Source organism: Miscanthus floridulus, chromosome 1 (genome assembly GCF_019320115.1).
Source record: "Miscanthus floridulus cultivar M001 chromosome 1, ASM1932011v1, whole genome shotgun sequence".
In the NCBI taxonomy this organism is placed as follows: domain Eukaryota; kingdom Viridiplantae; phylum Streptophyta; class Magnoliopsida; order Poales; family Poaceae; genus Miscanthus; species Miscanthus floridulus.
Window position 1 is genome coordinate 44,035,642 of NC_089580.1, and position 281,922 is coordinate 44,317,563.

The 281,922-nt window shown below is 45.6% G+C and overlaps 20 protein-coding genes, 1 non-coding gene and 5 pseudogenes across 32 annotated transcripts; 14 read left to right on the plus strand and 12 right to left on the minus strand.

The window, feature by feature from the left end:
* The first annotated feature begins 36,838 nt into the window (after positions 1-36,838).
* On the plus strand, positions 36,839-38,204 carry LOC136455846 (uncharacterized; annotated as a pseudogene).
* A 1,049-nt stretch (positions 38,205-39,253) lies between these two features.
* On the minus strand, positions 39,254-42,830 carry LOC136481844 (zinc finger transcription factor YY1-like). Its single transcript, XM_066479125.1, has 6 exons — positions 42,516-42,830; positions 42,323-42,381; positions 41,865-42,064; positions 41,288-41,377; positions 40,513-40,653; positions 39,254-40,043 (listed from the first exon to the last, which is right to left on the minus strand). The coding sequence occupies exons 1-6, from the start codon at positions 42,635-42,637 to the stop codon at positions 39,522-39,524; spliced, it is 1,134 nt and encodes a 377-aa protein (XP_066335222.1). The 5' UTR covers positions 42,638-42,830; the 3' UTR covers positions 39,254-39,521.
* Positions 42,831-49,785: 6,955 nt separating this feature from the next.
* LOC136455862 (uncharacterized) lies at positions 49,786-50,920 on the plus strand. The gene is made up of 2 exons (XM_066455576.1): positions 49,786-50,143; positions 50,304-50,920. Exons 1-2 carry the CDS (start codon positions 49,786-49,788, stop codon positions 50,918-50,920), a joined length of 975 nt encoding a protein of 324 aa, XP_066311673.1.
* Positions 50,921-53,926: 3,006 nt separating this feature from the next.
* On the minus strand, positions 53,927-56,793 carry LOC136481853 (V-type proton ATPase 16 kDa proteolipid subunit-like). The gene is made up of 3 exons (XM_066479133.1): positions 56,566-56,793; positions 56,181-56,466; positions 53,927-54,316 (listed from the first exon to the last, which is right to left on the minus strand). Exons 1-3 carry the CDS (start codon positions 56,645-56,647, stop codon positions 54,184-54,186), a joined length of 501 nt encoding a protein of 166 aa, XP_066335230.1. The 5' UTR covers positions 56,648-56,793; the 3' UTR covers positions 53,927-54,183.
* Positions 56,794-85,433: 28,640 nt separating this feature from the next.
* LOC136505074 (WAT1-related protein At5g64700-like) lies at positions 85,434-87,816 on the plus strand. The gene is made up of 5 exons (XM_066500197.1): positions 85,434-85,927; positions 86,078-86,140; positions 86,264-86,380; positions 86,595-87,027; positions 87,134-87,816. The coding sequence occupies exons 1-5, from the start codon at positions 85,749-85,751 to the stop codon at positions 87,536-87,538; spliced, it is 1,197 nt and encodes a 398-aa protein (XP_066356294.1). The 5' UTR covers positions 85,434-85,748; the 3' UTR covers positions 87,539-87,816.
* Positions 87,817-90,676: 2,860 nt separating this feature from the next.
* LOC136505153 (actin-97-like) lies at positions 90,677-93,720 on the plus strand. Its single transcript, XM_066500297.1, has 5 exons — positions 90,677-90,818; positions 91,790-91,862; positions 91,952-92,345; positions 92,674-93,287; positions 93,404-93,720. The coding sequence occupies exons 2-5, from the start codon at positions 91,803-91,805 to the stop codon at positions 93,467-93,469; spliced, it is 1,134 nt and encodes a 377-aa protein (XP_066356394.1). The 5' UTR covers positions 90,677-90,818; positions 91,790-91,802; the 3' UTR covers positions 93,470-93,720.
* A 16,982-nt stretch (positions 93,721-110,702) lies between these two features.
* On the minus strand, positions 110,703-113,996 carry LOC136481861 (uncharacterized). Its single transcript, XM_066479141.1, has 6 exons — positions 113,747-113,996; positions 112,989-113,075; positions 112,517-112,613; positions 111,793-112,099; positions 111,629-111,683; positions 110,703-111,137 (listed from the first exon to the last, which is right to left on the minus strand). The coding sequence occupies exons 1-6, from the start codon at positions 113,837-113,839 to the stop codon at positions 111,060-111,062; spliced, it is 717 nt and encodes a 238-aa protein (XP_066335238.1). The 5' UTR covers positions 113,840-113,996; the 3' UTR covers positions 110,703-111,059.
* Positions 113,997-117,064: 3,068 nt separating this feature from the next.
* LOC136505217 (actin-97-like) lies at positions 117,065-121,821 on the minus strand. 3 transcript variants are annotated; one of them, XM_066500451.1, is made up of 6 exons: positions 120,849-121,821; positions 120,507-120,648; positions 120,202-120,274; positions 119,697-120,090; positions 117,619-118,232; positions 117,065-117,502 (listed from the first exon to the last, which is right to left on the minus strand). In XM_066500451.1, the coding sequence occupies exons 3-6, from the start codon at positions 120,259-120,261 to the stop codon at positions 117,437-117,439; spliced, it is 1,134 nt and encodes a 377-aa protein (XP_066356548.1). In that variant the 5' UTR covers positions 120,262-120,274; positions 120,507-120,648; positions 120,849-121,821; the 3' UTR covers positions 117,065-117,436. The 3 variants fall into 3 exon arrangements, with proteins under 3 accessions (XP_066356548.1, XP_066356607.1, XP_066356492.1); XM_066500510.1 differs by lacking the exon at positions 120,507-120,648 and having other exon boundaries at positions 121,211-121,821; XM_066500395.1 differs by lacking the exon at positions 120,507-120,648.
* A 7,614-nt stretch (positions 121,822-129,435) lies between these two features.
* Positions 129,436-135,432, plus strand: LOC136481870 (PH, RCC1 and FYVE domains-containing protein 1-like). Its single transcript, XM_066479153.1, has 5 exons — positions 129,436-130,003; positions 131,255-133,325; positions 133,410-133,556; positions 133,893-134,437; positions 134,879-135,432. The coding sequence occupies exons 2-5, from the start codon at positions 131,397-131,399 to the stop codon at positions 135,006-135,008; spliced, it is 2,751 nt and encodes a 916-aa protein (XP_066335250.1). The 5' UTR covers positions 129,436-130,003; positions 131,255-131,396; the 3' UTR covers positions 135,009-135,432.
* Positions 135,433-136,959: 1,527 nt separating this feature from the next.
* LOC136455875 (uncharacterized) lies at positions 136,960-138,491 on the plus strand (annotated as a pseudogene).
* Positions 138,492-152,760: 14,269 nt separating this feature from the next.
* Positions 152,761-153,625, plus strand: LOC136455882 (uncharacterized). Its single transcript, XM_066455594.1, has 2 exons — positions 152,761-153,478; positions 153,597-153,625. The coding sequence occupies exons 1-2, from the start codon at positions 152,761-152,763 to the stop codon at positions 153,623-153,625; spliced, it is 747 nt and encodes a 248-aa protein (XP_066311691.1).
* Positions 153,626-153,793: 168 nt separating this feature from the next.
* LOC136505417 (uncharacterized) lies at positions 153,794-161,937 on the plus strand. Its single transcript, XM_066500602.1, has 16 exons — positions 153,794-154,288; positions 154,393-154,612; positions 155,390-155,691; positions 156,182-156,358; positions 156,473-157,219; positions 157,307-157,401; positions 157,487-157,549; positions 157,634-157,722; positions 157,809-157,907; positions 158,021-158,665; positions 159,267-159,341; positions 160,124-160,194; positions 160,283-160,340; positions 160,655-160,859; positions 161,004-161,054; positions 161,152-161,937. Exons 1-16 carry the CDS (start codon positions 154,053-154,055, stop codon positions 161,655-161,657), a joined length of 3,639 nt encoding a protein of 1,212 aa, XP_066356699.1. The 5' UTR covers positions 153,794-154,052; the 3' UTR covers positions 161,658-161,937.
* A 1,683-nt stretch (positions 161,938-163,620) lies between these two features.
* Positions 163,621-163,700, plus strand: TRNAL-UAG (transfer RNA leucine (anticodon UAG)). Its single transcript has one exon. It is a non-coding gene; the product is annotated as a tRNA-Leu (tRNA).
* A 1,372-nt stretch (positions 163,701-165,072) lies between these two features.
* Positions 165,073-186,478, minus strand: LOC136505507 (ABC transporter D family member 1-like). The gene is made up of 25 exons (XM_066500706.1): positions 186,008-186,478; positions 185,626-185,899; positions 184,930-185,154; positions 183,976-184,173; positions 183,349-183,803; positions 177,406-177,541; positions 177,251-177,329; positions 176,421-176,659; positions 176,011-176,315; positions 175,814-175,919; positions 175,562-175,726; positions 175,133-175,232; positions 174,941-175,049; positions 174,092-174,182; positions 171,626-171,750; positions 171,379-171,528; positions 171,218-171,290; positions 170,613-170,793; positions 170,356-170,514; positions 166,630-166,776; positions 166,332-166,538; positions 166,041-166,195; positions 165,896-165,948; positions 165,721-165,799; positions 165,073-165,568 (listed from the first exon to the last, which is right to left on the minus strand). Exons 1-25 carry the CDS (start codon positions 186,067-186,069, stop codon positions 165,482-165,484), a joined length of 3,960 nt encoding a protein of 1,319 aa, XP_066356803.1. The 5' UTR covers positions 186,070-186,478; the 3' UTR covers positions 165,073-165,481.
* Positions 186,479-189,688: 3,210 nt separating this feature from the next.
* Positions 189,689-198,854, minus strand: LOC136505592 (putative disease resistance RPP13-like protein 3). Of its 4 annotated transcripts, none has more exons than XM_066500832.1 (10): positions 198,744-198,854; positions 198,340-198,414; positions 196,945-197,794; positions 192,419-194,207; positions 192,186-192,320; positions 191,359-191,620; positions 191,041-191,269; positions 190,796-190,946; positions 190,417-190,662; positions 189,689-190,128 (listed from the first exon to the last, which is right to left on the minus strand). In XM_066500832.1, exons 3-9 carry the CDS (start codon positions 197,700-197,702, stop codon positions 190,444-190,446), a joined length of 3,543 nt encoding a protein of 1,180 aa, XP_066356929.1. In that variant the 5' UTR covers positions 197,703-197,794; positions 198,340-198,414; positions 198,744-198,854; the 3' UTR covers positions 189,689-190,128; positions 190,417-190,443. The 4 variants fall into 4 exon arrangements, with proteins under 4 accessions (XP_066356929.1, XP_066356881.1, XP_066357041.1 ...); XM_066500784.1 differs by having other exon boundaries at positions 196,945-197,806; XM_066500944.1 differs by lacking the exon at positions 198,340-198,414 and having other exon boundaries at positions 198,744-198,821.
* Positions 198,855-208,997: 10,143 nt separating this feature from the next.
* Positions 208,998-211,382, plus strand: LOC136481888 (uncharacterized). Its single transcript, XM_066479169.1, has 3 exons — positions 208,998-209,788; positions 210,417-210,661; positions 211,019-211,382. Exons 1-3 carry the CDS (start codon positions 209,289-209,291, stop codon positions 211,249-211,251), a joined length of 978 nt encoding a protein of 325 aa, XP_066335266.1. The 5' UTR covers positions 208,998-209,288; the 3' UTR covers positions 211,252-211,382.
* Positions 211,383-211,708: 326 nt separating this feature from the next.
* LOC136455892 (uncharacterized mitochondrial protein AtMg00810-like) lies at positions 211,709-213,094 on the minus strand. Its single transcript, XM_066455605.1, has 2 exons — positions 212,525-213,094; positions 211,709-211,789 (listed from the first exon to the last, which is right to left on the minus strand). Exons 1-2 carry the CDS (start codon positions 213,092-213,094, stop codon positions 211,709-211,711), a joined length of 651 nt encoding a protein of 216 aa, XP_066311702.1.
* Positions 213,095-215,209: 2,115 nt separating this feature from the next.
* On the minus strand, positions 215,210-216,720 carry LOC136481893 (uncharacterized; annotated as a pseudogene).
* A 2,288-nt stretch (positions 216,721-219,008) lies between these two features.
* LOC136481901 (uncharacterized) lies at positions 219,009-220,587 on the minus strand. 2 transcript variants are annotated; one of them, XR_010764906.1, is made up of 4 exons: positions 220,364-220,587; positions 219,909-220,005; positions 219,417-219,507; positions 219,009-219,318 (listed from the first exon to the last, which is right to left on the minus strand). XR_010764906.1 is itself a non-coding variant. In XM_066479183.1 (4 exons), the coding sequence occupies exons 1-4, from the start codon at positions 220,513-220,515 to the stop codon at positions 219,300-219,302; spliced, it is 330 nt and encodes a 109-aa protein (XP_066335280.1). In that variant the 5' UTR covers positions 220,516-220,587; the 3' UTR covers positions 219,009-219,299. The 2 variants fall into 2 exon arrangements, 1 of the variants encoding a protein (XP_066335280.1); XM_066479183.1 differs by having other exon boundaries at positions 219,417-219,478.
* An 8,536-nt stretch (positions 220,588-229,123) lies between these two features.
* Positions 229,124-231,343, plus strand: LOC136505961 (ras-related protein RABD2c-like). 2 transcript variants are annotated; one of them, XM_066501120.1, is made up of 4 exons: positions 229,124-229,287; positions 229,479-229,673; positions 230,076-230,179; positions 230,808-231,343. In XM_066501120.1, the coding sequence occupies exons 1-4, from the start codon at positions 229,192-229,194 to the stop codon at positions 230,902-230,904; spliced, it is 492 nt and encodes a 163-aa protein (XP_066357217.1). In that variant the 5' UTR covers positions 229,124-229,191; the 3' UTR covers positions 230,905-231,343. The 2 variants fall into 2 exon arrangements, with proteins under 2 accessions (XP_066357217.1, XP_066357274.1); XM_066501177.1 differs by having other exon boundaries at positions 229,146-229,287; positions 229,518-229,673; positions 230,808-231,338.
* Positions 231,344-231,468: 125 nt separating this feature from the next.
* Positions 231,469-233,939, minus strand: LOC136505867 (ras-related protein RABA2a-like). Its single transcript, XM_066501030.1, has 2 exons — positions 233,403-233,939; positions 231,469-232,126 (listed from the first exon to the last, which is right to left on the minus strand). The coding sequence occupies exons 1-2, from the start codon at positions 233,568-233,570 to the stop codon at positions 231,632-231,634; spliced, it is 663 nt and encodes a 220-aa protein (XP_066357127.1). The 5' UTR covers positions 233,571-233,939; the 3' UTR covers positions 231,469-231,631.
* Positions 233,940-247,226: 13,287 nt separating this feature from the next.
* LOC136506115 (uncharacterized) lies at positions 247,227-256,552 on the plus strand. 5 transcript variants are annotated; one of them, XM_066501395.1, is made up of 10 exons: positions 247,227-248,148; positions 249,050-249,142; positions 249,213-249,430; positions 251,639-251,753; positions 251,852-251,919; positions 252,453-252,854; positions 252,985-253,845; positions 254,696-254,908; positions 255,371-255,547; positions 256,261-256,552. In XM_066501395.1, the coding sequence occupies exons 4-10, from the start codon at positions 251,639-251,641 to the stop codon at positions 256,312-256,314; spliced, it is 1,890 nt and encodes a 629-aa protein (XP_066357492.1). In that variant the 5' UTR covers positions 247,227-248,148; positions 249,050-249,142; positions 249,213-249,430; the 3' UTR covers positions 256,315-256,552. The 5 variants fall into 5 exon arrangements, with proteins under 5 accessions (XP_066357492.1, XP_066357421.1, XP_066357414.1 ...); XM_066501324.1 differs by having other exon boundaries at positions 249,050-249,137; XM_066501317.1 differs by having other exon boundaries at positions 247,227-249,137.
* Positions 256,553-256,727: 175 nt separating this feature from the next.
* On the minus strand, positions 256,728-261,199 carry LOC136506525 (MACPF domain-containing protein At4g24290-like; annotated as a pseudogene).
* Positions 261,200-261,887: 688 nt separating this feature from the next.
* On the minus strand, positions 261,888-265,427 carry LOC136506716 (D-glycerate 3-kinase, chloroplastic-like). Its single transcript, XM_066501637.1, has 12 exons — positions 265,135-265,427; positions 264,668-265,026; positions 263,843-263,922; positions 263,705-263,756; positions 263,541-263,582; positions 263,365-263,443; positions 263,166-263,197; positions 263,019-263,087; positions 262,862-262,936; positions 262,665-262,781; positions 262,523-262,573; positions 261,888-262,298 (listed from the first exon to the last, which is right to left on the minus strand). Exons 1-12 carry the CDS (start codon positions 265,286-265,288, stop codon positions 262,134-262,136), a joined length of 1,275 nt encoding a protein of 424 aa, XP_066357734.1. The 5' UTR covers positions 265,289-265,427; the 3' UTR covers positions 261,888-262,133.
* Positions 265,428-265,644: 217 nt separating this feature from the next.
* On the plus strand, positions 265,645-268,439 carry LOC136506620 (G-type lectin S-receptor-like serine/threonine-protein kinase At2g19130; annotated as a pseudogene).
* On the plus strand, positions 268,049-275,982 carry LOC136506806 (ras-related protein RABD2c-like). Its single transcript, XM_066501741.1, has 9 exons — positions 268,049-268,309; positions 272,268-272,606; positions 272,695-272,767; positions 272,890-272,937; positions 273,081-273,128; positions 273,964-274,035; positions 274,266-274,421; positions 274,829-274,932; positions 275,560-275,982. The coding sequence occupies exons 2-9, from the start codon at positions 272,587-272,589 to the stop codon at positions 275,654-275,656; spliced, it is 618 nt and encodes a 205-aa protein (XP_066357838.1). The 5' UTR covers positions 268,049-268,309; positions 272,268-272,586; the 3' UTR covers positions 275,657-275,982.
* Positions 275,983-281,922: the final 5,940 nt, after the last annotated feature.

Sequence of the window (281,922 nt, forward strand, 5' to 3'; positions counted from 1 at the left end):
CGATCCCTTAATAAGATTTGTCTTTTTTGCTTTCCAGGTGCAAGCTAAATTTTAAGTTTCTTTTTTCTTTGGAGTGACAACATATACAAGCAAGTTATGTTAAAAAAAAACTGTTCCTTTTTCGTAAATTTTGTATATCTAGCTAGGTCTAGTTTGTTATTATACTCCTATTCCTAAAAAAAAGTGTCGCTTTTTGAGAAGTCAAACAATTTTAAATTTGACCACCTCTATATGAAAGAATACTAACATATTTTTATACCAAACAAATATTATTACATTAATTATGAAATACATTTTCATAGCAAATATATTTGGAGACATAAATGTTGATATTTTTTCTATAATAAAATAGGTCAAAGTTTAGAAACTTTGACTAGCTACTGCTATATCTGCTCCATCGCAAAAGGACTGTACTTCTCATTTTCGAGTCAAATAACTTTAAAGTTTTATTAAATCTATAGAGAAAATTGAATAGGCATCATTAGATATGTATATTTTCTATATTAGATCTAAATTTATAAACTTAGTCAAACTTAAAATAATTCGCTTTCATTTTTTAACTAAAGTCTAGTAGGAGTAGTACAGCAGCAGGCAAAGGTTGGAACAAAATGGCAAGGACCACGTGAGTGAGACAGAAGGGGAAACGGCCGGGAACTATGCTTGCAACAGCAACCCTGTGGCTGTGGCCGTGCGGAAGTAATCCACTTGTCGGTGCATGCATACGTGTTTCTGGTGTGCCCACGAAATACCGCTGCAATACGGCCACTGTCACGTCTCAATGCCGATGGATCGGATCCATATACAGGTGCATGTGCAATTGGGCACACGAGTGAGTAATCGTAGTAGGTGGCATCGCATTCGCATGGCTCGTGCCGTGTCTCCTCAGCGGCCTCGCAACTGATCCTACTCATGTTTATCGTGCTTAAGAGCGGACGGAATAGCCATTTCGGTCCTCAACTATTAGTGGACGCTTAATTTTGACCCCGAGCTTTTAAAACGGCCGTTTTAGTCTTCAAACTCTACTCTTAGGCTCACTTTTACCCTAACTATGAAGACGATCGTTTTAGTCCTCAAGCTTTGCATTTTGGGCTCAATTTTATTTATAAACTATCAAAATGTATTTTGTTCTTTAAACTTTTATTTTCAACTCAACTTTGTCTACGTTGTACGTGGAACACTGCACTATTGCACATGGTTAGCTCCAACACCACCAGCGATTGGAGATGGAAAAATAATATTCATCCAAAGACTCTTTTGTGGCCATTAATATTTCTAAGCCGTTATTTTTAGTGTTACCTTATAATGGTACCATTTATATATATCCGGCTAAATGATATTTGTGGGAGCAATTACAGTTGCATCGAACACTATTTATTCTTTAAGAATACATGGATATATTGAAATAATAGCAGATCTATAATTTTAATAATTTATGGATGAAATTGTGCCTAAAATATAGAGTTTTTTTTAATAGACAAAATTGATTTAAAAATAAAAGTTAAATGCACTTTGATAGTTTATGGATGAAATTGAGCCCAAAATGCAAAATTTAAGGACTGGAACAATCATCTTCGTAGTTATAGGATGAAATTGAGCCTAAAACTAAAGTTTGAAGACCTAAACGGCCGTTTTGAAAGTTTAGGGATAAAATTGAGCCTCGAGTAATAGTTGAGGGACCAAAATAGCTATTCTACCTTAAGAGTACACATGCACAAGCCACAGACACTTATATATTGACTCCTAGTTTGTGGGTTCAGTCTGGCCGACTGGACTATAACTCGGATGACTACCGAACTAACTAAACCTAATAATACGTGACGTATGTTCGCTGACTGCTTAAGAATCTAAAGACTCTAGTGTTGCTCCAGGGACGGCACAAACCCTGGACCTATCTTGCGTCGACACTAACACCGTCTCTAAATAGACCAAAACAAGCTTTCACTTAACCCACGACACCTAGGAGTACCATTGGATGTGTACAAGACGATTTTCGAGCTTATGGTACGCTCAGTGCAAACCATGCACCTATCTTGCGCCAAGATTTACACTGTCTCCAAACAGACTGTCTAGCCCTTGGTCCATACTTCCGAAGCTGGATTAACAGGCTTATGTCTTGTTTGGATGTAGTCGGATTCGCATCAATCCATTCCACTCCAGTCTATCTCAACACATGTGGGTTGAGGTGAATCCGACAACATACAAACAGAGCCTTAGGGTGTTAGGCCAGGTTTGCTTGTGCAGTGTCACAGCAATTGGTCGGGATAAGCCTGTTCGTTTGGCTGTGGCTTGTCGTAAACGATCGTAAATTTCCAGCCGGAACAGTATTTTTCTCTCACACAAACCAGCCAGCAGTACTTCTTCACAAACCAGCAACGATACGAACCAGCCAACCGAACAGGCTGCAGTCAAGGCTATTTCTTTTCTAGACATACAGTGATGCTCTAATTTACGGATTGATATATAGCCACTAAAATGTGTTGGTTTTCTCTCTTTTCTCTGTTGGATGCAATGTGTACTTTTTTAGGCAGAGACCAGAAGTGCTTTGATTTCTAGATTTTTGTATAATCGTAACGTAATGTGTTTGAAATTTTAATAAGATCTTTCTTTATTATCAAGCAAAAATATTGTAGCAGCGCACACTTGTGGGTCCCAATTTGAATTTAATTTGTTGCCAAATAAGTTAGTGATCGTTCACAAAGTGCGTGTAATGAAGGAACTGACAATCTCGAAAGCCCACTAGATGGCAAGCCTTTTCAATTCGTGTGAATTAAGTGGTTAGCTAACCAGCGTGTTGTTCATTCACGTCCTTAGCCAAGATTAGGCAAACGGTGCACGTAATGGCCTAGCTAATGGAGCTTTTTTGCTGTACTTATATTGTTGCAATCAGTTGCACGTTAGGGCTTGGGAAATTGATAAAGGTTGTTCAATTATGGCGTACAAGCTTAGCCCTAATTAGTAATTACGTTATTGCCCACACGCTGACACACACGTAATGACCTCACTAGCACTTGTGTTAGTTCAGTTTAAAATGCACGGTTATAAAAAAAAAGTGCTACCCATTACATTTTTCACCCCTGATGACCACACCGGCCAGCAACGGCTGTATAGTGAGGTCTGAACACGTGTGTACATGTATGCAAAGACCTTCTCTGCTGCCAACTCACCACCAGTGGTTGTGATTTGGATTTGCTACAGCGCCGTGAAACAAAAGACAAGCTTCGCAAAAAGAAAAGGGGGGGAGAAAAATCTGAAACGTGCTGTATGAGTATTTCTTTCTTGTTTTGCCTTTTCTATTTATGGATATGGATAAGGAAAAAAAACAAACTGATTGGTTGCAGGTTGCAGTGCAACCATCCACGTCGTCGACTGTAAAATACTCCTTTTTTTTTGTTTGTTTATTTATTACCTAGCTAATCCAACAGGGGCGCGTTTAGTTCCCTGAAAGTTGGCGCCACCAAAATTCTAAAGAACTGTAGTGCACTGTAGCATTTTGTTTGTATTTGGTAATAATTGTCCAATCGTTGACTAATTAGGCTCAAAATGTTCGTCTCGCAAAGTACAACCAAATTGTGTAATTAGTTTTTAATTTCGTCAACATTTAGTACTCCATGCATATACCGAACGAAAAATCTTCTTTTTGCATAGTGCCAAAATTTAGATTCTAGAGTAAGGCCCAGTTTAGATCGTAAAAAATTTGGCAAAACGGTACTGTAGCGTTTTCGTTGTTATTTGGCAATTAGTGTCCAATCATAGTCTAATTAAGCTTAAAAGATTCGTCTCGTGGATTTCGTCTAAACTATGTAATTAGTTTTATTTTTTATTTATATTTAATACTTCATGCATACGTTTTCGTATTCGATATAACGAAGAATCTTAAAAAATTTGACGTTTTGGGAGGTAACTAAACAGGGCCTAACTAAACAAGGGCCTGATTTTACGAGGCTGGCGTACGGCGGCGGCTAGCAAAGGCAAAACGCAATGCGAATGGGAATGGATGGCGATGGCGATAGCGATGGCCGACGGCGACTGCACGGTGGGGTCATGCCATCCAGCAGCAGAAGCTCATGAGGTCAGACAAACGGGAAACAACACATGCAAGCAACACCACACCAGCCCTGTGCTGTTCGTAGGAGTACCACCGGTTTGTCGTTGCATATGCGTTTGTGTGTGCGCGCCCACAAGGTACTGAGCCTACTCTAAGTGCCACTGGTCCATCCAATTTATTTTCTATATTTATTTTCTAAGTGTCCGGTCCCCATTTCTTTTCACCATGTTATCATGAAAGTGATAATAATAATCACCTATTATGACACGCTATCGATAGCCTAAGCATAGCAGCTACTCGACCTATGCGAGTAGGACTCATAGGTAGGTTATCTCTACATGTAGTTTCAATATAAATCCTGTAACATAAATGCACATCACATATATATATCCAGTGATCATTCAAAATAAGAGTTATGCACCGGGGCTTGCCTTGGACAGGCGGGGTGTCAGCTCAGTTAGTCAGTGGCGGCTCCAGGATCTCCTCCTATACGAAAACCTCCTCGTACTCCTTGATCACTTCCTCGAACTCATGATCTCCGATTGGTCACAATCTCCGCCAACTCGTTCTCTACATGTATGCGATGATGATACGACACTTAGTATTACGGCAACAACAACTCTTAAAATAACAATACATCTACCAAGCTACTAAGCTAACTCTAATGACTAAGATGCTAAGCAACCCATCCTTTCCACTAAACAGGTATGAAACATTCAAGTATTATCTTAGCAACTAAAATGCATTTCTTCTTTTATTAACGATTTAATGTATATTAAAACAAGGAGCACCTAACTACCTTATTTCTCGGTCTATTCTAGGGCCTCAAAAATTACAGTGAGCACATAATAATACAATGAACCTACTGTAAAAATTTTATGGTCAAAGCTATTACAAATTTACCATAAAAATTCCTACAAATACTAATCTAAATAATATTAAACACTCGCAATTGATTTAATAGGCCTCAGTATCAACTCAGTCATGCATAAGCTAACTATGTCATCAGATAGACAACATTTTTTGGAACTCAACAAAAAAATTTCACAAATTTTGGACACCTATGCGAATTGATATTAATTTTTGAAATTCAGTTCAGAAATTAAAATATAAAGCTATTTCTAATTCCTTAAGAAAAGGAAAAACGAATTCCACCCGTGTGGCCCACCACCACGTGGAAGTGGCCCACACGCGCGCGTGGCACACGTGCGCATGCGTGGCCCACGCACACAGGCCGGCCCACGGTGGAAGGGAGCCCGCGCGTGTGACACTTTTGCAAAAGCGCCCTTGCTCTTCTTAGTATTAACGTCGCTCTTATACACACTATTCCTATAGTCGGGTCCTTTGCCAAAAGGCCCTCACCTCCAATCATCTTTACATCTGGCCGGTCCCCAACACCCCCACACTCGCTGGCATGGCGCCGGTTGGCACGAGACCGCCATGCCAGGCAACCGGGGGCCCCTCCGACTCATCTAGAAGGCCGACCCCCACCTAAAGGACGACGCGCAACTTCGGCAGCGGTTGGACAAGCCGAGACGCAGTAGAGTGGCCTCTCCATGACGACGAGCACCCTGTGGCAGCGGCAGCCAAGTTCCGATGAGCTACGGCCTTACGGAAATGGTAGAGACAGCGAGTGAGTACTAGTGACTCACCACAAGCCTACCCATGGAGTTGGGTCGGCCGGAGATGCCCCGAGCAGGGCTGGCCACGTGCGACAGTGCCTTCCGATGGCGCTCCGCAGTGGCATGGACACGTTAGTAGCGAAGTAAGGGCGGTAGCAGTTGGACGGAAGCGCGCAGGGCGAGGAGGGAAGCAGTGTGAGTGTAGTGGCGCAAGCAATTGGACGCGGGTGGAGGAATTTAGGCCTGCCCTCGGTCATGGCCAGGATGCGGCCTTAACGGCACACCGAAGGGAAAACGCCAAATTGGTGCTTGGCTGGGCCGCCATTATGGCTGTGCGGGTTCGATTGGCGATAAGACGGGAGGGCAAAAGTGCAGGCGCTAGTAATTGGTGAAAGGTGACCGCCTAATAGCTCACACGTGGGTGTGACGTGACGACAAGAACCGAGGAAGAGGAAGAGAGATGTTGCGGTAGGGCACTGCTCGGCTAGCCTTGGCGGCAAGCGGTCGACCAGACATGTGGCTACGCTTGCGCCCAAGCTACGCGACACACGACCAGACCACGTGCGTGTGTAGGACGGACAGGCATGGCATGGCCTACACGGATGCAACGCCATTAAGGCAAGGCGCGAGCGCGATTGAGGCATCCCACGTGCACGCGAGGGCAAGCGAGCGACCACAATGCAGCGTGGCAGTGAGAAGGCAGTGCAGCAGTGCATGAATCGCGATGTCGAGGTAACGACGCCGGCATGGCTCCATTGTGGCATGGGAGGCCACGCAGCGGGGCAGCACGATAGGGCAGCGCGGCTAGCATGCAGCGCACGCCCGATGTCGCAAGCGACAGCAGCAACAGCCCCACACTACCGAGCTAAGGTGGCTAGGATAGGGCAGCCGAGGCCAGTCAAGCACGGCAGCGCGCGCGCGGCCGAGCTCAGCGATGCCGAGGTTCCGCGTGACGGTGACCACGCCCACACGTCCAGGCAACCGAAACAAGTGTTGTGCATGAATGTTATAGCATTCAACACGACCAATAGGTTGCCCCTAAACCTAAACCGTCTTCACCATGCTCAAGATGGCATATGACACTACCAAATCAAGCTATAATACTATACCACCCTTTAACCCAATCTCTCATAATAAATTGCTAAATATAGCAATGTCTAGCTGTCAGCAGACTTGAAAATTTTGAAGTTTTTGAGCTGGATTTGATTTCCATTTGTGATTTCTAAGCTAGTGGACATATTAGCTAGTAATATTATTTTTCAACCGCAAGTATTTCATTGTCATCTACAAAATTTGTACTTCAAACTTTATTTAAGTATCATATACATGTTCTATAGCATTTTTGCTTAATAAAAATTGGTTTTAAACCCTAAGTGATATAACATGACTATCGAATCAACTTTTGTTTCGTATTTTAGTTGATCGTTTTGAGTTATAGAAATTGATGCACACACTTTATTACATGCAGTAACTTATAAACATAATGCTCATGACATGTTTTAGTAAATAATTTACGGTGTAGCACCGAGGATGTTACAAAGCCTAGCCCTAATTAGTACCTTGCCCACAAGCACACATAGAGCGTTATCAGTTCTGTAGTATACTCCTTCCATTCCAGACCGATTGTATTTGTACATTTAAACCAACTCAAATTTTCATAGTAGCAACATTTATGTGAACAAATATGTTAACTAAAATATATTATGTGATTAATCTAATATGATAATATTTATATTTGGTGCCATAAATTTTAGTCTTTTTGTATGAATTTGCTCGAATTTAAAGTTGTTTGGCATAATATCGAATTAGACCTTTTTTGGACGTTGGTAAGTGCAGTACCCAGCTGCCCACACCGCCACACGCATCTTCCCTGAATTTTTTACAATTTAGCCCTTTTTTGAAAGTTAATCACAAATAGACCCCTGGTGGAAAGAATTCAGAAAATGGACCCTTAGCTCGGCGCCATTGATGCTGGCGCCGAGGTAGGCGCCAGCGTCTCTGGTGCTGAGCTCCTAGGTACGGTTGATGACATGGCAGGGAGCTCGGCGCCATAGTGACTGGCGCCGAGCTCCCTGCATTTAACTCCGACCCAACCTTCTTGCCTGAGCGTTCTTCCTCTTCTTTCTTCTCCCTCTCGGGTTTTTTCTGTCCCTACTTCACCCTACCTCACGAATTGGCATATTGGACCTTGAAAAGCTTGATTTGATTTGTAGATCTTCGAGAGCAAGGTATCCTCGCTCTCCTCCTAGTTTTTTTTGCATCGATTCAGTATATATTAGTCGGATTTTTCAACCTAAGAATCGTCATCACTTAGGGTTTCATTGTATCCCTCAATATATCTATTATACAACCATTGGATGATGCCAAGGCATGGAAAAAGCTAGCAAACCTAGGCGCATATAGTTATGTTATGGGTTCATTATTGTGCATCAAATGGGAAATCCTAGGTTTAGGGTTTAATATTAACTGCTTTTGTTTCTTAGAACAAAATTGGTTGTATTGTAGTTATGGTTCTCATTGATATTTATTTGCAATGTTTTGATTTATGTTTGTTAAATTACATCCGTTTTGTTAGATGCAAGAAATGTTTTGGGAGGAGTTTTGGCAAAAATGGGGTCGTCCTCGAGAATTATACCCCGACGCGTCTAGCAAAGATGCCCCTATCCCTCCTGACCCCCTTGTCCCTAACTGTGACTGTGGTTTCCTGACCCATGTTTTCAATCAAAATATCCGGACACAGCGGCGCGTTGCTTCTACACATGCAGTCGTTTTAATGTAAGAAATTATTTCTACTATATTTTTTCTTTATTTGTGTAAGTATGCTACTAATATTTTGTTGGAATCTCGTTGTGTAGGACCATGAGAGGTGCTTTTTCTTTCAGTGGATCGACAGTGCAGACAAGTTTGATCCTAGGTACCTCCTTTTTGATGATTGGTTTAGAGGGAGACATCCACGTGAGCACTTCAAGCGGTGGGTTGCACCCCCTAACCCTCCACCAATGACAGCTAAGGAGAAGCACCTAGCCATAGTTAGATGACTCAAGGAACCTCCTATGTGCGATTATGGAGATCGAGCTATGATAAACCCTGAGAATACGTTAGAGTTTGTGTGTCCAAATAAGCATGAAGTAAGTGCAAAGTGTATATGTTCAAATCTTGAGCTATATGTGTTCATGTACTAATGTCTCATTATTTAGGTGTTTCCAATGGCGGAGTGTCATTTCAAGAAATGGTTGTATGGTCCTAAGAACCAATGGCTGAAAGAACCACGGAGGGTTAAGGAAAAGAAGAAAGATAGGGTAATCTACAAAGCACCTCCTCTCATGTGCGAATGTGGTGTTAAATCTAACTATGGCCTAGTCCCTTCAGAGCTTGGAATAGGCCATCATTGCGGCCATATGATTGAGTATGATGAGGTTCGTTATTTTTGTGGTAAACATGGAATCATATTTTGTTTCTTTTGCTAAGACATATATGATATAATATTTCTTTTGAACAGAGCACTAAAAATGCAGGTGGGAATGTTATGATGGTCAAGCTAAGTTTTTGGATAAACTAAAGAAGAGGCAACTAATTGCATGAAAGAGGGGATATAGACCTGACTACGTCAACCTATTCGTTAAACATCACAAAGAAAAGATGCGTGAGTTTGCTAGACAGCGCGGTATTTGTAACCCGATCGATGTTGGGCTTAACAAATGGGGATTGGAGAGGCGGATGACGTTAGAGGAGGAGAGGGTAAGGAATGAGGCAATGGAGGAGACAAGAGTACAGATGCAGGTCTTGAATGAGCATGTTGCTACATCATGTGCCAGTGAGTGCTTGAAAGCCTTTTTTCGTTGCCTGATTTTAAATGTAATATAATCGCGTTGCTAACTGATTGCATTTTATACATAAAGGGATTGGTTGTAGTGAAGAACATGCCATAGAGGTGGCTCATGCAAGGTATGAGGAGAAGAAGTTAGATGAGCATAGATTGCGAGCTGGCCGCACCATTCAATCACCGATTATATTGTCTGATGAGGGGTACGAGGATGAGGACGACACTGGCAGACTGAGTGAGCTCATTGCTCTAGTAGAGGCGGGCATGCAGACGTAGGAGGCTAAGGACGACACTAGCAGACTAAGCGAGCTCATCACTGTGGGGGGTACGACCCCGGATACCCACGACAGGACACATGGGCTATGCCTCTAGGGGTGGCCTAGCCCACAAGAAGGAGCCTTGCGGGGCACGGTTCTGCTCGGCGACCCCCACAAGGCACGGAGATGATATCCTGAAGATGTTACGAGATCTGATAGGATACGTACGATCCCATGTTTATTGTAATCTGTTATTAATTTCCGGTTATCTCTCAGATCTAACCGACTTGTAACCTAGCCCCCCAGACTATATAAGGCAGGCAGGGACTCCCTACGAATTCACGACAAATCATACGATAGCTAATACAAACCAACATGTCATAGGAGTAAGGTGTTACATCATACCGATGGCCTAAACCTGTATAACTCGTGTGTCTTTGTTGCCTTCTTGTTCTTGATCACACGCTCCTCTGAAGATCAATCTATCATCGCGGGATACCCCTCGGTGGACTACCGATGATATTCTATTGATAGTTGGCGTACCAGGTAGGGGTGTGCGTGTTGTTTCCTTGTTGAACAAGATGGTTTTTTCCGTAGGCTCTTCGTCCCTCCCATAGCCCAACCAGATCTTCACGGTCGAATCCATCACGTGGGTCATCAACGTCGACGGAGTTGGAGAGCTTCTCGAGCCGGTGCAGATCTGTTCTGCATCGACCACCCTCGCACTAGCAACTGCAGATCCAATCTTGGAACCACTTCCAGGGTCGACTCCATCAGCCACCCGCCGCTCGCTTCCTTGCTACCAGAGGAGGCATGTCAACAATGACGATCTGATCGAATCTATCGATCGGGTCGGCCTGAAACTCACCGATTGCCTCTCCGTTACTGAGTCGGCACTAGACACCCTTGTTTAGCACCGAGCACCCTCCGATCTCGATCTGTCGACGTTCAATGCTCGGTAGACTCCAGGGCTCGCCACCCTGCCCTTCGAGCTCGCCAACACCGCAGCTACATATCAGGACACCCTGAGGGGCAAATTCACCGACCAGCTCACCGACCAGTTTCCACCAACCGTCAACATGCTGCACGCCGGTCGGGGTCTTAGAGCATCTCTCCAAACTATCCTTGAGGAAAATCCAGACTCTGAATCTCAAGGATCCACCGAGCCCCTCGTCGAGACCTTCACCAAACAATCTCCTCTCCTGCCTTTTCGGGGTGGCGCGATCTTCAACGTCAGTATCGACAGCCCCCCTTGGAACGGCGAAACAGATGAGGAACGCGCCGCCCGTGAAAATAGGAACGCCAACCGCGCACAACAACATGATAACGAACATGCCATTGCGATGGCCGAGGCCGGTTGTGATAACCAGTTCGATTCACAAGGAAGGCCCATCCATCGCAACCTCAATGAAGAATTCCTCCACGTTGACGGCCACGATGTTTTCAAGACTCTGAGCGCTAATCTAGCCGTGGCCGCTAACGAACTTGCTCACCTCCCGCAGATGCCTGAGCTCACCAAGGTCGCTGCTTTGCTTAAAGCGGCACACTGTCAAGTTAACGAGATCCAAGAAGTTCAGAGACCTTCATGCTCCACAAGCGTGATCCGCCGATCAGCTGATCCTAGATCTAATCGCTGCCCCAGTCAAAGCCGTTTCGCTGACCAGTCACCACCTCCCTAGGGGGAGTTGGAGGCCACCACGTCGAGCATCATCACCAGCATGACCAAGAGGTCGAATAGGACGCCCGTGTGCACCTCAGCAACCTTCGGGATGCACAACGGCGTATCGATCAACGATGTTTCGGGCGCCATGAAGATGAAGTACGACGTCGCTGGGAGTACGAGCAAGAGTACGGTGACCTGAACTTAGCTCTGGAGCCGATCGTCGCTGGCAATACTACCGATGTCGGCCCCGACAGCCCGGAAGGGCCCCCTGCGTTCACCAGGGCACTCCAAACGCTCTAGTGGCCCTGTGGTTTCAAAATCACCGGAGTCGAGCCCTATAAAGGAAGGATGAACCCAACTCAGTGGCTACAGGCTTACGCCACCGCCGTCCGAGCCACCGGAGGAGACACCAACGTCATGACAAACTATCTCCCTGTCATGCTCACGCCAGCCGCCATGAGCTGCTTCACAAGCCTTGCCCCAGACTCCATCAGCTCTTGGGAAGATCTGAAGAGAGTCTTCACCGACAACTACATGGCCACATGCAGGCGACTGGGCACCAAGCACGATCTCAACCACATCAACCAAAAGCCATCCGAACTACTCCGTAGCTACATCAGACGCTTCTCCAAGATGAGGAATTCTATTCCCAACATCATGGAGGCCGAAGTCATCACCGCCTTCGTCCGTGGACTTCATCACCGAGAACTCTGTTCTAAGTTCAATAGAAAGCCACCTACCGACATCGGCGAGATGATCACAACCGCCAACCAGTACGCCGACGCCGAGGAAGCGAAGGTGCATTTTAATGAAGACACGGGCACTAATCGCCCGTCTCACCGCCACGACGACCGACAGCACAACGTTCACTGCCATGACGATCGCAATGACAACTGATAGTACAACGATCGCCGCTACGACGACCATAGTTTCCACCGGGACAGCGGATGTGATCGACCAGATGGATTCAAACCTGGTCAGAATCGCTGCCGCCGACCAGATCACTTTGTTGCCAACATCAATAAGCCGCGCGCAAAGTGTAACTATGATGAGCAGTACAAGAAGATCCTCGATGGTCCGTGCCCCCTGCACAAGAACGCCAAACACAAGATGAAAGATTGCCTTGGTTTGGCTAAGGAGTTCCAGGAGAAAAAGTACAACGACGACAATGGTGGGAACGGAGGACGCCGACCACCAGGGGATAATAATAATGCCTTCTAGGACCACGACAAGGTGGTCACCACCATCTTTGGGGGTCTTGCCTCCAAGGAAAGCAGAAGGGAACAGAAGCTCACCGTCCAACGAGTGCTCACCGTAGCTTCAGAAGAAACTACCGCCAACCCCAGCTATCGCCCGTGGTCCGAAATCTCCATCACCTTCAGCAGGGCCGACCAGTGGGTAGACATACCCTACACAGGGCATTTTCCACTCATCCTTGATGCGACTGTTCAGAAGGTGCTCTTTAGAAAAGTCCTCGTCGACGGTGGGAGCACTTTGAATCTACTCTTCGCCGGGGCCCTAAGGGAGCTCGGACTCAGGACAACAGACCTCACGCCCTCAGACTCCTCCTTTTGGGGCGTGGTGCCCGGCAGGGTATCTAGACCACTTGGGAAATTACCCTACTAGTATAGTTCGGCACGGCAACCAACTACAGAGTGGAGCATATGAACTTTTATGTCACCGACTTCGACACCGCCTACCACACCATACTAGGGCGTCCGGCTCTGACCAAGTTCATGGCTGTTCTACACTATGCGTATTTGGTGTTGAAGATGCCTTCGCGTATAGGAGTCCTATCTCTGCGGGCAAACCTCTTCGTCGCCTACGCCTACGAGATGGAAAGTCTCGCTCTCGCTGAAGCCACCGACCTCTCCATCCAGATGGCCAGCGTGGTCGCCGAAGCCAAGACCGCATCTGCTGACGACATGGAGATCTCAGAGCCTCCCCGGGCAGAGACGAGCATGCAGACAAAGGAGGCTAAGGATGACACTGGCAGACTGAGCGAGCTCATCGCTCTAGCATAGGTGGGCTTATAGGCGGAGGAGGACAACGACGCGTTCTTCACTCAGGCCGTAGCGGCCGCAGATGAAGCGGAGGCCTCTTACTACAAGTGACAGGCAGGTCAGAGCAACGCAGATAATCCTAGCCATAGCAACAGGGTTGTGGTAAAGGACTGGTACTCAAATGACGAGTTGCTTACTCAGTATATTTCAGACTGAGGATTTGAAAGTGCATTTGCCCCTATGTCTACTATCAGCACGTACTTCTAGTATTAATATGTTGTGTAATGTGGCATAGTATTGAACTTTTCATTATGTGGTTGTTTTCATCATTTATGGTCTTAATATTCCACTTAATGATACGGACGTATTGAAATGTGAACACTTGCTGCAAAAAACCTAACGACGTACGATATTATTTAAATCAACACACGAAACACATGAAATGGCATGTGACTACATGTACTGAACTTAGGTACAGAGTTTTCTTTGACTAAACCTAACATGCCTTAGGTAATTAAACCAAACAACAAACTCGTAGATGTGGTATGTGAAAAAGATAAAGTCATCCTAGTAGTATGGCCACATAGCAAATTGTGTTGCACCTTCTCTATAGTAGCCTCCTGTTGTTGGTGATGGTGGTGGCGGGGGTGATAGGGGAGGCCCCTTGTTGTTGTGGTTAGGGCAGGTGCAATATGGATAATTGCAGAGTGCCTCCTATGAATCGGCACCATTGTTGTTGTCGTCCTGTCCATCATCCTTATAACCGCTGCTAACTTCCCTTTCTAGATCGAAGATATGGTCTTGTAGGTAGTAGATGTACTCCGCATATGGATAAATAGGTCGAGGATCGACCCACCTACTGAACCCACAGTTTTCTTCGGCCAAGGAAGACTACAATAAGTATGTCGTGTAATTTATATACAAGAGAAACGTATTAAAGAAACAAAAAGTAATAGCAATTACCCATGCTCGTGGACATTTGAAGAACCGACGACCTCCATCTATTCCCTCGGTGAACATCTGCACTAGGCAGTCCTCACCATGCATGCATTTTGGCCACTCTTCTTTTCTTTCATCGTATCCTCTTAGTGGTGTCTCTTTGGTGAAATCACTTTTGCTCTCAACTAGAAACCTCTCATAAAGAGCTTCCTCAAAGAAATCGGGACCAAGAGGACCCTCCCACCCCCAGGTAGTTCCTTTCCCCTTTCCTCTCCCTCTAGACGACCCTCCAGACTTTGATACTGCAACAAAAGAAAATGCTGAGGAGTGTTCTTCTTCCTTGTTGTGTGTGTGAATGAGAGGGAGTGAGTGGTTATTTATAGGTTGAGAGAAGGAATAGAGGCCTCTCAGTGTGCCATGTCAGCGATCCATGTGCCTCTTCACCTAAGCCCTTGGGTCAAACAATAATAAGATGGATGGTGGAGATAGAGTGGAGTTGTGCTTCCTTGCATGCCAGTACTATGTCAGTGATGTGATAAATCGCTGATGTCCCTGTATCTAAAAAGTATATTTTTATTATCTGAAAAGCATAGAATCATTCACTGTTCCTTGGTAACCCTAGATTCATCTACAAAGTATATGTATGATACGTTTGGATTATACACTTTCTAATAAATTTATAGTTAATCTGTGTACTATATTTGTGCCTTTTTAGCAGTGTAGTATGATTATTGTTTTATAGAAAAAATTCACAAGAGTTTCCCTTGTTTTAGGAGCATCCACAGTTACAAACAAAGACATTATTATATATTCCAAATATTTAATCATCCAAGGAGCAAAATGCAACCACAACGAACATCATAACCAACATAATATGTCCTACATAGTCTAAATAGTCCATAATGTCCATACAGTCCTAAATAGTTACAGAAAAGTAAATACAAAATCCATAATAGTTCATACTAACAACTACCACATCTCTCACTGCCTCCTACTCTTGCCCTTACCCTTATGACTGAGAGCGCTCGTACCTGGAGTGTAAGGGTCACACAGACGGCGTCGCCTAGTGCCTAGAGGCGGTGTAGGATGAGTCGAGGGAGCATCATGGAGCTGAGAGGGGCCAAGCTCCTCGTGCCTCTTGTCCACGTCGTCATCGTCGTCGTCTTCCTCATCCTCGTCCCTGTCCCCTGTAGCTGCTTGACTAGAGGAACCCAAGCCTCCTCTGCCTGCGGAAGGAACGTACACATCTTGCGTCGTGTCTGTCCTGTAACCACAACGACCAGCCACATGGCGTAGACGACGTGATAGCCTCTATTGTACAAAACTATATTAACTAAAAGAATCTAACATATTAATGATATGTTTGAAAGAATATTTTTAATCTTACATCTAGGAAGCCAAGTATGTAGTCGTCATTGACTCTCGACCGAACGCACTCGATCTCTTCAACTAAGCATTTGAGTGTATTGCCCTGCAACAAAGTTCTCAATAATAATACTTCTGAATATATAGCAATAATAATACTTCTGAACAAAAATAAGGCAATTGGCTTACCACTCTATCCAAGATCGGTCCTACCTCCACCTGCCTTCCTGTATGAGTCGACTGGCCGTACGCCATGTCTTCATCATTGGAGGACTCGATGTTGGCATAGTTAGCTTCGGTCCACTATAGCCTTAGCCTGCAACGTGTCGCACGCTGGTACCAAGATTGGTACCGCCTGAACTCATGGTTCATGTGTGGCTCATTATTGTCGTGCATCTCCTCCCATTCCTCAATGAAGGACTGGTGGCACCTCTCCCAGTCAAAAATCTTCTTATTCCTCTGATGATCCAACCTACACGTATGTCATCATTACTTAAATCCATGTACATGTCACCATATTAATAGAAATGGACCATCATTATGAGACATTTGAAATATCAAAACACTTACTTATGTAAGTCAACCCCAGTCGAGAACAGAGCCGTAGGCCAAAGCTGTCTCACTCCAAATTGGCATGCAACCCTATCTAGCAGATGGTACTCGACAGCATAGAAGCAGATTAGAGGGCACCTCATCATATAGAAGTCATCGTTGGCCCCACAAACATTGCTCAGCTGAAAAGGAAGTGCGTCCTCTCCACCATACGGCTCCCACTCCACCTACAACATGTCCAAACAAGATGTTAGATGGTATACTAATCCTTTTCAAACCAGCATGGGAAATAAAATTTACTTACACTAGACACCGTCAGCGTGTCTAGCTCATTGGTGAACTCAATGTACGCTCGGTCTAACCACACGTATGGAACCCTGGCCTGGTCCTAAAGGTATGCCCACGTCGGCTGTCGTCTTAGAGGCTGACCTCGGAACCACTCACGATGATCTAGAACCTCAGGATGGCCAACTAGAAGACAAGCCCACATCCACAGCTGTAACAGGTACACGCATCCACCAAGTGACGGGTTTGATGAAGATCGACGACAACCCTCGCACAGCTACCGGTATAAAAAACACAAGACTGCATGGCCCTAGCTATAGTGACCCGCCTGGTCCTAGTCAATGAGGCAGTGGATCCACATCCAGGATGCACTATCACCCATGGCGTCAGGGAAGAGAACACATGCAAACAGGTGTAGGATCCACGCCCTGCAGTAGTACCTAATTGTCTCCTCATCTACCTCCTTGGGTGAAAGCTCTAGTTTGGTTTTGGTGAATTGATGAAACCCTAAGTGCTAACCTAGTTCATCAAGTGATCATGAGATAGGTAGCACACTTCAAGTAGAGAAGCAAATGAAGATCATAACATGACAATGGTGATAGCATGGAGATGATCAAAGGATTAAACTTGAAGAGAAGAAAGAGAAAAACAAAAAGCTTAAGGCAAAGGTATAACTTGTAGGAGCTATTTTGTTTTGGTGATCAAGACACTTAGAGAGTGTGATCATATTTAGGTTTGATAGCCGTACTATTAAGAGGGGTGAAACTTGTATCGGAATGTGGTTATCAAAGTGCCACTAGATGCTCTAACTCATTGCATATGCATTTAGGATCTAGTGGAGTGCTAACACCCTTGAAAATACTTGTGAAAATATGCTAACACATGTGTCTGGTCGAGGTTGGTACCTTACTGGAAACGACCGGACGCTGAGGGTTCAGCGTCCGGTCAGTTGAAGCTGCTGTGTCTGGTCAGCGTCATAACCGTTGGGATCTGACGAACAACATTTGAAGGCGATGACACATGGCATCCATTGGGCGACCGGACGCTAAGGGCCAGCGTCTGGTCAGTATGACCGGAGCGTCCGGTCAGAGCGTGTTTTGCCCAGTGAAGGGGTATAACGGCTCTATTTGATTGGGGCTCTATTTATAGCCCCATGGCCGGCTGTGGCTCACATCTTTGGCCATTTTTCATTGACATAGCAACCTTGTGAGCTAAGCCAAAGCCCTCCCACTCATCTACATCATTGATTCATCATCATAGTGAGATTGGGAGTGATCCAAGTGCATTGCTTGATTGATTGCATCTAGAGGCACTTAGTGATCATGTTTCGCTGTGGATTTCGCTTGTTACTCTTGGTGGTTGCCACCACCTAGACGGCTTGGAGCAGCGAGGATCATCGAGCGGAGGTGGTGATTGTCTCTGGCTCCGATCGTGGTGATTGTGAGGGGTTCTTGACCTTTCCCCGGTGGAGCGCCAAAAGGTACTCTAGTGGATTGCTCGTGGCTTGTGTGATCCTCATCTTGTGTTGGTTGTGCGGCACCCTATTGAGGGTTTGGCGTGTGAAGCTAATTAGCACGTGAACCTCCAAGTGAGTAAATCGCCACAACGAGGACTAGCTTGCCGGCAAGCAAGTGAACCTCGGTAAAAAATTATTGTGTTCATCATTGATTCCGAGGTGATTGGTCATCATTGTTATTCATCTTCGTGATTGATTGGTTCATTCATCTACATGGTGGTATAACCCTTTTGATCACTCTCTTTACTTTACCGCAAACTAGTTGACAAGCTCTTTAGTGTAGCTAGTTGTGAGAGCTTGCATGCTTGGTTGGTGTGGCTCTTTAGTTAGCTTTTGAGAGCACACTAACATAGGGTAGTGTCATTGCTCTTGTGTGAATTGACACTATCTAAACTAGAATTGTGGTAGGTGGCTTGCATTTTGAGTAGGCTAGCGCAACACTCGCTTCGCCTCATAATTGTCTAACCATTTGGTTAAGTGTTGTTGTAGAAATTTTTATTAGGCTATTCACCCCCCTCCTCTAGCCATTAGGACCTTTCATCGGGGCACTGTGCGAACTCTTCCCATGCTAGGAGATGGGAACTCCAGAAGTGCGAGCCACTTGCTCGCCAAGCTCACGCCCAAGGAAGGCCTCCACTCATGCTCTCCAGCCCTCTGACCTACACTGTCCGGTGACTGGGTTGCCGTGAATCCTTAGGCCTAGCATCTTCTGACAGTCTTGGAGCATGACTGCCATCTCCCCGAAAGGTAGGTGGAAGCTGTGAGTCTCCAGCCGCCACCTATATTTAAGACAAAGCAATATTAATTGTCAAAAAGTCAATCGTATGAACAAATGGCCATGAATGGAGGCAATGATTCAATTTAATACCTATCAACCAGCGTAGTTATGGCCGCTGAGTTGAACTTGGGCAACCCACGACAAACCTAAAAAGAGATGACATCTAGGCCATCTCTTTGCAGGAAAGGAGTGTACCTATCGTCGTATCGCATGTCCAAGAACCCACTGTGGGTTCTAGGATGAAGGAGCGAAAGGTCCTGCATCGAATAAAACATAGTCTCCTGTTACTTCACGAACACATGTATGTTCACCAAATTTTGAACAAAACTTATAGATTATTACCTGCCCCAGCGCTATGAAACGTCCTCGGTGGGTCGCCTCGTACGTCAGGTCGAGCAGGTGGAATTGCTCCATCCTACAAAAAAAGTGAATGAATTAGAATTTCAATATATAATGAAACATGAACTTACAAATGTACAAGTAATTGACACAAATACAAGCACAAAAAGAGACATGCATAATTAATTAAACGAAGACGACAAATATAAATAATAAAATGAACCAATAGTCACACCTCACTAATCTGCCAATGGCAACTTCGTGAATTGTGGCCAAGTCTACTGCACTTGCCGCACTCGTACTGCTCGGGGTCAGTAACAAATGGAGTTCCTCTCCCATACCTTGTTCTTCTGGGTATCAACCATCCTGTGCCTCGTCCTCTGCCTTGATCCATGCTTGTTCCAATGGTAAGCTGGATCCGCAATGTACTTTGGCCCATCATATGGAGGCCACTCTCCAGGGTCCCAAAAAGGCATGAAGCGGAGGCTCCATGTGTGCACAAGCATATCGACACTAAACTTGTGAGGTATACTCCTCTCGATATTATAGTTGCGATGCCTAGCTGCTACCACCAAATGAGAACATAGAAAGTGGTACTGCCTTGGTTTACCACAAGTGCACTTGAAATCTTGGAGGACAACCACATGTATCCTCGACTCTCGGACCTCGCCGTCAGACGTTGTACTGCCCCTATGCTCGACCTGATAAGTCTCTATGGTGTGGTCAAAGCATGCAACCTCTTGTGTCCCAACCCTTTTTCTTGCCTTCTCTAGGTGTGTCTTTGGTTTTGGAGCCCATATCTCTCCATCACTCTGCATCTACAATGCATGGGCGTGTCTATCATTGAACCAGACAACAAGCTTATAGAAGGTAAATTGAACGATTACATTCATAGGCATACCACGTATCCCCAATAGCAACTTATTGAATGACTCTGCCATGTTGCTGCAATGAAACTCATACCTCCATCCACCGGCGTTGTGAGCTCTCGTCCATTTCTCTAAATCCCTCACCAAACCTGTGAGCCATTGTCTGCCTTCTGTATTTGATGCGGTTCTGACCTGCTCCAACTTTTCCTTAAAGTACTTGTCCTCAAGCTATCGAGCAGCCTCTTGGAACAGATCAAAGTTACCCTTGACACCATCCTTCTGGAGTAGATTCTCGACAAGGTGCCAAGTACACCAACGATGGTGCAAAGGTGCATACCCCTCTATCTGCTCTTGCACAGCATTAAGTATGCCCTGATGCCTATCAGATATGACACCAACCTCCCTGCTAGGACCAACCATGTGTATCTGGACTAGCCTCAAGAACCATCCCCAACTGTCATTGTTCTTCTTCTCAACTAAAGCAAATGCCAAAGGAACCAACTTGTTGTTCGCGTCATAGGATATGGCTATAAAAAGTGTGCCCTGGTATTTGCCAATCAAGAACGTACCATCAATGGAGAAGATGGGACAATAGTGCCTAAAGGCCTCGACACACTGAGGGAAGCACCAGAAGGCACGAAAGAATATCTGCCTCCCATCCTTCCACGCATTAGGTTTTGAGATCTACTCATAATGCATGCCTGAATTCACTGCTTTGATTGCATTAAAAAGAACTGGCAGCTACTCATACCCATCCTCCCAGTTCACATATATCATCTTCCATGCTCACTGCTTAGCCCTCCATGCTTTACCATAAGTTATCACATATCCTACATACAATACCTCAACGGTCCTGATAATTGTCCTCACCTTCATGTTGGGTTCTCCCTGCAAAATTCCCATCAACCGCTTAGCAATGAGGGTAGATGTCAACTGCCGATGCCTCAGTGTCAGCTCATGGTTAGCACAATTGTGTGGCCCGACAACTTTTGTGATCTTCTATTTTCTAGTTACCTGTTGCTTCCTTGCACAAATCCTTCATGGGCAGCATTCCTTGTCACACACAATTGTGTAACGGTGCTCCGCATATGAATGCAATACCCTATAAGGCCTCTTTCGTATCACTGCAAAAGCCTGCAACCACCTCTTCAAAGCAGGGAGGTCATTGAACACCCTTCCATTCTCAATTACCATGTTAGGACCGGCCTCAGGAGCTTCTAGGAGCTCATCATCATGTCCTTCTACAAACGCCTGATCGGAATGAGCAAGATCACTGAACTCGTGAACTTTAGGATCACGGCGGCTGGGAAAGATACGCCTCATCATCTCAACATCACTCTCCGTCAGCTCTCCAACAGGGCGATCATCATTAGAATCAAGAGCCCTAGCCATCTCATATGGTGCCGAATCATGAATAATTTCAACACTATTGGAGCCACAGAATCCATCTCCAAAGTGCACTTGCGCAACAGCAAGGGGCACATCCACATTCTCAGGAATGTCTCCTGCAACATCAGTACAGAAATGAGGAAAGAATGAAAGAAATAGATGTAAGGAACGGGTAAGCTCCCAAAAACCATGCGGTTAAGACACTTACTCGGATGATTCTGTGTCAAAGGAATCTCATAAGGAGGATCTGTCATAGAAACATGAGTCTGACAACCATCTACAAATACCGCATTGGGGGCAGATTGAGCATCGGGAACCGTAGGTGCAATCTGCACATGCAGGTAAGGTTCCGGAATGGGAGGGTCGATGTGTGCCTGATGATCCATTGCTAGGGTAAACCCATGATGGATGGGATCAACTAACACCCGACGCACAACCACGTCCAAACATTACAACTGGCTCTTCATAGCTAATCTCACATAGTTCTTCCACTGATCTGCACAACCAATTGAGATCATTCGCCTGAAGATGTTCAGAGGAGAACCTAGATGCATGTTGACACCGTTTTTTGCACGTGTTAAAATAATCGGAGTGGACTAATCGGCAAGGGAAAAGTTATTGAATACTTTGATAGCCAATGAAAGCCAGTTTGTAAAGATGGTTGCCGATAGCTGGTGATGGTCGATGTAAAGGTTGATTTGGACTCGGGTGTTGCCGATGAGGTTGGAGGTGTTATTGTCGATGCCGATGAAGGGAGGCTTGAAGACTACTGCCGATGAAACAGGGAGTATGCCGATGAAGGAAGACTTGAAGACTACTGCCGATGAAACAGGGAGTATGCCGATGAAGGAAGACTTGAAGACTACTGCCGATGAAATAGGGAGTATGCCGATGGGAAGGAGGACAGTGAGATTTCCATCGTAATTGAGGTGGACAGGGAAATAGATAGGAGTTGATTTCCTTTTCTGTATTTGTTAGGTTATGATTCATGTAAGAGTCGCGTGTTTCCTTAGATATGGGATTGGTGTCCTAGTTGTGTTTGGTTGTGTCTCTTTAGATCAGGGTATAAATATGGAGTAAGGGGCAATGTAATAGAAAAATATATCAATCAATATCAAAACCAACTTTTACTCCTATTTGCATCTACTTACTTTTCGGCGACTTCGTCAATTTGCATATTTTTCCTTTTTACGAGTTCTCATTGATTCGGCGAGCTGCATCGCTTCAGTGCGACCTTCGGCGATTCTCGAGTTCCGCGTGAGCACCTCTTGGCCGTGACTTCCGGGCGTATCGCTGTTGTCAGGACCAAAGTGTTCGTATCTTCATCCTTGTCGATTAGCAGGTCAAATCGACTGGCACGCTTTGGATATCGATTCGGGTATTAGCCCTTTGTGTTTGCAGATCTACTTTTGCATCAACACATCTTTTGGCACGCCCAGTGGGACAGATCAATCAATATGTTCAATTCCGAGATCGATTCAGGGAACATTATCGCAGTATCAGAAGAAGATCTCAAGGAAGAACAGAGGCAGGCTATGGAAAAGGCTGTGGAAGAATACAAGCAGCTTTGTCTGAGATCGTTTAGCTTGAACAAGAGTGGACAAGTCATCCAGAAGCAAGATTTGCCGTTGCCTCGGCAGGTTACCTTTGACTCCAATCCTGGTAAACTTCAAGAGATGGTTAATTCTGCAGTAAATCATGCTTTGATTAATCATTCCAATGTGCTGTCCAATACTGTTCATAATGCTGTGGTTCGAACTCTCAAAGAAGGACAAGCGGCACCACATTATGTTGGGCCTGCCTATCATCAACCAGAGCCGGCATCTGTCAAGACTCCATCGGCTCCTTCGGCCGTTGTGGGTACAGAAGTTACTTCCCCTCCAGTATTGGCAGGTTCACCTAATATTCAATCTACACCGATACAATCAGACCAGGTACTACCAGGAGGGCGAGTTCAGCTTAATACAGATCTATCGGCATCAGCTATGTCAGGTCCTGTGTCTCAGAATAGCCAGATTCCTACTAATTGGTGGGGATATGGCATGCCTCCAGAGTCATCTGCTTTCAATCCTAGATTACCTCCAGTGATTGATGCAGTAGGAAGAGCGCCTATACCATCGGACGTTTCGCCGATGGCTCAAGTGCCTCAATATGCCGCAACTACTTCTGTGCAACCAATTCCAGGAGGTTTCCAGATGCCTATGGTTCAAACATTCAATTCAAGTCCATCGGCGAGCTTACTGCCGATGCAGCAGAAAGCCCCTGCTATGAGTCAAACTGGGGTTCAGTTCATGCCTCAAACCAGTTATAATTATCCAACAATATTAGCACATTACCAGCCATCGGTAAGTTTTGTACCGATGAGTTCTAATAATGATTGGTCAGGACAGTTACCTGTTCAACATACAGTTCAGCGAAATCAGCAGGTTGCAGGGATTCAACAAGGTCATATGCAAGCTGGTTTCCAGAATCAAGCATCGGCAGCCCAGCCGATGAATCCTTTCCAACAGGCTAATGGGCCACAAGTAACGGCAAATATGCCGATTGCTGGAGATCGTGGGCTACAAAGATATGTGGAGGGATGTCAGCAGGCACCTCCTGTAGAAATTCAACCAGTTCGTCAGCAGGAGGCTGATGCTTTTTGGGCCGATAAGATAGCAGAAATTATGAAGGATCAGTTTGGGATAAAGCCCAAGGTCAATACTTATTCTTATCGGACTCCATACCCTCCTGCATACGATTTAATTCCTCTCCCAAATCGGTACAAGGTACCGGATTTCACTAAATTCTCTGGGCAAGATGATACATCAACAATGGAACATATCAACCGCTTCATTATTCAATGTGGAGAGGCAGCTAACAGAGATGAATTAAGAGTTCGATTATTTTCATCATCTTTGTCTGGATCAGCATTTACATGGTTTATTTCATTACCACCAAATTCTATTATTACTTGGGTTGATCTAGAAAAACAGTTCCATAAGTACTTCTTTGCTGGAATCCATGAAAAGAAGCTTACCGATTTAGTAAAATTGAGACAGCGTAATGATGAATCGGTAGAGAACTTTGTACAAAGGCTACGGGATGTAAAAAATAAGTGCTACAGCCTGGTGCTGGATGATCGGCAGCTTGCCGATCTGGCTTTTCAAGGGTTATTGCCACATCTTAAAGACAGATATGCTTCTCAGGAGTTTGAAAGCCTCAGTCATCTTGTGCAAAGGATCTCTGATCAAGATACTAGGGTTTTTGAACCTAAAAAGAACTGGAGTAAAAAGGTATCATTTGTTGAAGAAGTAGGAGATTCTGACTCTGATGAAGAACCAGTTATCGGCTTAGCTGAGTGGGTTAAGAATAAAAAGCCAATATCATGTCCCTTTGGTCAAAAAGAGCCAGAAAAGTTTACCTTTGATATCACCAAGGCCGATAAAATATTTGATCTTCTGCTTCAAGAGGGCCAAATTAAGTTGTCACCTAATCATGTGATCCCATCGGCAGAAGAGTTGAAGAAGATTTTGTACTGCAAATGGCACAATGCAACTTCACACAGTACAAATGAGTGCAAGGTATTCAGGCAACAGTTACAACCGGCTATTGAATCTGGGAGAATTAAGTTTGGTACTTCCAAGGCCCAGAAGCCGATGAAAATTGATCAACACCCTTTTCCAGCAAATATGTTGGATGCCAAAGGAAAGACCAAGGTATTGACGTCAGAAGCTGCTGAGAAAAACGCGTCAGTAGACCCCCAACATCGGATAACTACCGATGATGCAAAGAGTAAGGGTTTGCTAGGAGAAAGCAGTAGTTCCAAAAATCCTCCTCGACCTGGCGTTGTGATTACTCATCGAAGGCAGCAGGAGGGTTGGCGTCAACGTAATGACCGATATCGGTAACAGCAAGAAATGAGACGTCAGGAAGAATGGAATCGACATAAAGATCATTGGAGATGTCCGTTTTTCATCCATTGCTGGGAAGAAGGTATTAAATTGCCAACTGTTGAAAATTGCCCTGAGTGTAATGGTTATTACGGAGTTAATCGTTCAGAAAGGAGGCTTCAACGTGGTAATCAGGGTTTGTCTATCAACGAGCTGATCAGAGGCAGAGCATCAGTGCATGATCGGCTGGGGGGCAGACTTAGTGTACATGAGAGGCTTGGTAAACGCGTTGGATATTTTCCAAGGAATCAAGAGGAGCTTGAGGAGATGGCAAACGCAAGAGTTCCTGATGAGGAAATATTCTACAGGGACCCTAATATACGTCGTGTAGAACCAACTAGGACTTGTTATCAGCCGGTTTGGAAAACCAAGTTTCCTCGATGGTGTCCAGAGGGTCTGACAAAGACGCAGAGAAGGAGGATGCAACGTGAGCGTCAGGAGGATTTATACCAAGAGGAAAATTCCTCCAATGAAAGGCCTGGTCATCAGCAGTGGCAGGTAAAACACAAAAATAAGGGTCCATCGGCAGATGTTAATATGGTATTCATGTTGCCGATGGAGTTTCTGGCACTATCTGATAATGAGGAAGAAGTTGTTCTCTCTGATCAAGTAGCTCAGCTAACACTAGATCCAATGATGGCTGTTTTTGAGAAACCTACCGATGACGAGAGACAGCATCTTAAGGCTTTATTTGTGAAGGGCAGAGTTGATGGGCAGCCTGTGTCTAAGGTACTTATTGATGGAGGGGCTGCGATTAATATTATGCCTTACGTGATGTATCGGAAACTTGGTAAGGGAGATCAAGACTTGACCAAAACCGATATGATGTTGAAAGATTTTGAAGGCAATGTGTCACCGGCTAAAGGGGCAGTGTGCGTTGAATTGACCATCGACAGCAAAACCTTGCCAACGACGTTCTTTGTTATCAACGGCAAGGGTGCATATAATCTGCTTCTAGGGAGGGATTGGATTCATGCTAATTGTTGTGTTCCTTCTACAATGCATCAATGCCTCGTACAGTGGATTGGGGATAAGATTGAGGTCGTCCCTGGTGATTCTTCTTATATCATCGCATCGGCAGAATCAGATACTTATGAGCGAACTAAATGCATATCAGGAGAAGCTTGGGAAAAAGAGTTCCTTAGAGTTGCTGATTATGAAATTCCACCGATCCAAGCAGTCAGTTCTGAAGAGGAGTTTTAATGGATAGGTTTGCCGATGATGGAAAATTAGGTCAAGGGTTCACATCGGCAGATGATTTAGTAGAAGTAGATATCGGTGATGGTGATAGGTCAAGACCTACTTTTATTAGTGCTAAGTTAGATTCCAAGTGTAAGCAGCGAATAACAGATTTGTTAAAAGAATATAAAGATTGTTTTGCTTGGGATTATACTGAGATGCCTGGATTAGACCGATCGATAGTTGAACATCGGTTACCTATCAAATCTGGATTTCGACCACATCAGCAGCCAGCGCGCCGATGCAACCCTAATGTACTTCCTGACATTAAGGCCGAAATAACTAAATTAATTGAAGCAAAGTTTATTCGGCAATGTCGATACGCAGAGTGGATCTCTAATGTGGTTCCTGTTTATAAGAAAAATGGAAAACTTCGTGTTTGTATTGATTTCAGGAATCTCAACAAAGCCACACCGATGGATGGCTATCCAATGCCGATTGCTGATTTGTTGATTGATGCTGCGGCTGGACATCAAGTTATCAGCTTCATGGATGGTAATGCAGGTTACAATCAAATATTCATGGCTGAGGAAGATATTCACAAGACTGCTTTCAGATGTCCAGGACATGTGGGGTTGTTCGAGTGGATAGTCATGACGTTTGGTTTGAAAAATGCCGGTGCTACTTATCAAAGGGCTATGAACTTTATTTTTCATGAGTACATCGGCACATTAGTGGAGATCTACATTGATGATGTAGTGATTAAGTCTGGAGATATCACAGCACATTTAGCCGATCTGCGAAAGATACTGAAGTGCACGAGGAAGCATGGATTGAAGATGAATCCTAATAAATGTGCATTCGGTGTATCGGCAGGACAATTCTTGGGTTTTATGGTGCATCAACGGGGTATCGAAATCAGTAGGAAGTCTATTGATGCAATTAACAAGGTGATTGCTCCTGCCAATAAGACTGAATTGCAATCTTTGATCGGTAAGATTAATTTCATTAGAAGATTCATATCTAATCTGTCGGGTGAGATCAAGGCTTTTAGCCCACTACTTAAATTGAAAGCTGATCAGAAATTTGTATGGGGAGTTGAACAGCAATTAGCCCTTGATGAAATTAAGAAATATTTATCAAATCCTCCAGTGCTAGTTCCACCTCAGCATGGGAAGCCTTTCAGGTTGTATTTGTCAGCTGATGATACAGTTATCGGTTCAACTCTTATTCAAGAATTTGAAGGGAAGGAGCGTGTTATTTATTATTTGAGCAGAAGATTAGTGGATGCTGAGACGAGGTATTCGGCCATCGAAAAATTATGTCTGTGTTTATACTTTTCTTGTGTCAAATTAAGGCATTATTTGTTATCTGCCGAATGTACGGTCATATGCAAAGACGATGTGGTCAAGTATATGCTGTCGATGCCGATATTAAGTGGTAGAATCGGCAAATGGATTTTAGCATTATCAGAATTTGAACTACGCTACAAATCAACTAAGGCAGTTAAAGGGCAAGTGATGGCTGATTTTGTCACTCAGCATTGTAATACGGTGGATTCTCTGGGGATTGCTCCCTGGACACTTTTCTTCGATGGGTCCACGTGTGGTGAAGGGGCAGGTATCGGCATTGTGTTAATTTCACCTTAAGGAAAGAAGTATGAGTTTTCATTGCCGATTGTTGCTACAGCGACAAACAATCAAGCTGAATACCAAGCCTTGATAAAAGGGTTAGAATTGCTAAAGGAGATACATGCCGATGTTGTTGAAATCTTTGGTGATTCTATGCTAGTTATAAATCAATTGGCTGGAATTTATGAATGCCGAAGTGAAGCTTTGATTTCGTATTATGAAAAATGTTTGCAATTGTTGAAAGGATTTAGAGATTTTCGTCTTGAACATATCTCTCGATTGCATAATGAGGAAGCTAATCGACTAGCTCAGCATGCTTCAGGGTATCAGCCTATTCAGGAAGTGCTAACATCGGCAGTTGATACCGATGACTGGAGGAAAGAGATTGTCGATTATTTAAAGGATCCATGTAGAAAGGTTGAGAGACGTATAAGGTTCCAAGCTACCAAATATGTGCTCCTCGATGATGAATTATATTATCGAACTATAGATGGAGTTTTACTCAAATGTGTTAGCAATGATGAATCAAAAAGCTTGATGGGTGAAATTCATGAAGGAGTATGTGGGGCACATCAATCGGCTTTCAAGATGAAATGGATGATCAGAAGGAATGGGTACTATTGGCCGACTATTCTTGAAGATTGTTTTAAATATTTTAAGGGATGCCAGGGGTGTCAAAAGTTTGGTAATATTCAAAGAGCGCCTGCATCGGCTATGAATCCTATAATCAAACCATGGCCGTTCCGGGGATGGGCTATTGATCTCATTGGTCAGATTTATCCGCCATCGAGTAAAGGACATAAATTTATTCTGGTTGCTACCGATTATTTCACAAAGTGGGTTGAGGCAATTCCTTTAAAAAAGGTGACATCGGTCAATATGATTGATTTTGTGAAAGAGCATATTATTTACCGATTTGGTATTCCTCAGACTATCACTACCGATCAGGGCACTATGTTTACATCAGGAGAATTTGATGAGTTTGCTGTAGGTATGGGAATTAAAATTTTAAATTCTTCTCCATATTATGCTCAAGCTAATGGTCAAGCTGAGGCTTCTAACAAAGGGATCATCAAACTCATTAAGCGCAAAATTGAAGAAAATCCTAGGAGGTGGCATACAGTATTAAATGAAGCCTTGTGGTCATATCGGATGTCATATCATGGTGCAACCAAAGTAACGCCTTATCAGTTAGTATATGGACACGATGCAGTATTGCCTTGGGAAATTAAGGTTGGCTCTAGACGAATACATTCTCAAAATCAGCTGACAACCGATGATTATAATACTCTTATGAAGGATGAGTTGGAAGATGTGGCGGGTCATCGGTTAAGGGCTTTAGTTAGTATCGAAGAAAATAAGAAAAGAGTAGCTAGATGGTATGACAAGAAGGTGAAAGTAAAAGAGTTTGCCGATGGAGATCTGGTCTGGAAATTGATTTTACCGATTGGGACTAAAAGTTCAAAGTTTGGAAAGTGGTCTCCCAATTGGGAAGGTCCATATCGGATAAATCAGTCTGTTCCTGGTAATGCATATATTTTAGAAACCCTCGAAGGGGTTGTGTTTCCCAGAGCGTTAAATGGAAAATATTTAAAGAAATATTACCCTAGTATCTGGATAGATGCATAAAAGTACAAGTGCCGGTAATAGTACTATCGGCTAGAATTATGCAAGGATGTCAATGTCTCATAAAGTGCCGATACAATAAATAAGATTACACGTTCAACAAGGATTGGATAGCTAATATCGCACGCAGGCGAATCTGGTTGGCTTCCTCCATTTCTTTGATATCGTCATCGGCAGTACCCTCCACAGGCTTGAGTTTTTTCTTCATGGCTAAAGCCTTGCGAGCTTGGATATCTCTTTCTTGCTGAAGGGCTTTGACGGCATTGGGTAGCTGGCTTTCTTCTTGTTGAGCATGAGTTAAGGCTGCATCGATTTCTTTCAATTCAGCCAATAGAGCTGCCTTCCTTGCCGATAGATCCAAGATTTTCTGCTTAAGTGCAGCATCCGAAGTCTGCAAGTTGACGATGCCCTTGTGCTTCTCATCAGCGATTTGCTTCAGTTGTAGCATCTCTTCTTTAAGTTGAGCTTGAGCTGCTCTATCGGCAATACGCTGAGCAGCCCGTTGATATTGCAGTTGGCGGCTTTCTAAGTGAGCTGCTGGGAAGAGTACTTCTTCAACATCGGCAGGGACCTGGCCACGAATTGTTTTGAAAATTGCCTTTGCGGGGTCCGAGTCATCTACCAGTTGGGCGGTACCTTGCTGTAGCAAGTTCAGGAGGGTTTCCAACTTGGATTTAGTCTCTGCCGATATTGTTCCCAGTGCAAGGGAAGAACTTGTCTCCTCTCCATCGTCGTCAGAAATGTCAATGGCAAAGGAAAATAGGCTGTTCGGGGAATCTTGTTCCTGAGAGAAAGAAAAGGAGATCAGTCAGGGGTAAGTATGAGTATTGTAAAATCAGATAGGTTGATTGGTTTACCTGTTTCAAGGCAATTTCCTGTGCTTGACTGGAGGAAGCAACCTGGAGTATGTCGTGTGGATCGGCTGAGCTTGCCGATGGGATATCCTCTGTGACTTCATCGGTGGTGGGTTCTTGAGGTATGATGACCGATGACATTGGGGCAGATGTAGGGATCGGCATAGACCTTTGTCGTTTTGGCTGTGCTTCAGTATCTGTTGAAGCTTTGCGCTTTGCTTGGGCATCGGCAACGATTGGCTGGGGGGCATCGACACTTGTTGGTTGTGAAGCTTGGGCATCTGGTACGTTTGCCGATGTACCCAATTGTTGCTGCAAAACAAGTGTAAGATATGATATTTAACAGATGAAATGTAAAGTCAAGAAGCTACCTCTGAAGGTTTATCGAAAGAAGTGGTGCTTGATATCGGCGGAATTGCCGATGACGATCCAGTAGCAGCTCTTACCCCCTGATGATTAAAGTTAATATAGTTTGTGATCGGCATAAGTGAAAATAAACAAGGTTGTTACCTTAAAGGCTTTGACCAAGGTTGTAGCAGCGGCCGATGGAGTAGCCCTGGATGTAGCCAATTTGGACTTAGAAGTGATGGTCTTGGTACGAATCTTCTGGTGGGTCAAAGCGGCTAAGGTGGGAGCGTTGTAGCCGATCGGCGATGTTGGGGAAACAGGCCGGAGATTGAAGGGTTTCCCACTTTTGCTCACCGATGGTGCTGGGTTGTTAACCTGTTACAAGAGAATCAGTTACTGATAAATGAAGGGAAAAGCAGAAGGGAGAAGGAAACTTACCGCATCGTCAGGGATGGCATATTCAGGGTCGATCATGTGCCGATATGTGTGAGCAGAAGTTGCGAACAGTTGTTCTTTCCACTCTCGCCACCATTGCTTGTATGACTCGGTGATGAAAGATATTGGTGTCCAGGTAGATATATCAACATCTGTAGTATCGGCATCAGGAGAGAGTTGTACTACCTTGTTCCAATCTGTTCCGCAGGTGATTGTTTCCCTGGGTTTGATCACATCGGCAAAGCAGAGTTTGATTGGCAGTTGCCCAAAAGCCAATTGGCGGGATACTGCCGATGGGTTGTAAAATTCATATGTAATGTTGGTGTTTTTCCCGCTGCCGAATGTGTTTACTGGAATTGCCCTGGGAGTGATGATAGCCATCATGAGCTCATTATCTTGATTCAGAGTGTCATCGGCAAAGTTGAAAAGAAGGGGGAATCTGTTTTCTTCGTCGATATAAGGCACCTAGGCCCTATGATCACGAGAAAGACCATTGTAGAAGCTTTGAAAGAATCTGCCGATTTGGTCTTCGTTGGCTTCTGTTCCAGGAAGGACAATTATGGCTTCCCCAAAATTGAGGGGTGAGCGTGTTGCCGATTCATCATCTCCGAGCACACAATCTTCAGCAATTTCTCGTGGGAATTGTTGAGCAAAAAAGTCCCATTGCAAACGTTTGTGCATATGGGCATTCAGCCACATGTTGATAAACCACCACGGGCCTCCCAGGTTGCCGATGGGTTCGCCGAGCAAAAGTTTCTGAGACACTTGGTGAAGAAGATGATAAGTGGAGCTCAGAAGGTATCGGCCAAGAGGAAACCTTACGCCATTAGCCAAAAGTTCAGCTGCAGGGAGGAAGGCGTTGGTTGGTCCTACTGATCGACCATAGAAGATAAATTTTTCTAACCACATATTCAGGAATGTGGCATGTTCCCTCTGGCTAAGTGTCCCAGTTTTCTGGTATTCTTGAATATATTCTGTCCAACCGCCGATGTTACGGGTATTCACTCTATATTCAGGCTTTCTACCATAGATAGAGCCTTCATCGGCAGTTGAGATGTCCAAGCCAGTAAGCATGTGGACATCGGCAAGGGTAGGAGTAGCTGGGCCATGTCCAAACATAAAAGTATTGGTTGTGTCTGACCAGAAATAAGCAGCTGCAATTATCATTGATTCATTTTTCTGCATATCGGCAATAGAGAGCCTGATACATTGGTCTAACCTTCGTTCTGCCCAGTATACTTGCATCGATCTATTAACCCTCAAATACCAATCTTTCCACCCTTTGGTGGTTTTGGGCCAAGATCGGAATGTGTCTTTCCACAAATTCAGAGAGAAATTTTGGGCTCTAAAGGGGATTCTGTTAACCTCTGCGTTGATCAGATCGGTTGGATCTGGGTTGCCCATTGGTCCAAGGCATTGGACGTGCGGCTGATCGGTTGGGATAATTAATTTGTTGCGCAGTTCCTAAGGTTATGGAATCCAGAGGACAGAAGAAAGGAAAAATCACCAACTAAATGAATTTGCAAAAAGATCAAAGTAAAAGGTAATGGAAGTGGAGCGAACCGCGGGGACGTCGAAATTGATGGCCATTGTCTTGAGGAAGGTGGAGGTACGAGCCGGAAACTTGAAGTTAGCGCCGGAGAAGGGTTCTTGTTGGTTGAGGTCACGCGGTTGTTCGTCGGAGTCGCCGCCGGAGAGAGAGAGTGCCAAGGATTGGAGGCTGAAGATAGAAAATGAGGGTTCCGGAGAAATCTATTTATAAGCCGCCCAGAATAAGGGTATTTTGGACTTATCTCTATGTCGCGCGCATATAGGTCAAGGCGGTTCAGAGGGATATGGTAACTGTTCGCGCGATAATCAGGGGATTGTACAGATGAGTTGATAACAAGTAATCATGACTTGGAAGGGATATCGATACATAATATTTTAATTCTGAAAATGACAGCATTATCATGTTAAGATCTTGCCGATGGGTTATTGTTTTGGTATCTCAACCATAATCAAGGCAAGAGTGGTTGGTGATTGTGCGATATTTACTGAAGTGCGTGAATCAAGATGAGATTTGATTGGATTTGATAGCAAATCAAGTTTTGGCTTGGAGAATGAGTTACGGTGATTGGGCAAAGGGCAAGCGTTATCTGGAGTAAATTTCGGAGCATTAATGGTTTTATACTCCGAAATTGGGGGGCATGTGTTGACACCGTTTTTTGCACGTGTCAAAATAATCGGAGTGGACTAATCGGCAAGGAAAAAGTTATTGAATACTTTGATAGCCAATGAAAGCCAGTTTGTAAAGATGGTTGCCGATAGCTGGTGATGGTCGATGTAAAGGTTGATTTGGACTCGGGCGTTGCCGATGAGGTTGGAGGTGTTATTGTCGATGCCGATGAATGGAGGCTTGAAGACTACTGCCGATGAAACAGGAAGTATGCCGATGAAGGAAGACTTGAAGACTACTGCCGATGAAACAGGGAGTATGCCGATGAAGGAAGACTTGAAGACTACTGCCGATGAAATAGGGAGTATGCCGATGGGAAGGAGGACAGTGAGATTTCCATCGTAATTGAGGTGGACAGGGAAATAGATAGGAGTTGATTTCCTTTTCTGTATTTGTTAGGTTATGATTCATGTAAGAGTCGCGTGTTTCCTTAGATATGGGATTGGTGTCCTAGTTGTGTTTGGTTGTGTCTCTTTAGATCAGGGTATAAATATGGAGTAAGGGGCAATGTAATAGAAAAATATATCAATCAATATCAAAACCAACTTTTACTCCTATTTGCATCTATTTACTTTTCGGCGACTTCGTCAATTTGCATATTTTTCCTTTTTACGAGTTCTCATTGATTCGGCGAGCTGCATCGCTTCAGTGCGACCTTCGGCGATTCTCGAGTTCCGCGTGAGCACCTCTTGGCCGTGACTTCCGGGCGTATCGCTGTTGTCAGGACCAAAGTGTTCGTATCTTCATCCTTATCGATTAGCAGGTCAAATCGACTGGCACGCTTTGGATATCGATTCGGGTATTAGCCCTTTGTGTTTGCAGATCTACTTTTGCATCAACAATGCAGTACACCATCAACTACAATGCCATCATCTCCAAGGCAATGCAGCTCCTCCCAAGCCTTTGCAACCATCTCACTAAATGAAGGCTTATCATTGAATAGCACAGGCACGCTTTGCATATCAAGAAACTCAACATATCCATAGCGATCGCTTTCAACGGTGCCTCCATGATATATGATCACTAGGTTGTCCATCTAGTTCAAACATATAACGAAACACATGTCCTTTAGTTAAAATTAGACGATAGATAGTACCTAACAAGTAATTTCTAGATAATAACTACATATATATATATATATATATATATATATATATATATATATATATATATATATATATATATATATATATATATATATATATAGTGTACTCACTAAATAGCTAGATCATATGTAGTTAACTAAATATGTAACTACATATCTAAGTAGCTATCTAACTATATCTATGAACCTATGTATCTATGTTACTATCTATCTACATATATATCTCACTAGATCACTAACTAAATCAACTACCTGAGTCATCACATTAACTAGTAAATAATAAATGTCAACTAAGTAGGTACATTGCATATTCATAATTTTTACCTTTCCAACGACTGCTCTGCGGACGTCGATGGAGTCGCAGCGGACGATGGGCTTGGGTCAGGCTGACGATCCGGACCGGCGGTGGCACGGCCAGCCGTTGCAGGTGGCGCGACTGACGACAGCGGTGGCGCGCGGCGAGCGCGGGATGCCTGGGGCTCCGTGCGGCGAGTCCGGCTCGACGGGCGCGGGAGGCACGCCGGCGGAGGCGACGCGGCGGTCAGCCGCGGGCAATGGCGCGGCAGGGGGGGGGGGGGCGGCGCAGCCACGGGGTGCGGCGCTCCTGCACGCCGAGGCGCGGGGCGGGGGGCGGCACAGCCAAGGGGCGTGGGCCGTCCGCGGTGGCGTCGTGGCATGGCGCGGCGCGGGCGAGGGCGGCGGCGGCGGAGCTCGGCTATCCTAGGGCGAGAGAGGGAGAAGAACAAAGGAAAGGCGCGGACCCAATAGGTATTAAAGGCTCGGCGCCATTCACCTTTGGCGTCGAGCTCGGCGCCAAGATCTACGACGCCGAGCCCTCTGATAGGTCATTCAGGAGCTCGGCACCAGATACGCTGACGTCTACCTCGGCGTCAGCATCAATGACGCCGAGCTAAGGGTTCATTTTCTAAATTTTTTCCAGCAGGGATCTATTTGTGAGAAACTTAAAAAAAAATAGCTAAATTATAAAAAATTCGGTGCACCTTCCGTTCCTACGCCATGCTATTTGTGTTGGCGAGTTTCAGCCGCCGACCGTCTTCTGTAGTACCAGTACCTATATATATGCTACCACTGGTTGGGACTTCACTGTACATATATACACGGTTCCTTTGTTCAGAAAATTGCACGGAGTACGTACCACGACAATGCATGCATGGAGCTACAGCTACCACTAGCTGGTACTGTGCATGGTTTATTTTGTTTGTCCAGTAAAATTGCACGGTATAAATGGAGGGGATCGAGTACCACAATAGTTTGTATATGGAGCAAATAAAGGAAATCACAGTATGTATAGCTTAGGTGAACTGGTGTACATACATATATGTATTCAGGCCGGTGTGAGCACGTGTGTACAAGGTACAGAGGTCAATCTTTTCTTATCTGCTAGTCGCTATTGCCACAGTAAATTATCCGTACCTTCTGGTCAGATAATAAATAATGAAAGGAGAGTTGAAAAGAAATCCAACGTGTATGAACTCTGAAATAAAAGAAAAAGTCCACTGATCTGTTGCACCCGTCCACGTTATCAACCGTAAACTAAGATAGTGACCAATCAAGCAAAGCCCACGGCTAGCCAAGCAAGCAAAGCCAACGGCACCTCTTTTTAATTTGCTCTAGCTTCGCTACTGTATATAGCCATGAAAATATGTGTAATGTTTCAAATACACTAAAGATGGACGTTTCAATATGACTAATCAACAAAACTAAATATAAAATCGAACATTGGATGAACGCGATCGACCAATTTCTCAATGAGCTCCTTCTCCCCTTTTCTAAAACAATCTCATGCCCGCAGGTGGCCGTCGACGTTACGCATCAGAACATTGTGGTGGGCGGTGGGGGTGACAGGGCCGGTTTGTTGCTAGCGACGTTGGGCATCAAAATGTTGTGCGCTGGCCAATGACACGGAGGATGTGTTTGCTGATTGGCGGTCGGTGGTCGGCACAGTGGAGCTGGGAGACCTAGATTCAGAATGGGCATGCTAATAATAAAAGGCCAGAAAACCATTTGTTTTCCACTTCAACTTGTGCCTCTCTAGTTACTCAACCGTGAACTCGCTGCGCAATGGACCAGAATAACGTTTTGTCACTCATCCCTCGTCAACCGTCGTCTACATCCATAAAAAACTAACCAAGCAGCTTTGTAGAAGGCCCCCGTGAACCCGTCAGGTCCGGGCGCCTTGTCGCTGGGCATTGCCTTGATCGCGTTCCATACCTCCTCGGTGCTGAAAGCAACCTCCTGATCGGAGAGGTCAACTGGGACGATGTCCAGCGCGTCGAAGTTCAGAGATGTGCGGGCAGTAGACGGCGATCCGAAGACACCTGCGAAGTGGTCGTGAAGTGCCTGCTCCACGGCGTCGTGGTCGGCAATGACATGCCCCGCCACTGTTAAGGACGGTATATAGTTTCTTCTCCTTCGTCCTCTGGCAATGAGGTGGAAGTATGCGGTGTTAGCATCACCCTCACTCAGCTGGCGCACCCGCGATCTCTGCCTGGCCATCCTCTTCCTGAGAGCTGCTTCTTCCTCAGACAGCGTCCTGGTCTCTTGAGCTGTGTCGAGGCGTGAGATGAGTTCGCGGGCCATCAACAGCTGCGATTTGATTTCCCCGATTCTTGTGGCTCACCATCGCTGCAGTGCTCTAACCAGCGCCCTAAGCATGCTGTCGAGCCGCTGTAGTGGGTCAGCAGCTGGCGATCGTCTGGACGTTGGCCGCGGAGTTTGGCTTTGCCTGTCCGACCAATTCGTGGTCGTAGACTTGAAGGCAACCTGCTGGAACAGGGACGACAACAAGTATGGAGTCAGCCAAGAGATTATCGAGTTCTCGTCCATCCTCGTCGACGCTGCAACCGGTCACCCCATGTCGTCCACCTTCCACGAGTATGTCATCCCAACAGAACATCATGAGCTGAGCGAGTTCTGCAAGAACTACAACGGCATCAAGCAGGAAGATGTGCAACGCGGTAATGGCGCCGTGACGCTGTCCGAGGCGCTGCAGCCGCACGAAGCCTGGATACAGGAGAACAATAATGGAAGAGGAGGTGGTGGTGGTGGCGGCGGCGGCAGCGGCCTCGACGTCAACAGCAGTGCCGCCGTCGTCGTCGTGACGTGGGGCAACTGGGACTGCCGCATATATGATGCTGAAGCAGGAGTGCCATCGCAAGGACTTGCGCATCCCTGATTACTTCGCCCGGTGGATCAACGTCAAGACACCCTTCGCGGACAAGTACGGCAACGGCTACTGGAACAAATCTGTGAAGGAGGCATTGGAGGCTACGGAGGTGCTGGAATGGGAGGGCGCCATCAAAGGCGGGAGGGAGGAACAAGGCGCGCCTTCTTTCATTGCTCATCCAACAGGGCGCCAACCTCGCCATCACAAGCTGGCTCGACCCAGCTGCTGCTGCTGCTGCACCTAATAATTAAATTAATATAATACCGCTGTGGTAGTTTCTCTTAATAATTCTCAGCTGATATACATTGAGGCTGCGGGTGGGGACTGCTCTGCTGGACGAGACGCTCTTCGTGTTCTGGTTTCCTTTTGAGGTGGTTTGCGTAATAACCTTTTGCTTTGTAATAATGTCGATCGTACCTCTGTTGTTGGCTTGTATCTTTTTTAAAGCAATTGTTGGCTTCTCGGCTAATTTGTTTGCCTTAATTGTTCCAAGTAGCCTCGTGATGATGAGTTGATTGTGTTTCATGACCATTTTTTTGCTGGGCTTAGTTTTCCATTCGATACTACTATGCCAAATTTTATTTTACAAAAATCATCAGCTCGCACCAGCCTGTTTTACGAAGCTGGTGTGGTTATGTACATCTCATCTCAGGGAGTTGAACCTGATGTGGGAATGTAGATCGATTTGCTGGGAAGAACTCTTGTCTTGAGCGATTTGCCGCTCGGCGTCATCGCCAGCGCGTGTGGCACCTCCAATTCTCCATGGAGGAAGCTGCAGAGCTGCTGAACAATATAGAAAGCATGAGCTCGCTGTCTTTACTCCTGGTGACACTGACACCTATTCTCAAGGTCATGTTGGCAGGGACCAAGAGTAGGCAGGCCACCTGAGAGTTATCTGCCTAAATAAGTACTCGCAGACTGTAATAAAACAAAGCCTGTTCATGGTTAAACTGCATGGATGAGTCTTTCATAACTACATAGCTCGTCAAATAAAACAATTGAACTGAAGTAAGCAACGTTTCAAATTACAACTTGTGTCAAGGAAACAGATTCCAACTTATCTCATCACACAGATGTGGCAATTGGTCACTCTGTCGCATGGGAAACCGAATATTCAGGAGCAGAAAACAGAGTACAATATATCGATGCATGTTTAAGGCTAAACTGTTTTGACACTGAGTGATTTGCCAGAAAAATAAGTAGATTGTAGTAAATAAAACATGTTTATGGCTAAACTGCATGTCTGCATGGATGGGTGTTGCAACTACCTAGTTCATCTAATAAAATAATGAAGTGAGTAACATTTCAAATGAAATTTTATTCCAAGGAAAACATATTCAAACTATCTCACATAAATGTGACAATTAGCCACTCTGGAACATAGGGAAGTGAACCTTTAGGAGCAGATAACTGAGTACAATATACCGATGCACCATCTGAACAAACTACTACCTAAGGTTAAAGCTTGAAATTCCCCCGTGACTGCATTGGTTTAGAGTTTGCAGAAACTAAAGGGTAACAGACCACCTCATATATCTAAATGTCCAAACCTATATAAAGGTCAATCTTCATCTGGTGTTTCCTCATCGTCATCATTGTTGCCATATCTCCAGCCATCTTCAATGTTGTTGCCTCCGTCTTCTTCGGTCTCTTCACTATCATCTTGGTACGTAGCTTTACCTGGCCACTGGTTCCTGACACCACCGATGTCAGAAGGCATCGCTCTCGAGGTCTTGGCATTGTAGGATTTGGATGAGTGGACCTTATGCTTGCTCCTTTTGGGGTTTGGTGCAATCTCACCAACCTCAGCATAGTTATACTGGTAGGTCTGTTCATTCGCAGCATGCTGACCAGCAGAAGCACCGACCTTACCATTTTCCTCTTGACCGTGTTCAGGGTGCTGAGTTTTTAGATGAAGGTTCAATTTGTAACCGTGAATGTATGCTTTGTCACAACCTTCATAGGGGCAGACATATGGGCGATCAGCATAGCTTGTGGTTGCTGGAGTCGAAGGCTTCTGGGCGACACGCGGTTTTTCTGCTGCTGGCGCTGGCGCATGTTGCACTGCAATAGGAGTTCCAATCTGCACCATGGTTCAATAGACAGAATAAATTACACAAGGGAAAAGTATAGAGTTTGTATTGACAAGTGTGATATATTTATAATGTAACATTATGGAACTTTCCAATGCAATGATATATCCTTCACCTGATATAAAAACAGATGTATATGAACGAATTGTGTATCAACAAGGAGGCTCAATAGGCTGACAGCAAAGAACTATATGATAAGCACAACATACAATACAAGGGCAAACTGAACAGCTGCACAGAGCCATACTGCAATCTGGCATGCCAGCACTACGGTCTACAAAATATTTAGTTAAGAGAATCTTTTATCATTTTTTTACATATTTCACATGCGGATCTAGGACTCAGGATGTAATTTAGTTATCGTATAAAAGAACAGTAATATTGAAGCGAACAATCAACCACAAGGGTAAATGCATCTTGAATGATGATTACAGAAGTTTAAGCACAATAGCAGCATACCTTTTCATGTGACTTGACATGTGCTGATAGTTTGAAGTCACTTGTAAATCTTTTGCCACATGCAGGGAAAGGGCATATGTGATAATTCTCCAATGCATGTGTTTTCAGGTGTGACCGTAAGTTAAAATCCAATGAGAAGGCCTGAAATTCAAAACATTTGTTTGTTTGAAAATGTAAATGCACTATAGCCAAAGACACATGACTCTAAGAAAAGATATCCATTCACATTAAAAGAAAGGAACTGCCAAGGACCAGTTGGCTAGAATGTTTAGGGTCAGGCCACCATCCTATTGTCCCCCAAATGGCCTCTGAACAAGGCTGGGTTAGGCCTGCTACCGACACCCAGAAAAGAAAAAGGCTGGGCTAAAGGCCCTATTTTTTGAAGGAAAAAAATTACTTCAAACAAGTCATTCATGGAGTCATGGATGTGCACGTTGGAAGTTTTTCATTGTATAAAGCCCAAAATTTAGCCACAAGTTTGGGAACACAGCAACTGAGTACTTGAGTATACAAACATACAATGGGGCTGGATGCATCTACTGAAATCAGATTAGAGATTAGGTTGAACTAAAAACATCAAAGGAACATCTTGAATTACAGAGAATTAAAATACCATATGACAGTTCACCATTCGATACAACATTTGCTATGCATGGATATCTACAACTCCGAAAAGATAAGGGGTGTGGTGATGGTTGAAAGCAAAAGAGCCACAGTGCTCTAGAAATCCATGATACCTTATAAGTGCATTGCTAGAGAGGGATGAGGTGATTACCTTACCACAGCCTGGATGTGGACAGACAAAATCCTTTTGTCCTGTATGGATAAGATAATGTCTCTTCAACTTGGAGCTATCAACAAATTTCTGCCAGATAGAACAACAAAGTAGTTAGGGTCTACAATGACAATTTGAAAGTTCTCGGCATACATAATATCTGACGTGTGGTTTATAAGTAATTAAGACAAGACAGAGCAAAAGGGCTGAAAAGTTGAATGTATAATTTTTGTTTAAGGCTTCGTAGTATGATAGGTACCATCAAATTCAGTTATGATTTACTTTGCCATTAGTTGTAATGCAATTAAGAAGTAAATCTTAGAAAAAACAATACAATTATAAATAACAGGACTGCTCAGGAACTCAGGATAAAGACTGGACAGGTACATCCTGAGTGATAGAAATATTCAGTATAAGGAATAGGGAGTGGTAGACATATTCAGTTAAACAAGAACATCTCGAGATGTTTTGTGTTTGAGAGCAGATAAGTACAGCAAGGCTCAAGTGCATATCACAATAACAAACAATAAGTATGTGGTACTAATGCTCGTTCCAACTGAGATCCAGGCGGAGATACCTTCCCACAGTTGGGCTCGGTGCAGATATACTGCCTCTCGTTGTGCACATGAGCATGCTTGCGGAGCGCGCTGACATCAACAAAGCTCTTGCCGCAGTTGTCGTAGCTGCAGAGGAAGAGGATCTCTGTGGTAGGTTCAGGCTTGGGGGCTTCCACATCTAGCACTCTGGGGTTCTCCTTGGAGTTTCTGTACCCATCCTCTGCACACAGGTAAGGAAAGGGGTTGTAACTGTAATCACCCGCTAGCTAGCTGTGGAGTACCACAAATCTGCACTTAGCTACTGCTCTAGACAAATGAACAATCAGCGTCATCAATGGACATCTAGACCTAGACTCTTGTCACAGATTCAAGAACCCATGTATATCTTAGTATCTTACAATACAACCTCAGTGAAGCGGGAGGAAACCAAGGGAATGAAGAAAAGGGGGGAGATTTAGTAGGAACAAACAGTTAGTACCTCTGACCCACTTGAAGAGCGAGCACTTGCCGCCAGAGCACGCAAGATCCTGCGGGATCCTGCGAAGCCAAGCGCAACCAAGAACAATGCAGCGCGCGCAATTTATTAGCTCAGGTGAATTCCAGTCAGAAGAAGCGGAAATTCTCTCCTTCTCAGGAAGAGAGAGCGAGAGGGAGAGGAGCCAAGAACGCACCATTGCTTGACCCACCGAGCGGCGGGGCGCGGCGGGAGGCGAAGCGCCTGCGGCTGCGAGTGCTGCGGCGGGTAGTAGTACTTGTGGCCCCCCGATCCGGCGGCCGCCGCCGGGTACTCCATCGCCTCCCCCCTCGCTTCTTGCCTGTGGCGTGGAAGGAATCCTCGCTAGGGTTTCGTGTGTGTCTCGCTCTCTCGCCGGCTGCGGCGGCTGGGGCTCTTGGTCGGTTCGGGTTGCTCGGTCGGTCGGTCGGAGCTCACCTTTGCTGGCGTCGCGGGTTTAACGGCGGCCGGAGAATGCCTCACCTTTGCTTTCTTCCCCTCCGTCACGACTCCCCAGTGTTGCTGCGCGAATCTCAAAGCAATTCAACGGCAGGTCTTTAGCCTCCGAATTATATTCCCTCTTTGACATTGACTGGACAAATGCTAAATGGCACTCCTTACATAATACTCCCGGACCATTAATTCCTTCTAGAATACATTGAAATTTGGATACAAATCTACACTCCCTCTTTTTCCAAATTATAAATCGTTTTGTTTTTTTTAAATACATATTTTTTTTTACTATGTACATAGTTATTATTATGTATCTATATATAACATAATTTTTGTTATGTATCTATACATAACATATGTAGGTGCATACAATAACCTATGTATCTAGAAAAGCCAAAATAATTTATATTCGAAACGGAGGGAGCATGTGTCTCCAAAGTAAACGACACAATAGTTATTGATGTTGTATAACTTTTAAGGTTTGGTTAAGTCTTATCTTGAATGTTTTTTTTATATAGATTGGACTATCAATCAATCTATGGAATTTGTGACCCGCTGGTGTCTGTCAACATCCCTTCTTCTTCTTCTTTTGAAACAGCCAACATCTCTTCTAACCAGATAGTATACAGCATGTTCGCTTGCTCGTATACGATCGTGGATTATAAGCTGGAACAGTATTTTTCTCTCGCACCAAACCAGCCAACAGTAGATAATCCACGATCGTTTACGACGAAACGAACAGGCTGATAATGCCCGTCCTAACGCTATGGCATCACATAACCATGCAAATCAAATAACTAAAAAGGCTTATATGTCAAGTTATTAAGCATCATTGAGATATATTATGATTCATGCAAATAAAATGAGACATATTTATGTTTCATATAAAAAAGAAAAACTAAAATGGAGGTCCATCTTAACTGACTAAAAATGTGAACAATAATATTTTTCAACATTAGTGCAAGAGCACACGCCTTGGCAGACGTCTCCAAGCTCCCCTACATTCAGAAGCCGCCATCAAAGCTGCCAACCAACTGGTACATGAATGCATGGTCTTCTGGATGTCCAGTGCACTCATCTGTTTAGCCACAACACATTTTAAGAAGGGGTGGTGAATAGTTTTTTCTTCCCTGCAGCGTTTGAAAAGTCAAGTAATAATCTTTGTGAACATCAACACAGGCTTAAAGAAATATAATATCCCAAGAATTTACCTACTTTCTATCTAACAGAAGTATAGGAGGACTTGAGTTGACCTAAGAGAATACAACATCAACTGCTATTTGGTTCTACAAATTAAATGACAATTGGAGTAGACAGTGCAATATCCAACAAGAATCTTCCAACTATTTTAGAGAGCACCTTGCGAAATTCTTGTATCTTTTCTCTCATAATCAGTAATCCACAAATTGCCTGCATTTTTTTCAAAGAAAAAAAAAGATCACTTTCACGTTGTTCCTGAGAAACCTTGGAAATTCTCAATAGCCAATTAAAAGATCACTAACATTTAATTGGTTAACCAAAAAAATGAGAAAGAGTATATTTCAGATAACCGACTCCAACTTTAACCAAAGGAGAGTCCTTTTCACTTTGTACAAAAGGAGATAGGCAAATTGTTGAATCAACGCTCAAGCAAAGGTTTCTAATCCTTCCTCAACGGGTCAAGCAAAATATATACTTATTAAGACTCTAATTATCCAGAGATTAATATATGCAACCTCACTGAAAACAAAATACAAGTTTTGTCAGCTAATTTCAAAGCTATTAATATGCCCATGCTAACGCTACGGTAAAAGCCAAAAGCCAAAAGACATCATTTTTCTACATATTGAGTGAAAGGGGCTAGAAACAACATATTGAAGAAAATAGAGAGAGCACACATTTTTCATTTTTTGGGCTCTTCACAACACTATTTATGAACCATCACTGTCGGGTTCATAAACCCAGGGTCCCTCGAGGACCGGCTTTCACGCCCGGGCTCGGCCTAGAAAAACAACATATATTTCATGGGTCGGCCCAAAAAACTAAAACACAGTAGGCCGGAAGGGTAGTCCGTTCGTCGACCAGAAGGTCTACCCTTAAGAATAGGCGCCCGCTCGTCAGCTTCTTTGGCCCACCTCTCCGACCGGAGCACTCGCTTCAGGCACTAGCCGTCTCCAAACAGTCTCTCCAATCAGAAGGCTTGGCCCAAAACACTGCTTCCTACTCCGACCCCGCGACTCTGACCCCGCGACCGGGGCTCGTGGGAAGCCTGCTCACCGCTCTTCTCCGATCGGCGCACTGAGGGCCAACTGGAGCCATCCGACCGGGGGCTCCCCGTTCGGAGGGAACCAGAAGACGTGTGGAGAAAGGCAAGGCATGGCTCACAAGTCAAAACCACTGTACTAGGGACCATACCCTACACGAAACAGTGCTCTTCAGCCACCCTGACACAAAGTATTGTAGAGGCCGCTAGAAACTCCCATATGGTAAGCCCCCTCCGCGTGTCTCTGGACATCGATCACGGTATGGGCTCTAGGATTTGCCATACCGGGTGAACATAGCGCGGCTCGTCACATGTCACTAGGCATCCAGAAGTATTTGCAGGTACCGGCGTCCATCCTTCCTGAAGAAGATAGCTCGACCCCCCGTGCACATCTGACATCCTACAGCAACATCGACAGTATTGGGGGGCTTCAACCATTATCCAGTTTTCTTCACCGTAGGCAGCAAGGCTTAGAAATATCTGCACTCTCCCCCTCTCACCTGTAAAAGCCATCCCCTTCATCTATAAAAGGGGATGCGCTCCCTCCAACCAGGGGGGATCGACTTCACAAAGCTCAGACTCACTAGATCGACACCAACCCCTTACAACCGTAGGACCACCAAGTTCCGACCGCAGCCCTTCCGGTCGGAGCCATCCGAACCTCTTGTATACCCCCTCCTTTCTTCTTCTCGTTTGTAACCCCACTACAGACTTCGAGCACTTGGGCTTAGGAATAAAGTCACCGGCCGACCCCGACTGGACGTAGGGCACGTTGCCTGAACCAGTATAAATCATGTGTCATTGAGTGCTAGGCCACCTCCGATCACAACGTACAACAAAACTACAAATATTTACTAGTTGGTCACTTTCTGCACCAACAGTTGGCGCCGTCCGTGGGGAAGATGCTGTACGTTCAACACTTTTTTGGTAATCGGATGGCCCATTTCTCCACCACCCCCACCATGGCGGGCTCGGGCGATACGATTCGCTGCGGCTCGCTAGAGTTCCCCGCACTCGGGAGCCTGGACTTCATCGCCGACCAACTCGACGTACTCCACCTCCACGTGGAAGCTCGCGACCTGGCACCCGTCGGAGGGACGTCCTCCATCGACCCCGGGACACGCGACTTCAACGTCGTGGCATCTGCGCTTCATTCCGAGCAAACTCTCTGCTCAAACCTCGCTGTGAGTAATATACATACTATTATTTACTTGCTACGCTCTATCTTCCGCCAAATATCCGATGGGTTACTGTTGTCCCCATCGCAGCCGCCACACGGCCGGTTCCCCTATGGCCTCGCGTCTTCCGCAGACGCATACGCCCGGGGACTCCAAAAGGTGCTGGCACCGCACCCTCTCGTGTCTGAGTTCGTGGGGATGGCGAGCTATGCTCCCACCTGTTTCCTCGACATCATGGATGACGACATCGGGAGCGATGGCTCCAGCATCGGCGATGTGGCACCTAGCCACCGTCGGTCCTGGGAATACACTACGGTGGACGCCCCAGAACGCCCGCTAGGGGTAACGGAGTCCTTCCGGACCCACGCCCCACCGGGCCCTCATGCGAAGACCCCAGAGCTCACACGTGAGCACAGGGAGGATCTATGACGACAGTGGCCGCATCAGCCACCAACTGCACCAACGCGATTGACGCACCACACTGCGCCCCGTGCGCATAGACCTACGAGCGGTCTCGAGGTCGCGCCCGTTAGCCCTAGCGCAACGCTTCGGTTCGGGGGATCGACCCCCCATAGTTCTCTCGGGCCAGTCAGAATGTTGTCGCCACGTCAATGCTCCTACGTGACTTGCCCGAGCCGAACGACCCTCACGGACAGGCAATCCACTAGAACCTCTAGGCACTGTTGGAGACCGCCGCCGTTCAACAGGCGGAGTACTCCATATCGTGACGCCGACTCGCGACCTCGCTCCCCGTCCGAGGAATAGGGACGTAGCAGATGGAACACTACACCCTGTCATCATCTCAACCACCGATTGCGGCACAAGAAGCCGCAACCGCTCCTCGTCTTGACTTGATGACTTCCCCGTGCTGACCGCCTATCTACGTGCAGCTCGGGCCGAACCAAGACGCACGCAGCATCGACCGGAGTCCCAGCCCTAACAGTCTAGAACCACGAACCTTTGTCCAACACCCCCAGCAAGCGCCTTTTCTACCACGCTTCAACGGGGGCCACGACAAAGGTAAGGCCAGGCGCTAGGATCAAGACGAGGGCCCCTCCACGTAGAGGGGAAAAAAGAACAGAAATGATCACCGCCAACCGGCTAACTTCATGTCGGTCATCGTGGCCGATCACATGGGCACGTAGCCCCAGCAAGACCCTCTGAGCCACTTCCACAATCTCATGGAGAGCCCGTGCACCAACCACAACTATTCCGTCAACCATCTCTACAAGGACTGCCAGCTCCTCAGGCACCTGCTGAGGTACACCGGCATGCCAAGGGAAGAAAAAGGCGAGGAGGCAGCGACCGAAGAAGGGGGCGCAGCGGACAAGGATCCTGACGACTGGAGCATGAAGGGATCCGACCGGAAGCCTACCAACTGAAGGACAACGATGATGACGCTCTCTCCAATGACCTTGGAACAACTATGTCTCTTCTTCTCTTCCTAAGTTTCAGTCTTACCTTTACTTAGCGAATGCTCCTGTAAGAGCACCCCAACCCGAACACTTTTTGGCTCGGGGCGCTCGAGGGCTCCACTAGGGGGCTCTACTACCCCTTTGTTTTTGTTTTTACCTTAAGTACTCTTTTGGTTTTGTATGAAGAAACTCCTTCCTACCTGAACAAAAGGGTAGTTCGTTCCTTTGTTTTACCTTACGTAACTTTGCTTCAGAATATTCTGATTGATCGCACCCTGCCTTTTCCTACAGTTACGACCGGCCGAGCCTCGCAGGCCACGCCTCGAGCTCACAAAGTTGCGACCTACGGAACAAATGGGCAGGTACGAGATAGAAAGAAATTTAAAACAAAATTATGCTAAGAGAGAACTAAGGAACGAAAGGGAACAAGCTTCCCCGAACGGAGCAACTCCATTACAAAAACAAAAAACCGATTTCAGTCATTAAAACACACACAAACGTTTTTACACAGGGGTTCCCCCCCCACGAACTTAAACTTCTTACATTTACTAACTACTTGTATTTAAAAAAGGTATTAAACCGACCTGGCGGCACCTGCTGATGGCGCGACCGACGAAGGCGCAGGCTGCTCGCTCTCCGACAGCACGACATTTGGCTCGATCAAGGCCGAAGTGACGTTACCCCTCGAACTAGGCTCTGTGCTATCTATAGGCTCGGAGGCATCCTCTCCACGCATGCTTCGGGCCATGTCCTAACGGCGAACATCCATCACCCACTCGGTAGAGACCTGCTCTGACACCAACCGCGCGTGCGGCTGCAGGCTCACCCCAATTGACTGGATGTCCTCCATGCTCGTCTAGGTTCGGGTGGTACATCGCCACCGAGGTCAGCACCCCCGATGCTCCATAAAATAGCCCACTCCTGATGAGGTCCTTGACCGCGTCCGGGACCTCCACCAGCTGAACCGCGGGCGCACTGGTACTTGGCGCTGACCCGAAGACTTCCAAGATGACAAGCTGGGCAGCATTGCGAATCTGACCAAGCTCCCCCTCGAGAGCACGTCGCTCTTCACAGGACTTGGATAGCTCCTCGGCATTCCGGCTGAAGTTCACCTTGGTCGTCTCCAGGTCTCGCTCCAGCGCCTTCACCTTTTCTCCCAGCTCTGCGAGAATGGCGACAAGCTCAAAAACAGGCTAGGAGGAAAAGGAATCAACACCATGAGAAAACAAAAAGGTATGCACCGACGCGAGAGGCCTCAAGTGTGGAGAGATCCTCTGCCTGTCGAGCCGCCCGCTCGCACAGCCAGGCACTCGCATCCTCCATCACCATCACCTGGTCCCGGAGCATGAGCACCACCCGATCCGCTCCGACCGGGCCCTCTGCTCTGCCTCCAGGGCCTTCTGTGTCGACTCTAGGGCGGCTTGCTCTAGCTCAAGGGCTACCAAGACCTCTTGGAGCGTCACCTCGGTGCTCGCTAGGGATGTGCGTAGCCTCACCTCAGTCTTCGCCTGGCGGGCCTTTGCCGCCTCGAGCCCTTGCTCAGCAGCAGTCGCCCGCTCTGTCGCACGCTGCTCCTCCGCCCGCGCCGCAGCCGCCTTAGTCGCTCAGACCTAGGACTCGCGGCAAGCGGACTCCACCCGGTGCTCAAGCTCAGCCATCCGAGCGTGTTCCGCCCGGAGGAATTGAGACTTGCGAGACGACACCTTCCTTATTTCTTGTGGAAAACAGGCGTTATAAAAACAACTGATGAAAGATTCAAAGGGCAAGGAGAAGTACTAGAAACTCACCTCCACGGCAAGCTGTAGGTCAACCTCAACCAGCTGCTGGGCAAACTAAGCCTGCTTCTGGGTGCTCTCCAGCTTCGCGGACAGCTCGGTGAGCTCGGACACCACGGCGTGCCCTTGTCCGCCAAAAATTTCCCAGAGCTGGTGCTCCCAAGAATCTCAGAGGACGAACCTCACCTTCGATAGGTCCTCGGGGAAGGGCCACTCTAGGTCACCCTCCGATGAACCACTGGAGGGCCCAGCCTCCAACCGGACCACCGCTAGCTCCCGCGGCGACACCAGCGGATCCGCCACGGTATCCGTCTCGTCGTTAGACGGGATCTCCACCACCACATTCGCATGAGACGCCGCCTGATGCCCCAACTCTGTTTCGGCCATGCTTCCCTACTGTGACCTCAGCTCCAACGGTAGGGATGAGGCATGCAGCCCTCCACCCGGTGTGGTGGGGAGCTCGCCCTCCCTTGTCTCCCCCACCGTGACCGGCGGAGGAGGGGCCACAAGGGTTACCTCCGCCACTGGCATCAGGATCGCCGCCAACAACGTCGCCGCCGCTATCACATTACCAGCAGTCGCCCCGGGGGACACCACCCCCGGAAGGGAAAGGTTCACCGCTGCCACCATGCTGCCCCCCTCGCTCGTCGCAACGCGCTACAGAGTGGGCCTCCAAACCTCCTGCACGGAGGCCGGGGCGATACTCAACCCCGGCGTCCCCCGACCGCTGACAAAAATCATGGGTAAGCCACACTCCAAAAAGACTCGACCACCAAAAGTCGAAGAAGCAACAAAAAGAAACATACCGAGTGGCGAGCGGCACTACTCTGAAGACAGGCTCCGACACCGAACTCATAGGACGAGGATCGCTCTTGGATCGCGACCTACGCCCTCTCACTTTAGACGGGGTCGGAGTCATCCCAACCCGCTCCTGCCTGGCCTACGGGTCGCTACGATCTCCGGCTCGGGGCTCCCCGACCGGAGCAGCAGGCGGGGCGTCCCCCGACCGTGAGTCACGCATCGACCGGGCGCCAGTCCGCCCCTCGGACCGCCCAGACTATTCGGCCGCACCCACGGCAAGCAGGGCCTCCTCCGGCCACAAGCTCAGCGGCGGCACCGGTCCTGTCACCGCACAGTCGCCGGGCCGCCCCTCGGACCGCCCGGCTCGTCCAGCCACGTCCGCCACAGGTAGCGACGGAGCTGGCAACGCCGTCGAGGGGCGCGGTGACCGCGCCCGCTTCACCGCTCGCTCATCGGCGACATCCGCGCTAGCCGCACGCTTCCTCGATACAGGAACCTCCGTGTGCCGCGCGGCCTCCTGCTCCTCGCCAGCAGACGTCGCCGTAGGGTCACGACGCACCGCCGAGGTCCCAACGACCTCTCGACTCTCCTCGTCGGAAAAGGCCATGTCGTCCAGATCCGTAGGATCATCCGACGCGAGTTTTAACTCAACGTCGCTCGCACGTTCCCCGACCCTCACGCGCCGGGCGACCTCCTTCTTCTTCTCTTCCTTCCGCTGAACCTCCTTGGTTTTCTTCTTCTTCCGGGCGTCTACCGCCTCCTTCTGGAGGCCTGCTAGGCCTGGCCCGCCGCCCCCTTAGGAAGGTGCGGTCGGGATTTGTACCTCCCAAGCCCCTACAGAACAAATGAACCAAAATAAAAAAAGAAGAGGGGCAGAGGAAAAGGCACGAGCAAAGTGAGGGAGCATACCAGCGAGGGCACGATCGAGGCATTAAACGGTATGGGTTTTCCCACCACCGTCTCATTAGGCCTCAGCTGCAGCACTCGGCCGACACGACTCCAGATCTCATTGTCCGGCAGCTCCTCCGACGACGCGCGGTCGGGGTCCGACCGGCCGTCATACTTCCACATCGGGTGCATCCTCTCCGCCAATGGCGTGACCCGACGGCGGTAAAGGGTGTGGAACACCCGCACCCTATCAAGGCCGTCCCTTACGAGCTTCCGCAGCTCCTCCTCGATGGCCTCCACCTTGTGCCTCTCCATGTGGGCGCAGCCCCACGACCAACTCTTCTGCTTCACCGGCCTTCCGCCGGTAAACACCAGAAACAGCGCCCTCGCCGGATTCCTAATGTAGAACCATTCCTCATGCCATCCCCGGTTGGAGTCACATGGGGAGTACGTGGGATACGATCCTCCCATGCGCAGCTTCTGCTGCAGGGCGAAGCCTCCGACCGGAGCGATCTTGGCCAAACTCCAGTCCGCCATGGCCCTCCCGGAGAAAAAGAGCCGAAAGAGGTCCACGTGTGGCTCCATCCCGAGGAAGGCCTCGTAGACGGTGACAAAGCCAGCGATGTGCAGCACCCCCATCGGGTTGAGGTGCTACAGTTCTAGACCCCACTCGTTGAGGAGCCCACGCTGGAACCAGTGCGCGGGGTATCCTAATCCACGCTCGTGGAAGGTAAGGAAAGACACCACCTCATTGGGACGAGGTTGCGGGAACTCCTCCTTCCTAGGGACCCTCCAGTGCGCCACCTCCTGCGGCGGCAGGAACCCCTTCGCAACAAACGCCTCCAGCACCAACGCCCTCACGGTGGATGACCTCCAATCTGACATTTTGTGAGTACCTATCTTCCCTCCCTTGCTCTCTCCCCTTCTTTCCTAGAAACCTCCGCAGCTCTCGGGAACGCTCATGACAAAGAGGAGGAGAGAAGGCGGCGGCAGACGAAGAACAGGCAAGAGAGCAGAACGAAAACCCCCTTCCCTCTCCTACTTAAGGAAAAGGGAGCGGTAGTTACGGAGGGACGCACCGATCAGGGAAGCCGGAACGACGGGGCGAGATTTTTCTCTTTCTTTCATTAAATGCAGATAAGACGTGCCCTGCTCGATGGAACGGCTCCTGATCGGACGGGACGTGGCCTGGCCGTGGCCCACCACTACCGCACGATCAACCACTACCACACGATGGGCGCAGGAACCGAAGCGCCACCGCATGCAGGCGGCTCCCCACTTCCCCAGGCCAGACCTAAAGGAACCAGAACGACAGGTAAGGATAGACACCGACTGACAGGTAAGGAAGCGAAGGGGCGCCCCATGTAGGCCACGCCGACTCTGTCACGGACAATGAGCACGGGTCCCGGTCGGACATTTCCGACTGAAGCTCTCCGAATCCCGTCACTCAGGTCGTCAGAGTCCCGGTCAGACGTCTTCGACTGGAGCTCTCTGAACTTTTCATATGCATGTTTCAAATGTTTCAACTGCCTTTCAGACGTATGTTGCAATTGTTGCATCTGGATGTTTTAAAAGTAGATCGGGTGTTGCATCTCCTTCCTTGCTTTCTGCTACCTTGCCTTGGTGTCCTCCTCCTCCCGGCGTCGGCTGGGCATCCGCTGCCCCCTCCCCTCTTTCTCGATGCTGGTGACGTTTAGGGTGGCGCGGGCCCCACGTGGGCGCGCAAAATGGCTGCAGGCGCGGGTGTCCGGACGCCCCATCCGCCCAGACGTCCGGGCGCTAGCAAGCCCGCTCTTGCTTTGCGAGTCACGAGTCACAACACTAGTAGTACTTGCCAACATCCCTTCGAACCTCCCAATGTTTCCTCTAGGGCTACATACAAGAGAGGATCCTTAAAGCATAATCCTAAGCTTAAAATGCTTGCATGTGGTAGTTTTCCAAGATACGGAGGCCATAATTTACGATTTTTCGACACTTATTGTCTTATGGTGGCACCCTTAGATATAAAATATCAAGTGTCAGCTCTTTTACTATTTAGGGTGTCTTTGGTAGGAATACTCCAAATTGTTCCTCTTGGAAAATAAGAGATACCAAATAAAATCTGTTTCTGGAGCCAAACAAGAGAATCCCTAAGTCAGAACTAGAAGCGAAATTGGTTCCTCTCTAAAAATGTTGCTTCAAGAAACCAAATTCCTAACAGGCCTAGAATAACTTTTAGGCCCCCTTTTCGAACAGGAAAGCAAAAAAAAAAAAAAAAAAAAAAAACAGTTCCACATGAATATAGTTGCAAAACAGAGGATTGGAAATACACAAAACACTTTTAGGAATGATCACTTAGATAGGCCATACAAAAAATATAAGATTTTTACCAAGAGGTTTGAGTGGATACTAAATTTCCTCCAAAACAGGAGTGAAAGAAAAATTCCCTAGACTATTTATATACTCTATTCGTGTGAACCAAAGTCAATCAATAGCAATTCCTATAAGATTCCCAATCCTATGCTTTTCCTCCATTTGTCCAATATATATAAACCAAAGGAGGCCTTAATCAATAAAAGACAAACGTTATATAATGATTCGCTCAGTCTCCGACCTTACTTAAATGAGATGTGCACAAATCTACCCTGTCACACAATTATACTTAATCTTGCACTACATTCTTTTTTTGGGAAAAAAATGGATGTAAATAGCCAGTTAGATCAACAGGATTTTATGGAAGTAACAAGAAACTATACTAAAATCAATAGCAATTCTCATCAATGCAATCGTAATCAGCAATGGCAATGTGGCATCGCCAACACCCCGTGAAGGAAAGAAAGAACTGCAAACACTAGACATAAACAAAACCAATCCACATTAGAAGAAAAAAACTAATCCAGCTTGCTTATTATTCATCACATCCGGGGCTTGCTGCCTATTATTTCAAATAAATACAACAGCACAACTACAAGCGCTAGCTAGGTTTGTCTTCGCAGAATAGTAATATAATATTACAAAGGTGGAACAGGCTCAACATGATCCCTCACAATGTTCACCGAGAGAAGAACACTTTGAATACAATGGCAGATGACTCGTGTGCCATATATCAAGCCTTCTAATCGGCGCGAGATTGGCCAGCACGGGATGAGAGGATGATACCGACGATGAGACCATAAAGAGCAAGAGCTTCTGCGAAGATAAGAATCAGAATCATGCCCACAAACAACTTTGGCTGCTGTGCATTCGCCCTGGAGAGAAGATAATAAATCAGAATAAGATAAGAATGACACCTTGCTGGATATAATTATATAAGGTTTAAGCTGTAGAAAATTTGACTGTGTAAGAGAATATATACCCCCTGATAAAGAAAATCTAGTGCATACTAGCAATAAATAAAATAAACTGCTGTCTATAACGGGCATACTATTTATGCTCACTCTGAATAAACTTAGTACAAGAGAGCTCTAGAAGTACCAAAAAGCTAAGGTAACAAAAGAAACCAATTAAATTATTTTCCTGACATTCATTTACAAATATGTTAAAGAAGGTCAACTGGAAATAAGGCAAGGGTGCCAACTTACTGCAAACAAAGGCGAATATGTAGAAAATCTAGAGGCATAACAAAATGTATTCCCTGATAATAAAATATAGTGGATAACTGGATACAAGCAACAAATAACAGAAACTGGTGGGTACAATGGCATATTATTTGTACTCAACCAGAACTAACTTGGTATAACAGAGCTTCATAAGTACAGAAGCATAACATAGGAACAGAAATGAATAGAAGTGTTTGCATGCCCTTCATTGACGGAACTCATTAAAGCAGGTCAGCTGAGAAAAATCAAGGCAAATTGCTAGTGATGGTATTAGCATACGGAACGGAAGTGTTAGGGATTTCACAACAGAATTTCCTAAAACCCCAACAACCAAAATTACAAAAGGGATCCTTAATGCCACAGGTCCACAGGCCACAGCCCTTTAACAATTTCCTCCCTACCCATTCCCCAAGTCCAGGGAACATGCCTAGCTCACATGGAGCAGTGTAACAGATGAGTATCTTAAAAACTCCATTCCTTGGAACAGATCGTGAAATGAGATTCACATAGCTGGACTGAAGGAGTGTAAATTGTGAAATTCAAAATCAGAGCTAAAAACAGGTTTGCGAGGTATCAATGAATCCACTGCTATCTCACAATCTACGTAATTTGCATGTTTGAGAGATGCAAAGGAGCTAAAACTGGTAACCTTGCTATATGCAACTACTGAAGCATGCTCAATTCAGTGGAAGTAGTAACATAGCACAAATATTTGGTTCTTTGAGATTCGGGGGCTGCAGGACAGGGCCATAGATATGCCCTCCAGAAAGGCATAGTATCATGTCACTTGTCACACTCAAAAAATCCTTAAACCGAGAAGCATAGACATAGTTAAATGAAAATAACTCGTCTATAATATATAAGCATCAATCAACCTCATGAAGGTTTGCAAGGTCTCAGTGGATGAGCCACTACCGTACTCTAATTCGCAAGGTAAATGGACACACCAACCTCATGAATGAGCTTTTCTCTTGATTACAATTCCTCTAGGGTCAAAGATGGACAACTTTGATATACATAACTACTGACGTTGAAGTATGCTCAATTCAGAGAAAGTAGCAACACAATGTGAATCTTTGTCTCCTTGACGTTCAGATGCTGTAGAGCCACGGGGACATAGATATTCCAGGCACAAACAACAGCATAGTAACAGGTCAGGTCCTAGAATGACAAGCATAGCATAGCTAAATCAACATATATGACACACCAACTCATCTTGCCTAACACAATACTCATATTAATCAATCAAGCAACACAAGATAGAAAATCTAATCATTTTCATCAGTCGATTGACAAGAGTACAAGACAAAATCTGATCAATTAGCCTTGGAACTATCGTGATAGTTAGGCCAGGATAATCAAATCACCCATCCTACATTGCTAATTGCTTGATCTATCTTGACGGCAGTTTTAATTTTAACTGGGAATCAATTAGCACTATGATGACGATGTCAGTTAAAACGTGTAGGACATGTAGAAAGGATGGCAACTGCAATCAGAGTTAGTACAGTACCGGACTCCGGCGTCACCGACGATACCGATGGCCATGCCGGCGGCGAGCCCCGCGAGGCCGCAGGCGAGTCCGGAGGAGAGGTGCGCGTAGCCGTCGAAGAGGTAGTAGGACTTGGCCTTGGGGTTGATCCCGGTGGAGATGATGACGGCGATGATGAGACCGTAGATGCCGAGGACTCCGGCCATGACGACGGGGACGATGGACTTCATGACGAGCTCGGGGCGCATGACGCCCATGGACGCGACGCCGACGCCGCTCTTGGCCGTCCCGTAGGCGGCGCCCATGCCTAGGCATCATCAGAGAGAGAGGGTGAGGGGAGGGGGAGTAAGGAATGGATGGATCCCCGCGGGAAAGAGGTAGGGACAGAGATCTGATGGGTGCTTACAGGAGAAGACGAGCGCGGCGGCGGCGCCGAGGAAGCCGAAGAAGGGCGCCGTCTCGTCGCCGCTGAAGGTGGAGGTCGCCATGGGTGGAGGTGGAGGAGAGGACGGCGCGGGATCTCTTCTTGCTCTCGCCGGAGGAGAGGAGGGACGGGGTCAGGGTCAGGCCACGACGCAGCTTTTTCGCTTCGCTTGGATCTGCTTGCCTCCCCGTTTCTTCTTCTTCTTTCTTGTTTCTGTGGACTGGAATTGCCATGGCCAAGAACAAAAATACAATACAATAATACATCCGTCATGGGCCGAGATTGAGATCCCTCTTTGGACTAGGCCCAGGGCTACATCCGTCACTAATGATGACCTCCCTCTTTGGGCTAGGCCCATGCTCCATGAATGCAGACCGTGTTGGTAGAGAGATTGAGAATATATAGTCCCAAAGCAATGAGATGGTTTTTATTATACCTGCTGAATCATCTAGACACTCGTTCACAAAAAAAAAGAATCATCTAGACACTATATATAGAAATCATATGTCAAATGGATAATTTAAAAAATGTCTAATTGTGTGTCTTCTCTATCACATCTCTTCACATATTAGTTTCCATGGAGACATAGTTTCTTGTCTATATGAAAACTATTTTCTCATACCTCTTCTTTAATTTTAAAATCACATCATAATTTTGCTCAGTTAGCATCCTAACTAATGAATATAGAAACTATTCTATTTTCTAAGGTTTGGAGTGCCCTGAGGGAGAGGGAGGCGTAGAGTCAAACATGCCATGCACGCATATCAGCACTAAGCTACCTCCATCTCGTGTGGAAGAGACGAAGAGTACGGACTTGTGGTGAACAACCTAATAAAAGTTTTATACATTCTTTTAGGTTAACGGACCAAATGATACTCCTTGGTAAATTTAGGGTTGCTGGTGCGTTTTACTCTTATTTCAATCACATATATGGCCACACCTCACATGTCACTCACTAGCTTGGTGCTCTAAATGAGAAGTGCCTCCCAATGCAAGTGGGTAGCATTGAGCAAAAAAAATCCCATGCAAGTCTCCAATACTAGATAGAAGCTATATGCAATACGTACCGGGGACGGGAGGGCACACGGCAAAGCCACGAATACACTCGGCAAAGGGTTTGCCGTGTGTAACACTCGGTAAAGGGCACTCGGCAAAAATTTCATCGGCAAACTAACTTTGCCGAGTGTTTTTCGTCGGACACTCGGCGAAGACTTTGCCGAGTGCCCCCAAAACACTCGGCAAACATTTTTTTGAAAAAAAAGCATCAGCCGCTCCCGCTCTGGCCCGCCATCGCCGCTCGTTGGATCCACCAGCGCCTTGGATCCGCCACCGGGGGGGGCGTCGGCGCCCTGGATCCACCGCCGACGGGCGCCACCGCCCTGGATCCGTCGCCGGAGGAAGGAGGCACCGCTCTGGATCCGCCACCGGGAGCTCTGGATCCACCGCCGGAGGAAGGAGCCACCGCCCTGGATCTGCCACTGGGAGCTTTGGATCCACCACTGGAGGGCGGCGCTGTGGGGAGGGAGGGGAGGGAGAGAGAGCTGAGGCTGGATCTGGCTCTGGGCCATAGGGGCGCTGCTCCTCTAGGCTGTCGGGGAGGCCACCGAGGATCCTCCTTGCTAGGGCACCCGCCGGGGCTCCTCGTCACAGGGCCGGGGCTTCTCACCAGGGCACTCTCCGCTAGGGCACCTCCTCACCGAGGGCAGGCCTCCTCCTTGCCAGGGTGCCCACCATCGCTGTGGGGACAGAGAGGGCGAGTGTCGCCGCTGTGGAGGGAGAGAAGGCGGCGCCGCCGCTGTGGGGAGGGAGCGGAGGCTGCGCGCCGCTCGGTGTGGGAGAGGAAGTGAGCGCGCTCGATCCAGGCAGGAGAGGGAGGAGGAGGAGGCGACGCCGGATCCGGGCCGAAGAGGGAGTAGGGGAGGGCGCCGGAGGAGGAGGAGGGAGAGGGAGCAGGGGAGGGCGCCGGAGGAGGAGGAGGGAGAGGGGCGTGCGGGGTGACGGAGGGCGCGGTGTGCGGGGTGACCGAGGGGGCGGTGTGCGGCTTTTATTTCCAGGGAAATTTTTTTTTGCCGAGTGTTGTAGATCTAGCACTCGGCAAAGATTTTTTTTTCTTGTCCTTTTTTTATAAAAAAATATTTTATATTTCTTTGCCGAGTGTTGCAGATCTAGCACTCGGCAAAGCTTTTTTTTATTTTTTTTCTTCTCCTTCTTTTCCAGAAAAAATATTTTATATTTCTTTGCCGAGTGTCGTAGATCTAGCACTCGGCAATAATTTTTTTATTTTTTTTCCTCTCCTTCTTTTCCAGAAATAATATTTTATTTCTTTTTCTTTTTTTTTGACACTCGCAAACCTGCTCGTTGCCAAGTGTTTTTTTGTTTACACTCGGCAAACCCCCTATTTTGCTGAGTGTTTTTTTTTGCTGAGTGTTTTTAGCGCAGCACTCGGCAAATCACTTATTCGCCGAGTGCCCGAGGGAATACACTCGGCAAACATAAAAACACTTGGCAAAGAGCAGGATTCCGGATAGTGTGTTTTACTTTATCTTGCACATATGTTAATTTTCTTCTAAAAGTTTGATCAATATTAAGTTTCACACGCTTTGAACCAAAGGCAAAGCAAGTTAGAATTTGGAAATGATGAATGAAGCATATATATCTAGCTAGCTCCACACCTGCAAGTTAAGCTACGTACGTACTATATGTGATGATGAACAATCAATCCTAGCTAGCAGAGGAAGCCCTGAAGACAGTACATTTGAGTTGTCGACACAGTCACTAGTACAGTATTGTGTTTTGCGGTCCCGATGCATGTCGGCTGTTAGTTGGTAGATGTACGTACGGCGGCTGCCATGCATGCGCGCGCGCGCGCGCACACACCCCTTTGCTTTGCTTTGCTTTGTGCTTTTGCCGCCAATACGCATGGATGCATTATTACAACCTTAACCAGTAAGCTATATCTTTCTTTTTTAGAGCAACCGCCAGTACAGTAAGCAATCTCGCTCTTTTGAGAGCAACCACCAGTATATAATAAGCTCCCTATGAGAGGGTGCACTTCTCTTGTAGGTGTGAAAATTCATGGTGAAAATTTGATGATTTTTCAATTTTTTGAGGGTGCATCCGCATCCACAGGCCACTACGTAGCTTGGACACCGCATATGGCTCGCTACATTGTATTTATGACCTATATGACGTGGCAAAATATGACCTAATGTCATCTCATTTCCGGAGAGTTTTTATACGGGTAAAAAAAAAACAATTACATTGCTTCGTAATTTGTTTATTATACCAGGATATTGCTGCATGCAAGTATATTTTGACACGTGTGCCGGCTACAGATAAAAATGTACAGTGTCATTTTTGAGCTCCATCATCAGCTAGTTGAGTTGCTGTGTCATCAAGCATGTTTTTTTGGAAAGGTGTGCTGCGTCTTTTGTACGGCCTCTCCGATGATCCATCATATCATAGTCCAACTGTCCCCTGCGTGCAGCTTGCCACTGTTCTCATGCAGTGTCATGTACTGATGGCGTTCTTCACCGTCATCTATAAATGTCTACGGAATCCGAGACACAACTGCATAGCACGAAGTCCACTTTTTTTTAGCCCAGCACGAGCGCGGCATGGCCCGGTGACGCGCGGGCCCAAGCTGGCCCGGCCCGAGGGAGCAGGTCGTGCCTGGGCCGCTGCTTAGGCCCATGGGCTGGCACGGCACGACCCGGCCTGCGTCGGTCGGCCCGGCAGCGGCCCGGCCTCCCCCCCTCCCCCTCCCCACTCCTCCTCCCCTCCCCGCGGCCCAGCGCGGTCGGCCCACCGTCCCCGGCTCCCCCCTCCTCATATATAAGCGCACGTCGCGGCTGTGGCGGCTCTCACATCCGAACCCTAGCTCATTTCACTCGCCTCGCCTCGCTCTCGGCTCTCGCGGTCTCGCCCTCGCAGTCTCGCTCTCGGCTTCGTCCGCCCCGACTCTGGTGACATGACCTCGACGATCCACTTGCCGCCTGCGAGCAGCTCCCTACTTCTCCTACCTGATCCCCTCCCTGCTCCCTCTCCGCCTCTCCCTTCTCCCTATCCCTATCTTCCCTCTAGATCTCGGTGACCATGTGAGTTCGTGTCCCCGTCTGCTCCTCCTCCGCCGCTTGCCGTCCTTCTAACTGGTGTGTCGTCTTCTCTGGGTGGCCCTCGTCTTCTCCGACATCGGGCTCCGGTTGCGCAGGTACATCCCTAACCCTAACCCTAACCCCGCCTGCCGTCGGCGAGCAGCTCTCTACTACTCCTACCTGATCCCCTCCCTGCTCCCTCTCCGCCTCTCCCTTCTCCCTATCCATATCTCCCCTCTAGACCTGGGTGATTATGTGAGTTCGTATCCCCGTCTGCCCCTCCTCCGCCGCTCACCGTCCTTCTAACCTTACTGTCGTCTTCTCTGGGTGGCCGTCGTCTTCTTCGGCACCGGGCTCCGATTGCGCACGTACATCCCTAACCCTAACCCTAACCCTTCTCTTCTTCCATTGATGAATGGTTTATGATCTATTCTGATATATTGTTTTCCTCCTCCTCCATGTCTTTACGCAGGTCGGTAGCCGATGCGTCGTCCTCTAGCTGTGGCATAGAGCGACCAAGGCGGCCCCACGCACCGTTGAGGAACGATGCTGGAGAGCCCTTCGCGGTCGAGGGCGCCATGGCTAGTGCTGATGACGATATTGTCTGGCCACTCACCGGCAACGACGATCTCATCGCAGCAGGCCTGGCACCTGAGGACGACGACGACACCCAAGAGGACGCTGCTGCCTTGTTCGGTCTGGATGGCGGTGGTGGTGAAGGGGCAACGACGATTGGGCCCCCGGTCTGCTCCAACAGCTCAACTCCATCTGTTGCTGGTACTGGTACCTCTTCTAGAACTGCTGTTGGTAAGCGTAAATATATTGTGTGGGCTGATTTTGATGAGACTATGAATGGTAGAAAAATCTGCACTAAAGCTACCTGCAAAATGTGTAAGCATACTTTGTCTGCTAGATCTAATACTGGCACTGGGCACTAGAAATCTTGTAGGCAGAAAACTGATCAAGCTGCTAGGGTTTAGTCTAGGCTTGCTTATAATGCTGATGGTTGTGTGCATAACTGCGACTATAAACCTGATGTTGCTAGATCAGAATTGTGTCGCTTAATTGCTAGGCTTGATTTGTCGTTAGGTATTGGTGAGACAGAGGCCTAGGAGGATTACATTGTCCGTGCTCATAATCTTAGGTTTGTTAAAGTATCTAGACAAACCACCACTAGAGATTTGAGTAAAATGTTTACTGAACGTCATAATATGCTTAAGAATTTTGTGTTGTCTGTTGCTTTCTCTATTGCTCTGACATCAGACATTTGGTCTGGTAATGCTAAGGAGGATTACATTAGTGTTGTTGCTCATTTTGTTAGTACTGATTGGGAGTTACAGAAAAAGCTTATTGGGCTTAGGTTGATTAAGGTGAAACATACTGGTGAAAATATTGTTGAAAGAATTGCTTGTGTGGTTGAGGAGTTTGGTCTCATTGATAAGATTTTCTCTGTAACTCTAGACAATGCTTCTTCTAATGCTAAGGCTATGGAAACTTTGACACCTATGTTTGTTGGTTATTTGGGTCTTGATTCTACACCTGAGCCTGTTGATCCTTCTAAGCGTAAGTACAGTCTTGTGCATCAATGTTGTGCTTGTCATATCATTAATCTGATTGTAAAATCTGGTTTAAAGAGGTTCAAACCTTACACAGAAGATTTTAGAACTACTATTAACTTCTTAAATTCCTCTAATCAAAGAATTGCTATGTTTAAGAACTATTGTACTGCTCAAGGTATTAGACCTAGAAAGTTTGGCTTAGATATGGATGTTCAACGGAATGCTACATATCTTATGCTTAAACACTTGGTTCCATATAAGCATATTTTTTCTGTATTCATTAATTCCAATTATGGCTCTGAATTATTGTTTGCAAGGCATTGGTATATAGCTGAAAAGATATTAGAGTTTCTAGAACTCTTTTATAACTCCACTGTTGTTCTTTCTGGTGTTTACTATCCAACTAGTCCACTTATCCTGCACCATCTGCTATAAATTGCTTCTCATTTACATGTAAGTGAAAAAGATCAAAATCTAATTGCTGTTGTATATCCTATGAAGATTAAATTCTTTAAATACTGACAGCATATACCTTTGTTATATTCATTTGCATTCATTCTTGATCCTAGAGCTAAGATGAGAGGTTTATTTAGAGTCCTGGAATTACTTAAAGAGAGCACTGGTTATGATTATACTTCATATTATGCTGATGTGAAAACTAAAATTTACAAGTTATTTAACAAATATGAGAGAAAGTTTGGTGCAGCTATGAGTCAAAGGTTACACAGCCTGCAAGCCATACAGGTAAGAGAAAACAGGCATGGGGAAGAATCTTTGGAGGCCCTAGATCTGTTGTTGGTCCTTCCCCTGCTTGTGCCCCCACTTTATCTTTATCTGCTTCTACTACTAATGAGCTCTTAGTTTATCTGGATAGTGACAATGTCACTGCATATGAGGATGATTTTGATTTACTTCTCTGGTGGCGTGACCACAAACTAACCTATCCAATCCTATCTATAATAGCTAGAGATATTATGTCTGTTCCTGTTCTTACTGTCTCTTCGGAATCATGTTTTAGCTTGACAGGAAGGATAATCGAAGAGCGGTGACGCCGCCTATTGCCTGAAACTTTGGAGATGCTGGCCTACATAAAGGATTGGGAGTTGGGAGAGAGCAGATTACAACATACTATTGACAACCAAGAGCTGGAGGACTCCTTCAAGAATCTATACCTCGATGATGATGCAGATGGGGCTGCTGGTACTGCTGGTTCATCAGGGGCTAGGGCTGGTTCATCTGGGGCTAGGGCTAGTTCATCTAGGGCTGGTACATCTAGGACTAGGGCTGCTGGTAGTTAATCTGTTATCTCCATTTTGTATCTGTCATCTGTGACTGATAAGTGTGACTTGGGACCTTTGAACAATGATGGAAGAGTTATTAAGAGCTGTGCTGCACTCTTTTTCTCTTTCTAGGGTTTCTCACAAGGGTGAGTTTTATCTAGAAAGGTTTTTAATGAGGCAGCATTGCACAAACAGCTCATTTATCTTATATCCTTTGGTGCCTTTTGTTTTGTTGGATTTTGTCATTTGGAGTTTGCTAAGTTCTTGACTTAGAAGTTAGAATCTCTGTGTGATCAGTTTGTGGCTGAGTGTTGGTCTGTTGGATGAGAATGAGATAAATTTTGGAGTTTGCTCAGTTCTTGACTTAGAAATTAGAATCTGAGAAGAATTTGGTCATTTAGAGTTTGCTGAGTGTTGAATCTGTGATCAGTTTGTGACTTAGAAGTTCTTAACTTGTGAGTTGAGATTATAAAATTTGAATGAATGAATCTGTGCTAACTGTTGGATGAGAAGAATTTTGAGGCGACTTAAGATCACCGGGCTTTGGGCCAGCCCGACCCACAGTTCTGGCCGTACTTCGTGGGCCAGCACGACACGAATTATGGCTCGTAGGGCCGTGATTGGGCCAAAGGCCAAACACGACGCCTGGAGGGGCATGGCACGGGAGGCACAGCCACCTGCGGGCCGGGCCGGCCCGTTGGCCAACTATACCATCATCACACTATGATGCACTGATGGCCGATCTCATATCGTCCTTGAAGATTTTGTTTTGCTGTTTGGCCGCACTCATCTGGCCCACCTCAATTCAAATGTATTAGGATTGACTAGATGAAAAATTAACTAATTTTTGTCTCAATCTATTATAATCCACGTGGATTGAGGATGACATGAATGTAGCCAAACAAGCTTCAAATCTATTTCAATCCATATGTATTAGCATAGTTTAAAGTGCATCCAAATAAGTCATAAAACAAGTCTCTCTAACATATGACTACTTCCTCGGTGCTTATAATAAATGAATTTGTTGGACGCCGAGGGGTCACTGCTCAACACCTATGCGCTATGAAAGCATCCCTTTGTGGAGAGAGAGAGCACTGCTCCACACACTGCGTGCTGGTAGTGATGCCGATGCCAAAAATATTGGAAGCGACGCAACAACGATGCTTTAGTGCTTGAAGATTAGAAAAACTAACCCGCTTAAAGCTAGGTGACCAAGAAGCGTGAGACATAAACTTGGCTTCGTTTTTTTATTGGTTGATAGTAGTAGCGAACCCTGTGCTCAAATGGAGCCAGGGAAAACTCAAGACACTGATGAGATTGTATGTTTTTAAGCTTGTAGATGAGTGTGATGTGTTGAATATATACCAACAGACTTTCGGTTTTTGACTTTAGTCCCGACCAAAATTTGGTCCGAGAGTAATAGAAGATTTAGTACCAGTTGAAACCACCAACCAGAACTAGAATCCTCTGCTCAACGAATAATGCAGCAGACTTTTGCAGCATGGACATTTAGTCCCGGTTTGTGGTTCAAACTGGAATTAAAGGTTGCCTTTCAATCCCTGTTGAAACCACCAACCGGGACCAAAGGTCCCGCTGACCTTTTATCCCAGGTTTTGGCTTCAACCGAAACTATAGATTGATCATTTAGTCCCGGTAGGCTCCACCAACCAGGACTAAAGGTCCCTATCTATATATACCCGCTTCCACTGTCCTCCCAGTCTGAGACACACCGGTCAAATCTTGGTCTTTGCTTATTGTTCATCTGTGTTCTTGCTTTGGGGAGCAAGTTCTTGCTTTCGGCCGTCGGCTTGATCTTCAATCTTCTAAAGGTTAGCAACTTCATCTTCTAATCTTTTATTGCTAATAATGTAGATCATTTCATGCTTTAGTAATAAGCGTAGAAATATTCAAATATGTGGTTTTTTAGATTAGGAATAATAATGGTGGATTTTATTTTTATTTATACATCATTTTTACATAACCTCAAACATTTATTGTTTTCTAGATCTTTGTTAGCAACATTATTTCTTGATGAGAGTTAATAATCGTTAAAAAAATTATGTGCAAAATGTTTAAGTTACTTGGCATGCATATATGTATGTACATACATACATACATACATACATACATACATACATACATACATACATACATATATATATATATATATATATATATATATATATCTTGATGATTTATTTTTTATATGTTTCTCTAATATATATTGTTGCAGGGTATATTTATATGGGGGTTCTATATTTATTGGGATGTTTTTTTCAGTTTTTTTAGTTACAATGAATGGCGGTGAACTTCCCCAGCCACAGGAACCAGGTTTCCACCCTGGCGATCTTCCATTTGCGCTATCGCCAGATAGGGCCGTTCTGCGTCACCTAGACCCATCAATAGTATGGAATATTTTAAGTTTTGCGTGCTAATATAATTTTTTGCATATATACATTCATTCATAACATGATTGTTGCATATGTCACAGACTATAAAACCGGTCAAGTGGCTAGAAGCAGCACTATGGCTGCTCGGGGTGTGGGACATCTTCGAGACGATGACAAGTGAGGTCATGAATGATGGAGACGAGTTATGGACGTGTAGTCTCGCCTTCTACATCCCCATTAGGTACAATAATGAGGTGTGCCAGGACATCATGCAGACTGGCCGACAGTCGCTGACTAAGATAGGCGCCTAGATTGATGTTGTGCCACTTTCTTTGCACGCAATTGAGCAAATTGGCTACCGTATGCCTAATTTCTAGTCCTTTTAGATGGAAGCTTTACGTGAGCATAGTCTGGACGTGCCGTGACTAAGCGAGAGGCATGCAACATTCAACCATATGGATATGGTATGTCGTGTATGATATGAGAGTAATGTTTATTTATTCTTATTATTATATGAACACTTTCTGATATTTTTTGTTTGTCCGCTTGCAGGTTTTGCTCTATGATTTTACGAATGCTACATGTGGCTTGTAGCCCATTCTCACGCAAGCTCTTAAGCCACTGGGGTATGCCTGGGACTTCGTGGAAGCAATGGGCCAGAGGACGACATCTGGCATCCAGTATTGCATGAGATTTAGGCAGAACCAAGTCATCGATAGTCCATCAGTAGGCTACATCTATGGGATGCCATGTCCTCGGCATTGTGAGGCAATGGAGAGTGTTGTAGTGCGGGCCTTGCATTACATAAATAATGACCATAGTTACATAATCCGAGACATACGCTACTGGCAGTGGAGACAAGCTAGGGTTGTAGGATCCATGTGTTAGTTAGGTTTATTCGTATTGTTATATTTAATTAGGTTTATTCAGATGGTTATGTTTAATTTGGTTTATTTGTATAGATATTTTAATTATGTTTGTATGCAAGTTAATTATATTCATTAGATTTATTTGTATGGATATTATAATTATGCTTGTATGGATTGAAATTTAACTCGTGTAGGATTGAAATGCATATACAAATAAAAAATTAGAGAAACAATCAATACAAAAGTTATAGATCTTGAAAAGTTATATAACTTTGTAGTTGACAACTTTTTCATTTAAAGTCATCTTGTCAAGGAAAGCTATGCTCGAAATTCTGTTTGAAATTAAATTTTTAAAGAAGTTTGATTTTTCTTTTTAATCTCTGGCTAAAACTTGTAACTAGTCTTTTTCCGTGATACTAACTTCAAATTTAATGATTTTTTCCTTAAATTTTTCTAAATTCATGCTCTATTAATTTATTATGTTCTTACAGCTTTAATTTTAGTCATTTTTCATGTAAATTTGTTTTATCAATTCAAAATTTGATTCTTAAAAAATGGCAACTTCAAACAGCATTTTGTAGAAGTAAATGAATTCATCTGGGAAATTCATAAACATAAAAGTTGTAGAACTGATCAAGATCTACAACTTTTATTTTGGTCATTTCTTCGTCCGATAATGTGGTAGTGTACAGTGTTCATAAATTTATTGTATAGTTATAGTAACTATAAGAGGGAGATGTAAATTTATGAACAATATACACTACTACTTTGTCAGATGAAGAAATGACTAAAATAAAAGTTGTAGATCTTGAAAAGTTACACAACTTTATAGTTGAAAACCTTTTGATTTGAAATCATTTTGTCAAGGAAAACTATGTTTGAATTTCTAAAATTTGAAATTCGATTAATGTCCTCAAATGGAGAAATGACCAAAATGAAAGTTGTAGATCTCAAAAGGTTATGCAACTTTGTAGTTAACAACTTTTTTATTTGAAATCATCTTGTTAAGGAAAACTATATTTGAATTTCTTAGATTTGAAATTTGAATTTTTAAAATCTAACTATAATTTATAGCATATGTTATTAAACATTTAAAGGATATGAAAGCAATTTTGTATTGTAATTTTTTGAGCTATATTTTTTACTACGTAATTTCTAATTTTTAGCCTATTTATATTAAAGGATATGTTAAAAACTGTTGTAAGGGCGGGAAATGAAACTGTCGGGTAAACTATAGTTTCGCTACGTGCCAAAATCTGGCTTTAGTCCCGAGTTGGGCCACAAACCAGGACTAAAGAACTTTTAGTCCTGGTTGGTGGCCTAACCCGGGACTATAGGGTTCTACCGTATATATACGGGTGTTCTTTCTTCTTCTTCCCCGAAATTTCACTCACCGTCGCTGCCACGCCGTGCTTGCTCAATCCCCCAGGCCGTCATCTGTGCCCGCGCCCTCGCCGTCGTCCATGCCGTCGACCTCGTCGTCGTTCGTGCCTGTGCCCACGGCCTCACTGTCGTCCGTGCCGTCGCCGTCACCGTTGCGTCGCCCACACAGTCGCCCTCGCCCTCGCCGTCGTCTGCGCCCACTCCTCCGTCCTCATCAGTGCCTCACCGTCATCCTTGCCCTCATCTCTGGCCTCGCCCTTATCTCCAGCGGTGCTTTCGTCTCTAGCCTCGCCTTAATCTTCGGCCTCGCGTGCCCTCGCTGCTGCCACTAGGTGAGCGTGCCAACCTGTAACACCTCGGATGTTATGAGCTTACTTAGTACCTAGGTTAATGCCTAAGGGTAATTAGTAAAACAAGTTTTTCGGTTTAAAAGTTTAAAGGACACATGGAATCATAAACGAATCTTGCGTGACTCGCTTTCGTAAATAAAACGAACAAATAAGTGTTGCTAGTCAACTTGTCTCGGTGCTTAATAACTTTTAAATAATTTTGTGGACAAAAGTTGTTTAGGGCTTGTTTTGAAAAAGTATGAAGAAAGTGCTTAAAAATGCCTGATAGCAAATAAATAGCGAATGACTTGTTTATTTGATTAAGCATTAAAAAAAATTTATAAACAAAAATAAAACATAACTTGTAATTGGTACTTAAATAAAAATTAATGTACATATTGTGTAGAGGAAAATGCAACTGTTGAACTAGTGAATAGATGTTGTTACATAGTATTTTTGATGGCTCAGGAATCAAATTAGAATTTAAATTTTGATTAAAATTCTTAAACGCTAGCGTCATGTTTTGGCACTATTGATTGCACCTTTGCGGATGTCATAGCATGGTATAGTTCGTGTAGTGGTTTGATGTTGCGTTGTTACTCCAAAAATTACCCTAACCTCCTTAGATCACGCTGTGAGCCATGTCGTTGGCACTCTGTTCGTGAATCGGTATGCCTATAGCGAGTGATCTCAGCCGCTCACCTCAACTACCTCGTCTCGCTTGCTCTTGTCCGCACGCTCCACCTACTCGATGTGCTGCTGCCTCTGCATTCCTGCCTCTGCTTGTCTCTGTCTGCCTCTGCTTGCCTGCCTCTGCCGACCATGCTGGGCCCCTACACGTGCCATGCTGCGCTGTGCACTGCCCTCTGCCTTCTAGTGGAGGCCGAGCCCTCGCGCTATTTCTCTCTCTCCCTCTGCTTGCCTCTACCGAGCCACGCGCATGCCATGGCAGAGCTCTAGAACTCACGGCCATGCCGCCAATCTCGCCCCCACGTGCTCTCTCTCTCGTTCGCCTCCAGCTGGTTCGTCACGCCTAGATGGCAACCACCCATGCCTGCACCTTCCCCAGCACGCAACACCCTTGTCGTTGCTCAAGTCGGCTACAAAGCCCACAACCAATGCATGCACGCCATGGACGCCACGACCGCCCTCCCTTCTGGTCCAAAATTCATTGTGCACAAGGTATATCCCCCCAATTCCTTGAATCCCTAGCACCATGAGGAGGTTATATAGAGCCTCGAAGTGGATTGGAAGCCATTAGTTCAACGGTGTGCACATGTGTGCCATTTTCTCCACTGCCGCCCGCCATGACCATCGATTTGAGCTCAGCCAAGAACAACTCCTTCACTCTCGTTTTATCTTCCCTATCTTCAACGTTTTAGCTTCGTATTGATGTCACGGTATCTCCCACTAAGTAGGTTCACAGTGGAGCCCTCATTTGCTGGGAACGATGATGACGCCACCGTTGCAGAGCCTTGGATCCACCATGCACGTGGCCAGCACCTTCCACGCGGTTTTCACCGGAACCAATCCTGACGTGGCGTTTGTGGTGAGCCGCCCTTGATCCTTCCTCGCCTCCCTGTTTTCCCCGTATTGTCATCGCTTCACTAGGTCGGCCTTGTCGCTGGCCACCACGCGTAGTCATCCCATGGACGCTGCCATGAGTGTGTCCATGACCAGCTCGGCTCGGAGCACCCCCCAAGCCAAACACGACTAGTAGCGGAGAAAATGACCTTGACCTCCTATGCCCCGCATGTACGCCGTTGGGGTGGAACCAAGCCCGACGCCCTCTCCGTCGCACGCGTCGTTCGCCATCGCCCCTGCACACCTCTGCCACACATGGTCGAGCCACCACGGGGCTTCTTTGGTGGTGCTGTTTGCGCCCACCGGTGCAGCGTGACCCCACAAAGCCCCTACGCCACCATCTCACCGTAGAGCCTTTCCCGACCGAGCTTGGCCACCGAACAGCCACAGCACGCTAGCGTGCTCTGCTCTAGTGCTCGTGAGGACTGGGGAATGGAGAAGCCAAACATTTCTAGGATGCTTGATACAAATTGGATGACTCATATAAATAGTGCTCTAGATCTCGAGTTGGTTTTCACAATACTATAGGGTCTATTATGCAAAAAGTGTGTCCCCGCCTAGGCTCCGAGCTAGGCCAGCCTTGCGCCGTCCCTGGGCCTGGTGCCGTGCGCCCCGCGTGGGCCGGCCTGCTCTGGCTTGGCCACGCCGGTTGGCCGCATGGGCTGGCCTCCCGTCGGATTGGGCTGACTTGGGCCGTAATGGACGGTGAGCCTTTTCCTTTTTTCACTTTTATTAATCCCTTTTAATCGGTTGTGATTTGTAAAATCCATAATAAATCAAATAAAAATCGTAAAATGACAAATCCAATTTTTGTTTAACTCTACATAGATTATACTACACAGTGAACGCATAAAATCACATGCTTTAGTGCAAAATAATTTGCCTTAAAAATTAATGTATTGTTGTTGTAATTAATTAAATTAGTTTCCTTGCTCCAAATGCTATGAATTTTTTATGGTAGGTTCATCATATGGTTAGGTGCTCACTGTAATTTTTGTAGCCTCGTAGGAATTAGTTTGTTAAGGTAACTAAATGAGCCCTAGTCCAAAAGTATATAGTTAATCAATCAAATGTAAAAAATAATTGAGGGTTAGTAGAACGAAAACATTTTCTAGAACAAGCATTACTTGGCGACGTGATACGTAGATTAGTATATTTGTCATTAAAGCTAGCTTGTTAGTTCGTATTATGTACTCGGTTTTAATAGTTGTTGTTGCCTTGTTAATTATCTTTTGCATCATCTTTGCATCGCATTGCATACCATAATAGGGACGTCGATGGATCGCGGAGTCATCAGGGGTAGCTAGAAAGATGGTGCTTTGGATCATGTCACAAAGATTGAATGCTAACTTTTAGTTATATTTTATCCAGGCAAGCCCCAGCGCATAACCCCTACTTTTCTGCACTTTATATTATATTTGTGCATTAAGTTTCAAGGAGTTGAATGAAATCCACTTGCATATAAATATATTTATCCTATGAGTCTTACTAGTATGACAAGATCGTGTAGATTGCTATGATACAGGACTCTGGTAATTCGAGTGATTGCCTGTCACTCGCGAGAGATAGGAAATATATTATTGTTATTACTATATTATTATCACATGGAATATATATGAATGATAATTGAAGACCGGGTAGAATGGTACTTTGGATCTGGACTTGGTTTGGCATTCGATCCTATTATTGTTCCGCCTGTGTCGGTTAAGGATCGGCCGTTGCATTGGATTCTAGACAGGTCACAGATTTATTATCCTGAACACATACTTGTATATGGACGCGGGAAGGCTCATTGCTCTCTTGTCATAGGTTCTGGCTCTTTCTGGACTGACTGATTGGAGACGGGGATGGTGGAGGTCTAAGCACTGCACTGAGTCCAGAACTCAGGAGCGAGGGCTTAGAGTCCAAGTTTGAACGGGGATCTAGACCCCGTGATAGGAGGGTAGTGGGTTGGTCCTGCTTGTATCTAGGGTATAAGCAGGGTGTGTGTTTTAGGGTATCTAGCTGGGCACATTGATTCACGAATCGCCGGCGATCCGGTATGACTTGTCTATAATCTAGCACTGTAGTAAGAACTAGAAGATGAAAGATGGTAAAATAATTCTGATTGCTTACCATCTATTTGAAAGTAGCACATGTGCTTACATAGAATGGATAGTTAATAAACTATTGCTGACTGCTAATAAAATTGAATATAAGGACGCACGCTTAGTAATGCTTCCTGCAGATGTAATAAACCCACAAGCCAGATAGCCTTGCATACTCTTGAAGTCCTTTTCTTTCCTTCTGTCGAGTAAGTCTTGCTGAGTATAATTTAGTACTCGGGGTTTTATTTTCCCCTGTTGCAGGTGACAAATAGATGCTAGAGCTGACCCTTGTGTGTGGATTCCTCCTAGTGGGCTCAGAGAGGATTCATTTACGCTGCGATCATAGTTTTTATTTATAACTCTCACTAAATATTTTTATAAATAGAAGTTTTATAATCTGTTGTCATAGTTTATATATCAATACTTCATTATGTCGGGAATAGATATTTATTTCTGCTATAACTCTGATCACATGTTTATATTTCGCTATTAAATTAAATTGTTCATAACTCTGATAACATGATTCCATTCCGCTGTTATAACAATAAATATTATACTTGATGTTGCATGAAAAGTGATGTAAGAAATGGCTAAAATGTTGTAAGCTTTATTCTCTTATTTGTGATTCTGATGGAAAAATATAGATTTCCGAGTTCTTCTCAGGGGTGTGCTCGATGGAACTACGTAATTTGGTGTGCTCCCTTGAGTACTTAGTGTCTAATGGAAGACAAGTACTCCTGAAAGGCATTAGATTAGGCGGTTCTGCCACACAACCACATCGATCTCATCCCTTCCTGTTGTGTGAAACCGAGCACTCAACCATGAAAAATATATATTTTTTATATAAATTTGCTTTAGTGATATATATTTTGATATATCAATTTTAATATATATATATATATGGACAGATGCTGAATTTTAATACATAGGGTTTATTGATGTGAATTTTGGTATAAATAGACTTATAAAAAAATTGACTTCAGTGACATACATATATGAATTTTGGTATATAATAAATATTGACTACAGTGATTTGAATTTTGATATATACGGTTTAGTTATGTGAATTTTGATATTTGTAGACTTATGAAAAAATTTAATATTGCCTCTAGTGATATGATTTTTGATATATTGACTTTAGTGAGAAGAGATGGCTGGACGTAATCGTCTCCCTCCGCAGTAAGTCATAGGTTTTAGCGGTTATATAAAGTGGATGAGATTCGATCCAGTGTTGCTGAATTTACCGTTTAATCATCCAAGCATAGTAAGCAACTCTATATGTTTCCAATAAATTAATATGTCAAATACGGTTGTATAAATATATTTTCTAATATGTATATATATGTGATTCTTAAATGTACCGTAGGTAATTGATCCAATCATTTGGCTTAAAGAGACAATCTAAATTTTTGGGGTTCAGAAATTGGTTGTTCAGACCTTTCATGTTGATAATGGCTTTTCCATCGCCGCTAGGATGAGTAGAGGTGTTGTATAAATCTCAGAGATGAGAATAAAGGCACCTCAGCAGACTATTGCATAAAAATATGTTGTCATTGCATGTATAACTAAGCTTGCGAATATTGGGTACACCTTGCCTACACTATCCTCCGTGCTGATACAAGCTATAAATGCGGACATGCATCATGATGTTGAGGGCTTTTGTGCAAGCATTGCTCGAAACAACCGAAATGATGTGGTAAAGTCGAACTCAAACTCATAACTTATATCTGGATTTGTTGTTATATGTTGCAAAGCTTGGTTCTCATAACCTTTTTTCTGCCAACACTTATAGGTTGAGGACTATGACTTAACTTACAAAGGGTGCAGTTTTGAAGCCATTCTAAACCAGATAATGTATCAATTGGGTTATGATTGAAAATATGCTCATGAATGACCAACACTCACTATGGAAGGATTTCAGGCAAAGCTGCTTGCGACTAAGAGGGGAGACCCACCGACTTGTCGAGCACCGTTAAACGTTGTTAGTAGACCCTGTGCTCGTAGTTGTGAAACAAGGGAGAGTACACTAGTTAATGTGTTGGTCTTCATCAATGATGTTTTTGATACCACATCGGTGACCTACACTTCACCGAATTGAAAATACGAGAAAGTCAACTTCATTAGGTAGCGGTGGTGACATACTATGTTTGCATGAACTTTGGGGAGTAATTGGACATGTAGTGTGTAATGACTTGGTTTAAATTTATTATGATTTGTATGAAATTTGATTGTGGGATGGATGATCATTGTAATATATATATATATATATATATATATATATATATATATATATATATATATATATAACATCTTACTTAATTAGTTTCACTCTTAATATGTATGTACAATATTCAATGCAAAGAAACTGTAAAAGAAAAGAAAAGAAAAAAAGAAAAAAAAAGAGACATTCAGTCACCAACCTGGGCTGGAGGTCTAATATGTGGCAGCGCCTGAGGCCCGGGCTGGATTTATTACCTGTTGGTATTACCAACCGGAACTAAAAGTCACAAACCAATCCCGGTTGGAGAGACCGGGACTAAAGGACAGGCCTTTAGCCCTGGATTAGTAGTTCTGGTTGGGGTTTCCCAACCGAGATTGCTCCTGCACTAGTAAATGTACGCCAGCGCGGAGCCCGCGCAAACGCTCTGGGTCGCTGAGCCTTGGGTCTGCCACCTGGTTGATAGGGTCAACAAAATGTAATCAAGTGATGCTTAATTAACGATGTAGTATAGCAAGATCGATGACAACTTCTTTCTAGTAGCTAGGATCTGATATTTTTCTAGCATTATTGTACACTTACACAATGTGGAAGGCCTAGAGGATGACGGTGTGTCAATGGTTAGTTCCTTCTATGTTGCATCATTGCTCTAGCTGCTATACCAATGGGCTTACCCTTCTTAGCTTCCGTGTGGCTAAGGTTCTGTTAGGATCAGGTAAACTTTATATATGTTGCAACAGCCAAGGACGAAAACCAGCTAATAACTTTTCATAATAAGTTAGGTGTGGTTGATGAATAGTTAAAAATGAGCTATAAGCTAGACTATAAGCTAGGTTGTTTGATCAGCTAGAGTTTTTTTTTTCTAGCAACAAATTGGATCTAAGTATAAGTAGTAAAGAGAGATGGGCTAGGAAAACGCCATGGCTATGCTTCACCAATGCATGCAACCTAAATCTAGAGATCTACTATTTACCACTGATGGCAGTACCATCTAATTAATATGTATTTAATTTCTTGGACATATATAACCTCAAGATGTGGACCCCGATCCTACTATAGCTATAGCTATTGCATGCAGTAGTCTTTTGTACAGTGAACCCATGAATATATATGCTACTGAGATACTTATTTGTCAAGTGAAAAATAAAGTGCACTCGATCAATTAATATCATCAAGGCCAATAATAGCCCTTCTTTTATTTTTTTTGACGGGGATAGGGTATTGTACATTCTGGATGCATATATACGTGCATGTACTTAAAACGTGCGGTATATCATCAACAGCCAAAGAACCAAAGTACATACCGCTTTTTTCTCTTTTCGAAACGTACGTGGACCCGCCTGTCTGTATGAATGCATACTTACACACGAGTAGTACTATATATTTTCTGGCGCACATGCGGCATACAATACGTACGATATGATATGATACGTGTGTAGTGTAGGCTTTATATTACTTTACATTGCTTGGTTGGACAACATACAGGTGCAACTGAAAACATCATCCACATCGATCGCGCGCCGGCCACAACAGTATTTGCACGAGCGAGCCATATATCAGTGAGAGATGGTTGCATTGCATTGTGTACGTGTGCACATCTAATCTAACTTTTATATAAAGCGTACGTACATCCAGATAGATCGATGGTGAAATGGGTACACATCATACAACGACACTTTCACTAAAGTTGTGTGACCACACAATAACGGCACAGGGCTACAATAGTATGGGTTCACCGGCCAATTGCTGTACAGTGTACTGCACAAACGTTTTCTTTCTTTCTTTCGAAATCAAAAGGATTAGGCCGTCCGGACGGCTTTAATCTCCGGACACAACTTGGCGGCCTAACAGCTTCACATCCCTCTATTCACGGAAGGTAAAGTACCAACTTCTCTCCTAAATATCCGTATTACTCGTCCGCTTTTCTTTCTTGTTCACCCGGCATCGCTCGCTCCGACTTCCTGCTCGTCGCCCGGTGCCGGCCACCCTCTCCACTGCGCCCTACCGCATGTGTTAGCCTTCCTATGCCTGCGGAGCCCAATATGCCTGCTCCCCCCTCTGTCACACACTCCCTTCTCTCGTCGCGCTGCTCTCTCTCCCTCTCTAGTTGCTGCTCGCACGCGCGGACAAGGCCGATCGAGCCTGAAGCTCCCCAGTCGCTGTTGCTCCCTTTCCTTCTGGACCTCTCGCGCCCCACTCCTAGCTCCACGAACGACGCCTTAGGCTCGTAGTTCCCCCTATGCATGCTCGCCGAGCAAATCCCCCCCCCCTTTCCTGCTCATCGCCGCCATAGGACAATAACCGTGGTGAGCCGTCCCTGGTGGCCCTCCACCTAGCCAACCATGCTACCTCATCATCCACCTCGCCTTCCTCCATCTCCTGCAAGCACTCACCAGGGTGGATATCTGCCAGCACATTGCCGACGCTAGTGCCGCCCTCCGACATGCTACTGGTATGCGCGGCCGGCCCTACACCGAGCCTCCATTCGTCCAAGTATCAAGTATATGTTGTGCTTGAAAGCGAATGTTGCAAGAGTATGTTTCGAGTGTTTCAGATATTTCAGAGGTATGTTGCAAGTGTTTCATATGGATGTTGCAAAAGTAGATCGGGATGTTTCATATGTTGTAATGGTTATACACGTATGTTGCAAGCATCTGTTCCAAATGTTTCATATGTTTTTCAAACGTATGTTATAAGTCCGTTTATCTGGATGTTGCATATGTTTCACACAAACGTTGCAAGTGTTTTATGTGGATGTTGCATATGTTTTTCAATGGCTTTTTAAGTGTTTTCAGTTGTTTTTGCAAGTGTTTCAGTCGCATATTTTAAGTGTTTCAAACGCATATTTCAAGTGTTTCATCTGTCTTCACACGTATATATGTTGCAAATGTTTCCAAAACAGATCGAGTGTTGCTGTTGGGGACCCACCTGCCGCAGCAGCCTCTGAGCGGGGGAAGCAGAGGGGGCGCGAGCGGTCTCCGTGTGGGGTTAGGAGGCGCGTGCGATGTCCGGACGGCGTGGGCCCCCACGTGGGTGCGCGAAACAGAGTGCAAGCGCGGGCGTCCGTACGCTAGCCCTTCCTTTTTTATAACTTGTACAAACGACGTTGATAGATGCATATCACCGGAGCTAGCTTGCCACGTACACACACACATATGCATAGCTTAATGAACTTCCTTTTACTTTGTTTTATTATATATATAAGAAAATATCTTATACTATATATGTACTTTTTCATACTCAGTGTGGGAGTTTTCTTGTCACAAATTAAGCGCCTATATATATATTGTACCGTGCTTTTTTGACATTTATTATTTTCTATATATGTAAGAGCAAGAAGCTTCACATTCATTGCAAAAATAAAATTAAAGAAGCTTCTTTACATATATATAAGCTGCACCTCTTGTTCTCATCACATAAAAGACAGCACAGTCCCTGCATGGTGATACACCGAATTAAAGAGAGCACCAACCCTGTGGCCTTGTAGACGTGTTTAACATGCTTCCATTATTCTACCAGTTCCACTCCTTTATGTTTAGCTAGGCCAAAGATCTAAGATCCATCGTAGATCTAATTGGAGCCCTACCAAATAGGACACCTCCTAGTACATTTTCTTTGAGCTAGGAAAATGTAGCTCCAGCTCTAGATCTGTAGAGCTCCCTTCTCAACCCCGAGCCCCTATCTCCCCAAACATCGCTACCTGAAGCTCAGCCTCCTCGGTCGAATAATCTCCAACACCATGAACTTCACCTCCCATAGCACCACATCTCTAAGCTCTACCATCTGAATCCTCATTCATCACTACCTCATGTGTGAAGGTGCGGTCCTAGAGAAGCACCTCTCTCAGTTCTCCTCCTTGGCAAGTGTGATTGTGGCCACTAGCGAGCTCAAAGAGGAAGAACAACACATGACAAGCCCATGTGGAATGGTGGCTACGCTGGATGAGGCACATACTCTTGCAGAGGCGACGACTTTGGGGTGGGGAGGCAACTAGCAAACTCGTCATCAGGGGATAGGTCTGCTGTTAGTGAGGAGAGCTAGTCCGATTTGGTAGGGCTCCAGATCCATCATAAATGGATCTGATTAACTTTGAGTTTATGGATCCGGAGTGCTGCCAAACAAGTTGCACATCCTCCATATTAGGTTGTTTTTCTGGTCGTCGTGGTTTTTCAAAAGTTTGATCTACGCCCTGTTCGTTTGGGTTTGTTTGGCTGATAAGGCATGGCTGAAAGTAATGTCGGCTGATTTGGTGTGAGAGAAAAATAATGTTTGTTGGCTGAAAAAGTACGGCTTATAAGCCAAACAAGCCCAAACGAACAGGGCGCTAGTTTCAACTAATGTAGGCTATTTATGTCACAAAGTGGGGAACCTTCCCTGCAAAAAGAGTTTGATCTGGTGGGTGACCTCTAGGATTATGAAATTAAACTAATGATTTGTGATCTATGGTAGAAAACTACACCATCTTGTGATCAAGATGGCACAACTTGATAAATTAAAGATTATGATCTATGATAGAAAGGTGCACCATCAGATAAGATCAGTTTTAAAAGGGTCAGGCTTGAATAATAGTCCTGGAAGGAGCTTTAATTAAAGCATTTTAATTGACCAAGTATTGTCCACATGTTTCTTAGTGATTATTACATATTTCTTCTTTATGATGGTAGCTACCTCAAATTTTACATATGCGGTGACAATGTGACATGACTTAAGCAATAAAAGTTCAAAAAACCCGAAAAACTATAGAAGTAGATGCTCATAAATATGCACACACAAAATGCATGTATGTTAACCCACATTACCAAACTATGAGCACTAAAAGCTAAGATGGTAAATCTCAGAATTGACGAGAAACTAGATCGCCGCCTCACTGTTAATAGACATATCACTTCATTGAAAAGATAGCTCAATTTCTCCTTTAAATAAACCTAAAAAATGCGACCATCCATTCAAGTCGAGGAACCTAACCAACAATGCAACACTATTTAAGGGGAAAGTTCAAACCTTAATTACATTTAGTTTTTTAAGACTATATTTAATTTTCTAACAAAAAATAATAAATACAAGAGAGAAAATGCGAGGACCAAGATTTTAGGGTTAGTGAATTAGTTATACAGTAATAGGTGCTCTGAGGACTGTTAGAACAGTCCAAGAAATTTATTGTTCTTGATCCATCAATATCTTTTAGTTATGTTTGATTATAAAAGAAATTCCTGGAATATAAATTGGTTAATACCATCCTGTCAGTTTTATTTAGCAGCAAAAGATAGTCTAGGTCTATGTATGTAAGCTGCCATGAGACGTTGTAAGAAGCTGTTGTCCTATGCGATGAGATGATATATAGTCCTCCTACGTATTTTAGAAAAAAATGGTCGTTTGAAAATTAAATCTAGAGTTGCCACCCAATATAATAATCATGCAAATAATATAAAGCACCTTTTAGCAGGTACAGGCTTTTAATTTTAGGGCCCTCAAAAAGGAGGAGAGAAAAGAAAAGGGATTTGTAAAGAGAAAATGAAAAGGGAAGCTGCTTGCAGCCTTCAAACTCCCCCACATTCCCCTTCGAACAGAAAAAGTGTCATTAATGTCGGATTGAATTGAAAGATGACCAGGATAGCAGATTGGTGTGATAATTAATCAACGACGAACAATTCAAATATAAAGGTTACACCGACATTAAACATTGACCCTGCTAGGCAATGCTCTTGGGTCCCATTCATCAAGCACTTAACATTTTCTCATCCTCTTTTATGGTGGTACTAAAAATTTTAGATTTAGAAAAAGAAAACATCCTCCTTTTGTATAAATCATATTCTTCCTTGTTTATATCAGAGAGAATTTTGGTTGGAGAGCTAGAAACTTATTACATATCCAAGCAGCCTGTTTTCATGCATTATTACTAGCTAGCTGTCAATTAAAACCATCACAACAACAAAAATGAAAAAAGTCAGGGAATCCAATATTGCCATGTCATGTCATTTCTGAAGATATGCATGGACCAAATAAAGATCTCAATGGCCGGAGATGATAGATAAAAGGAAGAACTGAAAGACCGAAACGATGGATCGAATGCGTGGCATAGAATCCAACAGGTGGTGATAGTCTGAATGCGTGCCTAGCAATGAAAAGATAGAATTGCATTAGTTCATGTTGGTGCGCTTTTTCGCCTAGCTCTGCAGTCTATATATATTGTTGTCTCAGATAGATCGTGCTTTTCTCATGGAACAAATTCTCAATCATAATGTACATTTTCAAAAAAGCTCTGGTCATGATTTACAGATATATATTATAAACAATGATCTCCTGTATGGAAATCTTTATTGTCATGATTCAGACAAGCATAATGCCTACAGAAACTGTCTGCCTGCTGGTCATGATTTACATATATATAATATAAGTAAAGTTCTGGATCTCCTGCGTGGCAGAAACAAGATATCATGGATCATCCTCATACACATATAAAAAAAGCTATCATGAATCAGCTAGAGAAAGAATATCTTCTCAGCAAAGGGGCACTTGTAGGATTCGTTTGCTGCTATATTGGCCCCGTTCACATGATCAGTGAGGTACTAATATCGTCACCATTAACATGATTGGTTGTGGTCTATCTTATGCAGATGAGGTACTAATATCGTCACCATTCACATGATCAGTGAGGCCCTAGCTAGCAAATAATATAGAACAGGCCTGGACTTATGCAGGCCCATTGACTTTTGCTGGTTCAAAATTCAAACTCTATATACCAGGAAATATAAAATATGTTATTCATTCAAACATGATCAATGAGCTAATTAGCGAATAGTACTAGCCAATATATATATCTCCAGGTCCCCCCACCGACCAATGTTGAACACGTATTTGATATACTTGGTCAAAGTTGAGAGGACAAAAACAAAACGATAATGATTGGACGCGGGCGTCCGTCCTGTCCGGGCGCAGCGCGCTTGGGCCTACGGGCCCAATAGAGCGACGGTCATGCCGAAGAAAAAGAAGGACCACATCGAGTGACTTCCTCTGACCCTCGCCATTCCCACACCGTACTCCCAGATCTCCTCCTCCTCCTCCACATCCCTCTCACGTCACCGCGATGTCCGACGAGGCCCTAGACCAGCCGTCGGTCCCCGCCACCCCGGCCCTGCGGCGGGAGACGTTCGAGCACGGGCTCCTTCCCATCCCCAAGCCCATCTTCCCGGAGGGCATAGCTCAAGGAGACGCTCGCTGCCTTGGCCCGACGAGGCGCCGCAGATCCCGCATGAGCAGGCACTAGTGCCCGAGCTGAAGCAAGTCGCTGACCCTTCCCTACCCTGGCCGGCAGCGCCACCTATACCCTGGCCGGCAGCGCCCCCTAGATCTGGCAGTGTCTCCTCTCCCTCGGGCGATGGTAGGCATGGCGGGGGCGTGTGGGGCGCGCACCATCCAGCGAGCCCGCGCCACCACAGTTGCCCTCCAGGTATGTCATGGCCGTGCGGTGATGATGTGTTTTCAAGTGTTTCTGGATGTTTTTTTAGACATGCATATTGCAAGCCCATGTTTCAAGTGGTTCAGTTGTTTCAAATGGTTATTTCATGCGGATGTTGCAAAAGTGTAGATCGGAATGCTGCATATGTTGCAAGCGTCTATCACCGATGTTTCATCTATTTTTTTGTACACGTATGTTGCAAGTGTTTCAGATGCATGTCCCAAGTGTTTCATCAGTCTTCTTTTTGTGTGTTGTAGGTGTTGCATTTGTATGTTTGAAAAGGAGATCGGGATGTTGCACATGTTGCAATGGTGTTTCCGTTATATGTTCTAAATGTTTTATCTGTTCTAGATGTATGTTGCAAAAGATTTTTATCTGGATGTTGCAAAGTGGATCGGGATATTACACGGCACGGCTCCCATGCGACGGACGCAGGCGTGGGTGCTGGGGGGCAGGATGTGGACGTGGGAGCAGCACAGGCGTCCGAGCTGCTAGCAAGCGCAGCAGTAGCACTATAGATATCCATCGGGCCGGCCTGGCTCGGGACGGCACGGGCCCGTGCCAGGCACAGCCCGATGGTGGTCGGGCCGGCACGGCACGTCGTGCCTCCCGGGTCGTGCCGAACCGGGCACCGGGCCTGGCCAACGGCCCAGGCACGGCCTGTCGGGCCATTTTTTGGGTCGGGCCGGCCTGAAAAGCCCGAGCATCTTAGCAGGCCGTGCCGGCCCAGCAGCCCGACGAGAGGGGAACGGATGCGTCGCCGTCGCCTCCAGGGCGGGCGTGGGTGGCGAAGGGGCGGCGCTGGCTGAGAGAGGCGGGTGGCGGTGGCGGCGCTCGACGTCGGATCCGGCGAGAAGAGAAGGGGATGGAGAGGAAGTTCTGGTCGGAGTAGCAGATGAGGCAGGAGGAGGAGTCGGCGTCGCCGCGGTAGAGCGCGAGCGCGTACACGGTGTCGGGGACCTCGACGATGGTGGCCATTGCGAAGAGCTTCCCAGACGAGGAGGCGTTCGTGGGGAGCGTGGCGACGAGCCGCTGGATGTTGGCGTGGTAGGCGCTGTTCGTGGTGTAGTGGCTGCTGCTGTTCCCGCAGATCTGCCCCACGGGGTCGCCGGCTTCCAGAGGCGTGGGGGTGAAGACGAGGAAGAGGTCCGTGGCGGATCTGGCCGCACCCGCACCCGACGCCGACGGCCACGCGCGGCAAGAGGAGGTAGGGCTGTAGGGGCACGCCACCGGCGGCGCTTCGAGGGCGCGACCGCGTGGAGGTAAGGAGCCCTTGGCCACGCGGAGGTTGACGCATGACGTCGGATCTGTCGAGGTGAGCGCCTGAGCGGAGGTGAGGATCCTCCTCTGCCCTCTGGTGGGCGTGGCCGCGCGGGGGTGGCAGGAGTGGAGTGACTGCGAGAGTGAGAGAGAGAGGCGCGGTGAGAGACCGAGAGAGGCGTGGCGCGGTGAGAGACTGGGAATGGGGATTAGGGTTTGACAGGGGAAGCGGTGAGAGACTGAGAGTGGCCACGTCGTGCTTCCGGCTAGCGGGCCGGCTCCGTGCCTCCTTTTTTTTGGTCGGGCCGTGCCGTGCCGCCCGCCGGGCTAGGGGAGCAGCCCAAGCACGGCCTGCTACCCCGGGTCGGGCCGGCACGGGCACGAAGAAGGCCGGGCCAGGCCATCGGGCTGCATGTGTGTGCGCGCGCGCGCGTGTGTGTGTGTATATATATATATATATATATATATATATATATATATATATATATATATATATATAGGGAGAGGCTATTGAGTAGCCGGCTACAAAATAAGTTATTCTGTAGCCACCTCCATTTACTATAATTTTATATACTAATTTACCATAATATAAATACATATTTACGATAGTTGGGTTACTATAACACATGGGGATATTTACCATAACGTTATATTAAACCACTTAGTAAGGAGTTACTATAATCTCGTAAAATAACATAGTAATTATCGTAACTCAAAGTGGCTACAGAATAAGTTATTCTGTAGCCAGCTACAGGATAGTAGTTCTATATATATATATATATATATATATATATATATATATATATATAGGGAGAGGCTATTCAGTAGCCGGCTACAAAATAAGTTATTCTGTAGCCACCTCCATTTACTATAATTTTATATACTAATTTACCATAATGTCAATACATATTTATGATAGTTGGGTTACTATAACACTTGAGGATATTTACCATAACGTTATATTAAACCACTTAGTAAGGAGTTACTATAATCTCGTAAATTAACATAGTAATTATCATAACTCAAAGTGGCTACAGAATAAATTATTCTGTAGCCAGCTACAGGATAGTAGTTCTATATATATATATATATATATATATATATATATATATATATATATATATATATATATATATATATATAGTAGCACGCGCGCAGCGGCGTGCGGGCGGCGGCAAGAGCTACATGCAACTGCACTGCGGACATGCAAAATAATACTCCCTCCGTTTCTTAATATAAGCCATATAGTTTTTAGCACCAATATTAACGCACAGCTTGGGGAAGGATGTGAGACCGAGGAAAAAAAGAAAAATCAGACCATCTTCTCTGTCCCAATCAGATTGCTTCTTAAATCTAAAAGATTGGTTGGGGCATGTGCTATGTACGGTGGAAAGGTTTTCAAACTAATCGGTGTGGGAGCTGATATATATCTATATTTTGGAATTTTCTTTAAAAATCTATATGGCTTATATTAAGGAACGGAGGGAGTATAATAACAACGGGGGACCAGCCTTCGGACATGCCGAGCTAATTGATCGGACGGGGGCGGGCATCAGGCGTCCGGTGCTAGGAAAGCCGAAAACAAAATATTCTATTATTGACGTGTGTTGTGGTTGTTTGCTGGGTTATTTGGTTTAAAAAAATGATTTTGTGTTTAACTATTATCAACCTTTTTGTTTTTTTTTTTTGTTTTTTTGCGGATTCTATTCAGGACACACATTAATTGCCTTCGGTTTTAGACTCAGTTAGTTACAGGCTTACAGCGCATTGAGGAACTTAAGGATCACCTAGTTCACTCTTGTCAGCTATTGAGTCAAGGTTGTTATGGTCCATTTGGAGTTCTTTTATTTTTTCCACGTTGGCTATTAATGTTAAACTGAGTGTGTGGAGTTAGTTAAACTTTGTAATAGTTTTGGACCGATGCCTCTTCTGTGAAGTCTGAAGACGGTTTTATCCTCCATTATGTAAAATAAGAAAAGAAAATTCGGTGTCAGATAGTAGATTCGGGAAGAAAGTAAATGGCTTCTCGGAAAAGGTAAAGAAAGTGCAATAATGGGCACGCAAAGCGCATGAATCATCACTCTTTGCACTAACAAATCCACTATAGCTAATAAGCGGTCATGACATGTATGCATATCACTACGTTGGCAGCAGAATGCAGCAAGGAGCTATACAGAAACCATTTCAGCATGCACTTGCTGCTAGTTCCTTTCACCGGGCATTTATTCATTTCTGCAGTGCAGATTGATGATATAACCAAAGGGCTAAGGCAAACGACCACATCACTCTTTCCCAAGACAGGAGGAGAGAGGAAGATGACTCTCGCCCGCCAAACACCTAAAAATTGTGATTCAGAGGAGGCCAGCAGGAAAAAGCTACACACACTACTCTAGCTACTTTGGAACATCCAACCAGAGGAGCAGATCATGCAGCATCTTCATCTTTATATAAGGCTGCCCCCTTCCTCTCCTTTTCTTCTTCATCGCAGCCACTGATGACATAAACCATCTCACTCTAACTGCAGCTAGCTAGCTAGATAGACATAAACACATCTCACTCATTTCTCTGTAGAAGTGTAGCCAGGTAACTGCAGCTAGCTAGCTAGATAGACATAAACGCATCTCACTCATTTCTCTGTAGAAGTGTAGGAGAGGCCATGGATGCCACCAGCAAGAAAGCCTATGGGGTTGCCATCATCATACAGCTCATCTACACCGGCATGTATGTTGTCTCCAAGGCGGCCTTCAACCATGGCATGAGCACCTACGTGTTCATCTTTTACCGCCAGGCGGCGGCCACTGCTCTATTGCTTCCCCTAGCCATTGTTCTTGAAAGGTAACTGAACTTATCTAAGGCTAAGCAGTAGCAGTCTGTATAATTAAAACTGGAAATTGCTTTTTCCTTTCAATTTTTTTTCTTCTAATTAATAATATATATGATCGGTGAAACAATTGATTGATGTATCTGTGATTGATTTGATGGCAGGAAGAACGCACCACCCATGTCGTTCAGGTTGTTTCTGAAGCTGTTCTTCTATGCATTGCTTGGGTATGTAACTAACACTTGATCCATCAGTGGTACTAGCAGCTAAGCTTCCTGTACTGAATAAAACTACTGATGATTAACACCATATATATGACACGTGGTGTCTTTGATGAACTTAATTTGTAGCAACACATTGAGCATGAATCTGTACAACATAAGCCTCAAGTACACCTCTGCAACCGTAGCATCGGCAACGAGCAACTCTGTCCCTGTGGTCACCTTCTTCCTGGCAGTCCTGTTAAGGTAATAAGCCCCTGGCCGGCGTTAATTACCAAATTCAGTTAATTAGTCTCCAATTAAGCGTGCGCCTTCCTTAGATTAATCTATAATTAACTGTACTTATCATTGCTGATTTGACTGGTGGCAATAATATGAAGCAGAAAAGGAAGTCATCATTATATTAGCAAACCTGAACATTATAATAGTTTTATTTATATACACATGTGTGGACATGCAGGCTGGAAGTGGTTCGGCTGAGAAGCCCGTCAGGCATGGCGAAGGCGGCTGGAGTGGCGCTGTGCCTGGCCGGGGTCCTGACCATCGCCCTGTACGCGGGTCCCTCGATGAGCCCAGTGAACCACCACCGCGCCTTCGCCGCGCACCAGCATCCTCATGCTGCTGCTGCTGGCGGCGGCGGCGGCGGCGGCGGCGGCGGCAAGGGGACATGGATCAAGGGCACGTTCTTGATGCTGCTGTCCAACACGACGTGGTCCCTCTGGATCGTCCTGCAGGCGTCGCTGCTCAAGGAGTACCCCAACAAGCTGCTGTCCACGCTGTTGCAGTGCGGCCTCAGCACCGCCCAGTCCTTCCTCCTCGCCGTCGCCGTAGAGCGCGACCCCGCCGCCTGGAAGCTCCAGCTCGACGTCGGCCTCCTCGCCGTCGCCTACTCTGTGAGTAGTAGTAACAATTGACAATTCATCAGATTCTCATCATCAAGCAGATGAACGTCCTGATCATCAAGCATGTGCACGACGAATGAACAATGCGTGCATGCAGGGGCTGGTGGTGACCGGCGTGTCATTCTACCTACAGGCGTGGTGCATCGAGAAGCGTGGGCCCGTGTTCCTGGCCATGTCCAACCCGCTGGGCCTCCTGCTCACCATCTTCTGCTCCTCCTTCTTCCTCGGCGAGATTGTGCGCCTGGGCAGCCTCCTCGGCAGCGGCCTCCTCGTCGGAGGCCTCTACAGCGTCCTCTGGGGCAAGAGCAAGGACCACCTCCACCAGAAGCAGACTCAGGAGGCGCCAAAAACTCTGGCCACCATCAGCAACGACGGCCATGACGACGATGAGGAGAAGCAGCAGCCGGCGGCGGCGGTGCAGAACACGGGCGGCGGCGACGAGAAGCAGCTCAAGGACTTGTTTGCAATGGAGGCATCACCACTGCGCCATCAGTCCGGATGAGCAAATCGTCTAATGAGCTCTATGTATGTACCTATGTACGTGCTACGTGCCTATGTCTACATGGCGGGTGTAGTTGGATTCCGATGCATGCATGGATTCCATTTTGTTCTGATGATCCAGTGATCCTACTCTGGGCTGAAACCGGCAGCAGGTGCGCACGCATGGGCCAAAAATGTAACAGCTACATGTAATACATATTGCTTCCCCTAAAAAAAATGTAACTCTGTTGGGCCAAAATTGTAGCAGCTAGCTAACCCAAGGGCCGAGCACCCAGCCCAGCTGAGAGCCATAGATGCGGCATCCCTTGGCCCATCCTGTTTCCAATCCAGTGAACAAAGACGGGAGAGTGGGTTGTTCTATCTAATTAACCTCCATGATGTTTCACAACAAAAACCAAAGACCCTAACCTCCACCATCTCTTGCAGATGCTCCCAACATCCTTCTTTTTTTTGTTGAAACTTGGCTGATTCATTACTCTTATGACAAATCCTCAGAAACGATTACAAGAACATCATCGGGGATGACGCTAGTGAATAGCGCCTCACCTTCGACACACCCATAACCTAGACTCGCCAATACATGAGCAGCTCTGTTCCCAGCTCTACCCAAGAAATTACAAACCAAATCACTAAAATTTAACCTAGAAAAGGACTTTAGCTCCTCAATCAGGCCCCCTTCAAGTCGAACATCGAAGTTTTGGGACTGCATAGCCTTCTGAAGTCTCAAGGATTAGCTTCCCAATACCCAAACTGCTCGCCACCTGGACGCCTTGCAAACAGGCTATCACCTCAGCATGGAAGGACTCAACACATTATTGATTCTTCCTCGTCCCGACATTTGCACTAGTTGCAAGTGGAACACCTATCTACTTTTAGTTCTAGTTTTTGTTCGACTGATCTGTCATCCATATTTGCATCCACAATCTGATTTGTCACCCCCCACCTTAACTTTTCCCATCGGTTGTTCTTTCCCAATACCCAAACTGCTCGCCAAGCCAACTCGCCATAGCCATCCCTCAATGGAGAAGGAGAAAGCAAGATACAAGATTGGCACAATGGAGAATATGTGGTCACTCGGTGGCGGGGGTAGGGAGAGGCAAGGGGGGACCCCAGCGGCCCTAAGCTGATGTAATTTAATACAGATTCAACCAAATTTTAACAAAATTTGCATTTGCCCCCCTAACAATAGGAAGTCTACTAGAGATAGAGCAAGCAGAGTAAGATGGGAAGATTGAGTATAAGGGTGTGCAAAACTTATGCATAGACAGAAATAAAATTCCTTTCTTAGTAAAAAATGGGTAAGCAACAACTAGGTAGCCTCTCCCTTTATAAGTAAAAACTCGTTACCTATAACAAAGGTTTTACTTCATTTATTTTTGCATCAAACTATGGGATTAAGTGGTACGCTCTAAGTTTCTAAGCCGGCGTTTGCACCTCACTCTTAGTATCAATGAATAGCATTAACATCTTTGGCACCTTGCTAAAGTCCTTGAGCTCCGTGTCAACAATGTCCGTCCACTGTTTTGTTTTTATATGAAATTTCGATGACACAAGGAGGGGCTGCCCCTAGGCCCGTATTTACTATATATTAATTATAAAAAAATTAAGAAAATACAGAGTTGGTGTTATAAAAGGCTTTTGTAGCCGGTGTTTTATCATGAGAGGAGAAATATGATCTTTTTGCTTGATGGATAAACAAAGAAAGTTGATATCAAGTCCTGTTTTAGTGGCCAGAGCTATAGCTAGCACAACATTTATCATGCTCAAGACCTCTCACGGATATCCATAGTGTGAAGGGTCAAAAATGACGACAAAAGGGTGTGAATGGGAGCCGTAAAATTTTTGGCCGCGGTCCCAAAATCACCGCTAAACCCTCAGAGCAACAACCGTGATGCCCACGATCCAAAAGAGTGGGTGGATGTTCCCTACGAAGACAGCGGGACAGCACGAAGCCAACGCAAAAGACAGAACACGAATCGGAGCTTAAACGCACAAACCGCAGATGAAATAGCGAGCTAGGAAAATAGAGACCGGAAATCCAACCACAGCAGAAAACACCAAAAATCACTAAAGAGACCAGCTAAAAGAGCAAGCAACAATTAGGCACTGTAGCTTGAAAGTGACAACTCAAGAATTTGTAAAAACAAATCACGAACAGGCAATGCACTTGCTGCTGCTCATTGGTCAAGATGGAGTTGCCTGACTGCTGTGCGGACCCAAGGGAAGAGGGAGATGCGACGCGGGCAGGGAAGGAAGTCGGACCGAGCCTGGAGCGGCGGACTGCTTCTGTTCCTGGAGCTCTATTCGCGGGTTGGTTTTCAAGCTAGTTTAGGTTGGCTGATGCTGATTTGTTATGAGAGAAAAATATTATTGGCTGGCTGGTTTAGGCTAACTGAAACTAACAAATGAACAAACTGGTAAAAGCCCCGTCAAACACCAAGAACTGAGCGGACGCAGAGAGTTGTAAAAGTCCATTTTTCCTCACAGAGCTCCAAAATCGGATCAAACACCTCCCTTAACTTTTTAAACTCTTCATCTTACCTCCCTGGTCCGGTTATAGGTGGTTTTGAAAGCGGTTTTCTCTTTCTCTTTTTTATTTATTTTGGCTGAATCTTTGAAAAATCATAGTAAATCACAGAAAAATCATAAAATAGAAAATCTAATTTTGTTGAACTCCACGTGAGTAGATCTAAACAGTGAACATATAATATGGTGGCACACTTCTCATGGTGGCACGACACTTAAGAGGTACGGATAGTAGGGGTTGGTGAGAGAGACGAGAAGATGGTGACGATGATGGATGAGTGATTAGGATTGAGAGCAGTGAGCGACACAAAAGTTAGGAAACACATGGGCAGGAAGGAAAAAAAAGGAGATCCGGTGATCCAACGGAAAAAAAACATATGACGTGGCTCAAAACAACCAGTATAAATAAAAAAGATTATATGTGGGACTCGCCTTATAAATTCTGAAAACCACTCTGAACCTCCTTCGGTTCTGAGAGTCAAAATAAAATCACGTGAGGAATTACGGAGTGGCGCAGGACAGTAGCCCAAGCCCATCAGAGCCGAAACAAAATGGGCCGGGCCTTAAAGGGGTGCGGTTTTGAAGTCGCGATTAGTCAAGGAGAGGCTGCGCTTTCTTCTCCCCTTCATCATTCAATTCACACCACACACCCCGAACTCTCTCTCTCGTCGCGACGACTGCTGGAGACCGCCGCCGCCGCCCTTCGCCAGGTGCCCAGGTCTCCACATCCTTCGCCAGCGACGAGAGGTCACCAGGTTCGCCTGCCCCTTCCTCTCCCTCTCCCTACCCGCTGGGCGAAACCGATCTCCCAAACCCTAGCTGAGGCTTCCCATTTGTGTGTGTACTTGCATCCGGATCTGGTCTAGTTACAAGTGTAGCATGCTTGCATCCGGATCTGATCTAGTTACAACCGTAGCGTACTTGCAGCATTCGGATCTGATCTAGTTACGAGCGTAGTACAGTTGCATTCGGATCTGGCGTTAAAAGAGTTTGCTAGTCTTTTACGAAAGCTAACTGGATGCTTGAACTGGGGTGCCAGTTGAAGTTGTTGTTGGTCTGATTCCAGTGAAGAGCAGTTGGTCTTTCGACGGGAAGTAGATCACCACACATGTTGCCTTACTGGAATATCATGTTGCAAATTCCAGACGCTATAAGTCATGAAAAATATCTTTTAATGGAAATGGGGATGGCCTTCGCGTGGAAAAAAAACAAGTCATGAAAAATTGCTGTCTTTGTCTGACCTTTTTTCTGTACAAGAATTGGATTTAGGGGCCGTTTGGATCCTTGGAATTGAATTCATTCTAATAATTACAATTTAGGCATAGATTAATTAAGCTAATATAGTTGTATATGGAATATATTTGTATATTTATTGTTAGGCATTCAAGGGACATACTTATATGTTGCATTTCTATTGTAGGGAAGTGAGTTGAAGAGTGTGCTATAAGTTGGGGAATAGAATTATAGCATAATGATCTATAGAATCCATTTCCATCTCCCACCCTATGAATTTGAGATAGGCTTATTTGTGAGCTTGGGAAAGTTATGGAATGTCAAATTCCAAGCCAAATAGCCTTAATCCATTATGTAGATTTCAATTCCTCCAAAATGAAGGGATCCAAACGGCCCCTTAGTGTTTTCAGTTAGCATGCGTGTTCGAATCCAGTGTTCCATTCAATCAAATATTAAAAAAGATAATCACTGATCTTTGTATGCCATGCTGCAGCAATTCTGTAGAAATGGCTGATGGTGAGGACATCCAGCCTCTTGTCTGCGACAATGGCACGGGAATGGTCAAGGTCAGTCCTTCTCCCCCTTAGCTTGTCCAACCTTTAGCTCCTTTCTTTCCAATTACGCCACTAATTATGTCTGTCTATCTATCTTCCAGGCTGGTTTTGCTGGTGATGATGCACCAAGGGCTGTTTTCCCTAGCATCGTGGGCCGTCCTCGTCACACTGGTGTTATGGTAGGGATGGGACAGAAGGACGCGTACGTTGGTGATGAGGCACAGTCCAAGAGAGGTATTCTCACACTCAAGTACCCGATTGAGCACGGTATTGTCAGCAACTGGGATGACATGGAGAAAATCTGGCATCACACTTTCTACAATGAGCTCCGTGTTGCCCCCGAGGAGCACCCTGTGCTGCTCACTGAAGCTCCTCTGAACCCAAAGGCCAACAGGGAGAAGATGACCCAGATTATGTTCGAGACTTTCAATGTTCCTGCCATGTATGTTGCCATTCAAGCCGTGCTCTCCCTCTATGCTAGTGGGCGTACTACTGGTATGACCTGCTTCTCCCTTTACTTCGGTGTTGATTCAGTTTCCTAGTAATATCTCTCTATGGTTCCATTATGCTGTTATCAAATGTTTATCTGAGGTTACTGTCAAGGTCATATCAAGCCACCGGGTTTCTTTATCTTCTATCTTGCTTATGTGATTTCGACCCAGATATGCCGCATATGTGGTTACCACCTCAGTCTGTACGGTGATATGAATTCCGGGAAAAATAAGTATCTCAACTAATATACCAAGAATAAATAATGGAGGTGAAAATTAATTGTTTACACTCTGGCTGAAGTTTCCTCTCTTTTTTCTGTGTCAATCTACAGGTATTGTTCTTGACTCTGGTGATGGTGTGAGCCACACTGTGCCCATTTACGAAGGATATGCCCTTCCTCATGCCATTCTTCGTTTGGATCTTGCTGGTCGGGACCTCACGGACTCCCTCATGAAAATTCTGACCGAGAGGGGTTACTCCTTCACAACCTCTGCTGAGCGAGAAATTGTAAGGGACATCAAGGAGAAGCTTGCATATATAGCCCTTGACTATGAACAAGAGTTGGAAACTGCCAAGAACAGCTCCTCAGTTGAGAAGAGCTATGAGCTTCCTGATGGTCAAGTAATAACCATCGGTGCAGAGAGATTCAGGTGCCCTGAGGTCCTCTTCCAGCCATCCATGATTGGTATGGAGGCTGCTGGAATCCATGAGACAACATACAATTCAATCATGAAGTGCGATGTGGATATCAGGAAGGACCTCTATGGCAACATTGTGCTCAGTGGAGGTTCAACTATGTTCCCGGGTATCGCTGATCGTATGAGCAAGGAGATCACTTCCCTTGCACCAAGCAGCATGAAGATCAAGGTTGTTGCACCACCTGAGAGGAAGTACAGTGTCTGGATAGGAGGGTCGATCCTAGCCTCGCTAAGCACTTTCCAACAGGTATGTATTGTTTATATTACTTTCAGCTTGTGCACTTTCTTTACTTTAACTCATAATAATATGGCTGAAATGAAAACACTTCTGAATTCTGTTATGATGTGGCATTGATGTACCAGATGTGGATATCGAAGGAGGAGTATGATGAGTCTGGCCCAGCAATTGTTCACCGGAAGTGCTTCTAAGTTTCACCAGTTCCTTGTTACCTAGTCTCAAGTTATGTCCCCTTCATTTCTCGAGATATGTGTGGCAGATTTGCATGCTACGTTTATTTGCATCGGACCTGAGTCTTCTTCTCTGGGATAGACCCTTCTTTGTGTGTTGTGGCTTCATGTGCTGTTTGTGAGATTAGTTGTCAAACGTGCTTGGTTTGATTGGTTGTACCTGTAAGAGCTGATAGTTATATAAATTACTTGGACTGTGCTGGTGCTATCAATAGTCTTGTATGTATCTGAATTCTGAAAGCATTGTTATCTGAGCATCGGTGCAAGTATGAACTTCCAAGTAGCTTTTGTATTGGCGATAATAACTACGAGGATACAATATGCTTTGGTTGTTTGGTTGTAGCCATGTCAACTTGTCAACGATGCAGCGCAGGTATTTGAACAATATACCAACTGGAGATTATACAACCATGTGTTTGTATTCATCTAGTAGCCCCTATTCTATGTCAAACAAAGTAGTATTTGCTGACACTGCAGGAGTTTGAGGTCTTAGTCTCGAGATGTTTTGCACCGTAAAGTGGGGGGGGGGGGGGGGGGGGGGGGGGGGGGGGGGGGCGGGGGAGACTCACCTTGGAACAGTGTTTACTTTTCTCTTAAAGCGATGATATAAACATGAAGCCAAAACTCGAAACACAAGTTTCTTCTAGCTAGTTGTTTCTGTGTTCCCATGTAAATAGTTCTCGTAAGAAAATCATCAAAAATTTCCTTGCATTCTGTCAAGTCCCATTGACAAATGCCGTGTTGGCAAGACTTCAAATATAAAGAAGGATGTACAGCACGGTGCAGATACTGAACAATGAACAAACTGGATGTCCGTGTTTTCGGACCAGCGACGAGTAAATTTGTATTTGCGCGTCTGGTTCGGATGGTGTGCTCAGATGACACAAGGGTTTATACTGGTTCGGGTGGAACGTTCCTATGTTCAGTTTGCTGCTGCTCGTGTTACTGGCACTTGGCTTGCAGTAGAGGTTACAAACAGGCGAGAGAGGGAAATGATCAGTCTCTGGTGGAAGGAGTGAACGGGTGTTGAAAGCTCGATTGCCGCTCAGTCGTGTGCTCGTGTCGTGCTCTTGTATTTTTATCTCGTGGTCTGGCCCCCCTTTCATGGGGCGCCCTGCTTTTCCTTTTAAAGGCGAAGGGAAAGCGCGGGTTACAGCAGAAGAAAAAAAAGAAGAACAAGAGAGAGAAGAAGGCTTCCGTATTATCGGGTCCTTCTTCATGCGGGTCCCGCCGATCCTGTAGATGTCAACAGGGACGGCTCCACGTCACGGCCCTGTTCGTCACTGGCGCCATGTGCAGGCGTCATCTGCTGGCCATGGCATTCCACTCCGTCTTGGCGGATGTCGTGGTGAACTGACGCGTCTGTTAGCGTCCGTACACGGATTAGGCAGAATAGTACCGGCACGCCCGACACTGTTCTTGATGTGAATCGCTAGGTATGGTCCGTCATGGCCACGGGTTACATCGAGGCGTGCCAACCTCTTTCCTGGTGTCAGATTTTTGACCCAGGCCCATACGCTTGGACCTAGAGTAGTTGGCGGCGGTATGGGTCCCCATCGGACGAGACGAAACCCGTGTCCTTGGGGTCGAGCGAGATGGAGCACGAACCCAAGGGGTCGGGCGAGACAGAGCCCACAGCCTGGGGGTCGGACGAGACGGAGCACGCACCCGAGGGGTCGGGCGAGACGGAGCCCGCGTCCTCAGGGTCGGGCGAGATGGAATCCGCACCCGATGGTCGGGCGAGATGGAGCCCGCACCCGAGGGTCGAACGAGACTGAACCCGCGACCTTGGGCGAGACAGAGCCCGCGGCCTTGGGGTCGCTCGAGACCTCTTAATACGTCTTGAGCCATCCGGTGAGTCAATGTGGGCGCTAACCTCCTTTCTTTGGGTGTCCCTAATAACAATACCCAACAGTAGCCCCCAAGCCTACGGAGGAGTAGAATACTCCTTTGGAGGCTTTTCCAGACGGGAGCACTCTTAAGGGCCCTGGCCTTCTTTTTGTAGCCCGCGGCGCGTCCTGGTAGGACGACGATTCACTTTTGTCGCGATCGGTCTTCTTGGGGCATGTAACCATAGTGTTCGGGAGCTCAGAAAGGTTGTTCTTGATTTTGGTCCCCTAGGATCCGATCGGTCTGCCGTCGTACTACGACCGCACGTTCGGTCTCCTTGCGAGTCCAACTTCCCTCGAACTCCCGCGCGTGGCAGGGGTCCAGTCGAGGGTCGGCTCGTCTTTGTGATCGTCATTCCTCAAGCGTTTTTTCGATAAAATGGAGGGGCTGAGCCATGAACTAGGAACCGACCAAGACTCGAACGTGGGTCGGGATGCCCACGGCGCTCGTGTGCTCGGGTACTGACCACTAGTGGGCCCATCCCTTTCCACCCCTCATTCTAAGGGAGCCTCGGAGCGGCTGTGAACCCATCAGAGGGCCAACCTTTGAACTTCTGAGCCTAAATGGGCCGTAGAAACATTTTCAGCTCTGCATCCCTCCTTACCTGCGACGGTTCTTGGCCCATCGATCGGGAAAACCATCATCCGGTGTGTTCTTTGAGGGCGCGACCAGAGATAGCGTGAGCACGATCTTTGGAGGGAGGTGACATGACGCGGCGTAGCGGGCGCATGAATCTAGGCGGACGATTCACCTTCTCGCCCTGCTCCGTCGTATAAATAGCGGCCTCCACCTTTATGTTTCTGCACACCAAAACCACAGCCTTACCTTCTTCGTTTCTCCACCGCCGCCGTTCGGATCTGACGTGCTTGCTAATCCGACGCTGGAGCCCTAGATCTATGGCCTTTGCTTCTTTGCCACCGCCTTTGCTTTTCCACAGCCACCTCCATCCTCCATGGATTCGTGGTACCGCTCTGATGTGTAACACCCCGGGTGTTTAAATATTAAAAACATGACATGTCATCATATGCATTGCAAGGCATCTGGTCAAATTGCAAACTTTGATATGCATTCACTAAAACAAGTTTACATTTGTGTTATGAGTGTTGAATTGAATTGTTTGAATCATGTCAAAATTTAGTTTGGATTTGAATTTTCTAGAAAACCCTAATTTTCATTATTTAAACCCTGCCCTGAAAACTCATTTTAAAATCTAAGCATATTTTGGGGTTGAGCCCAAAAGCAAAAGTGTAGAGCTTGACAAGTTATACAAAGTTTGTTTTTGGAGTTTTTCAAGTTGTTTAGTGAAATTTGGAGTAATTCAAAGAGGCGTAATTCGTTAAATTTCCCCCATTCGAATTCAAAAGTTCATTTCAAAATCTAGACTGAATTAGGGGTTGGTTATAAAAGCAAAGTTGTAGAACTTTTGATTTTGAACAACTTTTATTTTTGAAGATTTTTGAGTTGTTATAAAAATTTGAGAGTAATTTGTGAATTTTGGCGAATGGCAAACTTGTAAATACTGTGAACAGTGTTCACCGCCGTAGCTACACCGCCGACGACCTTCGGTTCGCTTCCAGACACGCGCGTGGACGTCCTTGGCTTCGCGCTGGCATGGGAAAGGCTCCTACATGGCTTCCTTGCGCTTCTGGCCGCTCCTTAAGGCCTAAGCCGTCGCCGTTCTTCGCCGTTTCCCTTCCTCTGTTTTCCCGGCGCCATTACCGCAGCTCCGTTGAGCCCTCGCCGTCGAACCAGCGCCTGTGTCATCATAGCAAAGTGCTCAACAGCTTCGCCCCTTCCTTGCGCACCCATCCAACTGGTCGTAGTCGTCTGACTTCACCAAATTTCGCCGCGCGTCGTCTTTCTTCCCCACGGCCAGCAGCATCTCCGTCGAGCGTGCTTCTCCGTGGCCAGCGTGTTACAGTGATCCTCTGCCCTTGCTGAGTCTTGTTTCAACTTCGCCACGATGCCGTGGTACTCTTTGAACCATTGGTTTCTCATTTGGACCACCACAGCTCCTGGAACATCGCCATCGACGACGATCTGCTCCGCCGTGCCTGCTCGGAACGTCGACCAGCCTCTTCGTTGCTCCTCCGACCCTGCTCGTTGCTTAGTCGTGTTCGGGGTGAGGTGCTGAACCCTTCTATGCTAAGTGTTTAACCTCTACCGTGCTTGCGTTGCCGGCGTTGCTCTGCCGTGCCGTTGTGCCCGCCATGGCCAGCGTAGTGCTCGATCCAGTCCGTAGCTAGTCCACCTTGTGCCCTAGAATGATGCGCCTAGTCGAGGGGAGTGTTTTGGTGCTTTGGCCGTCGCCGTTGGTCTCGCCGTCGTCGAGATATCGCCGATCAGCGCCGTCGTTGCCATGGTCAGCGCGCGAGGTTAGGGATGACAGGTGGGGTCGGGTTGTCAGTGACTCAACGTTCAAATGAAATTTTTCTATTTTCAGATTTGAATGAATAGTGTTTGTTTTTGTTATTTTTGTGTAGATTTATTTAGAGGTCCAAAAATTATGAAAATTTTTGTGTGACTTTCCTATGATGTATTTTATTTAAGAAAAATATGAAATAATATTTTTCAGTACTTTTTGAATGTGATGAAAATTGCTCAATTAATTAATAAATGGATTTCCATGATTTTTCTAGGCTTATTTAATTGTCCAAAAATTATGAAATTTGTTTTGCCACTTACTTATCATGTAATGAACATTTACTAAAATTTTGAGCTCAATCAGAATAAGTTGATTTATTTCATAATTTTGAATTAAATAATTAATTCATAAAAGCAATAGTAACCTTTAATGTTTAGGTTTTGTTTGAAATTTTGGATTGAGTGATGATCTTGGGTCATTTGTTGATAATGATCCTTGGCAATTGATGTATGTGTTACGAAAAAGATTTAGTTTGTTTGACTTATAACTGTACCGCGAAGGAAAGTTGTATTCAAATTGTTAATTTTTGCATCCATCATCGAGCATCACGTTTCGTATTCCGCATCATGTTAAATATGGCATTGTTATTACGTGTAGTGAACGAAGGGGAATACATGGTAATTAATCAAGTTGTTGAGGAGGTTATTCCGTCTATAGAGGTCGAATCGAATACTTGTGAAACGTCGCAGGCACCGGACTTTTCCGTCAATGAAGGCAAGCCCCAGATGCATACAATCCTACCTTGTATTTTACAAATTGATTTCGCTTTTGCTTCTCTTTACTGCATTAAGTGATTAGGAGCCAAGTGAAAAACAAATTGGTGCATTACCAACCTTGTTATTCCATATTTACCATATTACCAGTTTTAAATTCGTATATACCTAGTTTTGCTTAGCTATGCTTAGAACGATGAAAGTCGGGTGATTACCTGTCACCTGTGAACTTTAAATGGAATTTTGGTTAACTTATGCTATCATGTGATATGGGAATGTGGAGTAATAAATCTAGACCGGGCGGACTCGGTGCGTGTGAGCCACAAGACATGGAGGTCTTGTGAGCGGGTTCTTTCCGCCTGTGTTGATTAAGGCACGTCCGTTGTTGAATTACATAAGGTGAGAATTTGTAGTACTAACCACATACTCCGGTAAGCCTTTACTCGGCTATTCTATTATGAGAATGGCTACTCGCGCACTGGGAGTGGAAAGATGGCGAGAATAGCGTGTACCCACGTGGCCATGGGCTGGATTGGTGGAGTACTGTGTTCTCGGGTGGCGCAGACCTGTTCTTGTTTAGAGGATCTGAGGGTAGGTTGGTATATGGAGGTCAGGGACCTGCATATGTTGTGTGGTTTGGAATTCCCAGCTAGGTTTTTAATCGGTTCGAATCATCGTTGCTCCTCGGTTATGGAGACTCAACTCACTGTTCATCATCGTAGTTTAATAACTGGAACTTGAGTAAGGTTTGAGAAAGTGTTGGATATGAAGTTTCATGATCTCATTATGGATCATGTTAGCTTTGTATATGATCTTTTCAAAGATAAAAAAGTTGATATAAAGAATTTTGTTAAAGAGCTTTTACGCAAAAGAACTTTGATTATTGCTAAAGCCCTACCTTGAATCCCTGAGTCTGTATTCTTGAGTCTTATCAGTTTTTATTTCGGTTAAGTCTTGTTGATTACTTTTGTACTCAGGGTTCGTTGACCCTTGTTGCAGGTGAGCCTCATGAGCAGGTCTGTTTTGGACCTTGCTGCATGACTGTTGTTCAGGTCGATGACGATAAGTGAATGTGTGATCCTTGGACAGGATGCTTATTTTGTGTGTTATGTTTATGTTAATTATGCACTCCACTACTACTATGGTTTGTAATAATTATCGAACTTAGTTTGTAAGGTTTGAAACAACTAGTTTGTAAACTATGTTATCGTAAGACTTCCACTATTTTACTTTGGTATTGATATTTGAATAAATGTTGTAATACTGCAATGACTCTGTAATATGATCCTGCTCGGATATCGTGGATGATTCGGGGTTCCCCGAGGACACCCGACAGACTTTTTAAGTTACCAGGAACATATGCCTAGTTGTCAAAGGTCGTTGGACAGTGACAAGTGCATGTGGATCCTATAATTTAGGAGGTTCTGCCACATGATATTACCCATGCACGCATGGAGGGACTCGTCAAGCGTGGTCTTCTCCATAGGAGGACCCATGCGACGGAGTGGCTCGTGCCCGGCCGTGAGGATGCACCGGTGCCACCCGATGGCTATGTCCTCTCCTTCGCGCCCTTCCATGAGCGTGGACTCACGGTTCCTCCCCACCTATTCTTCCAGGGTCTGCTGCACCACTAACAGATCAAGCTACAACACTTGAACCCCAATGGGATCCAGCACATCACGGCCTTCATCATGATGTGCGAGGGGTACCTGGGGATCGAGCCCCACTTCAAGCTGTGGAGGTATTTCTTCTCCATCTCCTTGATCAAGAAGGAGAGAGGGTGGGAGACCCTGGTGCCGATGGGATGAATGGGCATCCACCTCTAGGGGCAGCGGGCGGCTGACTACATGCCCTGCCAACTCTCTAGATCCAATAAGGGGTGGCACTTGCATTGGTTCTACCTGAAGGACGACCCTACCACACCCTTGCATGTCTTCTCCGAGCGTCTGATCGAAGAGGTTCCACCGTCATGGCCATTGGGGCCACCCGTCAAGGAGAAGAAGAGGATGCACGACCTCCTCGAGGCCATCGTGTTCTTGAAGACCCATGGCCTCCGGGGGTCCAGCATCATCGGGGGGTATCACACGAGGATAGTGGCGCCCCTAATGGTGCGCGCCCTCCCACTGTACGGGATGACGCCCGACGCGCAGCTCATCAGGACGACGCTTGCCCTAGGGCTGCTCCGCGATAGTGAGGTCACACAGCGCATCAAGGTGGCCATGGGGGGAGGCTGATGCCATGTTCCTGATCCTAGGGCATCCCATGATACGGCTAGATGCGGGCTTCATCGAGCTACCAACGGGGTTAGTCTTCCAGGACTCTATCTCGTCGCTGCCAAAGCACACAACCGTGAGGGCGAAGAACCATGCCATGGATGAACAAAGGAAGAAGAAGAAGGACAATGAGGAGAAGAAATGTCGATTGAAGCAGTGAGCGAAGCTGCGGCGATAGAAGCGGCGTCAAGGTTCATCGAAAGAAGAGGAGGAAGAAAAAGAGGAGGATGAAGATGATGGCTCCATGTTGCCCATCCCGTGGGATGATCTAGCCACCGGGGACATGGACCACCTTCGTCGTAGGTGAGGCCCTTCCTGTGGCATGCCACGGGGCAGGAGGGGAAGGACACGCCCTCAGAGCTGGCGGAATCAAACTGCCCTGCCCCTTCTGAACCTTCAACGGTGGCCTCAGAGCTTGCGGAATCAGGCTGCCTTGCCTTGTCTAGGCCTTCAATGGTAGCTTAGGAGCCGACAAAAATGGGTCGCTCCGCTCCGTCCGAGCCCTCGGCGATGCCTTTGGAGTCGACGGGAGGCGGCCATTCTAATTTGTCTGAGCCCTCCGAGCCGAGGGAGGGCTCGAAGCAGCAACGTGCTGATGAGGAGCAGCCAGGGTCGGGCAAGCCGATCCCAAAATGTCCTCATATGATGGCATCAGGGTGAGTCAAGAGTTTTTTTGTCCTTTTGTCTTGATAGATTTTTGCTGCAAACTGACAGCCATGTCCCTCGTAGTGTTGAAGGGCGTGGGACTCTCCTGTGGCTCGCTCCAAAAAAGATCCTCCTTCGGCAAACGCGCCAGGAGTCGGCTAGCGCCACGCCGGTGGCGAGTGTGAGTGGCGTTGGGGTGGCCGTGGCATCAATCGGGGAGGCACAGCCGATGGCTGCGTCCATGGGAGAGTAGGCGGGGGAGGGCGCATCTAGGACGCCTGTGGTGGGCGTGGTGCGATCAGTCATGTCCTCGATGTTGTAGGCGGAGGCGGCACGGCCGGAGCCATCGTTCGTGCAGGTGGCCATGTCCGTGGTGGGGCAAACAGAAGGGGGCGCACCTGAGGCATCCTTCGTAGATGTGGCGATAGGGCTGGCCTCTGTGTCCACGTCACCCACTCCCTCTATCGCTAGAGGAGCCGCTCTGGAGGAGTTGTCGATACAAGTGAGGTCGGCGTCGCTTGAGGTCGGTGTGGGGACATCCCGGTCTCTAGTCTGGGTGGTTGCCCTCGATGAAGCAGTAGAGGAGAGGGAATGGGGGAGCATCCACATGGAGGTTGGGGACACGGTTCGTGCCCTGACCACCATGCTGAGCTTGATGCATGACATTGTCGTCCCAGTTGGCCAGGTATGATATGACCATGCTTCCGACCCTCATGTTCTCTTTCCTCGCCTCTAAGTCTTGTCTTCTTTGTAGATCCTTATGGCCCACAGCCGAGAGAAGTCCCAGTTCCTTGCTGAGAAGACATAGCGGAGTAAGGGGCTGGCCGCACAGCTCGTTGCCGCCTGTCAGGAGGTGGCTGAGCTTGCCCCAGCCACTCAGGACATGGCTGAGCTTGCCCTAGCCACTCAGGATGTGGCCAACCTCTGAGTTAGGGAGAAGGACACTTGTGACGATGCCCGTAAGGCCGAGGAGAAGCTCACGGCCCTGATTGAGAGGGCACGCATGGACATCATGGAGACTAAGCAGCTACGAAAGGAGCGGGACAATTTGCTCCGGGCCATAGAGGAGCTCCGCACGGGGATTGACCTAGCTCGCTAGGAGCATGTTGATGCTCAGCAGCAGATCGACCACCTCGAGGATGAGCTTTAGATGGAGAGGGAGCTAAAGGTTATGGCCGAGGGCATGTCCACCAAGCTCGCCGTAGAGGTCGGTCAGTGCCAAGAAGAGGTCTGACACCTGGAGGCTGAGGTGACCCAGCAACGCGATGACGTGCGCAAGCTTTGGGTGGACGTGGACGGTAAGTCTCCAGTTTCCCTTGTTGTCTTTCTCCCTAAAATCCATGGTAAGCCTTTTGACACAGTCGGTACGTGACTTGGGCAGGTCTCGATGATAAGTTTAGGGCGGAGGTGGTGAAGAGCCGTGGCCTAGAGAAGGAGCTCAGCGAGGTGAAAGACACCCTCTAGAAGGAGAGCGATGAACATGACAACCTATGTGTCGCCATCTAGCTGGTCTACGACGAGCTCGAGCTGGCCCCAGAGCAGGAGAGAAGCTCACTCATAGTTCGCGCCACTCGAATCATGGATCGGGCACGTGATATGGCAAGGGGCGCGCTTTGCTTTGGCATTCACCGATCGTTCATGATCGCCCATTCTCATTACGAGAACATCGATCTAGCGATGATGAGCTAAGACTTCATGCCCATCTATACTGATGTCGAGCTGGACGACATCGAGAAGGAGGTGGCCCCCTGGCACATGACCTTTCTGCCAAGATAAAAGATGAAACCACCCCTCACTCTAAGGGTGCCCTGGAGCGGATGTGAACCCATCGAAGGGCTAGCCTTTGAACTCTTGGGCCTGAATGGGCCATAGGAGCGTTTTTAGCTCCGTATCCCACCTTACCTATGGCGGTTCTCGTGCCGAGCTAGACGATGTCTAGAAGGAGGTGGCCCCTCTAGCATAGACTTACCTACGGAGATAAGGATGAGATCACCCCCAAGAAATTAGTTAGGCAGATAAGCCAGGCGGTGAACTCATAATATGTGGACAAGCTTTTAAATTTTGTTATGGCCAAATAGATTTTTAGCCCTTCTCCCCTTTTTGTATAAAAAGGTTAATGCGTTCTGACCCTTTTTGTCATTAAGGCTATAAAGCTCAGGGTGCGGATGAACAAACTCTGATCACGCTGGTGAGCAAAAACACCATAGCCGTTGGGGCATAGGTTTCTTGCACTCTGACCAGTTTTACTCCACGTTCGTTTCTGCAACCCTTGCTTCTAGATCTTAACGTGAAAGAGGGTCGAGCACAAAGAAAGTTTGCTAGGTGGATATACTCTTAAATGCGCTCCAACTCTTTCCGTAGTTAAGGCTAAAAAGCTTGGAGTGTGGGGAAAAAACTCTGATCACGCTGGTGAGCAAAAACGTCGTAGCCACTGGGGGGTAGGTTTCTTACGGTCCGACCAGTTTTACTCAACGTTTGTTTCTACAGCCCTCGCTTCTAGGTCTTAACATGAGAAAGGGTCGAGCATAGAGAATGTCTACAGGATAGATATGCTCTTATCATCCCCCGAGTGAGGCTCGACCCCCTATCGTTGCTGGGGTCGGATGTCACTAAAGATCAAGGAGTTGATAGCAAAACTGATAAGAGAAAGCATGCATAAATTAAGGGTAAAAGTGATGTAGCTGTTTGATGTTCTAGGCATTGATGAAGACTTCGTCATCTATGGTCCTAAGCCCCTTGTCATTGCTGGGGTCGGGTGTCACTAAAAATCGAGGAGTCGATGGCAAAACCGATAAGAGAAAGCATGCGTAGATTTAAGGGTAAAAGCGACGTAGCTGTTTAATATTCCAAGCGTTGTGGAAGACTTTGTCGTCGATGGTCCTGAGCTTATAGGTGCCTGGTCGGAGCACCTCCACGATGACGTACGGTCCCTCCCATGGCAGACAGAGCTTGTGGTGGTTCTTATTGCTCTAGACAAGGCGGAGTACCAGGTCCCCGATGTTGAAGGCCCGACCCTGCACTCGACGGCTGTGGTATCGGCGCAACGCTTGCTGGTACTTGGCCGAGCGAAGGAGGGCAATGTCACGTGCTTCATCTAGCTAGTCCATGGCATCCTCGAGGGACGCCTCGTCTCCCTATTCGTCGTACGCCCTGACTCTCGACACTCCATAATTAAGGTCGGTCGGGAGGATAGCCTCGAAACCGTAGACCATGAAGAATGGCGTGTAGCCGGTGGCTCAGCTAGGGGTCGTCCTTAGGCTCTAGAGCACCACGGGAAGCTCCGTGGCCCATCGTCTATCAAACTTGTTCAATCGGTTGAAGATCCTATGCTTGAGGCCTTGTAGGACTATGCTGTTCGCACGCTCGACCTGCCCGTTCGTGCGGGGGTGCGCCACGGTGGTCCAATCGACGCGGATGTGGTATTCATCGTAGAATCAGAGAAACTTTGTCCCGGTGAACTACGTGTCGTTGTTTGTGATAATGGAGTTTGGGACTCCAAAGCGATGGATGATGTCAAGGAAGAATAGCACGACTTGCTCGGACTTGATCGTAGAGATCGGTCAAGCCTCTATCCACTTTGTAAACTTGTCTACGGCGACAAGCAAGTGCGTGTAGCCCCTGGGCGCCCTCTTGAGATGTCCAACTAGATCAAGCCCCTAGACCATGAACGACCACATGATGGGGATCGTTTGGAGGGCTTAGGCCGGCAGGTGGGTCTACCGAGCGTAGTATTAACACCCTTCATAGGTGCGCATAATATGTTCAGCATCGGCTACTGTGGTCGGCCAGTAGAAGCCTTGTCGAAACGTGTTTTTGACCAGGGTCCTAGGTGCGGCATGGTGCTCATAGACCCCATCATGGATATCACTCAGCAACTGCTTTCCTTATTCAATGGGGATGCAGCGCTATAGGATCCCGGTGTGGATTCGCCTGTAGAGCTCGCCCTCAATAACTACAAAGGACTTGGCATGACGCGCGAGCCGTCGAGCCTCCATTTTGTCCGTCGACAGCGCCTCATGGAGGAGGTAGTCGAGGTAAGGTGTCCTCCAGTCATCCAGAGGGTCAAGCTCTATCGCTGGATCCTCGTCAAGCTCCATGACTTTAGGGTCGGATGGAGCCACCGGCTGGTTAGCCCCCGAGCCCAGGGCAGGTGGCCCATCACCGGTCTATTCTAGATCCTCATAGTGGATTCCTAAAGGTGATGGGAAGATCGATCTACCCAAGTGGCATGGCCTGCTTTCTAGGTACGATGCCATGGAAAGGCACCCCGGTCGACCGAATGCGCGATCGATCGATGCCCATGGCATCGAGCGTTTCAGCGTACATGATGTTGAGGCCGCTGCCTACATCCATCAGCACCTTGGTGAGCCACTTTGTACCGATGATTAGGTCAACCACGAGCGGATATCTTCTCAGCAGCGGGACGCTTTTCGGGTGGTTGGTTCGATCAAAGGTTATGGCGGACTCCGACCATCGGAGGAAGGTAGGCGCGGCCGGCTCGGCCGTATAGACCCCGTGATGCACAAGTTTCTGGCAGCGCTTGGATTCATAGGCCACCGACCCTCCGAAGATCATGAGGCAACCATCCAGCATCAGAAATCCACCATCCTTCCCCTCGACATCGTCTGCGGCCTGCTTGGGCTCCTTCCTATGCTCCCCCTTGTTGGAGCCTTCGGACAAGAACCGCTTCAAGAGGACACAGTCATTGTATAGGTGCTTGATGGGGAAAGCATCATTTGGGCATGGCCCTTCAAGCAACTTCTCAAAGTGGTTCGGGGTACCCCCAGTGGGCTTCCGACCCCTCTTGCGGTCGACGATGGCCATGAGCGAGCCCTTGCGCCGCTGCTTGTTCTTTTTCTTGTTGGGACGGTTGGAGGCACCTTTGCCGTCATCCTCGTCCCGCTTTGCCTTGCCTTTGAGGCGGTCAAAAATCGCCCCGACTGACTCCTCGCCCGAGACGTGGTTGTTGGCGATGTCGAGGAGCTTCTTGGTGGTTCGTGGGCCATTACGTCCTAGCTTGTGAACCCGTGACTCGTAGGTGGTCCCAAATAGGAAAGCTCCTATGACATCGGCGTTGGCGATGTTGGGCAGCTCGTTGCACTGTTGGGAGAAGCGCCGGATGTACCCATGAAGAGTTTCCCCGGACTTCTATCGGTAGTTTTTGAGATCCTATGGGTTCCCAGGACACGCGTATCTACCCTAGAAGTTTCCCACGAAGATCTCTGTTAGGTCTGCCCAACTTTGGATTTGGTTTGGCGGAAGGTGTTCCAACCACGCTCGCACCGAATTAGCCAGGAACAATGGAAGGTTGCGGATAATGAAATTATCACTATCCGCTCCACCGGCTTGGTAAGCAAGACAATAATCCTTGAGCCACAGTCCGGGGTTTATTTCCCTAAAGTATTTTAGGATGTTGGTCGACGGTCGGTACTGCGGTGGGAAGACGATGTTGAGGATGTGTCGGTCAAAGGCCTGAGGCCCCGGCAAGTCGGGGCTCGGGCTTCGGTCCTCGCCACTGTCGTAGCGCCACCACGATGAGGGTCATAGCCATGGTTAGCCTCCTCCCTCTTATCGCTACGGGCACATTGGCAAGCATCTAAGGTGTTGCGCGCGTCATGGTGGAGGCCAAGACGCTCATGCACCAGGACCATGGTGCGTGGCCCGTCGCCTTGCTACGCCTAGTGGATTGATATGTCCCTATCGGGTCACTCTGAGGGCATGCGCTGTCTGGCATCGAGCTCGCATTGTCGATACAACGATCTCTTGGCCTGCTATGCCACCGCACGCTCGAGTAGTGTGCAAATCTCGTGATAGGCCCGACGATCCTCGGGTGTCACGGGCTCCGGAAGCCCCCTGGAGTAAGGCCGCTGCGGTAGCGATGTTCTGGCTTGCCCGGATGAAGTGTGGGGGCGGGCTTTGTCATCCTCGATGATCCTCTGGTTCACGTCGTGGGCCATGGCACGCGCACGCCCACCGTCTCTGTGGTGCTCAATCTCTTGCTCGAGCTTCGTGTGTTCCTGCTCGAGCTGGAGTTGTGCTTCTTCAAGCTCTTGGTGCCGTGCCCTCAGCTGCTCTACCCATAGGCGAGGTGGGGCCTCTACATCCCCCTCGACCTCATCGTCGAGGTCATCTGTTAGGGTAACCCCTCCCTCGTGGATGCTTTCGATGTATCTCTCGAGGGTACCTGCCATGAAACATTCTCACGATGGGTGATGGCTCCCCCTATTGGTATCAGAGTTGGAGGGCGACTCTGATTCTCCTGCGAGGAGGTTGTGGAAAGATTCCACGACGTATTTGGTCATCCCCATGAACTTGTCATTCATAGGGGATGGGGGTGTGTGCTGCGCCACAAGGTGCCTAACAGTCTCTGTGGCGTTGCGCAGACCGAATGGGACTGCTGTCGGGGCGCTCCGGATGAAGCATTCCAGGGAGAGCGGCTCTCCTCCGGCAAGCTGTGTGATGACATTGGCGAATGAAAAGGTGAGGCGGCGTAGGTCCTTTCGGGACGGTCGGGGTCCCAGGAAGGCGTCGAGCTAGTGCTCTAGCCTCCCATAATCGAAGCCGAAGAGCTGGTCGCTCCCGCAGGCACGGGCCTCCGGTGCATGAAGCTGCAGCTCCTCAAGCGCCTCGGTGACCGCATCGAGGCCAGCGGAGTAGAGAGGCTAGACGGCTGTAGGAACCTACACCAACTCTCCATCCATCGTAACGATGAAGTCCAGGTTCTCGAAGCACACGTGCATGCCTGGGACCCAGCTGACGCTGTGACTAGCCATCCGAGGCCTGATATGGACGTTGAGACATGCAAAAAGCCCCTACCTGACGCGCCAACTGTCTTTGTTTTCGGACCACTGATGAGTAAATTTGCATTTGCGCGTCTGGCGCAGATGGTGTGCTCAGAGGACACAAGGGTTTATACTGGTTCGGGCAGAACATCCCTATGTCTAGTTCGCTGTTGTTCGTGTTATCGACACTTGGTTTGCAGTAAGGGTTACAAGCAGGCGAGAGAAGGAAAGGATCCCAAGTCTCTGGTGGAAGGAGTGAACGGGTGCTGAGAGCTCGATTGCCGCTCAGGCGTGTGCTTGTGTCGTGATTTTGTATTTTTATCTCGTGGTCCGACCCCCCCTTTCATGGAGCGCCCTATTTCCCCTTTTATAGGCGAAGGAAAAACATAGGTTACAGTGGAGGAAAAGAAGAAGAATGAGAGAGAGAGAGAGAAGAAGAAGGCTTCCAGGATTGCCGGGTCCTTCTTCTCCTTCATGCAGGTCCCGCTGATCCTGCAGATGTCAATAGGGATAGCTCCACGTCACGGCCCTGTTCGTCACTGGCGCCAAGCGCAGGCGTCATCTACCGGTCATGGCGTTCCACTCTATCCCGACGGACGTCGTGGCGAATTGACGCGCATGTTCTTGATGTGAATCGCTAGGTCATGGCGTTCCACTCCGTACGAGGATTAGGCAGAATAGTACCGGCATGCCCGACACTGTTCTTGATGTGAATCGCTAGGTATGGCCCATCATGGCCACAGGTTACATCGAGGCGTGCTAGCTTCTTTCCTGGTGTTAGAGTTTTGATCCAGGCCCATACGCTTGGACCTAGAGTGGTTGGCGGCGGTGTGGGTCCCCGTCGGACGAGACGAAACCGGCGCCCTTGGGATCGGGCGAGACAAAGCACAAACCCAAGGGATCGGGCGAGACGGAGCCCGTGACCTTGGACGAGATGGAGCCCGCGGCCTTGGGGTCGCTCGAGACCTTTTAATACGTCTCAAGCCATCTAGGGGAGTCAACGTGGGCGTTAACCTCCTTGCTTTGGGTATCCCTAATAACGATACCTGACACTAGAGATTATACAGCAATGGTAGCCTGGTTTGGATCCAACAGTTCTGAAGGTAGACCGTGACACCTAAAAGAGGGGGTGAATTAGACAACTTAAAATTCTAACTCTAAACTATGGCCTTTTTTTCTAATCCTAGCAAAACCTATGTAAAAGATAAACTATCTAAGTATGCAACTACAGTTTTGCTAGTGTGTTGCTATCTCTACCGCAAAAGGAGTAATACAATCAATGTAAATGCGGAAGCTAAAGAGCAAGGTAGAGATATGCAAACTCCCGTCGATGACTCCGGTATTTTTACCGAGGTATCAAGAAGCGCGCAAGCTTCCCTCTAGTCCTCGTTGGAGCCCCTCGCAAGGGCCAAGCTCCTGGTCGGGTAACTCCGTGATAGCCTCGGGCCTTCCCCACGCCCAAGTGGGTGTCCGACGTGCCTTCCGCCAAGCCTCTTCCTGATGCTCCCCGCCGTCTTCACTATCAAGCTTTCGGCCAAAACACCGCGGGCCTTGTTCCCTCCGGTGCACGGTGGCTGCCACACCACAAACGCGATTGGTGTGATCTCGTAAGACTATAAGCCCCTCCAATGTACAACAATGGTGCGCGCAAGCACCGAGTGATAAGAGGTATGCAAACCTCACTAAACACTAAGCCTAAACCTAGAGCAAGCGCATAAGCGGTGGTCTAATCAACCTAAGCACTTCGTAAAGCACCTATGCTAATCACCCAATGAAACACTAAGCACTATGCAAGTGAAGATCACTAAAATGGTGTATCAACACCTTTGGTATGTTTCATCAGCTCCACACCCTCATTTGGCCGGTTGAGGGTTGTATTTATAAGCCTCACTGAGAAAGTAGCCGTTGGGGACGAAATCCCGCTTTTCTGCTACTGACCGAACGCTGATCACGTGTTGGAGACGCGAACTACTGATCGGACGCTACCAGCGTCCGGTCGCATTTTCGCCGCTCTAGAACCTCTCTGTACTCGACCGGACTCTGCTGTCCCGCGTCCGATCGATTTTACCGCCAGCGTCCGGTCGTTGCTGCTGACGCCTGTTTGCCAAGCCTCTTGATCGGAGCGTCAAGTCACTTTCCTCCAGCGTCCGGTCCAGCGTCCGGTCACTTCTATGAGCTCGTTTCTTCGCGATCTTGCGTTTGGCGTGGTTCCTATCTTTATGCTTGAACTTTGCTTGATATCTTGGGTCTTCTCTTGTGCTTCTAAGGTCTTGCTTATGGTGTTGATCATCGGATCATAACGTTGCCTTCGTCCAAGTCACGTCTTGCATTCTATTGAACTACAAAACAATCACTTGTAAATTCATGAGTCCAATTTGGTTGCGTTGATCATCAAACACTAAAATCCAAAATAAATGGACCAATGGTCCATTTTCCTTACAAGTTCATTCATCACAAAACAAATTTTACAGAAGTTGCCTCTACCCCCATTTTATATCAAATGAAGTATTTGCTGACACTGCAAGAGTTGAGATTTTCGCAAGTCTCAAGGATGCATTTTGCAGTGTCAAATTTGACAAAAAAATCATCATACAAATGAGCCTGGAATTTGTTCTCATAAGATTTGGCAGGACTGACCTAAACTATGCTTTTTGGTACAGATTATGCTTTTTATATTTCGTTATTATCAACATGAAGCTAAAACTCTAAAGTTTACTTTCTTCTAGTAGTTTCTGTGTCCTGAAGACCAGCAGCTCCACGCATCATTAGAAGTCATAAGAAAATCATAAAAAATTTCCTTGCATTCACATGTCCCCATGGTAGTTAGCCACTTGACTTGAAGGCACAGGTTAATGCGTTGTACGCTTCCACGCATCGTCTGAATTTTTCTTCTGCTTCAGCCTGGAGAATACAGATGTGTTCAGAATTAACATCTTTGATATGGTTAAATAAATCAACAAAACAGAACCAAGCTATTGATTTTGGCTATTTTTACGTTCAATCCACAGTTTCAACAAATCAATTCAATCTATTTGGTATGTTGTGCATTTTGATTTGGCAATGTTAGAATACGAAGGTGCGGGAGCCTATTTGGACTATCCCGCTAGCGCCCTATTGGGCCTTGCGCCCACATGGCTAGGATTGATATGATTGATCTATTATAGGCAAGGATCACCATTGGTTCTGTTTCTATAAGCCAAACCCTACGTCATCCTTGCCTATATAAGTGTACCTTGACACCCTCCATCAATCAATTATATTAACCCCACTTGTTTACAGGCAATGCATGCAAAACAGCTCCTTGAAGATAGCTATTGAAATAGCCACTAAACTTCAGCACCAATCACCAGAATCACACAATGCAAGGATAACACACATACTATGGCACCAACCTGTGAAGGCCCTTGATGTTTGTCGGGGTGCCACTTGAGAGCAGATGCACGAAAACTGCAGAAACACCATGTTGAGAAAGAACCGATTAGCAACCTTGTGACAATGTCACAATGAAGCCCTGCAAGTGCAATGTGCTGTTGTAGGAAATGTTTAGATGACTCACGCAGCCTTAATATGATCCAGCTTTAAGGGGCCTAAAACTGGCAACCCGAGAGAGATCCTATAGCTTCGCAGATCATCATGGCCCGACTCCTCTTCCTCGTCTACATCACTTTCGTTCCAGAATTTTTCCTTTGATTTGGAAGACTGAGATTCCTCCCTCCATTGAAAACCACTAGGATTACTACCAAGGCCATCATTCTCCCCAGGCCAGTACCATGTAAAAGATTTCTTACCACCATAGGTACCATATGGTGTGTCTGTGCATTCATCATCATCATCATCGTCATAGCTTTTCCAGTTCTGCCCACCTAGGTTAATCATCAATGCGCACTTCTTGTCATCCAAATATACAGAAAATAATTTGGAGGTAACAGCAGATCATGAAATGTAAACTTATCCATAATAATAAAAGGTACACAACAAATATGCTAGGGATGGCCATCCGGATGTATTAATGTCACTATGACATATAGAATCCACATTTTAAGTAAATAGTGGAGAAAAAAAATCATTAGAAGCCAATGTTCACATGGAAATGTTAATGCAGAAAAATGAAACCAGTGCATATGTAAAAGGTTGGCGGAGCACTCATGTTTTTATATTTTAGTATCCAATCGTCAGTCTAGTATTCTAGAGGATTGAAAACATATAATAGTGTTGTACAAAAGAGCACAAGCATTTAAAATTCAAAAATCATTCAAGGTAAACGATTTGAAAGAGCTTACGCTTATTTTTTCCATAGGGATTTTTTCCTGGAGTAGAGCGCTGGACCTTTGATCTGCTACTACCTTTCTGCTTTCTCATTTGTTTGCTACTGCTTTCCTGTAGAGAACATCGATGCGTATTTGATGTCATCCATTTTCACAGGGGAGAATATGTTTCCGAAGAAATAAAAGAGTAAGAAGAATTCACATGTCAACCACATGTATGAGCTGGACTGTGGTACAACTAGAGTCAGAAGAATTCACATGTCCAGGACTGGTACACATAGAGTCAGAAGAATTCACATGTCCAGGACTGGTACACCTAGAGTCAGAAGAATCCACATGTCCAGTTATACCGGGACAAAGCATTGAAACAGGGTGGAGAATACAGGTCCAGAAGCTAAGTCCATTAGTGGAATTGCTTAGAGACAAGCTCACAAGTCTGCAAGTAGAAAGAAATCCACGAGTAGGAAAATGGTCACCAAGACAATACCTGACATGGGCCGCCATTGAGCAGAAGCTTCTTGAGGGCGCTCTTTGCATCCCCACGCTTTTCACGGACAGCGAAACGGATACGAGGCTGCCCAAAATAACCGTTAGGTTCCAAACGATTCAAGAAAAGCTGATGCCACGGTGGATTGCATGTGGTTCAGGAGCAATGATTGTAGCTTTGGGTCGCATTGGGCGGGTCTTGCAAGTCAAAAACTTATAGTTCCATACACAAGACAAGAAACTTATAGTTCCTTTATTCAACTGCTTGTTAAGAATTCCAAATATATGTCAACTAACAGCTCGCGGAGCAGGCATGGAGCCAGCGGTGGGGCTAGGGGGGCTCCAGCCCCCCCTACCGCTCGCGAGCAAGTGAAGCCCCGTAGAGCCGCCGTCTGAAATTTCAGCTGCAGATGTACAGGTAGGAGGGGCTGAGATTTGCTGAATCTCTTTTCTTGCTAATTGCCGTTGTTTAGCCCCTCCTAATTTTTTTCCTAGCTTCGTCCCTGTCGCGGAGTGATAGCGTGCAACATTTACACTTGCACACGCACATCTTGTTTAGAAGGAAATGCAAGTTAAGTTGTTCCCATTGTCTACTGAAACTGAAACCTGAAATTCCAGGGATGGTGTGCTGACACTGAAGGTTTTTGCGTCGCAGCTTCCTAGACTTAAATCCCCCTTGCATCTACTACTATAAGGAGCCAAATCGAGTAAGTAAATATGCATGCATGGTGGGGATGAGGTTACTAGGTAGGGGCTTACCGTGGATTTGGAGAGCGCTGGAGCGGAGGAGTGGAAGGCCGGTGACGCCCACGCCGCCGCCGCGCCCCTCTGTGCGGCCGCTGCTGTCAGCATCCCCTCCAGCCCTCCTCCCTTGCCTACGGCGGCGGCGCACGGCGACAGGGAAGAAAAGAGACCGATCCCCAGGCTGTGTTGCTGGTTCGTACGCTGGTTAGTAAAGAAGGACGGCTGACTTATTTGTGTGACAGTATTCTGATTTACGATCGTTTACGAAAGCCATAGCCAATTGAACAGGCTCCCCTCTCTAACCTTTCTTCTTCTGTAATACAAATCGATCGGGCCGCACACTTTTGATCCAACGGCTGACTGGGGGCAAGTGTTTGCAGAAAGGCCCCTCACGATCAATTATTTTGCGAAGAAGCTCTGAAATGGAGCACGCAGGGCGTTTCTCTTCTCTGGAGGAAAAAAAGAGTTTCCTAGCGTCCGGACGTGCCTACAGCGTGTTTCTTCTATGTCCACATGGGATTTGCGCCGCCCCGAACGTCACGATCATCGAGAAAGACAGGAAAGGGCGGCAGATGCCCAACCAGCGCCAGGAGGAGGAGACGACATCGGGGCGAGGCAACAGAAAGCAAGGAGGGAGATGTAACACCCAATCTACTTTTAAAACATCCAGATGCAACACTTGCAACATACGTCTAAAAGCAAATGAAACACTTGAAAAATGCATCTGAAACACTTGCAAAAACATAAGAAAAACACTTGAAAACAATTGTAAATATACGCAACATCCATATAAACACTTGCAACATATATGTAAAACATATGCAACATCAAAATAAACACACTTGCAATATACGTCTGAAAAAACAGATGAAACATTGGGGATAGAAGCTTGCAACATACGTGTACAACCATTGCAACATGTACAACATCCCGATCAACTTTTGCAACATCCGCATGAAACATTTGAAACATACTTGTAAAACATCTAAAACACTTCAAACATACGCTTGCAACATGTGCTTTCAGCGCAATGTCACCTTGCTGCTTGAACGAATGGAGACTCGTCGTTGCGGAGCTCAACGCCGGCACGGAGGTCGGTGATGGCGCATGGAGCTCGCGGCGGCGCGGCCACTCGCCGGCAGGTGGAGTGCGGTTGTGGCAGGAGGCGCGAGTCCGAGGAGGAGGCGCGCGCAGATCTCACATAGCCCGTCGCGTGGAGCTCTGCCCTATCTAGATCTGACCCCGGTAGCGACCTCTCGGCACTAGCTAGCGGCTCACTTAGGCAGTGGTGGGACAGAAGGGTGGGAAGCGAAGGGGTGCCTGCGTCGCCGGCGGGGGCGCGCGACACGCCACGTGGACTGGGCGGTCCGGTCCGTCTGTCTAGAGTCTAGACGGACGCCCTATAGGAAGCATTATCGAAAAATTATGACAAACTCGAAAGAGTAACAACACGCCAAATGGGTTGTTTGGATCCCATGATGAAAACTAGACTATATTTTATAGAACAAGTTTGAGCCCAACAACCAGCAGCAATACAATGTTTGGATGCCCTAACTAACTTGGGTTTATCTAAAACAAAGTTCTCCACAACCTAGAAAAGTGAGGCTTAACAAAAAAAAAACAAATTATGTTTTTATGATTTCGTAGAGAATTGGCTTACGCAAAATATCTCAATTGCCAACATCCAACAAATCTAGCAATCATTCTACATCTTGGGTACAAAGCCGGCAATGGTGTATATAAATTAACTATTAAATAAATTAAAGATTTAGATCAGAGAAAGTGCTATCCCTGCTCCGGTCACGTGTTGCCTCCTCTATACCCAAACAAAGAAATATTCAAACACGGAGTAACAAACTAGCCAACCACGATTTGTTTTTTTCTCTCCCGAAATTTCAAATAAAGGATTTGCTAAACTTTATGTGCCTAAATTTTAGTTTTCTTTCGGGTGATGGTTATTAAATATATTTTAAACTAAAATTACAGTTTTAGTTCGTTGCAATTTCTGTAGACACAATATGCAATTTTTGGTTTCGAGAATAAAAAACCCTGTTATACAAAACAACCAACATGACAAAATCTGATATGTGTTTGCACAAAGACAATTTAACAATTTACAATTATTTATATAGTCAGGCAAGGACAAAATTTTGATATGTTATGACATAGACAAATAGTAAATCACAGAGTGACAATACTTGTACTAATTAGTAGTACAAGAGTGTTGTCTGAAATCATATTAAAATTCGGGCACCTGAAATATAGGAGAAATGTCCAAATAAACCTCGTTTTACTAAAACTAGCTCCTGATTAGGTCTAAAGAACACGTGCCAAATTTTGGTTGCCAAATTTTGGGCAAGTCAAGCTTTTGACTCCCATTTAACTTGTTACCAAAGCTTGCGTATAACACTTAATGAGACAGCCCCGGTAGAGATCACCTGCGATCCTCCATGATGATATGTGAAAGCTGTGTATTCGTCAGATCTAAACTTTCTAAATAACTCAACATAAACCTAGGTTCTATCATCGTATGCATAATGGCTCAAATAGTCAAAAGAAGCTTAGTGGCTATTTCAATAGCTATCTTCAAGGAACTGTTTTGCATGCTTTGCCAAATCGAAATGAAATTAACAGAATACCATATAGATTGAATTGATTTGTTGAAACTGTGGATTTGAACATAAAAATAGCCCAAAAAATTACTAGCTCGGTTCTTTTTTTATTAATTTGTTTAACTATATGAAAGATGTTAATCCTGAAGGCCTCTGTATTCTGCAGGCTGAAGCAGAGGAGAAATTCAGACGATGCGTGGGGACATACGAATGCGAGGAGTTTTTGACGATTTTGAGATTTTCTTATGGCTTCTAATGATGCGTGGAGCTGCTGGTATTCAGGACACAGAAACTAGTAGAAGTACAGTTTAGAGTTTTGAATTCATGTTGACAACGAAACAGAAAAGCATAATATGTATCTGTACCAAAATCATAGATTAGGTCAGTCCAGCCAAATCAAGCAAATTCAAGGCCACATTTGTATGATGATTTGATTCCACCAACGCTGTAAGTGTAAAGTAAAACACCTGTTCCACTGTGAGGTTTTGTCAAATTTGACGCTGCAAAACGTATCCTCGAGACTCCTGAAAATCTCAAACTCTTGCAGTGTCAGCAAATACTTTATTTGACATAAAATGCAGCAGAGGCTACTGGTGGTAGAAAATCCAAACCAGGCTACCATTGTCGTATAATCTCCACTGCATCCTTGTTTATATGTGAAGTCTTGACAGTTGAAAAAAAAAACCCTCGCAAAATTTTTTTACAGTTGACAAACACCGTATTGTATAGAAACCGGAAAACCCAGCCCATGTACAGGGCCATTCATACGTGCACGGACGCTCAGATTACAACGCTTTTAGAATACATACAAGGCTATAGATAGCAGCAGCACAGTCCAAGCAATTTATAAAACTATCAGCTCTTACAGGTACAACCAATCAAACCAAGCAAGTTTGACAACAACTCATCTCACAAACCAGGTGATAAGACACAGCGTGCTCGCACATGGGGCCACAACATACAAAGGGGGGCCTATCCCCGAGAAGACTCAGGTCCGATGAAAATAAACGTAGCATGCAAATCTGCCACACATATCTCGAGAAATGAAGGGGACATAACTTGAGACTAGGTGACGATGAGGAACTTGCGAAACCTAGAAGCACTTCCTGTGAACAATTGCCGGGCCAGACTCATCATACTCCTCCTTCGATATCCACATCTGGTACATCAACGCCACATCATAACAGAATTCAGAAGTGTTGTCATTTCAGCCATATTATTATGAGTTAAAAGAAATAAAGTGCAGCAGCTGAAAGTAATATAAACAACACACACCTGTTGGAAAGTGCTGAGTGAGGCTAGGATCGACCCTCCTATCCAGACACTGTACTTCCTCTCAGGTGGTGCAACGACCTTGATCTTCATGCTGCTTGGTGCAAGGGAAGTGATCTCCTTGCTCATACGATCAGCGATACCCGGGAACATAGTTGAACCTCCACTGAGCACAATGTTGCCATAGAGGTCCTTCCTGATATCCACATCGCACTTCATGATTGAATTGTATGTTGTCTCATGGATTCCAGCAGCCTCCATACCAATCATGGATGGCTGGAAGAGGACCTCAGGGCACCTGAATCTCTCTGCACCGATGGTTATTACTTGACCATCAGGAAGCTCATAGCTCTTCTCAACTGAGGAGCTGTTCTTGGCAGTTTCCAACTCTTGTTCATAGTCAAGGGCTATATATGCAAGCTTCTCCTTGATGTCCCTTACAATTTCTCGCTCGGCAGAGGTTGTGAAGGAGTAACCCCTCTCGGTCAGAATTTTCATGAGGGAGTCCGTGAGGTCCCGACCAGCAAGATCCAAACGAAGAATGGCATGAGGAAGGGCATATCCTTCGTAAATGGGCACAGTGTGGCTCACACCATCACCAGAGTCAAGAACAATACCTGTAGATCAAGAAAATAAAAAAGGGGGAACTTCAGCCACACCGTGTGTCGGGTATCGTTATTAGGGATACCCAAAGCAAGGAAGTTAGCGCCCACACTGACTCTCCCGACTCCAAGGCCGTGGGCTCCGTCTCGCCCGACCCCTGGGGTGCGGGCTCCGTCTCGCCCAACCCCTCGGGTGCGGGCTCCGTCTCGCCCGACCCCAACGCCGCGGGCTCCGTCTCGCCCGACCCCAAGGCCGCGGGCTCCGTCTCGCCCGAACCCTTGGGTTCGTGCTCCATCTCGCTCGACCTCAAGGACGCGGGTTCCGTCTCGCCCGACCCCAAAGCCACGGGCTCCGTCTTGCCCGACCCCTTGGGTTCGTGCTCCGTCTCGCCCGACCCCTTAGGTTCATGCTTCGTCTCGCCCGACCCCAAGGACGCGGGTTCCGTCTCGTCCGACGGGACCCATACCGCCGCAAACTACTCCAGGTCCAAGCGTATAGGGTCAAGTCAAAACTCTGACACCAGAGAAGAGGCTGGCACGTCTCGATGTAACCCGTGGCCATGAAGGGTCATACCTAGCAATTCACATCAAGAACCGTGCCGAGCGTGCCGGTACTGTTCTGCCTAATCCTCGTACGGACGCTGACAGGCGCGTCAGTTCACCACGACGTCCGCCGGGACGGAGTGGAACGCCATGACCGGCGGATGATGACTGCGCATGGCGCTAGTGACGAACAGGGCCACGACATGGAGCCATCCCTGTTGACATCTACAGGATCGACGGGACCCGCATGAAGGAGAAGGACCCGGCGATCCTGGAAGCCTTCTTCTCTCTCTCGTTCTTCTCCTTTTCCTCGTCTGTAACCCGCGCTTTCCCTTCACCTATAAAAGAGGACGCAGAGCGCCCCTACCAGGGGAGCCGAACACGAGATCGAAACACAACAGGACGACACGAGCACACGGCTGAGCGGCAATCGAGCTCTCAGCACCCGTTCACTCCTTCCACCAGAGACTTAAGATCCTTTCCCTCTCTCGCCTGTTTGTAACCCTTGCTGCAAAGTGCCGGTAACACAAGCAGCAGCAAACTGGACGTAGAGACGTTAGTATAAACCCTTATATCCTCCGAGCACACCATTCGAGCCAGACACGCAAATACAAATTTACTCGTCGGCGGTCCAAAAACACCGACACCGTGTAAGCAATTAAGTTTAACTTCCATTATTTATTCTTGATATATTAGCAGAGATACTATTTTTGCCTGAATTCATATCACCGAACAGACTGAGGTGGTAACCACATATGTAGTGTATCTGAGTTATGCAATCTCATGAGCAAGAATAAAAGATAAGATACATGGCAACTTGATATGACCTTGACAATAACCTCAGATAAACACTTGATAACAGCATAATGGAACCATAGAGATATTATTAGTAGGAAACTGAATCAACACCGAACTAAAGGGAGAAGCAGGTCATACCAGTAGTACGCCCACTAGCATAGAGGGAGAGCACGGCTTGAATCGCAACGTACATGGCAGGAACATTGAAAGTCTCGAACATAATCTGGGTCATCTTCTCCCTGTTGGCCTTTGGGTTCAAAGGAGCTTCAGTGAGCAGCACAGGGTGCTCCTCGGGTGCAACACGAAGCTCATTGTAGAAAGTGTGATGCCAGATTTTCTCCATGTCATCCCAGTTGCTGACAATACCGTGCTCAATCGGGTACTTGAGCGTGAGAATACCTCTCTTGGACTGTGCCTCGTCACCAACATATGCGTCCTTCTGTCCCATCCCTACCATGACACCAGTGTGGCGAGGACGCCCAACAATGCTAGGGAAAACAGCTCTTGGTGCATCATCGCCAGCAAAACCAGCCTGGAAGATAGATAGACAGACATAATTAGTGGCGTATTTGGAAAGAAAGGAGATAAAAGTTGTACAGGTTAGGGGGGGGGGGGGGGGGGGGGGGGGGGGTGAAGCACTGACCTTGACCATTCCGGTGCCATTGTCGCAGACAAGAGGCTGGATGTCCTCACCATCAGCCATTTCTACAGAATTGCTGCAGCTTGGCATAAAAAGAGAAAGAGAATCCATCAGTGATTATTTTTAAATTTTCAATATATGATTGATTGAAAGGAACACTGGATTCGAATACACATGCTAACTGAAAGCGCTAAATCCAATTCTTAGTACAGAAAAAGGTGACACAAAGAAAACAATTTATTCGTGACTTGTAGCATCTGAAATTTGCAACATCATATTCCAGTAAGCTAATAGGCGTGGTGGTATACTTCCGGACGAAAGACCAACGGCTCTTCACTGGAATCACAACACCAACAACTTCAACTGACACCCCAGCAGTTCAAGCATCCAGTTAGCTCAGACCAATTCGTAAAAGACTAGCAAACTCTTTTACGCCAGATCCGAATGCAACTGCACCACACCCGTAACTAGATCAGATCCGAATGCAAGTACAATACACTTGTAACTAGATCAGATCCGGATGCAAGCATGCTATATACTTGTAACTAGATCAGATCCGGATGCAAGTACGCAAATGGGAAGCCTAAGCGAGGGTTTGGGAGATCGATTTCGCCCAGCACGAAGGGAAAGGAAGGGGGCAGGCGGCGAACCTGGTGACCTCCGACGAAGGACGCGGCGGAGACCTGGGCACCTGGCGAAGGGCGGCGGCGGCGGTCTCGCCCAGTCGTCGCGAGGAGAGAGAGACTTGTTAAGAACGCGCAGGCACGGTCCGTCTCCTTGACTCCTCACGACTCACGACTTCAAAATTAAAAAAAAATATATACGGCCGGCGCCACCCTGTTGTGGAGGGTGCAACTATGGTCTGTGGGCGCATTCGACTGGAGTGCATCGACCAGATGCATGCTCCGGTGAGCAGGCCCATGCGGCACGCCTCAGACCGCTGTTGCTGGGCTGAAGCTCCAGCTTATGCACGCACATGCTCAGATCACATGTCGAGGGAGAGGGAACCCACCTCTGACCTGGCCAGGCACTGACGATATGAATGAGGAGGCCCGGCGCTGCTCCCCGGAGAGCTTTGGTTGGAGTCCAATCAGAGAGATGCAGGTGGAGCTGATTGTTAGCGTGGATTGGTGCTACAGATCCTGTTTGTTGATTTGCTAGAAGGAGGTGCCAAGAGAAAAGGAGTTGGCTTGATGCTTCAATTGGACCGAATCAATAGAGAAAGATAAGCTGGATTGTATGGATGTTCTGGTGCTTAGCGTAAGCAAGAGGAAGGATGTTTGTTTGCTTCTGGGGGCGTGAGAGAGGATGGCCAAGACACTGATTGCTCGGTGAATGGAACAGAGAAGGTGACGGAGGAGATCGTAGCTTTGGTTGCTTAGATTGGGATTTTGCGTGTGGGAAAATTGGAGCTGGTACTGCTCAGATTGGGTTCAGACTGAGGCTGGTGTTGGTGTGTGTTGGATTCACTTGAGGAAGGAGGGAGCAGCGAGGACAGTTTGTTGCACCTAGGTTAATTTGTTCCAAGATATCCTCTGTTAACTGCCTTGCTGTTGCCTTAGTTGAAGATGATGCATGGAGCATGAAAGGAGAAAGAAAAGAAAAGAGTGGCGGCGCCTCTTGGGAGACATGTGGACGAGGAATCGTACTTATTGGCCATCCAAAAGTCCGCTTCTTTTTCTTTTTATTAATCATCTCGTCTCGTGTGTGTGTGTGCTAGGCTGCCAGCCTTTCCTTTTCTTGCACTTCATGCCCTTATCTTTACTGGCGTGTAGTTAGTAGTGTAGATTTGAGAGCATGTTTGTTGGTTGTCCATGTGCAGAAGAAAATCATTACCACCCTGTCACCAGGCTTAAATTTTATAAGATGATTCGCTATTTTTTTTAGAACACGACTTCACGTGTATTTCATTAAGAAGAAATAGTACCCAAGAACGGCTTACACAACGTAACTATAGAAAAACCCATAGTGCTGGTTCAAAAACTAGGAAGTAGTTAGGATCCAAAACGACAACAGAACATAAAGAGTGGCGGTAGAGAGAGGCCCTCCACCACTACTAACCTAACTTGTTGAACCTACAGATGAAAAATACATCAACTATTATTGATCTCCATTGCTTAGAAAACTCAATGATGAAACAATTTTGACTCAAACAAGTGTATTAAAATAATAAAAAATGAATTGGTGCATGTTACAATTTTCTCCAAATAATGAAGCCGTCTGTATAAGATAACTGTTCAGCTTTTTCGTTTTGTGGCCGATCGGTTACTGATTGTTGGAAACCGAAGTTTCTAAAAACAAAAAGCCAGACCGAAGTACACCAAATGTCCGGTCATAGAATTAGTCTCAGGCCTTCTTTAGTTGGCGAATTTTTTTGGAAAATAATACTGTAACACTTTTATTGTTATTTGACAATTAGTGTACAATCATAGTCTAATTAGGCTTAAAAGATTCGTCTCGTGAATTTCGTCTAAACTGTGTAATTAGTTTTATTTTTTATTTATATTTAATGCTTCATGCATACGTCCAAAAATTCGATGTGACGGGAAATCTTGAAAAAAAATTGCAAAATTTTGGGAACTAAACAGGCACTAAGCTATGTCCAATTGTTTATTCCTTGCCAAAAATTATTTAATTGTTTGGTGGACTTGGTCGTGTTAGTAGTTTATTTTGTCCCGTTGCAACGCACGAGCATATTTGCTAGTAATAATAAAGAGGCAAAATTTATGCCACAGATTATTTTCGTCCAACTCTGATTTCTATTCGGATTCTGGTTTTTTGTCCGGTAATCCTCTTTTCAAAGTCCTATTCAATTTGCATCCAATCTTTAATAAATTTCCTTTCCTTGGTTTGTGTCCCCACCTCCAACATGATGGACTCTCCATATGAATCCAATAGGAGAAATCGAATACAATTCAATGAATCAATAAATAAATATGAATCCAATAGAAGAAATCGAATAAAATACAAATTAAACCACCATATCAGCTCCGGTGAGGCGGCGCGAAAAGATGTTGAGGCCGGAACGACGATGGTGTGAGGCGCAGAAATGACGGCGAGGTCGGGCAACGAAGGGGCAATCTGAAGAGATGGCGACATGAGCGAGACCGATGCGAGGATGTGCGACGACGACGACGCGGGGCGAGGTCGAGGAGAGAGGAGACGGCGACGCGGGCGAGGCTGCCAAGTCGTTGGGGCGTGCGGCCACCAGGGCTTCGTTGCATGGACCTGCTAGGCTGCTGGGACGCCGTCGCGTAGACCTACCGGGGCGTGGTCGCGTCAGGGCTCCGTGGCCGCCATGGCAAGGCTTCAGGTAGATGAAGTTGAAGGCCTCGGGGTACGAGTGAATGAGGCCACGTGACTCCGAGTCCGAGCTAGCAGATAAGGAAAGAGAAAAATAAAAAAAAGGAAGGGTATTATATTTCCTCGTTGACTAATTGTGTGCTATTGGTCTCGACTTTAACAAAAATTGCACGATGAAGTGTTTAACACTGTGTAAATTCCCTTGTATGCAGTATGCCTGGTTATATTTGTGGATTCTTTAATGCTATAATTGGAAGTGGAAGTAAAAACGTGCGCCCCTAGCCCTTCGTGTTCGCATGCGCTATGGCATAGATGCAATTGATTACTTAGGTAGAAGAAAATATATTGAGTCAAAATTATTTATATATATGTTTTTTAGCATAACGTTGAGTGCAATAAAAACATAATGATGTAAATGAAAAATTATAGCTTTCAAGACAAAACAACACATAAATATCAAAACATTGGATACCGCTATATCTTTCCTCCCGTTGCAACGCACGGGCACTTTTGCTAGTAAAAATAAAACAGCTCTCACCCCTTGAGGCTATAACTGTCAATCGGAAAAATGAAGCGGTTCAAAGTGATTTTTAGGATGATTTTACTCGTTAAATGTTAAAATCAAAGGTGGATCAAAGTGTTTTTAAGATTTTCAAGACGAGTTTCACATGTCAGAGCATCTATACTCTTTTTAATCCTGGTTGTTTTAAACATCATATGGTTTTTTATCGCGTCATCTATATTGGACCCACCCTACGTGTGGCAGAACCGCCTGAAATAACACGTTTTCAGAGGCGCTCGTCTTCCACTAGACACTAAGCACCCCGAAAGTTAGCTACATCGAACAGGTCCGTCGAGCACACCCCAAGAAAGAACTCGAAACAATCCACGTTTTACATCCAGAATCTCATAATGAGTACGAGTTTATAATACTTAGTCAATTTCATACAACCAGAGGTCTTGAAAATTATTTATTACAATACCAGAATTCAGAGTGCGATAATTAAACAGCGAAAAGAAAATAAACATCTAGCGGAAACGATACAAGGATCCGTCTGTGCCCACCAGAAGAATCCTTCACACAAGAGCTACTCCTCAAGCTGTACCTGCAACAGAATAAAATAAACCCTGACTACACAATGTACTCGCAAGACTTACCCGACTAGTGAGAATAGTTCCTGACTCCAAGGGGTATGATAGGCAATATGGGTTTGTTGTTTTCTTTTTGTTTACGAAAAGCATTACTAATAGTTTATCCTTACAGTCAAGTTTTATTAGCAGTCATGATTACTTCGTTAGCTAACCATTCTAGGTAAGCACATGTTCTACTTTCAAGTAAGGGTTGAGCAATCAGAACTATTTTACCATTTTTTATATTCCAATTCTTACTACGGTGCTAGACCATAGCCAAGTTGTACCGTCTCACGAAAATGGCGATTCACGAACCAATGTATCCTAGCTGGGTACCCCGAAGCATATGCTCTGTTTGTACCCCAGGCACAAACAAGACCAACCCATTCCACTCCTGTCACGGGGTCTAGGTCCCCGTCCAAACTTAAACTCCAAGCCCCCACACTTGATACCTGGTCTCAGCATGGTGCTTAGACCTCCACTTTTCCCCGCCTCCAATCAGTCGGTCCGAAAAGAGTCAAAACCCACGACAAGAGCGCAATGAGCCTTTCCGCTCCCATAAGCAAGTATATGCTCAGGATAATAAGTCTGTGACCTGACTACCATCCACAGCAACGGACGGTCCTCAATCGACACGGATAGGAAAAATAGTGTAACCAAGCTAAGCCCCATGACCGCGGGACACAACTTGTTACGCCCACCAATAATCCATGCCATATCCCTACCTGATCTCTATTTAATATGACTTCACCTAAAAGGTTCAAAGGTTAGAGAAGCAAGAGCTAAAACCTCTCAAGAAGCTTTGCCAAATAGTACCTAGTACTAGGTACGATAGAGTTATGAGTGCCAAGCTTAACACACCGGGGTTCATATAAGCCCAGTGCACCATCGTCCTAGTTCAACTGGTTACTAACCCAAGTTCAAGTCCTCGCTCGACTTAATTTATGTATCTATTTTTCTCTATTTAATGATTAATGAAAAACCGCGGAATTCTCCCCTAGGTTGGATCTCTTTTTTAATATATCTGATCGGAGTAGAGGGCATGAGATTAACTTCTATCATTGTAAACGTTTTTTTTTTCGAATCACACTATAGACGCACACGCATACATGCACGCGAAACTCACTTTACCCATATGAGCATCATCTTAAAGGATTTTTTTTGTGTATCATATTACAGACGCAGACAATCATATATGCATGCACACTCACTCAAACCATATGAGCAACAGCAGCAACAACAAAGCCTTTAATCTCAAGCGAGTTGGGATAGGTTAAAGTTGAAACCCAACATGATCTATATGAGCACCTCTAGAAAATTCAGATCAAGTCGACAGATCTTGAGATTGATGAAGTCATTACAAACATCTCGCTATCGGTGGACATGTCCTCGTGCCTACACTGAAAGAACAACTTTGTTAAATCTACTCATATGAACATTTTGAAAGACTGAGACTAAGTCAACAGATCCCGAGATTGACAAAGTCATTGTAGACATCTCACTGCCGACGGACATGTCGCCACGCCTACCACTAAAGGAACAATACCTTTAAGGCTCCGTTCGCTGGTCTGAATCTTGGTTGAAACTGACTGAAAAATTCTGTTCCGGCTGAATTATTGTGAGAGAAAAACACTGTTCCGGCTGAAAAATAAGCTGAACAAGCCAAATATGGGGTAAGCCGAACGAGGCCTAAATCTCAGAATGAATCTAGAAAAATACGAGCACCCGGATCTGGCTCAATGACTTAAACCTAGATGTCCAGGTTCTACGTACGGCAAGAAATAATTGAACTAGCAGCTAAGATACGCCCAGTTCGCTTTCTTAAAGTTGTACATATACATATATCGTCATGTAATGTCCATATACTATATATGGGCATGTACGTTTCTTGCTTGGATGTTTTGACGTTTGTATAGCTACTAGCATGCATATAGCAGATCCCAAGTACACTATACATACGGATGTCGTGTTGCCGTGTTGAGTTCTTGCCGTGGAGGACCATGATACAGCACCAGCATCTTCGCTCTTCTATTGGCATTTTTCTTGGCAAAGGAATCACCAATTTTTCCGGATATATTATATAGATGTGCAGCATGGGCATTATCAAATTGTTGAGTGCCTTCAACTAGCTAGCTACACAGAAGTAAGCGATATATAACCAATCAGCTGGCACTGTACCGTTTAGTTCCACTTCATTTTACAAAAATTTTCAAGATTCTCCGTCACATCGAATCTTTAGACGCATGCATGAAGCATTAAATATAAATAAAAAATAAAACTAATTACACAGTTTAGACGAAATTCACGAGACGAATCTTTTAAGCCTAATTAGACTATGATTGGACACTAATTGTCAAATAACAACAAAAGTGCTACAGTACCATCTCGTCAAAAAAAAATGTAAACTAAACAAGGCCCTAATAAAAATAATCTCTCGTCTATGGTCAGATCATATATCATCTTCAATCGATGTGACCAAGAAAATGACACTTCCTAGAGGCATCATGTGATATGCCCCCCCTAAATGCTGGTATTCGTGCGGGTCAAATTTAGGTTTGAAAAAAAATTAGCAATATTTATATCTCTAAATAAGTTTATTATAAAAATAGATTTAACGATTTATCTAAAGATATTAATTATGTATTATAAATATTAATATTTTCTTGTATATCTGTCTTAAAAAATATTTTCTTGTATATATTTGGTTAAAGTTGAGTATGTTTAACTTCTCGAAAGTGAAAAAGACAATTAAAAAAGGACGGAGAGTATATTGGTTGTCTCAAAGAAACCTGTTCGGCTGGTACACAAAAGCACTATGTATCGGCTAGTTCCGGATGATTCAATAGTGTTCTGTAAGAGAGAATAAGCTAAAACAAGCTGAAACAAGCCAAGACAAGAACAGCCGAACAGGCCTACAAAAGAAGCTTTCGCTCTCTTAACAAATCCCGATGCGTTCAAAAACGAAAATCTCGATCACTCTGAGAGTTCCCATACTCCGTCAACCTCAGTGCACATACACGCCTCCATTGTAGTATATATTTTCTATGTACTACCTCTGTTCTAAATTATAATTTTTCTAATAATACATAACTTTTGTTGTAAGCACATAGATATACATTATGTCCGGATATATAAGTAAAAACTATATATCTAAAATAACTAAAATAACTTATAATTTGAAAGGTGGCCGGGAGTAGTATATATTTTCTCTTTGTTATAGGTGTATCACAATATATTTTATTAAAAAAAATTAGACGACATCACGGAATTGCAAGATTGTATTTAGGACTAAACGTACTAGACTAAAAATGAGATTTCCACCCATACCACGATTTGAAGGGTATTTTTTACCACCGAGCTAGTAAATGGCATGTCGTGGGGGCCTGGCCCCACATGTCATTGGCACGGATTGATTCACCTCGAGAGGTGGTACAAAAGATATCCCATCAAAATGCATCTTACATGGATAATGGACACTGGGACCTGGGAATGTGGCTGTGTGTGGTGTAGTACTACTAAACCTTAATTATTTGATTAGATGGCATATCATTACACTACTTGTGATTGCAATTAGTATAGTACTACCACACTGTCAGTGTCATATCATGCAATTAATTGTATCAATATGCACTCAATGTGTCGGCAGCTTCATCAACTCTAAGTGACCAATTGTGAAAGCATTTTACGGGAGTAACTGTTCAATGGATAGGAGTATTTTGTGCAACGGGCAGCAGAAAACAAATTATGTTCCATTTGTATATTATAGGAAAAAAACTGAAAAGGGCTAAAATAGGAAATATCTCCTTGTTGCCTAGTCTATGCTTGCAAGCATTCACCTTTTATGCAGGGGGGACAAAAATGCAACATGAGTAGGATTTATTGCAGGGTCCAATAAGGAGAAGCTATTTGATACTAGACACTGTTGAGATCACGAGATGATCTGTTGCGGTACACTAGGTAAAATTTGCTTCTATGTCAAGTTTGGCAAGGAGTATTATACACTCAAGTGGGTGAAAGTTTATAGTGGTTTTGCTCTGCATTTCCAACCTAGAATCCAGTAATCTGTGAACCTGTTCCCCAACTTGATCTTCTCAAAAGCAACACCACCTCATTAGATTAGCTAATTAATTACAGCAGCATTTGTTAATCATTCTATGTGTGAACAAAATTATCGAATCACCAACTCGAGCTACTAGCTAGTAGTACATGTCAATACCATTTTTTCCCTTTCTAAATTCTACATACTATGGTCTGATTTAGTTCCTAAAAAATTTCGCCCTAAACTATCGTGTCGAATCTTGCGAGTATTAAATATAGACGAAAAAAACTAATTGCACAGTTTGGTTGAAAATCGCGAGACGAATGTTTTAAGACTAATTAGTCCATGATTAGCCATAAGTGTTACAGTAACTAACATGCGCTAATGATGGATTAATTAGGCTTAATAAATTCGTCTCGTAGTTTCCAGACGAGCTATGTAATTAGTTTTTTTTATTAGTATCCAAAAATCTCTTCCGACATCCCAAAACATCCGATATGACACCTAAAAATTTTCATTTCGCGAACTAAACACAGCCTAAGGTGAGGCTGCTAGATCTTATCATCATCAGACTGGCATCAAGCCAAACAATAATAGTACAAATGTGCAACAGTTTCTTTAGAAGCAAAGAAGCAGATGTGTCTGTCTGTTAGCGAGTGAGCAAGACCATCCATTCAGATCTGAGCAACAGTAATCAAACCCATGGCCTAGCGCCCGTCGCAGGAATAAATTTGCATTTACAGGAGGAGCAACTCGATCATACCAACAGCATAAAAAACGAACTATTCCCTAGACTAACGACCAGCTGGCTACTTGTGAGAAGTCACAAGCCAGGCCAGCAGATACAGTCAAGTGAGCACTTAGAAAACAAGTTAAGCACAGTGCAGAGTCCAAAGCATGAGCACAAACAAGATGGATGGGCGTGGGCGTGGCCATGTGGGGGAGATGAGTACAGACATCACCGCCGGGTGAGCCGGAGTGCCCAAAAAGAGAAAGAAAGCAGCAGGAACGGGGTGAGGCGAGTAATGGGAGAGGAGGCGTAGAGAGAGAAGGAAAGAAAGAACAAACAGGGGGAGCCCATCTCTCGTGATCAACAGCACACAAGGTGAGAAAGCGAGAGAGGGAAGAGGGGGGAGCTGGCAGGCGCATTGATTCCATCCATCCTAGGTGCACGCCAGCCGGCGGCCTCCCGGATTCCGGCGGCGCTCTGGCCTCCGGCCGGGTGAATCCAATCCCATCTTGTAGGGAGTGCGGCAGCCGTCAGGGGCAGGAGAGTTCTTCCCCTCTTGGGCGCGTGGAGACCTGACGCTTCGTCTCCCCCAGGAGCTTGTGGTACGCGAATCTTTCTCGTTCCTGTGCAAAGTTTGGTTCATTTCGCTGTTTCTCTGCGCACCCTAGTCAGTTGGTGCCGGTACGGCCAGAAAGGGGGCTCCTTGCATTTCTGGAAGAATCTAGTGTGTAGATTTTCCGGATTTCTGTCCCCTGCGGTTCTGTTGTTGATGTTTCTTGGCAATTTGAGTAGGTAGTTTACATATTACAGCCACCCCTGATACAGATTTGGTTTGGTAACGTTGGGAGGAAAGTTGCCTGAATGCAGTTCGGGTTTGCATTTCTCGGTCTTCACAACCTGATGATATTAGCTGTGATATGTACTGCTAAGCTACATGGCTGAGGAATGCTTTCTCTGTTTGCATCATCTTGTTTTTTTAGATTGCACCAGGTGGTGTGGATTTACATGTCAATAGACGATGCCATCAGAAGTGCTCACACTGACCAAAAAAAAAAAGTGATGCTGATGGTTGGCATGTTGCCAGTTTGCCACACGCCCACACCTTCATTGATGTTAGGCTTTTGTTCGTGTTCAGATTATGGTTATCTTGGGGGAATAAAAGGATGTAGTGGAGTATTTCAAGTTGCCAGCATTAAATTCTTTGTTGGCATACACTGTGGGTTCACCCAGTTTTTTAATACAACAAAATGTGTAACCTACTTGTCTGATGCTCATCAAGTCTGCTTACAAGGAGTCACTTCATTTAAATATCAGAGGAGCTTTTGTCTCTTTTTGGTAAAACTCTTCTATCATGGTTCTGGAACAGAGTTTCATTCCGCTTTTACAAAAATCTTGGTCCGCTGGCGGTTATGGTTTCTGGCCAGTAACTGTTGGTAATAGTTATACTCATGGTGGTTTTTATTTGGCCAATTTCAATGGAGTCTTTCCTCCGTCAAAAATTTCAATGGAGTCATGGGCACTATCTGATTTATCCAATTTAAATGTAGAATTTGAATGTGGTCTGTTCATGATATGTTCTGGCAGTGAATGTTGTGAGCCTGGTCAACTCCTATCCAGAATAATTGTTAATCAATTCTAAATTGACCTTTCAATTTATATTTAGTTGCTTTGGATTTTTTTTCCTGGATATTGCTGGGGAAACATGTTATTCTTATTTACACCTAGTAGGATGTAGTACCATAATTTTCAATGTGCACATACCTTTATTGCCCTTTTTCTCTTGCATAAAGTTTTACCTGTTCTCCAATTTTCTCTTCAGCATTTTTTTTATGCATTTCTGTTAATATGTGCAGGTATTTGTCATGTCCACTTTATTCTAGCACCTCTGTCATCAACTCAGCATTGTTGCGCTGCATCACTGGCAGTAGTGATTCTGTTTCTACATTGGTACTACTCTCCTAGCTTTATGGTCGCATTGTGAGCAGATGCAACAATATGCTCACAAAGGGGCCATCTTCAGATGTTCTCAGAGCAAGCATTTCTAGTGCCCCAAGTACATCTAGCCATGGTTCTGCACAAGATGAATGTGATTCATTAGGGGATGTGTATGTATGGGGTGAGGTTGTCTGCAATACTTCAGTACGAACTGGTTCTGATACTGTAATTAGTTCAACTGGCAGGACTGACATCCTCCTCCCGAAGCCATTGGAGTCCAATTTAGTTCTTGATGTGTATCATGTAGATTGTGGGGTTAAGCATGCTGCATTGGTCATGAAAAATGGTGAGGTTTTTACATGGGGTGAAGATTCTGGAGGCCGCCTTGGCCATGGAACACGAGAAGATTGTGTTCGCCCTCGTCTGGTTGAGTCTTTGACAGTTTCCAATGTAGATTTTGTTGCCTGTGGGGAATTTCATACTTGTGCTGTTACAACAACGGGTGAGCTTTATACCTGGGGAGATGGAACTCACAATGTTGGGCTTCTCGGGCATGGCAATGATGTAGGACACTGGATACCTAAGAGAGTTTCTGGAGCATTGGAAGGTCTTCAAGTTGCTTATGTTTCATGTGGGACCTGGCATACAGCCTTGATAACATCCATGGGCCAATTGTTTACCTTTGGGGATGGTTCATTTGGTGTATTAGGCCACGGAGATCTGAAAAGTGTTTCTTACCCAAGGGAGGTAGAGTCACTATCAGGATTGAAAACAATTGCTGTGGCATGTGGTGTATGGCACACTGCAGCTATTGTGGAGGTTATTGTCACTCGGTCCAGTTCAAGTGTAAAGCTATCTGCTGGAAAGCTGTTCACATGGGGAGATGGTGACAAGCATCGACTTGGTCATGGTGACAAAGAAACTCGACTTAAGCCGACTTGCGTGGCTACACTTATTGATCATGATTTTTACAGGGTAGCATGTGGTCACAGTCTTACTGTTGCCTTGACAACTTCTGGACAAGTCTTGAGCATGGGTAATGCTGTTTATGGTCAGCTCGGAAATCCTCATTCAGATGGAAGGATACCTTGTTTAGTTGAAGACAAGATTGTGGGTGAACAAGTTATCCAAATTGCTTGTGGCTCCTACCATGTCGCAGTTTTGACAGGTAGGAGTGAAGTTTTTACATGGGGAAAGGGAGCTAATGGAAGATTGGGCCATGGAGACATAGAGGATCGGAAGGTGCCTAAACTGGTTGAAGCCTTGAAAGATAGAGCTGTTAGGTACATATCCTGTGGTGCAAACTTCACTGCTGCTATTTGTCAATATAAATGGGTTTCTGGAGCTGACCAATCACAGTGTTCCTCATGTCGACAGCCATTTGGGTTTACTCGAAAGAGGCGTAACTGCTATAATTGTGGACTTGTCCATTGCAATGCCTGCACCTCGCGGAAGGCTTTGAGAGCAGCACTGGCTCCTAGTCCTGGGAAACCTTACCGTGTTTGTGATTCGTGTTTCTTGAAATTGAATAATGCCTCGGATCCTAATGCAGCTAACCGGAGGAAAGACCCTGTTCCCTACCAACCTGTTGAAAGCAATGGCGATGCTAAAGTAGGAAAGGCTAGTTTGCCCAGTAATATGGATATGATTCGAAATTTGGATATCAAGGCAGCACGGCAAGGGAAGAAAACTGATGGGCTATCATTTCTCTGGAATCCTCAAGTTAGTTCGCTCCTGCAGCTGAGTGATATTGCTTTATCTGGTGGCTTGGGCATGAACAGATCAGCTCCGAGAGCAGTACGCATATCTGCAGCTCGGTCAGTTACTACTTCAAGAGCTGTTTCCCCTTTCTCTCGCAAGCCCAGTCCACCACGTTCTACTACACCAGTTCCAACAGCCCATGGTCTTTCTCTCTCAAAAAGTGCTACTGATAATATTGTTAAAGCAAATGAGCTCTTAAATCAGGAAGTTGAAAGACTGCGTGCACAGGTGTGTATTCCTCATTATTCAGCAGAACCTTTGTTTTTTTATGTTTATCATGTAGCAACAATTAGTACTTTTATCCATTATTAGGTTGATAACCTGAGAAATCGTTGCGAGCTTCAAGAACTTGAGCTTCAAAAATCAGCAAAAAAGGTACAAGAGGCCATGACACTGGTTGCCGAAGAATCTGCAAAATCCAAAGCTGCAAAAGAAGTTATAAAATCTTTAACCGCTCAGGTAAAATCTAATATTTTGCTAGTTTCTCATGGTTTGTGATGTTTTACTGACTCAACTAACAAAATACTCAACTTGTAAAGTTTTTCAATGTTTGAAAATCGCTTTCTAGAACAGTGTCTTGTTGTTAAATTCCTGTTTTCTTTTTCTGGGAAGAACAGTATCGGATCGGATGTGTGTTATTTCTGTATGCTGTCACAATCATCTTTGCTACAAAGAACCTGCTAAATGTTAACTGGAGTCACTTGTATATTTAAGATAACTAAATACATGAGTGGGTATGTTGTTTTAACAAATGTTAAATCCTTATTGTCGTGTGCCTTTTTCTGACTTGTGTAGCTGAAGGATATGGCTGAGAGATTACCACCAGATCACGGGCCCTATAATGTCAATGAGACAAAGCAATCACATATTCCGAATGGCATTGAGTCACATGTTGCTAGCTACTCTAGCATGAATGGAATTCACCAGACACGGAATGAGTTGCTCAATGCTTCAATTGCACATAGTCCAAGCTCTGGACAATCATCGCATTGCAATGGAATCTCAGGCCAACATAAATTACTGGGTAATGTGAGTGAACATAGTGATTGCAGCACTCACAGCCTAAGAATTACCAGTCCTCACGACTCGGAGCTTCCTAATCGAAGAGCATGCAGCAGCAGCGATGAGATGCTGACAGCAGGCAGTAGAGCGGATGATAATGTGAGCATGGATGCTATGTCCCTTCAAAGCGGTGAGGATGGCTACAAGCCTCGAGGCACGATATCATTACCAAGCAACCAAGTTCAGGCTGAATGGATCGAGCAGTATGAACCCGGCGTATACATAACACTCACAACCCTCCGTGATGGGACCCGGGATCTGAAGAGGGTTCGCTTCAGGTGATTTAGCTATAATTTATCTCTGTTTCCTGAACTAATCCCTTTTCCAGTTGCATTTTCCATATACAGATTACAAATCTTGACAATTGCATTATTTTAGTCGCTTTATTATTAATTAGCACTCTTCACATCACTTCACCTTTCCTGACACTATAGAGTATCTGAGCACTTCAAAACATGCAGCCAAACAAGAACTAAAGTGCGTTTGTCTTTAAATTCTTGAACACAAAATGTTCCAAACCACACATTCTTTTTAGAGAAATAAAGGCTGCATTATTATTCTCTGAGCAGGCGGTACGAGCACCTTTTCCATTACTTGTAGCAGCAAGTAATACTGTATAGCTATCCAGGACTGCTGTATTGAACATTGACAAGCCAGTATTTCTTTGCAAAGTCCCACTTATCTGAATTCTTGCCTTTCTTGAAATTTACTTTTCGCAGCCGAAGACGTTTTGGTGAGCATCAGGCGGAAAATTGGTGGAATGAGAACCGGGAAAAAGTGTATGAGCGATACAACGTGAAGAGCTCTGAGCGTGTGTCATCAGCAGCCTCAACCCGGTCTGCATACTGACTTGAGGTTGACCTGTGCCATCATGGAACTTGTAGAAAACTGCAAGACTCCAGCATCACTACTCACCAGAAGCAAATTATCAAACGAAACACATATCCAACAAGATCATATATACTGGGTGATGCAAAAAGGCCAGCAGCCATTATTATTTTCTTGGCACTACAATGCTGGATACAATACAAAGCTATCTATATATGTCATCATCCTGTTTTGGCGTAATGTACATAGACGAAGAAACAAGTAGTACACGAGGAGAAGCGAAACCCTGTTTTAGGTCAGCATTCATCAGTAGGCAAAGTAGTAGGTTAGGTTTTTTGACTGCCTATTTTTCCTGTTTGCTTTTCACGGATATGCTTATGTATGTTCCAGAAATAATTTATATATGGTAAAAGTTATCATGCAGTAATATACTCCTACTTGTTATGCTTTTGTGGGAATAAATAAAATTGCATGACCAAATGAAATATATGGTCAGCTTAAATTTAACCATTACAGTTTACTATAGATAACCATGATTTCTTTCTAGGCAATTACAAAGCACCGAGGCATCTTCCACAAATTAGTCTGAGAAAGTCAGAAGGCAAAGGAAGTGTTACAATTGATGGCAACAAGGACGCTCAGCTTCAAGGACAAACATATATAGCCAGTCCAATTGAGGTCACTCAACGAAAATGTTGTACATATAAACATCTCTGAGGTTACTAGGGGAGAGATGCTGTGTAGGCGGTCATGACCTGAATACCTGATCCACCGTGCAGGTGCACAGGAGATGAGAGAGCGAGCGAGCGAGCGAGGGAGATGAGCCCATCACCAGGACCAGGAGAGTACTGGCCTGGAACACTGTATATGCGCTCCAGGAAGTGGAGCAGGATATCATCACTCATCAAGGAGTGCGCTCATCCTATCTTCTTCTTCGAAAGCTTCGGCTAAACAAGCAAGTGTATATTTGATTCTATGAATGGACTATTTATTCGGTACTCTCCATCCCGTACCACCGTCGCAACCTCATCTCATGGGCGAACTAATTTGTGATCGCGACGTGACTCCCTCGTGGCCAGGGAAATTACCACACCATGACTACTCGCGAATCAGGATATACCTGGTCAGCAATGTTAGGAACTGCAACTCTGGTGTATTCCAACGACTAAAGGGCTAAGACAGAGAGATGTAGAAAGTGTAGTAACACCCTACGGTCCCTACTCTAGTGACTACAATATATACATCTAACATCCTCCTCAAACTCATGGTGAGTCAACAACACTGATCTCATATAGAAAGCATCTGACTCGAATGCGTTTAGTGAGTTCATATGCTTGACTCAGGTCGGTAACACCGGTCTGTGCTGGTTTTAGCAATCTTCAGCCAGGCAGGCCCCAAACCGACCTGGGTTGATTTTTTCTATGTTTTTGCAAACTTGGACAATTCAATCCAAATTAAATCCTTTTTTGTTTGCACGTGATTTTTCATTCCATCTTCAACTCTCTTCTGATCAAATTTTGACTGACAACAATAATTACCAAGCATTATTTGCATGCATAATTTATTGCTTGGCGCATGTGATAATCAAATAGATGGCCAAATGGGCTAGGCTTTATGGGCCGCACAAGGTAGGCTCCATTTTTTTTTTTTTTGATTAGGTACAATTTGGACGTACATAACTCATACACTCCACACTCACACCACACGTACACACATGCGTGTGCGTCCGTACATATGCAAAGAAGAGATTGGGAGGCTTCTCTAGCCTCCAGTGCGTGGAAAACGCGCAGTACCAGGGTCTAAACCCTGGTGGGTAGCGTCCCACTGGACAGTCCTACCACTAGACCACAGGCTATTTGCAAGGCACGCTCCATTTTAACACAACCCCAACACGACATGGCATGAAAGTTAATGGGCCCATGCTGGCCCATCCCGATGCATTGGGCCATGCTTGCTAAACTTTTGTCCCGTAATGCTGGCACAGTTAGTATAGGGCCCGTTAAAGGCCCATCAAATGACAAGCCTAGTATAAAATCAACCTCATCTAACTGCCTCAGTTAGTCAACGGCAGTGCTAGCGCCCGGACGTCCGGACGGACGCCCGTGTTGCACTCTGTTTCTCGTGCTCAGGACAGCACGCCCCCGCCCGAGCAGGAGCAGCGGGGCGGCCGACGGAGCAGGAGGAGGCGGGGGTGACCATCGACACGCTGAGCAGAGCGGTGCAGGTCTCTCGTCTCCTTGTCCTTTCCTTATCCAATCGGCGCAACAAAAGAGATAGACACGGATATACCGTAATAAAAAAATGAGCAAGCGCAAGAGCAGAGGTCTATTGGGCTGGTATTCAGGCCCACGAAGGGGCGCCCGAACGGACCTTGCAAGCCTAGTGCCACGAAGGGGCGCCCACAAGAGTAACAAGCATCAGGCTAGTCTTTTGGGTTGAGTAAGGCCCAAGGCCTTATATGTTGTAGCTCCGGTGGACCTGAGACCTGTGGGAGCGCAGGCTCGTGGTAACGAGCCGGGCCGGCTGCAAGCCAGCTCTAAGATTGTGAACTCGGTGGTCACCACCGGTTCCAACAGCCACAACAAGTGCCTCGTCCTCTGCCCAACCTGCAAGACCTTCTGCCGTAAGTACTACTCATACTGTGCTTCTTCTTCCTTCAGCTTCAGCCATGCATGCAACTCGATCCCTCTCTCTAGCTACACATTTCAACCAGTATAATAACCGATGCACACTACAGTGTGCGACTTCTACCCCGGCGTGTCGTGCGGCGACCCGCGGTTCACGGGCGCCGACGGCAACACCTTCTACTTCCACGGCAAGAAGGACCAGGACTTCTGCATCGTCACCGACGCCGGCCTGCACATCAACGCGCACTTCATCGGCAACCACAACCGGGCCACGAAGCGCGACTTCACGTGGATCCAGGCGCTGGGCATCCGCTTCGCGCACCACAGCCTCTACGTCGGCGCCACCAGGGCCGCCGCCACGTGGGACGCCGCCGCCGACCACCTGGCCCTCGCCTTCGACGAGGAAGCCGTCGCGCTACCCGCCTCCATCGGCGCCCGGTGGTCCCCGCCCGCCGCGCCGGCGCTGTCCGTCACCCGTACCGCACGCGTCAACACCGTCGTCGTCGAGCTGAGGGGCGTCTTCCGTGTCGTGGCCAACGTCGTGCCCATCACCGCCGAGGACTCGCGGGTCCACGGGTACGGCGTCGGGGACGACGACTGCCTCGCGCACGTCGACCTCGGGTTCAAGTTCTACGACCTCACCGACGACGTCCACGGCGTGCTGGGGTAGACCTACCGCACCGACTACGTCAACAGGCTCAACGTCACCGCCAAGATGCCCGTCATGGGAGGCGCCGACACCTTCCGCTCCTCGGGACTCTTCGACGCCGACTGCGCGGTCTCCAGGTTCGGACGCAACACCGCCGCCGCTTCCTCAGCCGCCGGCGCCGGCATCGCCATGGTCACCGACGCCAAGTACCTGTAGACGACACGATGACGCGCGCGCCTACTCATTCAGAGAACGAATTGAACATGCATATATTGCATTGCATGAGACCAAAACTATAATTCGTTGTTGTACGTACGGATGTATTTGTAAGTGTCCCGGCCTAATTGTTGTTGTATCGGTGGTTAACATTAATATTCAAACCAGCTTATATATTTAATAATATGATAACATGAAAAAAGGAGAAATAATTCAGGAGCATATCAAGTAAAGAATGTACGTATTCTCTAAGAATAAGCAGAATCATCGTTGGACCCAAACGTGGTTAATTTTTTTTTTCCCGAGCATACATCTTTTCTTACCATTGTGAATCAGGGCTACTAGAATCTCCATGTTAATTCTTAGAGGACGTGTTATTGATAGAAAAAAGAGGTCATAAACATTCTCATAAAAATTAGAAAGATTTAGCTTATTTGACCATATTTCGTACTTACCACATATCATGTAGGGTTATTCGGATTGGTGCTATTATAATTTTCTCGGATTGAAGAACTGTCGGTACTATTCACCTATCTAGAAGTATGCCATTATAATCTTCTTTGAAATATGCCACGCTATATGCTAGATGAGGCCTTAGGCCTGTTTGTAGGCGTACGTGACATATAGTGAATTCTGTATGGACAGTATTGCCCTCGTCTACAAGGGTCACTGTCATATATCGCCGCTTAGAGTTCGTCGAGGAGTGAGTGGAGGAGAGAGTGAGAGAGGAGGATGAACACTGACGGACTGGGTGCCTTTTCCCCTTTAAGACAAGGGCAATATCATCCATACAGAATTGAACCTATGCCGTGTACGCTTGCAAATAAACAGGCCTAAGGCCTTATCTAGTGTATAGCTTGCCATATTTCAGGAAAGGGGATTATAATGATGTATAATGGCACCAATCCAAATAACCTTGTAATATAACCTACATACCAGGCCAAAATCTAGGTTTCCATAGTGTAACACGTGAACTTAATTTGCTTGAACAACATGTGTTGTAAAGACTTGGTTGTGACTATGTTTGATATTCCGCATGTGTTTTATCTATGCGTAGGGGGGCACATGGGTGGTGTGTGTGGCAGAACCGTCCGAAATAACACGCTTATGGAGGTGCTCGTCTTCCACCAGACACTAAGCACCCCGAAAGCAAGCTACAGCGGGCGGTATCCGTCGGACACACCCCAAGGGAGAACCCGAAAGATCCATATTTTTTTTCCTAAGGATCCAATAATGAGAACGTGTTACAATACTTGTCCATTTCATACATCAGAGTTTTTTAAAAGTATATTATTACAATACCAAATATCAGAGTGCGGAATGATAAACAGCGGAATTTAAAATAAACATATAGCGATAAGAACGAGGATCCGTCTGAGCCCACCAGAAGAATCCTCCACACAAAGGTACTTCTCATGCATCACCTGCAACAGGGGTAAATAAACCCTGAGTACACAATGTACTCGCAAGACTTATCCGACTAGTGGGAATAATTTCCCGACTCCAAGAAATATGATAAGCTTTATGGTTTACTGGTTTCTTTTAGCAGAAAGCAATACTAATAGTGAGTCCTCATTTATGTATTATTATCAGTCGTATTAAGTTATCATCTAGCCGGTCTATATAAGCACATGTTCTACTTTCAAGCAAGAGTTGAGCAATCAGTTCTATTTCTTTTCCTTTTAACATTCAGTTCTTACTACGATGCTAAACCACAGACAAGCCATACTGGATTTCCCAGCGATTCGTGAATCAATGTGCCCAGCTGGATGCCCCAAAGACACACGCCCCGCTTGTACCTCAGGCATAAGCAGGACCAACCCATCACTCTTCTGTCCTGGGTGTCTAGGTCTCCATCCAAACTTAGACTCTAAGCCCCCACTCCTGAGTCCCGGACTTAGTGTGGTGCAAGGACCTCCACCATCTCTGCCTCCAATCAGTCGGTGCGGAAAGAGCCGGATCCACGACAAGAGAGCAACAAGCCTTTCCTGCGCCCATACCTAAGTATGTGCTTGGGACAATAGATCTGTGACTTGCCTAGAGCCATATACAACGACCGGTCCTTAATTGACACAGACAGGGAAAAAGTGTAATCGAGCTATGTCCTGTTGGCCGTAGGACACAACCCTTTACACCCACCAAAACCCAACCATATCCCTACCCGGTCAACATTTTCCTTTTCACCATTTTATCATGAGTGATCATATTTATCACCTATTTATGAGTAACGACAGGTTACTCACGCTACCGATATCCTAAGCATAGCAGCTACTCGACCTGTACCAGTAGGACTTATAGGTAGATATATTTATACATGTAGTTTCCATAAAATACATGTAACATAAATGCACATCATATATATATATTTAGTGACCATTAAAAATAGGGGTTATGCACCGGGGCATGCCTTGGGCAGGCGCGGTGTTAGCAAAGTCAGCAACTGATGGCTTCGGGACGTCCTCCTGCACGAGGATCTCCTCCTTGTACTCTTCGACAACTTCGTCGTACTCCTGCTCGCCCGCAGTCACGTACTCTACCAACTCATTATCTACATGAATGAAATGATGATGCAACGCTTAGTAATACGGCAACAACAACTTCTTAAAATAAGAATACATCAACTAAGCTACTAAGCTAACTCTAATGACTAATACTCAAAGTTACATATTATTCCCACTAAACAGGTATGAAACATTTCATGTATTATCTTAGCAACTAAAGGCATCCTTATTGTTAATATCAATTTACTATATATATGATAAAACAAGGTGCACTAGTTACCATATTTATCAACCTATTCTAAGGCCACAAAAATTACAGTGAGCACATAATAATACAATAAACCTATTGTAAAAGAATTTTCGGGCTAGCACTTCTACCAATGAATCACAAAAATTCATTCTCTAAATAACCGTAATAATAACAAGCAACCTAGAATTAATAAGTAACCCTAAAACATCGCAAAACCATACGAACTAATTACACTAACAGATAGATCATGAATTTAGGAATCTAATAAAATTTATTTCATAATAAATAAATAAATTCAAATGAGCTCTAGAGATGAAGAAAATGATATTATTGGAGGAGGCTAATCATGCTATTGGACTTGTTGACCAGCACGTGACTGTGAGTCTAGAAATAATAGAGAAGGAGAATAAAGGAATCCTTAAGGTTAGCTACCTCGATCGATTGCAGCTCAGAGAGGGAGATCGGCAGAGCGTAGCCTTCTCAGGCAAGAATAGAGGAACTCCATTTAGAGAGTTAGATGGTGAGCGGTGGAGTGGGACGGCTCGGCGGGCTTGGCGTGTCCTTTATAGGCAGGAGACACGAGGCTGGAGGTGGAGCTGGCATTTGGCTAGCTGGTCATGTGAATTGGATTTCACGTGATGGACTTGGAGTGGGTCTTTGGTCTTGAGGGAATTAATTCAATGGACTTTGAGTGGTCTTTGGACTTAACGAGCACATCAGGACTGGAGTGTGCTTTGGGCTAAACGTGCTTGGTGGTGGGGTGCTGGTTTATTCATGCAGGTCAAGGAATTAATGGGGGAGGAGACCACAGGTCAAAGAAATATTAGAGAATGAGAAGATCAATTGCAGACTAGCTACCTCAGCTGATTATTGCAGCTCGAGAGAAATTGATAGACGCAGCTTTCACGGGCAAGAACAGAGAAACTTGATTTGAGAGAAGCAAGTGAGCAGCGGAGCAGAATGGCTTGGCGGCTCGGTGTATCCTTTTAAAGGCAGGAGACGCGAAGGCGCAACAGCGACGAGTCGTAAGGTTAGTGGCTAACTAGCTTGCTTAAAGATAAAAAAAATGCTGCCTGTGCACGACGTGTTGCCGTGAATGAACAATGTTCCATAGTGAACAGTGGTTTCCATGGTGAATAGTATTTTCTACGGTGAACAGTATTTTCTACGTTGCTACAGCGCTGACGTGTGGAAAATGTGTCTGCCCTTCATTTGCAAAGCAACTAAGCAGCGAGCAAACGGAGTGCTCAACGGGCCGAGCTTGTGTGTGAGATTAATGCGTAGCGTGTGCGATGCTACTGACGGTCGGTCAGGTGCTACTAACTTGACTTGCTTGACACGACAAAGTAAAAGCACTGCGTCTTTGCCAAAGAATGTACTGAAGCGTGTTTCGTGGGCTTGCGAGTGCCGAGTGCGTGCATGGAAAATTAAGGATGAATGAAAGTGATTTGAGCTACGGAAGAATACTTGGTCAAGGAATAAATTAGAGCTCAATTTGAGAATTAGTGCAATAAAATTTAATTTCTCATTTACCACATGCAATAATACATAAACATGATGCTCATGATATGGTTTAGTGTTTTGATTAAGGCGTAACACCGAGGGTGTTACAAATCTACCCCCTAAAATAAAATCTCGACCCAAGATTTTATGTGCCTAGTGTGAGAAGAAGGTAGGAAATAGATTTCGACGCATCAACTAACTATTAGAACCAGAGAGGAGGTGGGGGTAATGCTTCAATAAGTAACTCTCTTGTTCCCACGTGGCCTCATCCTCTGAGTGGTTTTGCCATTGCACTTTGTAGAACTTTACCACACGGTTCCTCGTCACTCTTTCTTTCTTGTCCAGGATTTTGACATGATGCTCAACATAAGACAAATCAGGCTGGAGTGGAAGCCCTTCAATTTGTACGGCTTCTTCAGGAACCCGTAGACATTTCTTCAATTGTGAGACGTGAAACACATTATGTACTATAGATAAAATATCAGGCAGCTGGAGACGATAAGCAACTGGACCACACTGCTCTAGAACCTTGTACGGACCCACATACCGAGGGGCTAGCTTGCCATGGACACCAAACCGATGCACCCCTCTCATAGGAGATACTTTAAGATACACATAATCCCCAGCTACAAACTCCAAAGGCCTTCTTCGCTTGTCTGTATAAGCCTTTTGTTGGCTCTGAGCTGCCTTCAAGTGGTTTTGAATAATGCTTACTTTCTCTTGAGCCTCTTTTATGAATTCAGACCCAAAGTACCCATGGTCTCCCACTTCAACCTAGTTCAGTGGCGTTCTACACTTCTGCCCGTATAGAGCTTCAAATGGTGCCATGCGGATGCTCTCTTGGTAGCTGTTATTATATGAAAATTCAGCTAACTTCAAGCACTTATCCCACTTCTTAGGAAAAGAAATGGCACAAGCTTTCAACATATCCTCGAGCACCTGGTTCACCCTTTCAGTTTAACCATCAGTTTGTGGGTGATATGCTGAGCTTCTAAGAAGATGAGTACCCAGACAATGCTGTAGTCGCTCCCAAAAATGAGAGACAAAGATTGACCCTCTATCAGAGATGATAGTAAGGGGAACTCCATGTAGGGTCACAATCCGATTAAAATATATCTCAGCATACTTCTTGGCTGTATATCTAGTGTCCATCGGGATAAAATGAGCAGACTTGATGAGATGGTCCATAATGACCCAAATAGAATCAAAGCTTATGGGTGTGCGGGGTAAGCCCACAATGAAATCCATGAAAATATCCTTCCATTTTCAAACAGGGATAGGCAAGGGCTACAAATATCCCAGAGTACGCTTATGATCTGCCTTAACTCTTCCACAAGTGTCGCACTCCATGACGTGTCGGGTGATGTCCTACTTCATGTTGGACCACCAGTACAAGTGACGTAGATCGTGATACATTTTGTTGCCGCCCGGATGGATAGACAGCTTTGAATGATGGGCTTCATTCAAAATCTTCCTTTTAGCTCCTCATTGGATGGAACCACCAGTCTATCCTTGTATCTCACTACTCCATGCTCATCCACACTAAAGTGAGGGCCACGCTCTTCAGCCATCAACTTCCTGATGTGAGGAATCTCTTTGGGGTCCTCCTTTTGCTCAAGAATAATCTGCTCCAGCAATTCTAAGGTCAATGCAATGTGAGCCAATACCTCTGCATGGTTGAGAGACAAGGGTGTTTTTCCAACCTGATGTGACTTTCAGCTTAAAGCATTAGCTATAATATTGGCCTTTCTTGGGTGATAATGTACTTCCAAGTTATAATCCTTTATCAATTCTAACCATCTCCTCTACCTCATGTTCAGCTCAGACTGAGTAAAAATATACTTTAGACTCTTGTGATCTGTAAAGATATGCACTTTGTTGCCCAACAGATAGTGCCTCCAAATCTTCAGAGCGTGGACGACAGCGGCTAGCTCTAAGTCATGGGTGGGATAATTCACCTCATGCTTCTTCAATTGGCGTGAAGTATAAGCTATCACACGCTCATCTTGCATAAGCACACACCCCAACCCCATCTTTGAGGCATCACAGTATACATCAAAGGGCCTATCAATATTTGGTTGGGCCAACATAGGAGCAGTGGTCAGAAAAGTCTTTAGAGCTTGAAAAGCTTCTTCACAGGCTGAGCTCCAGTCAAACTTAGCTTCTTTTTGGAGCAGCTTGGTCATTGGCTGGGCTATCTTGGAGAAATCATGAATGAAATGACGATAGTATCCAGCCAGACCAAGGAACTGATGAATCTGATGCACAGACTTAGGAGACTTCCAATCCAATACATCTTGCACCTTGCTGGGATCTACAGAAATGTCTTCAGGTGTCAACACATGCCCCAAAAACTACACTCGATCTAACCAAAATTCACACTTACTGAATTTAGCATACAACTTGTGCTCCCTTAGTCGAGTTAGTACTATCCAAAGGTGTCAGGCATGCTCTTCATCATTCTTGGAATAGATCAGGATGTCATCAATGAAAACTACCATAAACTTATCTAGCTTCGGCATGAAAACTAAATTCATCAGGTACATGAAGAAGGCAGGAGCATTAGTGAGACCAAAAGACATAACTAGATATTCATACAGCACATACCTAGTAGAGAAAACGGTCTTTGGTATATCATGTGGCCTGATCTTGATCTGATGATAGCCTGATCGGAGATCCATCTTTGAGAACACCTTGGCGCCAGCTAGCTGATCGAACAAAGTATCTATGCGGGGCAAAGGATACTTGTTCTTAACTGTTACCGAATTAAGAGGGCGAAAATCCACACACATCCACAAAGTACCATCCTTCTTCATGAAAATAGCCGGGCAACCCCATGGTGAAGAACTAGGATGGATGAAACCTTTGTCCATCAACTCTTCCAGCTGCTTCATTTTAGCTAGTTCCCTTGGTGCCATGTGGTACGGACGTCTGGAGATAGGGGCAGTACCAGGCTCTAGCTCAATGGAGAATTCTACTTCTATATCTGGTGGCAACCTAGGAAGATCTTCAGGGAAAACATCTGGGAACTCACATACTACTAGAATGGAGATAAGATCAGGAGAGGCTTCAGCATGGGCAGCAACAGGTAAGACTAGATCTGAGGGTACAATAAGAGACATCCTATCCTCACAAGAAGGAAGTCGTAACTCCACACTCCTCCACTTCATATCTAATACTACCCCATACACCCGCAACCAGTTTATTCTAAGAATAGCATCAATGCCTTGCCCTGGCATTACCATGAACTATAGGTGGTAAGTGTGGGTGGCTAATACCAAGCTTACTGTATCTGTGCGGGTATTAATAAACATTTGTGAACCCATAGTACAGATCTTATAGGTATACGATATAGCCATAAGTGGTAAGTTATGCCACTCTACAAACCCCATGCTCATAAAGGAATGTGATGTACCAGAATCAAACAACACATAGGCTGGATGGGAGTCGATGGTGAACATACCAGCCATCACCGGCTCCTGCTGCAAAATCTACGTAACATCTATGCAATGCACCTGGCTAGATCTCCTAGGCACTTTCTTCTTGATTATGGTCCTCTTGACAAGCCTGGAGTTCGCTGACGGTTGAGCGGACTGAGCTGGCTGGTTCTAGGGACAAGCTCGGGCATAGTGGCCATCTTTGCCACACTTGAAGCAAGCACCAGGCTTGTTTCCAAACCCCTAACAAGGTGGGACCTGCTGTCCCTAAGACTGCTGGGGCTGCACCTGCTGTGGGGGTGCACGGTACTGTGTAGAGGAAGTTTGCGAAGTCTACTGGGGCTGCCAGAACAAAGGCCCACCTGATGATTGATAGGCCCCCTGCCAAACAACCTATATCTTCTATGTGCGAGGGTGGCTAGAGGATCCACCTGCCACCCGCTTTCTCTTCCACTCGGCCTAGGACTCTCGCTAAAAACCCTCCATGGTAATGGCGGCATTCATCAATGCCCCAAAGGTCTGATAGTTCATCGTGTATTGCTTCTCTTGAAGGATGGGAGCGAGACCACGAAAGAAGCGGTCCTTCTTCTTGTCATCAGAGTCCACATGAATGCCAGCATACTAAGCCAAATGATTGAACTTATTCACATAGTCCATCACTGTCATATTCCACTGGCTTAGCTCTAGGAACTCAGTCACCTTCTGGTTGATGACACCAGCAGGGATAAAGAACTCTTGGAATGCAGTGGTGAATCCTGCTAGGTTGCCGGATGATCAGGCTACTCCATGGCATGGAAGGTGTCCCACCATGTGCTTGCAGACCCCAAAAGCTGTTGCGCTGCAAAGCGCACCTTCTGCTCGTCGGCCACGTCGAGCAGTAGAAACTTCTGCTCTAGAATGTGAAGCCAGTGCTCCACATCCAGGGGCTCATCAGATGGGGTGAAAGTGGGTGGGTGAGTCTTGAGGAAGTCCTAGTAAGAGGATGGTCCCTTAGGACGGCGGGCACAACCCCTGTTCCCACCGTGGCCTCTACGGGCGAGACCCGCGACAACTTGTGCCATTATGTCCATGGCACGAGTTGACTCTCGACGAGCAGCCAAAAGCTCCACCATCATCTCAGCGTGGGTCATCAGAGACAGCGGTGGCGGAGGAGGAGTCAGAAGTGGAGCCCCATGGCTCTCCCCGTTGGGCTCATGGGCCCGGCCACTCTCGCCTTGGCCCTCGCCAAGACCGTGAGCCGCCCCAGCGCTAGTGCTCCCATGTTTGGACCTTAGATTCATCTGTAAGAGGTAGGAACCATCCGTTTAGAATAACCTTCCCGATCAAAAGCAGGGGATAGAGAAATGACAACACATTTAATTAAAGCATTCTTTTAATTAATCCTATCACTTTACTAATCCAATTATACATGTAGGGGGAATTTTTAGTTTAAGCAAAATGCTAATATCATGATGTATGCTTCGGCCTATACGTTCACTCAAGCCAGAATATAGCGGCATTCGTAAAATTTTTGGCACATCGCACACTCACTTTTCGTATACTAAGCGATTTTTTACGCAACATAAGTCAGTATACCTGCAGAAATTGATTAGATAAAACCAGTGCCGCTATCTTAGATAGACCATATTGCTAGGGCTGATACTTATTTACATAACTAAATCACATCCTTCTTTTCATAAAGCTTTTGTTGGTCAAATTTTTAGTTTTGAAAAAAATGATGAAACTCGTGACCATTATTGACTATGGTACCAACTGTGGTAGAACCGCCTGAAATAACACACTTATGGAGGTGCTCATCTTTCACCAGACACTAAGCACCCCGAAAGCAAGCTACAACGGGCGGTATCCATCGGGCACACCCCAAGGGAGAACCCGAAAGATCCACATTTTTTCCAAGGATCCAATAATGAGAACGAGTTATAATACTTGTCCATTTCATACATCAGAGTTTCTTAAAAGTACATTATTACAATACCAAATATCAGAGTGCGAAATGATAAACAGCAGAATTTAAAATAAACATCTAGCGATAAGAACGAGGATCCATTTGAGCCTACCAGAAGAATCCTCCACACAAAGGTACTTCTCATGCATCACCTGCAACAGAGGTAAATAAACCCTGAGTATACAATGTACTCGCAAGACTTATCCGACTAGTGGAAATAATTTTCCGACTCCAAGGAATATGATAAGCTTTATGGTTTACTGGTTTCTTTTAGCAGAAAGCAATACTAATAGTGAGTCCTCATTTATGTATTATTATCAGTTGTATTAAGTTATCATCTAGCCAGTCTATATAAGCATATGTTCTACTTTCAAGCAAGAGTTGAGCAATCAGTTCCATTTCTTCTCCTTTTAACTTTTAGTTCTTACTATGGTGCTAAATCGCAGACAAGCCATACTAGATTTTCCGGCGATTCGCGAATCAATGTGCTCAGCTAGGTGCCTCGAAGACACACGCACCGCTTGTACCCTAGGCACAAGTAGGACCAACCCATCACTCTCCTATCCTAGGTGTCTAGGTCCCCATTCAAACTTGGACTCTAAGCCCCCACTCCTGAGTCCTAGACTCAGTGTGGTGCAAGGACCTCCACCATCTCTGCCTCCAATCAGTCAGTCCGGAAAGAGGCGGATCCACGACAAGAGAGCAATAAGCCTTCCCTGTGCCCATACCTAAGTATGTGCTTAGGACAATAGATCTATGACTTACCTAGAGCCATATGCAACGACCGGTCCTTAATTGACATAGACAGGGAAAAAGTGTAACCGAGCTATGCCCTGTTGGCCACAAGACACAACCCTTTACACCCACCAAAACCCAACCATATCCCTGCCCGGTCACTATTTTTTCTTTCCACCATTTTATCATGAGTGGTCATATTTATCACCTATTTATGAGTAACGGCAGGTTACTCACGCTACCGATATCCTAAGCATAGCAGCTACTCAACCTGTACTAGTAGGACTCATAGGTAGATATATTTATGCATGTAGTTTCTATAAAGTACATGTAACATAAATGCACATTATATATATATTCAGTGACCACTAAAAATAGGGGTCATGCACCGGGGCTTGCCTTAGGCAGACGCGGTGTCAGCAAAGTCACCAACTGATGGCTCCGGGACATCCTCCTGCACGAGGATCTCCTGCTCGTACTCTTCGACAACTTCGTCATACTCCTGCTCGCCCGCAGTCACGAACTCTACCAACTCGTTATCTACATACATGAAATGATGATGCAACGCTTAGTAATACGGCAACAACAACTTGTTAAAATAAGAATACATCTACTAAGCTACTAAGCTAACTCTAATGACTAATACTCAAGGTTACCTATTATTCCCACTAAACAGGTTTGAAATATTTCATGTATTATCTTAGCAACTAAAGGCATCCTTATTGTTAATATCAATTTACTATATATATGATAAAACAAGGTGCACTAGCTACCATATTTATCAACCTATTCTAAGGCCACAAAAATTACAGTAAGTATATAATAATACAATAAACCTACTGTAAAAGAATTTTAGGGCTAGCACTTTTACCAATATATCACAAAAATTCATTCTCTAAATAACTGTAATAATAACAAGCAACCTAAAATTAATAAGTAACCCTAAAACATCGCATAACCATACAAACTAATTACACTAACAGATAGATCATGAATTTAAGAATCTAACAAAAATTATTTCACAATAAATAAATAAATTCAAATAAGCTCTAGAGATAAAGAAAATGATATTATTGGAGGAGGCTAATCATGCTATTGGACTTGTTGACCAGCACGTGACTGTGAGTCAAGAAATAATGGAGAAGAAGAATGAAGAAATCCTTGCAGGTTAGCTACCTTGGTCGATTATAGCTCGAAGAGGGAGATCGGCAGAGCACAGCCTTCCTAGGCAAGAACAGAGAAACTCCATTTAGAGAGTTAGATGGTGAGCGGTGGAGTGTACGACTCGGCGGGCTTGTGAAAGCTCTAGTTTGGTTTTGGTTAATTGATAAAACCCTAAGTGCTAACCTAGTTTATCAAAGTGATTATAAGATAGGTAGCACTACTCCAAGTGATGAAGCAATACCGAAGATCATGACAATGTGATGGCATGATGATGGTCAAATGCTTAAACTTAGAAAAGAAGAAAGAGAAAAACAAAAGGCTCAAGGCAAAGGTAAAATTGTAGGAGCCATTTTTGTTTCGGTGATCAAGATACTTAGCGAGTGTGATCACATTTAGGATAGATAGCCGTACTATTAAGAGGAGTGAAACTCGTATTGAAATGTGATTTCAAAGTGCCACTAGATGCTCTAATTCATTGCATATGCATTTAGGATCTAGTGGAGTGCTAACACCTTTGAAAATGTTTGTGAAAATATACTAACACATGTGCACATGGTGATACACTTGGTGGTTGGCACATTTAAGCAAGGGTGAAGAAGATAGAGTTGAAAAGGAGTTAGTCGCGCTAGTTTTAGAGCTACTAGACGCGTCCGGTATGGTGACTGGACACGTCCGGTATTCGGCGACAAACTCAGCGACCGGACACGTCCGATCGCCACACCGGACACGTCCGGTATGAATCAGAAAAGCAGTATTCGGCATATCTATTGATCGGATGCTGGCAGCGTCCGATCGTCGGTGGATGCTTACTGGACTCGACCGAACACTGAGGCTCAGCGTCCGGTCAGTTTCTATCAGACGCGTCCGGTCGGCCCTGGCGGCTTACTGGACTCGACCAGACTCGGCGGCTCATCGTCCGGTCATCTGTGATTTAGCGTCTAGTGTGAGCGTCCGGTCATAGGCGAATGGGCAGCAACAGCTATGATGGTTTGAACAGGACACGTAGCAGTCTGGGGGCTACCGGACATGTCCGGTATGTCGACCGGACGCGTCCGGTATTCACGACCGGAGCATCCGGTGCAGAGTCCGGTCAGTTGGACTGCAGCGTCCGGTCAACCCGCGTTATGCCCAATGAAGGGGTATAACAGCTCTATTTGATAGGGGCTTCTATTTAAAGCCCTATGGCTGGCTCAAGCTCATTCTCTTGCATATTTTTATTGACATAGCAATCTTGTGAGCTTAGCCAAAGCCCTCCCACTCATCTCTATCATTGATCCATCATCTTTGTAAGATTAGGAGAGAATCCAAGTGCATTGCTTGAGTGATTAAATCTAGAGGCACTTGGTATTCATGTTGCGCTGTGGATTCCGCTTGTTACTCTTAGTGGTTGCCACCACCTAGACGGCTCGGTGCAGCGGTGGAGGATCGGCACGAGTTGGTAATTGTTCGTGGCCGTCTCCGGTGATTGTGAGGGGAGTTGTACCTTCTCCGGCGGAGTGCCGAAAGGTAACTCTAGTAAATTGCTCGTGTCATTGGGTTACCTCACTTGTGGGTAGGTTCTTGCGGTGTCCAATCGTGTGGACGAGGTTTGTGAAACACCTTTTAGCCACCGAACCACCAAGTGTTGGTCGACACAACGGGAACGTAGCGTGTTGGCAAGCACGTGAACCTCGGGAGAAAATCGATTGTCTCTTGTCTTTGGCATTCTCCCGGTGATTGGTTATATATTCATCTTGTGATTGGTTCATCCCCTACACGGCGGTATAATCACCCTACTCACTTATTTATATTCTTGCAAACTAGTTGATACAAGCTCTTTAGTGTAATTAGAATTGAGAGCTTGCTTTATTGTTTACTTTCATCTAGTTGAGCTCTTTAGAGTAGCAAGTTTGAGAGCTCTTAGTGAGTAGTTACATAGCAAGTTTGTGTGCCTAAGTAATCTTTGCAACTAGAATTGTTGATAGGTGGCTTGTAACCTTTGTAGAGCTAGAGCAAGTTTGCATTACGCTATTTGTTATACTAATCAAATTGCTCTAGTTGATTTGTAGATTTTTAATAGGCTATTTACCCCCCTTCTAGCCATATTAGGACCTTTCAAGTGGTATCAGAGCCGTGGTCACCGTTTGATTAAAGGCTTAACAACCTCGGTGTCAAATTATGGATCAAGTTGTGTTCAACCATGTGGGGGGCAAACCACCGTTCTTTGATGGCACAAGCTATGGTTATTGGATGCCCACGATATAAAAGACTTGAGTGCGAGCGAGGATTACGGTTGAGTGGCCTATGGTTGCACTGGGGAATCGGTTGTGGTGGCGAGCGCTGTTGATAGAGGTTTGTTGAGTTTGCGGTGACGGTGTTATGTGTGGTTGTTGTTGCTGACTGGCCATGGAGTTTTAGTAGCAGTAGTTGTTGTTTTATTTGTTTTCCTTTTTTCCTAGCTCATTTGTTTATATTTTCTTCTTATATATAAATAGAAACTGCTAGCTCGTTAAAAAAATAGGAGGCTACCAAAATCCTCGTGGAGTCCGTTAGTATTAGGAAGATCAGTGTTGAACTCTCGGTGATAACTTCATTGCATCAGTAGCACGCACACACTAGTACATAAGACTGTCTCCAACAGAGACGACCCAAAGTTCACCGTTTGGGTCACGGCACAGTAAATGAGTGAGCTACCCAGATTCTTCCGTTTCCAATAGCGAACTCAAAATATCTTCGCTCCTCTCTCTCCCACGCGGCCGTGTAGGACATGGCGACGGCGACGGCACGCTCTGGCGCTGGCGCGGCGCCCGGATCCGCCCCCTCCCTCTCCTTCTTCTTCCCCGACCCTCCCTCTCCTGGACCCGCGCCCCCGGCGGAGCTCGAGTCCCCGGCGGATCCCGCCCCCGGCGGAGCTCGCGTCCCCGGCGGATTCGCGCCCCCGGCGGATCTCGTGTCCCCGGCGGATCCCGCGCCCACGCCCCCGGCGGAGCTCGCGTCCCCGACGGATCCCGCGCCCACGCCCGCGCCCCCGGCGGAGCTCGCGTCCCCGGCGGATCTCGCGTCCCCGGCGGATCCCGCGCCCACGCCCCCGGCGGAGCTCCGCGCCCGCGCCCCCGGCAGATCTCGCGTCCCCGGCGGATCCCGCGCCCGCGCCCCCGGCGGAGCTCGCGTCCCCGGCGGATCCGTGCCCCCGGCGGATCTCGCGCCCGTGCCCCCGGCGGATCTCGCGTCACCGGCGGAGCTCGCGTCCCCGGCGGATCCCGCGCCCACGCCCCCGGCGGAGCTCGTGTCCCCGGCGGATCCGCGCCCCCTACGGATCTCGCGCCCGCGCCCCCGGCGGATCTCGCGCCCCCGGCGGATCTCGTGTCCCCGGCGGATCCCGCGCCCCCGGCGGATCTCGCGTCCGGCGGAGCTCGCGTCCATCGGCGGGGGAGCAAGCACGGACGCCAGACGAGCGCGGAGGAGCGGGGCCGGCGGCGCGCCCGGTGCGGGAGCGGGCCACCTCGGACGCGAGCGAGCGCCGACGATTTGCGTAGCGAGGAGAGAGGACATGTTTTTTTGCGTATCGTATGCTTCGGTAGGCAAAATGGGTCACTGGTTTAGGTCAGCCGTTGGAGACAGTTTTTGGATAGGCAAAGTACTGTTGGGAACGTATTTTAGGTGTGTTAGAGACAGTCTTAAGGAGCTCGGAAACGAACACGGGAGGCATTAGGATCATTACCAAATTGGGCCAATCACAGGCTGCGTTGACCAATCAGGCGGCAAAAGTTGTCTCCAAATCCCCCTCCCCTCTCCCGTCTCCTCGTCTAATCGCCCTCCTCTTCCCCCCTCCCCACGAGCCTGCGACGACGTCAGCAACCCCGCCGACTACCCCCTCCCCTCTCCGCCCCCCTCGCCGAGGGAGCAATTCCGCCCCCAATCGGCCGCCGGAGCCCTTCTCCCTTCCCGTTCCCGCGGCATCCGATGCGCGTCGCCGCTGCCGCGCTCAGATAGCCGAGCCGAGCCGGCGGCGACGAGGAGGAGGAGGGGGACCCTAGCCCTAGCAATCCGGTCCCCCACATGGCGGGGAGCTTCCGCGAGGGCGCGGGGCCGGGGGACGCCCACGCGCCCCCGCCCCCGCCCACCCCGCCCCTCTCGCAGTTCCTCGCGCTCGACGCGCTCCCCTCCTGGGGCTCCGACCCCAAGCAGCCGCACTGGCGCCACCCCGAGCTCCGCCGCGCGCTCGCCTCCGACGACCAGGCCGACGAGCTCAGGCGGATCCGTGCCAGCGTCCAGGACTCCGCGGGCAAGGCCAAGTGCGTACTCTTCCCTTCCCTTTCCTCTGTCTAATCTCGCATTGCTGACGCTGACTGCCCGCTGCTCAATTCTGTGTTCCCCTTCCCCTTCCCGGTCCCCGCAGGGAGAAGGCCAGGTCGCTGCACGAGGCCATCCAGAAGCTCGACAAGTACAAGAACATTGTCACCCGCAAGCGCCAGCGCTCCACCGACGCGTCGTCCGCGCCCGACAAGCTCGGGCCCGCCGGCCCCTCCTCCTCGTCCTCGGGCGCGCTCAGGATGGGCGCGCAGAACAACTCTTCTGTCTTGAGCAAGCGCGTGCGCTCCTCGCTTGCCGATGCCCGGGTTCGTGTGCTCGACCCACTCTTCGTCTCAGCTCACAGCGTTTGCACTTCTTATTACTTTCCTTAGTTTGTTTTGGCTGCAACGAAATGTTCCTGATTTCGTTAATAGTCTCCATCAGATTCTGGAATCTGGATCATGGTCGTTGAAAAGGCTGCACCTTTTCAGCTTTTCAGTCTTTGCAGCTAATTAAAACTCAAGCAAGTGTAGCTAGCTACTCATGTTCTTTTGTCGCGTATCGGTGGAAACCGGTGTGATTCCAGAAAGCTTGCCCTTCTTGTAAGCTCAGTTGCATGGAGACCTGGTTACCACCCTGTTGTCACCTCATTTTTCACTTATTAAGAGCATGCAGGACAAGTGTGGGAAAATGATGATCTTGGTTGAATTCCGCAGTCAACTGATATAGCCTTTTTATTCTCACACTCATGTCACTCATAGTCCTCTGTACCTAGACTTATTGTTCTTGGGTTTTGAAACTACTACAACTCTGGTTGACCTAGTTTAAATGCTTCACCTTCAAAGTATGACCTTTTAATTAATGCGCTTCTTGTATGACGCGTTCTTCTGAACAGAATTTCAATCACAATTTTTACCATGATAATGTTTTCACATTCCTTATGAGTTTCCTGTGTTACCATTTCTTCACTTAAAAAACTTTTTTTTGAACTTCACCGTAGTAATTTCCTTGGATGAAAAAACAACAAACCATTTCTTCACTTAAAAAACTTTTCTTTGAACTTCACTTAAAAAACTTGGTTCTGTTGTTTCTGCATGTTTCAGGTGGAAGGACGTGGTAGTGTTCCTACAAGGCAAGGCCCTTTGGTTAGTAATGAGAAAAATTCACCCGTGGAGAAGGAAAAGAGCAGTACAAGAATATCTGCTACAGTCTCTGGGCTTTCTGATGACAAATTGCGGGGTTTATCTACTGGCAGTGAAGGGTGGGAAAAAAAGATGAAGCGTAAGCGCTCTGTTGGAACAATGCTCAGCAGAGGCAGTGATGCCGATCGAGATGTCAAATCCGTGGGTCAGCATAGACCAGCCAACGAAGTACGCCCACGATCTAGTGATGGCCTTGGATATAGGTAAAAAACTTGTGCTTGCCATATTTTTTGTTCCTTGAGTTAGAACTTAGCTTGTTTCTGGTTGTTGACTCCCTGAAATGATTGTGCCTGATTGATCATCATGCTGAGCTAAATCATGTAATCTTGGGAAAACTTAAACATTGAGAAGATATATGTGGTATGTTGACAAATTGATATCATCTGCTACCTTGAAATAGGGATGTAAGGGTTGAGATGAATTTGTCTTTTTTTTTTTTGCCCAACTGTCCAACATCAGCGAGTAGAATGATATTGCTGTGTACGTGCATCATCAGAAAGGTGGTTTTTGGCAGCTTGTGTTTCTAGCTCTTGCTTGGGCTAAACTGTGTTCTTTGATCAACACATTTTTTTGTCATTCACAATCGATGTCTGCTATTTATAGTTCCACCTGAATTCTCTTCCAGCACTATATGTGAAAACCTTCTTTGCCTGTGTATCCTTGTTAGAGCTCATGTTAATTCTCACATTGCAGACATGGAGTTTCTGCTGGAGCACTAGCAGGTAACAAGTTGGATAGCACTTCTCAGCAGAATAACATTGTATCCCGCATTCTGTCCAAGTCAGATGTCGACTATGTGTCTCAGCCAAATGAAAGAAGAGAACGTCATGCTGGAGTTGAAAAAGAAAGGACTACAGTAAAAGGAAACAAGTAAGCTAAGATACTTCTGTTTTCCTGACAATTCACGTTTTTTCTTTGCTACATATATGTGAAAGAGTATTGCAAAATTTCCATTTATTTGATGATATGCAATTTGTTAACTAGGGCAAATACTTCTGATGATATGCAAAACGGAAGCTTAAGCCCCCTGCCCAAGGCTAAAGCTTGCAGGGCACCAAGAACCAGTTCACTTGCTATGAACTCGTCTTCTAATTTCCAACGTTCAACCGGAGGAAGTGATGAATGGGAAGAAGCACCTTACCCAAATAAAGCCTCACCTTTGGGAGGCATGACAAATCGCAAACGTTCCACACATTCAAATGCTTCCTCACCTCCTATTGCCTGGGTTGGGCAACGCCCACAGAAGATGTCACGGACAAGAAGAGCAAATGTTGTTTCTCCAGTGTCAAATTTTGATGAAGCGTTATCTGAAGGATCACCACTTGACACTGCCACTAGATCAGCACCTATAGAGTCTGGCAGTGTCTTGCTGACAAAGAACACATCAACAAGCAAAATGGATAGCATCTCATCTCCTGCTGGGTTGTCAGAAAGTGAGGGATCGGCTGTGACTGAAAGCAAGTCCAAGGAGAAAGCCATGCATAGTGGTGAAGTGGGGAACGAGGGTGCAAATACAGCCCATAATGCAATGGGATTGATATTTTCGTCAAATAAAAATAGGATTCCTTTGAAAGAAGAGCTGGAAGATGGTGGTGTTCGTCGTCAAGGGAGGAGTGGAAGGGGTGCTATGCATGTCAAGGGGTGTTCTCCCATACCAAAAGAAAAACTGGACACTGCAGAAACAAGAAAGCCAATAAAAGGTGGAAGACCTGGATCTGAAAAGAATGAGAGGTACTTAATTGTCGTCATCTTTTGCTGGCATTGGGGATCATAGCTTTGCATATGAAACTCGATTTGACCTTTTAATCATCTGTGCAGTAAGTTGGGGCGGCCACCAATGAAAAAAGGCTCTGACCGCAAAGCTTCATCCTGGCATTCACAGGCTCTAAATAGTGATATTACAGACATAACAGGTTTTCGGAAGATGCTTTACCTTTATTACTCATGTCTCTCGCCATTATCCTTTCTCTTATAATAACTAATAATTGTGCACTGCAGGTGAACCAGAAGATGACCAAGAGGAGCTTTTAGCTGCTGTTAATGCTGCTCGCAGCGCTATTGGTGCGTATGCTGTCTTATCCCCCTCTTCTGGCGATCTCTGTCAGGCATCTCTTTGGGTTGATGGTTTATAACTTCCTTCTGCAGTTAGTGCCTATTCTGGCCCTTTTTGGAAGAAAATGGAACCCATGCTAACTTTTATGAGCTCAGAAAATTTATCTTTCTTAAAAAACCAGGTTGGTGCAAGTTTTGCTTTAGACATCATGATTGAATGTACTTTTATTGTTTGCTGGGATGGATTCTGATGTCAGTTTGTGGTCAGATCAACCTTGTTGAAGAGCTTGAGATGAGCATGTCCTGCATGTCTGATAGTGAACATGATATTGTAGCATCAGTTGATCACAAAAGAATGTCAAAGATGGTATGTGACTTCATGACATCAATAATTCCAAATTATTCCAATAAAATGTTTCCCCTTTCATGGAAATTTATTGCCTATATATGACATTTGTCATATGTCTGAAAAAACTGCAGGAGGAGCATTCATCTCAGGGATTGGCTCCATCTAATTTTTCTCCCTCATCCCAGCAAAGTAAAACTAATGGAGTCGGAGCAAAAGGATCTATCGGCTGTTTTTCTCATGGGCCACAAAAGCTGGAAGCTGATAAATGGTTTAATGAAATGGCTCCAATGGCACACAGACTCCTTTCGGCTTTAATTATGGAAGATGACTTACCTGATTCCAATGGGGTGCAAAGAGATATACTTGTTGAATTTCCAAATAGCCACAACCCTTACACTGTCAACAGATACTTAGAAAATGAACTTCAAGCTAGTGCCATAACATCTAATTTTGGGCTGAGTGTGGATTTTGTGCACTCAAACAGTACTTCTGTGGTACATCAGAGCATGTGCAATGGTTTTACAGCTTCGAGCAATTTCATCAATTCAAACAGTGAAAATTCGGTTCATAGTGAGAATTTATCAGATGGACTCAATTTTACAGTATACCCAGAAAGTGGCCCTTTACATGACTTGATACCACCGATTCCACGGCAATGTCAAAATCCAGGGAAAGATTTCCCTTTATCTCCGTATGACTATCAATATGGGCAGATGTCTGTGGAAGATAAGATTTTAATTGAGCTGCAAAGTATTGGCATTTATCCAGAGACAGTGGTATGTCCCTTAAACTCTGGTGTTTCTTTATACAGTTTTTTAATGGAAGTCTATATGCATTGCCTACCAGGAAACATGTCAAATAATTGGAAAACCATAGTCTATGATTTTGGGCAACCTGACATGTTTCTTAAGGTGGTACCTTGAGGGAGGGAGGGGGCGCTCATATGGTTTTGATTACTTTGCCCTTTGTGTCTCTTGCCAGTCACAACCTCATTATTTTCTTACAAGCACCCCTCTTTACCTGAGTGATGTGTTAATAAAGAGATCAAAAAGCACACACCGAATGAGATATAGGCAATATAGGTAGATTTAGTTATCTATGTTCTTGGTGTCTTGAAGAGTTATCCTCACTCCTGAAACATCAGATAAAAAGAAGGAACAAGTGAGGAAGTATTTGATGTGCTAAGATACTAGCTGTCATCCCAGGGGCACATATGCTGTTATTTTTTTATATTGGATGCTATTTTATCTGTGTTATAATCTATATAGTCCCTAGAAAGTCGAACTGTATGTAACAATCAGAATTTGTGCTTTTCCCTCCCCCTCATACATTCTGGTTTTGATTCTTGCCTCATCTTTGCAACACTACTCTTTTCAGCCGAAGCTAGATGACGGAGAAGATGAGGACATTAATAAAATGATTTCAGAGTTGAGGAAAAGGCTGCATGATCAGGTTACGTGAACAACCCCTCGTCCCCTCCTAATAGCATGTCTTTAGTTTTGATTAAACTTGGATGGGTTCAGTGCACTGTTTTCAGTGTGTTAACTGTTAATGTGTGTGACTTCACCAGATCAATGTAAATTGTCATAATCTCTATCATATCATGTTTTGGAACCTTGGTTGTGTAAGGATTTCGTTTTCTACAAATGTTATAATTATTTTTGAAATGTTAATAATGTATAAAGCACATATATAAAGTTGACGTTGACCATCTGGCATCACTATTTGTTTAAAGACTAAGTTTCATAGTAGCTACATATTCAAGTGGCAGCTTGGCAAATAAGGACTAAGTGAGGACCAGCATACACTGTCATTTGGTACCTCTTCTTCATAATGGTTTGAATACATGTCTGAAATCATGGAAATCAGAGATTAATTTCTATTTTATGCTAGGGTCTGTATATAGGGAAAGCCTCTCTATCAGATTTGAATGCTATAGATCAAGATGGTTACCTATATCTCTAGGTGGAATGGTACCAAGGCGAGGTGGCATAGTTACAGGCCATTTGAAAAGTTTCGATGGTTTTAAGTGGCTTATCTGGGCCATCTGCATTCAATCTAATGACTAAGACCAATGGTTCTTATTGAACTAATTTAAAACTGTCTCACTTGATGCATCTGTGATGTTTTTTCATAACTTTGCATGCATGTATTCTGAAAAAATAAATTGCTTTTTTTTTCTCACTAGATTTTCACTAATGTGTATTAAAATGGTACCATTCTTGTTTTTGCAGGTGAACCAAAAGAAATGCAGATTACATAAGCTAGATAAATCAATTCAAGATACAAAGAATATTGAGGAGAGGTAGCGATGCATTATATTTATATACATTATATGTTAAATGCTAGTGCATGAAGTTACTTTAAGGGCTAACTTTAAGACTACCTGACAGGAGCTTGGAGCAACATGCTATGAACAAACTGGTTGAAAGGGCATACAGAAAACTCAAGGTAGTTGACATGTCTCTTCACATGATTGTTCTTACATCAATGTTGGCGCCACATGCGATTAAAAATGTCCTGGCTCTGCTATTTTAGTTGTGGTCTGGGGAGATATAAGATGTCCATCCTTCATTGCTTTAACAAAAACCGTTATCTTTTCTTTTGTTTTTTCTTTAAGTTGGTGAATGAAATTTTGGTCTCCCCATGTTGGATGATCCTTGCCCCTTTAAGCTTAATATATATTTTCGCCTGGAAAAAAGGGGTAATATGTATTAGCTGCATTAACATTGATCCTGTTTGCATCTCTTCTTTATGATATGTAGGGTGGGCGGATTGGCTCTAGTCACAAGGCTGGTGTCAGTAAATCTGCCAATAAAGCTGCAAAGCAGCTTGCTTTGGCTTTTGCCAAGCGTACTCTTGTTCGATGCCACAAATTTGATGAAACAGGGAAAAGCTGCTTCAGTGAGCCTTCTCTTTGGAGTGTGCTGTCTGTACCCTTGCCAAGCAGTGATGCAAAATCCACAGAGGGTAATTTATGTGCTACTGTTGCTCAGAGAGAAATGACTGTTATGTTTATGTACTTGAGAGTGGACTGTAACATGCACATTTTTGTGTCAAACTAATTCTTTTATCAAAATCATAACTTCTTGCCTGCTTTTGTTTGGGCTTCAGGTGTAGAGAGGCTGAAGCATCAAAAGCTTGACAGAACTCCATTCGATCAAGGTAACTTAGCAATTCTCATGACGGTTATGCTGGGTGATGTCAGAAAACTACCTCCTGTTTGACCAAGTATATCAACTTACTGCTTTTCCTATCACAGGTGGCGCAAAATGGAAAAAGGGCGACAGGGAACGGGATCACAACAGGGATGCATCTGCAAAGGGCTCTGGATTGAAATCAGGGCGCCATTCATCAGGCGGCAGCGGGAGGAGCGGCGAGCGCAAAAACAAGACAAAGCCGAAGCAAAAGCTGGCGCAGCTATCAACTTCTGGAAATGTGCTGGGTAGAGTGGTTGAGCCATTTTCATCTCCGACAGTGCAAGAGCCGCCTGAACCTGCAAGCGAGAAAAAGACCCAGCATCCAACAAATTCGCATCCAACTAGGAATACTTCCAGCAACGCCAACCAGCGACTTACCGCGGATGCTGGACTGCCAGTGTTGCCTGGATTAGATGACATATTGGACGTCCCTGGAGGGCTTGACGGGCAGGGCAACGATATCAGCTCGTGGTTTACGGATGGCCTTGACGACTCGTTGCAAGACATTGATCTTTCAGGCGCCCTGGAAATCCCAGACGATGACCTCACCCAGCTGGGATTTATATAAGGAGAAGGAAGCAATTGTTGTTTGTCCTGTGCATATGTTGCGAGTGTGGATGCCATGTTTTTCTTTACCTAATGTATGGTAGAGCTAATCGATTTAATCTCCCTGACACAACCTGGTAGGGCAGAGGTTGTAATCTGTAATTAGGCTGGTGGATTCGTGTCGATATCCGGAGTCTGCTGGCATGGAGTGGATGGTTGCACTGTTGCAGATGAGGTACTCGATTCTTTTAGCAGCAAGAACATGTTGAGATTTGCTAATGGTATCATGTAGTTTGTGGTTTTGCTTCCTGGATTATCTTGTCGGAATCGTGTCTGTGAAAAGCTCGTCCTTTGCAAGCCTTGTTGCCATTGCCAAAAGGGATGGATCTCGTTGCCCACGTGAAAGCTATGTACTATTCCTATAGAGGATTATGTTTTTTCTGCGTTTCCGGCATGTAGAATCCTATGTTTTCTTGCGCGTTTTTTTGGCCATGTTGAATCATGGGATCTGATTAGTATGTGTGCAGACGAGATTGAACCGACAAGGGTCCATAGCTCAGTGGTACAGCAATTGACTGCAGATCAATAGGTCTCCGGTTCGAGTTTTTTTAAATTAATTTTGTATTTTTTCTCATAAAAAATATAGATGGCGCTAACCAAAACTTATTTTGTCTGTTGTAGTTTTTTTGGACAACTAACTCATTTTGTTCCAAGTACAACGTACTGTTAGGAACTTAGGATCTACTCCGTATCTATTTAGTTCTTTTTTTTTACAACAAACTTATTTTATTTCAAGTACAACGTACGGTTCGAACCCGGATGGAAAAAAAGAAAAGTTCTATCATTAATTTTGCATTTTCTTCTCAAAAAAATATAGATGGCGCTAACCAAAACTTATTTTGTCTGTTGTAGTTTTTTTTTTTACAACTAACTCATTTTGTTTCAAGTACAACGTACTGTTAGTATCTGTCCGTTGTAGTTCCTTTTTGACAGCAAACCCATTTTATTTCAAGTACAACGTACTGTTAGGAGTTTGGAAAACTCAGTTTAAGGGCACGTACAACACAGGCATACAATGTTAGCCCCACAACATATTTGCTTCAACTTATCAGCCTGGCTTATCAGCCATAGTACGATGTTTTTCTCTCACAACAAAACAACACCAACCGGCTTATCAGCCGCAGAAACCATTAGCCGAACAGTTAGAATGAGGGAATTTTTTTGTTTCCTGTGTTTTTTTCTCTAAAATGAACTGATTTCTATGAAATTCCTGTATAATTTCTGTGAAATTCCTGTATTCCAAAGAGCCCTAAAGTTAAAGACTCCACATTTGCAAGTAAAAAATTAAGGCTACCATCTATCCATACATGCATGATTCCATGTCTTCCTCCTGCACAGCAAAAAGGACATGCATGTAGCCACTTTTCTACTCTCTCATCTCTCATGCGGAGGTCACAACACATTCTTCGACATCTTCTCCTGTGCGTCAATTGAGGACAATGGTTCTCCTTTAAGCTACTAGGACTATATGCAAGACCATCAGTCCATTATGAGATGGAATCTTGATGCAGAGGTAAAGGTTAGGGCAGTACGTCAACGTGGCGCGTTGGAGAAGTCCAAAGAGGAGAGTGCTTTCCTTAAGGGGCACTCATAGATATGAGTTAGATTTGAACAATGTACACATGTAGATAAAAGAGACTGGGAGGACCTGCAATCACACGGTGCATCTGTCAGCCAAGCAAGCTCAAATTGTCTATTTTAGTTAGACCTCCGTTGAAACAACCATTTTTATTCCAAGTTTCAACCCTAATGAACATAAAGCCGCTCATATTTATTTCCACCTGTTTTTGCTGTCTATAACATGGAATGAACTCACAAATCGTATAAAGCCAAGCGTTACCTTTTCTTTCTCGTTATATCTCTCTATCTTTTGTTAGTTTAGTTTCATCAGGTATATAGTCCTCCGTACAATCCAAATCAACAAAGACAGTTTGGCCGAGTGGTCTAAGGCGCCAGATTTAGGCTCTGGTCCGAAAGGGCGTGGGTTCAAATCCCACAGCTGTCAGTCTTCTTTTTTTTTTTTCACATTTCCATCCTTATTTTTTTCTCTTTTTTTTTTCACATTTCCATCCGCCTTTTCGATGATACTTTTATGTCATCATCCTTATTTGTTATTATTTTTTCTTCTGTTTTTTTTGCACATTTTCATCCTTATTCCCCCCCTCTTTTTCACATTTCATCAGCCTTTTCAATGCTACTTTTATACCATCATCTTTATTTTTTTATTCTTTTTTGTTCACGTTTCCATCCCCCGTTTTTTTCACATTTCCATCCGCCTTTTCAATGATACTTTTATGTCATCATCCTTATTTGTTATTATTTTTTCTTCTTTTTTTTTTGCACATTTTCATCCTTATTCCCCCCCCCCCCTTCACATTTCATCCGCCTTTTCAATGCTACTTTTATGTCATCATCTTTACTTTTTTATTCTTTTTTGTTCACATTTTCATCCCCCGTTTTTTGGCACATTTCCATCCTATCCTTGTTTTTTTTTTCACATTTCCATCCGCCTTTTCGATGCTACTTTTATGTCATCATCCTTATTTGTTATTATTTTTTCTTCTGTTTTTTGCACGTTTTCATCCTTATTTTCCCCCTTTTTCACATTTTCATCCGCCATTTCAATGCTACTTTTATGTCATCATCCTTATTTTTTTATTCTTTTTTTGTCCACATTTCCATCCCCCATTTTTTTTGCACATTTCCATCCTTATTTTTTCATTTTTTTCTTGCACATTTCCATTCGTCTTTTCAATGCTACTTTTATGTCATCATCATTAGTTTTTCTTCTTTTTTTTGGTGCACATTTCCATCCCCCTTTTCAATGCTACTTCTATGTCATCCTATGAAGTTTTCAGTTCAGAAAAAGAGAAATAATTTAGGACCCAAATAAAAAGGATGGCTTCGCATTAAGGTTCTCTGCAGTTGCCTCATTTTGGCCATGTTCGTTTCTCTTATAATCCATCCTTTTCAGCTTGTTTTTTCAGCCGGAACCGTGTTTTCTCTCACAACGAATCAGTCGGAACAACATTTCGACTTGTTTTTCAGCGAAGCGAACAGGGCCTTTATTAGGTGCGCTTAATGCCATACTAGCTATAGCAGCCCACATTTGGTTTTGGTGCCCCACAACCTTCACCGTCCATTGCTTGAGCAATGCACATTTTCATTCATCACAAAAGCATAATAGTAGCAGAAAGGTTTTTTTTCTCTAACTAAACTAATAAGAGCTCAAATAACACTACAATTTATTTTCAGTTGTCATTTACATGCAGGCGGCTGTTTTCTAGACATACACAGCCTCTACGCTGCATGCAGCTTACCGTTGAACAATTTCCCAATCAACCTGATTCAATTTCTGATGGCTGCACGGCAGCAACACAGCCACAATTCCGCATTATATTTATTTATTACCTTGCCTGTCATATACATCTACTACACAGAATCAATATAAGGTAATGAATCAATAGATACACAGCTTCTAACTCACAACCCTTCTGCTCTGCTATCCAGCTACTATAGGAACTTAGTCCAAAACGCCTTAAAGCGAACCCCCACCACATACCATGGCTCACAATCACGTTCCCCCCTCACTTCACTTCATTTCACTAACAGTGCTTTGCTGCTCCTCAACGTGAGACAGGTTCTGACAAGAATACAGCATCTTCCAACATAGCAACGCTGCCACCGTTTACATTGTCTATACAATGGCAATGGGCTAGCTGCTTGCTTCTGTACATGCATCTGACAGTGCATTTGATGGCATCAACTCCTAATGCGTACCATCATTCACAGCTGGATCACGCATAGCTCCCAGTTCCCTTCGCCGTCAATGAGCTTCAGCTCCAAGGCATGGAAGGGTATCAAAGCAGGCCTCTGTAATAATTGGGGAAAAGTTTCAGCAAAACGATCGATTCATTTCAGAAAGCAAGTTGTGAATAAATTGACAACAAATTCAGCATCTTCTTTGTTTTTTTAATGGTTCACCACCATCGGAAATTTTATCGCAGGATTGTCCAAATGCTTACTTGTGAGGAAGTGATCACAGTTATGCCCATGCTAGTTGCAAGTCTGTACAGATGCTCTTCAACATCAACACTCGTAGCACTGCAATCAAGTACGAATTTAGGACCCACAGTAATTGATAAGTTAAGAGAAAAGGAAATGCAAGAAATCAAAAGAGCATTGTGACAGAACACGTACTTGGTGCACTCGTCGAGGATACCAAACTTAGGATGATGGAAAAACAAACGAGCCTGACAAAAGGAACAGAGTGACTTTCAATTAACTCAATAGCGAAGAAAATGAAAAAGGAACAAATAAAGGTGGTCTGGCAGTTAATACCGACCATCCCAAGCCTCTGTTGTTCTCCTAATGACAGAACATCTTCCCAGTTTGGTGTAGAATCCCACCCTTCTCTTTCTAGGAGATACAGCAGCCGGACATTCTCTAGAATTGTCTTCAGGTGATCATCCAGAAGGACAGAGGCACTAGAATTGTTACCTATATTACCAGTTTTCCCGTTACCAGGACAAGCAACAATATAACTTATTACTTCCAATCAACTGGCATGCTCCTAGCTAACCATAATACAAGGTTCTTACTAATTCAACAGAGCAATTTCAAGAGGTGGGCCTACCAGATCTACGTAATGAAAGAACTTTTATCTTCGCTTCCTCCCTTGAGAGAGGGTATATGATCTGATCCCGCAGAGTACCCAGGCTGGTATATGGCCGCTGAGGAACATGGAACATCCCTTCTGAGGGCTTGGTAACTCTCCCAGAGAAGGTGGGCCACAGATCCCTGAGCACTCTAAAAATAGAACTCTTTCCACTACCATTGGGACCTTCAGCAAAACAAAAAATGAATCGTGACAATATAAGCTCACTGCTGAGCAGAAGACAAAAAAAAAGGTTGCCTGCACAAAGACTGAATACCAGTCAGAAGAAGGCCTTTCCCTTGTACCACATTGCACGAGAGTTTTCTAGCCAATAGCTTCTGTGATGGTGTTACAATGTCCACTTCATGAAATGAAATAATTTCTTCTGAGGCTGCACTGATGGCATTGGGAGACACCGCAGTATCTGGGGAACATTGATTTCAAAAGCAAGTTCAGAATAAAAAAAACTTTTTTTTTTCTCAAACATGCAGAAGAGTTGTGTATCTCTATATTAAAGAGAGAAAGGGGAAGAAAGCCCATATAATGCAACCATTACCTCATCTAGGAAGTAAGAACAACAATAACAACAATAACAAAGCCTTTAAGTCCCAAACAAGTTGGGGTAGGCTAAAGTTGAAACCCAGCAGAAGCAATTACGGTTCAGGCACGTGAATAGCTGTTTTCCAAGCACTCCTATCTAAGGCTGTCTTTGGGTATATTCCATTCTTTCAAGTCTCCTTTTTATTGCCTCTACCCAAGTCAACTTCGGTCTCCCTCTGCCTCTCTTCACGTTACTATTCTGGCTTAGGATTCCACTACGCACCGGTGCCTCTGGAGGTCTCCGTTGGACATGTCCAAACCATCTCAACCGGTGTTGAAGGCTTTTCTTCAATTGGTGCTACCCCTAATCTATCACGTATATCATCGTTCCGAACTCGATCCCTTCTTGTATGACCGCAAATCCAACGCAACATACGCATTTCCGCGACACTTATCTGTTAGAACATGTCTTTTCGTAGGCCAACATTCTGCACCATACAACATAGCTGGTCTAATCGTCATCCTATAAAACTTGCATTTTAGCTTCTGTGGTACCCTTTTGTCACATAGGACACCAGATGCTTGGCGCCACTTCATCCACCCTGCTTTGATTCTATGGCTAACATCTTCATCAATATCCCCATCTCTCTGTAGCATTAATCCTAAATATCAAAATGTATCCTTCCTAGGCACTACTTGACCTTCCAAACTAATATCTTCCTCCTCCCGAGTAGTAATGCCAAAGTCACATCTCATATACTCAGTTTTAGTTCTACCGAGTCTAAAACCTTTGGGTTCCAAAGTCTCCCGCCATAACTCTTCACTCATGTCCGGCTTTCATCAACTAGCACTACATCGTCCGCGAAAAGCATACACCAAGGGATGTCCCCTTGTATGTCCCTTGTGACCTCATCCATCACTAAGGCAAACAGATAAAGGCTCAAAGCTGATTCTTGATGTAGTCCTATCCTAATCGGGAAGTCATCCGTGTCTCCATCACTTGTTTGAACACTAGTCACAACATTGTTTTACATGTCCTTAATGAGCCCGACGTACTTCGTTGGGACTTTATGTTTGTCCAAAGCCCACCACATAACATTCCTTCATATTTTATCATAAGCCTTCTCCAAGTCAATAAAAACCATGTGTAAGTCCTTCTTCTTCTCCCTATACCACTCTATAACTTGTCTTATTAAGAAAATGGCTTCCATGGTTGACCCTCCGGGCATGAAACCAAATTGGCTCATAGAGACCCGCGTTATTGCTCTCAAGCAATGCTCGATAACTCTCTCTCATAGCTTCATAGTATGGCTCGTCAACTTAATTCCCCGATAATCAGTACAACTTTAAATATCCCCTTTATTCTTGTAGACCAGTACCAATATACTTATCCACTCGTAAGGCATCTTGTTCGATCAAAAAATATGGTTGAACAGCTTGGTTAGCCATACTATAGCTATGTCCCCGAGGCATCTCCACACCTCGATTGGGATACCATCCGGTTCCATCGCCTTACCTCCTTTCATCCTTTTCAACACCTCTCTGACATCAGATTCTTGGATTCTCCGCACAAAGCGCCTATTGGTGTCATCAAAAGAGTCATCCAACTGAAAGGTTGCGTCCGTATTCTCACCATTGAATAATTTGTCAAAATACTCTTGCCATCGATGTCGGATCTTATCCTCCTTTATCAAGAGATGCTCCCTTTCATCCTTAATGCACTTAACTTAGTTGAAGTCCCTTGTCTTTCTCTCACGAACCCTAGCCATCCTGTAAATGTCCTTATCTCCTTCCTTCGTACTCAAATATTGGTAAATATCCTCGTACGCTCTACCCTTTGCCACACTTACAGCTCGCTTTGCAGTCTTCTTTGCCACCTTGTACTTCTCTATGTTGTCTACACTCCTGTCATGGTACAAGCGTCTATAGCATTCTTTCTTCTCATTAATAGCCCTTTGGACTTCCTCGTTCCAACACCAAGTATCTTTAGCCTCGCCTCCACTTCCTTTGGTTACTCCACACACCTCTGAGGCCACCTTCCGAATGTTGGTTGCCATCTTCTCCCACATGTTGTTTATGTCCTCTTCTCCCTTCCAAGAGCCCTCTTTGATAACCCTTTTCCTGAATACCTCTGACGTCTCCCCTTTCAGTTTCCACCACTTTGTTCTTTCAATCTTAGCTTGTTTATCCCTGCGGGCACGCACCTGAAAACGAAAGTCTACCACCAAAACCTTATGTTGAGAAACAACACACTCCCCTGGTATCAGCTTGCAACCCAAGCATGCTCGTTTGTCCTTTCTTCTTGCGAGGATAAAGTCAATCTGGTTAGAGTGTTGTCCGCTACTGAAGGTCACTAGATGAGATTCTCTCTTTCTAAAAAAAGTGTTGGCTATCATCAGGTCAAAAGCTACCGCGAAGTCTAGAACTTTCTCCCCCTCCTGATTCCTACTACCATACCCAGTACCTCCATTAACTACCTCGAAACCTGCGCTTGTAGTACCTACATGCCTATTAAGATCTCCTCCTATAAAAAGCTTCTCACTACTAGGTACAACTCTAATCAGGCCATCTAAGTCTTCCCAGAACTGTCTCTTAGCACTCTCGTCGAGGCCTACTTGGGGGGCATATGCACTAATTACGTTCCAGACCATATCACCAACGACAAGCTTGACTAAGATAATCCTATCTCCTTGCCTTCTCACTCCCACCACACCATTCTTAAGGCTCTTATCAATCAAAACTCCTACTCTATTTCTATTCGCGACTGTCCCTGTGTACCAAAGCTTAAAACCTATATTGTCCACCTCCTTCGTCTTCTGACCCTTCCATTTAGTCTCTTTAACGCATAATATATTTACACGCCTCCTAGTCGCGGTATCAACCAATTCTCTTAACTTACCTGTAAGCGACCCTACATTCCAACTACCTAAACGGATCCTAGTTGGTATCATCTAGGAAGTAAGAAAAGGTTGCAAAAAACTTAACTAATGGCCATATCATTTTTAGCTTTCTCAGGGTGGTTGAAATGCAATTATTAACTTTTCTGCCAGTTCCTAGCATTGAAACAAACCCACAACAGCTGACAAAACCTTAAGAACACTGCACGGTTTTCAGCCCATTGCTATGCAGCATTACTATTAAACTTGGCATGATGAAAAGGTAAAAAACCTGCTATAAGAATATTTTCTTATAGCGAACATGTAGAAAACTCGTAGGAAGTGACAAGCTCAACCATAATAAACATTTTGTACAAAAAATGCCAGTAGAGTTTTTAGAGCAAACATTGCGCAACCTGACATGTCAGCAACAACAGGAATACTTACTACCCTAATATATTATGTTTAGTGTTAGACTAATATGCACACATGACAAACCAACTATATAATCATTACCGAAAAATATTGAAATTAGAGAATTTAACATGATTGCTATTGTCTATTAAGTCCTAGCAAACTGAACTTACTTCTTTGAGCGAAGCGTGTAAACTCCTCGAGCTCAAAGATCCGGTTAATCCCACCAGAAAGTTCAAGGAACTTCTTATGTAACTCAAGAATGTCACCAAAGGCTATGAAGCTCTGTGACACCACTGAAGCCAAGAACCGCAGGGCATGTGCCAACTCTCCTGTTGCACGAAGCAAAGGAAAAATGCATTTCGAGATGTTTAGAAGATGAAAAAAAATATAGTTTGGAAAAATGTTAAGAGTTTTGAAGATTAGTAACCTTGAGTTGAGGATAAAGCTCTGTCTCCCTTGTGCTCCAAAGCATACAACAGACTCAGACCCCACGTTACATTGTGCGGAAGTTGCTTTGTTACAAAATCATCAACAATACCATAAAGCCACTGTTTCCTCAAAAGAATTTTTGAGTGGTTAATTAACTTGATGAATTTAGCCTCAACCATCTGAAATATGAGAAGAATAGATAACAAGCAGAAAAGTTAAGGTCATCTCATTTAACAAAATAAGGGTAGCAGAAGCTATTGGGGAAAAAAATCTTTAACATGGAAACTGTAAACATAACATGTGCATTGAACTGCAAATACAATGGAAAATTTAGGAAACACAATAACAGTTTTTAAAACACTAAATGATCTCTGCAAGTACCATAGAGATGCATCAGAAAATGGAATTGCATGTATGAGAGGAAAGAGCTTTGTCATGGTAAATTAGACCAACTTAATTAGTTGGCGAGTAAATCGAACTAAACAGTGGTTTAGAGGGTTAACTGGACATAGGCCAAACTTGAGGGGAGTAATTTGGACCTTTTCCTAAACAATTCTCATTGTATGAACTTGGGCATTATCCATTTAGCATGATGGAACTCACCGCCTTTTCTCTTGAACCACCGCCAAAGAAAGCAATTGATTCAGCATGTGTCCGCAGTCTCGAGTGCACGAACCTTATAAAAGTTCACCAGATTAACATCTAGAATCTTTAAATGGCATGAAAAGCTCTACTAAGACGCAACAACATATGCAGTATTTTACCTGAATGTTCCTTCAAGTTCTTGTTCTTGGCCTGAGAGATGACCAAAGTCAGGGGATATAGCTCTCAGAAAGCCCAAACCCAGTAACATGTAAGCATACAGTATAGCAACTCCTCTTCGTCCAGATAAGAGCTTCATTCTCCATGTAAACCTGGTGAATTCAGCTGCAATTAGCACAATGAATTCTAGGATTCTAACCGAAACTCAAACCAAGTTCATGATTAGCAGTATGTACAAGGATAACTCACCAAAGAATGTCAACTAGCGGTTTTACCATTCCAGTAACTAGGCCGGCAAGGTCAGTGGTCAACTTGTCTACATCAAGTGTTAATCTTTGGTCTGCATCAATACTTTTACCTGACATGTTGAATACCTGAAATCATACACCATTATAACTTATTAGCTTCAGTCACCCACAGTATTACTGTCGTGAGATATGCAATCTTATTCTCACAGCCAGAACCCCAGCACAACAAGATAATACTAGGCATGGACACATTTAGGAAAAACACCAAAATATCATTTGACCAAAACTCAGTCCCGACCACAATAAAGCGATGTAATTTGACAGAATATACCCAAGTTTTGGTTGCATAATGTACACTGAATATTAGAGGCCAACAACAGAAGGGTTATCTTTGCTCCTAAAGTGTCATGCAACTTTCTCAACGCTTGTTACTTCTTCTTTCTTCCTATCCATCCCAACCCTAACGCAGTTGTCACCTTTGGCAACTAGCCAACCACTAATGCCACCATAAGACAGCTTGATGGTTAGGCCATCTCCCAGTATCTTCTTCATTTTTACATAGTAGGAACAAATAAATGCATTGGAATCAGGACATGGGGCCAAGTACCAGATCAAACTGTCAGACATATTTCCCTGCCATCTTTTTTCCTCCCGTTACCTACACCCTACTTTTTCCAGCGTGGGCCAACACAACGTTGATGTGCCTGCTGGAGTGCTGGAGCCACAAACATCTTATCCCATAATGCAGAGTGGAGCATTCATATTACAACTTCATAAGCATTTTGAGAAGGTACAGTTTCCAAATTTGGAGTATTTCTATTTATTGTTTAGACAAAAGGAGCACTTTTTTTTTCTCAAATACGCAGGAGAGCTGCGTATCATTGTATTATAGAGAGGAAATAAAGGCCCGAGTACATTACCAACTCATGCCGGTACCATACATGAGAAGGTTGGGATACTTACAACATTATTGGGTACTTTTCAATATTGGGTACATTTCAGTAGAAATCTCAAGCACTTGGCTACCTTGCCATTGAAAACCCATGATTCAAATTTCAAATTGCTGGCTCCGTAAGCCGTACCCGTAAAATTACTCAGTAGGCTAGTTTGATCAAAACAGCATGCCTAACAACCCCAGCATTTCATTCTGAACAAAATAGTCTCCAACTCTCCACTAGTACAGACTGTGTAGATAAATAAATGATGTATCAAAATGAGGGCTCAAAGCTGACCCTTGATGTAGTCCTATCCTAATCGGGAAGTCATCCATGTCTCCATCACTTGTTCGAACTCTAGTCACAACATTGAAGGACATGTACAACAATGTTGTGACTAGAGTTCGAACAAGTGATGGAGACACGGATGACTTCCCGATTAGGATAGGACTACATCAAGGGTCAGCTTTGAGCCCTTATTTGTTTGCCTTAGTAATGGATGAGGTCACAAGGGACATACAAGGGGACATCCCTTGGTGTATGCTTTTCGCGGACGATGTAGTGCTAGTTGATGAAAGCCGAACATGAGTGAATCAGAAACTGGAGTTACGGCGGGAGACTTTGGAGTCCAAAGGTTTTAGAATCAGTAGAACTAAAACTGAGTATATGAGATGTGACTTCGGCACTACTACTCTGGAGGAGGAAGATATTAGTTTGGAAGGTCAAGTAGTGCCTAGAAAGGATACCTTTCGATATTTATGATCAATGCTACAGAGAGACGGGGATATTGATGAAGATGTTAGCCATAGAATCAAAGCAGGGTGGATGAAGTGGCGGCAAGCATCTGGTGTCCTATGCGACAAAAGGGTACCACAGAAGCTAAAAGGCAAGTTTTATAGGACGGCGATTAGACCTGCTATGCTGTATGGTGCAGAATGTTGGCCTACGAAGAGACGACATGTTCAACAGATAAGTGTCGCGGAAATGCGTATGTTGCGTTGGATTTGCGGTCATACAAGAAGGGATCGAGTTCGGAACGATGATATACGTGATAGATTAGGGGTAGCACCAATTGAAGAGAAGCTTGTCCAACACCGGTTGAGATGGTTTGGACATGTCCAACGGAGACCTCCTGAGGCACCAGTGCGTAGTGGAATCCGAGGCCAGGATAGTAACGTGAAGAGCGTCAGAGGAAGACCGAAGTTGACTTGGGTAGAGGCAATAAAAAGAGACTTGAAAGGATGGAATATACCCAAAGACTTAGCCTTAGATAGGAGTGCTTGGAAGACAGCTATTCACGTGCCTGAACCTTGATTGCTTCTGCTGGGTTTCAACTCTAGCCTACCCCAACTTGTTTGGGACTTAAAGGCTTTGTTGTTGTATCAAAATGAATATCAGAACAGCTGCCACACCACCTACAGAGTCTTTTGGTACCATAACTAGTATATAGAGAAGCAATAATGTATGGCAGGTTAACCAAAAAAGGAAAATAAAGCAATAATGTGTTTGCGTTTTTTTGCTTGAGGATATACCTTGTAGAATGCATTTCTTTTCAAATAATATCTAAGCAAATGATTGGTCATGCGAATTCGCCATCCAAGGGCAAGTTTTGCAGTAAGGGTCCTGCACAGATACAAATTATTTGAGACCAGGAAATTAAACATGTACAGAAGTGACCTTAAATCCCCCCAAGCTTAAACTTGCATGCCCCCAAAAATGGATTTCAAAGCCTACATTAAATACTCGCCACTAAAGAAAACTTTGATCGTATAGTTTCTTTACTGAAACCTGTGATGAATCGGTGATAGTTTATTACAAGTCACTGACTAGAACACTGCATGTGATTCATTTGAAAACTACGATGATTATTTATTACTCACTGTTATGTGAACAATTGGGTATGGGTCCAAGGACCGAAGTTAGGGTGCTCACATGGGCCAGCTGGCTGGGGGGCTCTCCCATCCCATTAGTCAACATTCTGAGGCTGGTTGGAGAAAGAGGGACTGAGAATTTCTTTGATATGCAGGCATAGGATTCCCAATTAGATGGAAACTAAGTAACAAACCACCTGATATGCATGCACTAATCAACCAAGGTGATGTGCATGCAATTAACACCAAAACCCGATACATGGCAAATAATGCAACTTCCTAATATTAAGATAACGTGATAATGATCCAAATAATCAACAACTTCCTACCCTTATCTATTCCTATGGGAGGTGCTGCCATCTTGCTGCATTTCAAGCTATGTCTCTTGGTACTTGCAGCTAAATGGCTGATGCCCCACATGCACTAATGCTGCAGCAACAAGCCCTGTGGCCTCCATGTGTAACAATTACCCAGCGATAAATCTCTTAAAATAGAGTTAACCATAATTACCTAAGAGATGGTGCCACAAAAGAATTTGCACCACTTTGTAGAATACTGACACCAATCAAGCGAATAAAGGCAGCTTTGTCCTGTTCCAAGACAAACTTCACAGTTGTCCCTGGTAAGATTTGAAGTATCATATGAGAATTACACTTGCAGCTTTTCTAACAATGGAAGATATCAAAGAGTTAAAAGAAGAACCATTCAACGAAGCAATACGATCAGAGATCCATGTACGAGAGAAAACAAGAACAGCAACAGCAAGCAACTGCCCGCCTTGTTTATCAAATAGTCTAGGAACCTGGGGAGCAAAGTAAATGAGAATAGAATAAGAATTTCAAATTGTATCAGCACAGGGGACAAAGTTCCTAGAGATAGTTTAGGGTACTTCATCAGATCTATGTGCGCAACCTTCTTTTTTCTAATAGTTACTGAGTTTGTAGTACATTAATTGATTAGTATACTCGAAAGGTTATTAATTATTATAGCATATATAGCTTTTGTTAAAACAGAGAGAAACTTGTTACCAACAAGCAAAGTTATCTGAATTCTACAGTGAAGGCTGAATACGAATCATTGGGAAACACAAATCTAAAGAGGAATTGTGAAGCACAAAGGAGAAGAGCATACTAGTATTTTTAGCATTGCAGCTACTCTGAGAGGCAAAGGTCTTGGGTGACATCGTAAATGTGGAATTCGAGATGTCCGTGCTGCATGTTCTATTTCCACCTTAGGGGAAGTTGCTATAACCTCTGTACAGTATGAATGATCCTTGGACCCCAATGAAGCATTGCTCTGGTAAGGAAACCCCATAAAACAGCAGCATTAGAAAAGCTGTTAATAATGATGGAAATTGGAATTCAGAAGACCAGAATCATATACCTTTGCCCTGCTCATAAAAGCCCTTTGAACAGTCAGTGCGTCAGATTTACGATCAGTTTCTGATGATGAAAAATCAGATTCTTCAGTGGAAAAGGATGAGTCATCCCTGCAAAATTAGGTGTGTTACTAATTTCTAGTGAATTAATTTTGGAAGAACAAACGTTTGACAATTTATCTCAAGGGCTATAAGTTTTAACCTTCTATGCTGGACATTCCAACCTCCTTCACCGTCCAAGGATAGAACAATATCATGAAATGCAACTAAAGCTGGTCGATGAGATATTGTTATGCAGGATGTACCCATAGCTCGAACCTTTTTGCAAAAACGTTCTTCCATATCAGTTGTCACGGCACTAGTGCACTCATCAAGGATGGCAAACTTTGGCTTATGGTAGAATAACCTGGCCATTCCCAATCTTTGCTGCTCGCCGAGGGACAGCTCATCACCCCAGTTAACTTCCTTATCAAGAGGATAGCGTTCAAGCAAATATTCCAGGTCAACCTGCAAAAGGAGCATGGTTAGAAATTTCAGTAGGTTCATATACTCAAAAGTTGTAGTTCAAGAAGCCACAATATCAAATGTAAAACGCAACTTGAATAGCATTACATTCTTTAGAAGGTCCACCATTCCATCATAGGTAAGTGGTTCAATCTCCTGATCTGCCGTAAGAGGATAGATTAGCTGTTCACATAGAGTTCCAACAGCTGTGTATGGTCTTTGCGGAACATAAAAGATCTCCTTATTTAGATCTGAACCAACACCAGGTTTAACAATGTGGCCAGATACCAGTGGCCATAGACCCCCAAGGACCCGGAAAAGGGAGCTTTTTCCGCTACCATTGGGACCTGGAAGGAGTGTAAATCCGTAAAATTGTTAGCACAGTGGGACATAAGATTTTCAAACAGACATTTTGTGCAAAGATGTATACATATTGAGAGCTTGAGATCGAAACAAGACATAAAAAAAGAATCTAAGATCAAAGAATACACCCAAGACATTTTAACACTATCCTCCAAGAGGGTGCAAGACATGTAAAGACTTCCGTCACATCATATCCAACATTGCTACTTCATTATCACACAATCAAATAGCTGTAGATGATTCCCAAATGGTCTACAACATGTTAAATAGAAATGAACATCAAGCTAAGGATACATAGTTGCATAAATTTGCATATCAGCCCATAAGTCCATTCAAGTTTCATCACAGAAACCAACGTGATAGTTAAGTAGGGCGTACCCAGTGCAGAGAGCTCCCGCTCTGTGCGGGGTCTGGGGAAGGGTGTCAGTGGCAAGCCTTACCCTCGCCTGTGCAATGCGAGGAGACCGCGACTCGAACCCGGGACCTTCCGGTCACAGGCGGTAAGACTCTACCACTTGCACCAGGCCCGCCTTTCATAGTTAAGTCAGAATAGCAAATGCTTTATAGAAGATTACCAGTGATCAAAAGATTAGAACCAGTTTCTACCCGGAGAGTCAAATCATCAACCAAAACATTACCTGCAGGTGTGACTACCTGCAACCATTTGACATCAGAAATAGGAAATACATAGCAAATAAAAATGAATATGACTCAATCGGCATGTTATTACCTTAACATCTGAAAATTCTATATGGTTTGCTTCACTGACATAATTTCCAGGAGAATTGTGATTCAGTGATCTATCACGAACCCCAGACAGTTCACGTGAAACATACAATAACTCACGAATCCGGTCTGCATAGCCACTGTGAAATTACATTGAAAGTCCATACGCATCACAATCATGGCAGTGCAAAGTTTAAAACTCAAAAGCAGATGAGCAGAAAATGCATCCGGAACACAAAAGGAGCACAGGACTCCACCAAAGTATTCCAAAGAAAATCAAAGTTACAATGTGTTTTGCATGTAAGTCAACATTCTCCAGCTGTACTATGCCTAAAGTATGGTTCCTACCAAAACAAACATAAATCAAGTATGGTTCCTACCAAAACAATCATAAATATGTGATGTGTTAAGTGTATGGTTAAGGCTCTATCTATAGGCCTATCTATAGGCCCACTCTATATTTAGCCATGCGGCTCTCTATATATGGTCCCCTTCACCTCTGGAGCATCTGTACTCTGTGATCCCAAAGGTTCGTAACATGGTATCAGAGCTATGGGATTAGGGTTAGGATTAGATTAGTCTGACCCACGATCCATTTTTTTCCTTGGGATCCTCTCTTCTTCGCGCGGCCCATCGTTGTGCCCTCTCGTCGCCTGTCTTCCCGCGTGGACAGCCCGTCGCCGTCTCATCGCGCGTCTTCGCGTGGCCCGTCGCCGTGCCCCTTCGCCCGACGGCCCGTTGCTGTCTCATCGCCCGCCCGAGGCTTCTGTCCGCATGTCCACATCACTCGCGACTTGGATCGCGACTCGTCTCCGTCGCGGCTCGTGAGTTGCATCGCGAATCATCCGTCGCGGGGCACGTCGCTCGCGACTCGTCTCCGTTGCGGGGATCGTCGTCTGCTGCTTCCACTTGTCGCTGCTCGTCGCCTCTTCAACCTCTTCAATCTCCGGCTTCTCTGTTCTGCCCGCCTATTGTTGGAACAGAGCAGAGGAGGTCCTGATCGTCATCTGCTTCCGCTCGTCGCTGCTCCACGCCTCTTCAGTCTCCAACTTCCCTGCTCTGCCCGCCTGTTGGGAGCAGAGCAGAGGAGGTCTTGCACGTTCAGCAAATAGAGGGGGTCGTCTGCTTCTTATACCACAGTGGTAACAGATCGCTGCCTCCCTCCTCCTTGGTCAGCTGTTAGCAGTTGTTTCCATCATGTCTCAGTCTCAGCTCAACGCAATTGTCATCCGTATCACTTTAGAGGGTCCAAATTATCCTGAATGGACCTTCTATGTAGAAACTGCTTTAAGGGGTTATGGTTTACTACATCATTTAACTGACAATGCCCCTAAGCCTAAGGAGGATGGTAGTAATGCTACTGCAGTAAAGGATTGGGGTATCAATGATGGCAAAGTGGATGGCTGCTATGGTCAATAGTACTAAACAATCCTTGATTATGAGTCTAAGTTCAAAACTGCTAAGGCCATATGGGAAAATCTAAAGCAGTGCTATGTACAGGACAGTGGGGCTCTTTTACATAGTCTTATGCAGCAAACTCATGTCATAGAGCAGAATGATATGTCCATTGATGAGTACTATTCTGCTTTTGATCGATTGATGGGATCATTGACTTCCATGGTACCTGAATGTTCAGCTGATTCTTGTCCAGCACATAAATTTATTGAAAAGTTTTTCACTTACAGATTTGTCATGGGAGTTCGAGTTGAGTATGATTCCATCCGTACACGGTTGCTTCACAGTTCTTCTGATCTCACTATGGCAAATGCTTTGTCAGATTTGCTTGCAGAAGAAACTCGTCTCAAGTCCCTGTCCTCTACAGTGTCTCATGGTGTGTTGGCAGCTTCTCGGAGGACTAGTGCACCCAATAGTACCTCTGCCGAACCTTGTAAGCATTGTGGCAGGACTGGTCATCTTTCAGAAAATTGTTTCTCTCGTCATCCAGAGAAGTTGGCTGAGTATCGTGCACGGCGTGCTGCTCATGGTGGTCGTGGTCGTGGTCGTGGTACTGGTTCCACTCCTAGAGGCTCAGTTTCAGTGGCTACTTCCTCGACTGTTAGTGCTCCCTCGGCTTGGGTGCTTGATTCAGGCGCTTCTTTTCATGTGACCTCTGATCAGTCCCAGCTGGTTGCCTGCAAGCCGGTCCCCGATGGTGCTTCTGTTCAGACAGCTGATGGTACATATTGTCATATCACTCATCAGGGTTCACTTTGCAATAATCACTTTGTTGTACCCAATGTTTCCTTTATACCTCAGTTGTCTATGAATCTTCTGTCGGTTGGTCAAATTACCGACCAGAATTACTTTGTTGGTTTTGATGACTCATCTTGTTTTATTCAGGACCGTCGCAGTGGGAAAGTGATTGGGACTGGCCATCGCCGTAAAGGTGCTTCTAGCCTCTACGTTTTGAACACTCTACGTCTTCCTTCGTCCGTTCCATCTACAGCTCATGTCTCATCCGCTGCATCGTCTTCAGCCTCTTCATTTGCCAAGTGGCATCATTGCCTTGGTCATCTTTCCGGGTCTCGTTTGTCGTCCATGATAAATAAAGGTTGTTTAGGTCATACCTCTATTGAGTCTAGCTTTCATTGTAAGGGTTGTAAGCTTGGCAAACAAATACAACTTCCTTACCCTTCTAGTGTTTCTCGTTCTGCTAGACCTTTTGATATTATTCATACTGATGTATGGGGTCCTGCACCTTTTGCTACAAAAGGTGGCCATAAATACTATGTCATTTTTATTGATGATTATTCTCGCTATACATGGATTTATTTCATGAAACATCGTTCACAATTGTGTTCCATTTATCAGTCTTTTGTTCGAATGGTTCACACACAATTTTCAGCTCCCATTAAAGTTCTTCGTTCAGACTCTGGGGGTGAGTACTTGTCTGTTGTCTTTCGCCAATTTCTATCGTCTGAGGGTACACTTGCACAACTCTCTTGTCCAGGTGCTCATGCTCAGAATGGTGTTGCTGAACGAAAACATCGCCATCTCATAGAGTCAGCTCGCACACTTTTGATTTCATCATTTGTCCCTTCTCATTTTTGGGGAGAAGTTGTTTCCACTACTGTCTATCTTATCAATAGGCAACCTTCATCCAAATTGTCTGATCACTGTCCTGGTGAAGTACTTTTTGGTACTCCTCCTAGCTATGATCATCTTCGAGTTTTTGGATGCACTTGCTATGTTCTGCTTGCACCTCGTGAGCGCACAAAATTGACTGCACAATCTGTTGAATGTGTTTTTCTAGGGTATAGTCCTGAGCATAAAGGTTATCGATGTTATGACCCTTCTTCCCGTCGCATACGCATCTCTCGTGATGTTACCTTTGATGAGGATCGCCCCTTCTTTTATAACCCTTCCACTAACCCTTCATATTCTCTCAGAGTCCACCTCTTTTTTGAGCCTTCCTCCAAATTCATCCACCGATGATGCCTCTGCACCATCTGATCCTCCTATTTCCATCACACCACCTTTACCTCCTACAACATCCTCGTCTCCATCTCAATCTTTTTCAAAACCACCTATTACACGTGTCTACAGCCGTCGTCCCTCCCAGCTTCCGTCTAGTTCTCCCACCATGGCTAGTCCAGATGAGCCCGCTGCTGATGCTTCTAATAATAACATTGATGATTCACATGTTGATGAGTTACAGGTTGCTCCACGATATAATCTTCGAGACCGCAGTACCATTCATCCTGAAGAGAAGTACGGTTTTCCCCAAGTGCATGCTGTTGTTGATGAGCCATCCACTTATCAGGAAGCTTCTCAAATTCTGGAATGGCAGCTAGCTATGCCTGAGGAACTTGCCGCCCTTGATCGTCAAGGCACTTGGGATCTTGTTCCATTGCCATCACACACAGTACCTATTACATCTAAGTGGGTATTCAAAGTGAAGACCAAGTCAGATGGCTCTATAGAGAGATATAAGGCCCGTCTTGTTGCCAGAGGTTTTCAACAAACTCAGGGTCTAGATTATGATGAGACTTTTGCACCTGTTGCTCATATGACGACAGTCCGTACATTAATTGCAGTTGCAGTAGCTTCTTCTTGGCCCATATCTCAAATGGATGTCAAGAATGCCTTTCTTCATGGTGATTTGACTGAAGAAGTTTATATGCAACCGCCCCCGGGTGTTGTCGCTCCTCCAGGATATGTCTGTCGTCTTCGCCGTGCTTTATATGGCCTTAAACAGGCTCCTCGTGCTTGGCATGAGCGTTTTGTCTCAGTGATACGGGCTGATGGCTTTTCAGCTAGTGATCATGATCCGGCTTTATTTGTTCATTTGTCACCACGTGGCCGTACGTTGCTTCTTCTCTATGTTGATGATATGCTGATTACGGGTGATGATAAGGATCACATTTCCCATGTGAAGCAACAACTCAGTGCTGAATTTCAGATGTCTGATTTGGGTCCTCTCAGTTATTTCTTAGGCATTGAGGTCAAGCAATCTACTCAGGGCTATCATCTTTCTCAATCTAAGTACATACAAGATCTTATTGCTCGTTCAGGCATCACTGATAGTCGAACTGCTGCCACACCCATGGATCTTCACTTGCAGCTTCGTCCCACTGATGGGGTACCTCTTAAGGATCCCTCTCGATATCGACACATTGTGGGCAGCCTTGTTTACCTCACTGTCACTAGGCCGGATATTGCTCATGCAGTCCATATTTTGAGTCAATTTGTTTGTGCCCCAACTTCTATTCATTTTGGACATTTACTTCGCGTGCTACGCTACCTACGGGGGACATCATCTCAAAGTTTACTCTATGCGCATGATAGTCCGCTTCAGCTTCATGCTTACTCGGATTCCACTTGGGCGAGTGACCCAACAGATCGATGTTCCATCACTGGATATTGCATTCTTCTTGGCTCTTCTCCTATTGCATGGAAGTCTAAGAAGCAAGCAGCTGTATCTCGCTCTAGTACAGAGGCTGAACTTCGAGCCCTTGCCACTACTACTGCTGAGATTGTATGGCTTCGATGGTTGTTGGCTGATTTAGGCATCTCTTGTGATGTTGCCACACCTCTTCTATGTGATAATACAGGAGCCATACAAATTGCTAATGATCCTGTGAAGCATGAACTCACAAAGCATATTGGTGTGGATGCTTTCTTTACTCAGTCTCATTGTCATCAGAAGACTATCTCTCTAGTATGTGCCTTCAGAGTTGCAATTGGCTGACTTCTTCACTAAAGCACAAACTCGGGAGCAGCATCGGCTTCACTTGATCAAACTCAATGCTTCAGATCCTAAACTTCCACCTTGAGTTTGAAGGGGGGTGTTAAGTGTATGGTTAAGGCTCTATCTATAGGCCTATCTATAGGCCCACTCTATATTTAGCCATGCGGCTCTCTATATATGGTCCCCTTCACCTCTGGAGCATCTGTACTCTGTGATCCCAAAGGTTCGTAACATGATGGACATCAGTGCAAAAACTTTAATGACACTGCAATTCTCGTATACTAGAATGTAGAAAAGACACCTAACACAGCATGCAACAGGTCAAATCATATAGAAAATAATGTCATAAGTGGCAGAATTTGAAAACTTAAAGCGCAGGTTGGTAACATATCAGGGAGAGGATGTTAATGATTTCCAGTCTCCGTAAAAGCACTACACAAAGTGGCAAAATGTGTCTTCTTCTTGGAACAATATTAAACCATCAAACAACAAAAAATAGAAGTGAGATCTTCCTTCTTCATAAAAAAAACGGATCGTAGCACTAAAATGGTTCCATGAAATAAAGTTATTCTCAGTTTGCATTTGTCAGAAATAATGGAACAAGAAGTGTCACATTGCCAATTGCAAGGGCACAAAACAAAATCAAACTTAATTGGATGACATGCAGCATAATCCAGTAACTTCTCAAGCAAAGTGTCACCTTCAACAATTCAGATCTATAGGGTAGCAATTTCTAAAATAGGTGGAGAACTGTACCTCAGGATATTTAAACGTCGTGTGCTGATAGAAAGGATCCCAAGAGACTGAAACAGTGAAATGATCACGCTTGTGTGATATCGAAGATTGCTCAACATTTCAGCCCTTCCAAGGGTAGATGAATCAGGTCTAAGGTTGCCAGAGAAGAAAGGTTCTATAATAAGGACAACTGCCACAGTGGCACCAAAATACTTCAGAAAGAAATCTTGAATCATGCCAAACCACCAGTTTTCATGACGCACAAGATTCAGGTGCTCAACAAGAGCCTCAAACCTCTGCATAATATGAGATGCTTCTCTGTTCTCACCACCATAAAATGCCACACTCTCAGCATGTGTTCTTAATCGCGAATGAAGCTGACGATAGTCTCCTTCTAGTTGCTGTTCCGTAGATTTCAGCTTCCCAAAAGCAGGAGAAAAGTTCCTTATTACCCCACCGGCAACTAGCACATATGCCTGAAAGCATTTACATATTAATAGTACCTAGTAGTTAGTGGGTGAGAAACTTGTTGCCTTGATACATTATAAAAGCACTAAGGAAACAGCTTCGATAGAGGTATCATCGACTATCACATAATATATGTGTATATGAAGTATCGCTGCTGAAATTTTGTAACAAGAATTTTACCATAATCCAGAACACGTATTTTGGACTAGCATAAGAACAGAGACGCCAGGTGTATATTAACCCTTCTGCAACTGCAGCCAGATCATCCTGTACAAGTTCACTTAGTTCAGAAGAGAACTTTGGGATATCACTAGCAATCCTTTGCTCCGGATTTGATATCCGATGATCCACATGTGAGATCTTGTAGTAAACCATATTCTGAAGATATAACAAACAACAGTGTGGGATGTCTTGTTAAGATTATACTTAAAAAGGAGAACCATTAAATTAATGAAAAAAGATAACCTCTAGACTGTGCTAAAAGTGAAAGCATGAGTTCAAGCAACTGCATTCTCATAACAAGACATGTAGGAAAAGGAAACAATCTAGCTGCTAAGACTGAAAACAACATAAACTTCACAGCCTTACTGAGAAATTAATGTTGGCACAGACTAAAGTAGTGGTGGGCAAATTCATCCACCACATAGAAAATGAGGACACTATAAAGAGTGGGAGAAAAAATTACTGGCAAACAGCATGCTGATTCCAATTAGGAAAAATAGTATGCACGTTTGTTCACAAACCAATCTAATACTGTAATTGACTATCATAGAAACGGAATTCATCTTAAATAAATCTAGCAGAAGAGTAGGCGACGAAACAGAATCCCCTGCCTGCTGTATTTTATGGATTTTTTTCTACTATATAAACAGCTTTAGTGTTTTATCGCATGTAAACCTTTGCTGCAATGGTCACTTGCAGTCTTATAAATGGTCACTATCCATAACATAATACCAACAAGAACCAAATTAGTGCACTGGTAGATACAAACTTAGGAAATAACTTTTCTTGGAGTTTAAGTTTACAATGCTCTTCATGGTATCATTCTGAGGAAACGATGCAATTAAGAAATGTGTGCGCTAGGAAGGAAGACAAAATGAAATTAAGGCAAAGGCAAAACTGCAACAGATGTACCTCAAAGTAATCAGCATGGGCGATATCTGTTAAAATTTTCTTGAAACGCAAACTTAAAGAGCCTGTTAAGTATTTTGAGGTCTGATACAATGTGGATTGGAGGAAACATAACATAAGATTTTCTATGATCAAGCGTGTAAATGTTGGGACGCGCCGAAGAAATGCTGCTTTAAACAAAAAACCTTGAACTCTTGCTAATCTATGCCCCACTGCTGTACGTAGCACCTGCACAAAAGCATAAGACGGTGAGGATAATTTTTCTAGCATTAGTATAATAGCTTCAAATACAGTTTAAAACCCCCCAAGGTAGTTTGACGACAATAATAAAAAACTGAAGTTTGTAGCGACGGTAGTATCATTTTATTAAACCATCAGCGTACATTTTTTAGGCCTCCAAAATTTAGCTGGTGAAACATATGATACTGCACTAGACTTATATTGTTTGTTTCTGTTTTTTTTCACTGTTTTTTAAAAACTTTCTCCATAAACATGGGATTATTAAACTGCTTGCGTCGTTAAGAAATTACGAGTAAATACAGATGTACTATTCAGTAATGCTTCCTTTATATGATAGCAGCAGTAGGCCAATAGGAACACTGGCACCACTTGTGTGTACAGTATGTAAGAGCGAAAAGCTCCAAAAAAGTTGAAATCTCTGAAACAATACATTACTTATAGAAAAATGGCAGAACCTACCGCTGTTAATACCAAGCCGAGAAGGTAGCGCGTGCCACTGGGACCAATCTTCTTGAGTAGGATAGCAGCCAGGAAATGCAGAGATTTCAGGCCACTCCTTTTCTGCTTTGCTGCAGCCAATCCACCGCCGGCACCATCCCCATTGGTGGCCAATGCACTGGCTTCGCCACAGTGATTCGCCTCGGAACGCCTCCTCCGCTGGCTCTGGCTCGAGCGGGCGTACGCCAGAGCTCCGCCGGCAAGCACCGCGCCGGAGACAACGGCGAGCGTCCTCCTGGTTGGTGGCGCACAAGTGACGATGGTGAGGAACGCAATTGGCAAGAACGGCAAGATGAAGTTAAAAGAGGGAAACTTGGCGAGTGAGTGATCCGAGCCGGCCGACCTCCTGGAAGCGAGAAGCCCTCGCCCGCGGTCCGTCAGCTGCAGCAGCTGCAGGGACGGCATGGCGGCGCCGCCGCGAGATGGCCACCCCGAGATGGCGAGATCTCACCTCACGTGCGGCGACAGGCGGGCGGGCGCGGCATCACGGCGTCCCTCCCGTCGCCGCGGCGCATGGCGGCACCCGAACCGGAGACCGTGAAAAAAAGAGGGATTTTTTTAGGCCCGGTCAGGTGAGTAGGCAGGCGCCGGCGCACCGGGCGCCGGCAGGAGGGCCGAAGGAACCGGGCGAATCTTGTGGCGGCGGGGACAGTGGGCGGAGGCGGGCGAGAGCGGTGGGTGGAATCGATCTCGGCGGAGCGGAGGCGGCCGGAGAGATCGCCCGGCGGCGACGCGAGGGGAGAGCAGCAGCAGTAGATGCCGCGAAGCAATGCGAGCGCAGGGAGTACAAGCAAGGAACGGTTGATGTGATTATGAGAAGAGAGAGAAAGGGACAAAGCAGTTGCAGTTGCAGTTGCAGTGCTGTAGAGAGAGAGAGAGAGAGAGAGAGGGGGGGGGGGGGGGGGGGGGGGGGGGGGCTCACAGACAGATACAGCGCAGCACAGAGAGAGACTGGTAGAGAGAGAGAGGAGAGAGTCCTGAATCTTGCTGAATCCTCACAACTTTTCTGCAAAATCATCCTGTGGTCGTTCTTCGTATTCTAAAATTGTATGCATGCTGAATGAACCTCTTGCAATTCTACAAGAGCAACAAACAGTTCATTTCTGCTCCCTTTACTTGGAATGAAATGGATGCGCACAAAATTTTGTTTTTTATTCCCTTGAATGAAAAGTGAAAAAAAAAGTATAAAAAAGTCTTTGCTCAAACAAACATGTGAGAGTGGGAATCTTATTCCCCACCAGGTCACCCTAACGTCAACCACCAGCTAAGATTGTTGTAAAAAAAAAAGTTCTGATGTAGAAAAACCATCAGGACCAGATATTTTCATGTCTGCAGACTGCAGTAAGGCTTCACTTGGAAGATTTAAAGATTTTCTTTCACGAGTCTCACCAAGACCTGATAAAAATTTTCACATGAAGAAGCATTTTGCTGTTTTTACGTGAAATTATATAAGGTTTGAAATTTATCCTAAAACAAATAATATTCTACACAAACATAGAACATTGTCTCCTAATGCGGAAGCTAATCATGGTGCATACAAACAATAACGTCTAAATCCAAGAGATATTCCCTAGGGAAGAAACGGAGTCCATGATACATGTATATTTTCCCAACGTCCTTAATTTGTCTCAAAATTTATAGAAACTTATTTATTATGCGATGGAGTAAGTTTGAAGCACAATGATAGATCTAAACACTTCCTTGTACACCTCTGCTGCATTAAATAAAATTAGTAAAATCAAGGTAAGAGAACATGAGGTAACCTGTTCTGAGAATGACATGGTAAGCATTTCAATGGTACATAATTTACGGTAAGATTCTCTTAATAATCTTAATAAAAAAATGTTGAATGTTAGAAGAACCAAGCGCTATGAAACATGCATATCTTTGTAAGAATGCTAAACAAGAACATTGGAAGGACTGGGATGGAAAGTGTAGACCATGTTTGTTAGTTAGTTGTGGCGTCATTTTTTTAAGGGATGGATTTCCCTTTCTTCGGCTTCTAAGCATTATTCAATGCTGTTGGACCGTTAAGTTGAGGAGCTTACACTCCACGGCAAGCCTGCTGAGCTGAGCTGACCCGGCCAGATCTTTGCACTTGCACGGCGTGTTGGGCACTTTACACTTCACACACTTCTCTACAAGTACTAAACAAACTAGGAAAAAAGGATGCAAGCCAACTTAACCGTTGTGTGTTCTCTAGAAGCATGCAGTTAATTTGTGGCTTGTGGTTAAAACGAAGTAACACAGGGCATCATAATACATAATAATGCTAGATCATGTTATGGCTATGTTGCAGTAATTATCTTATCACACGATTGACCGGGAAAAAAAAAGAGGTGAATTTTTAGCGAGAATGCTTCTCTCAGGCGTGTTTGCACGTGACGCACATCACGGACGTGGGTCGGCCCGACTCATCGGTGGCTCATGCGGTCGTCGTATCTCTCACGAAGTCACGTCGTCGTCCTATGTCTTGTCTTCCTCCGCCTTACTCGGCTCTCTTTTTTAAAAAAAATAGAGAAAAAAATTCATGACTGCCAAGGTCTCCTCCAAGGATTTGAGTAGAGTGAGATCAAGCGACTCAAGAAAGGTTAGTGGTTAAGGTTTTAGGTTTTATAGGTCAGGGATTGCGGTGTTCTTCAATTGTAATAACAATGATGGTAGTCGAGATGATATTGCCACAGTGGGGGCAGGACAGCGGGGTTGCCACCCTTCAGAATAGTGGGAGAAGTCAGTTAAGTGATGCAGGTGACGAGTATGCCAGTTTGAGAGGGAGAAGAAGGATGCTATGATTAGGGCTAACGGTGGAGGCAATAGGAGTGAGCAACATCCTCGGTTAGTACAAGGTGGTGTGGAGGGGGTGGATAGCTAGTGAGTCCGGCGGTGATGGCACTACAGGGTGAGCATGGTGATGCCGAGGTTGGTTTGGTCAATGCATCGACGATGTGGACCTCGTCCTTCTCAGTTGAGTAGATATATAGGGGAAAAAGTCAAAATGAAAATGTTGATTAAAGTCTTTCCTAATTTATAGCAGCATGCCCAAATCTCAAATCAAATGCGTGCAAAATTAATTATAGCCCTTTGTTTCAATTGTTTGTTAGATAAGCTATAGCACAGGTATGTGCACGCTGCACAGTGGGTGGCTATGTCTTCAGCCACCAACCGAAAATTAGGGGCTTCTTGGATCCCGTCGAGGCCTTGCCTCACCTTGCTTGCTGCGCTCGCACAGTCAACGAGGAGTTAGCCCAGACGAGCGAGCCAATTTGGCTCTCCCTCATGAGCAAGGAGAATCTTGCCTACACGGTCCGCGAAGCACTCAGCAAGAGAACCAAACGCAGGTACTGGGGCCATGTTTAGATTGCAAAAAATTTCAAATCGATGAATAGTAGCACTTTCGTCTTATTTGGTAAATATTGTCCAATCGTGGACAAACTAAGCTCAAAAGATTCATCTCGTGATTTCGAACTAAACTGTGCAATTAGTTATTTTTTTACCTACATTTAATGCTCCATGCAAACGGCTAAAAATTGATGTGATGGAGAGAGAGTGAAAAAACTTGGAATTTAGAGGTGGTCTAAACAAGGCCTGGCTTTTATCCTCGTGGCAAGAAATCACGGTTGCGAGCGACGGAACCAAGCAGCCCTTAATGCCTCTGGTCTCAAGCCGTCAAGCGCAAATGCAAGCAGCTGCATTATTCCAAAATAATGCTGCTATATATTATTGTAGAGTATGGTTAGCTTCAACTGTCGAGCATAAGTTTAGGCGGACCAGCAGCTCGCTCAATCAGTAGTCCTCATCACGACGGGGTTTCATGATATCAAGTTCGTTCCATATATAGGGTCGTTAACTGCAAACAAGTAAATGTCAATGCATATATAGGATTACATGTTCCTGTTCGTTTCGCCGAAATTTAACTTATGCTGATACTGATTTGTTGAGAAAAGCACTATTCATTGGCTGAAAAGTAGTGCTGAAGATCAGGGCATTATGCATATACATAGTACTAATACAACACCTCGCAACAAAGAAGTACTAGTTTAGAACCATGTTAATCAAATGGAATGGAAGAACAAAAAAAAATATCTGCAAAACTAGGTATGTTTGACATCCTAGTAACATATGGGAGCACGGCCCACACACATCTTGGGTTTGTCCAGTGAGTTTATTACGTTGTTATACATTGTTTAGATAAAACATAAGAAAATTAGCCTAGAGACCCATGGGCTGCATCGGCTGTTCCTTATTACATACAAGCACTTAAAAGCCAAAATGAATGGGGATTTCAACCTTAAGTCAATCACCAAATAAACCAATTAAGTTGCGATCCTATTGCTAAACCATCCTCCGATGCATGTTGCGAAGGTTTCCATAGATCAAGTGGTGGCTGCATTCACCAGATAGGATGCACACCGTCTCCCTCCATTTGCAGTAGTGAGTAGTGGACGTCAATCCACTGAATTATACCTGAAAATCACCCACACGCATAATGTACCATAGCTTTATAAAAATTTATATCGTTTTGACACAAGCATATATAGCGGCCAACAAAAGCCTCCCCGCCAAGATTGGTTCTTGGCGTGGAGTAGAAAAACCGTAATTATTTTGTTTTGAACAAGAATTGACTTTCTCCGCGCGCACTTGATTTTCTTTATTTAGCATCCATGGAATTTCTAAATAATGTTATGGCCAAATAAAATTAATCAAACATTCCAATTGAAGAAAACAAGAACATTTGTGTCGTTGATTTCTTACCTTGTGTAGATGTCATAGCACTGTGTGTCATGTCTCGTTTTGTGAGGAAGAAGTTGTGGCTGATTTCTCAGTATTGTTTTCAGTTTCCTTCAGCCTACTTATGATATCCTCAATGTTAGGCCTTTGCATTCGTTCAGGATGGACACATTGTAGTGCTATTTCAATGCATCTCTTCACTTGATGGCATTCATAGTTTGTACAGCCTAATGTTGCCCGATGTATCCTTTTTCTCCAGTTTTCTTGTACCTATAGATTGATCCATAAAGAAAGTGTATCATTTAGTATCCAAATGTGCCAGGCATAACAAACTATATATATACTATTACTCGAGTTTTGTATATATATATCCAGGGATCTTGATACAAGGGACCTAACTTACGTGATCAATAAATTCTTGGGAAGGCATTTCAGCTGTCTTGTCGTAGCCTTTAGACCCAGCAATTATCTCTATCATTACAACACCCAAGCTGAATATGTCAAACTTATCGGAGAAAAAGGAGCGCTCAATGTGTTCGGGAGGACAATATCGACTGCATGACATCATAAATTGTAGATGCAAGAGTGTTAGAAAACACGATTTAGTTGATTCAGAAAATTGGGTTCAGAGAGGCATTAATAAGTTACATTGTTCCTAAAAAGTTTGATGTGGCTTGAGTCTGGTTGTCACAGACGAGCTTCGATAAACCAAAATCTGCAAGTTTTGGTACCATATTCTTGTCGAGTAAAATATTCCCAGGTTTTAGATCTAAGTGAAACATAGGATTTTCCAATCCTCTGTGAAGGTATTTCAAACCCTCGCAAGTCCCCTTAATAATTTTATAGCGTGTCTGCCAGTCCAGTCCATGGGATTCATCTACAGAAACAGGGAGGGATGGACAAAATGTAATGATGAGAAATATTGCCAATATACTATACATATATATAGGACCACCATCATCTTACCGTTAAGGTGCCCTTGTAGACTTCCATTGGGCATATAGTCAAAGCAGAGAGCTCTATCAATGTTATCAGCAAGAACATACTTTCCTTCATACTCTACGCAAATACGCTTTGTTTCATAGCAGTAGCCAAGTAGCTGTACAATATTAGTATGGTCGAGTCTCCTAAGGTTCTCGAACTCCTTCATGAAGTCCTCTTCATAGTTGAGTTTTTGTGACATTGAATGGAGCAATTTCACGGCAACCTCTTTGCCATTTAGGACACCCTAATCAACATACCAACATTTGGCATTGATGTCATTATCGTATTAGCAAAATAGAGTCTGTTTATTATCACCAAAATTAAAATGTCCTCACTCCTAACATATTATTTGATATTGCTATCGTGCCCTTTAATAATATAGTCTCGTGCCCCTTCAATTTTCTTCTGCTTGTCCTTTATTGATATACTCTGGTATCTTTTTGTACAGACAGATAACCTCCATGTAATATATTAGTATAATAATATAGAATAGTATAGGAAATCACTAATGTAGTTATAATGGTCCCTTATGTAATTGATGATGGTGGATAAGTAATGCATAGGACAGTTTTTTTTTGATAATGCATGGGACGGATTGGAGTTGCGCCTGAACCCTACCTGCCTGGCATGCATTAGCTAGAATTTATAGAAAAAGCAACTACACATTTTCAATATAATCTATGCATCAAGTTGCTTGTCCTGCTAGCACCTAGCAGTCCCATGTCGATCCCAACAGGTAAAAGTGTTTGTCGTAATTTGTAAATACTATATTGACTAAACAGACAGTACTCATGGTCTATATTACTTGCCTTGTATACTGTTCCAAATGTCCCACTACCAACTCTTTGTTCCTCGTTGAAATCATTTGTAATTTCTCTCAATAATTCCAGTGGCATGACTTGTGGTGCCAATCGAGAACCGTGTAAACCACCGCGGAAGGGTATCTGCAGGCAATCGCCACTTATCATGCCATGCATGGGTGTGTAGCTTGAAGAAAGGAAAACAAAAGAAACACTAGTAGCAAGCAGAGTAGTAGCAGTACCTGCTTATCGTCTACACACCTACCAACTCTGTCAAGAGTAAGCGTGGGACGGTTGGGATGGCTTTGGACTGCGCGTCTCAGCCTTGCCTCTGCCTCCTCTGCATCCTCTATCTTGGCTCCCAGACAGTTGATTCCAACATGAGCTTTCTCAAGAAAACGAAGGTAACTCAATTTATAGAAGTCCTGGAAGTCAAAGTTGGCATCCTTGAGAGCCCACACATGAATGACGAGCTCAATAGATTTAAGCCGTGGCATAGCACCCGGTTGAGAAATCAGCCAGGTATTCATTTTCATGTAGCGCAATTTGGGAAATGAACCAGGAGCAATGACATGATGTTGAGGCTCCTTATTACTGCCCCCTTGTCCCAAATAATAAATTTGCATTGCTCCACCAATACGGAGCTCTAGTACTTCGATTTTCTGCAATTTGCTTAGAGACTGCACTAATAAGGCTGCTTCCTGCTGTTTTCCACCCAAACTGTACGGTGTGACAATATGGAGCACCCTTAGCTCTGTCAGGTTGCTCAGCTTGCTCAGCTCTTTAGTAAAGTTTGGGGAATTATGAGCTTTAGCCAACCACAGCTCTTCCAACGATGTTAGGTTTCCCAAACCCTTTGGTGATTTTAGTTCTCTTAAGGCAAAACATCGCAAGCACTTGAGTTGTCTTAGCTGAGTAATACCACGTGGCAATGCCCATATGTCGGTATCCGTCAAGTCTAGTGTCTGTAAGTATCTTAAATGGCCAATTTCAATCTTCACACCCCAAAGATACGTTCCACCAAGCCCAAGGTATCTCAGGTGAATTAACCCCGCGATAAGATTTTTCAGACCATCAGAACAATCTGCAGTTAACTTACAACCTTCTAAGGAAAGGACACGTAAAACCTGGAAAGTTGTGTGCAGCAACGTCGTTCTGCTAATACTACAGTCAGTGCCATTAAATGACCTCACTTTTGGTTTCCATTTTCTTGCCATGACGCCATGTGGTTTGTCCAGGATTCTATTATGGATGGCCATTATACGAGCATTGTTACTTTGATGTTGATCTTCGTCATACCAATCCGCCGATGCATTGACAAAGTTTTCTTCTCTTGCCACAGTACGAATCCAGTCCAGCACCATGCCTTCAACACCGCAAACACATATGTTGGTGTCCTCATTTTCTACTGTCTTGATCATGCTTCTACTAACAAGCTCATACAAGTACCTCTCTCCGACCTTAAATAATGATTCCTCTAGCTCTCCGTCGTCATGCACAAAGCCTTCGGCTACCCATCTCCACACCAGTGTGTCTTTCTCAATCACGTGGTCATCAGGAAATATGCTCAAATACAACAGGCAGGTCTTCAGATGGCTTGGCAGGTCATAGTAACTAAACTGGATTATCTTTCTTGTGTTGTTCTCAGCACCCATATTATCTTCCTGCCCAAATCCAATAGAGTTGTACACCTCAGTCCATTCCTCTTGTGGTTTACCAGCAAACAAACTAGCTATCATAATTATAGCTAATGGTACACAACCACATTTCTGTAGAATGTATTCAGTGGTCTGCTCATCTAGTGGATCAAAACTAAGTGCGCCTTTACGACCACATAATGTGGCATAGAATAGTTCCTTAGAGCCATCAATAGAAAGGGGCATCAGCTCCAAAACTTCACCACTCAATTCTGCGGCGTCGAGTACACGAGAAGTTGTGACTAGTCTACTTCCACAACCATTGTCCACTAAAGCACATTTAATTACTTCCCATGATGGTATGCCCCTTATATCATCAATAACAATTAAGAACCTATTCATATAAAAAAGAAAGAACCACAAATTAGGACAACTATCTAGACATATATATATGTACTAGCAGGTAACCCCGCACTTCGCGCGGGCAACAGTGGGCGCAGCGAGGGGAAAAAAGGTACTGTTCCTTATCGGGTCGGATACTGTTCATCGTGCTCCGTTACTGTTTATCTGCGATGATCCGATTGTGTGCGCGTCGGATGAACAGTGATTCGATGTGATATGCCTCTCTTATAGATATGACAAACAAAAAACATAAGCATGATAACTGAAACATAAAAGTTTTCCCACATCACTACACACACTTATTGATTGTAGACAGACCGAGTGCTCGACTTCTGTCAGGACTGCAGAGAGTGTTTGGATCTATTGCTTTCTAGAGTAGGGATGACAATTGTACCGCAGATGTCATACACCCAGGGATCAGAAGAACACAAGAAGATTAGGGTTGAACCTCTATCCTATTTTTTGAATCGCACAAGAGGCTTAGGAGGGCTATTGACAAATACATGGCCCAATGTACCCTCACTGAGGCCATACCCGGCTTCCCAAGCAGGGGTGGTCGGGACCTACTGGCCCAGGGTGAATCTGGACAAGGAATGCATCATCTACTTGGCGGACAAGGAATATATAGGTATACATGGAAACCGACGGGATCGGGACTCTGTTGTAACCAACTAGAAAATCCATGTAAACCAGTTTGGCATGGACTCTTTATATATGCAACCCTATACCTCAAAACTATATAAGAAGGGGCAGGGGCCTTCTGATCGGCATCCGGCCTTGACCTTGATATAGCTCCTCTACTCGACACTGAACCCAACACTTGGCATACGAGCATGATACATCAGATTATAGTGGTGGAGCGTGATGTCAAACAAAGGAGGAGGGGGGGTATAGTTGGCCATCTGGCCCGGGCACTACGGGCCGGCCCAAGCACGACACGAATCAGCACGGCCCGGAACGATGGCCTTCGTGCCCGTGCCTGGCACGGCCCGGCATTAGTGCCGTGCCTAGGCCGCCATTCTGGCCCGTAGTGCTGGCCCGGGCATGGCCCGATATCACGTTTTAGTATATACATGGTGACTTAGTTAGGGTTTCACTCAGCCTCTCCCTCTCTCTCCGTCTGCGCATCCGCCCTATCTTCACCCGAGCGCACGCGGCGCTCCCTCCCCCGTGCAGCGCTGTCGCTCCATCTCCCTCTCCCTCTCCATAGCCAGCAGGCAGGGCAGCGTCCCTCCCTCTTCCCCGTGTGGAGCTCTCCCCATGTGGCGCTCCATCTCTTCCCCGTGCGACACGGACCCTCCCTCTCCCTCTCCACATCCAGCAAGCAAGGCGGTGCCTCTCTCTATCCATCTCCTGGCACAGATCCGGCGAGGTGGAGTCTGTTGGTGGCGGATCCGGCGGGGAGGAGCTCTCCGATGGCGGATCCGGCGAGGAGGAGCTCTCTGGTGGCGGATCCAGCGAGAAGGAGTCCGTTGGTGGTGGATCCGGCAAGCACGAGCCCACCGGCGGCGGATCCGGCGGGGAGGAGCTCTCCGGTGGTGGATCCAACGAGAAGGAGTCCGTTGGTGGCGGATCCGGCAAGCACAAGGCCGCCGGCGGCGGATCCGGCGGGGACGAGCTCTCCGGTGGCGGATCCGGCGAGGAGGAGTCCACTGGTGGCGGATCCGGCAAGCACGAGCCCGCCGGCGAATCCGGCGCGGAGCAGTCTGCTGGTGGCGGATCTAGCGCGGAGAAGTCTGCTGGCGGCGGATCCGGCGCAGAGGAGTCCGCTGGCGGTGGATCTAGCGAGCACGAGCACGCCGGCGGATCTGGCAGGGAGGATGCGGGCTCAACGTGGCTCCAGCGCGCGAGCGGATGCGCATGACACGACGGCGCAGCCCCAGCAAGCGATCGCACTGCTGGGCCGCCGTGCCCAGTGACACGGCACGGCACGGCTAAGACCTGATAGTGCCGTGCCTGGGCCGGCACCTCGGCACGGCGGCACTAACAGGCACGGCATGGCTAGTCTACCGTACCGCGTAGTGCCGTGCCTGGCCGTGCCCGTGCTAGTGCCGTGTCGTGCGGCCTGTTTGACCAACTATAGGGGGTGGTCAGTTAAGCTACAACTCAGAAGACTTGCAGTGGTCAGAGTGTGGAGGAAGAGGGGGGCAAGCACCCAACTTCGCCTCCACTACCCTATGCCAGTGTTGCTAGTGATAAAAAACAACGACAACAAACATCTATATGAGAACAGGAGTAACATTTTCAGGACCCTACTTGGTTTATTGCCATATTATGTCACAACTTTCTACACTTTCCCACGCCTTAGTTCCTTACCCTAGTTTGGTGTGCCATGATTTAACGGGTTTGACCTTAGATGTTCAATACTCAAATCATTGCCAAAGTTTGCCTCAGCATTTTGTACAAACTGACCCTTAATCAGTGCAACTTCTAATACATTAACATCTATAGTACCAAATAAATGAACCATCAATACATATTCCATGGGGGATTTAACCAAAATAATTTGATCTTGTAATTAAGTTTTGGCCATTTTTCTATAAACCTGATGAACATTAGAAAATTTTGACTCATGACAAAACTACATTTTGAAACTGTAGGAATAAATAGGATATTTGTAACTATGTGCACTTATATACTCAAATTAAAAAACTCAAATAATATGTATGCTTTGAATGAACAATTGTCAGAAAAAATGGAGGCAAAGATATCGGCCGGCTAATGCATACCTCTTGTTCTCAAGGAAATGCTGGAGTTCGTCGATGAGCTCCCCTTCATTCAGCATGGTCATGTTAAGATCGCTGTATCTTTTCTTGCCAAGGTCTATGAGAATATCCCTCAGGGCTTTCTTCATGTCAGCTTGTCGGCCAACAGAAACAAAAGCGCTACAATGGAAATCCCCTCTAATATTTTCATAGACTGCTTTTGCAAGAGTGGTCTTGCCCATTCCTCCGGCCCCCAGGATGGATACTATCTTCAATCGCTGAGAAGAAGATGAAGACATCCTGGTTATGAGCTCAGCTTGTAATTTGTGGATGCCAACAAGCTGTCTGACTTGCATGAACCTGTCCTCAAGAGATGGGTCAACAGGCCTAGTGGTAGGTTTAGCCACAATTCCAGCACGCCAGGCATCCAGATTTTTGACTCGGGCCTTGATGTCTTCCCACGTGTCCCTGAAGCTGTCTTGGTTATTGGTCATAGGCTCCGAGCCATCGTCCATGGTCAACAGTAAGTTGTTGACGATATCCTCTGCGTCATATGACAGCTCTCTCAGCTCATATGCACAATACTTATCGTACTCCTGCTGCGCCCGTGGCATCATCTCGGATAGGGCATCGTCCATTCTCCTCAGCTGTGTCTCAAGAGACTCTATGTCTCCCTTCATGCTTGTTCGCAGATTGTGCTCCTGCTTGAGGAACTCGCCAAGCTTGGTGAGCAGGTGCCCAATGGCCCCTGTCATGAGATCCACGGCTGATCGGCAGCTCATGTAGCTAGCGGAGAGGCGATCAATTTGCTTGCGGTGGGCAAAAATTAAGGCGATTGATCGATATCTTTGAAGCTGTTAGAATCGATGTTGTCCTGCATTGCGGACTAATTAGCTAGTTAGAGTAGTGAGAAAAGGCTGATTGATAGAGCGGCAAAAGTGACCACTTGGTGTTTTCTCATACACACACGCGTGTGCTATTCTTTCTACATGACGAACTGACGATCGACGAGATATATATTATGAAGGCTAAAAATACATAGATGCTAAAAACTTAATTAGGTAAAGAAGAATGATTGTATTGTACAAAACAAATTAAAGGGGTTATGCAGACTGTAGTCCATCTAACAGGCCGTGTTTGGAAAGGTCTGGACTAGTCTGCTCCAGTTATAAACATCTAAACTATATATATGTTTTATTTACGAAAATTGTCCTTGTAATACATGGGCCAGCAGCCTGCTAGTTAATGATGGTGAAAGCTAGTAGATACCAAATTAAGTCCATGAAAGTTTCATAATATATTGGAGCTCATAGTGGCATCAGTTCCGGAAAAGTAAAATTTCGTTTAATTAAGACAAGGTCTGGGCAAAAATACAGCCTAATCTGTCTTATGGCTCAAAGACTAAGCTCGATCTCCCACCTGGATCATGCATGGGGTTGGTGGCGCAGTCCGTAGTAGGCAGTCCTAGATCCAGCAAAGCACTCCAGCAGAAACCTGTTAGGTAGGAGATGTATTGGAGGGAGGTTAGCCTAACATGCAGGTTAAGACTGATGAGCCGAGCTTACTCATGCATATTATACGTACTACAGGCGCTATGCTATATCCCTCCCTCCCGGCCTCGGAATCAATTAAGGGCCTGTTCGTTTGGCAGGGAACCAACTCCTGGATCTATTCCTACCAGGAATACTTCACTACTTTATACTTGTTTTAATCAGCTGGAAGGGTTCCTGGTTGGATTTCACCCAACCAAACGAGCCCTAAGTGTCTTCATGAGCAGCAGGAAAGGAAGATCGATTAACTAGCGAGCGAGAATTAGCACTGACCTGAGGAGGGAGCCGGGAGGGGCTAGCTAGCTTTCACAAGTTGAGGAACAGACGTAGTAGATCGGAGGAAGATTTATGCTTAATATGCCTTTGGTGGGTAGTGAGTGGGTCACGACTCGCAAGTGGAAGACCGGGAAAAATGGAAAAGCAAGATGCTCACGTCAACCTTTTCTTTTGTTCGAAGCACGACGTACTAGTCACTCAATGAACCGGTAATCACTGTCGGATAAGATAAGCCGCCAGTGATTATATTTCACTATCAGACCGTAAGCCCAAAATCTAACAATCAGCCTGTTTACTGATTGGTTTCTCGGCTGATAAGCCTAGCTGTTGCTAGTTTGTTGTGAGAGGAAAATATTGTTGACTGACTGATAAACTCTGGCTAAAACCAACAGGCGAACAAACTAATTGACTGGGGATCTTATTTAACCAGCAGTAGCCAGCAATGAAGACCCCCTTTCTCTCTGCTTGCTTGACCCATGTTCTAGGAGTGATATAACACTGCCGGTTAGATAGAAGAACCGACAATAATAGTATGATTATCAGTGTCAGGGTGCCTACATTTTTGCATCTAATCTGGCAATGATTCACATCTGTTGGATCAAAATCCAATGGCCCCGGAGCTTCTTCTTCTTCCTTCAGCTGCTCCACATGCGCCCGCTAACGCTCGCACCCACCCCAGCCTCACAGGCAGAGGCGGAGGCGGAGGCAGATGCATGACCTCAACCTCACATGTAGCTACGCAGGCGGCGATGCATGCGGTGGTGCAAGCACGTGGCGACACAGGCGGAGGCGTGGCCTCAGGCCCTCATCCTCGCGCACGACAGCGCAGGCGGAGGCGCGTCCTCGAGACCTCGGCCTCTCTCGCGGCGGCGCGGCGGGCCGCCAGGCCTGTAGTACCGGCACGACACGGCTAACCGGCTGTAGTGTTGTGCCTGAGCCGAGATGCCGGCACGGTGGCACTACTAGGCACGCGTGGCACGGATAATCTATAGTGTCGTGCCCCATAAAGTCGTGCCGGGTAATGGCAGGGTTAGGCTGCCCGTTTGGCCATCTATATACCTCCTGTTCGTGCCCCTATGTCTCCCAATTTTCACTCTCTCCTTCCCTCATGTGAACCCAGCTAATATAAAGCACAAAAACATCTCTCCAACACCCGCCATTCACTAATCACGTTTCATCAAGTGCCTAACTTAATTTTCTAGCTCTTTGTACGTATTTATCTATTTTAGCATGTTTTGCATATTCCAATCCTATTTATTACCTAGGCTTTTCTGAACCCAATCATATTTCTACCAAAAAGAATTATAGAAATGGAAACTGGAGAGATGTTTTTCCCATATGTTTCCTTCCGCTTTGGCCCTAGTTAGGTATATAAGATAGAAAAGACCTCAGTTGAGCTTGTCACACACTTAGCCACTAGTAGAGAGCCTGTAGGGACCTCAACCGGTCTCTCTGTTGTTCTTTGTCATGTAATCACGGTATTTACTCTTTGCTAGTTTGCTTATAGACTAGCCATACGATAATTACTCTTTGCTAGTTTGCTATAAACCTATAGCCATCCACCACTGTGCAACTTACACGATGCATGAGATTTATCTCTTTTGGGGAACAACCCGAGAATAGTGGACAGTTCGGTGTGTGCTACTGCCTACCGGGCCATCTGATATTAGCAATCCTAGAATATCGGACCATCATATATTGACAGGGTGCACCATAAGATTCTCGATCTATTTTGTGATTTGAGTATTGTGTGACCACATTTTTGCACAAAACAAGTACATGCCTGTTTGGTTCCCTACCTTCGCTCTGGCCAGCTCCACAGGGCCAAGTTGAATATGTTTAGTTGCCTGGACATGCCCGGAAGAACGTGGGAGCAAGTCGTTTTCTAGGGGCCAGGCTCGCTGCTCGATTCCCGTCACCTCCAGCGCTCGACTTTGCTCGCCTCCGCTCGTCCCCGGTGGCCCTCCCTGCAATCCCTTCTTCCGCATCCTCCGTCCACACCACCGGCCACCGGAGTAGACCAAGCCCCTCGCTCGCCTCGTGCTCCCTCCGCTCTGGGCCGCCGTGACAGAGCGTGCCGCGCCATGGACGCGGTCGAAGCAAGAGAGTTCGCTGGCGCTCGCCCACGCCGCGCTCACGCCATCTCAGCGCCGTGGCCACCCTCCTCCACCTCCCTGCGTCAGCGACGTCCCCGGACTTGTCGCTGCACATCAGCCTGCCAAGCAGCGCAGCGGGTTCCAGGCCGTCGAGGGGGCGCGCCGCCGTGGGGGTAGCGGGAGGATGCGCTTCCACCGGCAGCGCGGTCCTCTGCTTTCCATTCTTTCCCGGGAGAGCAAAATCTGTGTCGTTGCTTGGAGTAGCGGAAGGTCTCGTGGGATTGCATGCTGATATGCTTCCTTGACTCCCCGGTGTTGCCTGATTGGAGTTGAGTGTAATTCTCTGGATTCCTGATCGGTTTTAGATTTGGATGCCCTATGCTCCGGCAGTTTCCATGTATGAAGTGAAAGTCTGGGGGAGCAGGAGCACGCGGACGCGCCGCCGTGGGGGAGCTGGAGGACGCACCGCCGTGGGTGTGGGTGGGGGTGGGGGGGGCAAGAGCACGCGGACGCGTTGTCGTGGCGACACCAGCCGCGGACACCGAGCAGGAGGCTGGTAGTATGCATTTTTTTGTAGTTGTATTGTATGGTTGATTCATTCTCTATCTCTCCCCTCGCTGCTCGGGTGTGAGACCTCCTTTGCCATAGGTAGGGCAGCTCTTGAGCCTGAACCCCTGGCAGTCAAAGCACCTGCAGGATGGAGATGGAATTCAACTCAATTTCTATCTGGTTCTTATATATAAATGTATATATGGCCAACGGGCGCCGTGCCTCATGGGCCGTGCCTCGTAGGGCTATGGGCTTGGCCTTCGGCCCAGGCATGGTGAAGGGTCGAGATGGCGACTAGAGGGGGGGTGAATAGTCTTTTCTAAAACTTAATCGCGTCGGCTAACCGATACAAATGCGGAATTAAAACTATCGGTCTAGCCAAGACTATACCCCACTATATATGTTCACTAGCACCTTGCAAAGATAATAATTATGCAACAAAGGTGCCGGGCTGGCTAGAGCTCTCCTAAACAATTCTAGGAGCAAGGTTACACAAACCTATGCCACTAGTACTTTAAGCGACAAGGGAGCTCCTACACATGCTTATAAGCAAAAGCACAAAGCTAACGATGCTCACTAGCAATGCTCAATAACAAGGCAACCAATGCCTAATTAGAGAGCGCAAATACTTAGCTACACAAACTAAGCAATGTGACTAACAAGGTTACTAAAACCAAATTAGCCACGCAAGGGAGCTACTTCTATGCTACACAAGTAAGAAGGTAATTAGTAAGCTACACAAGCTATCTAATTACAAGAGCAACTACACAAGCTTAATATGTATAAAAGTAATTGCAAGCTTGTGTAACGGGGATACAAACCAACGGGAAGACCAAAGGTTGACACAATGATTTTTCTCCCGAGGTTCACGTGTTTGCCAACACGCTAGTCCCCGTTGTGTCGACCGCTCACTTGGTGATTCGGCGGCTAATTAGCATCACCCGCTAAGCCCGCACGTCGGGCGCCGCAAGAACCTACCCCTTGAGTGAGGGTAGCTCAATGACACGCTTTACTAGAGTTGCTCTTCGCGGCTCCCGCGGGGCGAGCACAATGCCCCTCACAAGCACTTCTCCGGAGCACCGCACAAGCTTCTTGCGCGCTTCGACGGAGACCACCACCAAGCCGTCTAGGAGGTGGCAACCTCCAAGAGTAACAAGCACCACCAGCTTGCAGCTCGATCACCTAGTGCCACTCGATGCAACCTCACGATGCAATCGTACTAGAATCGCTCACTCACACAATCGAATGATCACTATCAAGTATATGTGTGATGGAGGGCTCCTAAGCACTCACAAGCATGGACACTAAGTCCCTTGAGGTGCTCCACTCCAGCCATGACCGAGTGTACACTTCTATTTATAGCCCCAAGGGCTAAACTAGCCGTTACCCCTTCACTGGGCAACGGTCGGGCCGACTGGACGCTCCGGTCGTGTTGACCGGATGCTGGACCTCAGCGTCCGGTCGCCCGCAGATGGCCACGTGTCCCGGTTCCAACGGTTACTTGACCTGACCAGACGCAACAGCTTCAACTGACCGGACGCTGAACCCCCAGCGTCCGGTCGTTTCCAGTAAGGTACCGACCTCGACCGGACGCGTCCGGTCACACTTGATCGGACGCAGCCAGCGTCCGGTCGCACTCCAGCTACTGCGTCACTGTACGTCAGCCTGACCGGACACAGCCTGCCAGCGTCCGGTGCATTCAGATCCAGCGTCCGGTCAGTTGACCGACGCCAGCATCTTCGCGATCAACTCGTTTTTACTTCTAACTTCTTCACCCTTGCTCCAATATGCTAACCACCAAGAATTTGCATCCGGCTCAATAGAAAATAGGCAACCCTGCAAACATCACCTCCTTTGTAAATGTGCCAACACCACCAAGTGTACACCATCATGTGTATGTGTGTTAGCATTTTCATAATCATTTTCCAAAGGATGTTAGCCACTCAACTTGCCACGCCACTCGATCCTAGCGACAATGCAAAGTTAGATCACTCGAGTGGCACTAGATGACCGATATGCAAACAAGTTTGCCTCTCTTGATAGTACGGCCATCTATCTTAAACCCGGTCATAAACTTCTCTACACACCTATGACCGGTGAAATGAAATGCCCTAGGTTATACCTTTACCTTGCGTATTCCATTCCATCTCCTCCAATGTTGATGCAACACATGCACCAACACGATCAACAATGATATGATCCACTTCATATCATCATATGATCATATTGGTTCATCGATCTTGACTTTACTTGCTCTTCACCGTTGCCATCGTCCATCGGCGCCAAGTCTTGCTCAAGCTTCACCGCCACACGGTCCATCACTCCAAAGCCTTTGACTTACCCTTCACGCTTGCAACCGGTCCATCAAGCCAAGTTTTATCTTGATCTTCTCCACCTTGATCACATGACTCAATGTCATGTCTCATGTGCATTTAAGCTCCTTCATCATCACATGTGTGAGCTTTGCAACATTTCCAAGCCATTTTCACCTTCATGGCATATGTTGCTCACACATATATATCTGTGGACTAATCACCTGTGTATCTCATATAAACACAATTAGTCTACCTAAGTTGTCATTTAATTACCAAAACCAAATAAGGACCTTTCACACGGCTCTATGGGCCGATTTCCGTGCCAGGCCGGCCCGTGAAGCACGACCAGAATCACAGGTCGTGCCAGCCCGTGGCCTGTTACCCTTTGCATTCACAATTTCACAAATAGATAACAATTCACAGTTTATAATTTCATAATTCATACATTCACAGTTCACATCAATACATCATCACAGTTTCTTACATTCACAAAATCAAAGTCCAAAACTTGTCCGATACAGTCACATTTTCATACATTCACATAATCGAAGTCGAAATGTCCGAGTCCAATACATTCACAGATCACAGTTTCATACATTCACAGAATCAAAGTCCAAAGCCGACAGACAACAGAAATAACCAAAATGAGCTGTTTAGTGCAACGCTGCCTCATTAAAAACCTTTCTAGGTAAAACTCACCCTTGTGAGAAACCCTATAAAGAAAAAAAAAGTGCAGCCAGCTCTTAATTAACCATTGTTCAAATGATAGATAAGTCTTTCACAGTCACACACACCCTTTCACAGTCATAGATCACACACACACACACTCAGGAGTCAAGTCTCAACCTCAGTACCTCACTAAGTACTAGGAGCACCACCAGCAGGTCCATCTTCATCAAGGTACAAGTTCTGGAATAAGTCTTCAAGCTCTTGGTTGTCAACAGCATGCTGTTCCCTTTTTTTCTTCTAACTCCCAGTCCTTTAAGCAGGTCAGCATCTCCATAGTCTCAGGTGACAAGCGCTGCTGCCGTTCCTCAATTATCCTACCTGTCAAACTAAAACAAGACTCCGAAGAGATAGTAGATACAGAAACTGATATGATATCTCTAGCAATTATAGACGGGATTGAAAATATTAGCTTGTGGTCACACCACCACAGAAGTAGGTAAAAATCATCCTCATAAGAAGTGACATTGTCACTGTCTAAATAAGCTGATAGCTCAGAAACAGCAGAAGTAGATGAAGATGCAGTGGCAGGGAGAGGGGAAGGACCAACAACACCTGATCAACGGCCAAAGATTCTTCTCCATGCCTGCTTTTTCTTACCTGTATGATGTGATGGTTGTGTAACCCTTTGAGATCTAACTGCACCAAACTTGCTCTCATATTTGTTAAACATTTTATACAATTCAGTTTTGACATCAGCATAGTATGAACTGTACTCAGAACTAGTGTATTCACCAAGTAATTGCAACACATTAAAGAAACCTCTTATCTTAGCTCTAGGATCAAGAATGAATGTATATGAATATAACAGAGGAATGTCCTGCCAATATTTAAGGAACTTAAGCTTCATAGGATATACAATAGCTCTTAGATTATGATCTTTTTCACATGCATACAAATGAGAAGTAATCTCTAGGATGTGGTGCAGAACAAGTGGACTTGTAGGATAATAAACACCAGACAGTACAACAGTGGAGTCATAGAAGAGTTCCAGAAACTCCAATAACTTCTCAGCAAAATACCAATGATTTGTAGTCAACAATTGTGAACCATAATAGAAATTAATGAACACAGAAAAGACATTCTTATATGGAACCAAGTGTTTAAGCATCAGGTAAGTAGAATTCCATCTAACATCTATATCCAAGCCAAACTTTCTAGGTCTAACACCCTTAGCATTACAGTATTCCTTGAACAATGCAATTCTTTGATTAGAGGAATTTAAGAAGTTAATTGTAGTTCTAAAATCTTCTGTGTAAGGTTTCAACCTCTTTAATCTAGATTTTACAATTAGATTAATGATATGACAAGCACAACGTTGATGCACAAGACTGTACTTACGGTTACTAGGATCCAAAGGATCATGACTCAAGTAACAAGCAAATAGAGATGCCAAAGTGTTCATAGCCCTAGCATTAGAAGAAGCATTGTCTAGAGTAACAGAGAAAATCTTATTAATCAGACAATACTTCTCAACCACAGCAGCAATCCTTTCAGCAATGTTTTCACCAGAATGTTTAACCTCAATCAGCCTAAGACCAATAACCCTTTTCTGTAACTCCCAATCAGCATTCACATAGTGAGCAACAACACTAATATAGTCCTCCTTAGTATTATCAGACCAAATGTCTGAAGTCAAAGCAACAGAAGAAGCAGCAGGCAACACAAAATTCTTAAGCTTATCACGGCGTTCAGTAAACAGCTTACCAAGATCTCTAGTGGTGGTCTATCTAGAAACCTTGGCAAACCTAGGGTTATGAGTAAGAACAATGTAATCCTCCCATGCCTGTGACTCACCTATACCTAATGGAAGGTCAAGCCTAGTAATCAACCTACACAACTCAGAGTGAGCAACAGCAGGATTGTAGTTCCAGTTATGCACAAATCCATCAGGATTGTAAGAAAGCCTAGACTGAACCCTAGCAGCATGATCAACCTTTTTCCTACAAGATTTCTAATGCCTAATCAAATGGCCAGTGCCAGCAGAAGATTTAGCACACAATCTACTCTTATATATTTTACAGATAGCAGCAGTTCGAACCTTTTGACTATTCACAGTCTCATAGATTTCATCAAAATCAACCTAGACACCAGATTTATGCTTACCAAGGCATGAGATACCATCTGTGCTGTTGGAGCCGACCGGTGTCCCTCTCGCCGTCGCCGACGGCGCCGGCTCCGCCCCTCCACCACCGTCGCCACCGTCTAGATCGATCGAAGCAGAGCCACTACCGACATCGATACCCAACAACGCAGCAACATTGTCACAGATGTCGTCGTCGTCCTCTGTGAGCAGCCCTGCCGCGATCAGGTCATCGTTGCCGGTGAGTGGATAGACGACATCATCGTCATCCGCCATGGCGACCTTGACCGCGGACGGCTTATCTCCAGCACCGTTCCTCAACGGTGCGCGTTGCCGCCATGCTCGGTCTATGCCACAGGAAGAGGACGACGAGGCATCGGCAACCGACCTGCACGAAGGAGAAAAACAGAGTCAGAGAGATAGAGGTACAGATCCAGAGTCAGTGGAAGAGACACAAGAAGTAGAGAAGACAGATCTAGGGTTAGGGTTAGGGTTAGTGGAGTACCTGCGCAACCGGAGCCTGGTGCCGGAGATGACGAGGGCCACCCAGAGGAGAGAGACCGATTAGAAACGACGGCGGAGGAAGGACGGACGGGAACACAGTCACGAACTCACATAGTTCACCGAGAGTGAGAGAAAGAGAGAGGGAGAAGGGAGGAGAGGGAGGGAGAAGGGAGGAGAGGCGGATCGAGGTCACCGAAGTCAGGGACAACGGACGAGATCAGTAGATCACGAGAGAGAGCTCAGATTCGCCAGATCGTGGATGCGGCCGATGTGGGCGAGAGAGAGAGAGAGAGAGAGAGAGAGAGAGAGAGAGAGCAGAGATTGCGTCGCGGCGAGCCGGCGAGCGAGTGGGGATTAGGGTTAGGGTTGGGAGCGGACTGCGGAGCCGGCCGCCGGCGAGGCGACTGGGCGAGCGGGGCTCGGCTGCGCCGCGGCGAGCGAGTGAGGAACTGGGGATTAGGGTTAGGGTTGAGAGCGAAGAGCGGAGCGGACGAGGAGGCGAGGCGTCTGCTGACCGTGAAGCGGGCGAGGAGAGTGGAGAGGTGAGGAGGCGAGGCGGTTGGGCGAGCCGCTTATATGCGGGGGCAGGGCGCGGCGCGGGGGGGGGGGGGAGGGGGGGGGCTGGCAGGCCGGGCCACTAGCGGGCCGTGCCGTGCCGGCCCACGTGCCTAGGGTAAGGCCCAGGCACGGCCTGCTCCTCTGGGCCGGGCCCGCTAGCCTCCGTGTCGGGCCGTGCTTGGGCCGGGCCAAAAAAACGGGCCTTGGGCCGGGCCGACGTGCTCGGGCTGCATGGCCAACTATGTATAAATGGCCCCTAGTACTAGTAGTAGCAGGTAGCTATTGCAATGTAACATGATATCTAAAAAACCTACTTCCATCTCTCGAAAATGTTGCCGTTCTTCTTGTTCTTGCCGGTGCCCTGCATCGTTTCATTTCAGTATGTAAATGTCTGTGACTGTGTGTTGCAAAAAAACAAATGATGCTACTCCAGCATGTATCCATCTGACAGTCTGGTGGTGGATGGATGGTTCACCATGCATCTATCATACCTTGCACCCTGTGCATTCTACTGCGCCCTTTCCCCTACATGTCTTGCAGGCTGCTGCAGACACCTGCAGAAAGAAAGAACAAGCGAGGTTTCAGACAAGTAGCATGTACTATGTATAACTGAATTTTTTTTTCGAACAATATGTATAACTGAATTGGTTGGATCCGAAGAAGAACAACTAGTGTTGTGACTTGTAAGGCATACATACCGTCAGCCTGCGGGCTCCACGGCCGGATGCCGTCACTGGCGTCGTCCTCCAGCTGCGGCGGCGATCCCCAGCACTACTGAATGCCGCTGCTGCACATGTCCTGCACCTCAAGCCGGTGACCAAGCTGCAGCAGCTGCTGCTGCCAGTGGCCATGGCAAGCTCCATGACAGCTAACCTCAACGTGGACGACTAGCTCCTCCTCTTTGGCCTGCCGTCTGCGAATCAAATGAAGATGGTGCAACCTTTTCCTGCAGCAAGGCAGGCAGGCAGCACTGTATCCGCCAGCCCTCCTCTCCTCTCCTCTCCTCTCCTCTGGCTCTGATGAATGATGAAGAAGAAAAAACCATGCAAGGAAGGAAGAAGTCGAGTGGTGCGGAACTTTTGTAGCCACAGAATCAAATTTGCGTTCAAAAATAGTTGGTTTTCTATCTCTTGTCTGTGTGTGTCTGTATTCAGCATTTTATTTTCCTTTTATTTTATCAGGTCCCTCTGCTCTGCTGGGAGTTCGTATGGTCACAATGACCCTGTTCGTTAAAAGAAATTTGGAACAAATATGTGACAGAGTGAACAGTGTTCTTCAGCCGGGAACAGTAGAATCCGGCTGAAAAACCAACCAGCCGAACGCAGGGATAGGCCCCCCTTCCCTCCCTCCCTGGAAAAACCGGTAGGCGCCAAAGGGCCTAGCCCCCCCCCCCCCACCACACACACACCCACAAAAAAAAAAGGGCCCAAAACCCTAGCGCGCGGCGCGGCTAATTCCCGGCCCCGCAATCCTCTCACCCCCGCGCCGCATCTTTTACGGCCGCGTCGGCGCCGCCACCGAGCCTGTCTTGTCGCTCCTCCCTCCTCCTTCCTCCCGCCCGCGCGCCATCGTCGCAGCCGCTGAGGAGACTGTCTCACCCAGCATTATCGATTCCTCAAATCCAGCCAAATATACCCAGCCGCCGCCGCCGCGCTTTGTGACTCTTCCCAATCCCGTCTCCCAACCCCGTCGCCGTGATCCTTCCACAACCATGACGATGGTCCCCCTGGACCCCTCGTCCAAGCCCACGTCGCAGCGTCGCATCGCGGAGGGCGACACGGTCGTGGTGTACGAGCGCCACGACGCGATGCGCGCCGTCGCGGTTCGCGCCGGCGGCGTGCTCCAGAACCGGTTCGGCGTCTTCCGCCACGACGACTGGATCGGCCGCCCCTTCGGATCCAAGGTATTCGGCGGCGGCGGAGGTAGTAGTAAGGGCGGCGGAGGCGGAGGCAAGGCGGGCGGTGGTGGGTTCGTGCACCTCCTGGCGCCCACCCCGGAGCTCTGGACTCTGGTGCTCAGCCACCGCACCCAGATCGTTTACATCGCCGACATCAGCCTCGTCGTCGCCTACCTCGAGCTTGTACCTGGTTGCGTTGTGCTCGAGTCTGGTACGGGTAGCGGGTCGCTCACCACTTCGCTGGCACGCGCCGTCGCGCCGCATGGCCAAGTCCACACCTTTGATTTCCACGAGCAGAGGGCCGCCTCAGCTAGGTAACGATAAGCTATAATATAATCACTCTGATTTCTTTCCTTTTTGTGATCAAGGCTTTTAACTTGTGTGAAACATCTTAGCCTCTAATTAGGATACATGAGATTTTCGACAACAGCAAAATCCATGCTTCAACATTGAAATCCCTGCAGTACAATTAGTTATTTATCACCTCAAAGATGCATACCGCCGTCCATTAAATGCCTCTATAGTACATGGACATGTAGAACTTGGATCATAGCATGTGGTTATAGTAAACAAAGATTTCGTAACCTGTGCCTTTGCAGCACGTATAAGAGTTAGTGATCCAGCATTTCGCAGCTGTGTTCGAAATGAGATAGAAGACGCAAAACACAAGATACAGGAATGCCATTTCGTTAGAAGCATTTTAAGGATATAGATATGGTGAAGTGCAGCTTATACATGTAGGAAAATTTACTCAAGTGAGGATGCAACAGCAATTTCAGGCCGCACTCTTTCTTTGGGTGGATAGATATCTATGTTAACTCTAGAAATATAGGTGAGAAAGCTTCTGTTTTAGAAAGAACAGGTTTTTCAAGGAATATCATGGATTTTTACTTTTTAGTTATTATTTGTGCAATTATAGTTTCAATGTCCTCTGGTAAACAGGGAAGACTTTGAGAAGAATGGCTTGAGCAGCCTCATCACAGTCAATGTGAGGGATGTACAAGGGGAAGGATTCCCAGAGGAACATTGTGGTGCTGCTGATGCTGTCTTCCTGGACTTGCCCCAGCCTTGGCTTGCAATACCATCTGTTGGGTTGATGTTAAAGAAAGACGGTGTTCTATGCTCGTTTTCGCCTTGTATTGAGCAAGTGCAGCGTGCTTGTGAAGCCATGAAAACATCTTTCACAGGTATGGTAGATTCTTTTACTTTGCTTCATCTAGATAGAATTGATAATGTTTCTTACTTCCGTAAAACATGTTTCAGCCTAACTGCAGTCTTGTTTCATGAGCATAAATAAATAAAATTTGTGTCCAACAGTACGTGATTTCATATCATTTTCAAGTGTCCTGAATGGACTACATAATAGGTTCTCCCAAGTCATATTGTATACATTTACCTTACAGAGTCTTTAACTTATGTTGGTACTAATCGTGGATCTTTTATATGGAACTCCAACACCTTGCCGTCATTGGAGGCCAGGGTATTTCACATGCTTTCACATTGCCTTGCTCAAGGGGCTAACAAAAATGAACTGTGTTTCACAGATGTTAGAACCTTTGAGATTCTTCTTCGCAATTATGAAGTACGCGACGTTGCTCTGAAGAGTGTCACCTCGGACGAGGCATGTGTGGGGCCTCTACCGCAGAAAAGAAGAATGTTGACAACCCCAGGTGAAAACACAGACTGCTCACAAAGGAGTTCCTCCATTTTGGTTAGGCCATGCAGCAGTGCTAAAGGGCACACTGGGTACTTAACCTTTGCAAGCCTTTGCGTGTAATAGGCAAACAGAATCATAAGATAGGTGAGTGTAAGGATTAGCTGATGACAAAAGTTGATAGGAAATCACACTCCATTTTTTAGCACATTTGTAGACTGTATGCTTTGATAAGTTGTTATATGCCTACTGAAGATCCAGGTATGGCTGAATGCTGTTGTTTCATCTGTGCAAGGTTTGTGCTCTCTGTAACTTTATCGTTTCTCTTTTCTGAGAACACTGAAAATTTGCGAGTCACAGAATCATTCCTTTTTTTTTTCTTTTCCTTTCTTTCCATCTCTCGAAAATGTTGCCGTTCTGCGTGTTCTTGCCGGTGCCCTGCATCATTCGGACACCCATCGTTTCATTTCAGTATATATATATATCAGTGACTGTGTGTTGCGAGGGCAGAGAATACATATATATTCATCATCTGGGTCTTCAAAAATATCCGTCCATCTTTGACAGTCTGATGGATGGTTCAGCATGCATCATACCTTGCACCCTGGGTATTCTTTTCTACTGCTCCCTTTCCTTTACGCGTCTTGCAGGCTGCAGAAACCTTCAGAAAGAACAAAGAGAATTCAGAGAAGTACGTAGACACTAGCCAGTGAATGGATATCTGCGTGCTGTAAAAAGTCTGTACCGGTTCCGTCAAAGTTGAGAGCACAACTGAACTGGATTCAGAGAACAACGTACAACTAGTCGATGTGACGGTGAGGGCAGTCCTAGTCACAGACGGGCCTCAACTTCATCACAGACGGGGATTCACAGATAGACTTCCCTTCCCTCCCTGGATCCACGTCGACTTCTCTCTCTGCATGTTTGGCCATGACTGACTGTGATGGAGATTCTTCTCTGTAAGAAAGCAATTTGGGAAGAATGACCATGGCTTGTATTACAATCTGTTGAGATACATATACAGGGGTGAGAGCAGAGGCCAGCGGCTCATGAGTACATGCAGATCCTACAAAGGAGGAGGACTGGCCGTTACACAAATGAAAGATGCAGAGCTACTCTAGCTATCCTATACATGTTTGTTTACCCCCCCCCCCCTCCCCCCCCCCCCCCCCCCCCGCGCAGTTTGAGCATCGGTTGTCCGAATACACAAGCTGGACTTGAACTCTGTAAACAGTGGCGTTGGCAATCCCTTGGTCATGATGTCAGCTAGCTGATGCCGAGTTGGAATCTGCAAAACTCTGAATTTGCCAAGTGCTACCTTCTCCCTGACAAAGTGAATGTCTAGTTCAATGTGCTTCGTTCGTCGATGATGAACTGGGTTTTGTGATAGATATACAGCTGATACGTTGTCACAATAGATGACAGTAGCCTTCCTGACAGGAACATGAAGTTCTTGAAGTAAGTTTCGTAGCCAGCAGCACTCTGCAGCGGCATTGGCCACCGCCCTGTACTCAGCTTCCGCACTCGACCGGGAGACTGTCGGTTGTCTCTTTGATGACCACGAGACAAGCGAGTCCCCAAGGAACACACAATAGCCAGACGTTGATCGCCGGGTGTCCGGACATCCGCCCCAGTCGGCATCAGAGTAGGCTTTTAGTTCGGTTGATGGGGAAGCAGAGATGAAGAGGCCATCACTGATGGAGCCACGAAGATACCTGAGAATCCTTTTGACAAAATTCCAGTGAGCAGCACAAGGAGAGTGCATGTACAGGCAAGCTTGATTGACTGCATAAGCAATGTCCGGTCGCGTAAGTGTCAGGTACTGCAATGCTCCTGTGATGCTTCGATAGAACGATCCGTCGGCGGCCGGTTCACCATCAGCCGCGGACAGCTTCTGCTTGACGTCGACTGGAGTGGTAGTTGGCTTGCAGTTGGACATGCCCGCACGCTCCAAGATGTCCTCCATGTACTGAGCCTGAGAGAGGGAGAAGCCAGAGGCGTCACGTCGAACCTGAACGCCGAGGAAGAAGTGCAGGTCCCCAAGGTCCTTGATGGCGAACTCGCGACAGAGCTGTTGGACGACGTGCCGGAGGAGCGAGGTCGTTGACGCGGTCAGGATGATGTCGTCCACATAGACCAGGATTGCTTGTAGACGAACAACGACGTGTCAGATCCCGTCGAAGTGAAGCCGATGGAGCGGTGGTAGTTGCCCAGGCACTGAAACCACGCCCTAGGTGCTTGTTTGAGTCCGTATAAGGACTTAACAAGAAGACAGACGTGATCAGGATGCAGTGCGTCGACGAACCCAGCCGGTTGATAGCAGTACACCTTCTCAGCCAAGTCGCCGTGGAGGAAGGCGTTCTTGACGTCAAGTTGGTGGACTGGCCACTGTCGTGTGGCTGCGAGATGAAGAACGGTGCGAATCGTGGATGGCTTTACCACCGGTGAGAAGGTCTGGTGGAAATCGACCCCTGGGCGTTGGGAGAACCCATGAACGACCCACCGAGCCTTGCGCCGTTCCAGCGATCCATCCGGATGGAGTTTGTTCTTGAAAATCCACTTGCCGATGATGACGTTGGCATGCGGTGGTCGAGGCACGAGTGTCCAGGTTCCATTGGCCTAGAGGGCGTTGAACTCCTCCTTCATCGCCGTAGCCCACTCGGGATCACGGAGTGCTGCACGTACGAAAGTCGGCGGGGATGTCGGAGAAGAGGTTGTGGCGATGTGCGCGTACTTCGGGTTCGGCATGCGGATGCCGTCGCGTCCGCGGGTGATCATCGGGTGCCGAGGGACCGGGTCCGACGGCGCTGATGCAGCTCGTGGCGATGCCGACGGAAGGACCGAGTCAGTTGGGGCCGATGTGGAGGCCGGACTCGGTCCTGGTTCCATAGATGCTGGGGACGCACTGGTGGACGGGGTCTCAGGCGGTTGAGAACCCGTCGGTGGACTCGGTGCTGGAGCCGCAGGAACCGTGGAAGCGGACCGGACATGTGAACTCGTCGTAGCTTGTGGTGCCCGTGGCTGCCCTTGGTTGTTGGTACGAGGACGCCGTACCATTGGTAGCGGGAGCATATCAGGGATGCACGAGGAATGCCTGTGTGCTAGGACTGAACCTGTTTCAGAAATCTACGCAAACGGAAAGCAGGTTTCGTCGAAGTATACGTGACGAGATATGATAATTCGTTTTGTCTCTAGATTGTAGCATTTGTAGCCACGTTGATCCATGGGATAGCCAAGGAAAACACATCGAACAGAGCGTGGTGCTAGTTTATGTGGGGCGGTGGCTGTAGTGTTAGGATAGCAGAGACATCTGAAAATGCGCAGGTTTGAGTAATCCGGTGGCACGCCGAAGAGTAGGGCATATGGTGTTTCATTGCCGCGGGGGCGACAAGGGCGCCGGTTGAGTAAATATGTAGATGTCGCAAGGGCATCGGGCCAGAATGAAGGAGGGAGTGCAGCCTGGAACAGGAGTGCACGAACGCCATCGTTGATGGTGCGAAGAACGCGTTCGGCACGTCCGTTCTGCTGAGATGTGTAAGGACACGTGAGGCGCAACATAATGCCATGTTTAGCATAGAACGCGCGAGAAGCTGAATTATCGAATTCCTTTCCATTGTCGGTTTGAACACACATGATCGGACACTGAAACTGTGTGTAGACAAAAGCATGAAAAGAGATGATAGTGGGAAGAACATCAGACTTATGCCGCAATGGAAAGGTCCACACAAAATGTGAAAAATCATCAAGAATTACAAGGTAGAACTTGTAGCCTGAGTTGCTTATTATGGGCGATGTCCATACATCACAATGCAAAAGTTGGAAAGGAAAAGAAGAAACATTGCTGGTCTCATGAAATGGCAGCCGCACGTGCTTACCAATTTGACAAGCGTGACAAGTATGTGGACTGGATTTGGTGCAGGTAAAACCTATGGAGCGAGACAGGTGCTGGAGCGCGTCCCAACCGGGGTGACCTAGTCGGGCGTGCCAGAGGTCAGCAGCTGTTGAAGAAAGGAGAGCCTGCGCCGATTCCGAAGATGATGTGCCCGGAGCAGTGCGCAAGGGGTAGAGCTCTCCAGAGGAGTCACATCGGAGGATAGCCATCCTGGTTCATAGATCCTTGATGGTGAATCCCCAGGGATCAAATTCAACAGACACAGAATTGTCACGGGTTAGTGCACGGACAGAGATGAGATTCTTAACCAATTGAGGAGCAATCAGAATATTATTAAGACGCAGGGAAGAAGAAGTAGTGGGAACAATGGAGTTGCTAGTGCAGGATGCCGTCAAATGGCTACCGTTGCCAACAACAATATGACGGGGAATAGTAGATGATGTGCAAGATGATAGAATACTAGGATGCGACGCCATGTGGGAGGTAGCGCCGGTGTCGAGGAACCAATCGCTACCGCCACTGCTGGGAGTGTTCAGGGACATCCTGTTGAGCGCCGTGTAGAGCTCCGGCGGTATGGTGCCCGGGTATTGCTGTGGCGGTGGTGCGGCGAGGGCTGTCATGGCGGACAGAGGAGCAGCACCGGGGCGAGGCGCGAGAAGACCAGGGCGCCATGAGTTGAGCGGCCACGCCTAGACCACTCCCTGCCACGGATTGTACGACGACGCCCACTGCGGTGGAGGGGGTGCGGTGTGGCTGGGTTGAGACGAAGGCGCGCTCTGGCGGTTGCGATTGTCCGCCTTGCGCTTCTTGCGGCGGTCGCCGCCACCACCAGACGGCGTGGTGGATGCAGGCGTAGGCGACGGCGGTCGAGGAGCCGGTGCAGCCTTGTTGACGGTGGTGGAAGAGCCGGTGTCCTGAGCAGCGAGGAGGGCCGTCTGGGCCTCCATCTCAAGAGAGCGCTTGATGCGGTGCTCCTCCTGCAGCAAGTAGGACTTGGTGTAGAGGAACGTCGGTGGCGGCGTCATGGTGGAGAGCACGGCAATGGCCTGACTGAACTTGTTGTTCAGGGCGCGCAGCGTGTTGATGACGAGAGCCGGGTCGGAGACGGCGGCGCCGCAGTCGTACAGCGTGTTGGTGAGACGCTTGAGGCGGCCACAGTACTCGCCAATGGACATGTCGCCTTGGAAGAGGCTATGGAACTCTTGCTGGGCGTAGACGGCGCGTTGAAGGCTGTTGTCCAGGAATTGCCTGGTGATGGCAGACCACACGGCGTAGGCGGTGTTGCCCGGTTTGTAGACGTCATTCCAGATGTCCTTGGACACCGTGGAATAGAGCCACGACACGATGCAGGCATCGATCTGCAGCCACTCGAGGTCAGCAGTCATGGCGGCGGCGTCCACCGTGCCATCGATGTGACTCAGCAGCCCGAACTTCTTGATGGTGAGTTCAAAGAAGGAGCGCCACTGACGGAAGTTGCCTTCGTCGGTGGCAAGTTTTACAGGGACGTGGCTGTGGATATTGATGAGAACGAGTGTTGTGGCTGGGGGAGGAGCAGGTTCGTCGGCCGCGGCGAATGGGTTGGAGGAGATGGAACCGTCGGGCTCGCCATGGCCGGAAAGCAGCGGAAGATGAGAGAGGATCAATGGTCGACTGATACCATGTAAGAAAGCAATTTGGGAAGAATGACCACGGCTTGTATTACAATCTGTTGAGATACATATACAGGGGTGAGAGCAGAGGCCAGCGGCTCATGAGTACATGCAGATCCTACGAGATCCTACAAAGGAGGAGGCTGGCCGTTACAGAAATGAAAGGTGCAGAGCTACTCTAGCTATCCTATACATGTTTGTTTACATTCTCCTTGGCTGTAAAGGATTAAGTCGTCTTTGTTGTAACTGAAACCAACCAGCAGTCGAATTCCTATTGAATTTGACAAGCCTAACTTACTTTTGTGCTTTAAGAAAGTTCTACTAGAGACCCAAAATGGCTCCCCCATCCATTAGCATTTAGCAATGCAACGCAACAGGACGAGTCTCATAGACTTACAGCAGGTTCAGTCCTTCACCCAACAGCTAACACCAACAGGGGAAATTGAGCAAGACTTATACCATGTGTAGAACCATGACTTAATTTTTTTTTCTTTTATGGGGGGCAGAGAGAGCATCCTCTGACGAAAGCTGAGAGATAACCTCTTTTTTTCCAGACAAAAGGTTTCCTTCATTTTTATTCAAGAAGAAACAAAATAACTGACGGAGGCTGCACCCAACTTCAGTGTATTACTGTATTTGGAAGGCATGGTACACACACTGCTATCAAGAGCTAATTAAATCCTGCTCACTAATGCCCTTTTGTTTGGACTTACAGATGCAATGGCTATCATTGTTCAGATCGACGACCTACGTGCGCATGGGCGCATGCAAGATACTAGTAGACAATGATGTTGTAACCTATGCCCAGATGACCTTCACAAAGTTTCGAGAAACGTTGATGTTCAGGCTAAAAATATGCGTCATGTTCGTTTGATTTATAAATCGTACTTTTTTAGCCAACGAATAATATTTTTCTCTCACAACAAATCAGTCAATAGTACTTTCAGTCATGGCTTATCAGCAAAACGAACAGGGCTATGGTTAATACCTACTCTCTAATATGCAATGCCATCTTGTCTAGCGAAGACCTGCGTGTGTAATACATATATTTTTACTGCTATGTATTAAGATTTTTTTTGTTTTTTTTTAATTCGTTGTCGCATATGGATATAGCCAAACCCATCTCTTATGACCCACATGAGAGAGGGGTGTAGCCAAAATGCATCTTTAATGACTGGCAGCATGTTTGTTACATCTGTCTCTCTGATGACCCACGATGACAGACAGAAAAATCCCTGTATTTGTTGGATAGCAGGTCACTGCGTAGGGAGTATGAGTATGAGGTGGAGGGCCTAGGCTTAAACGGCCAAATGCGAGCTGGCGCCGCCGTGCTCGGCGCAGAGGGTTTTGAGTGTCGCGAGAGAGGGATAGCGCCAGGAGCAAGAGATTAACTCTAAATCTCTGGCTGATCTTTCATTAACAGAAATGTTCCTTACTTATACAAAATGCCTAACCAATTGTTCCTGAACTAAAGGAATGAAAATCACACAGAACAATCTCCTAATGAATCGGCTCCTGATAACTGCAATGACGTCGCTGAGCTGTGACCGCGCGCTGGCGTCGCGCGCTCGCCTCGGTCCACCGCCTAGCCACTTGACTTGTTCCGGTGTTTGTAGACTTTACCGACCATAACATCACTCCCCCCTAAGAACAGCTCGTCCTCAAGCTGGAAGGAGGGAAACTCAGCGCGAAGCTCCTCCAGAGGCTCCCACGTAGCCTCGGCTTTTGGCAAGCCCACCCACTGGACGAGGACGTGCTAGGCTCCGCGACAGAGTTGTGCACGTAGAGCGCACGCCGGCTGCTGAAGGCGACGACCATGGTGGAGCGGAGGCAGCACCGGTGGCGAAGTCGGCGGTGTCCCCTTGAACGCACTACAAGAAAAAGTGATATTAACAACGGGATATGTGGTCGTTAAAAGTCCAAATGTGGTCGCTAAAAGTTATTAACGACCACAAAAGTGTAGTCGTCCATGGTCGTTAAAAGCTCCATCGTTAATACAATTAACGACCACACAATTTTTCCCGTCGTTAACTTTTCAACGACCACACAATATGTGGTCGTTGATACTACACTAATAACGACCACATTTATAGTAATAACGACCACATTTTCTATCGTTAATATTTTTTATACCATCTGGCATGAAGTACTAACACCATTTTTTAGTAACAATGACCATTTTCTAAACTTTTAGTACAATATTTATGCTCGTATTTCACATTGGCTAACACCAATTTTTATAGGGTGAGCCACCACTTTGCACAATATACAAATGCACATTCACCATACCAGAAATCTATGATAAATAAATTTGCAACAGATTATTCATAAATAACTCTTAATATTACAAATGTATCTAATACTGCGTGACTTAGCAATCCTATTACAAAGAAGCAAAAGTCATGCTCGAAGGCAAGTACACAATTAGCTGGTCCTCCTCACAAACAATTCCTTTGTCATGCTTCTAATAATATTCTCCAACCTGATTCCTACAATATGAGATTCTTAACAGTTCCCTGGATATTCATGTTGTCTTTAAACAGCATGCATATGACCCTTTCTTATGCCCATCACCTTCTTGAGTTGCTCGATTTTGTAACTTCGACTGTAATTTTTTTCTACCAGCCCAGCTACAGTAACAAAGATGTCCTGCATGTTTAGGAAAAGAATCACTTGCATACCCATAAAAGAAACTGTGCTACAGTTCTACTTTGCAGAATTCTACGATCAAAAGAAAGAAGACAAACCTAACAGGCATGGAAATCTTTTTAGGCATTACATGCAATTGATATTCTTGATTCATGATGCCCTTCAATGCCGACAACATAGAGATAAATCCTGCATTAGAATTTCCAACTCATAACTAGAGTGTCATAGGATTCTTGTGTAGATCAACCACATATAAGATTTATGTTTCAAGATTGAACTTAAGAAATACTATCATAATATATAGTTCACATGTTATGAAACTACTTTATTATTTTTTAAAATTGATTGTCACAGTTAAAAATGTTTGACTTAATCAACCTGATGGGACAAGTAAAAAAACGGATGGAGTAGTATTGAGGAAACAGCGAAATAGTAAAAAAGTTAGGTTATTAACATTAAACAAGCACGAGGAATTACCTAATACACATTGGTTTGAGAAGACATGCAGGATTGGTATCTCGCTCTTACTAATCAAGAAAAGTACAATTCATTCCTTTTTTTTTTTGAAGGAAAGACTTCATGCCTTTTACCTTTTTCTTTAATGTGATGAAAGGTATTGCAGTGCAGCACCGGCGGTTCCAGACACCATAGCACAGGAGCAGCAGACAGTCATCAGACCCTGCAACACTGGGCACTTTTGCCGAGGTACCAAATTAGTTTAGAAACAAAGCAGTGATTAGAACAACCTGATAGAAGTTATACTTGTAGGCTGCGGACGCGTGATATTTTGATATGTCCAATATTTTAGTGATGAGAGGATAATTGATAACACGGCGGGACGCAACGAATCAACGTACCAGGTAAAGCAAATTCAACGCAAAAATCAAAAGACTCGCTCTACAAAATACTGCAATTTTTTCCGAACATTACATTGACCAGATTCAATATTATACTAAGGAGAATGTGAACAGATCACCGTGACTCTCAACCAAGAAAAATACAACTGAAAATTATAGATCTGATATATAAGGATGGACTAGGGAACCTGGTCGCTGCTCCTGATCGAGATCTTGTAATTAATCTTGCCCAGTGCACCGCCAGGCCATCACCGAGATGCATCTGGGCAACAGCATGCGGATCGCGCGCCTCCCCGTCTTTACGTGAATGCTGATCCGGCACGCCGGCGCTCGTACCCATCACGCCGTCTCGCAGTCCGAGGCCCTCGCCTGCGGCGTGCGTCCCTGGAGTTCTCGACTTGCTAGGGTTAGACGGAAGAAGTCATGGGGCAATAGAAATTGGGGCCTTGTTTAGATACCCTCACTACAGGAAAATCAGGCTTTGCCGACTGCCAGTCTCTTTCCCGACTGCCTTTCTCCAGGCAGTCGGCAAAGGGGCTCTTTGCCGACTGTTTTTCTCTGGCAGTCGGCAAAGAGCCTGGCAGTCGGCAAAGCCTCTCCAAGGCAGTCGGCAAAGGCTGGCAGTCGGTAAAGAGGTCTTTGCCGACTGCAAAAGACAGTCGGCAAAGACAGACCGTCGGCAAAAGTGGTCGGACGGGACGGAATTCCGGGCCGTCGGCTTTGCCGACTGCCCTCCGTTAGCAGTCGGCAAAGGCCTGCCCTATTTGCCGACTGCCAAGGAAAGGCAGTCGGCAAAGAAGCTCTTTCCCGACTGCCATGTTAGGCAGTCGGCAAAGATTTTTTTATTATTATTATTATTTATCCCAGTTTTTTTCTGTGGGCAGTACATATTGTTTGAAATCTCATGTTCAAATTTGGGACCTTTTTATGATATTTTGCTATATTTCATTCAATTATTTTATTTCCTTGCATTTTCTCGCATAGTCCAAATTTGAACTGCAGGTGCATGAAATAATGAAACGCAGCCGTTCGAAAAATAATATTCATGTTGAAGAGTGTATTTTTAGGCCATGTACATGACCCCACTCAAAAAATTGAAGGTCTTGTCCACGACAGATGACCATCCCGATGCGGTATTAGTATTTTTTAATTATAAAAAATCCAAACGAAGTCTGAAAATCACGAAACTTGGCGAGGTGTCATGTTATCATATGCGGATACCATGGTAAAAATTGGACGATGTTTGGAGCAAGTTGCGTCATCTGATGTCCAAAACTCCCATATCTCACATGTGATATCATATGTGATCACATGTGAGATATCAGAGTTTTGGACATCAGACGACGAAACTTATTCGAAACATTTTCAATTTTTTACCATAGTCTCCACATACGATATCATGATGTCTTGCCAAGTTTCGTGATTTTCAGACTACGTTTGAATTTTTTATAATTGAAAAATACTTCTACCGCACCGGGATTGTCATCTCGCGTGGACAAGACCTTCTAATTTTTGGGTGGGCTCATGTACATGGTCTAAAAATACACTCTTCAACATGAATATTATTTTTCGAATGGCTGCGTTTGATTATTTTATGCACCTGCAGTTTAAATTTGGACTATGCGAGAAAATGCAAGGAAATAAAATAATTGTATAAAATATAGCAAAATATCATCAAAAGGTCCCAAATTTGTACATTGTACTTGAAACAATATGTTTAGCCCACAGGAAAAAATTGGAACCAAAAAACCAAAAAAAAAAAATCTTTGCCGACTGCCGTGGGGAGGCAGTCGGCAAAGGATTTGCCGACTGTATGCAGTCGGTAAAGCCTTTGCCGACTGCCGCTTTACGGCAGTCGGGAAAGGCTCTGTTGTTTTAAAAAAATAAAAAAAGGAAGGGATAACCCTATCCACTCACAACCCCCCGCCCACCCCCGCGACCCGCCTGCGCACGCCCCCCCGCGCCCCCGCCTTACCGCGCCTCCGCCGGCCCCCGCGTGGCCGCTCATCCCCGCCCGAGCGCCGCCACCGCGCGCGCCGGCCGCGGCCAGATCCGCCGCGCCCCGGCGCCCTGCGCGCGGCCGCATTCACCGCTGCCCCGACCCCCCGCGTTCCCCGGCCGCGGCCGGCCCCCACCACCCCCGCCCACCACCCCGACCCGGCGCGCCCCCCCCGCGGACCCCCGCCTTCACCGCGCCGCCGCCGGCCAAGATGGCGCCCCGCCCTTGCTCCGCCCCCGCGGCTCCTCGGCCATCCCCGTCGCACCGCCCGATCCCGCCCGGCGCCGGCGCGCACCGCGTCTCGCCCATTGCCGCGCTTCCGTTGCCACTCCGAAGGTCCCAAATTTGTACATTGTACTTGAAACAATATGTTTAGCCCACAGGAAAAAATTGGAACCAAAAAACCAAAAAAAAAAAATCTTTGCCGACTGCCGTGGGGAGGCAGTCGGCAAAGGATTTGCCGACTGTATGCAGTCGGTAAAGCCTTTGCCGACTGCCGCTTTACGGCAGTCGGGAAAGGCTCTGTTGTTTTAAAAAAATAAAAAAAAGGAAGGGATAACCCTATCCACTCACACCCCCCGCCCACCCCCTGCGACCCGCGCGCCGCCCCCGCGACCCCCGCCTTCACCGCGCCGCCGCCGGCCCCCGCGTGGCCGCGCGCCCGCCCTGCGCCCGCCCGCCGCCGCGGCCGGCCGCGGCCAGATCCGCCGCGCCCCGGCGCCCGCGCGCGGCCGCAGGCAGCCGCTGCCCCCGCCCCGCCGCGTTCCCCGGCCGCGCCGGCCCGCCACACCCCCGCCCACCCCGCGACCCGCGCGCCCGCCCCCGCGACCCCCCGCCTTCACCGCGCCGCCGCCGGCCCCCGCGTGGCCGCGCGCCCGCCCTGCGCCGCCCCGCCGCGGCCGGCCGCGGCCAGATCCGCCGCGCCCCGGCGCCCGCGCGCGGCCGCAGGCAGCCGCTGCCCCGCCCCGCCGCGTTCCCCGGCCGCGCCGGCCCGCCACGCCGGCCGCCGCCGGCCGCTGCCGCGCGCAGCGCGCTGCCCCGCCCCGCCGTGGCCAGCCGCGGCCGGCAGCGCCGCCCTGCCCCGGCCTCGTCCCCCCTGCGCCCGGCCAGACCCCCCCCTCCCGCCGGCCATCTCCCCTCCCAGCTACTCCGTCCGGCCTCCGGCGCTCGTCCTCCGGGCTCTCCCTGTCGCTGCCCGCTGCGGCGCCGCCCGTTCTCCTCCTTGCCGAGCCGTGTATGTGATGTCGGCCATCGAGCCGTGTATGTGATGTCGGCCATCGAGCCGTGTATGTGATGTCGGCCATCGAGCCGTGTATGTGATGTTGAATTCTTTTTGCAGGTTCTGGAAACCTCTCCGTACAAGGGAGGTTCTGCCGAAAATTTGTACTTATATTGTTTTGTTGTGTTTCAGAAAAGCGCGGATCCGAAGTAGCCCCGTGCCTTGGTCGTCGGCCTGCACAGCGTCACCTCGGCACCTTAGGTATAACCCCTCTTCCCATATCATGGTCTAGGTCGCGTCACCAAGTTAGGTGTCTCCCGTCCGAAATTGATACAGTTGGAAGTAGTACTTCCAACCGTATCTGTTTCGGATTGTCCACGTTTTTTGGACAGCCCACGGATGCGTAGATGGGTTAGCTTCCATGTCTTGCTCATGTCTGAGTCGTAGTTTCGGTTGCACCTCCCGGTTGTTCTCCGGATACACACACTCCCTACGGGGACGTGTATCTGGAGAACAGCGGGGAGGTGCTGCCGAAATTCCGATTCAGACGTGGGCATGCATGGAAGCTAACCCATCTACGCATCCGCGGGTGGGATTAGGACCTATCCTTCACCTATTAGCAGGTAGGAACGCCATGTAGATGCAATGCCTGGTTTTACTACTTGCTTATGCATACGACAATCTCGACTATTATGGCATAGTCGAAGAAATATATGAGCTCCACTTTGAGGGCATGAAAGAACTTAAACCAGTGGTATTCAAATGTCATTGGTTCAATCCTAATGAAGTTAGAAGACAAGATGACATTGGGCAAGTTGAAATTCGACAGGATTCCGTCTATGCTGGTGAAGATGTCTACATTGTGGCTCAACAGGCCACGCAAGTTTACTATCTCCCATGGGCGTGCCAGGACGATAAGAGGCTTAAGGGTTGGTTCCTTGTGCACTCGGTATCGCCACGCGGTAAATTGCCTGTCCCAACTGATGATGATTACAACTTTGACCCAACGGCAGATAACGGAGAGTTCTATATTCCTGAGGGCCTAAATGGCCATTTGTCGATAGACATTGAATCGCTGATGGACATGGAAGTAGACAACGAGGTTGATGAGGATGAGGGTGAAGTAGTGCAAGATCCTGAAGACATAATCATGCTAGAGAAATGGAGGGCTTGTCGCGAACTAGGTGTTGAGGACAGTACAGCTCAGGCACGCAAGGATTTCCAGTGGAGTGATAGCGATGATGATGATGATGATGATGATGATAGCGATGACGTGGAGCCAACCACTATCGTTCGTGGAGATGCATTCTAATTCATGTATATACTATATTGTTTAATTATTACTTTGTTTTTGCAATTATTACTTTGTTATTATTACTTTGTTATTATTCTAATTCATGTGCTAATTGGTTTAATCTCTGTCTTTGTTTTTGCAGGCATAGGACAAAATGCCGGGCGGAAGTAGACCGCGGCGAAACACAAAGTCGATCTACGCACGGGCCCCGACACCGACAGGCATCGATGACGAGGCGTTGGAGGTGCCGACGTCAGAGGAGACTCGGTCACGTCGTAGGACAGCGAGGCAGCAGCTCTTTCCCTCAGACGACGTGCAGGAGACCGGAGACGACAGCGAGGAGGAGGAGGGGGAGGAGGAGGAGGGGGGAGGAGGAGACACCAGGGGATTCGACTTCCTCAGGTTCGCGCAAGGTCTACCAGCGTGGGATCACACGTCTCCCTAGAGCGACGATCGCCTTGGAGCACCGTCCTGTGATTCGACCTGAAGGTTCTAAGTAAGTAACCATTTATGTTTTTACGACTTATTCATATGACATGTTTAACATTAAAACTTCAGACTAACAATTCTTCTTACTGACTTGTGCAGAGGCTGGCAGATTGTGAGCGGGGGTGGTGCACGCAGTCCGAATGGCATGCTGGGCCTCCTGATTAAGAAGCACTACCCTGGCCTTATCGAACTCGACGACGTGACCAAGGTGGTGCCTTGGCATTGGTCGGACTTCTACAAAGTCAAGGACGCACACGAGGTCCCCATCGCGACAAAGATCAAGATGGAGTTTTGGGTGAGTTCTTATTGCACTGCTTTGTCGATACACATTCGCTGGACGTTTTTGAACTAATGAAACATGTAGGACTGGTTCACATGTGACGAGGGGTACGAGGACCGGGCGTCGGTGGTGCAGGACCGGGCCGCCATGGCGCGGGTGAAGGACATGTACTACGAGGCGCACGTCCAAGTCCTCGTCACCTACTACGCTGACGTGAAGCTTGAGAGGCTGCCACCCGCGGACGCCAAGAAGATGCTCCACTACCCTGAGACCGACGTTGCCAAGGACATCTACATGCAGGTAATTAAGGAACATTGCTTATGATTCCTTCCATGCAAATGAAGTAGAAGACGTTACTACTGATTCATCTTCTGCCATGTCATGTAGTTTCCTGCTGAATGGTGCAAAACATACATGGACTGCTGGGAGGCCATTGTGGACGCCTGGAGAACGCCGGAGTCGTATGAGGAGCGTCGCAGTCGAAGTGAACGTGCCAAGATGAGGCAAGGGCCGGCACACCACCAAGGGAGCCGCTCCCTCGGACAGTACTGTGACGCATGGGTAAGCTTCTGTCAATTGATTTATTTATTTATTTATTTATTCTATCTCATTACGTGTAATCGTCCTTGTGTGTTCCTTGCAGTCCCGCTACCATGACGGGCAGGTCATCAACTTGTACGAGGGCTACGCTTTGTCGAACAAGGGCAAAGCGTCTGATCCGAACAACGTCTTCAGCTCGGCAGATGGGCCCGAGGCGTACACCAACCCGAACGTCTATGAAAAGATGGCCCGGTACACCGAGGCGGCTCGCCAGCGCTATGGTCCGGACTACGATCCAACCCAGCAGCCCCTGGACACAGACCTCGTGATGAGGACGGGAGGAGGGAAACCGCACGGCCAGTACTCGATTGCCAACAACGCAATCGATCCGACCAACGTTCCTAGCCTTCGTCAGATTCGTAGGTCCACCAGCACGACCTCCGACGTCCCCATACGCCGTCGGCAGCCGTCCACGTTGGCAGCGGTTCAGGTACCTTCAGTTCCATTCCTCGTTAATTGGTTTTACATATGTACCTAATTACCTGGGTGTGACATTGCAGTCCGAGCTGGCCGAGCTGCGGGCCGCGACAGAGGCCCGAGAGGAGGCCCATCGGCGGGAGATAGCGGCCAGAGAGGAGGCCCATCGGCAGGAGGCTTTGCGCTGGAGGCAGGACTTTGCCAGCTACATTCAGAGCATTCAGATCCCTGGTGCTGTCATGCCTCCTTTACCCGCCACGATGTTCGGTCCAGCACCTATTGACCCTACGGGGAGTACGGTGAGTATATATATTGGTCTCCATTGTTTTCACGAGGTCTGTGTAGCTACTAATGAGATCATGTCTACTTTGTGCAGTCAATGTCAGCGGGTTCGAACCCGACTCCTCCAGATGGACGTTCTCCTGGGTGGCAGGTTGTTTCGCCTCCGACATACTTCGGGCCTCCGGGTGGCGGTCTTCCTCGGCCTCCACAGTACGGGACCGGAGCGGCGGTGAGCTACCCTCTGCCACATACCCACCACGCGCACACCGGGTGGGAGCACCGCTACACGTCGGCGCCGCTCCAGCAAGGCCAGTCCTCATGGTCTTCGTGGCCTTCAGTTCAGGATGAGCATAGGGACCGTGGGTCGCACGAGGAGTGAAGTTCTTTTGGTTTGATGTTGGACTTGCGCACTTGTTTTTTATGTTTCGATGATCTGTGGACTGTATGGATATTAATGCTTATGGATGCTTGGATGTGATCTATATGTGAATTCGTGTTATATATGCGTGCATTTGGCTTATATATATAAATGTGTGATCTGTGTACTTTAAAGTGTGATATGTATATGAAAAAACAGGAGAGAAAAGAGAAAAAAAAAAAAATTTCCAGCTTTGCCGACTGCCCTGGCAGTCGGCAAAGCTGGGCACCACAGCCTGCAAAACCAGGTTTGCCGACCGCCTTCCTGGCAGTCGGGAAAGCCTTTGCCGACTGCTTTTCTCCTGGCAGTCGGGAAAGCCTTTGCCGACTGCCAGGAAGGCGGTCGGCAAAGGAGACGGGACGGGACGGCGACGGAGTCTTTACCGACTGGTTATACGGCCGTCGGGGAAGCCTTTACCGACTGCTGTCCGGAAGGCAGTCGGAAAAGAATTCTTTCCCGACATCTTCTCTCCCGGCACCCCTTTGCCGACTGCCTAGGCGAAAAACGGTCGGCAAAGCCTTTGCCGACCGTTTTTCAGCCTTTGCCGACTGCTTTCGGCAGTCGGCAAAGAGGCCGATTCCTGTAGTGCCTCAAAATTCCAAGTTTTTTCACTCTCTCTCCATCACATCAATTTTTAGCCATTTGCATGGAGCATTAAATGTAGGTAAAAAAAATAACTAATTGCACAGTTTAGTTGGAAATCACGAGATGAATCTTTTGAGCTTAGTTGATCCACAATTGGATAATATTTACCAAATAAGATGAAAGTGCTACTATTCATCGGTTTGAAATTTTTTTCAATCTAAACAAGGCCTGGCTTCCGCTAGCTGGTTTTATTTTGTTGCCAACTGCCGGTAATTAAGGTACACAGCTGTACCGAGTACCGACGACCACATTATACGTGTAATTAACCACGGGTAGCTTTTTGGTCGTCGGGATCAAATTATAGCACCAACTTAAAGGCCGGACTGGGCCAAATGATCGCCGACGACCACATATTATCAGTGGTCGTTATCGTCTCGTTGTTAATACGCATAATTCTTGTAGTGACGGCTTGAGGACGCCCACGTGGAAGACGTCGTGGACGCGTGCGCCCTCCGGAAGACGTAGACGATAGGCGATGTCGCCCACGCGCTCGGTGACCTAGAACGGCCCAGCGAACCGCGGGCTCAGCTTGCCCCGCAGCCCGGGCAGCAGGGACTGTGCCGGTCGGTGAAGGATGCGAAGCCACACCCAATCGCCCACGACGAACTCCAGAGCGCGATGGTGGCCATCATAGTAGCGCTTTGCATACTCCTACGCTTGAAGAAGACGCTCCCGAACGTCGGCGAGGAACACGTCGCGATCGTGCAGCAAGTTGTCCACGGTGTTTGTGCGCGCGGTCCCGGCAGTGTAAGGGAGCAGGGCCGGTGGAGGGCAACCGTATACAACCTAAAACGGCAAGGTGCACAAGGCGGAGTGATATGACGTGTTGTAGCAATACTCCGCCCAGGGCAGCCAATCAAGCCAGGCGCGGGGACAATCGCCCATAATGCAGCAGAGATACATCGCGATGATTTTGTTCACCGCCTCGAACTGCCCGTCTGTCTGGGGATGGAACGCCGTGCTGAGGTGGAGCTTGACGCCGGCGAGCTTGAAGAGGTCGCGCCAAACATGACCAGTGAACACGGGGTCCCGATCGCTGACGATGGAGGTCGGGAACCCATGGAGGTGAACAACGGCGTCGAAGAACCCACGTTTTGTATGATGATTAGGCTGATCCTTATATCTACTCATCTCATATAATTTGAGTACGTCACATGATTTAGGATAGATAAGTGTACATGCCAGGTAGCAGTTTTCTAAATACTAATGGTTTACATCAGATAGCTTCGGTACTTAGAATGCTCATGATGGAGTGTGGCTAGAAACTGGAAATTGGGGTATTGATTGCTAATTATTTGGTGACGCTGATGTGTTAGCTCACACATTGCTTTACAAAAATCTATTCATGTTTGTTCAACCACCAGTTGCTGATAATGATGTCGGTGTTTCCTGTTCAGTGGGACACAGCAGGCCAGGAAAGGTTCAGGACAATTACAAACAGTTACTACCGAGGAGCTCATGGAATCATCGTAATTCCTCTTAACTCGTCATTTACAGCTCACGCTGATCTCTATTTACACAATCATTTTCAGCTTTCCTGTTTCACTTATTCAGTGTAATACAGTGAACTAGGATGGCTTGAATAGATTTGCAGATCACTCTTTTTAATTATTAGACTGAAGTGGTTAATTTCCCTTTTTGACCTTACACAATGTGCCAGTCTTGGTATGCACTTAATATTGTGCAATGCTCTTTTCAGATCGTGTATGACGTGACAGACATGGAGAGCTTCAATAACATCAAGCAGTGGTTGAGTGAGATTGATAGGTATGCCAGTGACAACGTGTGCAAGCTTCTAGTTGGGAACAAGTGTGATTTGGTTGACAGTAAGGTTGTTGACACTGAAAAGGCAAAGGTAAAGATCCTTTTTCTTATGCTTCTCTTTAAAATACTAGCCGCAATTCTGATGCTGGCTAACAGCTATCTAAGACAACTTTTACAAGTAGCAAACGAGAATGAACACAATGAAGGGAGGAATGTGTCTCTATTCGTTATGAAAATACAGTGATTTGTTTTGATCCAAAGACATGTATGCTTAACTGAGGGTGTGTATGGGTGGGTGGGTGTGGTGTGAGTGTGTCGTATTCATACATTTCTGCTTCTTGATGCAATGATGCACAGCTCTATTGTGTATTCAAGGAAAAAATAAAAAATTACAGTAGTCACTGTGATTCTATTTTATTCTCGAATCTCGATAGATAATTAGATGTCCATGTTTATATGTTCTTCCTAAACCTGGCAATCAAATCAATTGCAGGCTTTTGCAGATTCGTTAGGAATTCCCTTTATCGAGACAAGTGCAAAGGAATCCATCAATGTGGAGGAAGCTTTCCTAACCATGTCATCAGAAATCAAGAAAAGGTAAGCAAAAAAATAAACTTTTTTAGAAGCCATTTTGTTCCCATTTATCTACTAAGCTCGACACTGTAACATTGCTGAACTTTCTGCATGCCGCAGGAATGAAAGCTTCATAAAACTCTGTTAGTGATTTCTGACTGTTTCTTAATGCATTTTCTTTGGAGGAAAATTATGCACAACTGAGTGCTTTTTTTTTGGCTCTTCCACTCTTTACTTGATTACATATTTCCTTAGGTGAAGTTACATTACACATATATGCTAACCAGCCAAATGATGAAGCTTTTCCAACAATTTCACATGTGCCTTTCCTTTTGAACTACTTGAGACTCAAGTTTTTAAACTTTGAATTATTTTCTAGTTAAATAATTCAGGACATCTTCTTGACATTAATGTTAGCTTTTCCAAGTGCTGTGGGTAGATTGTTGTGCAATTTTTGTGGCTTTATGATCCTTTTCGGTGCTCTAGTAATATGGAGTGTGCATGCTCCCCATGTGACAGTTGTATCGGTGATATAACTCCTTTTTGTGCAATCTTATTAAAAAAATCTGCTTTTTGTGCTGTTCTGAGTTGGATTTTAGACTGACGGTCCTGACTGATTGAAATTACTATTGATGCCGTGCAACTCCTGCAGGATGGCAACCCAACCAACCGTGGAGAGGAGACCCACCGTCCATGTTCACATGAAAGGGCAGCCAATACAGCAGAAGAGCAGCTGCTGCTCGTCGTAGTCAGGGCTCAGGGGGCACTTAAATTTGACTTGTGGTTAGATGGATGCCGCAGGATGTTGTCCAATCAAGATTATATTGGAGGAGACACTGAGTGGAATGGAGGATACTAAGATACTGTAATAGTGTCATTTCAGCGTCAGATATTCATCGTTATACAGATTAGCATAAATTGCCACAGTTTGTATTATTATTATCTAGCAAAGTGTACCATCAGTTAATCTTAAAACTTGCAGTTAATTGCATGATATATGGTGTGAGCTCTGGCTTATACAGATCAGCATTAATTGCCACAGTTGTATAACCTAGCATAGCAAATTGTACCATCAGCGATCAGTCAATCTTTAAATTGGCAGTTAATTGAATGATAACCGGTGTAAAGTGCTGGTTATTTTGATTGTTGAACATGATGATTAAGGTCATCTACCTCATCTTTTTGTCAGCCGGAGCTTCTCTCTGTCTTCAGACAATTCTGTGCTTGAATTTTGGAATGCAGATCTCAATTAGAGAATGCAATTAGAGAATATCTGTAGGCTTGTTGGTACTAGAAGACAATTGACTTGGTGATGGTATAATCATATATAACTGCTTGCTATAGAGAATATATGTGAACATGAGGTCCAACGAAGGTACTATCTGACAAAATGAATCAACAAACTTTGGACTGAAAGAAAAGAAAAAACAACCATCACAACAATACATACGCCACTGAACGAGATCACCATGGGTTCTAAGCTGAGCAGCATTGCTTCTTCTCAGCAGCGGCATCACCACCCGTCGCCACATTGATGGTCTTACCTTCCTTGACGCCTCCAGCAGCGCCCTGGCCGGCTTCATCTGAGGCCACAGGCTTCTTGCTGATGGCCCGGTAAATGTCGCCCAGGATCAGCTGGAATGCCTCCTCCACGTTGGTTGCCTCCAGCGCGGACGTCTCAATGTAGGATAGACCTTCTGCCTCGGCGAAGCTCTGTGCGTCATCAGTGGCGACAGCCCGGAGGTGCCTCAGGTCGGTCTTGTTGCCGACGAGCATGATTCTGATGTTGGAGTCGGCGTGGTCGCGTAGCTCCTTGAGCCACCGACTGATGTTCTCGAAGGTGGTGGGCTTGCTCACATCGTAGACCAGGACCGCGCCAAGCGCCCCACGGTAGTAGGCGCTTGTGATTGCTCGGTACCTCTCTTGGCCTGCCGTGTCCCAGATCTGCGCCTTGATGATCTTGCCCTCAACCTACAATATTATCAAGTCAGCACAGGTGAGGGACTGGAGGATTAGTGTCTGTAGTTGGACTGCTTACACATCGACAGAAAATACTGCGATAGAGAGCAAGACAGGCAAAATTAGATATATACAGAACTTTTTTAGGAACAACAGGGAAGCAGATTAGGTTAGTTATATCAGGTCCACTAACTGGCAACTGTCTGAAAAATGCAGAATGCGCCCTTAATTCGAAAAGGGTCTTGATCTGGAGGCTGCAGCTGAAGGCAAAATTCGCAGTTGAACAGGTATGGTTAACTGAGAATGTCGCTGTACAAGAGTTGTAGTTTCCACAATGAGCAGCTTGCTGATGCTTACAGCAGGAAGTCTTCCAGTCTCTGGCAACACAACAAGCAAGCAAGATAAAACAGCTGAGCTCAGTCTGGTAGGCACCTGCCCATACTCATTCTATGGCTGGTGGGCATGGAGGGTAGTTGGGCAGGAGGGTAGTTAGCTAACTCTGCACTAGGGGCACAGCACAGATCACAGTTGCCACTTGCTTACGGAGATGACAGCGACACTGGTTATGTTGAAGCTAACGTTTATCCACAAGTAAAACAGTGTACCCCACTAGTGGTGGTGCTGGTTGACGATGACTATATGATACTGACATGAATCATCATCCATCATGCACATAATGCAACAATGGGATGAGCTGAGCGCGTGCGGCGTGGCATGCGGCACCGGCGGAGGCGGAGCTGAGCTGGAGACGACTCACGTGCGGATCTGCTACCACCCATCCCATGTGCAGTGCGACTTGAATTCAATCGAGGCCACTCGTTGTTGCTTTGCCTTTGCTTTGCTTAGCAGGAAAGACAGTAACTTTTTTTAGCTTGCCCAATTGTTTGCCTTTTAATTTGTTTGATTGATGTATGTATGTATGTATGTATCAACTGAGTGTTGAGCTCAGGTAGCTACGGAATGGATGGATGGTGAGAACTGAGAAGAATGGGTCATTAATTGGAAGGTAGCGCGCGCAGATCCAGCATCCAGCAAGCTAGGTAGCTGACAGTGTGATGGAATAGACGAACGAACGAATTACAGGCAAGGAAGCAGCCAGTTTAGTAATAGAGATACTAATTGGTCGATAAATTGTTAAAAAAAAAACAGGACCTTTAACAAGAATGGAGGGAGGCTGGATCTGGTGTATAGAGAGGAGAGGATCATCGGAGATCTGATCTGAATATCTGATGCAGCACATTAGTAGTAGAACAATAGGGGGGAAGAGGGGATTGAACGAGTGACTGACATTGAGTGTTCGTGTGGCGAACTCGACGCCGATGGTGGACTTGGACTCGAGGCAGAACTCGTTGCGGGTGAAGCGGGAGAGGAGGTTGGACTTGCCGACGCCCGAGTCCCCGATCAGCACCACCTTGAACAGGTAGTCGTACTCCTCCTCCGCGCGCCGCCCAGCCATTCCTCTCCTTCCACGCCCGCTTCCTCCCCCCTTGCTCTCTCGCACTTCCTCTTCTTCTTCCTCCGATCTCCGTCAGAGAGGAGGGGACCTGTGCTGTGATGTGATGTGATGTGAGGCCTACCTCTACCTGGCTACCTGACCGAGCGGAGAAGCCGCCTAGGCGGCTGGCTGGACTGCACTGGATCCCACCCCACCCACTCTGCTGTCTGCTCCTGTTGTGTTGCGGTTGCGGCAAGGAAAAGGAGGTGACCTCAGACCTCACCCGTCAATCCGAGTCTGATCCCCGCTTCCCATCACTCCCTCGGCCCGCGAACATGTCTCTCCTGCCTGCTCCATCCATGGTCAACTACTACCCCGCCCGTGTACACGCGGTGTCTTAATTCAATTGCTTAGCCTATCTTTCATATTTTCCAAAATCCACTTATATAATCTTAATATATTTTAGTATAGTATAAAAACTATCTCCAATAACTTTTTATCCTAATCTTTTCTCTCTTAGGGCCCGTTTGGCTGCACTCTCAGCGCCTCCGACAATGTAGCGCACTATAGCACAAACCAAAGGAGCTCGATAGACGCAGCTCTGTTGTCTCCGTCGGTTTGATACGCAAAAACGGAATAAACCAGAGATGTTTTGCTAGTGCCACAGTGTAGCATAATAACGCACAGGAGCCGGAGCCGCTTGGACTTGTCTCCTTCGGTTTGATACGCAAAAACGGAATAAACCAGAGATGTTTTGCTAGTGTCACAGTGTAGCATAATAACGCACAGGAGCCGGAGCCGCTTGGACAGGAGCCTTGCCAGAGACGTCCTTAGGAAAAATCAATCAACACGTGTCGAAAGATACGTTGTGAGGGCGACTTCTCCTGTAGGTTTTCTTGGTTCTCCGGTCACAACGGTGCCCAGCCCTCCACGTAACTACTAGCCTACTACACCTTGAACTTCCTCTCCGGCGAGCTCAAGTCGTATGTCCATGAGGAGGATGGCGCCGTCATCCTCCGCGTCGACGTCTTTCTGGTTTGAGTGGGTCGTGTGACTTCGCGCTTAGGTGATATGTCTATGTTGACAAGGAGTGCGATCGCGGCGCCACAGCTCCAAGGTCGACGACAGGGGACGACGTCAACACCTAGCCTTTCCAGATGTAAGATGTCAGCATCCTTCGCTTACGTGCTGTGAGAAAGCAAAGAGCCACATATCTGAGTGGTGGAACATAACAACTTGAGTTTTTAGAAAGCAAGTATAGCATCCAAGTGTTGTTCTATCGGTAAAACTATGTGTGTGGAGCTGGAATGAATGTGTTTCGTTTAGTTTTTTCCTATGTGTGTGCTTTGTAATATTATATTTGATTTTCAAGAACGAGATATTAGAAACGATGGAGAGACTGGAGAGACCCAACGTACGTGCTTCTAACTTTTCAGCTGACTTAAAAAATATACATCGATTTACCAATTTTTCCTTCTTTTTTTTACTATTGGATTCTATAATATAACATATTATAATGGTCTCTTTAGGTCTACATCAACTAAAATCCCCATATAATCCGGTAAGAAAATATACATCTGGTTTTACCGCGTCCCATGTCACTCCATCATCTCTTGCGCCTATGACCTTAGTTGTTATTGCTTAGTTTTGTTTTTATTTTCTTTCGAGGTTATGCATATTGGAAGGAGGGTGGGCTGGTCCACCTTTTTTATCTTATTATAACTTACTGTATTCTTTGACATAACTAAACTATTGCACTGATTGGTTTATGGATAAATTCGATGAAGACATTGCAAAGCCAATCTTTCTTTATAGATCATCGTAAATTCATGATCATGTATGTTTGGAGGTATGGTTAAATGCTATGTCATAATCACTTTTGTAAACATTGCTCTACTTCAAAAGGAACCATTATTTATCGTTTAGATTTTATTTCTGCACCATTAAATTTTGTTCACTCCAAACAATCATACTACAAATTGACATTTGACCGTACCTCTTCTATACATTCCATGGAATAAAATAAGTTATTGTTGACAAATGCTTTTTAAAAAGGATCTCAGCTCCATATAAAAAACTATTTCTCTAAATGAGCTTAGACATAATTGTTTGAGGGGAGGCCGGAGTCCTACCAAAATAAACATGTTGGCATTTAATTTGAGCCCATGCCAATTTTCAGAGGCACCATGCCGGTTTTGACCTAATAAGGAAAATTCTATAAAGCGACGGAACAATAGTGCCACATTGGTTTTCTAATGAGATAAGGCCACCCCTACTCCCTATAAAATAGGGGGTACATGGCCGATTGGGGTATCCAACGATCCCATCGTCTTTTACATCTACAGCTCCTTTATGTCCTATATTCCAATCCCATATTGTTGTTCATCGCTTGATCCAATGACCAAAGATGGCGCTCTAGGCTTGTTGGCCGACCTAGGGCAACCCGGCGACGTCCTTGCCCCCACGTGGTCCTTCTCGGACGAGAGCTTTGACGGTTTCTTTGCTAGTTTGTCTGGAAACTAGCGGTTCTTCATCACGTAAGCACGTTGGTTCTTCGTCATGTAAGCACGTTGGTTACCCTTTGGTGGTTTGGTTCTTCGTCATATAAGCACGTTGGTTACCCTTCGGTGGTTTGCTCGTGAACCTCTAGGTTTTTCAACAAGTGTGATCCTCGTTGCGTTTTTTGGTCCGTGGCAGCCTGAGCGACCTAGTACTAGCTGTTGGTGTGTGATACGGGATCGGTCTGATGCCTGTGTCCGTAGGCTAGAATGGGTGTATTGGAAGATAAAGAATGGCACATGCGATGATCAAAGCGCCTATAGAAATTGGCTTGCATGCGTGTCTTACAAAAGGAGTTCGTTTGTGTTTTATCTCGTTTAGCTTAAACCATCCAGGGCGCATGATATTGTCCATCTCTACTATAATGGACCAGTCGAAAGTATACTAGGTCCCCCATGAAAACATCCCCCGCTGGGAGCCTCCAACCATTGCGCACCTAGAAAAATACACACACGAATTCAGCACCATTAAAATCAAGGGTTAATCAAACACCTTAACCAAATCCGATGGCTACAATTAGATGTGGGATGCCAGGCTTCTCACCCCGCATTCTCACCCCCGTACCCTGCTCGCACTTCAACGCGGTGTCCGCCATTCAACGCTCCATCGAAACCAATCATCATGACCAAAACAAAAACCTAGCCGCCACCGCGGAAACCTTTCGATCGCGAAAAAAACCGATGTTAGAAACCTTCCTGGCCGCCACAGCGGAAACCTTCCGATCGCCCTTCGCGGAGGCGAGGAGGAAGCCATGGTGCCTGCTGTTAGTGTCCCGATCGCCCCGATCGCCCGTGCCCACACCCTTCGTAGAGGCCATGAGGAAGTCGTGGTGCCTGCTATCGGCGTCCAGATCGCCCGTGACCACGCCCTTCGCGAACGAGCTGCGGAGGAAGCCACCGAGGGGAGGACGAAGCCGCGCCGATCGCCCACGACCTTCACGCGTGCGAGTGCGAGCTTTGTATTTTCCCCTACGGTCGGCCTGCGCCCCTTCATATCCCTGCTGTGTTGTGCTTCGTACATACGCATAGCGGCGGCACCGCGGCAGGCGCTGGACGACGAGAAGCACTGCAGGAGCACACGTGAGTCACTGAGTCCTCTGCAGTACGTCTCAAAATCTTCATTTAGGCTGTTTGTTTACTCATGTTTCTATTTTTGTCTCCCAATCTCTCCTAGCCTCCTAGGGCTAGCGACACGCGCATCATGCATCAGCTGTGGGTGTGGGTGTGGCTCACACGTAGGGTGCAGCAAGCAAGCTAACGCTCAGTTCGGGACACCGTAGCAATACTTGTCACCGTCGAGTGGACGGCAGTGGGCGCCCGTGACGGCGCGATCCTTGTCACCGTCAGCGACATTGCCGGTACTTAATTATAAGTGCAAATCTCTTAGATATCCCATGAATATTAGTCACTGAAATTTGCAATAGCATCTTTAGAAAAAAACAGAGATTACATAAAGCACCGTAACTATTCTTATCATCTTCATCTGGTATACTTAATTAAAAAATACTAGATGCATATTATTCACGGGTACTAGAGATTACATGATACTAGATACTAGCTTTGGCTATCTGTACGAGGCGCAGATCATCCACCATTACATGATACATATTATTTGCCACTGCTATCACAGACCGCTATCGTGAGGAAACCCTACTGCCCGCCGCTACTGCCGGCTGAAGATCATCGCTGGTACTTCACAATGTCTACGCCCGGAGATACACGCGATGCGCTAAGCGATATCACCAACATCGCAGGTATGCTTTCAGTATGTATGTATACTGCACTTTTGGGGTGTCTTTCTGATTTCCTATATACATCCAAACGCCCATTTTAGATGACGCCTCGCAGAAGAGGGAAGAAAGAAACATGCAGCAGCGGATTCATCGAGCTGAGATGTCCAGCGAACAAATAGAAGAGATGAAGAGGAAAAAACGTGAATACATGTGTGACTACCGAGCACGAAAAAAGGCTACATCCCAAAATAGTAGCACTTCCTGTGCTTTGACTGAAACAATGCCCACAACAACACCCATGGGTACTTAATCTCTTTGATACTTTCTTTATTTCTATATAATGAAACCAACTTTTGTACAACTGACAAAAATAAATATATGCAGATATTGATTACTCTGAGATGGACCAAATCACGCTAATTATATTGGACAAGAAAAATATCCCACCAGATACACACATGAATGATATACATGTTGGCATTGGCACAATGACCACATCATCCGGCGGTGCACTACTTCAGAGTTTATAATTAAGTATTAGTAACTTTCTTTATTTCTATATAATATAAAACCAAATTTTGTACAACTGACAAAAATATATGCAGGCACTAATTACTCTAAGATGGACCAAATCACGCCAATTATATTGGATAAGGAAAATATCCCACCAGATGCACATGGGAATCATGGCCACATCGGCATTGGCACCACGACCACATCATCAGGCAGTGCACTATCTGTGGCCAACGGTAAGTTTATTGAGTCAAAATAAGTTTATTTTAATCTCTACTATAATATAATAATGCATGGCCCCACAAACGAGACCTGCAGACATAGCTAGCGATAAGATGGATGAAAAGAACGCGCAACAACAGAAACGAAGAGCTGAGATGACCGACGAACAAAGGGAAGAGAGTAAAAGGATACACCAGGAGTACCAATGTCAATACCGAGCACGGAAGAAGGCTAAATTGCAAAATATTAGCACAGCAGCTGTTGTGGCTCAAATAGGGCCGGCATCCTCACCAGCAGGTGAGAAATATCTACAACCTATGCATTTCGTCCCTATGCATTTCGTCCACCGCCTGATATATCATGAACCTCCATTCATATGTGAAGACGCAAATTTTGGAACTGGATTATCGACTATAGTGGAAAATGATGAGACAACAGAGCCCACAGATTGGCTACACAGAAATGATAATTATGTGCCAGGGCGTAGAGGCCCACGTACGGTTCTTTCTCGACCATTACCTACTTTCGGCGAGGCGGGTCAGCACATCAACCACATCCTTGATTTTTTCTCTGTTAACAAAATAAAACCATCATCATATATTTTTTATTGTGCTTATATATATTATATAATATTATATATCTATGCAAAATTTCATTTGCATCAGCTGCGTGGCAACCATGTAAGTGGCAACAGCAAGGGGGATGAATTCGACCCTGAACTATCGAACCAACACATAATGGAGAAGACAGTGACGAAGCTGGCATGGACGCCAGTCATGGATTGCACAACGAAGACTTATACGATGATGATGGAACCATTAATCGACATACGCGAGGTACCACAATGACATCTATATGTCATCTCTGATTTCTTGAGTGATTATATACGTCTTTACATGAACCATAATATTTATCTCTATTATATAGTAAAATAATATATGTCTTTACATGAAGGATATATACGTCATTTTGATTACTATAATGTCTCGCACACAGGTCATGATTATGAGTCATATCGCGTGCTTGTAGAGGGTGCGACTGCACATAGTGTGACGGATGATCCATATGAATTCATCTACCAGAACTTGCCACAAAGACATAGGTTGAGAAATATCCCTGACTGCCATTACTGTGGTGCGATGAGGTTTCAGTATGAGCCACCCGGGTTTTGTTGTAGACAAGGAAAAATAAAAATACATATACCGGAGGTTCCTGCAGAGCTAAAAAGGTTGTTTACAAGTCAAGTGCATGATGATGCAAACTATTTCAAGCAACATATATGATATCTCAACTCGCATTTCGCAAGCCTAGGGCTTACCCTTGACCGCAGATATAACACTCCAGTTGGGACCGGTATTTATACATTTCGAGTTCATGACGGGTTGTACCATCGTCTAGATCACCTGGTGCCAGGTGGCCATGGCCCTTGGCATCTGTAGCTCTACTTTTATGATATAGAAGATGAGGCCTTGTCACATAGAGTCAAAAGGTCCCCTGATCTTGATATCAACCTCATCCAAAATATCCTTACAATTTTGCAGGATAACCCATATGTTCATACTTTTAGGAGAAATGGTACTTTTCCAAACTTGGATGACTACCAGATTGAACTCAATACAAATGTCACGCCTGACCAGAGAAGGTACAGTGCCCCAACGACAGCCCAAGTTGCTGCTGTCTAGATGGAGGTGGAGGGGAACGATCCACAGAGATGTTTTGATAGGAGTGTGGTTGTATATGGAAGGACGGATTGTCGTCCGCAATATATCTGAGCATACCATGGTTGTTATGACCCATTAGCTTATCCTCTATACCATGAGGGGAAACATGATGGAACAAGTTTATGCCGTACAGTGATGATCTAGTCACTCAACCATCTATAACCCCGGCTTCTACTAATGTTAATTACAGGGATGAGGGCACTACTGGTGCTTATCAAGGTATTATTTGTGCTATAATACTCCTATGAAATAATTATATTGTAGAATAATTTCTGCTATAATATTCCTACTATGGTGTAAGTATATATTAAAATAGAGATCTGACATTTTTTTATATATGTTGCAGCTGATAATTATAACAAAAATCAGGCAGAAGAAGGCAACAATGACCTATAAGAAGGTGACTGGCTAAGTAGAGTTGCTGATGTAGCACAATCTTCAAGATATGTGACGAGAATATTATTGCTTCAAGATGCAAGTTAGACGGGGACTTTTTAACATTTTATTATTTGGAGGACGTCTTTTCCAGCAATGGGCTGTAGATATGTATATAAAGATCGAGTCCATGAGGCTAGATTGGTACTCTAATCCCAAGAACCAAAAGCTTATACGGGCAGAGCTATACTAGGTAACCACTCAAATTATTTTATTTATTTGTTTATGAACTTTGCAACCCTATTACTGTATTTTTCTAATGTCGTACATACTTAATTGTATTTTAGGGACTGGTTGATGTTATCTCTGCTGGAGAGACCCGGGGTTCTAAGGTTGGCAAGAGAATTGTGCTGCCAAGATCATTCCCAGGATGCGATCGAGACATGCAGCAAAGGTTCCTTAATGCTATGGCTATTGTGCAATGTTTTGGAAGGCCTAATTACTTCATCACCATGACATGCAATCCCTACTAAGAAGATATAACAAGTAATCTCGAACCTGGGCAGGAACCACAAGATTGGCCAGAATTGGTTGCAATAGTGTACAGGGCAAAGTTGAGAGATCTAAAAGATCTTCTGATCAAGAGAAAGTATTTTGGTGATGTTGCAGCATATGTTCATGTTACCGAGTTCCAAAAAAGGGGGCTACCACATGAGCATTTCTTGTTGATCATGAAGTCAGGGAGTAAGTTGACAACCATAGATGCATATGATCGAGTAATTTTAGCAGAGATACCAAACAAGGATAGATACCCAGAGTTGCATGATCTGGTTATCAGTCATATGTTTGCATGGACCATGTGGCGTGCTAAACAAAAATTATGCGTGCATGGTGGATGGAGAGTGCCGCTTTCACTATCCTCGATAGTTCTGTGAGGCAACCCAACAAGGAAATGACTCATATCCAACATATAGGAGAAGGGATGATGGACGTCGAGTAGAGATTAGGAGAGCAGAGTTAGATAACAGGTGGGTGGTGCCCTACAACCCTGGTCTACTCATGAGATACAACTGTCACATAAATGTTGAAGCATGCTCGAGCATTAAAGCAGTGAAGTATATATTTAAGTACATATATAAAGGCCATGACCAAGCATCATTCTCGGTAAATGAAGATCAACATGATAGAGATGATGGTGTCATCAATGAGATACGGCAGTACATGAATGCTAGATACATATCTCCACCAAAAGTTGTGCATAGGATATTCGGTTTCCCAATGTTTGGAGTCTATCCTGCTATATTGCAGCTCCAACTACATTTGCCTAATATGCAATCTATGACATACAATGAGGAGAAAAACCTTGAGGATGTTGTCAATCGCCCAGGTTCTAATAGGACCACACTTACCGAGTATTTCAGTAAAAACCACGAAGATAGGACAACAAGAAAAATATTATATAGAGAATTCCCAAAACACTACTGTTGGATCAAAGGGAAAAAGTGTGGCAAATAAGGAAACAAAAGTCAGGACAGATAGGACGGATTGTCTATGCAAACCTTGCTGAAGGGGAGAGATACTTCTTAAGAGTTCTACTAAATCATGTGAGAGGTGCAACATCATATGAGGATTTGAGAACAGTGGCGGGTGTCACCTACTCCACTTTTAGGGAAGCATGCGAGAAAAGAAGGCTTATCGAGACGAACAAATCAATCGACGACTGTTTGACTGAGGCCACCACTTTTCAGATGTCGTGTGCCTTGCGAAGGTTGTTTGCTACAATTCTTGTCTTCTTTGAGGCCACTAACATACTTGGACTATGGGACAAGCATAAGGATGCTCTCGGTGAAGACTTCAGATGGGACAACAACAACACGTCTGCGGTGGGGCAAATGGCGCTCAGAGACATACGAGATATGGTTCACTCAATGGGGAAGGATATCAGAAATTATGGTTTGCCACCTATTTGCGATGAGGGTCAAAACTCCAATGACATGATGAAAGAGGTTAGAGAGGAACGGAACGTCTCTATAGACCAAGAACACTTAGATATTTATGAATCTCTTAACAAGGAACAACGTGAAGGGTTTGATGAAATCCTTCAGCATGTCCGTGCTAATAAGAGCCAAGTTTTTTTCGTAGATGGTCCTGGAGGCACGGGCAAGGCATTCCTATATAAGGCCCTCCTTGCTAAAGTTCGGTCCAAAAGATTAATAGCCATTGCAATAGCCACATCTGGTATAGCAACATCGATATTGCCTGGGGGACGCACTGCACACTCAAGGTTTAAAATTCCAATTAAAATTGGGGACAACAGCATGTGCAGCTTTACGAAGCAAAGTGGCACTACAGAGTTGCTTCGTAGGGCATATTTGATTATTTGGGATGAAGTTGCCATGACCAAGCATCAATGCGTCGAGACACTTGATAGGTCCCTACAGGATATTATGGAATGTGGTTTGCTATTTGGAGGAAAGGTCATGGTATTTGGTAGAGACTGTAGTCACATGTGGGACAAGAGCACAGGTAACTGAGGCAACATTGCAAAGATCCTATTTATAGGAGAAAATAAGGAAGATAAGATTGTCACGTAATATGAGGGCGCAGTCTGACCCTTGGTTTTTAAATTACCTGCTATGAATTGGAAATGGAACTAAGGAAACGATTGGAGATGATTATATTCGCCTCCCTGATGACATCGTGATTGGTTTTACTGACACGGAGGTGGCTGTCAACAAACTCATTCAAGATGTTTTCTCGTCACTTGTAGAACATGCAACATCAGCCGTCTATATGAGCTCCCGTGCCATTCTATCGACAAAAAATGAACATGTTGATAGATTGAACGCAATGATGATTGAGAGGTTTCCAGGTGAGGAAAAGGTTTAGCACAGCTTCGACACTATTGTTGACAATCCTCAGAATCACTTCCCTATTGATTTTTTGAACTCAATAACTCCAAATGGCCTCCCTCTGCATGAGCTGAAGCTAAAAATCAATTGTCCTATGATTCTTCTCCGCAACCTAGATCCTAACAACGGATTATGCAATGGAACAAGGCTTATGATAAGAGCATTGCAATACAATACAATTGAAGCCGAGATCGTTGGTGGACAGCATGCGCAGAAAAGGGTTTTCATACCAAGGCTCCCATTATCTCCCTCGGATGATATTTCTCTTCCTTTCAAGTTTAAGAGAAAACAATTCCCAGTACGGTTAAGTTTTGCCATGACGATAAATAAATCGCAGGGACAAACCATCCCTAATGTTGGGATCTACCTTCCAGAACCCGTGTTCTCGCATGGACAACTCTATGTTGGTTTATCAAGGGGAGTGTCAAGATCAACAACAAGAATTTTGGCTAAACCAAAAGAGAAATTGGATCCTACAGGGAAGAGCACCAAGAATATTGTTTATAAAGATATCCTAAACTGGTGATTAACGGTGGGTATACTCAAACCATTTTATCAGTCCTCATATAAATATATATTGCTAGGCAGGTGCTTGATTTTTTTATATATTTTTGGGCATGTTGGTAAACCATTTTATTCACTGTGCATATTCACCTAAAATTTATTATTTTCAGGCGCAATGGAGGGGCCACTAAGGGTTGTCGAGCACGCTTCAATTTCCTCAGAGGTCAACACTGACTTTGCCATTAACTTGATGCCTAAAATGCCAAAGTTGAGCGAGCGCACTTCAATTTCCAAGTCATGTTTAAGGAATTAGACAGAATGTAACTTAGATGGTTAATGCGACAAATAACTTTATTATGCCTTCTTATGAAAAGTGTTTCCCGGATTGTATACATGCTCAAATACAACTGTGTAAAAGTTGAACTATGGAAAAAAATCATTGTTTGGTTGTTTTCATGTATATCCCCAAGATAAAGTCGTGGCGTTAACATGGGCATTATACTATTTTGGTAAGGATATGTAACTTCAGCATATACCATTATGAAACTGCAAAGATAGAACTCGTGTCCATTGAGAACTTGTATTTAAACTTGTTTGATGTCTTCATATTGCTATTTGAATAACTGACCTACAGGGGGCTGGAGGCCAAAAAGAAATAGTTGAGGAGCAAGCTGTGGATGCAACCTTCATCAGGGAGGAACTTGATCATCAAGAAACTGTGCACATTATGGATCCACTCCCAGATGATGTATGTTACAAGGGTTATGATTAAATCATGCCATATATAGCTATATTTCACACTATTGCTAAAAGGTTCAGTCTCGCTATGAAACTAATAAATTCTAAGTGGGACGACAATATTTATTACTCGAAGCGAATATCCCCTGCATGTGTTACAAAAGTTCCAAAACATAAAGACTGGTAATCACCTATAATATGTTTCATCTTTCTTATTATCACAAAATAGTTATTTGATTTATGTACAATAAATCAAACAAATGCCCGTCTCCAGGAAATTAGGAGGCTTCCTTGTATACAATTTTATGAAGTCATGGGATGGTGTAAGATTGCCACCGATCAACACTGTAAGCATATATTCTCTAACTATATTCCTTACACTACATACAAAATTAATAACTTAACTTATTATATCTACCATGCACAGCTATCAAATTCACTGAAGATGGAATTTTTAGGGGATATTCTTAAGAGCCATGCAAACGAATGTTTTGACAACTTTCCTGAAGACTTAGACAGAATGTAACTTAAATGGTTATATGAGAAAAAACTTTACTATGACTTCTTAGTTTCTCGGATTGTATACATGCTCAAAGATATTGTGTAAAAGTTAGAACTATCCAACACACATAAATATCTATACACGGTACACATACAACATCAGTGATGCCATGCGATGCGTTCAGAACAGACCAGTCCTTCTCCACGTCGTGATCTCGCTCTGTCGCGCGCGCGCGCACACGCGGGCCCCACCAAATGGCGTCGCGTCATCTTTTTCACTTGGCCACTCCCCTTTCCTTTCCTTTCCTTCCCCTCGACCCCTCGAAGGCGGAATCAGATCGCCTGACTTCACTACCACCGACGTATGGCCGCAGTCACGAAAATCAAACCGTCCACTCCCATCCAACGGCCACACGCGGGAGACCAGCCACGCTTCCAGCTAGCTGGGCCTCGGCCCATGAAGAGATGGCCTGTTTTGCCGAACAGCGAGTTGTGAGGCTCGTTTTTTTTGTTTTTTTGGCACAGCGTTCGTTGTTTTTGGCGTGAGGTTACGACAACTATTCATGTTTTTTTGGCGCGAGCCGCAAGGGTAAGGCGATCGTCTCGTCGTCCTTCGTGCTCAGGTGGCGGCGATCGTCTCGTCGTCCTGCGTGCTCAGCTGCCGGCGATCGTCTCGTGTCACCCTGCGTGCTCGATCAGGTGCGTGTGCGTGCTCAGGTTCCAGCGTACTCTGATCAGGTTCCCAGCGTCCTCTGATCTGGTTGCTTTTGTCTTCCCTAATAACTCATCCGATTGTTTTGGGTTTGATTCAAGGGAAAATCTGCATGTTTGAGATGGAAGATTGAGGGAAACTGTTGCATGCATCAAAACTAAATCTGAATATTCAAGATGGAAGAGAAAAGGTGTGATACACCATGGCTATTCCTTTTTGCCCATGAGATCTGATAGAGTTCTTTGTTATTCAGATAATAATCGAAGCTTTTCAAGGTGAATACGAAAGGTCCATGGCAGCATGCACCACGGCATTAGAAGGCAACAGTGGATATCTTGTGTCATTTGGGAGTCTTGATGGAACTTTTACATTGGAGAAGGAGTATAAAGTTATTGGTGATCCTTTAGAGAAAAAAAACAGTACATGCAGTTGTGGACAGTTTAGCAGAATTGGAATATTGTGTGCACATGCTCTAAAGGTCCTTAATTTGATGAATATCAAATCTCTACCCACACAATATGTATTGAAGCGATGGACACGTGAGGCACGTAGCGGAACAATACAGGACAGCCATGGCCGAGACATAATAGAGAATCCAAGATTAGAAGAAATGCTTCGATACAAAAATATGACCCGCAAATTTCTGAATTTAGAACATAGAGCTGCCAGCCATCCAGGGTGCACCTTGTTAGTACACAATACACTTACATTCTTAGCAAGCAAGTTGAAGAAGAAATTACTGGTTGCACTAATAATGTGGAGGCAGTCACAGTTCCCAGTGAATATTACTCCCTCAAGTGATTTGGTTGAAAGGCACAGGAACTACAGAATTGGCATAAAACTACAGAAGTACATGATATTCCTCCTAGCACTTCATGGCCCAATGAAGGGACGTCTGAACCATACTTGACTATCAATTCTTTCTCTCAACTATTAATGGTAATATTTCTAAGTGATGATTTTTCATGTCCAGATATGCACAAAGAGTTTAATATTTTGTTCTTTTATTATGCAGAGAACAAGCACTGGTGATCTTAATGCTGATTTCTAATAAGAGGGTGTCTTTTGGAGCTTGTGGTCTGGTTATGCTTTCCAGATATGTGCAGAATGGCCATCTGATGATTCATATCTTTACAAGAAAGACCATGTAGTCTGGTGTCTTTTGGAGCTTTGATCTGGTTATTCTTTTGGCAAAGCATCTCTTTATTTACCATTCAGAGTTTACAAATCGACATTACAGGAACTTGTGCATCTCTTTATTCATACAATTTGGCTCTGGTTTTGCTGCTTCCTATACAATCACAATTTGCTAGCACTTGTGCTTCCTATCTAAATTCCAGCACAATTGCCAGAACCTGCACAATTTACATAATAGAATGCAAGCACAATTTACAACAAAATACTTCCAGTATTCCTTGTCCAAGTACAAACGCTGAAAATGGCTCTGCTAGTAGCTTGCTGAAGGTCATCTGGTGACCGCGGCTGCAAGTAAGCTGGAGCTAGCGCATCTGGGGATCCGCCTCCACAGTGCGCATGGGCAAGGGATGCAGGCCGAGCAGGCACACCGCCGGCGGCCATGCGAGAGGCTGGCAAGCCGGGGAACATCCCCATGGCGCACGGCTGCGGGACAAGCGACGGGCAAGACTTCGAGGAAGAAGGGGAGACGCCCCCAAGGCGCCTGGATTCCCTCTCTCGGGCCTCGAAGTCGCGCGACGACGAAGATGGCGAGCCGCGAGGAAGACGGCGGCGGCGGCGGAGGAGAGGAAGTCCGCCTGGGATCCCGTCGTTGCTGAAGCAGGGGAATTTTTTATTCTTGCGTGGGCTTAATGGGCCACTCGATGGGTTGGGATGCCGAAGCGTGGCTGGTCTCCCGCGTGTCGCCGTTGGATGGGAGTGGACGGTCCGATTTTCGTGACTGCAGCCATACGTCGGTGGTAGTGAAGTCAGGCAATCTGATTCCCTCGAACTCGAAGGCAGGCAACCAACGAACAGAAAGAGAGGAGCACGAGCGCTGGGGCGGCCGCAAAGCAAAGCGCGCTCAGCGGAGGAGTTGGAGCCCCCAGGGCTAGGCTAGGGTTTCCTTCGCCACCGCGCCGCCCGTCTTGCTCCGGTATCGGCATCGCCCTTCCCTCCTCCGCTGCTCCGTTCCTACTCACTTGTAGATAGATCTGTCTGTCCGTCGCTTTCGTACGGTTATTTTTGGGTTCCCCTCTCTCTCGTGCGCCGCGCCGCCGTTGCTGCATGACCTCCATGGAGAGGAGGTAGGGAGGTAGGGTTAATTTGCCCGTGGATCTCGTTCTGCCGATCCCAACCGTAACGTTCAGGCCTTTCCCTAGTTGCGCTGTTGCCTCCTCCTGTGAATCGTTGATCTACCCGCGTTCCATCCTCTGGTTAGGTTTACTATTCCAATCTGTTGTTACATGGTATGAGAGGGAAGCGTAACATCAGTTGAATGCGCTGGTCACGGGGTGACCGGACGCGTCCGACATGTGGACCGGACGTGTCCGGTATCTTCCCGCGTCCGATATATACCGGACGCGTCCGGTATTCTGGCCAGGCGCGGGTAGAGTTGCCGAGGTGACCGGACTCTTGCTCGTAGCAGTGACCGGACGCTGAGCAATCACTGTTTAGCGTCAGGTCGTGGTGACGTGGGGCGCAGGTGTTGGTCCAGAGAGGACCGGACGTAGGGGCGCGTCCGGTTGGCCACACCGGACGCGTTCGGTCGAAGTTGAGCGGCTCTGGGAGCTCTCTGGACTCGATCGGACGCTGCCCCTCCTGTGTCTGGTCGGCTACACCGGACGCGTCTGGTCACAGTTGAGCGGCTATGGGAGCTCTCTGGCGGCATGGCTTTTTTCCCGCGGGTTGTGTTAGGGAGCTGTGTCCGGACACATTGTCCGTCCAAACGTCCGGACGCTAGTCCTTCCGAATTAAAAAATCATTTTCTCCATCTCCTCTCATACATCCCATCCGGTGCTCACCACAACGTCCCACACTAACTTCCGTCACCGTAGGTCGTCGTCTCTCTGCCCTCTCCCCCCTCTCTTCCTGATGGCGGCGGCAACGACTGGGCAACCTGAACCAGCGACTTGCGCCCACCAGGTACGGTACGCTCGCCCGGCCCCCTTCGCTTCCTTCCTTTTGCTCGAACCCAAACCCATGGGCCGCTTTCTGTAGAGAACCCAAATCGGCCCAGTAGCGCGCGGGGAGGAGGGAGGAGGAAGACTTGCGTTCACACACCTGTTTTCCTTGTCCCGTTCACCTCGCCCTCGCGTGCGCGACAACGACAACAGCTAGGGCGACCGCCGCCGCCCGACGCCCAGCTGCCCAAGGTCTTCTTCTTCGGGCCCTCAGCCGGCGATGACGATGACAAGAACCCACCACCACACCACCAGGTATGCCCGCCCCTTCTTTGCCCTTCCCTTCCCTTCCCTTCCCTTCCCTTCCTGCCGTGCAAAATGTAGCACCCGAACCCTAAATGGAGCTATATGGCTACTTGTATGCCGACTTGATCGAATCGCAAGTGTATACTAACTTGAATTTGGTGTACACCCATGTCCTTAATTGGGTCTGCCGGTCCCTGCATGTCTTTCTTTATTCTACATATGTATTTCGCCATGTGTGTTTGTTGATTTTATATATATGAATAGAATAGAGCACACGGGATATAAGGGTGACTTCCTTCTTGTCCTTTTCTGCCTTCGCCAGGTCATGTTGCGCCTGTTGTAAGACAATACGATTTGGATTTTTACATAAATGTTGGCCATGTAGGAGAATCTGTTACATCTACCGCGTCTATCTATATTTTATTCAAAGAGAAAAGAAATGAGGATGCCTTTTAAGCAAATGGCTGCTTATTTAATACAGTACTAGTAACTGTTTTATTCCCCCTGTTTTGTTTCTTTGCCTGTCCATCCTCCCTGCCTCACTGATCAGTGGAGTGATGACCTCCCGCATCCAATCCAACAGTACTGTTTTTTTGGAGGCATCTCTTCCCATTTCCCTCATAATTATCTACTCCCGTCTCTGAAAAACCGTGTAAACTCACAAACAAATTTTGTTGAGGCAGCCATAACAACCTATGGGCCAGTAAGTAGCTTTTTAGTAAAAACAGAAGCTGCTTCCATATCACATATGATATATTTGATGCATGGATTTTGAGGGGGAAAGTCGCCTTATTGATTCATTTTCTCGAACCTAGAGAATATATCGGTTGTTGCTTGAAACCTTGCCTCTTTCTAGATAAAACATTTCGTTATTCTGTGTGTGTAACTGTGTATTGCATGAGAAACCAGGTTATTGCCATAACTACAGGTACATGAGCAGCAACTGCATGGAATGCATGTGCCCTCGTGTACATGGGCAGTTTTGAGAGAGAAATGAAAGTGCCCATCCTCTGCAGCAACATTGATTATTTTCTCCTACTTTAGAAAGACTTCAGCTTTTGAAATATTGATACTTTGACCTTAAATGTTTTCTTTTTCTCCTGTAATCAAAAGAGCTCCATGTCATTGTAGTAGCATGTGTTTGGTTTCGGGTCGACGTGAAATGGAATGGTTCCATTCCTATTTAGAGGGATGGGATCGTCCCAGCAAGTGTTTGGTTTAGAGGGATGGATTGATCCATCCTTGTTTTATGTTTGGTTGGAGTGATTGAGTGAAAAGGGATGGATGGAGTTCTTAACGCCGTCAGCTACAGTTCCATAGACCCTGCCTGTCATTAATGGGCCCAGCCTATCAACCTCAGCCACACCTCTTCTCCGCTGCTCGTCCCCTCTCCGCAGTGGCGCTGCCTCCCTATTGCGCTGTGCTGGAGAACTACGCCTCCACACCGAAATCCGAAGCACGCCGACCAATTGTGGAGCCGCACCACTCGCGCCTCCCCATCGTGGATCCACGCTGCTGCCACACCGCGCCGGAGCCATCCCCTCCCCCAACCCCGCACTACCCGTGTCTCGCCCACACGCGTGAAGGAATAGGAGGGCAACGATGTTTGACAAGGACCAAGAGGTATGTCCCCGTGCCCTCGATTCCGAGGGCTGGCTCCATCCCGCATCTACGAGGTATATTCCTCAAATGGGGTGATCCCATCCTCATCCAAACACCACCAATTTTTGGATCGACTCATCCCATCCTTGAAACCAAACAGACTTAAAGGTAGACAATGATCTGATTACATGCTGAGTCCATGGCTTGGTTTTTTTATCTTAAGGGTTGGCTTGTGATAGTTGAGAAGTAATCAGTCTGATTACATGCCGATTCCACGGCTCGGTTTTTTGACCTTAAATGTTGGCTTGTGATAGTTGAGAAGTTACTGGTCCGGTCGCATGCCGATTCCACAACTCGTTTTTTTACCTTAAATGTTTGCGTGTGATAGTTGAGAAGTAACCGGTCCGATTACATGCTGATTCCACGGCTCAGTTTTTTTTACCTTAAATGTTGGCGTGTGATAGTTGAGAAGTAACCAGTCCGGTTAATGCTGTTTCCATGGCTCGTTTTTTTTTACCTTATATGTTAGCTTGTGATAGTTGAGAAGTAACAGCACATTCAGGACTAGCCATTTTATTTGTCGGTTCTCACATGTACTTGTCTTTTGCTTGACAGATGCAGGAAGTTTTTGATCCACCAGAAACAGAAAGGAAGGCAGAAACAAAAATTGGTACAACCATTAGGAAGGATGTGATTTTCGAGCAAGATTCATGTTCTTCATATCAATTATGTATGTGTCCTGGTAGTTCCCAAAGAAACCAAATTCTGTTAGCGAGGTTCCGTTGGGTTTGTGTTGATTTGCCACCCAATTTTGCTTTCATTCTGTAGGGGGCAGTATGAAATTTGAAGAAGATGGTCATTTGCTGTCCCAGGCAAAGAGGGATTTGTCACATTTGGTACAGGCTATCTCTTGATTATATCTATCCTTTCCTTTTTTTCTGTTACAATGCTTGCATCCTTATGACATCTTGCCTAGCCATACAAATTATTAACTGAGTAACCAATTCAAGGTTTAAATATGAAATAGTTCAGCAAAAATGCTGAACAAAACATTTACTAGATAGTTCTGGATGGGTTCAAACACTTCAGCTTGTTCGCATATGCTCAAAAGATCAACTTGGTTTTAAGAAAAAGATAAACAGTTACATTCACATCTGAACGATTTCTTGAATTCTTGGTGCACTTCTTATGTTCGCTTGTTGAATATCATTCCTTACTAGTTGCATTTTCTATGTCATACGTCCAAAGTCCAGGTTACTCAGCCAATATCTGTGGTTTAGATAGATCAGTGAATAAAATTGTTACTCAAAGAGCTATGTACCATGATGTGTATGTTTTAAATTCAACCATGCAATTTGTGGATAAAGTTCTCAGGGATCTATATTAAACTCTTGTTCACTCTCTACTTGAACAAATCCTCCATTCTCAGGATTATCAAGCACAGTTTGTCGACACCAAATATGTTACTGAACTTGGGTCACATGCATGTTCGAAGGATCCATTGCCACTGGGAAGAGATTATCATAGGCAGAAGCCACACTTTCCTACTTCAGCCTGTTCTTGGGAGAAGTCTTCTGCATTAGAAACAGCATCAAGTAGCCCAGATGCATTAGGGCATGCATTGGGGACAATGAGAACCAATACCAACACCATCAGTGCAAGGCCAGATTATCTTGCTTCGTATCCTACTAGTGCTCCTCACATGCGGAAGTGTCCAGGAGCAGTTGAACTTGATTATGGTTTAGATCATTCAGAACATTGCTACAGAAGATCAGACCGATTTACTTCCTTTTCAAGCCGCAATGGTCGATGTGTAGAACATTGCAAAGAGGTACATCTGTTGATCATCCTGACTGTACTAAAATGGCAACTTATGCCTGTGTTTTTATCTGACGCAAGTATAGCAATTAACCTTTTTCTGTGTATCCATAATTCATCATGACAAGTTCTCATTGAAACAGATGGTTGGATATGCCAGAGGGTCCCGCTATGCAGATGAGATCAATCCTGTTCCATGTCAATGGCGCTTTGAGGATGAGATCCCTTCTTTATCTAGAAAGAAGTATGATGAGGCACCTTCAGTACCAAGAGGCCTGCAGTATGGCGATGAGATCCCTTCTTTATCTAGAAAGAAGTATGATGAGGCACCTTCACGCTCAAGTCAGTGGCACTTTGGTCCTCAAACCGCACTGTCCTCAGGGAGACTTGACTATGGTGATGAGATCCCGTCACTGTCTCTTCACCATGGTTACCGAGATAGGATCCCTTTGCGTTCTGGTCATTGGTGCCATGATGCTGAGGCACGTATACGGTCAAGATACCAGCAAGGTACTTCTCATGGGAATAATCACTCAAGGCAAAATTTTGTCAGGATTAATACCAATGAGCAAGCCAAAGTTATCACAAGCAAACATTCTTTTGCAAAACCTAGGGTGGCTAACAGAGTTGTAAACAGTAGCAGCCACCATATGATCAATATGAAAGGTAATCGCTGGAGAAATTCTGAGGATTTAAGGGACCAAGTTCGTGGGCCGAGGGCAAATAAATTGAACAATGCTTCAGTGTCATCCACTGTGAAAGATATCATAAGTCCATTGATCCGTAGAAATCAGTATAATAGATCAGATTTTTCAGTTGAGTATAAACAGGCCAAGTTTTTTATGATAAAGTCATATAGTGAAGATGACATTCATAAAGGTGTCAAATATAACGTTTGGGCAAGTACACCAAATGGGAACAATAAGCTGGATGCTGCATACCATGAAGCTCAAAATTTAATGAAGGACAATGGTGAAAGGTGCCCTGTCTTCCTATTCTTCTCGGTCAGTAAGGATCAAATGCTCTCTTCAAATTGTTTATTACCTTTTTGCCTGTTTGTAGGTTGTAACAGTTGTAAATGACAGTTTATAGTAGCAAAGACTACTCTGCCTTGTATTTTTTAGAGGCCAGTGGTCCTAATATCTTGTAAAATCAATGTTTGAGAAGATAATTAAGATATCACTGCTTCTCTGTGAGGGGATTCTAAGACTGGTTTTGTCTTAAGTTACAAAGTTTTAGATGATTGGTTGTTGTCTCTACTCTTTAGTGGCCCACTACGATGCTACATAAGGATAAAGAAGGCATGCTAGGAGTTCACTATTGTTACAGATTACTAATGAACACTTGTGACAATATTAAAGAAAACTGTAATCTAGATTCTATAGACAGCCTGCTTCATTTTTATTTTTCTTTTCGAATTTGTACCCTATTGAAGGTTTCTTAGGATAATTGTTTAGTTTTTTTTCACATAAACATAGGACTCAAAAGGTTGAATAAACTTCTGATCATACACATTGGTTTGACCAAGACATGTATGAGGTGATGCTTGCTTGACCTGTGTAATTTGAGGACTAATTAAAGAAAAAAAGGATTGCTGTTGGCTAGTTGCTACTTACGAGCATGAAAAGATTGCTTCATGCTACTTTTTTATGATATTTGTTGCTATTTATTGTTTGGTTTCTGTATCAATTGTGGCCATTATTTCAAATTGTAGTCGATTTTCTTAGCGGACCACTTTAACCTGATTCTTGCCCAGACTGTCCTGCCATTAGAATAAGTGAAGCAGTTCCATGACTATTTTATTAATTTGTAAATTTCAATACATTTATGTTCCTCATGTTCCTTTTTTTTCAGGTCAACACCAGCGGCCAGTTCGTAGGTTTGGCTGAAATGTTAGGCCCTGTTGATTTCAAGAAGACCATGGACTTTTGGGAAGAAGATAAATGGAATGGCTTTTTCCCTATAAAATGGCATATTATAAAGGATGTTCCAAATCGGTTGTTCAAACATATAATTCTTGAAAACAATGACAACAGGCAGGTTACTTTTAGCAGGGACACGCAGGAGGTATCTAGCTTCTAGCTTATCGTTCTGAATTTCTGATACCCCTGTTCTAAGAAAAATAAAGATTGCAAATGAGGTTATTTTCTTATATTAACACATTGGGGATTGGGAGAACATAGAAGCTAAAAAGAATCTGTTTTATGAAAAGTAATGAATTATTTGGTGATTTTACAGTAAAAGCATTAACTAATATTATTTTCAAGCAGGAAACATTGGGGACTGGGAGAACATAGAAGCTAAAAAAAATCTGTTTTATGAAAAGTAATGAATTATTTGGTGATTTTACATTAAAAGCATTAACTAATATTATTTTTAAGCAGGATAGTAGAAGGTTTATAGAAATGCTCTAAGGTTATCCCATTTTTGATTATGAATGCTCTAATAGACATCAAAAGCTTTCTCATCATACGTTTTTAGGGCATAATTTTGTACCATTTTAGGCACTCTCTCTTTTTTTTTATGTAGATCGGGCTGCCACAAGGTGTGCAAATGTTGAAAATTTTCAAGGATCATCCTCAGGGAACATCAATTCTGGATGATTTTGATTTTTATGAAGAAAAAGCTAATGCACGCCGTGCTGAAAAGAGAGGAAATTCAGAGTCGACATATGAAGCTCGATTCTCTGATGACTTGAAACCTATGGTATGTATATTTGTGTTTAGAGCTGTGAAGCTGTGACAAAGGGCACCTTCTGTTACCTGAGTTCCTTATAATAGAACTGGATGCATTCTGCAAATCATGTGTAGCATTGCATAGCATCTTTGAATATGAAATAGATGATTTGCACACCCCTTTTCTTAGAAAGACAGCAGCCTGTATGCAGCCGCTGGCGGTCTATCCGAAATAAAGAAAATAAGCATGCAGGTTCAAATTCTGTCAGAAATCATCTGGTCCTGAAGCCAGAGGGCCAGGTGCCAGGAATCTGAACTCTGTTGTCTGTATACCCTCATCCTGTGTGTGTAGCACCTACTCTAAGGGGCCGTTTGGATCCCTTCATTTTGGAGGAATTGAAATCTACATAATGGACTAGGCTATTTGGCTTGGAATTTGACATTCCATTACTTTCTCAAGCTCGTAAATAAGCCTATCTCAAATTAATAAGGTGGGAGATGGAAATGGATTCTATAGATCACTATGCTATAATTCTATTCTTCAACTTATAGCACACTCTTCAACTCACCTCCCTACAATAGAATTGCAACATATAAGGTATGCCTCACAATAAATATACAACTATATTAGCTTAATTAATCTATGCCTAAATTGTAATTATTAGAATGAATTCAATTCCATAGATCCAAACGGGCCCTAATATTTTTTGCTATATGTTATTTTCTGATATTCCTAATTTGCAGGAAAACTTGGAGGGAAGCATGGAGAGTTGGAGTTTGTTCGAGAGTTGGGAGTAATACAAAATATAGATGACTGCACTGCACAACTGAAATAAAGATCGAGACGAGTGAGTGAACGATTTGCATCTGACATGTGTCTATATATGGGGTCAACTGAAACTGCTTATAATTGTTATATAGTGTTTGCGTAGAAGCATAGATGTGCTGGTAAATGCAGCCCCATGCGATTTTAACACCATATGTTTCCTGAAACATGGTTACTTTGATATATTCTTGAGATCCAGTTAGTGTGTAAGAGGTCGGATTCCAGAGTTTGTTCTTTTGGTGATCCATGCTAGAGATCTTAGAGCGAGCCAGTTAGAAACAGGAACCCGAGAATAGCTATGTTGCTGCAGAACGAAACGGTAGCCTGGTGAGCCAACCAATGAGGGCAATGTAATGTTAAAGAATGTTGTTCAAAAGATTGTCAGAGCAAGCAAGGCGACCATTGTTTTCACCTCGTTGCGTTGCGAATACATTGTGTATATACAAAAAATGTAGTGTACCCCTTTTTGCAAAACAAATTTAATTTCAAAGATTGTACTACGGACAGCCGCCGGTTCCGCCGATAAAATGGTCATAACTGAAAAACAAGCGATGTACATACAAAGTCAGGTTTCCTAAGAAGCATGCTGAAACTCTTTACTTGCAATGCACCACATGATCAAATGCACATTAGCTAGCCCCCTTTTGAGGCAATGAACTTTTAACTTTCGTTCATTCATCAAGTGGATACTCATCGTCAGGTACCATGTCTGTCAAGAGTGAATACTTCACCCGCAGCGATATCTTGCCCCTCTCCAGCTGCAGCTTGGCACCAGAGACCACCCAGTATCCCGGCGTGTCCTGCGGTCCGCGCACCATCTCTGCTGTGTCCACATACTTGAGAAGCTTTGGTGCCTGCGCTGGCGCTGGCGGACCACCTGGGTACACAGCTGAGTTGATGTTCACATCAGCAGGGCGAGGGGCAGGCTTCTGAGCCGCCGTAGAGAAATGCGTGCTGATGAGCGTCGAGATGAGGCCAGATTTCTGCCCCAGATTCGGCGACCCTTCCCACTCGGGGTTCTTGACAAGCACAGCATTGTTGACTTTGGAGAAATTGAGGCGGAGGAAGAGGACCTTCCTCAACCCATGGCTGCTCACATGTAGCTGTGCCCCGGTCACGATTGAGGAGTCGTCGTCTGACTCCACTGGCGCCGTGTAAACATGAGAGAAGCGCTTCCAGGATCCAAATGGTTCCAGGTACTTGTGGTCATATGGTTCTGGAGTTCGGTGGTTGTATGGATCATCCTGGAGCTGCAGGATCTGAGGAAGCGAGCATAGATGTTGAAGGTGGATAGCCAGCATGTTGCTTTTCTTCCCCTCAAGATACAACCGAATCCCAGTAACAGGTCTTTCACCCACATCAACCTGTATCAAATACCACGAAACATGTAAGGAAATGGCATGAATACAACTTCTCTCCAGACACCAAAGCTTATTTAAATCGTGAGCACTGACCAAGATAACAACTTACACAGTCAACACATACCAAGTTAACAACTACACGTCTACTGAAAGTCATTCATTAGTTTAGCAGAAATATCACATCGAACCACTACAGATTATTTCCATAGAATTTTTAAGAGCCTAATTTTGTTAAGATAACAAAGGTAATTAACTTTTCTTGTTATATAGTTCAACTAGCATGACAAAGGGGAAAATGATGAACATTACATAGAAGCACCTTATGGCTACTTGCAAGTATAAAGAATCTCATCATGCAGACAATGTATGAAGTATAAACTGATAAAGCCACAAGAATAATGGTACCATATTAGTGCAGACATAGAGCCTCGGTCCCATAAAACTTAAGGGCAAAGATGCACTGCTCTGTTTCCTCCTCCTGAGGGCCAAGAGGGTGGTCACTGTACACAGGTGCCCATTGTCTTGGTAGCTGGAACTCCAAAAATTGATGTAGTTCTTCAATCGGAGGCTTATCTGCAATACGTTGAATAAATCTATCACCCAGTTTTATGGCATTGTTATATCAGCTGTTCAGTCACATTCTTGTGAGTTGGTGACTTGACATGTTTGTAAACTGCATGATAACACATAATATGAACCTACTAGACAAGTCAACATGTTATGTAGCAAATTCCTGTGCAGCTTATTAGATTCAATGGTTTTCTTTCGTTTCGCAGACATTTACAGTCTTTTAAGCATCAAGGAAGGCATGCAATGTCATAACTTTCCAGCTATACCAAGCATCAAGTGACATACTAAGCAGGCAGTAGCTCTAAACAACAAGGCAGTCCAAGGATCGGAAAGCATGCATAACATACAACCATATACATTGCCAATAGTCTAGGCCTCCTCAATTAATAGCATCTAGATTGCGCCGAATACTAGCAACTTGATAAAATTAATTAATGGGCTTGAGTGACTAGCTGTTTAGAAAATGAATTAAGGGATGCTCTGTCACGTGAATGGAAAGCGAAAGACAAACTTACAGCGTAGGTATAGATTAATTGCATGATTCAGAAACCCACAGCCAGGTACTCCATTCAACAACGAAGTAATAGGTAAAAAGGACATTGAGATAACATCAGGTTCTGATTGAACAGTGTTTATCCAATCACTATGAGGCATATCTTTGTCCCATTCCTTTCCACCCCTCCGCTTAACCACCATCACCAAGTCCTGAAATACCAAGAAAGGAGTTATATGAATAGGAAAAGTGATAAGCACACTTCCTAGAAAAGAAAAGAAAAAACTCAATACCTCCTTCGTACAGTATGAACTTGATGGGCTTGATTCCACAAATCTTAGCCGTTGGTCTCTTGCATCGTGCTGCACAGGACATTACATCAAATTATTGAAGATTCATCTTTGAAAGACAGGAAACATTGCATCATGCAGTTTTCACAAACTTAACAATCATTTATCAAAACTACAACAACAAAATGCTGAGTAGGAGAGTACCTTGTCCTTCCCATACACATCCTTGTTATTCATGTCATACTGTCCGTTTGCATCCAGAAATCTCCTGTCCGACATGTCCTTGAGTCGTTTTTGGACAGCAGCTGGTTGCAAGCTTGATGAATGTTGTTGTTTCAAATAGATAACATCTTTCCCTCCCATTTTCACACCACCAACTATGTGTGTTCCAAACTTTTCAATAAACCTGGAAAGAGAAAGCAGCAAGAATCAAAGTTTCAGGTGCAATATAACTAGTATATTCCTTTACAATGTCTGCTTATACAATAAAACATTTAGCTGAGAAACTCCAAAGGACAAAAGCAATATATGAATGGAGGGATAGGTAGGGTCCTAAACACAATCACAATATGGTCTTATGGCATCATCATCATCATAAGAGAACCGAGTAAGCGTCTAACCTTGCCAAAGCAGCAGGGTCCCAGGTTGAAGGAACTGCCTGAGTAACATGATCACGCAGTAGGATCCGCGATTTTGATAGCGCAACGGTATATAGTGAAATGTACCAACCATCAAAAGCAAGTGACTTGGTGTTAGCTGCATCTTTCTGCCAGCACCCGGAAAAATCAAACATGCTATTGAACATGCCGGAGGGAATTTTCCCAGTCAACGATAGCTCCCGGTTGAACAGCTCTGACATCTGTCCAAAAAAACAAAGGTACATTTCTTGGTTAGTTCAGAACAAAGTAGTGGCCATCCATCCATGAACCAAAGCAATGACAGCAGTATGTTCAACGCTTTAGAAGAATCAAACCAAAATCAAAACCAACGGGTACAGTAGCACCTGCTGAAAGGAGAGGACGTCGGAGCGGAACCGCGTGCGCTCGCCCTTGTCGCACTTGATGGACTTGGGGACGGCGGCGACCCTGATCCCGCCGGGGAGCAGGACGTCCTGGACCTCATCGCGGGAGACGTCAATGAGGCGCGCGTCAGGGTCCGCGAGCTTGCCCTTGCAGTACTTGAGGCGGACGTCGGAGACGACGTCGTAGCCCCGGCCGATGGCCGCTACGGCCGCCTCCGCGGCGCCCTGTGCCGTGGCCTTAAGCGCCATTCCCTGACCATCACAGGGCGCGCGCGGGAACCCTAAAGCGCTTCGCTGCCGAGCCTGCCTCGATCTTGACGAACCCGGACCGGACGGAGCAGCTCCGGGCGGCCAAAGACTCGGAATTTGAGGAAGAATTCGATTCGACGGGAGGAAGAGGAACCTTGGGAGGAAGATCTGTGCAGCCAGCTAGCAGCGAGCGGAAGGGGCCGAGCTTCCAGCAGGCTTGAGCGAGCCGACGTCCCCTACTCTGTGGATTGATTGAAGCAGCAGCAGCAGCAGCAGCAGGCCAGGCGAGCAGTTGAGTGGAAGTCAGCGAGCGAGCAGGACGAGCAATTCAGCGACCCGTGAGCCGAAAAGCGGAGGACGCGTGAGCCGATTTCGCGCGCAGGGAGCGGATTGCGGTTTGGAATTTGGTGGCGGCGACGCGCAAGAGGGAAGAGGCAAGAGGGAAGAGGAGGAGCAGGACGGGACAAGCAATAAAAGTTGCCGTGCTGTGCTGTGTGCTGTGTGTCCATCTGCTGCCTGCTGGTTTGGGATTTGGTTGGGTCAAACACAAGCACAAAAAAAGCGGGGGGGCTTTGTTTGTTGGAGAGGAAAGAGAAGACCGAAAGACTGGTTGGTCGCCAGGAGCCTAGTCAGGGTCAGGCCTTTTTCCATTCCCTTCCCCTCTGGTTTTGGCGCCTTCTGTGCTGTTTTTTTTTACCAGGAAAACTTGTCAAACATGTTGTCTTTCTTTTTTCCCACACCATTGTTCCCAGGCTAGACAGATTGCTATGATCAACTGAAATTTCGCTGCAGATGCTACTGCTGCCACATGCTGAGATTTACTTTGCTAGGTTTTGAGCTTGGGATATAGGCCCACAGCTTCGTCCTTTATCGTGGATGTGGACTCCATTTCGAAAGCAGGTAGACCTGTCTTAAGGGGTGTTTGTTGCCCCCTCCTAAATTTTAGTCGATGTCCCATCGGATGTTTGGACACATGTATGGAGTATTAAATATAGACTAATTGCGAAATTAATTACATAGTTTGCGACTAATTTACGAGACGAATCTTTTGAGCCTAATTAGTCCATGATTTGACAATGTTTGCTACAGTAAACATACGCTAATGATAGATTAATTAGGTTTAAAAATTTCGTCTCGTGGAATACTGACGGATTATGTAATTTGTTTTTTTATTAGTATCCGAACACCCCATGCAACATCCTTCCAACACACCTCCTAAATTTTAGTAGCCGGATCCAAACACCCCCTTAACATTCTCAATGACATGCTTCTTACTATTCTCTCTGAATTCCTACAAACATGTACAGTATCTGTGGAGAAATTTAGCTGATCTGCTGACCCTTGTGCACAGTGCTCCGTGGCCCTTGTGCTCCAAACTTTATTTACTACTCGTATCCAGACTTTGCAAATTCAGAAATACACATCTCACTACAGAATTACAGAGGACACATGCCCCTCCCGAGGTCTAATTATACGATGAGATTTTTGTAATTAGTAACAATATATCATAAGAAACTTATGGTCAAAGTTAAGTTAAAAACCATGCCAGATTAAAAAGTGCTTAAGCTTTGTGAATGGAGGGAGTACCTCACCAGACAGGAGCGAAATTTATTTACATGCTGAAATTGAGTCACTGACTTAAAATGCAGGCCAAGCATAGGCCGTATATTTACAATTGGGTAACAGGGGAGCAAAAACAGAATGCTGATTCCCTTTAGTAGACAGCAATTTACATGAAATTCACAGATTTAAACTAGAGTGTGGGGAAACAAGAGGCGAGTGGTGTTTGATGGGCATAAAAGTAGTTTCACAAACATGCGATATCCCATGATCCACCACAAATAGGATTCCTATTTTCATCTATGTCGATGACCAGCAGATTGTCTGGATTCGAACCATTTGGTCCCTCTTTGTATAGTGTGGGCAAATATGCTTGGTATGCTGGTAGATAGCGTGATACAAAATCCATAACCTGCAAGAATTACCACTGTTATAGTTCTGTAGAGATTATCAATAGCTCTGGAAGAAAAACTAAAGTTAGTCGCTGGATAAATGTGTAGATATAATGAATGTCGCATAAAATAATTTACCGAAGAAACAACATCACACAACCATCAGTAAGGCTCCAACAAAGAACGTTACTACGATAACAGAGGGGTTATTCTAAGGAGTGAATAGCTTTGTCAGATAACACACCTCCTCATCAGACATTCCAGGTTTTCCATCTGCTCTCATAGCTACCTCTGCCTGCAAATCCAAATACCAAACTCAGAAACTTCAACTCATGATTTGTTATGAGTTCAACAGCGCCACTGTGTCAGATTATTCGAGTAATGACCTGCAGCCTCCACTGATGTACACAACTGGGTTCTCTTATTTTAATAACAATCCATGATTGGATGAACCTGTCCCAAGCACCATAGTATGCTTCAAGGTTCTTGTTAACAACCTCAAGCTGAAAGATCACAAAATTAGTGTCATACTATTACTGCAGGTAAAATAAACAAAAACAACAAAATCAGATAAGAAACTTGCCTGTGGATCCACTTTTTTCACATCTTCATTTGGAAGAGGTTTAAATCCAAGCATCCATCCTTCAAACAGAACAACCTAGAACATAAAAGAAGATACGCTATAAGTTGAAAATCACATATTTCTCAAACTAATGCTCCTCGACTAAATATTATATTACCTCTAACGGTCCTTCAACCTCTGGCCATACAGAAAGATCAGCCCGGTCACCCCTTCCCCCAAAAGCAGACTACATGGACATGGCATGTATCATGCAGCTGATCAGCTATAAACATCAGCTAGAGGAACGTTAACTGCAACCTTTTACCTTGTCATACCGTGGAACCTTCATCTTCATACCTAGAATGTTGTGAAAACAACTGTCAGTTCACTAAAATCTATTTTACAAGGATGCAAAACATTATAACAATTTCCAAAAAGGCAAAGAAGAGAAGCCCTATGAACAAATCATCGAGAAGAAACAGAAATAGCTCGAAGAAGGTTGAAATACTTGTCTGAACTGGTACCTTCTTTTGTTAGTTTGATTAATGACTCAAGTGTTTCAACTGAGAATTGGAGATCGTGGCTTCCAGCGTTTCCACGGAGCTGGAAAGTTTTCGTCAGTAATTCCCAGTTCAGCTTCTCTTACAAAATTCAAAGTAAAGCACAGCCTAGCAGCCTACTGGAGTGAGGGAGCTTGTACCTCTAAAAGAGCATTTCCAGGATTTCTGTCCCTCAGTTCATTCTGGACATAAGAAAAAAAAACATAAGTGTCTTCTATTTCAACACTTGCTCTCACGAAAAAACAGAAGACTATCTCTGAATATATGGCCGACATTTTTTCCGTATTTACTAGAAGCTTCACACCTGTTCTTTTGCTGTCAAATAGAAGTCATCTATAGACAATGTGACAGAATTCCTGTGTCACACAGAAGTTTGGCTCTTAGATCCAATTCATACAAGCAAACGGACACACTATGATCAGTTTCGATAAGAAGAACTCACCTACCAACAACCCGAAAAAGATAATCAAGTGCGAAGACAAGGGTCGTCTTTCCACTTCCTTGGGGAGCGCTGACCCCAATCTGTGTTACATATAAAGATGACTAATTTATCAAATGTGAACTGAAATTGCTAAGCTGTTCGTTCTTGTAAACTTTGTAATCAGACTTCCCATCTCATCTTGTTTTGTATAAAATATCTCCTTTAGTGATTTTCTCGATCCATATATCAGGTGTGGGATCAGACGTACATTTCTTCATTATTAAGTACGTCTCATGGACAGTATATGCTCTTTTTTCATTAGATGTATACATTTTGCAGCATCCAGTGTGTCATGTGTGTGGTGGACGCATAATTCAGAAGAACATGTTCTCTTGTGCACGGACAGTGGAACATGATATGAGCCCTTTGGATTCTATCCTCACTAGTAAAGGACAAAGTTGTGTGACAGAAATGTGTGCTGAGGCCAGGCCCAACGCACCACGCTGGACTTCTGCCCCACCCCAAGCTCCACGTCTGCATCAACCAGCCAGCCATGCATATCATCTGAAACGGTGGTTTCGCAAAGCAGAAGCATGGGAGACAGAGAAAGGAGAGAGCGGTGGGACCGCCATAAAGGTACAAGTTGTTGCCTGCGTTTGCCACTGCCCTCAATTTATCTGTTTCTACATGGACTGTAGTCTGTAGCTTTTTTGTTGAGGCCAACGTTTGATGCTGCCTACGTTACGTTGTTGCTGCTCTGATAAGCTCGATAGTTCTAACTTGTAATAGCTGACATGGGAGGAAAAAAAGGCAAATTTTGATGAGGACACGAGGTAGAGTGCGTACCACCAATGGTGGGATGTCATCACCGTCGTTGTACTTGGCTCTGTGCTCCATGACCTGGTCCTCGCACCAGAGGAAGACGGGGATGTAGAAGTGGTATATCCGGGCCTTCTCGGCCTCCGACAGCTGGAGCTCGTTGAGGCGGAAGAGGCGCGCCAACCGAGCCCCGGCGAGAAGCCAGCGGTCGATGGACTCGGCGATCTTCTCATCGGTGTAGCCGATCCTGTCCACCAGCGGGCCGCTGTAGATGAAGTCGTACAGGTCCTGCACGGACGCGATGAGCGCCAGGGACGACGACGAGGAGGGTATGGCACGCGGCGGCGCAGCCGTGATCCAGTGGTCCGGCGGGCATGACAGGAACGCTGGGCGGCGCGACGAGGCAAGAAATCAGACATCAAGTTCCCTTCTTCTTGTCTATATATATGTAGTAATCATCATCGCTGTGCCGAAGAGAGGAGAAGAAAGATTACCTTTTCTCGACGAGGAAGCGGCGGTGGCGAGCGAGCAGGAGGCCGCCGCCCTGCGGGGGTGGTACGGCGAGCGGGCGAGGAAGACAGGCGGGGCTGCCGCGTGGTGGTGAGCGGCGGCGGAGGGCGGCGGCAGAGCGGCGTGGAGCGGCGCCATTGTGTCGATCCAGCACCAGCGCCAGCACTAGCTCCCGAGGCCGAGGCCAAGGCCGGAGCCTTCGGCGAGAGAGACGTGGGGGTTGAAGGGGAGGAGGCGGAGGGGATTAGGTCCGAAGAGGATTGGGCGCGGGCAGCCTCTCGATGCAGCTCCTGCTGCCCGCCGCGCGGCCGGTCGCTTTCGCCATTCCGTTTGGCGTCTCTCAGCTCAGCTCCCCGACACGGCAAGGCATCACGCTCAGCGAGTCAGCTGTCAGCTCAAACAGGGCGCCGTGGCCTGCTGGTGCTGGCGGCTCCATGGATGCCGGCTGGCCACAGAAGATGACCCAAAAAAAAATCAGGCGAGATGGTTCACTGGTTGGTGTGGTTTACTGGCAGCGGCGTCAGTCAGTCAGACGAGAAGCGCCGGGAAGCTGAGCGAGCGAGCGGAAGGTGTTCGGTGAAATGCCTCGACTCCTCGAGCTTTGACTTCCTGGTTTCTACTGCCATCATAAGGTAATGCCGGACTCTCACGTCTTTTTCTGTGCTGTGTGTGTCTGAAACAGCCCATATGTCACTCACTGGCTCACTGCCACCATAGTTTGACCCGAGAAAATAGGAGGCCACGCTCTTGAGTCTTTCACTTATGAGCAGGGCATTTACTTGGTTTGCAGATATATGCATCGGTGATTTGGTCATTCGGTTGCCTGCCTGCCAAGGAAGGAGTATCCCTGAAATGGAGAAAGCAATCGATTGGAGGTCCTTGTTCCCATCCCCCTTCGTTTTACTACTTCCCTCCCTGATGATCAGCCTTGTATGTGCAACAGAAAACCTCCTTCCAGGACAAATCCTGAATGCTAAACGGAGTTTAGTCTCCAAAAATGGCGCCTTCAAGTTGGGTTATGACTGCACCAACCCTCAAGCTGATACTTATTCCTTCTGTGGTCTGGGCATCTAGTTTGCTAACATCGTCGTCACCGTGCAGATCTGATTATATTCCAGTTTGGCAACCTCATCTGGATACTGATGATCCTGGTACTTATTTCTCATCACCATATTATAACCTCTCAGTCTCAGAGGAAGGATTGCTACAGATCACGGGCAATGGTTATTTGGCTCAGTCCTCATCATCCTACATGACGACTGCTTCTATCTCTGCTGTTGCAGTGCTTCTTGACAATGGAAATCTTGTGGTAAGAGACAAAGAAAACAGTTCCATGATGATGTGGCAGAGTTTCGATTTCCCAGCAACGATACTGCTCCCTGGACGATACCTGGGATTCAATAGGATAACTGGCGAGAATGCTACCCTTGCTATTAATTTCCTATTCCTATTTTTTTGGCGGGGACTCACTTATATATACACTGTCACTCGATGCAACTAGAAGGAGAGGTTTTATTATCTAGCAGAATCCCGATGGTCCGACGTTTGCTGGTACCTTCCCTGGATGGATGGACATTCATGAAGACGGAGACTATGCGCTAACATTCAATGAGGCACATACATACTTACAGTTAAATAGTTCCGGGTTTATTAGATTTGCTAAGCAGGGGGAATGCAATTCTATTTTACGGTCTCTGCACAACATCAGGCTCTTGTGTATGCCCTGTTGGTTTTGATCCACCATCGACCGGTGCATGGATTGCTGCTGGTTGTTCAAGAAAGGTCCCTCTAAACTGTGGGAATGTTGAAGTGACATTTCATCCAATAGATGGCATCCATGCATATCCTCAGAATGCTTTGAAGTTGGAAGCTGCAAACATGAGTGAGTGTCAATCCTTGCTTAAGGGACTGTACCTGTACTGCCTTTGCTTACAGTACAAGTTGCTTACTGTGGTTTTGGGAGCTGCGGAATACAGTAGTGCTTGACTCCGGTCCAAATGGCAACCGTATGTACATATGCATAGCAACCAACCAACAGTCAGGTTCTAGAACTGCTCCACTGTTTTCTTTCAGGAGAAGAGTGGTTCTTGGATCTGCGATTGGTGTGGTAGCCGTATTTGCTGTTAGTTTGATTCTTTTATTGAGATGCAGAAGAAAGCTTTTCAAGGCTACAACAATTGGTGGCAATGGAAGTCTCATGGTATTCTCATTTGTACAAATAAGGAAATCAACCAAAACATTCTCCGAGAAACTTGGAGAAGGAGGCTTTGGCTGCGTTTTCAAAGGGGTGTTGCCAGACTGCACTGTAGTGGCTGTCAAGAAGCTAAAATGCCTGAGACAGGAAGACAAACAATTCCGAGCAGAGGTGCAGACCATAGGTATGATTCAGCATGTCAATATTGTTCGTCTACTTGGGTTTTGCGCCAAAGACAGTGGAAGGTTCCTGGTGTATGAATATATGCCGAAATGGTTCTTTGAGTAGCCACCTATTCTCCAGGAGATCCTCTAACCTAAGCTGGGAGCAGTGGTACTCGATCGCTCTTGGAATTGCACGCGGCTTGGCTTATCTGCATGAGGGATGCAAGGATTATATTGTGCACTGTGACATGAAGCCAGATAATGTACTTCTTGACGCAGATCTCTGTCCCAAGATCGCAGATTTTGGGATGGCAAAGCTTCTTGGTCGAGATTTCAGCAGGGCCCTGACGACAATGCGAGGGACCATCGGGTACCTCGCGCCGGAGTGGATCTCAGGGCTACCAATTACACACAAGGCTGAAGTTTACAGCTATGGAATGATGCTTCTAGAAATCGTATCAGGGCGAAGGAATTCGGAGAAAATCAAGGAAGGGATGTTCACTTACTTTCCAACCTATGCTGCAGTTAAGGTGAGTGAAGGAGATGTCATGTGTCTGTTAGATAGTAGGCTGGAGGGCGATGCTGATGAGGAGCAGCTAAAGAGAGCCTGTAGAGTCGCATGCTGGTGCATTCAGGATGCTGAAGATCACAGGCCGATGATGGGGCAGGTTGTTCACATACTGGACTGGAGGGTGTCATGGGCGTCGATGTCCCACCTGTTCCCAGGTCACTACAAAACTATGTGGGAATGGAGGATTCAACAGATGTGGACAGTTTCTGAGAGTCTCTTTTTAGTTCAATGTGAGCCTTTTTATTTATTTATTTTTCTATTTCTGAGCTCCGTAACAGAGAAAATTGCTATTATAGGACGCGAAACAATGGGCTTCGCTATTACAGGACTTCAATCGTCGACTTCGCTAAAACGACATTTGAAACGTTGGCACTTTGTTTTACATGACATTTGATCATTTTAATCACTTTTTTCATTTCAAATACATGTATTTTGCCGTAGGATGACCGTATTGCCCTTCAGTCATATTCACATAAGAGTGGGCAGCCGCCACCGTCAGTTGTGGCAGCCACGCGGCACGGCTCCTCCCTCCCTGCAGCGCGCCCTGCTTTGCGGCTCCTTCCTCCCCGCGGTGCGCCACGTGGCTCGTCCCCGGTCGCCGTCGTCATCGAGTCTCCCCTCCCCTGCCACTCCTCCCGTCGCCATCGAGTCCCCCTACAGGTACGCTCACTTGGCCCCTTCCTCTCGTGATTGAAATCTTGGATGGGAGTAGTCTGTGATTTGCTATTGGGCTTCTTAATGTGAAAAAATATTTCTTGTAGATCTTGGATGGGAGTAGTAAGAGTCTGTGATTTTGCATTGACTTTAATCTGAGAGAATGGATCATGATCTAGTTTATATGATACTGAGAACTGAGTAGAACTCCATATCTTGTACTAGTGAACTTGAGCATTTTCAGTTTCACATACAACTATTCCTAAATAGTTCTCTGCCTGAAAATTATAGTGGATGTAGAAGATGACATGCATTGAGTTTCTTCTACTGTTTTAGAGTGATAAAAAGGATTTGAAATAGGCAGTCAAATTTTTTTCTTCTGAATATTGTATATTGAGAGATGCCATAGGATCTTCAATGAATTGGCAACACTGCAATAACCAATAAGATGGACTGTTGTTGAGGATTTTCAAAATAAAATATTGTAGACCTAATCATTCCACTAGTTTGATATTAGAAAATATGTTATGCCTGATTATTTGAGAATATGTTGTTGTTACTGAATTCTGGAAACTTGGCTGAGATAGTCCATCTAGGCATATGAAGCTATGACTAATTATTTGAGAAAATAATTTCAGTTCAGACACATACACATATTTGGTTTGTCTTTCACCCAATTGTTTAATTGTTCTTGCTGAAATCAGTTTCAAAAATGTGTTCTATGTACTTCTGTAGTACCGATACATCCTACAGTTCATATCTTTCTATGATGGTGCTTTGAACTCTTGCTGAAAATCAGTTCCAAAAATGTGTCTGTACTTTGAACTTTTTCTGTGTTTCAGCCTTTTAGGGAGTTCCATCATATTTTATTCTGCAGGCATATGTTTCATTCTTAGTATATTCCAGTGTTGGGTGTAGGTAGTTCCATCATATTTTACATAGAAGTTAATCTAGCTGGTTTAAATTTTATTCTCAGGTCAATTGATGAGCCTTTTACAATCCTGACAAAGCTGAAAGGCGTTCCTTTAGAAGTCATCACTACAATCTTGAGAAGGCTGCTTCAAAATTTATTTTGTAGGCATGGACGTGGCAGCAGAAGGTCCGGCAAAAGGTCTGGACAAGCCGGCACAAGGCATGTCCACTGCTCTAGCCCTAGCGAGATCGCTGCTTCCAACTGCTCCTCTTCCGATAGTAGAGTGCAACCTTCCTGTTCTTGAAGTGCAAAGGTATATATGCTTGTATGCTTTCTGTTTGTTTTTTACCACGATAGTAGTACATATTAGTTAAAGTTGATTTCACTTGTTTAGGTCCCAAGTAGATCATGTGGAAAATATGGAAAGAGTTGATTGTGATACGATACAAATAGTGGAGACACATGATGACGAAGGTCGTATTGCACTTATGAGTGAGTCGTAGATTTGTGAGCTTTTAGGCTTGACAGAGGAGGGCACAACAAATATACATGCACAAGGCTTTGATTGCCGAATGGATGAAGAGGGGAATGATAATGAGATTGGGCAAGATACTGATGGTGCTGCCATTCCTACTAGCGATGTCGTACCAGGTGAGATGGTCATTTCATATGATAAGAACAACCCATCAATGGAGGTAGGAACACTGTACCCAACGATGGAGGAGTTCAAGCTGGCAGTGCGGCAATTTGCCATCAATAAGGAATTCAATTTAGGAGTAGAGAAGTCATGTAAGACGAGATATAGGGCTTTTTGCAAGTCCGGTGATGAAGATTGCCCTTGCCCTTAGAGGATAAATGGCACTAAACAAAAAGGCCAAGGCACTGTGGAGGTGAATAATATTTTTTTATTATTTCATTAATTCTACTTGTTATGTAAATTAATATCAATCTCATTGATTTTTTGTTTTGCAGGTAACCGTCTTAGTCGATAAGAACGAATGTGTGTCCAGCATGAGGCAGATAACTACAACTTCAAGTTGCAAGTGGGTAGCTAGCAAGGCTGTGAGTATCCTTAGAGCTGATCCAAATATTGGTGCTAAGGAATTACAAAAGAAGTTGGAGACAGATCACAAGTGTCAAATTGCATATGACATTGTATGGCGGGATAAACAAAGAGCTCTTGAAGAGGTTTATGGCAAATGGAAAGAGAGTTTTGAGCTAGTGCCAAGTGCCCACTCAATGGGACCGCAAAAAGAGGTATGAATTGATTTTCTTTATCTAGAAACTTAAATGTAAATGTCAATATTAATTTATTTGATTACTTGTAGGAAGCGTAGGCAACCTAGAAAGAATGTTATAAAAGTTGCGCCAGCAGAACCTAGCACCCCACGGAGGCCGACTAGAGAAGAAATCATACGGGATAGTCCAGGAAGGGTCACAAGAAGGTAAGAAATATTAACGCATTTATCGTACACTAATTCTTTCCATACATCTAATTATGGTATCGTATTTATGTGCAGCAAGCTTGCGATGTTATTAGGAGAGAGCACATCTTCACAAACCGACAACACTTGTCCCATGAAGATACCTACAGCGGCAGCACTGGATGAATTATTTTAGCTGTGATGAGATGTAAACTCATGATTTATTTGATATGACTTGAATCTTGTTTGGAACAATATTATGATGTGAGATGAATTCATGTGTACTTAATATTGTGTTATATGCCCAGAATTGTACTCTAATTTTCTGGGAATTTTTACTGTATTTTTGTGAATTTTAATAATGTGTGACATACCCGGCGGCGGCGGCAAGTGTGCCAGCTAGCCTGCCCAGGCGGCGGCGGCAGCAGCCAGGCAGCCCATGCACCTACCTACCCACTCTTACACCTGCCTGCCCACTCTTACGTGAATATGACTAAAGGGCAATACGGTCATCCCATGGCAAAATACATGTATTTGAAATGAGAAAAGTGATTAAAATGACCAAATGTCATGTAAAACAAAGTGACAACGTTTCAAATGTCGTTTTAGCGAAGTCGACGATTGAAGTCCTATAATAACGAAGCCCATTGTTTCGCGTCCTATAATAGCAATTTTGTCCTCCGTAACACACATGATGTGTATATATACTACATACAGTCGTAAGCAATGCCTTCACTCTATATTCATTTGAGGTTCTTTGGTTGAGTGCACTTCTGTAGACCTGTAGAGAAACTCTGTCACCAGTTGTTCAGTTGGTTGAAACAGAGATGGGGGGACATGTATTGTTTGTTACCCCCATTGCCTTATATTCCCGTTGTGCAATATAATGGTTGACACTTGACACTGGCATGTTCCTAGTTTTCTTGGAGTTTCGAGTGGTAGAGCATGCATGTTCTTGCATGACAAAATTGCAAAAATGACACTTGAAAGATTGACTCCTTATTATGATAACACTCGGGTGGATGATAAGTGGGGGCCTCCGTGTCTATGAATTATGGGTTCGGTGTCAAATCTATAAACGATGTTTCGAGTCATATTTTTGCAAATCGCCCGTTCTTGCATCGTATAAGCATGTGCTGAGACACTAGGCCTGAACATAAATAGTTTACTAATAGCACATGTTTCCATCCTTTACAGCAGTGTATCAAGGCCTTGCGCAGTGGCGGCCGGCGGGTGCGGGTGGTGCCGGCGCCACTGCCGTAGCCAGAACGGCCCTAACTTGGCCAACTCCGCTGACCCGACGTCCGACGACCCGTGGCCGTGGCGAGCGGAGGAAGAAAAGCTGCAGACTTGCCCCATTTCCTCCTTTGCTTCGCTTCTCCCCTCCCTTGCCTTTTTCTTCCGCGCTTGTGTCAAACTCATCAAACAACAACAAAAAAGAAACCTCCCGTCCCCTCCCCTTCTTCATCTCCCACATCCAAACTCCATCAACCATCACCGTCGAATCGAGGCCGCCATGGCCAGCGGCATCGAGTAGTAAGTCCCGCCTTCTCCGCCGTCCAACCCTTTCTTTTCTTTTCTTTGCTCGTCCTGGGATAAATAAACAGTTCGCCTCCTGTCGCAGCGACTACCTCTTCAAGCTGCTCATCATCGGCGACTCCTCCGTCGGCAAGTCCTGCCTCCTCCTCCGGTTCGCTGTAAGCTTCCCTCCTCAGATTTCCGTTTCGTTCCTGCGAATTACTGATTGGGTACGCCGTACGCGATTGCTTCTGCTCCTGACAAAAGCGGCTTCCTTTGATTTTGATCCATGTATACACAGGACGATTCGTTCGTCGACACCTACATCAGTACCATCGGCGTTGATTTCGTCAGTAGACCCTCTCTCTTTGTCCTTACTATATATACTGCTCTACGCCTCTACTCATTATTCCTGGATCATCAACTAACCGCGATCGTCTCGCGCAACTTTATTAACCCCCTTTTTGTTCTTGCGAATGCCCTGCTTTTCAGAAAATCCGCACTGTCGACCTCGATGGAAAGATTGTCAAACTACAGATTGTAAGCTCATTCATTCACACAGTTTTATTTATTTTTGCCATAGACAATTGGATTCATTCATGTCCTGTGGTACCAGAATATGTGGTTTTCTACATCATACTAGATCATAGTCAATTGCCTCGAAGCATTGTTTAAGCGCAACTTGATGCATTCTGTCATGCCTTTACTTATTGTCCTGCGCGTAATTTGTTCAAAGGCAATTTGGATGTAGGAACTGTTCAAATGCAACTTGATGCATTCTGTTGTTCCTTCACTTATTATCCTCATAATTTGTTCAAACGCAATTTGGATGTAGGAATAACACAAGGCCATAATAACGGGGGATGGTGTGTTTGTAGGGCTGTGATGTATAGGAAATCTTAGAACTATTGGCATGCAATTGACCTGATTTTTCTTGGTAGGAGATTGGCCACGGAAAAGAAGACAGAAAGTAGTCTTTGGTGGTACTTTATTAGCATCAGTAGTCACGCACCAGCAAAATCCCATTATCCTTAATGGACATATCTCAGGTTTCTTTTCCAACAGGAACTGTTTTGTATGATGATTAGGCTGATCCTCATATCTACACATCTCATATAATTTGAGTACGTCACATGATTTAGGATAGATAAGCGTACACGCCAGGTAGCAGTTTTCTAAATACTAATGGTTTACATCAGATAGCTTTGGTACTTAGATTGCTCATGATGGAGTGTGGCTAGAAACTGGAAATTGGGGTATTGATTGCTAATTATTTGGTGACGCTGATTTGTTAGCTCACACATTGCTTTACAAAATCTATTCATGTTTGTTCAACCACCTGTTGCTGATAATGATGCCGGTGTTTCCTGTTCAGTGGGACACAGCAGGCCAGGAAAGGTTCAGGACAATTACAAGCAGTTACTACCGAGGAGCTCATGGAATCATCGTAATTCCTCTTAACTCGTCATTTTCAGCTCACGCTGATCTCTATTTACACAATCATTTTCAGCTTTCCTGTTTCACTTATTCAGTGTAATACAGTGAACTAGGATGGCTTGAATAGATTTGCAGATCACTCTTTTTAGTTATTAGACTGAAGTGGTTAATTTCCCTTTTTGACCTTACACAATGTGCCAGTCTTGGTATGGACTTAATATTGTACAATGCTCTTTTCAGATCGTGTATGACGTGACAGACATGGAGAGCTTCAATAACATCAAGCAGTGGTTGAGTGAGATTGATAGGTATGCCAGTGACAACGTGTGCAAGCTTCTAGTTGGGAACAAGTGTGATTTGGTTGACAGTAATGTTGTTGACACTGAAAAGGCAAAGGTAAAGATCCTTTTTCTTATGCTTCTCTTTAAAATACTAGCCGTAATTCTGATGCTGGCTAAGAGCTATCAAAGACAACTTTTACAAGTAGCAAATGAGAATGAACACAATGAAGGGAGGAATGTGTCTCTATTCGTTATGAAAATACAGTGATTTGTTTTGATCCAAAGACATGTATGCTTAACTGAGGGTGTGTATGGGTGGGTGGGTGTGGTGTGAGTGTGTCGTATTCATACATTTCTTCTTCTTGATGCAATGATGCACAGCTCTATTGTGTATTCAAGGAAAAAAATGAAAAATTACAGTAGTCACTGTGATTCTATTTTATTCTCGAATCTCGATAGATAGATAATTAGATGTCCATGTTTATATGTTCTTGCTAAACCTGACAATCAAATCAATTGCAGGCTTTTGCAGATTCGTTAGGAATTCCCTTTATCGAGACAAGTGCAAAGGAATCCATCAATGTGGAGGAAGCTTTCCTAACCATGTCATCAGAAATCAAGAAAAGGTAAGCAAAAAAATAAACTCTTTTAGAAGCCATTTTGTTCCCATTTATCTACTAAGCTCGACACTGTAACATTGCTGAACTTTCTGCATGCCGCAGGAATGAAAGCTTCATAAAACTCTGCTAGTGATTTCTGACTGTTTCTTAATGCATTTTCTTTGGAGGAAAATTATGCACAACTGAGTGCTTTTTTTTTGCTCTTCCACACTTTACTTGATTACATATTTCCTTAGGTGAAGTTACATTACACATATATGCTAACCAGCCAAATGATGAAGCTTTTCCAACAATTTCACATGTGCCTTTCCTTTTGAACTACTTGAGACTCAAGTTTTTAAACTTTGAATTCTTTTCTAGTTAAATAATTCAGGACATCTTCTTGACATTAATGTTAGCTTTTCCACGTGCTGTGGGTAGATTGTTGTGCAATTTTTGTGGCTTTATGATCCTTTTTGGTGCTCTAGTAATATGGAGTGTGCATGCTCCCCATGTGACAGTTGTATCGGTGATATAACTCCTTTTTGTGCAATCTTATTAAAAAAAACTCCTTTTTGTGCTGTTCTGAGTTGGATTTTAGACTGAGGGTCCTGACTAATTGAAATTGCTATTGATGCCGTGCGACTCCTGCAGGATGGCAACCCAACCAACCGTGGAGAGGAGACCCACCGTCCATGTTCACATGAAAGGGCAGCCAATACAGCAGAAGAACAGCTGCTGCTCATCGTAGTCAGGGCTCAGGGGGCACTTAAATTTGACTTGTGGTTAGATGGATGCCGCAGGATGTTGTCCAATCAAGATTATATTGGAGGAGACACTGAGTGGAATGGAGGATACTAAGATACTATAATAGTGTCATTTCAGCGTCAGATATTCATCGTTATACAGATTAGCATAAATTGCCACAGTTTGTATTATTATTATCTAGCAAAGTGTACCATCAGTTAATCTTAAAACTTGCAGTTAATTGCATGATATATGGTGTGAGCTCTGGCTTATACAGATCAGCATTAATTGCCACATTTGTATAACCTAGCATAGCAAATTGTACCATCAGTGATCAGTCAATCTTTAAATTGCCAGTTAATTGAATGTGAAGGACCGAAAAGGCGACCAGAGGGGGGGTGAATGGGAGCCGTAAAATTTCTCGCGGGACTTTTTCGGTCGCTGTCCCAAAACACCACCAAGCACAAACGAGTTCCGGAACTCAAATATCCAAGCCAATTAGTGACAAGAGTACCTACTAAAACTCCTCAGAACAGTAGAAAGCCAACGCAGCAGACGGAACACGAACGGAGCTCAAACAACTAAGCTACAGAAGAAGAAGCAAGCTCTAAAAATAGACCAACATTTGGGCTGCTAACAAAAACAACCATGAGCTCACTGTAGGAAATATGATCAATCACTTGCACTTGACTTGAAATAAATAGATGACCATACTGTGATTACTTCTTGTAGCTGAGGCTGACAACACAATAATAGATGGAGAAACAAAAATCACGATCAAGGCAAGCACTTGCTGCTTAGACAGAACCTGCAAATTTCAGTTGATCTGCACAGAGAAGAAATGCAAGCAGCTGCTGCTCTGCGGGGTATTTGCACCTGGAATCCATGGTGAGCAACTGCTCGATGACACACCTGCAAGACCGAGCAGTAGAGGCAAGTAGCCCTGACGAGAAACTGATTCCTAGAACGAACACAGAAAGAGAGACCGAACACCCAGGCGCTCACAGCAACATACTGCACCAGTGTCCTCGCAGCATGCTCGACCGGTGATTCAATGAAACCAAAGATGTGCTGGAAGCAGCTACAGGGACAAGCAGGGTCTGCGCTGCTCCCCTCACCAGATCGAAGCGTCGACCTGAAGGCAGAGTACGAAGAACAAAACGAGCAGGCCGAGCGTTACGAACAGAAACAAGGGCGACCCAAGAATCAAGGAAAAACAGCTCCAAACTCCATGATTTGTTCCCAAATTTTGTACACAAAATCACAAGAGGATCAGTGAGCTATTCCCGAGAAATCATCGCTCAATTTCAACTGTAACTCTGAAAATCAAAGAAATTCGAGCAAGAACGAGTTTTTCCCCCAAAAAGGAAAATCGGCTTGGATCTCGATGCACGAGTGGAATTGATTCAAATCACTTGGTAGAATTGTTCATCACTCATCAAAGCATCAACTGGACCAAACAAATCACACAGAAAAACTCAAATCGAGCACAAATCAAGAAGGGAAGACTGGTGAACAGTAACTCACGAAAAAGAAAAACACGAACACAAACACACATCAGGTTTCCACATCCAGAGGACAAGAGGAGGTTAGGGCCTCCATTCCTAGTACCAAATCACACCAAAATATATCACGAATTTTTAGTTCATGGGACCTCTCTCAAGAGTGCTTAGTAGAAGAAACCCTAGGTAGAAGGAGGGAATGAGAGAATGGGAGAGAGGTGAGGGAGATGGGGGCTCCCTCATTCTATCTAACAGGGCTATTACACATTTCTAGTTTTGCCCCTAGATACAAATGAGTTGAACCGCTAAGCCCAAGGGCGTTGTTGTCCAACCCGGTGTAATCTTGATCCGACGGCCACCGCGCCTTCTCACCGGTAGCTTCGCCTCGACGCGAACTCCCCGATGCCGCCACGTGCCGTCCGTCCCTCCTCGGAACCTCCGCCCGGGTTTTGAGGCCCAAACCCGTAAACCGTCCATCCGATGGTTTTGAGACCCAAACCATCAAACCGTCTACGGGTAGCGTACTACATATGAGTCCCCCGTGCACCCGACGCGTGTCACCGCTGTCCTCGACCGGCCGGCCCGCCAAGTCCTCCTGAGCCTCGCTCGACTCACACGTCCGCCGTCTTGACCTGGTCAACACCGTCACTCCATGTCTTCTTGCACTTGTTGATGTTCCAAGTGTCAGCCACCGCGGCTAGTCGCCCGGCCTCCCGGTCCCTCGGTCCAAGCTTCACGTCTGTCCTTCACCGCTCCCGGTCTGTCGGCACGGCACGTCCTCCTTGACCTTCACCTCGCCGTCAACTACCGCCTCCGTGCTCCACACCTGCACACCACGAGCCAAGAGACATGCACACATAGCTTTCGCCATGGTAGAGTTAGTAACCGACTCAACCTATTCGTGGATCACATTGATCAATCACTCATCACACAAAAAACGAACACACAAGGGTACTTGTCAACCTTGTGTTCGCAATCTCCCCTTGATGAGTGCATTGTCAACACCACCACACAAATAGCTTGAGCACAGAAGAAGAAAAGGAGGAAGAAGAGGAGAACTCATCCAAATGACCAAAAGCCAAAAAAACGGGGTCATTTGAAATGAGCAAAGCTTGGTCCCCAAAGACATGGGCAATGGCAACGCAACCAAGCAAAACACAGCTAGCCCTCAAGAAGAGGTAACGGGCTCAACACCACTAGCAAAGCTCGAAAAAACAGGAAAATTGCTAGACCCTCAAGAAGAGGCAAAGGCTCAACACATCTAGCAAAAGCAACTCAAAGTGCAACTCCCCCTGAACAGGTGCAATCTCATGATTTTAAAATTTTCTCCCCCTTTGCTCAATATTTCTCCCCCTTGTTGACATATGCACTTATCAAGCTAGAGCCCAAAGATTGCATCTCCCCCTCAAATCATGCTATGAATGCAACTATGGACAAATGCAGAAGCTTCACAATTATAGCAACGAGACTGAAAGGATGCGCTAGTTGATGCTATCATGTATATATATTAACAAGGTCAAATGCTTAGCAAATGCTCAAAATGATCAAGTGAGACAAAATATGGCATTTTAAGCATGTTTGATCAAATTTGAGCAATTTAAAAAAAAGAGTTCACCACCAAGTATAGCACTAAGCATACAAAAGCAGGAAGTCAATCTAGTGCTACCATGGATATGCAATGTAAACTACCCCAAACGAAGTTCATACATCATGAGAGACAAACTTATAGTTAGATCAAATTTTTATACCAATTGATACCAATTTCAAGATTTCATCGGAGTTGTGCAGCTTACTCAAAGTTTGTCACCACAAGTGTGTGCGGGGGGTTATCTACACCATCAAGTCCAACTTATCGACCATGCCAAGCCTATGCCAAAAGGCAATCAGAAGCTTAAGACTATGATCTCGGCATCCATTACAGAGCTCAAGTTCACCCTTAAGTGCAATTGGGAGCTGTCTTGATACTCTAACATGGGACAATGCAGACCCACCCCGATCTTTTCATGTCACACTTAGCTAGATTTCAAATTTTAGCATTGTCAAGTAGCTCTAGCAAGTGTATGACTCAGGGTATGAGCCGTAGCAACCTAGCATATACAAAGAGCAATAGAGACCTCAACTCATCCTAAGCATGCTAGGTGCCACAAATAATGGTGAACAAGGATCAAGTTTCATCATTGGAGTTCATGTTCACAAATGTTACCAATTGAAAATTTAGCTCATAACATGTGTCAAGTGATCAAAATGAGCCTAAGACAAAGCATATCATGTATACACATCACATTTCCAACAAGAGCATGAATTCAATCTAGCTACCATAAGAATGAAGCTTAAGATGCAAATATGGTACATGATGCTATGAAATGCAAATATGGTACAAAAGCAAAAGACAAACCGAAAGAACAAGGAAAAAACAAAACTATGATATTAAGAACCAAAACTCCCCCAACTAAAAAGGGAAGCACACGCCAAGTTCCCCTCGTAACCGGGCGAATTGGGCTTGGTCAAGAGGCTTTGTAAAGATGTCTGCAAGCTGGTTTTGGGTGGTTACATGGATGAGATCAATGTCGCCTTTTTCATAGTGGTCTCGGAGAAAGTGGAATCAGACTTCGATGTGTTTGGTTTTGGAGTGAAGCACTAGATTCTTTGCAACACTAATGGCACTCGTGCTATCACAGAAAAGTGGCACTCTCCTATACTCAAGTCCAAAATCTCTCAAAGTGGCAACCATCCATAGGAGCTGTGAGCAGCAAGCGACAGCAGCAACATATTCGGCTTCGGTAGTGGATTGGGCTACACTGGATTGTTTGCGAGAAGACCATGACACCAAAGAAGAGCCGATAAATTGACAAGTCCCGGAGGTGGACTTGCGCTCAACTCGACAACCGGCATAGTCGGCGTCCGAGTAACCACAGAGAGAAAGCGAAGAAGAAGCGGAAAACCAGAGGCCAAATTCAGGAGTGAACCGGAGATACCTGAAAATCCGCTTGACGGCCTGCCGATGTGAAGTGCGCGGAGAAGCCTGGAAACGGGCGCACAAGCACACGATGAACTGGATGTCGGGTCGTGTTGCTGTCAAGTAGAGGAGGGAGCCAATCATGCTCCTGTACTCCTTCTGGTCCACCGCCTCACCTTCCTTGTCTTCATCCAAGGCCATAGTCGTTGACATGGGTGTTGAGAGGGGCTTTGCCTCACCCATGTCGAACTTCCTCAACAAGTCTTTCATGTACTTGCCTTGATGGATGAAGGTTCCTTCTTGCGTCTGCTTGATCTGAAGTCCGAGGAAGAATGTGAGCTCGCCCATCATGCTCATTTTGAACTCCCTGCTCATCATCTCAGAAAACTTTGCAACAAGACCGTGAGAGGAGCCGCCAAAAATAATATCATCCATGTAAATCTGTACCAAGAGCATGTCAGTGCCATGCCTGAGGAGAAAAAGCGTCTTGTCTACAGAACCCATTCAAACCCCTTAGCTAATAGGAACGACTTTAACCTCTCATACCACGCTTTGGGGGCTTGCTTCAGGCCATAAAGGGCTTTGTGTAGCTTGTAAGCATGGTTTGGGTATTTAGGGTTTTCAAAGCCTGGAGGCTGCTTCACATACACCTCTTCTTCTATGTAGCCATTTAGGAAAGCACTCTTCACATCCATTTGGTAGAGTTTAAAGCCTTTGGATGCTACAAAGGCGAGGAGGATCCTAATGGCCTCAATGCGGGCCACAGGAGCAAATGTCTCCTCAAAGTCTACTCCCTCTTTTTGGCTAAACCCCTACGCTACCAGCCTATCCTTGTTCCTCACCACAACTCCATCCTCACTTTGCTTGTTCTTGTACACCCACTTGGTTCCTATGGGATGACACTCGAGTGGTGGTGGAACTAAGCCCAAACTTGATTCCGCTCAAAGTTCTCTAACTCCTCGTGCATAGCATTGACCCAATCGGGATCAGAGAGTGCGTGTCCAGTACTTTCGGGCTCAAAGTTAGCGACAAAAGCCGAATGTGCGAAATGGGAAATATGATAAGACTTGGAACGCGTTACCCTTTCGTCGATGTCGCCGATCATGGTCTAAGGAGGATGGCGTCAGCTGGATGTGTCGAGGTGCACCCAAAGACGAAGTCGCCTCCCCCTCATCCACAGCTGGGGCCTCCTCAGTCGATTAAGGAAGCGGCTCGCACGGACCCCATGAAGTAGAGGTGGAGGGCTCAGGGCCGTGAGCCGAAGTGGTCGAAGCTGGCTCGATTGGGGCAGCCGGTTGAGATGGCTTGGGATCATCCCAATCGGCGTCATCGTCGTCCTCAACAAAAATGCTATCACCCATCTCTTCATCACCTGCACGTTCAAAGACAGAAACAGAAGAGGGCATGGTTTCGTCGAAGGTGACTTCACAAGTCTCCACGACACGGTTAGTCTCAAGATTAAGCACACGGTACGCATGTGAATGAGAAGCATAACCGAGAAATATACCGTCCGAAGATCTAGATTCAAACTTGTTAATATTACCTTGCTTAAGATTGAAGCACCTGCAATCGAAGACTCGAAAATGACTCACCTTGGGTGGACGCCCAAACCGCAACTCGTAGGATGTCTTCTTCAAGAAAGTACGAAGGAAAATGCGGTTTGAAACATGGCAGGCGGTGTTGATGGCTTCGGCCCAGTAACGCCTAGGAGTCCTATGCTCACCGAGCATCATCCTGGCCATTTCAACCAAAGTTCGATTTTTGCGCTCAACAACACCATTCTGCTGAGGGACATAGGGCAAAGAAAACTGA

Excerpts from the sequence above, each read along its gene's own strand:
- LOC136455892 (XM_066455605.1), bottom strand. The coding sequence starts at position 213,094 with ATGGAGGACATCTTGGAGCGTGCGGGCATGTCCAACTGCAAGCCAACT. Across the intron at positions 211,790-212,524 it reads ATTGTGACAACGTATCAGCT|GTTTCTGCAGCCTGCAAGAC; the intron begins GTATATCTATCA and ends TTCTTTCTGAAG.
- LOC136505217 (XM_066500510.1), bottom strand. The coding sequence starts at position 120,261 with ATGGCTGATGGTGAGGACATCCAGCCTCTTGTCTGCGACAATGGCACC. Across the intron at positions 120,091-120,201 it reads ATGGCACCGGAATGGTCAAG|GCTGGTTTTGCTGGCGATGA; the intron begins GTCAGTGCTTCA and ends TCTATCTTCCAG. Across the intron at positions 117,503-117,618 it reads CACTCAGCACTTTCCAACAG|ATGTGGATATCGAAGGAGGA; the intron begins GTGTGTGTTGTT and ends TTGATGTACCAG.
- LOC136481870 (XM_066479153.1), top strand. The coding sequence starts at position 131,397 with ATGCTCACAAAGGGGCCATCTTCAGATGTTCTCAGAGCAAGCATTTCT. Across the intron at positions 133,326-133,409 it reads TTGAAAGACTGCGTGCACAG|GTTGATAACCTGAGAAATCG; the intron begins GTGTGTATTCCT and ends ATCCATTATTAG. Across the intron at positions 134,438-134,878 it reads CTGAAGAGGGTTCGCTTCAG|CCGAAGACGTTTTGGTGAGC; the intron begins GTGATTTAGCTA and ends TACTTTTCGCAG.
- LOC136505867 (XM_066501030.1), bottom strand. The coding sequence starts at position 233,570 with ATGGCTGGGCGGCGCGCGGAGGAGGAGTACGACTACCTGTTCAAGGTG. Across the intron at positions 232,127-233,402 it reads TCGCCACACGAACACTCAAT|GTTGAGGGCAAGATCATCAA; the intron begins GTCAGTCACTCG and ends ATAATATTGTAG.
- LOC136505507 (XM_066500706.1), bottom strand. The coding sequence starts at position 186,069 with ATGCCGTCCCTGCAGCTGCTGCAGCTGACGGACCGCGGGCGAGGGCTT. Across the intron at positions 175,050-175,132 it reads TCGTATTGCTTCGTTGAATG|GGACAACTGTGAAGTTTGTC; the intron begins GTTCTTCTTTTA and ends AAATCTTACCAG. Across the intron at positions 165,800-165,895 it reads ATCCTCGACGAGTGCACCAA|TGCTACGAGTGTTGATGTTG; the intron begins GTACGTGTTCTG and ends ACTTGATTGCAG.
- LOC136505417 (XM_066500602.1), top strand. The coding sequence starts at position 154,053 with ATGGCGGGGAGCTTCCGCGAGGGCGCGGGGCCGGGGGACGCCCACGCG. Across the intron at positions 160,341-160,654 it reads GGGCATACAGAAAACTCAAG|GGTGGGCGGATTGGCTCTAG; the intron begins GTAGTTGACATG and ends TATGATATGTAG. Across the intron at positions 160,860-161,003 it reads TGATGCAAAATCCACAGAGG|GTGTAGAGAGGCTGAAGCAT; the intron begins GTAATTTATGTG and ends TTTGGGCTTCAG.
- LOC136506806 (XM_066501741.1), top strand. The coding sequence starts at position 272,587 with ATGGCCAGCGGCATCGAGTA. Across the intron at positions 272,938-273,080 it reads GTACCATCGGCGTTGATTTC|AAAATCCGCACTGTCGACCT; the intron begins GTCAGTAGACCC and ends CCTGCTTTTCAG. Across the intron at positions 274,933-275,559 it reads TCATCAGAAATCAAGAAAAG|GATGGCAACCCAACCAACCG; the intron begins GTAAGCAAAAAA and ends CGACTCCTGCAG.
- LOC136505961 (XM_066501120.1), top strand. The coding sequence starts at position 229,192 with ATGATGTCGGTGTTTCCTGTTCAGTGGGACACAGCAGGCCAGGAAAGG. Across the intron at positions 229,288-229,478 it reads GAGGAGCTCATGGAATCATC|TCTTGGTATGCACTTAATAT; the intron begins GTAATTCCTCTT and ends ACAATGTGCCAG. Across the intron at positions 230,180-230,807 it reads TCATCAGAAATCAAGAAAAG|GATGGCAACCCAACCAACCG; the intron begins GTAAGCAAAAAA and ends CAACTCCTGCAG.
- LOC136481901 (XM_066479183.1), bottom strand. The coding sequence starts at position 220,515 with ATGGGTACGAGCGCCGGCGTGCCGGATCAGCATTCACGTAAAGACGGG. Across the intron at positions 220,006-220,363 it reads CGATCAGGAGCAGCGACCAG|TGTTGCAGGGTCTGATGACT; the intron begins GTTCCCTAGTCC and ends AAAAGTGCCCAG. Across the intron at positions 219,479-219,908 it reads TCATCACATTAAAGAAAAAG|GGCATCATGAATCAAGAATA; the intron begins GTAAAAGGCATG and ends TCGGCATTGAAG.
- LOC136455882 (XM_066455594.1), top strand. The coding sequence starts at position 152,761 with ATGGCGACGGCGACGGCACGCTCTGGCGCTGGCGCGGCGCCCGGATCC. Across the intron at positions 153,479-153,596 it reads CGGGGCCGGCGGCGCGCCCG|GTCAGCCGTTGGAGACAGTT; the intron begins GTGCGGGAGCGG and ends TCACTGGTTTAG.
- LOC136505592 (XM_066500832.1), bottom strand. The coding sequence starts at position 197,702 with ATGAGCTGCCGATCAGCCGTGGATCTCATGACAGGGGCCATTGGGCAC. Across the intron at positions 191,270-191,358 it reads TCTACAAGGGCACCTTAACG|ATGAATCCCATGGACTGGAC; the intron begins GTAAGATGATGG and ends CTGTTTCTGTAG. Across the intron at positions 190,663-190,795 it reads CCCAAGAATTTATTGATCAC|GTACAAGAAAACTGGAGAAA; the intron begins GTAAGTTAGGTC and ends ATCAATCTATAG.
- LOC136506716 (XM_066501637.1), bottom strand. The coding sequence starts at position 265,288 with ATGGCGCCGCTCCACGCCGCTCTGCCGCCGCCCTCCGCCGCCGCTCAC. Across the intron at positions 263,198-263,364 it reads AATCAAACTAACAAAAGAAG|GTATGAAGATGAAGGTTCCA; the intron begins GTACCAGTTCAG and ends ACAACATTCTAG. Across the intron at positions 262,782-262,861 it reads TGAAAAAAGTGGATCCACAG|CTTGAGGTTGTTAACAAGAA; the intron begins GCAAGTTTCTTA and ends GTGATCTTTCAG.
- LOC136505074 (XM_066500197.1), top strand. The coding sequence starts at position 85,749 with ATGGATGCCACCAGCAAGAAAGCCTATGGGGTTGCCATCATCATACAG. Across the intron at positions 86,141-86,263 it reads TTCTTCTATGCATTGCTTGG|CAACACATTGAGCATGAATC; the intron begins GTATGTAACTAA and ends CTTAATTTGTAG. Across the intron at positions 87,028-87,133 it reads TCCTCGCCGTCGCCTACTCT|GGGCTGGTGGTGACCGGCGT; the intron begins GTGAGTAGTAGT and ends GCGTGCATGCAG.
- LOC136455862 (XM_066455576.1), top strand. The coding sequence starts at position 49,786 with ATGCTTCCCTACTGTGACCTCAGCTCCAACGGTAGGGATGAGGCATGC. Across the intron at positions 50,144-50,303 it reads ACCGCTGACAAAAATCATGG|ACGGGGTCGGAGTCATCCCA; the intron begins GTAAGCCACACT and ends CTCTCACTTTAG.
- LOC136481844 (XM_066479125.1), bottom strand. The coding sequence starts at position 42,637 with ATGGAGTACCCGGCGGCGGCCGCCGGATCGGGGGGCCACAAGTACTAC. Across the intron at positions 40,654-41,287 it reads CACATCCAGGCTGTGGTAAG|GCCTTCTCATTGGATTTTAA; the intron begins GTAATCACCTCA and ends TTTGAATTTCAG. Across the intron at positions 40,044-40,512 it reads ATGTCAAGTCACATGAAAAG|ATTGGAACTCCTATTGCAGT; the intron begins GTATGCTGCTAT and ends ACCATGGTGCAG.
- LOC136481853 (XM_066479133.1), bottom strand. The coding sequence starts at position 56,647 with ATGGCGACCTCCACCTTCAGCGGCGACGAGACGGCGCCCTTCTTCGGC. Across the intron at positions 56,467-56,565 it reads CGCCGCGCTCGTCTTCTCCT|GCATGGGCGCCGCCTACGGG; the intron begins GTAAGCACCCAT and ends GATGATGCCTAG. Across the intron at positions 54,317-56,180 it reads GTCGGTGACGCCGGAGTCCG|GGCGAATGCACAGCAGCCAA; the intron begins GTACTGTACTAA and ends TCTTCTCTCCAG.
- LOC136481861 (XM_066479141.1), bottom strand. The coding sequence starts at position 113,839 with ATGCTGACAGCAGCGGCCGCACAGAGGGGCGCGGCGGCGGCGTGGGCG. Across the intron at positions 113,076-113,746 it reads CAGCGCTCTCCAAATCCACG|CCTCGTATCCGTTTCGCTGT; the intron begins GTAAGCCCCTAC and ends TATTTTGGGCAG. Across the intron at positions 111,684-111,792 it reads CTGGATCATATTAAGGCTGC|TTTTCGTGCATCTGCTCTCA; the intron begins GTGAGTCATCTA and ends GTGTTTCTGCAG.
- LOC136505153 (XM_066500297.1), top strand. The coding sequence starts at position 91,803 with ATGGCTGATGGTGAGGACATCCAGCCTCTTGTCTGCGACAATGGCACG. Across the intron at positions 92,346-92,673 it reads TGCTAGTGGGCGTACTACTG|GTATTGTTCTTGACTCTGGT; the intron begins GTATGACCTGCT and ends GTCAATCTACAG. Across the intron at positions 93,288-93,403 it reads CGCTAAGCACTTTCCAACAG|ATGTGGATATCGAAGGAGGA; the intron begins GTATGTATTGTT and ends TTGATGTACCAG.
- LOC136481888 (XM_066479169.1), top strand. The coding sequence starts at position 209,289 with ATGACGATGGTCCCCCTGGACCCCTCGTCCAAGCCCACGTCGCAGCGT. Across the intron at positions 209,789-210,416 it reads CAGAGGGCCGCCTCAGCTAG|GGAAGACTTTGAGAAGAATG; the intron begins GTAACGATAAGC and ends TCTGGTAAACAG. Across the intron at positions 210,662-211,018 it reads CATGAAAACATCTTTCACAG|ATGTTAGAACCTTTGAGATT; the intron begins GTATGGTAGATT and ends TGTGTTTCACAG.
- LOC136506115 (XM_066501261.1), top strand. The coding sequence starts at position 251,024 with ATGTTTGACAAGGACCAAGAG. Across the intron at positions 252,855-252,984 it reads GTGTAGAACATTGCAAAGAG|ATGGTTGGATATGCCAGAGG; the intron begins GTACATCTGTTG and ends TCATTGAAACAG. Across the intron at positions 254,909-255,370 it reads TTAGCAGGGACACGCAGGAG|ATCGGGCTGCCACAAGGTGT; the intron begins GTATCTAGCTTC and ends TTTTTTATGTAG.